The sequence below is a fragment of the Mus caroli genome, unplaced genomic scaffold (genome assembly GCF_978045245.1).
Source record: "Mus caroli unplaced genomic scaffold, Mus_caroli_1 scaffold_18, whole genome shotgun sequence".
Taxonomy (NCBI): domain Eukaryota; kingdom Metazoa; phylum Chordata; class Mammalia; order Rodentia; family Muridae; genus Mus; species Mus caroli.
Window position 1 is genome coordinate 37,897,221 of NW_028227273.1, and position 251,025 is coordinate 38,148,245.

The 251,025-nt window shown below is 50.1% G+C and overlaps 8 protein-coding genes and 1 pseudogene across 14 annotated transcripts; 6 read left to right on the plus strand and 3 right to left on the minus strand.

Moving 5' to 3' along the window:
- Positions 1–2,521: 2,521 nt before the first annotated feature.
- Positions 2,522–31,096, plus strand: Acer1 (alkaline ceramidase 1). The gene is made up of 6 exons (XM_021150071.2): positions 2,522–2,641; positions 27,063–27,177; positions 27,268–27,409; positions 27,810–27,947; positions 30,543–30,680; positions 30,928–31,096. The coding sequence occupies exons 1-6, from the start codon at positions 2,522–2,524 to the stop codon at positions 31,094–31,096; spliced, it is 822 nt and encodes a 273-aa protein (XP_021005730.1).
- Positions 31,097–40,724: 9,628 nt separating this feature from the next.
- LOC147000390 (large ribosomal subunit protein uL6 pseudogene) lies at positions 40,725–41,392 on the plus strand (annotated as a pseudogene).
- A 7,718-nt stretch (positions 41,393–49,110) lies between these two features.
- On the plus strand, positions 49,111–96,359 carry Mllt1 (MLLT1 super elongation complex subunit). Of its 2 annotated transcripts, XM_021149617.2 has the most exons (12): positions 49,112–49,319; positions 58,174–58,354; positions 65,146–65,228; positions 82,594–82,737; positions 85,742–85,867; positions 88,128–88,655; positions 90,964–91,051; positions 92,127–92,235; positions 93,870–93,969; positions 94,063–94,134; positions 94,227–94,298; positions 94,375–96,359. In XM_021149617.2, exons 1-12 carry the CDS (start codon positions 49,308–49,310, stop codon positions 94,501–94,503), a joined length of 1,644 nt encoding a protein of 547 aa, XP_021005276.1. In that variant the 5' UTR covers positions 49,112–49,307; the 3' UTR covers positions 94,504–96,359. The 2 variants fall into 2 exon arrangements, with proteins under 2 accessions (XP_021005277.1, XP_021005276.1); XM_021149618.3 differs by lacking the exon at positions 85,742–85,867 and having other exon boundaries at positions 49,111–49,319.
- A 4,119-nt stretch (positions 96,360–100,478) lies between these two features.
- On the minus strand, positions 100,479–113,905 carry LOC110283661 (long-chain-fatty-acid--CoA ligase ACSBG2-like). Its single transcript, XM_021149076.3, has 14 exons — positions 113,715–113,905; positions 113,004–113,306; positions 111,804–112,030; positions 108,566–108,654; positions 108,042–108,162; positions 107,040–107,120; positions 106,598–106,747; positions 106,302–106,508; positions 105,783–105,964; positions 105,417–105,650; positions 104,304–104,521; positions 104,049–104,188; positions 102,599–102,845; positions 100,479–100,564 (listed from the first exon to the last, which is right to left on the minus strand). The coding sequence occupies exons 2-14, from the start codon at positions 113,131–113,133 to the stop codon at positions 100,479–100,481; spliced, it is 2,112 nt and encodes a 703-aa protein (XP_021004735.1). The 5' UTR covers positions 113,134–113,306; positions 113,715–113,905.
- A 1,026-nt stretch (positions 113,906–114,931) lies between these two features.
- LOC110284349 (long-chain-fatty-acid--CoA ligase ACSBG2) lies at positions 114,932–147,235 on the plus strand. 3 transcript variants are annotated; one of them, XM_021150075.2, is made up of 15 exons: positions 114,932–115,186; positions 116,509–116,609; positions 120,846–121,075; positions 124,998–125,086; positions 127,011–127,131; positions 128,906–128,989; positions 133,447–133,596; positions 136,713–136,889; positions 140,140–140,321; positions 140,408–140,641; positions 142,541–142,758; positions 143,705–143,844; positions 144,026–144,272; positions 144,843–144,952; positions 146,983–147,235. In XM_021150075.2, the coding sequence occupies exons 2-14, from the start codon at positions 116,555–116,557 to the stop codon at positions 144,917–144,919; spliced, it is 2,004 nt and encodes a 667-aa protein (XP_021005734.1). In that variant the 5' UTR covers positions 114,932–115,186; positions 116,509–116,554; the 3' UTR covers positions 144,920–144,952; positions 146,983–147,235. The 3 variants fall into 3 exon arrangements, with proteins under 3 accessions (XP_021005734.1, XP_021005736.1, XP_021005733.1); XM_021150077.2 differs by lacking the exon at positions 114,932–115,186 and adding an exon at positions 115,213–115,322; XM_021150074.2 differs by lacking the exon at positions 114,932–115,186 and having other exon boundaries at positions 116,408–116,609.
- Positions 147,236–160,626: 13,391 nt separating this feature from the next.
- Positions 160,627–216,518, plus strand: Rfx2 (regulatory factor X2). 3 transcript variants are annotated; one of them, XM_021149744.2, is made up of 18 exons: positions 160,627–160,775; positions 183,534–183,625; positions 186,312–186,401; positions 187,366–187,436; positions 188,219–188,480; positions 192,810–192,884; positions 204,648–204,829; positions 205,896–206,015; positions 207,206–207,321; positions 207,830–207,948; positions 208,185–208,297; positions 208,911–209,065; positions 210,296–210,393; positions 211,749–211,898; positions 212,561–212,769; positions 214,409–214,562; positions 214,935–214,977; positions 215,335–216,518. In XM_021149744.2, exons 2-18 carry the CDS (start codon positions 183,542–183,544, stop codon positions 215,445–215,447), a joined length of 2,154 nt encoding a protein of 717 aa, XP_021005403.1. In that variant the 5' UTR covers positions 160,627–160,775; positions 183,534–183,541; the 3' UTR covers positions 215,448–216,518. The 3 variants fall into 3 exon arrangements, with proteins under 3 accessions (XP_021005403.1, XP_021005406.1, XP_021005405.1); XM_021149746.3 differs by lacking the exon at positions 160,627–160,775 and adding an exon at positions 172,660–172,809; XM_021149747.2 differs by lacking the exon at positions 192,810–192,884.
- Positions 216,519–219,379: 2,861 nt separating this feature from the next.
- Positions 219,380–221,380, minus strand: Prr22 (proline rich 22). The gene is made up of 3 exons (XM_021149654.3): positions 221,067–221,380; positions 220,917–220,982; positions 219,380–220,472 (listed from the first exon to the last, which is right to left on the minus strand). Exons 1-3 carry the CDS (start codon positions 221,176–221,178, stop codon positions 219,391–219,393), a joined length of 1,260 nt encoding a protein of 419 aa, XP_021005313.1. The 5' UTR covers positions 221,179–221,380; the 3' UTR covers positions 219,380–219,390.
- Positions 221,381–221,677: 297 nt separating this feature from the next.
- Dus3l (dihydrouridine synthase 3 like) lies at positions 221,678–226,598 on the minus strand. 2 transcript variants are annotated; one of them, XM_021186364.3, is made up of 13 exons: positions 226,387–226,597; positions 225,514–225,781; positions 224,234–224,740; positions 223,833–223,874; positions 223,572–223,724; positions 223,357–223,473; positions 223,103–223,168; positions 222,888–222,998; positions 222,614–222,710; positions 222,391–222,466; positions 222,078–222,266; positions 221,857–221,985; positions 221,678–221,783 (listed from the first exon to the last, which is right to left on the minus strand). In XM_021186364.3, exons 1-13 carry the CDS (start codon positions 226,470–226,472, stop codon positions 221,711–221,713), a joined length of 1,914 nt encoding a protein of 637 aa, XP_021042023.1. In that variant the 5' UTR covers positions 226,473–226,597; the 3' UTR covers positions 221,678–221,710. The 2 variants fall into 2 exon arrangements, with proteins under 2 accessions (XP_021042023.1, XP_021042021.1); XM_021186362.3 differs by having other exon boundaries at positions 222,614–222,998; positions 226,387–226,598.
- A 7,022-nt stretch (positions 226,599–233,620) lies between these two features.
- Positions 233,621–240,013, plus strand: Nrtn (neurturin). The gene is made up of 3 exons (XM_021149943.3): positions 233,621–233,971; positions 238,838–239,019; positions 239,509–240,013. The coding sequence occupies exons 2-3, from the start codon at positions 238,851–238,853 to the stop codon at positions 239,925–239,927; spliced, it is 588 nt and encodes a 195-aa protein (XP_021005602.1). The 5' UTR covers positions 233,621–233,971; positions 238,838–238,850; the 3' UTR covers positions 239,928–240,013.
- Positions 240,014–251,025: the final 11,012 nt, after the last annotated feature.

Below are 251,025 nucleotides of genomic sequence, written 5' to 3' on the forward strand. Positions count from 1 at the left end.
TTCCTGTAACGTTAACTCCAGCAAATCAGATGCCCCTCCTGGACTCTGAGGGTGCGACGTTCATGTGCACACACAAAGGCACATGAGCACATGTAATAGTTTTAGGAACCCGGTTTTTAAAAGATAAATTAAAGAGAGAGAGAGAGAGAGAGAGCTTATTGGGCCTTCTGGCCCATGCCTGTCTTTCCAGCACTTGGGAAGCAAAGACAAGGAGATGGGGAACTCAAAGGCATCTCAGGGAGACGGCTCAGGAAGGGAAGTACCTGCCCTGAGGGTTCTCTTTTAAGCTCCAGCATCCACGTGAGCGCAGGTCTCAGCGCCTGCACCCACCCCCCAACCCCTGCCCTCTTCCCTGAGGCAGAGACAGAGGCTCCCCTGGCTCTCTACTGCCCTTCTATCAGGTTCAGTGATAGACCCTGCCTCCAAAAGCATGGTGGAGAGGCTAAATAGAGGGCTCTCGGCTCATAGCCCTTGCACATCATCTTGAGACCAAAGTTCAGATCCCAACACTCACAAAACAAGTATCTGAAAACACCGTCACCCCAGCTCTGAGCATGAAGAGACAGGGTTACTGGGGACTGCTTGGAGGGTGAGAGAGAGACATCAACCTCAGGCTCTGGAAGACACATTGCTTTAAAGGGATGGGAAGAGAGTGATGGAAGAGATCACGGATGGTCCCTTCAGGACTCCAGCACACCCACAAATTACTGTACCTTTGGCACGTGACTCCTGAACTAAAAGTGCTTCCTGCTCAAGCCAATCCTGGAAGCCATGTAAAGGTGGGAGGAGAGAACTCGTTGCACACAGCTGTCCTCTGACATCCAGATGTGTCCTGCAGGCCCTCACATATAACACACGCACACACACACAAAGTTAAAAGATGAGAAACACACCTTTTATTCCAGCCCTTGGGAGGCAGAAGTAGGCAGATCTCTGAATTTGGGGAGCAAAGATTAGAGAGGGCACTGTGAGCAGACAGGCTCAGAGGTCTAGAGGCCAAGAGCATCAGACACTGACACATATGCTTATATATATTCATACATATATATATATACACATAAATACACATGCACTTATATGCATACACATGTACATATGCATAGATGTATAACATACATATACATACATGTATATACTCATATACATACACATGAGTACATACATTTGTACACATATGCATACAATGCATTTATATACACATCTCTATATGCACGCACACATATATACATGCATATACACACATGCATATGTACATATATACATATATTCATATATGCACACGTGTACACATACACATATATACATATATAATATACATATGTATACACATATACATATATCCACATATGTATACATTATTCACAAATTCATATAAAGACACATATATGTTTATATATGCACTTATATACATATATACACATGCACATATACATACATATATGTACATACATATTTATATGTATATACATACATATATACACATCAAATATATGCATACACATATATAAACATCACATATACACAAATGTGCATGTATGTGCATGTAGACACACACACACACACACACATATATATATATATATATATATACATATAAACACACATATACACATATACATATACATGATTTTTCAGTACTGGGATGGAAAATGGAGCCTTTACAGATTCTAGGCACATACTTGCTACTGAGCTGCAACCCTAATTTGTTTTTTGGGCTTTTTGTTTTTGTTTTTGTTTTGAGGCAGGTCTCACTAGGTAGCCCAGCCTAGAACTCTCTATGTAGCTTAGGATGGCTTAAAACTCACAGATTAAAGGTGTGTGCCACCAGGCCTGGCTAAGGTTTTACTTTGTTATCGTATTTTAATTAATTAATTATTTATTTAAATTACTCAACTTATATATTTTTCAAGACAGGTTTCTCTGTGTAACCCTGGTTGTCTTGGAACTCGATTTGTAGACCAGGCTGGCCTCGAACTCATAGAGACCTGCCTGCCTCTGCCTCTGGAGTGACGGGGTTAAAGGTGTGGACCGCCTGCCACTTTACCTTTTCTTTTGAGACAAGGCCTCACTATGCAGCACAGACTGACTTTAATCTCCCGCTCCTCCTGTCTCTGCCTCTTGAGCGTTTGGATGACAAATGTCACCACCACTCTGGTTTTGTGAGTGCCTCTGAGCTTTGTGAGTGCTATCTGAGTACTCTAAACCCAATACTAGCCCCTTATTACTACAGTATTACAGCAGTCATCCCCTCATGTCTTGCTCCTCAAGTGCCAGCTTGGGAGGCCTCCTCCCTGCTTACTGTCGCCCAACTCAAAGAACACCACCCCTCAGCAGCTGCCTAAGGCAGCCTCAGTGCCCTACCGTGCACATCTGCCAGGCTACCCTGGTGCAATAGGGAGCCACCCAGCAGGTTTTTCCTCTCAGCCTGCTCCAGGGCCCTGAGCTGTTCTGTCTCCACCTCTCCCTGGCTGGGCACTCCTAGGCTCACTCACTCAGCTGGCGCACCTCTGCCAGGCACAGGATGCATGTACCGGGCACCAGAGCAAAGATGTCCAGCATCTTTGCCTATCAGAGTTCTGAGGTGGATTGGTGTGAGAGTAATTTCCAGCACTCGGAGTTGGTGGCCGAGTTCTACAATACGGTGAGGGCTTGGGCAGGGGCTTTGAGAGGGGTGGGATGGGGTAAGCTTACTGAATGTGATTTGTCAGATATGGGATTAAGCCATATCTCCTCCATAGGGAATCTTGTTTGAGCAGTTGGCTGTGTGTGTGGCCTGGATCAGCTTGTATCCATTCATTCGTCTTCCTGTAGAACTGAAATCCATGGCAGGGTTTTAGACTCAGTTCTGAAGGATGATGGTGCTGTGATGGTGGGCACACCAGCAGCCTTAAAGACCCCCAGAGGAGGCTCTTTAAATCAGTAGGATTGAACCTAGGCAGGCTTTTTGGAAGAAGTAAGGATGTCTGTCTTTTTTCATCTGCAACCTCCAGCCAAGATCAATGCATCTCAGTTTCCCCCTTTCACGATCCTATTTAAACCACTCCGATTTTTTACCTTTCTATACTTGATACCACATAACACTGAGAGTACTCAGTACTTACTACACTGTGATGCAGTTGTTTGAGAAACTTGAAAGATGCAAGACAGGTAGAGGAAGCGATATGAGCTTGCTTTAGCTGCCTGGAACACAGAGCTGCTTAGCCATGAGAAAAGGACATCATCAAGTCCCCTTTCTGGAGCCAGGTTCTTGCCGAGAAGCCCAGAGTAGCTGCCATGCATGTCCTCTGCTGTTGGATCCAAATGCTGGGACTGGAAGCCCGCACCCACCACACCCAGCCTAGCTTTCACTCGGTGCTTGCTGTGTGCACACTGTAGAAACCTTTCACCTTCATAATCTCATCTGATCCACACAGCCTCATGGGGAGACAGGGAGACGCCAAGAGGGGTGTCTCACTGTGCAGCAGGTGCTTCGTGGGTGAAGGGCAGGTTGCAAATCACCCTGGCGCTCAAACCTAGACTTTGAACTTCAATTTAGTAAGCCCAACTCTCTCTCTCTCTCTCTCTCTCACACACACACACTCACACATGCATAGACTCACACACAGTAAGATAGTTTTATAGGGGAAATTGCCAGCACAGGTGAGACGGGAATGTTCATTATCCCAGCCACTAGTGAGGCTGAAAATGTGGGATTGTTGAGAGTTTAAAGCCAGCTGGGACAATCTATGTCAAAATGAAAAGCGAGATAGCACACAACTTTCATCCCAGCACACAGGAGGCAGGGACAAGTGGGTCTCTGTGAGTTCAAGCTAGTCAGGGCTACATAGTGAGGACTCTGTTTCAAACAAAACAAAACAACAAAACAAAAACAAGGGAGACCCACAAAAATAAAATCAAACCAATAAAATTGGTTCTCTAGTTTGGGGCATAGTTCAGCAATGGAGAACCCCCAGTGAGGGGCTGAGGTCACGGTCAGGAGAAGAGTCCCTACCTAGAACCCCCAGTGAGGGCGTGTGGGGTGTGGCCAGGGTGGAGCTCCTGCCTAGAATCCCACAGTAAGACACTTGTTCCTCTGTGGTCCTTCCTTGGTCCTCAGTTTCCGTTCCACTATTGGAGTTGGTTGGAACTCTCCTTTGGGAGAGGTTTGGAGAGAACTGGGTTTCTACAGATCCTCTCTCTGCCTTTCCAGATACCCTATGATCCAGAAAATTCTCTGGGCATCTCAGTCCACGATGATGTGTACCCTATAAAAGATGCCAAGAAAATACTGAGTCAGGTTTGTCAGGACCTCAGCCTGTCACTCCCAAATGGCTGTCATGCCCCTATCAGCTTCTCTAAAGGGCCAACACCCCACAAGCTGGGTAGGAGGAGACTTCACCAGCTCAGCCACTGGGACATTTCCATCTGTAGTGTGGCTGTTTCACAAAATGAGAATGAAACTTCCCGGTGTGAATTCTGTTCTTTCGTTTTGTTTGGGGCTTTACTATATAGCCCAGGCTATCTTCAAGCTCAAGATCTCTCCTCCCTCGCCCCACCCTGCCTCAACCTCTCCAGTGCTATTACAGGCAGGCATCTGCCATCACATCTGACCTTATTTTTATTTTTTTCTAATATTTTATGTATTTATTTATGTTGTATGCACCCACATGTGCATGTATGGAGGTCGGAGAGCAGATCTAGCTGGTGAGAGTTTCCAGCTGGGTTAAGAGGTCAGAGAGCAGATCTAGCTGGTGAGAGTTTCCAGCTGGGTGAAGAGGGATGCCTTCTCCAGGGGTCATTTCCATTGTGCCAAGGCAGAGTGTGGGAGGGGGGGGGCGGGTGCAGCGGATGTAAATGAGCCTCGATAAGGCTATAAACCAATAAAACTTTACTAGTAGAAGCTAGGAGTGGTGGTGCCTCAAGCCTGCAACCTCAGGAAGGAGAGGCGAAAATTGCAAAGACTTTGAGGCCAGCCTGGTTTAGGGGGTAAGTTCTAGGTTAGCTTGGCTTACACTGTGAGAGTCTGTCAAAAAGAACAGGCTGGAAATGGAAGGGAAGGGAAAGGAAAGACAGGGAGGAGATCACAGTGCACACTATCATCCCAGTGCTCCAGAAACTGAGGCAGCAGGATTGTCCCCAAGGTGGCCCTCAGATACACGGTGGGTTGGAGACCAGCCTCGGCTATAGGAAACCGTGTCAAAAGAGGAAAAAGAGAGTTTGCTTTTAGTAGGCGTGGGCTTTCCCCTCTCCTGTTGCTTCATGCTCAGGGTTTGCCAACTCCAGAGTAGATGGACTGAGGGAATTGTGGCCCAGCTTTGGTTAGTCAGTGCATGGTGGCAATTATTTTTACCTAAGAAATCACCTCAACAGACAGGAATAAACCAGGCCATCTGGAGTTACACTGCCTGGGACACAGATGGATGGGAGCTACAACAATGTTACCACATGCATGCAATTGTATATTCTGGAGCTACACTGTGCATTCCAGTGTGCTGGTCCAGCACTGGGCCAGCAGAGGTTACTAAGGAACTGACGGCCATCCTTTGCTAGGGAGAGTTTGTGGCCAGCCTGGGCTACAGGATACCACTGAGACCCCACCTCAAAAAAACAAAACCAAGAACCCACTAAACAAATGTATCTAAGGCACGGAGGAACAGCACCAGAGGTTGTCCGTTTGTTTTAGGGCAGCTACTAGTATGAGGGGACACCATGACCACAGGACCTCCCTTTCATTTTTTCTTTTTAATTCTTCTTTCATACAGTTTGTTCCACCTGCAGTTTCCACTCTCTCCAATCCTCTCAGCTCTATCCCTACTTCCTTTCTTCCCCAGGTCCACTCCTTCTCCATTTCCCTCCAGAAAAGAGCAGGCCTCCCAGGGACAACGGAACATAGCATAACAAGTTACAGTAAGACTAGGCATATAGCCTCCAATCAAGGCTCTGTGAGGCAACACAGTAGGCGAAGGGTTCCAAGAGCAGATGAAAAAGTGAGAGACACCCCTAACTCCCACTGTTAGGAGTCCCACAAAAATACCAATCTACACAGCCATAATAGATACACAACGGACATAGCACAGACTCCAGAGGACCCACGCCGGCTCCACGATTGCAGCTTAAGCATCTGTGAGCCCCTATGAGGGCTGCTTAGTTGATTCCGTGGGCCATAGTCTCCTGGTGTCCTCAACTTCTCTGGCTCCTATAATTCTTTTTTTATTTTTTTATTTTTTTAAAGATTTATTTACTTATTATATGTAAGTACACTGTAGCTGTCTTCAGACACTCCAGAAGAGGGCGCCAGATCTCGTTACAGATGGTTGTGAGCCACCATGTGGTTGCTGGGATTTGAACTCTGGACCTTTGGAAGAGCAGTCGGGTGCTCTTACCCACTGAGCCATCTCACCAGCCCCCTATAATTCTTCCTCCTCCTCTTTTGAAGGGTTCCTTTGGCTCTGCCTAGTGTTTGGCTGGCATGGCAACTCTTAATAAGGGAGCTGTTTAAGTGGGGCTGGTTTATAGTTCAGAGGTTTAGTCCACTATGTTCATGACAGGAAGCCATGGCAGTGTGCAAGCAGATATGGTGTTGGAGAAGATGCTGAGAGTTCTATATCTGGATTCACAGGCAACAAGAAGAGGGACACTGGGCTTGGCTTGAGCATTTGAAACCTCACAGCCCACCCTCAGTGATACACCTCCTCCAACAGTGCCACACCTCCTAATAGTGCCACTCCTATGGGCATTTTCATTCAAACCACCACACCACTGATCCACACACACAGATGCACAGACACACGGACACAAAATAAGACAAACAGTTGCTTTTGTTTCAGCACATGACCAGAGGGCATCCACCAAAAGTTTCATATATAATACAGTAATTTTACAAGCCACAGCCCACAGCTGGAGAAGATGGCTATGTGAATGAGTTGTTTGGATTTGTCCCAGGGTCTGGCTCCAGAGCCCAGGCTAACCTCTAGCTTGAGATCCTTCTGCTTCAGCCTTTCAATTGCTGGAAATTGCAGATGGAACCACTACACTGGTCTTCTTGTCTATTCTTAATTATAATTAATCAACTATATATGTATATTATTTATTATATTTAATTATATATTTATTTATATTCTTATATATATTTAGGCAATATATACATATAGGCAATATATATATTTAGACTATATGTGTGTGCACAATATATATATATATGTGTGTGTGTGTGTGTGTGTGTATATATATAGATATATATAGAGAGAGACAGAGAGAGACAGACAATATATATTTAGACAAGGTATCTCTATATAGCACTGGATGTTCTGAAACATAGGAAGTAGACCAGGTTAGCTTCAAACTCACCACCAAGATCTATCTGCTTCTACATCCAGAGCGCTGGAATTAAAAGAAGGCATACATCACCGTGCCCATTAAACAGATTTATTTTGATTTATTTTGACCATGAGTGGTAGCCATGCCTTTAATCCCAATACTCTGGTGTCAGAAGCCAATGAACCCTGGGGAGCCATGGGTGCTTGAGCATCACGGCATGAAGTCAGCTGGACGCCTGATGTTGTTTGGGCAGGGGCTGAAAGAGCCAAGGAAGACCTTTGGAAAGGACCAGATGTCAAGAGCGTGGAGGAGCTGGCTTCAGTGGGACAGAGGCCAAACTTGGGAGTCATACTAGTTTGCACCTGTTTGAACTGGCCTGATGGATTTGCCAGATGTTTAGGGAAGTTTCAAGTGCAACCATGGACAGTGGGTGTTTTTTCAGGCTCCCAGGTCCTCAGGGACTGCATTTCTTTGCTTATCTGCATGTGTGTGTGTGTGTGTTTGCATGTCCGTGTGTTTGGGTGAGCGTATGCCATAAGTGTTCCATGCTGTATGCCTAGAGGCCAGAAAAAGGCACTGACTAGGGCTAATGCTGAGCTAACAGGGTCTGTAAGCTGCCTGATATGGGTGCTGGGAACTGAACCTGGATCCTGCAAGAGCAGCAAACGCTCTTAATTGCTGAGCCATCATCTCTCCAGCCCCAAGAGCCTGTGAAGATTCAGAACAAGGGAGCTATACAGCCTAGGCAAACATGAGGAGGAAGGAGCAGGTAGGAGCTGGCGGGGGGTGGGGGTACTGAAGAGGGAAGCAGGGCAGGGAGTGTGTGGATTGCCACCCACCGGACCCTACCCGTGTCTTCTGAGCCAGCTTCCTGCTGGCCATCTCTACCTTTTCCTTGAAGGCTGTGTGGCCACTGTCTATGGCCTCTGCCTGCACATTTATCCACAGGTAGAGCAAGAACGACTGAAATCAGGTTAGTTCAGACACATAGTCGGGAAAACAGGGAGGATCTTATTCCCAGGCAGATAAGATACCAGGATTATATAATTACTAGTGAAGGGTGTGTGCCCCAGTCATTGAGATAAGCCTCTTTGGGTGTCTTGTGTGTACATGTGTGTGTACCCATGGTGTGTGTGTGTGTGTGTGTGTGTGTGTGTAAGGTAGAAGTCAATGTCAGGCAAAGTTGACCTATTTATTTATTTATTTATTTATTTAGATGTATTCAAGATAGAATCTCATTACACAGCTCTGACTGTCCTGGAGCTCACTTTGTAGACCAGTCTGGCTTTGAACCCAGAGATCTTCCCTCGTCTACCTCCCAGGCATGTTGGATTAAAGGCATGAATCACTACCCTCTGACCCCACCAGGCTTTTTAGAGTAGGTTATTAGAATTTTAATCCAGTTCTCACTCTCACAAGACAAGGGCTTTACTGACTGAGCCATCTCAGCAGCCTTCCTGTATCTCTGTCAATTGGTGGCCTCTGCCCTGCTGGGCTTCTGGGATGGATAGAGAAATCCAAGTAAATGGGACAATAATCTCCTTATTTTCTTCTTCATGAGCCAAGGAAGAAAGAAGCAGCTGGCCCGTTCTGGGCTTTGGGACCCAGAGGGGGACCAAAATAGACAGAAAACCATTCTTTGGGTGGGTCTGATGTTTAGAAGGAGACTGATATTGCTGTTGTCAGGAAGTCCGGCAAGGATCTTCCATGGGAGAGTTGGACTTTCTCATTCTCTGTCTTTGAGTGAATGAGTGACTGAATGAACTTTTGTGTTGAGATAGGTCTTTTGTAGCAGACGCTGGTCTCCAGGGATAACCTTGGCCTTCTGGACCTTGTTTCTACACTTCCCAAGTGCAGTCACGAGCAGTGTGTCAACAGAAGCAGGTTTTAAAGCCACTGAATCTGGCCAGCACTCAGGAGGCAGAGGCAGGTGGATCTTTGTGAGCTCGAGGCCAGCCTGGTCTACATAGCAACAGCCAGGGCTGTACAGTGAGAACCCATCTCAACAAATCAAAACAAAACAAAACAAAAAGACAGGACAGAACAAACCTCTATAGCTCACAGCATGGCCCAGGTATGGAGAGGGCATGGCAGGAAAGGGGCTTGTAGCTAAGCCTGATGACTTGAGTTTGATCCTTGGGACCCACATGGTGGTGAGAACTGACTCCTGCAGGTTGGCTGCTGACCTCTTGCAGGCATGCCATGCCACCCCCTTGCCACTGATGATTAACAAATGAAAGAAAAATGTAAAGCTGTTCCCACAACAAACACAGCAAACACGATAGTTATTAACATTGGCATTTATTAATACTTTTTAATACAATATATTTAACTGGAAGCCTCATAAAGTTCCTTTGAAGTAGCTACTCTCTCCCACCTCCTGTGGGTTTTCCAGTTTTGCTACATAGCCTCAGCTGGCCTAGAACTGCTAATCCTCTAGCCTCAGGCTCTGAGTCCTGAGATGACAGACTCAAACCATATTCTAACAAGATGGAAATTCTAACAAGGCTCAGAGAGATTTGGGTCCTTGCCCAGGGTCACACAGCAGAAAAATACACAGGGGCCTTGCTCAAAGCTCTTCTTGCTTAACCACTAAGCCAGGAGGCTGTCAGTGTTTAACCACCACGTGGATGATAATCCTTACAGGTAAGTCTGGTCCTACAGCAGGCACTGCCTCCAGGCACTCCACCCCAACCCACAACCTTGGGCAGGCCGTAAATGGGAGCAGACAGTCATGTAACAGGTGGTAGATGCCGGGTGCAGGCAGTGAAGAACAGAAGATAGGCAATGAGCTCAAAGGGAGTGGAGGTGGCTCTGGAAATAGTCCCTGACTCAGTAGGCCCAATAGGTTCTCCCCACTGCCTCTCCCTGTCTCCTCCAGATGCCTAAGGAGAGGCAAGTGGCTTTTGTCACGGTGAATGGTGAATGTTTATTGGCTTACAGTACTGGCTATGAAACCTAAGAATTCTTCTACTGGAGCCTTGTACCTCTCTCCTCATTCAGAGATAATAGGGGTGGAGGGAATGCACTCTTGACCACACCCCCAGCCCCTCACTGGGGGATTCTAGGCTAGGCTCCAACAGTGACCACGCCCCTCATAGGGGATTCTAGGCGGGGCTGCACCCCTGGCTAGGCTACCTGATCCTTATTCAGGTATTCTAGGCAGGGGCTCGACTTCTGAAACATACCCTAAAGTCTTTTTTAACAACTTCTATCTTTAAATAGGGTATTAGCATGTAGTCCAAGCAATCTTTATTATTTTTGTTTGTTTGTTTGTTTTGTTTTCTTTTTTTAAGACAAAGTCTATGTAGCTTCGTCAGTTTGGTACAAGCTAGGGTCATCTGCAAAGACAGAACTTCGATTGAGAAAATTCCTCCCTCAGATTAGTCTGTAGGTAAACTGTGGGGCATTGTCCTGATTGATTTATGTAGGAGGACCCAGCCCACTTCAAATGTGCCGCTCTGGACTGGTGGTCCTGGGTTCTATAAGGGAGCAGGCTGAGCCGGGCGGTGGTGGCCCACGCCTTTAATCCCAGCACTTGAGAGGCAGAGGCAGCTGGATTTCTGAGTTCGATGCCAGCCTGGTCTACAGAGTGAGTTCCAGGACAGCCAGGGCTACACAGAGAAACCCTGTTTAGAGAAAGCAGAGCAGCCTGCGACTGGCCTCCTCACAAGCACCTGCCTGCTTCTGCCTTTCGAACGCTGGGACTAAAGTCATGTTCTGCCACACTTGGCCTTGCTGCTGTTTTTTAATTATTATTTAAAACAATTTTTAAACTTTTTTACGCTCCAGATTTTATTCCCCTCCCGGTCCACCCTCTGACTGTTCCCCGTCCCACATCTCCTCCCCGCTCCCCTGTCTCCACGAGGATGTCCCCACCCCCACCCCACCCTCACCCCATAGACCTTTAAACCCTGGGGCTTCCAGTCTCTTGAGGGTTAGGTACATCTTTTCTGACTGAACCCAGACACTCTGCTGTATATGTGTTGGGAATCTCATATCAGCGGGTGTAGGCTGCCTGGTTGGTGGTCCAGTGTCTGGGAGATCTCTGAGATCCAGATGAATTGAGACTGCTGGTCCTCCTACAGGGTCACCCTCCTCCTTGGCTTCTTTCAGCTTTTCCCTAATTCAACCACAGGGGTCTGTCCATTAGTTGGGTGCAAATATCTGCATTCGATTCTTCAGCTGCTTGTTGGGTCTTTCAGAGGGGAGTCATGCTAGGTCCCTTTTTATGAGTGTTCCATAGCCTCACTAATAATGTCAGGCCTTGGGGCCTCCCCTTGAGCTGGATCCCACTTTGGGCCTGTCACTGGACCTTCTTTTCCTCAGGCTCCTCTTACAATTTTTAAATTTAAATATATTTTTATTACATTCTTTCTCTCCTCCAGATTCTTCCAGATCCCTCTCTTACCACCCAACTTTAAGTTCTTTCTAAAAAAAAAAAAATAAAAATAAAACCCCAATACAACAGCAACCTCCGCAAGCCAAGAAACAAAATTAAACACCACCCCAAAACAAATTAAAACATCAAACAGTAACCAAAAACTCACCAAGTAAAACCTGTGGAGTCCACTATGCATCGGTTAGCTACTCCAGAACATAAGACCTGTCCCCGCATAGTTGATCTACCTAGTGTCATTTCACTGGAGAAAACTGATTTTCCCTCCCCCAGCAGGTATAAGTGACATTTGCCAACATTTGCACCAGTGGCCAGGTTTTTTCATTTATTTATTTATTCATTCATTTTTTAAAAAAACTATAACGAAATAAAATATAATAAGATAAAAAAAAAGCCAGGCAGTGGTGGCGCATGCCTTTAGTCTGAGCATTCAGAAGGCAGAGGCAGGCAGATCTCCTTGAGTCTGAAGCCAGCCTGGTCTACAGAAAGAAATTTTGTCTTGAAACAAAACAAAACAAAACAATCAAACAAAAAGATAAAACAAAAACTATCCCATCAAAGCTAGACAAGACAAACCAACAGATGGAAAATAGCCCAGGGCACAAGAATTAGAGAGACCTTCATTCACACACTCGGGAGTTCCACAAAGCTGGAAGTCATGATATACGTACACACATATGCATATGCCCAGGACCTGGTGAGAACCAAAGCAGTGCCTACTCTGTGCCTGCGGCTTCACACCGAGTCCATGCGAGCTCCAATCGTGTTGATGTAACAGCCTTGTGTTCTTGGTGTCCTCCTTCCAGCTCTTACCCTCTTTCTGCCTCCTCTTCTATGAGGTTCCCTAATCTCTGAGGCGAGGGATTTGATGGAAACATTCCATTTAGAGCCGTGCGTTTCTCTCCTCTGCAACATGCCTCAGTCTTGCTTTTTGTAGATGTCAATTATCTGTCGTAATGGGTTCCACCATACTTTCATGGGTGTTCTGCTCGTTGCCCTTCATCCTCTCTTGCTTGTCTCCCACTCCTGTGAATCCCCTCCTCTTCCCAGTATCTTTCATCTTAAGATCATTTTTTTCTTATTTTGTGACCCATTTTTGTACGTGAACGTGGGTATGTTACACATATGTATGTATATATGTCGTTGGTGTGTTGTGTATGTGTGTATATCATGGTATGCTTGTGCCCTGAGATGACATCTTATGAACATCACTTCTCTCCTGTATTGAGACACAACTTTCCTATCCTGAGTCACAACTCAGGCGGTCAGGCTTGGCAGCAAGAACCTTTGCGCAGCCAACACACTGCTTGACTCTATATCACAGGTCAGGTATAGACTCTGGGGGATATATATTCATGAATGTGGTGTGTGTGTGTGTGTGTACATGGACATGCAATACACATGCCATAGCACATATGTGCAGGTCAGAGGACCATCCCAGGTGTTAGCCCTTGCCATCCATCGTTCAGAGGCATCTCTCTTTGTTGTCTGAAGCTGAGCTGAGCACTGTGGCTGGACCTGCCAGCAACCTGCCAGCTTCTAATAACGACACAGAGACTTACGTTTATTAATGAGTGCTTAGACCTGTTAGCTTAGACTTCTTCCCTCACTAGCTTGTATAATTTAATTTTATATTTTATTCTAATTTATTCTCTCATTACTCTAGTCTACATTATGCTACGTAGCCCATTACCGCTCTCTCCTTCAGCACTGACACCTGTCCCTTCCCCCAGGTCTAGCTGGTGAATCCCTTCACCAGAGTTCCTCTCTCTGCCTGAATGCCAGGCCTCTTGCCCTGTTATAGGTCATCTGCTCTTTATTGAACCGATCAGAAGGTGACGGTGAAGAATGTTTACACAATACGATGCAGGTGTTGATACTGAGCAATTAGAGTAACAATACCAAAGTCTAGACAGCACTCAGCAGCTATCTGCAGGTACGGAAATAAACGTTTGAATCATACAAAGACAACCTTTACACAGTGCACCCCAACATCTCTGCTTGTGTCCAGTGAAAGGCTCTTCCTCTAACATCAATAAACTATATACAAGAAGAACAACTATGAAAACTATCAGGTAAGAATTAGATTCACAATGTCCAATCCATGTGTATTTGGACACCTTGGAGAAAGTACTCTAGCCATCTGTCCTACCGTGGTGAGTCCAAAGTTCTGCACCCGAATCACTTTCTATCATAACTTGCACTTATTAAACTATAACCATCTTTTAGGCCCCTTAAATCATTTTCTTAAACCCTAAACAACTCGAGCTTAATATGAGACTATAACTATCTAGTCTTCAACCCCATCAGAGACCCGACAAGGATAAGTGTTACCTGAATAAGCAGGAAGTGCAGAGCCAGTAGCTTCCAAATGACAGACAGCTGGTTGCCTGGACAGCCACCCAAGAGTCCTCTGTAATGTTGTAAAGATGGTGCATCCATCTTCAGTTTACTGGCTCAGAATATGTGACTGTAGGACTGGCCTACTTTGTCTTGGCAAAGTTTGCCAGTTGACTTCCCAGTGTCCTGCTTATTCACAGTTTAGATAGCATGTTGTCAGTAGGCAAGGGTAGGTTTTTGTTTTGCATAGTGTCTAGTTTTGCCACAGCACACCTGCCTCACTGTCATGAAAAGCCTTATGTTACTAAAGCATCTAAATTCTATGTCTTCTTAAAATTACTTCCTGCTATCTGGAGGGAACAGCAACTTTTGGGGGGATCCTATGAAAACTGGAATATTGGCCAAGTCCTGGGAGAGCTATCTGTATCATGTGGCAACCAGTGTTTGTGTGATGGGAAAGTGCAGAGCTTAACTGAAGTCCTGGCTAGAACAGTCTGTGAGGCTGGACCAATTAAGCTAGTCATTTTAAAGTTGTTCTGGATGCAGATTTTTGAGGAAACCGCTACTGAGGCCATCTGTGAGGCTGGATTATCTGGGATATTTGTCTTATCTTCATGGGTGTCTGGTCCTTTATTCTGAAAACACACAAACTTTTAGAGGTAATATACATTTACGTATTAACACATGTATAGAAAAATGTGTGCTGTGCACATACCAGCTAGAAGTGATTCTCTGTTCTTCGAGCAGGAAAGGAGTCAAACTTGGTAAGTCCATTTGGACTGCATAACAAAATTGCAATATAAATCTCCATCCATGCTATCTCCATCTCCAAGGACAGCGTGTAACAATAAGTCCCAAGGACTCTGTAGCCAACAAGATTTATTGGCTGTGCAGAGACACGTCTTAGCCAGTCTCTGAGCTGTCCCCATGTAGAGGGATCAGCATTCATGTCACCTGTTTTGTTGTTCATCTTGGTCTCTTCCTTCATGCCTGCAACCAAGATTTTCAAGAGGTCTTCCTGGGTCAGATCTAATCTTTCTTCATTTTGAAGGAATCCATAGCTTTCCATTTCCTATTGAAACAAAGATATAACCTCTCCCCTCAAATCAACACATTTCCTGACTCCATTCTGAAGTTAACATATCCTTATAATATATAGGCTGCTTTAATCTATCAGTTCTTTTTTTTTTTTCATGGTTTCAAGGCGTTTATTGTAGAAAGGCAGAGAGAAAGAGAAGAGTAGAGAAACAGAGGCGGCCATGGCCATGTGGAGAGAAGGAGAAAGAGAGGGAAGAGCCAGTTCTTTTTTTTTTTTTTTTTTTTTTGGTTTTTCGAGACAGGGTTTCTCTGTATAGCCCTGGCTGTCCTGGAACTCACTTTGTAGACCAGGTTGGCCTCGAACTCAGAAATCCGCCTGCCTCTGCCTCCTGAGTGCTGGGATTAAAGGCGTGTGCCACCATGCCCGGCTCAGTTCTTTTTTTTTTTTAAAAGATTTATTATTATTATATCTAAGTACACTGTAGCTGTTTTTCAGCAGCTGTTCTACCTGTCTCATTGACATTTAAAAACTTTAAAGTCAATAAAACTTTATTTAATCTATCACTGGGAGACCTTGCATTCCCCTTTGTTTAAGGAGCCTTTTCTTTAAAGTCCTGTTAGAACTCTCTAGAACTGCTTGTCCTTGGGGTGTAAGGTATATCAGTAACATGTTTTATGCTATATTTAAAGAACTTTTGCATTTTACTGGATACATATGCTGGAACATTATCAATTCTAATCTTTAAAGGTATTCCTAATGTAGCCACCACAGAGTCAGTCTTTCCAGAACTCAGGACAGAAGCCCATTGGAATCCCGAATAGGAATCCGTTGTATGATGTACATACTCTAGTTTTCCAAACTCTGCAAAATGGAACATTCATTTTCCAAATTTTATTTCTTTGGGTATCTTTAGAGTTACTTCCAGCAGGTAACAGAGCTTGATTATCCAAAGAACAAGCAGGACAATTTTTTTATAATTTCCTTTGCTTGTTACCAAGTTATAGGAAAAAAAATTCTTTAAACTTCTACTATTTACATGATGGCTTTTATGTAATCTGAAGCCTCTAATACATTTCCTGTTAATATTTTGGTATATGTCTTCATTTCCTAGTGCCTGCGAATGGTCCTGGCTAACCTGTATGAGATAGAATATGAGTTAATGAGTTATCTGTACTGGATGATCTCTGTTTTGGATTACATGTTGTACTTGTATAAACAACAAAGTTAATTCTGAATCATCTAAAGTAAGTCCAGCAGTTTCTAGATGCAAAACCACTCTCACTGCACATTGAGAACCAGTTACTATATTAAGAGGTTCTGGACAATCTAACAGAACCAGAATAGCATATAGTTCTGCATTCATTTGCTTATATTTTCATACTTATATCCCGGCATTCTTGATTTATTGGCATCTGTATAAAAGGTAGGAGCTTTAAACATTGGAGTTCCTCTCACTATATGAGGAATAATCCAGTTAGTTCTTTTGATAAACTGAAGCCAATTGCTTTTGTGGTATCTATTATTAATTTCACCCCCCCCCAAAAAAATTCACTGCAAGCTCTTTGTCATTCCTCATTGATTACCCATAATGAGGTAATCTCAGCATTAGTATAAAACACTATAATCTATGCTGGGTCTATTCCTGCTAATTGACAAAGTTTTATTCTCCTTTTCACAATCAAATCAGAAACCTTTTCTATATAGGTTTTTATTTTTTTTTTACTCTGTTTATGTGTTAAAAATATCCATTCTAAGACGTTACCTTCTCTCTGCACTAGAATTCCTGTGGGAGAATGAGGAGAAGGCAAGAAAACTAAAATACCATGCAGCTTTGGAACCAAAAGATCCACATACGCATCCTGTGCTCTCTTTTCTACCAGAGCCAATTCTTTTTCTGGCTTCAGCTTCAGCTGATACCTTGGACTAGTTAAACCTTGTAAAGATGGAAATGAATTACTAAGCTTTTTAAAAGTCAATACAATTATTGACTATAGCCATTTATTATCTTCCAAAAGTTTTTGAAAAATTATTGAGTTCAGAATTGGTCTCTTATGATCCTTACCTTTTGTGGTTGGATTTTCTGCAGACCTATCTTATATCCTAGATAATTAACAGAATCTCTTTTTTGTATTTTTTTTCAGGAGCAATCTGTAATCTTTAACAAGGCAAAATTCTCTTTACTTCATCAAACATTTTTCTTTCAGATGGCTGCATTTGAATCAGCCAGTAAAATATCATCCATATAACGATAGATTATAGCCTGAGGAAGCTGTTTACAAATTATTTCTAATGGCTGTTGCACATAATATTGACACAAGGTGGGATTGTTTAACATTCCTTGTTGTAAGATTTAGTTGGTATGGTATGGTTAAATGTGCGCACAGTGAAAGCAAATCTTTATCTTGTTTCTCAAGGACTACTGATAAAAAGCAATCTTTTTAATCAATCACTATAATAGGCCATGCCTTAGGTAATAAAGAAGCTAAAGGTATTCCAGGTTATAAAGAGCCCTTAGGCTAAAAGACTTTATTGATCTATAAGCATTCTACATTTTCCAGATGTCTTTTAAATGACAAATACAGGAGAATTCCAAGGGCTGGTGGACTCTCCTAAATGTTTAGCTTCTAGTTGCTCTTGGATTAACCATTCTAATGCCTGTAACTATTCTTTATTTAAGGCCATAGCTCTAACCAAATAGGTTTGTCAGTTAACTGTTTTGGTAATAGGGTAGTTGGTACTCTATCAGCAGTGACTCCCCTTCTAAATTTGGAGAGTCAGCCTCTGCTCTGTCCTGCCTATAGACAGCCTGGACTGTCTGTAACTGTATTTAATAACATTTTTTAAATTTCTTTATTAGGAGCATCTCTTTTACAGCCTGTATCTAAAGTTGGAGGAATGCTAATCTGTGCTTCCCACTGTTGCAATAGATCTCGTCTCCATAAATTCATGGATATGTCTGCCACATATGGCTTTAATTTTGCTACTTGACTTTCTGGTCCTCTGCATTTAATCCATTTTAGACTTTGTTTGACCTGAGACAATGTCCCAACTCCTAGAAACTGTGTAGATAGTGGCCAAACTGAATCCAGGAATCTTGTGAAATTATTGTTACATTTGTTCCTGTATTCATTAAGCCTTTAATTACAATTCTATCTAATTGTAATTTCATTTTTGGTCTCTTATCATTTATCAGTTTTCCAAAATAGCTGTTTTTTTGGTATCTTTAGGATCTCTTGTTCTATCCAGAGGAGGTGTGATATCTCTGTTAAATGGTTTATTTAAGTTTTGAGCAGTTCTGTCTGTCTTATCAGGCTTCATCTCTTTTAGTTGCTTTCCTTGTCTGACAGGAATTGAATGGCTTGTGTGTTTTTTTGTCAGGCCTTGAGCAAGTCCCCCTTAGGCAGTTTTCTGACACTAAGGAATTGCTTCAAATATCCTTTTTTTAAAAAATGTCTTTATTTATTATATGTAAGTACACTGTAGCTGTCTTCAGACTTTCTTCTTCTCTCTCTGGCCCTGCTTGTCACTGTAGCTGTCTTCTGATACCCCAGAAGAGGGCTTCAGACCTGATTACAGATGGTTGTGAGCTATCATGTGGGTGCTGGGATTTGAATTCACAGCCTTCGGAAGAGCATCAGCGCTCTTGTTTTTTTTTTGTTTTTTTTTTTTTTTTTGTTTTTCGAGACAGGGTTTCTCTGTATAGCTCTGGCTGTCCTGGAACTCACTTTGTAGACCAGGCTGGCCTCGAACTCAGAAATCCTCCTGCCTCTGCCTCCCGAGTGCTGGGATTAAAGGCGTGCGCCACCACGCCCGGCTGCATCAGCGCTCTTAAAACACTGAGCCATCTCTCCAGCCCAATTCAAATATCTTTAGATGACCTACATTCATAAGCACTGTGTCTGTTCCTTTCACATCTTCTATATACCACAGGGATCTCTTTTTTAAAATTTATTTATTTATTATATGTAAGTACACTTCAGACACTGCAGAAGAGGGCGTCAGATCTCATTACAGACAGATGGTTATGAGCCACCATGTGGTTGCTGGGATTTGAACTCAGGACAATCGGAAGAGCAGTCAGTGCTCTTAACCGCTGCGGCATCTCTCCAGGGATCTTTCTTCATGACTTATGATTAGAGAACAATTTATCCTTAGGGATTGTTTGTCTATAGTCCTTTAGGGAGTGACCTGATCTTTCACAGGCACAGCAATGGGCGTTTTGTGTTTTTATGTCTTTCGAAATTGTTTGTCCAACCACAAATGGAATTGTGAGCATTAGATTTAATATCTGCAGCAGTTTTTTTTTGTTTTTGTTTTTTTTTTTTTCGAGACAGGGTTTCTCTGTGTAGCCCTGGCTAACCTGGAACTCACTTTGTAGACCAGGCTGGCCTCGAACTCAGAAATCCACCTGCCTCTGCCTCCCAAGTGCTGGGATTAAAGGTGTGCGCCACCACGCCCGGCTTGCAGCAGTTTTGATACATTCACAAATAGGTGCAGATCTGGCCTGATAGCCTGTTTGCATTTAACTTCAGTATTCTTTTTTTTTAATTTTTAATATTTTTATTACATATTTTCCTCAGTTACATTTCCAATGCTATCCCAAAAGTCCCCCATAGCGCCCCCCACTTCCCTACCCACCCATTCCCATTCTTTTGGCCCTGGCATTCCCCTATATTGGGGCATATAAAGTTTGCAAGTCCAATGGGCCTCTCTTTCCAGTGATGGCCGACTAGGCCATCTTTCGATATATATGCAGCTAGAGACAAGAGCTCCGGGGTTCTGGTTAGTACATCATGTTGTTCCAACAATAGGGTTGCAGATCCCTTTAGCTCCTTGGGTACTTTCTCTAGCTTCTCCATTGGGAGCCCTGTGATACATCCAATAGCTGACTGTGAACATCCACTCCTGTGTTTGCTAGGCCCCGGCATCGTCTCACAAGAGACAGCTATATTTGGGTCCTTTCAGCAAAATCTTGCTAGTGTATGCAATGGTGTCAGCGTTTAGAAGCTGCTTATGGGATGGATCCCTGGATACGGCAGTCTCTAAATGGTCCATCCTCTCATCACAGCTACGAACTTTGTCTCTGTAACTCCTTCCCTGGGTGTTTTGTTCCCAATTCTAAGAAGGGGCACAGTGTCCACACTTTGGTCTTCCTTCTTCTTGAGTTTCATGCGTTTAGCAAATTGTATCTTATATCTTGGGTATCCTAAGTTTTGGGCTAATATCCACTTATCAGTGAATACATATTGTGTGAGTTCTTTTGTGATTGTGTTACTTCACTCAAGATGATGCCCAACTTCAGTATTCTTTTTTGTTTTGTTTTGTTTTGTTTTGTTTTTTCGAAACAGGGTTTCTCTATGTAGCCCTGGCTGTCTTGGAACTCACTTTGTAGACCAAGCTGGCCTCGAACTCAGAAATCCGCCTACCTCTGCCTCTCGAGTGCTGGGATTAAAGGCGTGTGCCACCACGCCCGGCTAGCTTCAGTATTCTTAAAAGCTAAATGTTCAATTAAAAATTCTCTAGCATTTGGATCTGTTATCCTTCTATTCAGTGCTGCAGTCAATCTTTGCAAAAAGTCCCTCAAAGAGCCACTTGATCCTGGCAATAGGGTAGTTGGTACTCCGTCAGCAGTGACTTCCCCTTCTAAATTTGGAGAGCTTGAACTTGGACATCTTTGTAAATGATTCAGCTGGTCCCTGTTGACCAGCCTTGTCCTAAGCATTCAATGCTATTGTACAGCATTGTTCTGAGATGGCATCATCAAATATAACCTGTACCCTTAATCTGTCAGAATATAAACCTCCACCTAGTAAGTGACCCTTCACAATACCGATCCCATCGTCCTATTTCACTGCTCCAATACTGAAGCCTCATCTTTCTACCGTGTTAGCCATTGTAGTTGAGGGCCTGGTTCTAAGATGACTGCCATCAAATCTCTCCAGTCTTTTGGAATTATAGGCTTTTGTATGGTTCAGTTATTAACTATCTGCATTACATATGGTGAATGTAGGCCATAGATTTCTTTCTGGTTTGTTTGTTTTGTTTTTGTTTTTGTTTTGTTTTTCGAGACAGAGTTTCTCTGTGTCACCCTGGCTGTCCTGGAACTCACTTTGTAGACTCAGAAATCTGCCTGCCTCTGCCTCCCAAGTGCTGGGATTAAAGGTGTGCACCACCATGCCTGGTGTCAGTTTGGGGCTTCTTAGTCACACTGCAGCTCTGGGAAAGTGTTCCTTCTGCGTTTCTGCCCTCCTCTGGGTCTGCAGGCTCCATCCACTGCTCAGCTAGTACACGGTGGTGGCGACTGGCTCTGCCCCTCTGGTCAGTCCCATCCTCCCCTGCCCCACATTACCCTGCCAGCCCATGTGCCAAGCCACTGCAGGGCTGCAGGCTCTTCCCAGGGCAGCCGCACCAATCTACCCCAGCTCCAGGAAGGTGGTGCCATCAGCTGTACCAGGCACCAGGATGTGATACACTTGAACTCTCCTGGAGTGTTTCCCATGGGCAGAAGCCTGCAGGTAGAGGAGACTAGCGGGGCCACAGCGAGGCATGCACATTGCTGGCTGGTTTGGCTCTCCATAGTTCCAACATCTGGGTGCTGCATGGTCCCCTGTGTGTGTGCCTATGTGCACTGAAGCTCTGATTCTAGCTCCCGACCCAGTAGGCAGCTGGCCTTGTTTCTGGGGGGGGGGGGGGCGAGGGGGGGGCGTGGGGTAGGGGAGCTCTTAGAGAAGCCAGGTCTCTGCACTCCCTCTCCTCTCACAGTTTCCTGTTCCCTCCACTTACTGGCTTCCCAGGTTGCTAAGAAACCCACCTTTTGCCGGGCGTGGTGGCGCACGCCTTTAATCCCAGCACTTGGGAGGCAGAGGCAGGCGGATTTCTGAGTTCGAGGTCAGCCTGGGCTACAGAGTGTGTTCCAGGACAGCCACGACTACACAGAGAAACCCTGTCTCGAAAAACCAAAAAAAAAAAAAAAAAAAAGAAAAAAAAAAAAGAAACCCACCTTTTCAGCCTTCTGTGCCTGACTTGGCCTAAATTCTAATTTGCCTACGTTTGGATTTCTAGCCCCTCCTTGGGCACCAAATATTGCCATACTGTCTTGACCCACCAGCTTCCAATAATGACACAGACTCATATTTGTTTATGAATGTGTAGGCCTGTTAGCTTAGTCTTTGTTCCACACTAGCTCATATAATTCAACTCAACCATTTACTGTAATCTACATTCTGCCGCGTGGCCTGTTACATCTCCTTCAGTCCTAGAACCTGTTCCTTCCTCCATGTCTGTCAAATCCCCACGCCTGATTCTTTCCTGAGTTCTTGTCTTTAATTGAATTCTCGGCCTTTCCTCTCCTGCCCTGTCATAGGCCATCAGCTCTTTATTGAACCAATCAGAAGGTGATGGAGATGTTTACACAATATGATGCAGGTGCTGAGCGATTTGAATAACAATACCAAAGTCCAGACTGTAATCAGCCATCTTCAGGTACAGAAATCATTTGAATAATATAAATACAACCTTTACACAGGGCACAAGAATATTATCCCAATAGAGCACACTAGGCTGGCACACCTTGTCTCCACCTCTCACCTCTCCACACTGCTGCACCTAGGTTTGCATGAGTTCTGGGGTATTGAACTCAGGCACTCATGCATGGCACTGTACTAGCTAAGCTGTCTCTGGAACCCCCCAATGCATCCTTTCAGCTTGTTTCTCCTGCCTCAGCCTCTGCAGTATCTGGGATCACAGGCCATTTCCACAGGCACAGCAGGTGTTCTTAACCTGATAGAAACTGTAGCTACGGAGGCCAGTTTATCCTGGGCATTTGGGTGAACAGTGCTAGGGAGGTGTCTCTGCCTGGTTCACAGGTCAGGTATGGATGCTGGGGAACCCAAGTGTCATTCCAAAGCCTCATGGTAGTGAACAAGGTGGCAGAGATTAAAGCCCAGGCCACTTCGATCACCAAGCTTGAGGATCAGAAGAAGCCATGAGTAATTGTGGGTGGTTGACAGGACCACAGCCGGGTCAAGGACCACAATGCCTCACACCCAAGGAAGTGGCAAAGCCTTCTGGCGTGAGGCTCAGGGAACTGGCAGAGCTGGTCTGATATGGATGACGACAGTGTATGCAAAAAATTAGCAACAATACTGCCTTAGTTAGGGTTTCCATTGCTGTGAAGTGACTCCATGACCAAGGTCACTCTTATAAAGGACAATATGCAATTAGGGCTCACATACAGGTTCAGATGTTCGGTCTATTATCATCAAGGCAGGAAGCATGGCAGCATCCAGGCAGGCATGGTGCAAGAGAAGGAGCTGATCTACATCTTGATCTGAAGGCAGCTAGAAGAAAAATGTCTTCCAGGCAGCCAGGAGGAGGGTCTCAAAGCCCACCCCAATGTGACACACTTCCTCCAATAAGGCCACACCTAATGGTGCCACTCCCTATAGACAAAGCATATTCAAATCACAGCACTTAGCTTCCTGCTCTGAGGTGTCCCCAGCCTGAGACTGCTCCCTTACAGAGACTTCCACAGGGATCAGCTAGACAGACTACCTCGCTCAGCTGTGTACCCCAAGCATTCCTCCTCCATTGTAGTGAATAAGATAAATGCTCTGAATATATTGGTGGCACATGTTGGTACATCTCCAGCAGAGAGCATGGACCACCTGACCCCAGCTTTTCTGTGTCTGTGTGTCTGTCTTTTCTTCATTCCCTCATGGCCCCAGGGAAGTTTTCAGGCCTAAGCTATGCAGGATTGGTTCTCATACCCATTCATCGTGACTCAAATAAAACACCGATGGCTGCCGAGATGGCTCAGGAGATAAAGAATGCCCTTCAAGCATTTGGGCCTAAGTTCAAATCCCCAGCAGCTGTGTAAAAAGGTGGGCTTTGCTGAGCATGCACACAACCTCAGCACTGGGAGAGTGGAGATGGTGGGTCCTGAGAGTTTACAGGCCAGAAATGGAGAGGGCCAGGGAGAGACCCTGGCTCACCAGGAGGAGATGGAGAGCAATAGGGGAAGGCCTGGGGCACACATCCCTGAGGTGGTCAGGAAGTGGATCATTTTAATTTTTCTAGGTATATTTAATTTATTTTATGTGCAATGAGTGTTTTGCCCAAATGTATATTATGTGCTCCATGTGCATGCACTGCCTGCAGAGGCCAGAAGAGGGCATCCCATCCCCTGGAACTGGAGTTAAAGATAGTTATGAATGGCCATGTGGATGCTGGCCAAATCTCTGCAGGCAGATTAACTGATGAGCCATCTCTCCAGTTCTAGATGGGTCTAGAACTGAAGGTTCTTTGTGACTGAAAAACACCATCAAATCTCTTGGTTCAGCAAGGCACGGTGGCACCTTTGTCATCCTGGCACTTGTGAGATGGACGCAGAAGAATCATGAGTTTAAGGTCGTCCTGGGCTGTCTGTTTTTTCTGCTGTCATTCCTACTCTTGCAGTGGTGCACACCTGGAACACCTGCACTCAGGAAGCTGAGTTGGAAGGCTTGCCTTGCTCAAGAACAAACTGAGCTGCAAAGTGAGACCCTGTCTCATAAAGAAAGGAAGTAAAGAGAGAGGAACAGGAGGGAAGGGAAGTGGAGGAGAGGGAAAAGATATGGAAACCTTTAGAAACACAACCTGAGCACTATGGTTATGCCTGAATCTCAATGGCTAAAGCCTAGTCACAAGGGAGCTGCAAGGGAGCCTGACAAGTATTTTTGTTACAATAGAAGAAAGCAGAGACTCAGATCAGCATGACTAAGGTGCTGTTTGTCTCTAGGGTTTACTTCCTACAGGACTGATCAAGTCACATCATGGTTTAGCGGAGGGTGAAGAGGTAGGGATGAGTGTCAGAAATCTGTGTAGTTACTTGTTATGTGGTTGTGATAAAATACTTTGCTAAAGCAATGTAAGAGTTTATTTTGGCTTCCAGTTAGAGGCATTGTGGTGGGGAACATGTGGTGGGAGGACACATCAGAGGACATCCTGTGGGAATCAGTTCTCTTTTCACCATGCAGGTTCTGGGGACCTAATCCAGGTCATCAGGTATGGCAGCAAGCATCTTCAACCTGCTGAGCCCTCTTGCAGGCCCTCAGGTCCCTTTTATACAGTGGTGCAATTTTAGTTTAGAACCCATGGAATTCCCCCATAGTCTTAAATAATCTGCTGAGGCCAGATGGGTGTTGTGTGCATAGGTACTGTCATGTTTTTCTTGTTTCTCTGTTGGAGACAGGGTCTCCTGGGATGGCTTGGAGCTCCTGGCATTCTGCTTCAGCCTCCAGAACAGTACTGGAGATTGGAAATAAATGACCGGAGATTATGTGTATCACCACACTGAATGCTTCCTGGTGTGTGTGTGTGTGTGTGTGTGTGTTTAATTTTATTTTTGTTTTTTCAAGACACGATTTTTCTGTGTAGCCCTTGCTGTCCTGGTACTTGCTTTGTAGACCAGGCTGGCCTCGAACTCATAGATACGCCTCTACTTCCCAAGTGATGGAGTTAAAGGTGTGCACCACTACACCCAGCATATTTCGATTTTTGAAAGGGGTCTCCGCCAGGCATGGTGGCGCACGCCTTTAATTCCAGCACTTGGGAGGCAGAGGCAGGCAGATTTCTGAGTTCGAGGCCAGCCTGGTCTACAGAGTGAGTTCCAGGACAGCCAGGACTATACAGAGAAACCCTGTCTCAAAAGACAAAACAAACAAAAAAACCACAAAAAAGAAAGAAAGAGAGAGAGAGAGAGAGAGAGAGAGAGAGAGAGAGAGAGAGAGAGAGAGAGAGAGAGAGAGAGAGAAGGGGTCTCTGTAGTTTTTAGGCTGGCCTCAAATTCAGAGATCCATCTGTCTCTGCCTCCTAAGTGTTGGGATTAAAGGCATACCTCAGTATGCATGTCCTGAATATTGTTTTAAAAGATTTATTTGTTTGTTTCATTTATATGAGTACACTGTCGCTATCTTCAGACACACCAGAAGAGGGCATTGGATCCCATTACAAATGGTTGTGAGCCACCATGTGGTTCTGCGACTTGAAATTAGGACCTCTGGAAGAACAGCCAGTGCTCTTTAACCACTGAGCCATCTCTTCAGCCCTGTCCTGAATATTTTTAGCCCACAATTACAGAGCCCATAAATTTAGAATTTTCCTCTAAGAAGAAAATGAGGGAGAACACGTGGAAAATATTTAGTAGGTCGTCCATACTCCCCTCATTGAGTAAATGAAAGAACCAGTAGAATGATGGGCGGAATGTAGGGTCTATTGGAGATTTAGGGATGGCCCGTAGATGGCCAGGGTCAGTGTGGGAGAGGAAGAACAGGCTTGGAGACAGAACCCCTGCCTAGAATTCCCCAGTGAGGGGTTGGGGTGTGGTCAGAAATGGAGCTTCTGCCTAGACTCCCCCAAGTGGGGGTCTGGAGTTGTTGTTTGGGGGGGGGCTTTTTTCCTTTTTTTCACCTTGTCCAAGGTCCAGGATTCCATTAGTAATAATAATGGTGTGTGTGTGTGTGACTATGTAGCCCTGGCTGCCTGAGATTCTCAATGTAGACAAGGCTGGTTGAATTCATAGGGATTCACCTACTCTTGCCTACTGACTGGTAGAGTTAAAGGTCAGTAATACTAATGAAAGAATAACATTTTTAAAAATAAAGGGAGAGCTAGGTGTGGTGGTGCACACCTTTAATTTCAGCACTTAGGAGGCAGAGGCAGGTGGATCTCTAGGACTTTGAGGCCAGCCAGGTCTACACATAGAGTTCCAAGACAGTCAGACTCTTAGAGTGAGAGCCTGTCTCAAAACAAACAAACAAACAAACAAGAAAAATAAAATGAGACTGGGGCTCAGACTAAGATGACTGGGGAACTTACAGTTGAATAATGGACAAATCTTGGTTCATTCCTGGGCAGCCCATGCGGTGGAGTACTTAGGAATGAGCCCTAAGTGGGCAGGAGCTCCCACCAGCTCTTGTCTTACTAGCTCTGTTCTTGTTTCTCCTGCAGTTCAGCAATGTGTTCTTCCTCATCTTTGGACCCCTCATGATGTTCCTCATGCATCCGTATGCCCAGAAGCGTACCCGGTGTTTCTATGGAGTGTCAGTCCTCTTCATGCTCATAGGTAGGTGTGAGTGTGTGAGGCTGGGGAAGTGTGCTGGAAATGTTCCCTCCCCTTGACGGCCTCTACTTGCGTCTGCCTGCCTTCCTACAGGGCTGTTCTCCATGTATTTCCACATGACACTCAGCTTTCTGGGACAGCTGCTGGACGAGATCTCCATCCTGTGGTTGTTGGCCAGTGGATACAGTGTGTGGCTGCCCCGTTGCTACTTCCCCAAGTTCGTCAAGGGGAACAGGTAGAGCAGGCACACCAGTCACCTGTGGGGAGGGGAATTAAAGGAACACCAAAAAAACCCAAAAAACCCTCATAACCTTTACTCAGATACCTGTTCTCCATCTTCTGAACTCCCCATGCTTCTCCAAACCTCTCGCCTGACCTTACCAGGCCCCTTGAGTCCCCTGACCCCTCTTCATCCTCCTAACCCACCTCAGCCTCTTTAATCCCTGCCTGGTACACCCGGGTTCTCTTAAATCCTGGCTTTCTTGAGCAGACCCAAGGAAACCCAGAGGCTCCTCCTGAGCCCAGATGTACTCTACTCTCCAGGGTTCTTGGTTTGTCCAATCGATTTTGGCTGTCCAAGGTGACCTCGGACCAAGGAGTCCTTCAGCACCTCTCCCACCCTGTCTCACCCTCAGGTTCTACTTCAGCTGCCTGGTAATTATAACCACTATTATCAGCACCTTCTTGACGTTCGTGAAGCCCACAGTCAATGCATATGCTCTCAACAGCATCGCCATACACATCCTCTACATTGTGCGCACAGAGTACAAGAAGTGAGTGCTGGGTGATGGAGGCGTGGTCAGAGTGGAGCCCCAGGAGGTGTGGTCGGGGTGGAGCCCCGCCTAGACCCCCCCCCCCCCCGGGTCTGAGGCGTGGTCAGGGTGGGGCCCCCAGGAGTTGTGGTCAGGGTGGAGTCCCTCTGGGACTCCCACTGGGCTGGGTGTTAAAGTGTGAAGCCCCTGCTTAATATGTTCTAGTATGTGGGTTCTGTTGCCAACATCACAAAAAACAATTGTGCCTTTTTAGGAAGCGAATGGAATGGCGGTTGCAGTTGCCTAAGAGTTTCCTTCTGTTTCCCTTTGGAGCTGTGTTCTTTTCAGCAGTTCTGTGTGCTTTTAGAGTTTCTGACTCCAGTCTCCTGAAGAGGGCACCCATTCCCCATGTTGACCAGTGAACAGGAAGGGCAAGGCTTCTTTCTGAGCAGTTTGTCAGTCTGCAAACATTGTCTTAAAACATATACTGTAATAGTGGTGGTGGTGGTACACGCCTTTAATCCCAGTTCCTGGGAGATAGAGGCAGTCAGATCTCTATGAGTTTGAGGCCAGCCTGGTCTATAGAGCGAGTTCCAGAACCGCTAGGGCTACACAGAGAAACCCTGTCTCGAAAAACCAAACACACATATATTTTATATTAATTTATTTTTATTTATGTGCATCACAACATCTGTGTACCACAGTGTGGGTCCCACCCATCCAACTGGGGTTGTCAGGTTAGCAGCAAGCGCCTTTACCTACTGAGCCATCTTGCAGTCCAGAGCTTGTCCTTTTCATTTACTTTCTAGTAATGACAGGTCAAGTGGACTAAAATCCATAGGAACGCCAACTGTGTACAATAGGTTGAGTTGACTATGTATCATTGAGTCAACTGAAATCCACAGGTCAAGTTATACAAAACTTGCCAGTGAAACCGACAAATTGTAAACTGTCGGCCAATCCAACCAGAAACCAAAGGTCAAGCCAAAGAAACCATAAGAAACTGGAAACCGGAAACCATTAACAAAACCAACCAGAAACGATAAAGACAACTGGAAATCATAGGTCCAGCAAGCCAGAAACCATAAGTCAAAGCAATTAGAAGCACTGGTCATGTTAACAGACACTATAGAGCAGTATAAGTGAAAATCATTAGTGAAGCCAACTGGAAGCCATTGCCCAACGGGGTACAGACATCATCAGTCAAGCCAATTGGAAGTCACTAGGCAAAGTATCCAGTGAATGGCTTCATCATGAGGGGAGCAGACAGACCTGTATGTCTATTGATATCGGACAGCTTTCTCATTCATCTCTAGAATATTCTTCTCCCGGGGTCCTCGATTTGATTCTGCTGACCAGGAGGCTACATTATGGTCTTGAGTTGTTTCAAGACATGACTACCAGAAAATACACTGCCCTATTGCACTCCCGCATGCACACACACACACACACCCATATACAACCCCCCACATAACCTACTCACCACTCCCCCAAGACCTCATTGAGTGTTAACTATTAGCACATAGTAAGCACCATTGCTAGCTTTCTGCTACAGTCACATAGCTGAGACAGCAAAAAGTTAAGATTAGTCCCACATGACCTCACAGGACTTATATAGTCCTAAGTATTTGTGAGGCCGAACAAGAGGATTAGTTTAGCCTAGGAGTTTGAAGCCAGATTGGAACGTATAGGCAGATATAGTGTGTGTGCGTGTGTGTGTGTGAGAGAGAGAGAGAGAGAGACAGACAGACAGACAGACAGACAGACAGACAGACAGAGACAGAGAGACAGAGAAACAAAGAGAGACAGAATGAAAAAGAGACAGAGACAGTAAGAATTATTCTATTTTTTTCTTCCTAATTTTTTTCTTCTTTTTTCTACACAGGACTTCACTGTGTAGCTCAGGTTGGCCCCCAAAACACCAGTGATCCTCCCCCCTCTGCCTCCCAGGTTCTGAGGCTACAAAGGTGCCTCTCCACACCTGGCTTGGGCTAATTGTTGTTGTCTGTCTGTTTTGGCTCATGGTTTTAGAGGTTTGCCTACTACTGATTGCTTGACTCTATTGACTTGGGTTGGTGGGACTGGGGTTCCCACAATCCTCTTCAGGAACACATTTTAAGTGAATGAAAGACGCCTCCTAGGCCCCAAATCTGAAAGGTTCCATTACTTCCTCACAGAGTGGAGGTAAAGACAGATCTTTTAACACAAGAGCCATTGGGAGACACCCCAGAGCCAACTTATAGCAAACACCAGCTCTCTTGAAAACACCATTTGTCCTTCTCCCAACCTATGAGACACATCTCCTGGACAGATGAATTTCCCATCAGCCACTTAGAACACTGCCTTCTTTCTGTGTTAGTGCAGATGCATCTATCAATCATCTCCATCCATCCATCCATCCATCCCTCCACCTACCTATCATCAACCCACAAACCCACCAATTCATCCACTCACCCACCTACCCACTATCTATCCACCCACCCACAAACACCCCACCCATCTGCCTACCCACTATCCAACTATCCATCCACCTGTCCATCTGTCTGTCTGTCCATCCATCTGCCCCCCCATCCGCTCACCACCCACCCCCAGCCCAGGCTCTCTCTTTGTCCCCAGGATTAGGGATGGGGACCTCCGGCATCTGATTGCGGTTTCTGTGGTCTTATGGGCCGCTGCACTGACCAGCTGGATCAGTGACCGTGTACTTTGCAGCTTCTGGCAGCGGATTCACTTCTACTACCTGCACAGCATTTGGTAAAATACCCCTCTTGGATTCCAAGAACCCAAGTCAGATTCAGATGCACTCCAAGTAGAGAAGTGTCTGGGGTGCAAGGGTGGAAGAGGGACAAGATCCAGACACTGGGATACAGAAGTGGTAGGGAGAGGTTACAACTGGTTGCCTGGACCTAAAGAGACAAGTTAGCATCTGTGAGAATCTAAGAAGACTGGATAAGAGCTGGGGCATCTCTCGATTTCTCACCCTGCCCTCTCTTAACCACAGGCACGTCCTCATAAGCATCACATTTCCTTATGGTATCGTGACTATGGCCCTGGTGGATGCAAAGTATGAGATGCCAGATAAAACCCTCAAACTCCACTACTGGCCCCGGGACAGCTGGATCGTCGGGCTACCCTATGTGGAGATCCAGGAGAATGACAAGAACTGCTGAGCTCTGCTGTAGTCTCTGCTCTCCGGCCAGCCACCGAGTCTCCTGTGTACTGAGGATACAGGGCAGGACAAGGCTTTCAGTGGGCACACTTGCAGCACCCATCCCAGCCCATGCTCCTTGCCCTGCCTTGTCAGCACAGGGTAGATTTACATGTGGCTCAGGGTACTAGTTTGGTGGCTGAGGGACAGGGGCTGCCTGGTGTGTGGGATGACTGGCCTGTGTCCACCTATGAGACCACAGCTTCTTCATGGCCACGGATGTGGTGGACAGATGGGTGTGTGGCTGATACAGCACCTGCCTGAAGCATAATGCTTGCTCTCTGTCAGCTCGCACATCTGGGACTGTTTATGAGTGTTATGGATTCAACTGGATCATGACTGTATTCTGGGAAACTGGGGAGTATCCAAAGAACATTCTAGGCCCCACCACATACAGATAGATATTCGTATAGAGACCTCTTTGAACCACCACATGCACTCAGGGCATAGTGTTGAACATGAGAGCCATGCATGAGGATAATAAAGGGCTAACCTGGGTGACATCATGGGACACTTAGAGGATAGGGTACTGGGGAAAGGGTCTCCGTGATGGCTAAGGACACAGAGTTAGACGTGCCAAAGCCTGATTTTCTGCTCCACAGTATTCAGCTTGCATAGCCCTGAGGGGTGTGATGTTTCAAATGCTGTTTGTAAATAAAATGTCATCCCCTCCTGGGATTTCTGTTGATTAAAATTAGCTCACATGTGTGAAGTATTTGGAATAGCCTTGAAAACAGCCACCCACCCACTTATCAACCATTCACCATTTTAACAACCCATCCATCAACCCACCCATCCATTCATCCACCCGTCCAACCATCCATCCATCCATCCATCCATCCACCTTCTCTTCCTCTCTCTTTTCCCTCCTTCTTCCATCTACTTCCCTCCTTATATCCATCCATTTATTCCACTTCTCCCTTAATCCACCTACACAAATTAAAATTGCAAGTGTGAGTTGCTCAGATGGCTCTGATGGCTTGCAGTTCAATATGATGACCTGAATCTGAACCCCAGGATTTGCATGGGAAAGAGAATAGAAGGCAAGAACCATCTCCTACACATTGTCTTCTGACCTGCACACATGCAGTAGCACACACAGTGTGCCAGATGCACAAACCAAAGGTTTTTTTTTTTTTTTTTTTTTTTTTCTAGACAGGGTTTCTCTGTATAGCTCTGGCTGTCCTGGAACTCACTTTGTAGACTAAGCTAGCCTCGAACTCAGAAATCTGCCTGCCTCTGCTTCTCAAGTGCTGGAATTAAAGGTGTGTGCCACCACGCTCGGCAGACAAAAGTTTTAACATGTAAAAAAAAAAAAATGCAAGTAAGGAGCTGGAGGCTCAGCAATTAAGAGCACTGGCAGTTCTTGTAGAGGACCCAGGTTTGAGTCCCAGAACTCATGTGGCATGCCATTCGTAACCATCCATAACTCCAGTCCCAGGAGATCCAACCTCCTCTCCTGGCATCTATGGGTCCTCACAGACATGGTTCTCAGACACACATTCAGGCAAACGTTCACATACATAAAATAAAATAACCTACAAATGAACTATCCTGATCTTATTTTCAGTTCACTCCTTACAAGATGCCACTCTCTTTGCCTGACAGCAGACATAGAGTCCCCTACCCACCCTCTGGCAGTGGTGACAGATGCTAACTGCACGGAGACATCGATATATGGTTCAAAGAAGACAATGTTGGAAGGACTAGTGTACAGGGTCACACGATAGGGGAGAAGCTCCCCCTCGAAGATGGCAAGATGGGTGTGCCCTTCTTGGAAACAATGAGTCCTCCAGTTCCTTGGCTGCATGGGACAACGGAAGAGAGATAGGCTAGCTGTCGCTGCCTGGGGCGGGATCTGAAGCAACAGGGAAGGGGTTCCACAGCTCATCCAGGAAAGGAGGACACGAGGCAGTAGGTGCCTCTGTTCCAAGTTTAAAGACAGGGCGTTTCTGTTTAGCCCAGGCTGTCCCAGACCTCTCAATCTTCCAGCCTCAACTTCCTGGGTACTGAGGTGACAAGCATGCTTTACCTTGCCTGGCCACTCATAGGTGGGTAGCATTCTACATCTCCTGGTGATTGTGACATGTGTCCCAAATTTGTCTGGGCATGTCATCTAGCCCCCTGCATGAAGCACTTCAAACACACAAGAATACTTTCCTATCATAGATAAGGTTCAGAGGAGGTAAGTGATTTACCCAAGAACACACAGCCTGGGCTTTGCGTCAGACCTATCCTTCCTGAGAGCTCTCTGGACTCCTTGAGGAGAGTGGAACCTGGGCCTCCTAGGTCCCTTCTGTCTATTTTCTTTCTTTCTTTCTCTTTTAAAGATTTATTTATTTATTATATATGAGTACACCTTAGCTGCCATTAGACACACCAGAAGAGGGCATCAGATCTCATTACAGGTGGTTGTGAGCCATCATGTGGTTGCTGGGATTTGAACTCAGGACCTCTGGAAGAGCAGTCAGTGCTCTTAAGCACTGAACCATCTCTCCAGCTCCCTTCTGTCTATTTTCAAACCTAGATATTCTTCAGCTGTGTCCTCCCCTGGATGGGTTCCAGTATTGGAAGATGGAGGTGGTATTGTGAATGTATGATTTTTTTGTTTTTGTTTGTTTGTTTTTGAAACAGGGGCTCTCTGTGTAGCATTGGCTGTCCTGGAACTCTCTCTGTAAACTAGGCTGGCCCCAAACTCAGAGAGATCTACCTACCTCAGCCTCCTGAGTGCTGGGATTAAAGGAATGTGCTATCACTGCCAGCAAACTTGGGCCTGAGGGAAAGACGTCGTGTTTGATCCCCTAAAGTTAAGAATCTCACTCAAAGAGCTTCTGAGGTAGGGGATGCGAGGAACACCTGTACTGATGGTTCTATTTGTCTTTTTCCCACATAGAATGTTCCTCTGCTATGAAATTGAAGGTTATCCCAGCACTCAGGAGACTGAGGCAGGAGGATCAGGAGCTCAAGGTCACCCTCAGATACACAGTGAGTTCTGGGCTACAGGAGCCTGTCTCAAAAAAAAAAAAAGAAAGAAAGAAGGAAGGAAGGAAGTAGGGAAGAAAGGACAAAAGGAAGTAAAGGAAGAAGAAAAGAAAAGAGAGAAAGAAAGAAAAAATAGAAATATCACCATAAAGCCATACATGTTTGACCAGGTGTGACCTGGGAGGCTGAGGCAATAGCCTAGGCTGGCCCAGAACTCACTATGTAGCACAGGCTGGCCTCAAAATTACAGCACCCTTCTGTCTTTTTTTTTTTTCCGAGACACGGTTTTTCTGTGTAGCCCTGACTGTCCTGGAACTCACTCTGTAGACCAGGCTGGCCTCGAACTCAGAAATCTGCCTGCCTCTGCCTCCCAAGTGCAGTGATTAAAGGCGTGCACCACCACTGCCCAGCCACCCTTCTGTTCTAACCTCTAGGGTTCTAGATGAATAGTCATGATTTACTATACACCACTTTTTAATTATTTTTTTTTTTTTGGAAAGCCATCTATAGCTCTTATGCAGAGGAATGTCCCAGTGGGCTCAGCATCAGGGTTAACCTGGGCCAGGTCTCTCAGAGTGGGCCACTGGGCTCTACTCCAGCTAGATCACACGTTCTCAGCATCAAAGGATCCTGTGGACATTTGTGACAGTCGGAAAACTGAGAAACACAAGAATACGCTGGAGATCAGAAAGCAGGGTATCAAAAATTCTCCTGAAGGACCATCTACAAGGTCAAATAAAAAAAATTTAGATGTGATAAACGGGAAGTCAGACTCTGGGGTGTGACCAAAAGTGACCAGTAGAGGGCGCTAGCGGCAGGCACATGCAGGGAATCAGCAGGTCCTGCATGTTAGTGTCCCAGGCTGGAGCTCTAACCAGACTAGAGCCTTTGCATCTAGTTTCACTATTTGGAAATTGGGGGCCACGTGGCAAGAAGATGTTGGACAGATCTGACAGGACTAGTTACATGTACTGGCTAGTTTTGTATCAACTTGACACAGCTGGAGTTATCACAGAAAAAGGAGCTTCAGTTGAGGAAATGCCTCCATGAGATACAACTGTAAGGCATTTTCTCAATTAGTGATCAAGGGGGAAAGGCCCCTTGTGGGTGGGACCATCTCTGGGCTGGTAGTCTCGGTTCTATAAGAGAGCAGGCTGAGCAAGCCAGGGGAAGCAGGCCAGTAAAGAACATCCCTCCATGGCCTCTGCATCAGCTCCTGATCCCTGACCTGCTTGAGTTCCAGTCCTGACTTCTTTCAGTGATGAACAGCAATGTGGAAATATACGCTGAATAAACCCTTTCCTCCCCAACTGCTTCTTGGTCATGATGTTTGTGCAGGAATAGAAACCCTGAATAAGACATCACACCTGCACCAAACCCTCAAATGGCCTTTTGCTCTTCTGTCTCCTCCTCCCTATCTCTCTCTCTCCTCTCCTCCACTCCCCCTTTCCATCTTTCTTTCCTTCTGTTTGAAACAGGGTTTCCGGCTGTCCCTAAACTCTCCATGTAGCTGAGGATTACTTTGAACTCCTGATCTGGATAGCTCAGCTCTTAGTTTTAGTATAGGAGGTCTGTTTCCTTGGACCTGGCATGTTATGGACTTCTTTTATCAAAGCATGTGGGTTACTTACACACACATACAACACGCCACAGAATAACAGGTAAGCCTGGTGGTGGTGATGCACCCTCTGATCTCAGCACTCAGGAGGCAAAGGCAAGTAGATCTCTATGAGTTTCAGGCTGTCCTGGGCTATACAGAGAATCCCTGTCTCATTAAAAAAAGAATGATTTGTTTATTTATCTTTTTTGTTTGTTTTGGATTTTTCAGAAGAAGAAGTTTCTTTGTGTAGCCTTGACTGTCTTGGAACTCTCTTTGTAGACCAGGCTAGTCTCAAAATCAAAGATCTGCCTCCCTCTGCCTCCTGAGTGCTAGGGTTAAAGGTGTGTGCCATCATGACTCATTTACTTATTAGTGTGTGTGTGTGTGTGTGTATATGCACACGTGTGTGTATATGTGTGTGTGTGTGCCCCACATGCATGCAAGTGTCCTGGAAGCCAGAGACGGTGTCAGATCCTGTGGAGGTTTTGACTGAGAATGGTTCCAGTGGGCTCATCAGTTTGAATTCTTAATCTCCAGTTGGTAGATTGGGAAGGATTGGAAAGTATAATCTTGTTGAAAGAGGTGTGTTGTGGTGAGAATTTTGTTTTCTTTAAAAACATAGAAGTATAAAAATGCATTCATTTTCATCCCAGATGTGGGATATGGGGTCACTTTAGATTGTCCACAGAAGCTGACTATGATTTGCCTCGTGCTCTAGCAAGGGCATGAATTTGCCATCTGCAGATAGTTTTTGCGAGTGTGTGACATTTGGAGTTCTGGGGATTGGTTGGCCAGTTGGTAGTTGGTTGTGGTTTGTTAAGTAGTAGAAGAAACAAGAAGAATTAGATATCCTGACAACAAAGATTAAACTTGCCCCAAGGAACTTGACTCCCCTAATCAGCAGGGAGTAGTCTATAGATATCATCACCTTTCCCCTCCTCTATCTCCTTTTTTCTCCTACCTAGCTTTAGGAGGTTGAAAGGGTAGAAGAAGAGGAATAGTGAAGAATGTGGGGCACATGGACCATGCTACAAAAGGAACAGACGTGGTAAGGCAGAGCATGCTCAAATCTCAGAAATCTCAAAACTGGGACCGGCAAGAGTAGAACTAGCTCCCTGCCTGTTTCTGTGCTTGCTACAAAGCATGTAACCCAATGGCCCCCAACCAGGCAGTCACAGGTAAACAGCCATGTAACCCAGCACCTGGACTGTCTCCCCATGCTAATGAGGTATCTCAGTACCCAAGATTTTAGGCAATGACATTTCCCTCCCTGGATATTCCCATACCCCTCCACAAAATATATAACCCTTGGGTCCCTTCTGTAAATAAAACGTATGTGTTCAGTCCCACCCCTGAATAGAAAAAGTCAAACAAGATAAGATTGTTTCTGAGAGCTGCTTCATTAAAGATCTTCGGAGAAGGCCTTCTGGGGGCAGGAGGTGGTCCCATCCAGAAAGGGATCCTGAAGTGGAAACGTAAGGGTTCTTTGGAAAGTCAGTTATGTTGGATGGTATTTTGCTGGGGCAGACAAGTGAAGTAATATTTCCCTGAAGCAGACACAGGTGAAAGGATATTTAGCTAAGCAAACATGTGAAAGGACACATGATGTTAAGAAGGAACATAAATATAACCCAACAGATGGCGATGATGCTGGATGGTATTGGTACACCTTGCCATTCCTCAATGGTCATCATTTGTCGAGACTCCAAAGAAAGAAATGCATCAGGAAATTTCTGGTGGTGTTCTGGTGGCTTCTCGCTGCTTCCCTCAGACTTGGGCCCGTTGGCAGAACGATGTCAGCTGATATAGACTCATGTGGAGGTTTGCTAAGACAGACAGACTCATGTGGTATTTTGCTGAAGCAAGACCCATGGAGGACACATGATGTTTGGAGGAAGTATAAATAGGACCCAATGGACAGTGATGACAAGCTTGCATAGCTAGCTTTGCAATGCTTCATTGGTCTTGTGTCTTCATCTTTGCGGATCTTCACTTCCATTGAGAGAGGCACAACAGAGAACATCTCCTGGCGTCCCTGCTGGTCCTAGTCCCTCCTGTTGACTTGGGCTGTTTCTGCTGGATCATGTCACTGATGCTGGCTAGTGCTTGCTATCCTGACACTACTGACCTGGGATGCTGGTGTACATCCTGACAGAACAGATTGGATTTGCTCAAAAAAACAAAAAACAAAAAACCAAACCAACCAACCAACCAACAAAAAAACAGGTCTATCTCCCCCATATCCTAATTATGTTTCTTTTCCATTATCTCTGGTGGGTGGTGGGCTAGAATGAAGGTAAAAATATTTAAGAACCCTTTTGTAAAGTAGGATTTGAAAACTTTAAGCCTACAGGTGGTGCCCAATGTGGCTTAGGCATAATGGGGTAACTCTGCCTCTAGTGTAGAGGAAATGGTAGGTTATGAGGGGTTAGAAATGTTGCTTAAGGAGACTGGCAAAATGGCAGCTACTGGTCCTGTCTTGCTCCCAGAAGGGTTTGTTGTTTTGTTTTGGTTTGGTTTTGTTTCATAGTTTTCATTTTTTATGTATACTATTTTGAAAAACTTTAAGGGGAAACTTGGCAATTCTCTCCTCTTAGAGGAGATTGCAGAGTTGACTGTGCATTTAGAGAGCACACAGATAGAGGTAGAAGTGCTTGGAACACAAAAAAGGGCCAGTGGGATGAGAACAGCATGCTTCAGGCCTTGCTCCACACACTTGCACTGCCAGGCATCCAGAGCACCTCCGTGAAACTAGGGTCAGGGAAGAGCAGGGACAGGAACAAGGTGACAGTGTTCAGTTGAGTGCACCACTAGAAAATTTGCTTGGGCTCATGCAGTCACCTTCAGCCTTTCCAGTCTTTGTGCAGCATATGCTTGCCAATGATAGTACTTCTGACATAATGAAATGACCTGGTGTCCCATAGAAATGCTAGATCTAAAGCATTTTAAAGAGGCTGTAATATTGTATGGCTTGCACTCTCCTTTTGTTAAAGAAATGCTAAATGACTTTGCTACACAGCATAGCTTTATCCCACAAGGTGGGAAGGGATTGGTGTCACCTGTAGTAGAAGCTGGACAGCAATTACAATGGTTGTCATAGTGGAGGTAGGAAGTTACAAAAATAGAACAATGAAATGTAGCAAGGGGAATAAAAGTTATTAAAGACCAGCTGCTTGGTGAAGGGGTTGTGCTGACTTACAAGAATATATCCTATCTGATGGTGTAATTGAACAATGTCAAGTTGTAGCTGTAAGAACTTGGAATGGGCTGGAGAGATGGCTCAGTGGTTGAGGAGCTGGGGGGGGATCCACCTCATTTACTAAGATAATACTGGGTTCTGGAAAAGCCTTTACAGAATTCTTACAGAGACTGGGTTCAAATATAAGTAGAGCCATATCAAACCCTGAAACCAGACAGCCATTGATATAAATATTGATCTTTGAGAATGCAAACACTGAATGTAGGAGAGTAATCAGACCACTAAAAGCACAAGAAACACCAGTAGATGAATGGATAAGGGAGACAACTGGTACTGGCTCTCAGGAGCATAATGCCAATCATAGCTACAAATATCAGAAATCAAAATGCTTAATGTTTTACTTGTGGTCAGTTTGGTCATTTCCAAAGAAATTGTAAGGCTAAAAAAAATCCAGAACTCAAAATAATAGGTACATTGACTCAGGAGACTACGGTAATCATAGAAGAGACCAAGGAAGTTCTGGTTGCTATGAGCCCCAAAGGTTTCCAGGGTACTGCAGCCACTGTGGAAAGGAAAACATTGGTCTAAGGATTGCTGGTCCAAGAGAGACATACAAGGTAACCTCTTGCCATTGGGAAAGGAACTGAGGGAACTGTCAGCTCCAGGCCCCACAGCAAACAATATGAACCCTTTTCCTTTGGTCAGGCAGGCGGTACCAAATAGGCAAGAAAATCAAAATTAGGTAGTTCTGATCTTATACATGCTACAGAACAAAGTACAGCTTTGGACATGACCACAGATACCCCTCTTACATTATCCTCAATAGCTGAATGTTACAAGTTACCCACTGGTGTGTATGGCCCCTTACCTTCAGGGACAGTGGGAATAATCTTGGGAAGAAGTGGATTAACTTCTCAAGGATTTATTGTGTATCCAGGCATAGTAGATGAGGATAGCAAAGAAGAAATAAAAATCATCGCAAATGTGAAAAGGGAGATGCAAATAGAAGCAGGGGATATAATGGCTCAATTGTTGGTTCCTTACATCAAGATCAATGCTGCTCCTTTGAACAAACAGGGGTTTGGAGGAGTACTGGGAAACATGTGTTCTGGCAAACAGTGGATAATGATCAGAGACCCAAATTAATAGTACAAATGAACGGTGTTGACATAGAAGGATTAGTGGATACGGCAGCTGATGCAAGTATACTTTCCCAAAAGTCTTGGAATCCAGATTGGCCACCTCAGAAGGTTTACACACAATTTATAGGGATTAGTAAATTATCACAAATAAGGCAAAGTGTCAGATGAATTACCTGTGCAGAACCCGAAGGACAAACAGAGAATTTGAGACCTTATATGCCCGACTTACCCATAAACTTATAGGGAAGGGATCTTTTACAACAATGGGGTTCCTGCATTTACGGGGACAGCAAATGAGGAAATTAGGGTGATAGTGGTAGATGCTCCTGGAGAAGGTATTGATACAGGGGATAGAAAAGAACAGTCACGAGCTGTGTCCATAGTCAAAAAAAACAGGATGTCCCAGGAACTGAGTTTCCAAATGTATAAAAGTGGCCACTGCTGACATACCAACAGCCTTGCCCCTAAATGGTTATCAAACCAGCCTGTCTGGCAAGAGCAGTGGCCCACGACAAAAGAAAAATTGCTGGCACTTGAACAACTGGTACAGGAACAGCTGGAGGCTCAACATATAGAAGAGTCTTCCAGCCCATGGAATGCTCCTGTGTTGTAACAAGGAAATCAGGTGAGTGGAAGATAATGATTTAAGAGCAGTTAATAAGCTCTTTGCCCCATCTACTGCGAGGATGAAGACCATTCTCAGCAATCAGACTGTGGACATTCCAGAGAATGTCGATATCACTCTGAAGGGGCGCACAGTCATTGTGAAGGGCCCCAGGGGGACTCTACGGAGGGACTTCAATCACATCAACGTGGAGCTGAGTCTTCTTGGGAAGAAAAAGAAAAGGCTCCGGGTTGACAAATGGTGGGGTAACAGAAAGGAACTGGCCACCGTCAGGACCATCTGCAGCCATGTTCAGAACATGATCAAGGGTGTCACACTGGGCTTCCGATACAAGATGCGGTCTGTGTACACTCACTTCCCCATCAACGTCGTCATCCAGGAGAATGGCTCTTTGGTTGAAATCCGAAATTTCTTGGGTGAAAAATACATCCGCAGGGTTCGGATGAGGACAGGTGTTGCTTGTTCTGTCTCTCAAGCCCAGAAGGATGAGTTAATCCTTGAAGGAAATGACATTGAACTTGTTTCAAATTCAGCTGCCCTGATTCAGCAAGCCACAACAGTTAAGAACAAGGATATCCGGAAGTTTTTGGACGGCATCTATGTGTCTGAGAAGGGAACTGTGCAGCAGGCTGACGAGTGAGGAGGCCTCAGTTCCTGGCTCCAGAAACGAGATCCTGATCACAAGAACAATTTGGGCTCTTTTGGGAGAATAAAAGGCTTATATATTGAAAAAAAAAAAAAGAGCAGTTAATAAGGTAATTCAGCTAATGGATCCTTTACAGCCTGGACTTCCTTTACCATCTTTGTTGCTGAGATCATGGTCTATAAACATAATTGATTTGAAAGTTTGCTTTTTTTACAATACCCTTGCATGAGTAGGATAGGCAAAGATTTAGTCACCCACTAAAGAGATTCCACTGGAATCCCCTAAGAGATTTCACCGGGAATGTCAAATGGTCCAACTCTAAGTCTGTATTTTGTGCAACAACCACTAGAAATAATATGTAAGCAATTGGGGCTGGTGAGATGGCTCAGTGGGTAAGAGCACCCGACTGCTCTTCCAAAGGTCCAGAGATCAAATCCCAGCAACCACATGGTGGCTCACAACCATCCGTAATGAGATCTGACTCCCTCTTCTGGTGTGTCTGAAGACAGCTACAGTGTACTTACATATAATCAATAAATAAATCTTTAAAAAAAAAATCCTTTAAAAAAAAAAAAAAGCCGGGCGTGGTGGCGCACACCTTTAATCCCAGCACTCGGGAGGCAGAGGCAGGCGGATTTCTGAGTTCGAGGCCAGCCTGGTCTACAAAGTGAGTTCCAGGACAGCCAGGGCTACACAGAGAAACCCTGTCTCGAAAAACCGAAAAAAAAAAAAAAAAAAGTAAGCAATTCCCTCAATCTATCATTTATCATTACATAGACAATATTCTGTTGGCAAAATCTTCTTTTTATTTATTTATTTATTATATGTAAGTACACTGTAGCTGTCTTCAGACACTCCAGAAGAGGGCGCCAGATCTCGTTACGGATGGTTGTGAGCCACCATGTGGTTGCTGGGATTTGAACTCTGGACCTTCGGAAGAGCAGTCGGGTGCTCTTACCCACTGAGCCATCTCACCAGTCCCCGGCAAAATCTTCTGACAAAGATGTTTTAGAGAATATGTTTAAGGTTAAGAATTCTGCTATGCTGGTGGTGGTCACAGATTGCTCCAAAAAAAAAAAAAATACAAAGAGGAGAGTCACTTAGTTATTTGGGTTATTGTCTTAGGGTTTTACTGCTGTGAACAGACACCATGACCAAGGCAACTCTTATAAAGGACAACATTTAACTGGGGCTGGCTTACAGGTTCAGAGGTTCAGTCCATTATCACCAAGACAGGAGCATGGCAGCATCCAGACAGGCATGGTGCAGGAGGAGCTGAGAGTTCTACATCTTCATCTGAAGGCTGCTAGCAGAATATTGACTTCCAGGCAGTTAGGATGCTGGTCTTAAAGCCCACACCCAGAGTGACACACCTACTCCAACAAGGTCACACCTATCCTAATAGTGCCACTCCTTGGGCTGAGCATATACAAACCATCACATTCCACTCCCTGGCCCCCATAGGTTTGTTCAAACATATGAGTCTATGGGGGCCATACCTAAACACACCATAATGCAAAATACATTTAGTCCAACTTCAAAAGTCCCCAAAGTCTTCAGCAGTCTCAACAATGTTAAAAGTCCAAAGTTTGGGGCTGGAGAGATGGCTCAGTGGTTAAGAGCACTGAGTGTGCTTCCAGAGGTCCTGAGTTCAATTCCCAACAACCACATGGTGGCTCACAACCATCTGTAATGGGATCCGATGCCTTCTTCTGGTGTGTCTACAGCTACAGTGTACTCACGTACATTAAATAAATAAATGAATCTTTTAAATAAATAAATAAATCTTTTTTTTAAAAAAGCCCAAAGTTCAAAGTATTTTCTGAGATTCACCCAATCACTTAACTGTAATTTCCAAAGCAAGACAGGAAACCAGCAGGGCAAACTCTGCATCTCCATGTCTGATGTCAAAGCTGTCTTAAGATCTCCAACTCCTTTTCTCATCTTTGTTGATTGCAATAAAGTTCTTTCTGCTGAGCTGGTTCCACTCCCTGTTAGCAGCTTTCTGCAGTATATATCTCAGGGCTCTGGCATCTTGAACACCTTGGGCCTCCAAGGCAACTTTAACCCGACAGCTTCTTGTTCCAATGTTTGGGATCCACGTGTGATCTTCTGGGCTCCACTTCTTCCAGCTCTGCCCTCTGTAGCACTCTAAGCTCAGGTTGATTCACTCCACTCTTGCTGCTGCTCATGGTGATCATTCCATGGTACTGACATCTCTAATATGCTGGGGTCTTCTGCTGCAACTGGGCTTCACCAATAGCCTCTTCTAGGCTCTCTTCATGGTGCCAAGCCTCAACTCCTTTGCATGACCCCTTCAGTTCTGGACCTTCAATTGCAACTGAGCCTGCACCTTCACCAATGGCCTTCCATGACCTCTCACAGTGCCAAGCCTTCGTTGCTCTCCATGACCCTTTCTTGCCTTCAAAACCAGTACCACCTGGGTAACTCTTACACATTACCAAGTCCAGCTGCAGCACAAGATACATCCTTGGCTATCTCTGGAACACGGCTTCTTTGTGCTCTCAGAAAAACACTTCCCAGAAGATTTCACCTCAGTGATGCTGGTCTCTTCATTATCACCACTAATTTCTTAGCTCCAGCTAACCAGCATCAATTGTCCCAGTAGTCTCTTTGGTTCTGGACTCTAAAGCCAGAGCCATGTGGCCAAAGCTGCTGAGTTCTGCTGCTTCCAGAGCTGGAACACAGCCCTCTGTTCTATGACATTACCACCAGCTTTCTGTTTCCCAACTCCTTCACTGCCTAAGCTTGGCTGTCCTGGAACTTGCTCTGTTGACTGACTTTGAACTCAGAGATCTGCATGCCTCCCTCCTAAACACTGAGATTAAAGGTGAGGTCCACCAGGCCTAGATTTAAGTTTTTCTTCACCTACAACTTGCTCTGTTCTTGGCTGGCCTTGAACTCATAGATCTGCTTGTCTTTGCCTCCTGGAATTAAAGGCTTGTACTACCATGCCTAGATCTAAATTTATCTGGGTGGGATGTTACCCCCAAGATCACTACTCCCTTAGTTCAACTTAATATCCTTGAATACAGGATTCAGCTCCATTTCAAACCATAAAATTCAAACCATATATTTTATATTTTTCCTTTCTTAGCTTGCTATGCTTGTTTAAAATGCTCTTTGTGAGACTTAACCAGAGAACAAAGTCTGTGATGGGTGTTTCTGAGACTTCCCTTATCAATGCAATTAATCTGAGTCTCTTCACCTTAGCCTCAGGCAGACTCTTCAGGCAAAGGTTAAAAAGTGGCCACATTCTTTAAAAGTAGCCAAATACCACAAAAGCAGTCTCTAGGCCACATAGTAAAGTTCTTCATTGAAACCTCTTGGGCCAGGTCCATGCAATTAAAATCACTCTCAGTAACAAAGTCTCCCAGATTCCTACTAGTATAGCCTATTAAGCCCCATTTAAAGCATTCCACTGCTTTCCAAATCCAAACTCCCAAAATCCACATTCTTCAAAACAAAAGCATGGTCAGGCCTATCACAGCAATATCCCAGCCCCCGTATCAACTTCTGTCTTAGCTAGAGTTTTACTGCTGTGAACAGACACCATGACCAAGGCAACTCTTATAAAGGACAACACTTAATTGGGACTGGCTTGCAGGTTCAGAGGTTCAGTCCATTATCACCAAGACAGGAGCATGGCAACATCCAGACAGGCATGGTACAGGAGAAGCTGAGAGTTCTACATCTTCATCTGAAGGCTGCTAGCAGAGTATTGGCTTTCAGGCAGCTAGGATGAGGGTCTTTTTTTTTTTTTTTTTTTTTTTGGTTTTTCGAGACAGGGTTTCTCTGTGTAGCCCTGGCTGTCCTGGCACTCACTTTGTAGACCAGGCTGGCCTCGAACTCAGAAATCCGCCTGCCTCTGCCTCCCGAGTGCTGGGATTAAAGGCGTGGGTGTGGACTTTAAGACCCAGGATGAGGGTCTTAAAGTCCACACCCAGAGAGACACATCTACTCCAACAAGGCCACACCTACTCCAACAGGGCCACACCTTCTAATAGTGCCACTCCCTGGGTCAAGCATATACAAACCATCACAGTTATAAAATCAGTCAACAAAAAGTCTGACCTCAAAAGGTACGTATTCGTAGGGACTAATTGTAAACTCTTAAGGATTTCCAAAAATTAATGGGAAAAATTAACTGGCAGTGGCCTACAATTGGACTAAGTACTTATGAGTTAAGTAATTTGTTTCAAACATTACAAGGGAATTTCAATTTAAACAGTCCAAGATTTCTAACAGCTGAAGTAGGAAAAAAAAGTTAACTCTTGTAGAACAAAGACTGCAAAGGGGCATGTGTGAATTACATGTGGCTGCGAGCTGCCTGATATACAGCTTGCAACCAAACCCTGGACCTCTGTAAGAATAGGATGTGTTGTTCATGGCTGACCCATCTTCCCACGTCCTGGTTCTCTCTTTTGATTGGTAAACTACATTATATAACAGTTCTCCATTACCCACTCCCATAATACATCTGATTTTAATCGTATGCACACCCTATCATTCACAGGTATAAAATGGGAAACAGGGGATTTCCCCCTTACAAAACTTCGAGAGGACACAGTTTTGCCCTTCCTGTGCATGCACCCAAAACCAATTCCGGACAGATTGGCTCTTCTAGTCTTCATCCCCGGCACATTCGGGATGCACCCGAATGCAAACTTTCTCAATTTGATTGTCAGCATCTTTGGGGAGGCCTCCGCTCTCATTCAGGGATATGTGCGGCCTGATGCAGATGTAGATCACGGACCCGGAGGTTGGTATTGTTTGGAGAGGGGGATGTTTTTGCAAAGCACATTCGGGAAGGAATTCGTCTGGCAAGTGAACTACTGCAAGAAGAGGGTGGGCATAACCCAAAACCAGTCCCAGGGTGCTAATCTGTCTCCTAGGCTCGCCAGCCATTCAGGCGAGGGACTTGATCATCCAGCGATTGCTGCCATATACTGAGTTATCCAGAAGCTAGAGAGACAGACAGCTCACACATTAAGAGTGTTGGCTGCTCTTGCAGAGGACCCATGTTGGGTTCCCAGCACCCACTCTGGGCCTTCACAATGGCTTCTGACTTCATTTCCAGGGGACCCAACACTTTGCTGACGTCCACATGCACCAGAACAGACTGACTTGCAGGCACAGACTCACACACACAATAAATTGAAAGTGATTGTTCAGAGGTGTGGCGGCTGTCATCTTGGTGCTGCAGAAGCTGAGGCAGGGGTATAGTTATGAATTTGAAGTTAGGCTGGGGTACAGAGTGAGACGCTGAGTTAAAAACCCCAAATAACTCCCACTAACAAATAAGTGTGTGTGGAGGCACACACATTTAATCCCAGCAATTGAGAGCAGAGGATTTCTGTGAGTTTTAGGCTAGCTTGGTCTACAGAGTAAGTTCCAGACCAGCCATAGCTACATAGTGAGACCCTGTCTCCAACAAAGCAAAACAGAAAAGTTAAAAACTTCAAATAACTAGACAAATAAATAAATAAGTAAATAACAAAGTCGCTCATTAGAGATTTCAAAGTGGTGATTCCCCGCCGCTCCCCCCCCCCAACTTTTTCTGTTTTTATTGCTTGGGTTGGGTTTTCTCTGCCTGAAGAGCTCATTCACCAAAACTGATTTGGTTCCATGAAGTGGTATAAATAAGGACTCAGGACAGGCATCACCTTCAAAGCTTTTCTTCTGGTTATTGAGATATGGTCTCACTCTGTAGCCCAAGATGGACCTGAGACTGCCCTGCCTCAGCCTCCAGAGTACTGGTTGAAATGTGTTCCTGGCTCTGCTCCCATTCCATACTAACTCCATCCCTCCCCAGCTTCAGCCCTTACCACCTCACTTCCTGTCTTTGAATCTGACTGCTCTGGGGACCTCCCGGGAGTGGGATCCTGCAGTGTGTATCCTGTGTCTGGTTCATGTCACCGAGCAGATACCAGAATGTCCTTCATTTGTCTGCAGATATTCTATTATATTCTTTTACACTACACTTTTAAATACATCAACACTTGGGCTATTTCCCCATTCAATCTTGAAGTTGTTTTTGTTTTTAATTTTTGTTTAGGGTGTGGGAGTGCCTGTCATAGCACATAAAGAGTCCATTCTCTCCACTTTAATGTGGGTTCTGGAGGACAAGATCCAGGTCCTTGGCTTATCTCTACAAGACATTATGCAGAAACCGTTCCCTGTGAGCTCTCTTCAAAACCAGACCAGTTATATCCGTTTACCTGATCTAGTCTTTCTGAATGATGAGTGAGCCTCAGTCATCGTTAGGGCTAGTTAAACCACTGGTGGCATAGCATCTTCACTCCATGAACAAGGGAGGGCCTTCTCACCACTATCTTGAGGGCACAGTCTTACTGCCTCCACCTCCAAGTGTAAGGGCTTGGTCTGGTACTGCTTGTATTCAGGTGCTAAATTCTGTATCCCAAGGTCTAGTTGCCCCCAAGGAGGCGATCCTCACATACCCCAAGTGATGCTACGTATGTAACCTAGCTTCCCAAGTCAATTGGTCAATAAAAGGCTAAAGCCGGTGACTGGGCAATAGATAGAGGTAGGTGGGTTTTCAGTTACCTGGCTGGAGGTTGCAGGTAGAGAAAGGAGAGAAAAAAAGACAGGGAAACTGGAGGAGGCCGCCACGAGAGGAGATGGACCATAAGCATGTGGCCAGGAAAAACAGCAAGTAACAAGGGACACATGGGCAGGGATGTAAGTTAGAATAGCTCCAAACTAGTTCCAAACTAGAAGAGCTGCACAACCTAGACTTAAGGTTTGTAAATAAAATACCTGGATTGTGTGTCTTTTCTTCAGGTTAGCAAGAATTTGTATTTCCTTTTATATCCAAGTTCTAGGATGATAGACGTGTGTCACTGCACTTGGCTTATAGAGTCTTGAGGCTAGAACCCAGGGCTTCATCGTTCTAGCAGAGTGCTCTACCAATTATGCCCCAGCCCTGGCCTTCAAGTAAAAAGTGAAAACAGAGCTGTGGGTGTAGTTCAATGGCGGGAGCCCTGAGTTCAATCCCCAGTATGTCAGTATCCACAGTCTACAGTTGACTACTGACTACCGTTCCTTTCCCTGCGTTGAATGAATGAGACCGCTGATCATTTAGAATGGCTCCGTTTCAGATGTGCACTGTTACAACCACAGAAAGAAGAACCATCTCCGACAAGTTTTTTGTTTGTTTGTTTGTTTTTTAAAGCTTACATTTTAAATGGTGCGTGTCTGTGTGAGAGCGCTAGCACCTGTGTGCAGTGCTTGAGAAGGCCAGAAGAGGTCACTGAAGTCACAGGCTGGTTTTTTACAGATGCACAATCCTAGCCTTTGCAGGGAGAAGTGGGCTGAACCCGCTGGCTTTACAGGATCCAGACCGGTAAACTAACCTCCGGCGCTGTCACGCAGGAGCACCGAACATCGCCAGCGCTCCCTCCCTCCGCAGGGCTCGAACTTAAACTTCTTAGGGCCTTTTAATGGACGTCCCCTCTAGAGCCGCTCCGGGGGCGCAGTGCGCAGGCACCGCGCCACGGCCTGGCCCAACCCCTCCACGTGCGGCGCACACCTCGCGCCGCTCGGCAGAGCTCGCCTCGCGCCTCCTTCACTCCCTCCGCCCGCCCCCCTGCGGCGCCGGTTTTCTATTGGCTGACGGCTTCGTCGTTCTGACTGTCGCCCGGCGGGCCCCCACCAGCCCGGAAGTCCCGCCCCACGCGCGGGGTTCTGGCCTTCTGACAGGCTCAGAGGCTTGTCCATCGGCGAGGCCGGGCCCGAGTCGGCGGCTGGGGGCCCGCGGTCGCTGAGCGGCCCGGGCTGGCGGCGGTTTCCGGTTCAGCGCGGCTGGCGGGCGGGCGGGCGGCCCGGAACGGCGGCGGCAGCGGCGGCGGCCCCCGACAGACAATGAGAGCGGCGGGGCGTTGCTGAGAGGCGGCAGGGAGAGCGACGCGGGCCCGGGGGCGGGGCGGGCGCCAGTCATGGACAATCAGGTAAGAAGCCTCCGCCCGGGACTGGCCTCCCGCTGCCCTGCGCGGCGTTGTGGCCGGCCCTGCGCGCACACCGCCCCGTGGGCACCGGGTTTGCGCGCGCCCATTCGGATGGGCCTTTCTCCAGCCACTGCGACCCCGGGGCGTCCTTCCCCCATCGCCATCTCGGGATGCCCCTCCTCCACTGTGACCCACGTACCCCTCCCCCATCGCGACCCCAGGTCTGGTGTAGAACCCTTTGGGATCTAACTCAGCACCCCAGTGCCACCCACTCCACACTGGGGAATTCTCTGCCAGCGTAGTGTATCCACACCGCCGCGGCATCTTGAGGGACTCAGCCTGGCTCAGAGCCCTGTGAGACACCCCTTAGAATCCCAGAGTACCCCCTGGGCATCATTCAGGAACCCAGGGCTTCAGCACCTTAGGAACAACATCTCGTTCCAGAGTCCCCGGAGGCGCCCCTTAGGAATCCAGTTTACACACAGACTCTTGAAGTGTTTATCAGGATCCCAGGGATTTAGCACCCTGGACATCATCATAGCCTGGAACCCTTTGGGATTCCCCTTAGAGCCTTGGTACTTACTACCTTAGCACCTTGGGGATCTCCAGCCTGCTCCACAGCTCTCCAGGAAGACTTTTGGAATCCTATAGCCACTCACAGCACCGTGGGGATCCCGTCCTGGCCCCACATCCCCTGGGGAATCATTTAGAATCCCAGTAGAGAACGGAACCCATTGGGATTAGCCACCCAGCCTAGCCGGGAACTCATGTCCCTTGTGAATCCAAATCTATCCAGACTCCCTTCAGAACTCCAGAACACCCCACAGCTCCTGGCATCCTTGTCTGGCCCAGAATCTTTGGAAACATGTCTCAAAACTTAAGTGGGACTTCCAGCCCCTGTGGTCCCTAGCATGGATCAGAATCTGTGGAGAGTCTACACAGAGTCCCCACAGACAGGGCTAGTAACTTTAGGATGGTTCCCCCTGCCACACACACACACACACACACACACACACACACACACATATCCTCTTAGATGCTACACCACCCCAAATAGGGCCTGAGCCTCAGTCTTTCTTTGGAAGATTCCTTCTTCCTGGGCCCATGACCCCAAATCTCCCCAAACTCCAGGAACCCCCCAACCAGATGCTAGCTTCAGGTCTGTTTTGAATGCTCTCTGCCCAGCCACACCCTCTCTCCATCTAAGACACTCACTTCAGGTCACTTTTCCCAGCCTCTTGGGTAGCCTGCCTCCTCTACCTCTTCCCCTAATGAGCATCTGGTTCCCTTGCACTCTGTCCTGGGACTCTGGCCTTTTGCCTCTGGGAACTTAATTCTGATGTCAGACCTTGAGCCTGGGACAGAGTCTTCAGCCCCTTTGACCCAACCAGCTGCCCACTCTTCTGTGCCCAGAGCCCAAGGGTGGCACTGCTTTTCAGACTAGACCAAGGGCAGTCTCAGACCTGATTCCCTAGAAGCCCTTCAGAGTCTTAAGACCCTGTTATGCCCCTCGGCTTTGGGCGGCTTTGCACCTGAGATGATTATTTCTGACTCTCCATCTGTAATCCTCATCCAGTCCCCTCACCCTGGTAGGCTCATCTGATCTCAGCTGGTCTTTCCCTTCCCCTCTGTCCCTGCTCCTTCTCCCCCTTCACATTCCTATTGCCTTCCAACCTCACTTAGCTGCAGGTAGGTACCCCAGGCACCCTGTTGGCAGCCCCTGCCACTTGAAAACCAGCCCTGTTGGTTCTCGTAAACCTGAGGGTCTTCTGGCCCTTGTGCCCATGTCACCCAGTTCTGTATCATGTGAGCTCCTCCCCATCTTCTTCAGATTACCCTCACTCAGGGTCACATCCTCCTCCTTCCCTTCCAAAGACAGAATTTTCAGGGGTACCAGTCCTGGGAAGGTGTGGGGCTGTGGGGGTGGCAGCTGATGGCTTCCTCTGCTGTTGGTAAGGGCAGGTTAGGGCATCCCTAGCTGCTGGCGCCATGGAGGCAGCTTTGTCTAGTTTGGCCATGTGGTTGTTAGTTTCAGATGCACCGGTAGGGACCTCCTGTGTGTCCCACTATCTATGACCTAGGACCACTGGGGCAGGTAGCTGGCATAGCTTTTGTCCCTGGTGTGCCTGACTTGCTGCTAGTGAATAGGCTGATTTGCAAGCCTGCTTGCTACCTGGGCTCTTCATTAATTGAACCACACAAAAAGTCCCTGTTCTTCGGCATCCTCTACACTCCAAAACTCAGGAGTTCTTGTCCTCAATAGAATCCCCAGAGATTAGAGGCCATTCCCTCTGTGGTGTCCTGAGTGGCTGTCACTTTGTGGCTGTGATGCTGAGGAAAGGCAGCAATTTCAGGGACAGTGGGGAACAGGATTTGCTCAGATGTAAGACCCCCAAGAGCTGCTGGTGCTCAGCTGTGTTTGTGGCTGCTTTTAGGTTTCAGCCAAGTAGATGAAAAGTTGAGTCCTTATCACAGGAGCACCTGCTAAATGCTGAGCAGCCATCATGCCTGAGTACCCAGCCATACCAGAGGGTAATGGATAGGACCCTGGCACTAGAAGGTGTTGGTATGCTTTTCCTTCCCGTCCAGCTCAGGAGACCCCCGCAGGCAGTGGAGGGCTGGCCCTTAGGGATGTGATTGTCCTCAAAGGACTGAAGGTGTGCAGGGTAGAGTCCGAGCCTCTCTCCACCATGGGGTTGCCATGAACCGATATGTATGTGCCTTACTGGGAAGCAGTGTGCTCAAGTTTGGGTGCTAGCCCTGCGTGCCTTCCCTGTCCTGGTCTCATGTTTCCCTTTGACTCTGAGGCTGGTGCAGAGGCCAGCACAGAAGCAGTAGTTTTTACTCTGGGCTTCCCATTTTCTCTATGGGCAGGAAGGCCAGGAAAGTGTCTCAGGTATCCCCTTCACGCCCATGCCCACCTCACTCCCCAATCCAGTGCTGTCTGTTGTATTGGATTTCCATGTTGAGCAGGGGCATACCCAGGATTGCTGCTGACTTTAGGGAGGGGTGGAATGGGATTGGCTTTTTGGGGAACAATACCAGAAAGATGAGAAGGGTTTGAGAGCCCAATGGGGCTCTCCAGTAATCATTAGGGAGGATGTTGTAACTCCCAAAGAACCTAGAGCCCCCTTCCCAGAGTTCCTGGCCTGGCCTCAGAAGGGATGAAGTGAGATCACGGGTGGCCCTGTTTGGGACTGCTCCACTCTGGGAATGGATATTTTTGGCTCAGGTGTGTGGCCAGTGTGGATTCTTTCCCTGATGTCCTGAGTGTTCCACCTCCCCACAGGAGTCCTGGTAGGGAGGCTGTGGGCAAAGCACTGGAGATAGAGCCGAGTCTGGTCCTCTGTAGCTAGCTCTAGACTTTCTCACTCTGCTCTGCTGGCCTGCTTGACAGGAGTAGGGACCTGCGACCTGGATTGGGATACCAACAGTTCTAGTACCCTGCCCAGGGAGTAGGAGACACATAGTGACTCTCCTTGTGTTATAGACACCCTCACAGTCTCCTTTCAGTGCCTGTCATAGCCATGTGGACGGCACACCTGTCCCTTCCTGGATCTTTCCCATCCCTTTGTTTTAAGCATTGTGCCCTGTCAGAAAGAAGAAGGTAGCTGGACCCAGAAAGGAGGTGACAGTAGTTGGAGGCTGGGCCCCAGGGTTGCCAGCTTAGATGTATTTTTTAATTTTTTGTTCTCCAGACTTGTCTTGCGTTTTGGCCAGGTGCTTTCCACTGGAGTGGAGTGTCTTAGGGGGTACCGTGTTTCTCTTATGCTCCAGGCTACCTGCTTGCCAGGTGTGCTGTGTGGGACTAGTTCTAGAGAGCACAGTTGACTTGGTCTTGTGTCACCAGTGCTCTGTTGGCTCCGGGTCTGGGTCCTGGCAGCTTCACCATCAGTGTGTGAACTTTGCTATGGGGGCAGACCTGATGTTTTTTCCTTACTGAAGGTGAGAGTCAGATGCATGCCAAGGTATTGCCAGCAGGAGCCAGATGACAGGTGTAATTATACCGTGGGGTGTTGTGTAGATTCCCAGAGGAAGGGGCATTTGTTACAGAGAACTCCCACAAGAAAATTAAATGAAAACCTATAGGAAATCTTAACAGGTAATGACTGCCTCCTGGGTCCAAGCTTTGACTGAGCTTTTGAGGGTTGGCCAGGAGGAGTGGATGATGGATAGGTAGGAGGGATAGGTTGATTGATATGTGGATGGATGGATGGATGGATGGATGGATTAGAAGATGGATGGATGGATGGTTGGATGGGTTGATGGATGGGTTGAGTGAGTGCAGCTAAGTGAGTGGATGGCAGGTGGGTTGGTAGATGTGTAGATAGATGGGTTGATGGTTATGTTAGTGCATGGTGGGTGAATAGACAGAAGGGAAGATGGATGGGTGACAGGGAGGATGGATGGATATATGAGTGTATGGTGGGTGGATAAGGGTGTGTGGGTGGATTTGGAGTCACTCAGAGCTGTGGGATGGGGAGTTCTGCCATTTGCCCCTTCACACCTAGAGAGAGCAGGCTCCCTCAGGAAGAGCCTGTGAGATGCCCCCTGTGCTGCTGTTTGTCTGGCTTGTTGGATTGAGATTCTGGGTCTGAGTACCCTCTGCCCGTTGGCTTCTGAGGCTTCGGGCTGCTGTGCCCCTTGGCTTCTGATCTCCAGTAGTAGAATGAGTGACACTTCTTAGAGCAGGCCTTGGCTGCTCACCTCTGCTTGGGGGCTTTCCTCGGGGTCCAGGCAGCAAGGTCGCTTATAGCTCCCAATTTTGTTTTTGTTTTTGTTTTTGTTTTGTTTTTGTTTTTGTTTTTTTTAGACAGGGTTTCTCTATGTAGTTCTGGCTGCCCTGGAACTCACTCTGTAGACCATGCTAGCATCGAACTCAAAAATCCGCCTGCCTCTGCCTCCCAGGTGCTGGGATTGTAGGCGTGCGCCACCACTGTCCGGTGTAGCTCCCGGTTTTGGGATTGTGCAGAGGCATCCATGCAACAAGTGGTCATAATACTAGGAGGGCCTTGTGGTGCTGGCGGCATGAGGTGAGCTGTGCTGGTTACAGTAGTGTCTCCACCCAAGTTCCACTTGCCATCAACACTACTCTTGGAGAACCAGCTGGTGGGTTTGCTCAAGTATGGGCACAAGAAATCCAGGTAGAGAGCAAGGAGGGGCCTGAAGATGATGGCACCAGGGTGGCTAGGGCTCAGCTGTGCCTTGAGCTGCAGCAGCAGCTTTAGGCCCCTTTCTCATGTTGATGGCATAGACCCTGTGGTGTCCCATCACCACAACCATTTCTAGAAGATTCTGGTCCCCCAGGGTGTGGGTCTCTCCTTGAGGTTCAGCACAGGACAAAGGTGATTAGGTCTGGAGGACCTGGACATGACTGGTTCAGCCCCTAACTGGGGGGTGTTGTGGCCCTAGTTGGTACCAGCCCTTTGGGAATTAGTGTCATTAGCCAGTGCTTTGGGCACAGGTTGCCAACGCCTAGAAACCTACAGTTTACTTTGGCTTGTGCCTGCGTCCTAGCCCCAATGGAGCTGTGGTCATTTGTTCTTTTGCAATAGCCACTGTGCTCTGTGCTACCTGTGCTGTGGCCCATAGGAGAACCTCATGTCAGGCAGGCAGCCCAGGGCTCAGCTGGTGAGTCGTAGGGTAGATAGATCAGGCCTAGAGCTGACAGGAACTCCAAAGAAGTGACTCAGGAGAATAGGGTCACCCGTGTTAGGAGTCTTGGAAGCCTCCAGCCAGCAGTGGCCCTCTGATCATGTTCTCCAGGATGCTGGCAGTATTGCTTTGGAATCATATTGAAAATTCTCTAACCATACCCCATGCTCATAAAACTGCTTGGGCTTCGTCTGTAGTTTGTCCATGCAGGCTTCCTGGGGTCTGGCCATGTAGCATAGGCTGGCCTCTGCCGGGTCACTAGCAGGCACCATACCCAGCAGGGTGTAAGTATTGATGGGTAGTTTTCCCCAAGATGTTCCCAGTGCTGGGATTCTGGGCCTCTGTTCTGCTCTTCTGACAGAGTTACAACCCTGCCCCCTTGTCTCAGAGACCACATCATATCTACACTCAGGTCCAGCTGGTTTCTCCTGTCAGGCCTTCCTTCCCTTTTTCCAGTTTCTCCCCCATCTGCCTCCATTTGTGGTCAAGCATATCTTTCAGATGTCCCTGCCATTACCCACTTACACAGTCCACTATCACACCCACTGTGTCCCATCTGGTTGCTCCTCTTACTAGTCCCCTGGAGCACATCCTAGGAGCCTAAACTATGCTTGTCCTGGCAGAGATTTGCATACACAGACACTAGAGGGGTTATGTGGTCAGGTGTGGGGAGACATAGGTATGACTTCTGGAGTCTAGGCACCTGGACATTGGTTCCACAGGGGAGGGCTAGCAGAGACCAGTGTGTGCGAGTTCCTAGAAGAAGGTCTGGGCCTCATACTTGATTGTCTTGCTTATCTGGGCAGGGCACTTAGCAAGTCAGTGTGGCCTCTGCTGCTGTCAGGATCCTGTTTTATATTATTAGGCCCTTCCACTAAGTGTATTCTGGTGGGGTCAGACAGGAGACCCCAGCAATCAGGAAGCAGAGGGGTGGAGAGTTCAAGGGCAGCCTGGGTTGCATGGTGAGACCTTGACTTTAAAAGGGTTGGGGCTGGGTGGACTAGGGCTAAGCATGATGGCACACACTTTTAAGTCTCAGCACTGAATTCAATGATAGTCTGGTTAACAGAGCAAGTTCTAGGCTGGCCAAGGTTACTTAAGTGAGATTTTCACTCAAAAATAAATATCTAGGGAGGGCCTGATGGTGTGGCTTAGTGCTTGCTTAGCATGCATGAAGGCCCTCGGTTTAATCATAGTATCACAAAGAGAAAGAGAGAGACTTGTGTGTGTGTGTGTGTGTGTGTGTGTGTGTGATTTTTTTGGGCTGAAGGGGTGGCTCAGTAGAGTGCTGACTTGCAAACATGAAGACCTAAGTTGAGTCCCTAGAAGTCGTGAAAAAGCTTGGTGTAGAGCTTGCTTGTGATCCAGACCTTGGGGGCTGCAGACGAGGAGGTCCTGGGGCATCACGACCAACTGCTCTAGCCTAATGAGTGTGTTCCAGGCCTGTGGGAGACTCTGTCTCAAAGAAAGTGGGCCTGGGCAATGGCTAGGCTGTTAAGAGCACTTGGTACTGCTTCAGAGGGCCGGAGCTGGGTTTCCAGCACCAAGCAGGTGACTCACAAACACCAGTTCTAGGGAGTCCAGTTCCTCCTTCTGATGTCCCTTCATTCCAGCTCCACACACAGCAGATACACAGACAAATATATAAATAGAGTAAAAATAAACATTAAAAAAGAACAGTGAATAGTAATCCTGAGGGTGACCTTCAGAGCTGTCCTCTGCCTCCATCTACACACACACACACACACACACCACATTAAAAACATGTAAAAAGGCTGGGGACGTGGCTCGGTAGCAAACATGCTCACTGTGCAATATGAAGGTGCAGGTGAACTCCCTGGTACCCATGCAGACCAGCACTGGGGAGGCCCAGGTCTGGTGGCCCTCTCCATTTTCTGCTGCTGGGGTAAACACATGACCAAAGACAGGTGGACTTGGCTTATATGTCCCAGTTGCAGCCCATCACTGAGCCAGGGCTTGCTCCTCATGGCTTCCTTAGTTCTATTTTTTTATATATCCCAGGACCACCTGCTCCCATGGTAGGCAGAGCCCTGGCATATCAATCGTTAATTAAGAAACTACAGCACAGAACAATCTGATAGAAACATTTTCTTGCTTAAAGTTCCCTGTTGAGATGACTCTGGCTTGTGTCAAGTTGACAAAAAGTAACTAGCACCTGGGCAAGCTGGTGACCTAGACAAGCCAGGCCAGCACTGATGAGAGGCCCTTCGTCAGTATGTACAGTGGAGAGTTTGGGGGGAGGATCTTTGTGCTTGCATACATGAATATAACATGTCCAGAGAAGGTTTTACACTGCAGGGATTCTTTTTTTTTTTTTTTTTTTTTTTTTTTGGTTTTTCGAGACAGGGTTTCTCTTTATAGCTCTGGCTGTCCTGGAGCTCACTTTGTAGACCAGGCTGGCCTCGAACTCAGAAATCCGCCTGCCTCTGCCTCCCGAGTGCTGGGATTAAAGGCGTGCGCCACCACGCCCGGCCACTGCAGGGATTCTAGTTGGCCCCCTTTTCTGAGGTGGGCCCACCTCTGTGCTGGGAATCCCTTGGAGTGTAGTAGCTTTGTGCTTAGTTTGGGGCTGGCCTGAGTCACCTGGGGTTTCAGAGTACAGTGTTAAGACACTTGCAGGAGGAAAGGGAGGAAAAGAGCGCTCCATCAAGGAGCTGCTGTAGCTGGCTAGGTGGCTCTCCCATCAGTAGCAGGCTGCCTAGTTGTGCTCTTCAAGGTCTCAGGCTCTATGTTTAAGTGAACAGCAGGGGCCATGATAGTTTCCATAAAGAACACAACTGGGAGGTGGTCAGGGGAAAATGCCCAGTGGAGGGGACCATCAAGTTCTCAGTGATGTCCAGGGGTGGCATGGAGTTTAAGAGGTCAAAGATGTTGTTGCTAATGTAAGGAGCCAGGACCTGAGCCCTCTCTACACATGCTGGGGACCGTGTTGCATGTGTCTCTGCTTCCTGGAAGCATGCACTGACTGTGTCCTAGGCTGGGGCACAGGACAGCAGTGAGTGTCTCTGTTTCCATGTCCTAGGCCGGGACATAGGGCAGTAGTGTCTCTGCTTCCATGTCCTAGGCCAGGGCACAGGACAGCAGTGAGTGTCTCTGCATCCATGTCCTAGGCTGGGGCACAGGGCAGCAGTAAGTGTCTCTGCTTCCATGCTGACCAGGCCCTGCCTCTATTTCCCCTCAGTGCACTGTCCAGGTGAAGTTAGAGCTGGGGCACCGTGCCCAGCTACGGAAGAAGCCCACCACCGAGGGCTTCACTCATGACTGGATGGTCTTCGTGCGTGGCCCTGAGCAGTGTGACATCCAGCACTTTGTGGAGAAGGTCATCTTCCGACTGCATGACAGCTTCCCTAAACCCAAGCGTGGTGAGTTCCCTTTCCCCGCCCTTCCTCACCCATGGTCCCTGTGAGCTTGAAGGTGGCAGGACCCCTTGACTAGTGCCTGTGTCCCGCCTACTCATGGGAACTGGCTGGGGACATGTAGGTGCTGGAGCAGCCAGGAAGTATCCTGGGTCAGAAGCAATTAGGGTGATGGCTTAAGAACTCTCTGAGAAGTCTGACTGGGTATACAAACAACTCTTGAGGACTGAACCCATGCCCAGCATAAATAAACTCAGCAGTATTTTGGAGTTGTTTGGGTTTTTTTGTCTTGTTTTTATTTATTCTTTCTCACAGTGCTTTGTCTGGGCTTTTTCCCCCCTTGTACATTTTTTGCTTATATGTTAGGTATGTGTATGTTTCTTGTTCTTTCTCTTTGGCCCTTTTTTTACCCCCTTTTTTGTCTGTTCTGGTTTGTTTTTGTTTGTCTTGTATTACTGTTATTTTTTAGATGCTTGTTTGTAATCTAATGAGAGAAGGAAAGGATGTGGGCGTGAGTGGGTGGGGACGGGCCTGAGAATAGTTGGGAGAGAAAACCTAACCAGAATATACTTTTTGAAAAGTCTATTTTCAGCTAAAAAAAAAAAAATGCTTACTATTTAGGGTAGAAAGATTATGGGGGCTCCTATCACTACTTGGATACGTTCCTCTCTTCTGGGTACCATGTTATCAAGGCTGCAACAGGGTTGTCCCCTTACTTCCCCACCTGCCTCAGGAGCAGCTTCCCTGGGGGACAGTGTCTGGTGAGGTTTGTGATCAGAGGTGATTTCCTGTCCTCTGCTAAGGTGTGTGTGTGGGTGGGGGTTGCTGGTTGGGCTGTCTCGGCTGTTGACTCTTCACGTAGGGTCAGGGCTGGGCATGCTTTGGAGTCCACAGCCATTTTCTTTTTGTTTTGTGCTAATGATAAGACACATGATTTTACACATGTTAGCTGAATACTTACTGTTGGTCATACACTAATTCTGAGGATGATGGATTCTGGGCAGGGGCTCTACTCCTGACTGTGACTATAGCACCTCACTGGAGGATTCTGGGCAGGGGCTCTACTCCTGAGCTCTGCCCCCAGCCCCTCCCTGGGGGATTCCACTTAGGGCTTCACCCTGATCACAACCCCAGCCCCACCACTCATGGGCTTCACCTTATCACGCTCCAAGGCCCTCACTGTAAGATCAACTACAATAAACTCTGTTTTCTTGGGTGTCTCAGGACTGAGCAGAATGCTTTTCTGTAAAGAAGCTCTTCAACTGGGAAGAGCTGTTGCTGGATGGTTCAACTTCTGCACTGCTATATGGGCTGTAGCCCATGAATATTGACAGTGGGCCTGCAGTGGGTAACAGGTTATGCTTGGACCAAGCACCCCTCCCACACACCCATTTGTTTGTTTGTTTGTTTGTTTGTTTGTTTTTACATCCCAACCACAGTTTCCCCCTCCTCTCCTCCCAGTCTTTTTCCTCCACCGCCCCTCTTCATCATCAGTCCCTACCCCCGATCCCTATCTATTCCTCCTCGGTTTCTCTTCAGAAAAGGGCAGCCCTCCTAAGGGTATCAACCAACCATGACATAGGAAGTTGTAGTAAGACTAGGTACCTTCTCTCCTATTGAGACTAGATGAGGTAACCCGGTGTGGGGAAAGGGTTCCAAAGGCAGGCAACAGAGTCAGACAACCCCTGCTCCCATTGTTAGGAGTCCTACAAGAAGATGAAGCTACACAGCTGTAGCGTACGTGCAGAGGGCCTGGATCAATGCTGTGCATGCTTTCTTGTTGGTGGCTCAGTCTCTAAGGGCCTCTATGGGAACAGGTTAGTTGATTCTATAGTCTTATGGTGTCCTTGATCCCTCTGGCTCCTGCAATCCTTCCTTCCATCTTGTGCAAGATTCCTCAAGCTCTACCTAATGTTTGGCTGTGGGTCTCTGTATTTGTTTCTGTCAGTTACTGGGTGAAGCTTCTCTGATGACAATTGGGCTAGATGCTAATATATGAGTATAGAAAAATATAATTAGGAATCATTTTATTGTCTTTTTTCCCATTTATGTTTGGTTGTATTATGTTTTTATGTTTGGTGTCTGGCCTGTGCAGCCTCTGGTTCCTAGTTATCCAGGCTGTGGCAGCAGCGGGCTCCCTCGCATGGTAGAGGTTATCCAGGCTGTGGCAGCGGTGGGCTCCCTCGCATGGTAGAGGTTAAATTGGGTTAGTTGTTAGCTGGCTGCTCCCACAATTTCTGCGCCACCTTTACACGATTGCTATTTTGTTCAAAGAGTTCTCCTGTGCCCATGCATTCAAGGCTGTTCCCCTCTTTCTTTTATATCAGGTTCAGTGTGTCTGGTTTTATCTGTTGAGGTCTTTGATCCAGTTGGACTTGACTTTTGTATGGAGTGATAGATACAGATCTGTTTGTATTCTACATGCAGATACCCAGATAGACGACCAGCATCTTGAAAATGCTTTTTTTCTTCTGTTGTATAATTTTGCCTTCTTTTTCAAAAATCAAGTGTCCATAAGTTTGTGGATTTACTTCTGGCCTTCAATTCAATTCCATTGATAACCTGTCTGTTTTTATGCCAGTTTTTTTTGTTTTGTTTTGTTTTATTACTACTATTGCTTTGTAGTACAGCTTGAGATCAGGGATAGTGATAACTCCAGAAGTTCTTCTATTGTACAGGATTGTTATAGATATCATGTTTGTTTGTTTGTGTATTGTTGTTTTTCTATATGAAGTTGAGTATTGATTGTTCTTTTAAGGTCTGTAAAGAGTTGTGTTGAAATTTTGATGGGAATTGCATTGAATCTATAGATTGCTTTTGGTATGATGGCCATTTTACTATGTTAATTCTATGATCCATGAGCATGGGATCTTTCCATCTTCTGATATCTTCTCTGCTTTCATTTTTCACTGACTATGAAGCTATCATACAGGTCTTTCATTTGCTTGGTTTTAGTTACACTGAGGTATTTTGTATTATTTGTGGCGATTGAAAAGGGTGTTGTCTCCCTAATTTCTTTTTCAGCCTATTTATCATTTGTATACAGAGAGGCTACTGATTTCTTTGAGTTAATTTTGTATGCAGCCACTTTGCTGAAGGTGTTTATCAGCTGTAGGAGTTCCCTGGTAGTATTTCCGGGGTCGCTTATGTATGCTCTCATATCATCTGTGAATAGTGAGGACTTCTGAGCACCCTCTGGAAAAATCTTGTGTGTGGCATGTGAATAATCCCTGTGTTAGGGATGGAGACCAAGGGATCTGTCTTAGTTAGGGGTTTACTGCAGTGAACAGATACCGTGACCAAGGCAACTCTTACAAGACAACATTTAATTGGATCTGGCTTATAAGTACAGAGATTCAGTCCATTGCCATCAAGGTGGGAAGCATGACAGTATACAGGCAGGTATGGTGCTAGAGGAGGAGCTGGGAGTTCTAAATATTGTTCCCAAGGCAGACAGGAGAAGACTGCTTCATGGGCAGCTAGGAGGAAGGTCTCAAAGCCCACTACTCCCATAGTGACACACTTCTTCCGACAAAGCCACACCTACTCCAACAAGGCCACACCTCCTAATAGTGCCAATCCCAGGACCAAGCATATGCAAACCACCATAATGTCCTTTAGTTGTATTATTGCTCTGGCTAGGACTTCAAGTACTATATTGAGTAGCTACAAAGAGAGTGGGCAGCCTGTCTTGTCCCTGATTTTAGTGGAATTGCTTTAAGTTTCTCTTTGAGTTTCTTTTCTCTTCACAGGCCGAGCACTTCTAAGGGCAGCAGTGGCTTATTTTTCTTCTATTCTTTTTTCTTTTGTGCTTTTCATTCAAATTCCTCCTTTCTTAGTCCTCATCTTTTCTATTTCTACCTGCCTTCCTTCTTCCTTCTCTTCAACCATATATCCATTTATTTGTCTACCCATTTATCCCCCCACTACCTGTATATCTATGTATTCATTACCAGTCCACCTATCTCCTACCATCCAGTCATCCACCCACCCACCCTCCCACCTGTCAGTCTTTCCACCTACCCATCTACCCAGTCACTCATCCATCTACCCACCCACCCATCCTTCTATTCCCTCCATCTTCTGTACTTTGGCTCCCCTGTCTTAGAGCATGGCACTGTGGCTGCTGTCCATAGCAGGTGTATGTGGAGGTGTTGTGTGTCCTATCTCATGGCAGCCTTCACAGGTGAGCAGCCAGCCCAGAGGTGCAGGCCTCCTGTCTGCCTGTACTTTAAGTGAGGTCATCTGACTGCAGTGTTGCATTCCTGCAGTCTCTGCAGGGTCATGTGTTGATGGCCAGCCTGGAGACCCTGGGCTGCTACATAGCGATCTTTAGGCCAGCCTAAAAACTATGGTCCTGCCTTGGTACTGCGTGCTGGACTCACATCAGCTTGCTTTATCTGTTGTGGCTGTGGTGCCTGCAGAGACCTGAAGTCTTCTCCCGGTGTTTGCTAAGTACAAGTGGCCTTTTCCTCCCTCCCTGTCAGCTTTGGTCCAGTGTCTGACTCCTCCTGCGGTTGCTGAGAAGCTATGACAGGACTCATCTCTCCTGGAGCCTCCAGCCTTCCTGTTGGGGCTGCCCTTCACCCAGCCAAGGTTCTGGGCTAATGTGCCCCCTGCTCTGGGGTTGGAGGGTGAACAGTGAGTCTGATTGAATTGATTACAGCTCTGATTGTGGATCTGACACAGGATGGGGTCAGCTTGTCTTTCACTGGGCCCCACCTTTGAGTTACTCTAAGAAAGACTTAAGTCATTGCAAGGTCAGATTACAGGGCCTTTTTTTTTTTTTTTGTGGTTAATTTAGCTTCCTGAGTGCTAGGATCACAGGTACCCCACCCCTCCCGCACAGTGACATTTTCTGTGGCATGAGCTTCTATTCCTTGGTATAATTGTCTGTTCTCTCTTCCATCCCGTTGAGTTTGTGGTATACTACAGCTGCCCTAGGCCTTCCTCATAAGATGGTCCTCTGTGCTCTCTCTGTATTCCTCTCTCTGCACCCTGCATATGGTTGCCGCAGTTGCCCGCCTGGGGTCTGTTGCCACTCATTCCTTCCGGGGTCTGAGTTGCTTCCACTGGATTCACTTTTCTTTAATGTTGTATTCTCTAAGGTTTGGTTTTGTTTTGTTTGGTTTATCACTTTTACATTTTGTATTCTATATATGTGTGTGTCTCTGTGGGTATGTGCCAGGGAGTGCGGGTGCCCCAGGAGGCCAGGAAAGGCCTGGAATTGGAATTGGATTACCTGGAACTAGAATTAAAGGTACTTGTGAGGGGTGCTGGGAATTGAACTGGGGTTCCCTGCAAGAGCTGAGCCATCTCTCCTGGTCCTAAAACAATTTAATTACATTAATTCATTTATTTTATGTATGTGTTGGAGGAGGGGTACACCATAGTGTGTGTATCAAAGCTAGAAGGCAACTTTTCTTCCCTGTTCCATGTGAGTTCTGGGGCTCAAATGTAAGCCATCAGGGTCAGTGGCAGGCTTCTTCACCTTCTGAGCCATCTTGCCAGTCCAGATTTCAGTGTCCTTTGTTGCCATATGGGACTATGGGCCAGAGGGAGTTCCCAAAGAACTGTGTCTGCCCCTAACTTTCCAGTGTTCCTCCTGGACACTTGGTGGAGGGCTGTAAGGCCTTTGGGGACCTTTAGACACACAGGACTTCTTTCCTGACATGGATGGGTTGAGCTGTTTCCCATCCCTGGTGAGGTGATGCCCTCCCTGAGCAGCTAGTGACCTGGAGACCAGAGACCCTATCCTGTTGTCCTTACATGGATCTCTGATGGCTGGGTTGTTAGAAGGTGATGGGGTTAGAGTATGTGGATAGGTGTGAGGGCATAGTGGGGTTAGAGTATGTGAATAGGTGTGAGGGCGTAGTGGCCATACACTCTAAGACTCTTGGCAGGGCAATCTCCACCTCCTTCAGTTTAAGGGGGCCACCCTCACAGGAAGAAGTCAGAAGGGGTAGTGAGTGCATATACACAAAATAAATGAATTAGCAAGAATGAATGAGAAAGGCATTGCTTTGTGGATGCCATGATTCACATGCAGATCCTGATGTAGGTCCCCAGGAATGGCTGGTGCAGGCATCCAAAGCATTGTGAGGGCCGGGAGGGTAGGATAGCCCTGGTGGAACCAGTAGAAGGGAGTCGGGCCCACCTTTCTCATGACTGTGGAGCCACAGGTTAGTCTGGCCTTTGCAGTTGCTTGCCTGGGTCCCATGCAGAGATGTCTTGCTGGTCTTGTGTTCAAGGACTCCTAGGTCCTGCAGGCTACCTGTTTACTAAGCTTGGCCCCAGAATCACACAAGGTGTGCAAGGGTGATATCTGAGAGTGTCATTGTCATCCACCTTCCACCTTCCTCAGCCCTGCTATCTTCCTCTTTCTCCCTCCATCTCCATTTCTCTTTTGCTACCATGCTTGGGTGGCTGTTCTCAGCAGCCTCACCTGGGTAAGGTATTTGAAGGAGATTGTGGGTAGACAGTGAGTGGGACAGGGTTGTTCCAGAGCAAGGTTTTCAGGAAGTTGTGTCTGAGTAACTTGGGGAGGAGCTCCTGTGCCCTCTGCCTGGCATCCCTGCTGCCAAGGTGCTTGTCACTGCACAAAGTGCAACATGTTATAGCACTTGGTCTGTGGTAGCCTGCCCCTGGCCTGTTCCTGACCCCACTCTGCCCTGTCATTTCTCAGAAACCCTGGTCTGAGCTCCATTGTTCTTGCAGCCTAGTCTCCTAAGCAGCTGGAGGGCCCAGAGGGTTGTGGCAGGTAGGAGGCTGATGGAGTATTTTCACTCTCTTTGCAGTGTGCAAGGAGCCCCCCTACAAAGTGGAGGAGTCAGGCTATGCAGGCTTCATCATGCTCATCGAAGTGTACTTCAAAAACAAGGTAAGAGGCTGAGTGAGTGGGGAGCACCTGTGACCCTGGCAGGAGCTGGCCTATAAGGGAGGGAGGGGGGGGGGCCCTAGGAGCACATGCCTGTCAGCCAAGCTCAGACCCTAACAGAATGAAAAACAACAAAAAGTGGAGGTTGAGCCAGTTGCAGTTTGCATAGGCTGAGAGTAGTAGGTGGTACAGGTCCCTGGACCTGACTGGGGCAGAGCTTTGAAGAAAGACATGCAGATCTCCAATCTGGTGGTCTAGACAGGACTCAGAGAAACTGCAGCTGCCCACACACAGCTGGACTAGGAGATGGGGTTTATGCACACAGCTAGACAGGGAGGCAGGTTAGTTAATCTCCGTAGGACCCCTCTCTGTAGGGGAGCAGTCTGTGGACTGTCAGCACCCAGCATGAGAAAGCTGTACATCCTGTCAGTGCTTGCAGTTGCTGTGTGGTGTGTTCCCCCTCAAGACTGCTATCCCTCTGAACCTCAGGCTATGGTGTCCTTGACATAGGCACCTCTGTCAACAGTACACATTCAGTTAGAAACTCAGGACTTCACTCTTCCATAGTTCAGTCTCTGGAAAATGAGTAAGAAGGACATGTCCTTGGGGCAGGTTCTGCTGGAGAGGCCACAGAGACCTCCAGACACTCTAAATGTCCTAGGCTGGCAAGTGGGGAGGCTGGGTTGGCTGTGTTCTAAGTACTACCTTTCTAAGGGAAGAGTTGTCAGTATCCCCAAGTGAACGGAGCATGCAGAAGTAGTGGGCCCACAGACAGGAGCTTGTCTGTCAACGAGCAGCTGGGACAGCATGCAATGTGAGCACATTTTCATCAGCCTGCTTCTGAACTGTGCATGCCAGTGCTTTTCACAGCAGCACAGCACAGGGCAGAGGGTTTCTACCTCCAGAGTTGCTACTTCTGTGTGCTAGGCAAAGCACAATGTTTCTCTGTAGTTCTTTTTTTTTTTTTTTTGGTTTTTCAAGACAGGGTTTCTCTGTGTAGCCCTGGTTGTCCTGGCACTCACTTTGTAGACCAGGCTGGCCTCGAACTCAGAAATCCGCCTGCCTCTGCCTCCCAAGTGCTGGGATTAAAGGCGTGCGCCATGATGCCCGGCTCTCTGTAGTTCTTACACCTTTATAATTTTACTCTGTCCATGCATTTGTATATGTATGTGACACACAAACATACATATGCATGGACAAATGCGTACACACATGGAAGTCAGAAGACAGATTATGGGGGATTGGGTTCTCCTTTTATCACGGGGCTTTGGGTTTTGAACTCAGGTCATGAAGCTTATCTACAAGCACTTTGAGCTGTCTTGCCCACCTTCTCTCAGTTGTTTTGAGGGTAATGATGCCTCTATACGATAGCATAGTGAGGGTCTTTTTTTTAAAAAGATTTATTTATTTTATGTATATGAGTACACACTATGGCTGTACAGATGGTTGTGAGCCTTCATCTGGTTGTTGAGAATTGAATTTAGAACCTCTGCTTGCTCAGTCCCTGCTCGCTCTGGCCCTAAGATTTATTTATTATTATAAATAAGTACACTGTAGCTGTCTTCAGATGCACCAGAAGAGGGTGTCAGATCTCTTTATGGATGGTTGTGAGCCACCATGTGGTTGCTGGGATTTGAACTCAGGACCTTAGGAAGAGCAATCAGTGCTCTTACCTGCTGAGCCACCTCATCAGCCCTGAGGGTTTTTTTTTTTTTTTTTTTTTCTGAGTTGTGTGTGTTGTTGTTTTTATGAGTTCCCCACCCTATCTTGTGAGAATATGGCCTCTCACTGACTTGGCTATAGTGAGCTCTAAGCATCTGCCTGTCTACACCTCAGCTCTGGGTTATAGATCACACTCAGGAGTGAACTCAGCTTGAAAGCAAAAACATCACCAGTGAAGCTGTCTGCCCCACCCCTGAGGCCCAGTCCAGGAGCATCATGCTTTGCTCTGTATCAGAAAAGGTCTCTGTTGCAAGGGCTACCCTTGTTCCTGCAAGGCCTGAGTTTATCTCGGCCTTTTTTTTATATCAGCTCTGCAAAAATTTGAGAGTGACAGGAGAGACACCATTCTGTCGAAAGGACCTCTGGGGACAGGCTTAGGTGTGCAGCCTCAAGGGAGCAAGTGCTATTTCAGTGGATTGCAAGTGCATCCTGAGTTTCAGCAGTGCCATAGGGGAGGTAGAGCCAAGGTCATGAGTACTTCCCTGCAGCCTTCAGTGATCGAGTGGCAGAAAGCACACAGCAGTCTGTCCTGCTGTAGTCCAGGAAGGGACAAAGATACTACCAACCTGTTCATGGTGAGGCCTTGAAGTATAGGGACAGTGGGGCTACTGGGGCAGCTGACCCACCTCTGGGCCGACAGGCTCAGTGTCCTGGGGGGTTAATGATTGTTCATAGTCCCCTGTGCTTAGAGGCCTTGTGTCCCTGACACCTGTGGGCCTCTCTATGCTTGGCCAAGCTCTGGTTCCTCAGGCGAACTAACCCCAGCCACCCATAGCCCTCTGTGATTTGTACTGGAGCCTGTTGTGATAGTGGGTGAGGAGGCTGGGTGGTAAATATATCATGCCAATGGAAAGCTCAGTGCTCTGACAATAGGCAGGGACTTGGTTACTACACAGGCTTTCACCCAGCTCTGTAGTGCTAAGTCCCCCTCTGCACCCCCAGTCCTCATGGGTTGACTCACCGCAGGTCTAGCCAGAATTGGCTGCTCTGTCTCAGCCTAAGGATGGCTGCCAGAAAACACATGAAACTCAAGAAGGCAAACCAAAGTGTGGACACTTTGACCCTTCTTAGAAGGGGGAACAAAATACCCGTGGAAGGAGTTACAGAGACAAAGTTTGGAGCAGAAACTGAAGAAACTGTCCTACCTGGGGATCCATCCCATAAATAACCATCAAACCCAGACACTATTGCAGATGCCAACAAGAGCTTGTTGACAGGAGCCTGATATAACTGTGTCCTGAGAGGCTCTGCCAGTGCCTGACTAATACAGAAATGGATGCTCACAGCCATCTAGTAGACGGAGCACAGGGTCCCCAATGAAGGAGGTAGAGAAAGTACCCAAGGAGCTAAAGGGGTTTGCAGCCCCCTGGGAGAAACATCAATATGAACTAACCAGTAACCCCAGAGCTCCCTGGGACTAAACCACCAATCAATGAAAACACACAGAGAGACTCATGGCTCTAGCTGCATGTGTAGCTGAGGATGGCCAAGTCGGACATCAATGGGAGGAAGAGGCCCTTGGTCCTGTGAAGGTTCTATGCCCCAGTATAGGGGAATGTCTGGACCAGGAAGCAGGAGTGAGTGGATTGGGGAGTGGGGGAAAGGGGAGAGGATAGGGGATTTTTGGAGGAGAAACTAGGAAAGGGGATGACGTTTGAAATGTAAATATCTAATAAAAAAAGAAAAAAAGATACACACACACACACAAATATATATATATATATGAAGAAAAAAAGGATGGCTGCCAGAGGATAGAGTGATCTGATTTTCTGATTGCATGGCTGTAGTGAGGTATGATGTCCCTGTGTCCTTACATGCTGTTGGTGTCCCCAAGGGTTGACAGCATGGAGTTCTTGGGCTGGGGAGCCTGCATAGTAGCCTGGGTGGAGGCTGTTTCCCCCTGTTCCTGTCTCACACTGAGGCACATCCTGGGTGGAGCTGTTATCCATGTCCTGGCATCTTGGGCAGACCTTGTGCCAGGCACCATTTAAAGGGAGAGTCGCGCTCCTGGTGTTTCTTAGTTGCTTTGGCCATAATGGGATGGGCCAGGGCCACTGGGCTATGCCACAGCACATTTCAGTGCCCTCACCTGGCTGCTCACTTGTGTTAAAAGGATTGGGTGGGTGGGTTGCACTGTGTGCTTAGCCTCTGCTCTTCATCCTTGCTCAAGGAGGGGCTCTGTGGTTTCCAGCAGCATGGCTGCTCATTTGCCACCATGATCTCTGGGCCAGGAGCCCAAGGTGGCTGTGCACAGGTAGGTAGTCTGCTTCACCCAACAGCCACACCAGTGAGTGCTCATCTGGCAGGAGCCAAGGCAACTCTGCCCAAGGTTTTGAGGCTCTGTCCTATGTCTTGTCCTAGGGGAGAGGGATTGCACTGGTGCCTCAGGAACTTGCAAGCCAGGTGGTTGAGGTTCTGTGCACACTCTTCAGGGATCCCAAGGGCTTCATGTGAGCTGCAGGTCAGATGTCATGGACTTCTTGTTGCTCTGGGCTGCTGACCATGCACAGTGCCCTGTCTCCACATTTCCTTCTGAGGCGGTTCGGGCTCTTATCTATCTCATTGCAGGGTCTCTCATGTGGCGAGATTCTCTTGCTGAGGATATGGGTGTTTTCTGAGTCATACTGGACATCTGTACAATGGCTTCCTGACCTGTGCATACACTCTCAGGGGATTGTGTCTCTTAGGGAGCTGGGAGTCAGTCCCCTGGAGGGAGGAGCCAAAGCACTGATCACACCAGCGGTGCCTATGTCAAACAAGGTCTTGTCTCCTCATCACTCAGGCTACAGATACAGGGAGAGAGGTCATTTGTGGGTACTTGGATCTTGCTCTGGGTGACATCCAGATGACACACTGGAGGCATGCCACCATACCCCTGGTGTGTACAGTGCTACCTGTGTTGAACTGCTTATGCCATGTACAGATATGCATTACTGTCAGACAAGGGATATCATCAGAACAGGGAGAGAGACTAAGAGGCATAGGACATCCAGTGTCTGGAGGCAGCAGGAGTCAGGCCAGGCAGAGTTACAGAGGTGTCCCTGTCTCAGCAACAGCAGAAAGAGCATAGGCTCTAAATGACATACCATGCTCAGATCTTAGGAGCTGCTGCTGTCAGAGTGAACAGGTGACCTCTCAGGGTCTTCGGTTCAGTCTGTGAAGTGATCAGAGGCTGTGACCTTAGAAGGTTATCAGAGGGGAGGAGGCAAGGGCATTCCAAACACATCTGTTCACAAGTGTCTGTGAGTGGTCTTAGAGTCTCCCTTCTTCCCAGCCACCTGGACCCATACAGAGGAGGTCCAGGGCCTCTGCAGGCTGTAGCTGGAGGAAGGCTCGTTGTGATGTGCCTGGCTTCTTGTAAAGCATGGTAGGTAGGTCTGTATCCAGGCAGTGAGGAGCTTGCCAAGACCCCAGGGCCTGTTTTCTGATAGGCTGAGCTGCCCTTGCAGCTGGATGGTTACCTTGAGTCTATGAAGCCTTGTCTATAAAGGAATTGGTATTTAAAAAGAAGGGCTTGCCTTCTTTTTAAAAAACTTGACATTTGCCGGCCAGTTGTGGCACATCCCTTTAATCCCAGCACTTGGGAGGCAGAGGCAGGCAGATTTCTGAGTTCGAGGACAGCCAGAGCTACACAGAGAAACCCTGTCTTGAAAAACAAAACAAAACAAAACAAAAAAAACAAATAAAAAACCTTGACATTTATTTGTATGTGTGTTTGTGTATTTGTGTGAACACATGAGTGCTTGTATGTATGTACATGGAGGTGTTTGCACGTTTGCATATGTCAACATGGATGAGTGTGTCTTCACGCCTGCTTGGGTCACTTTTGCACTCATGCTGTAGGTTGCATTTGTGTCGTTCAGGGCCAGCTCTGGCTTAGAGACTGAATGGTCACTCTCAAGGGAGATCAGGAGCCGCTTCCTTCTGGTTTTTCATACCAACATTTGAGTGCCTGGCCGTTGGGTGCCCTTGTGTGTGCTTCTTTAAAGACCCCTGATTTAATGTTCTCTGTTGATTGTGGACATCAGAGTGGTAGCTGAGCACCCAGCCTTGCTCAGCCTGAACCAGGCTTGAGCCTAATAGTGCTTGCCAAGATGTACACAGCACCTTGGCTGTTTGCTTTTGCTGTCCTTGCTGAGCACCAGCAAGCCAGACTGGAAGCCCATCCCTGCCTTTCTTCTACACTTCACATACGCTCAGAAGCTACTTTAAACAGCCTGTTGTCAGAGCCACATGCCGCAGGCAGCAGGCTGTCCTGCAGAAGTTACAGAGGTGGGACCCACAGGGGATCAGCTCTGCAACTCACTGTTCCTCCCCACTTTCACTGCTGTTGGAAATGCACTGACCATGGCAGCCAGCGCTACATCTGTGTATGGCATTGTTTGTTCTGGTAGATGCAGTGGAAGGATTAGGAGGGGCCTGGGAAGAGTATGAGGAATACTGAGAAGAGTAAGGGGCATTGGAGAAGGGGGTGCTGGGAGGAGTTGGGGGGACTGAGAAGAGTAAGGGGCATTGGAGAAGGGGGTGCTGGGAGGAGTTGGGGGGACTGAGAAGAGTAAGGGGCATTGGAGAAGGGGGTGCTGGGAGGAGTTGGGGGGACTGAGAAGAGTAAGGGGCATTGGAGAAGGGGGTGCTGGGAGGAGTTGGGGGGACTGAGAAGAGTAAGGGGCATTGGAGAAGGGGGTGCTGGGAGGAGTTGGGGGGACTGAGAAGAGTAAGGGGCATTGGAGAAGGGGGTGCTGGGAGGAGTTGGGGGGACTGAGAAGAGTAAGGGGCATTGGAGAAGGGGGTGCTGGGAGGAGTTGGGGGGACTGAGAAGAGTAAGGGGCATTGGAGAAGGGGGTGCTGGGAGGAGTTGGGGGGACTGAGAAGAGTAAGGGGCATTGGAGAAGGGGGTGCTGGGAGGAGTTGGGGGGACTGAGAAGAGTAAGGGGCATTGGAGAAGGGGGTGCTGGGAGGAGTTGGGGGGACTGAGAAGAGTAAGGGGCATTGGAGAAGGGGGTGCTGGGAGGAGTTGGGGGGACTGAGAAGAGTAAGGGGCATTGGAGAAGGGGGTGCTGGGAGGAGTTGGGGGGACTGAGAAGAGTAAGGGGCATTGGAGAAGGGGGTGCTGGGAGGAGTTGGGGGGACTGAGAAGAGTAAGGGGCATTGGAGAAGGGGGTGCTGGGAGGAGTTGGGGGGACTGAGAAGAGTAAGGGGCATTGGAGAAGGGGGTGCTGGGAGGAGTTGGGGGGACTGAGAAGAGTAAGGGGCATTGGAGAAGGGGGTGCTGGGAGGAGTTGGGGGGACTGAGAAGAGTAAGGGGCATTGGAGAAGGGGGTGCTGGGAGGAGTTGGGGGGACTGAGAAGAGTAAGGGGCATTGGAGAAGGGGGTGCTGGGAGGAGTTGGGGGGACTGAGAAGAGTAAGGGCTCTGGGAGGAGTCAGGTTTAGTTTCACTTTCTGAACAGCTCCTCGTGTCCTGTGGTGGCTGCACCATTTTGTTTTCACTGTGGTGGGACTTCCTGTGTTTGAATTAAGCCACACCTACTCTGTTTAAAGCATGGCCAGGTCAAAGGATGGGTGGATTTTCTAGTTGAGGTTCTTGCCTTTGTTTATTTGGCCATGGTGGCCCAGCATCTTCTGACGGCTCACTGGTCACAGATAACTTCTTCAGATAATACACTCCACTCAGTTGCTGTTGCTGTGCAGTATGGTAGAAGTTCTTTGTGTACTTTGAATAGTAAACTCTGGCCAAGTGTGAGCAGCAGCTGCTCTACTTCCATCTGCAGTTGTTTTCTTATTTGTGGTGTCTTTTTATGTACAAAGATCTCACATTTTTATGAAATTTGGTAATCTGGTTTTTCTTTTTTTGCACATTGACTGTTATCAGTTGCCACCGAAGGCCAACCCTGAGGTTTACACCAGTAGTTGTGGGCTAGTTTGGTGCAGGAGACAGAGCCTGGGCTTCACACATGCTGGGAATGTGTTCTGCTATATAGTCCTGGCCCTCCGGGGCCAGTGTGGTTTTACTTTTGTGTGACGTTTGAGACATACTATATAGCCACGATTGGCCTGGAACTCACACCAGGCTGACCTTGCATTCACTGAGATCTGTCTGCCTCTGGAGTGCTGGGGTCAGTTGCTTGTGCCATTGTGCCAGCTTCTTTTTCTTTTTTCTTTTTTTTTTTCCGAGACTGGGTTTCTCTGTGTAGCTCTGGCTGTCCTGGAACTCACTCTGTAGACCAGGCTGGCCTCAAACTCAGAAATCCGCCTGCCTCTCCAGTTTCATTTTTATATATGTATGTTTTATTATACTTATTTATTTTGTGTATCTGGAGGCCAGAGAACAACACGTGGGAGTCCGTTCTCATATTCACCATGTGGGTCCTGGGGCTTGGCAGTAAGCATGTTTCTTTGCCTGTTTAACCATCTTGCTGAACTATTTATTTATTTTAATATATTTAGCCCAGAGTCTCAGCCCCGGGAATGATGCCTCCCACAGTGAACAGATCTCACTTCAGGTAGCCTAGTCAAGGTAGTCCTCACAGAGTCATGTCTTCCAGGTAACACTAGATCTCATCATGGTGACACTTAGCTGAGCTATTCAGAACTTCACATCTGAAGCTTCAGTGGATTTATTAGTAATATAGGTTTAGTTTGTTTATGTGTGTACTGGGGTGGTTTTCCGTGTGTCCCTCACATTATCTGCAGTTAGCTTGTTTCCCTTTCCCGATTCAACACCTTGCTTGGGCTTCTTGTCTCATTGCTTTGGTAAGTACTTCAGCATTGGTGCTTCCTCACCTCCCTCCTGGTTTTAGGGGAAGTTTCTATTGGTTATAAATCTTTTGTAAATGCCCACTGTTGGGTTAAGGAAGCCTACTTTGGAAAAACAAAACAAAACAAACCCAAAAACTTTACTCCCACAGCATAGCTTAGGGTTCATACACATTATCCTACACAGTATGCACAGCTTCTGTAAGTGTAGCCTGCAGTGCACTGCCAATCAAGATTACAAGGATCTGAGCAGCTTCTGTGTCAGGGGTAGGCTTAGGACCAGAGGTTCCATGGAAGCTGTGGCTCCTGACCACGAAGAGATGATAGGACTTTTAGATGCTCTGTCCTCAGAGAGGCAGGGACTGAGCACAGATCTTTTGTATGTCACACATGCCCCTAGCTGCCAGTGGGATTTTCTTCTATGATGAGGTATTTAATTTTGTCAAAGCCTTTTTTTTTTCTGCCACTGTCAAGAAAGACCATGTGGCTGCTCCCTTCCTGTTAGCAGTGCTACGCTCCGGGTGGCTCTGTGTGCTCTGCCTCGCAACCCGGCTTTAACCCTGGTGTGTGGTGTGTACCATCTTCACAGGTGTTGGATCCACTCTCCCAATGGTTCACCACAGTGTTTGCATCTGTGTTCTTAGGCATTGTCAGTCACTGGCTTCCTATGGTGTCCCTGGTGTCTGTATGGATTGATTGCCACCATACAGATAGTTTTGGAGAATGCCACCCTTCTTGCTATCCTGCTGAGCTCAGTGGGACAGGCTATTGTTTCTGCATGTTCAGAAGGTTGTGCAGGGGAAGCTTTGTGTCCAAGAGTCCTGTCTGTCTGTGGCAGGTCTAGAATCTGCCATCCTCCCGCCTCAGTCTGCACAGTTCTGAGGTGCAGGTATTGTTGTTTTGTTTTTTTTAAAGATTTTTGTTTATTTATTATTATAAGTAAGTACACTGTAGCTGTCTTCAGACGCACCAGAAGAGGGCATCAGATTCCATTATGGGTGGTTGCTGGGATTTGAACTCAGGACCTCTGGAAGAGCAGTCAGTGCTCTTAACCACTGAGCCATCTCACCTGCCCCCTGAGGTGCAGGTATTACCACTGCCTGTTGTTTCCATGGAGTCCTGATGGCTGCTTGAGTCTCTTGCTTGTGGTGGATTTGTTCAGAATCTCTACTTTTTTGTAGAAAAAGTTACTTTGTTTAAAAAAATTATTTGGTGTGTTTAATTGTTTGCCTGCATATCTGTCTGTGTACCACATGTGTGCCTGGTGCCCAAGGTGTCCAGAAGAGGGCATCAGCTCCCCTGGGACTAGAGGTTGATGGCTGTGGCTCCTGAGAAGTGGCTGCTGCTCTCACCTGCTGAGCCACAGCTCTCTTCTGGAATCTGCTTGTGAGTAGGAAGATGCTTCCTTCTCTCAATGATTTGTCTGTTGGCGCCCGCTATTCCGTGTCCCTTTAGCATTCTCTTAGCATTTATTTGGTGTGCTGTGTCTGTCCTGACGTGCATGAGTACATGTGTGTATTAGCATGTGTCCATGTACGTGTCTGTGGAGCCCAGAGGTCAGTATCAAGTATCTTCCTTAATCTTGGCCCATATTTTAAAAAATTATTTTACTCTATCTTTTTAAAGTAGGATTTAGTTTCTTTAAATTTTTTGTTTATTTTTATATGTATGGGTGTTTTGCCTACGTGTATGTCCATGTGCATGCCTGATGCTTGCAGAGACCAGAAGAAGGCATCAGATCCCTGGAACTAGAGTTACAAATGTGTGAGCCACCATGTGAGTACTGGGAATTAAACATGAGTCCTCCAGAAGAACAATCAGTGCTCACAACTACTGAGCCACCCCTCCAGCCTCCTTGTACCTTAATTTTTGACACAAGGTCTTTTACCAAACCTGGATCTCACTGGTGGCTGGACAGGCTGAAGAGACAAGCCCCTGGGGCCCTCCTGTCTGTACTTCTCCACGGCTGGGGTTACAAGCATGTACCACCACTCCTAGCTCACACAGGAACTAGAGAGCTACACTTGACTCTTTGTGCTTATAGAATGAACACTTCCATGCTAGCATTTTCCAGTTGTCTGTGATTTGGTTAGTTTGTGTGTTTTGTTTTAAGAAGCTGTGTATTTTACTTCATGTGCAAGTGTGTGTGTAGCGTATACGTGTGTGCACCATGTGTACAGAACTTGTAGAGATCAGAGGTCTGTTGCTGGAAGTCTTAGTTAACAGACACCATGACCAAGGCAAATCTTAAAAAGAACAACATTTAACTGGGGCTGGCTTACAGGTTCAGAGGTTCAATTCATTATCATCAAGGTGTGAGCATGGCAGCATCTAGGCAGGCATGGCACAGGCAGAGCTGAGAGTTCTACATCTTCATCCAAAGACTGCTAGTGGAAGACTGACTTCCAGGCACCTAGGGTGAGAATATTAAGCCCACACCCACAGTGACACACCTACTCCAAACAGGTCACACCTATTCCTACAAGGCCACACTCCAAATGGTGCCACTCCCTGGTTCAAGAATATACAAACCATCATACTGGATCACCTGAGTGCTTGTAACTGCGATGCTGCCACCTGGCTGGTTTGCCTAGTCTGCCACATGCTGATTACAGAAGCTGCTGTCATCAGACAGGCCAGTTTGTACTGAATTATTCCATGTCATCTTTTGCTCCCTATGTACTTTTAATTCTGACTCAAGGTCTCGAAGCCCAGGCTAGCCTTATTAGCATCCTTCTGCCTCAGCCCCCTGCACACTGGAATGACAGGTGCTGCCTCCTGGCACAGCTCCCTGCTGTCTTTTTGTTTGAGTCTCTGCTTGCTGAGGAGTGTGTCACATGGTTTCAGCCTGCTGTGAGGTTCCCCCATAAAAAGCTGCTGTTCTCTCTTCTTCCTAAGGTCCTACTGCATCTTCCTGTGCTGTTATTGAACCCTGCCCTGTCACTGTGCATGCTCCTTTTAGGGACTGAGCTGGGGAAAACCTCTCTCACAGCCACATTGATTTTTGTGGTGGGTTCTGAGACAGTCATCCCTTGCTGCCAGCCACATGGTAGCCTAGTGAGTCTCCTTGATTTAGGGCTATGCACCTGGAAGGCTGACTGGTCTGGCTGTGAGGATAGGTAGCATTGGTCCCATCTGTCCTCGGGTCTCCTGAGTCCAGCAAGGACACTGTCCATAGACCTGCAATGGCCTACCACAGTCCTACCCATGGAGTCACATACCTATTACAGTTGCACATTATATACAGGCCCACTTGTTAGGTGCTTAAGTCTATCCCTGAGTCCCCCAAACATAGCCAGTAGAAATCATCCTGGCAACTGCTCATTGTTCCAGTCCCCAGCTCTGGCTCTGCTGTGTGTGGGTCTGGGCCTGGCTTGGTGGCGGATGCCAGTGTAAACTGGGCTCCAGTTTATCGGGGCAAGCAGTATCTGGGCTGCTCCTGGCTCCCAATCCTTACACAGGTGCACTGTCTCCACTCTTTATTGTGGGATTCTCAGTGTACAATTACCCCACCTAAGCTATGCATACTGCAGCACCTGTGGCTGTCCTTCCTGCCCTGCTGTCAAGAGTTTCCCTCGGTGACCATCAGTCCTTCCATCTGGTTGTCGGCTTTATTTTGGGTCAGAGTTTTGTGCACCCTGGCTGTTTTCAAGTTCTGTGTGGCCAAGGATGACTGAGCTGTCCTCATCCGTGTACCCTGTGCCTACGTTAAGTGATTCATTCTTCTCTTTTGAAAGATTTTTTTTTTTTTTAAATTTCATGTGTATGAGTTTTGCCTGTGTGTATATCTGAGTATCATGTGTGTGTCTGGTGCTGCAGAAGCCAGAAGAAGGTGTTTGATTCCCTGGAGGTGGAGTTACCAGGCGGTTGTGAGTCACCATGTGGGTGCTGGGAACCAAATCCAAGTCCTTTGCAAAAGCAAGTGCTCTTAACCTAAGCCACCTCCAGGCAGATGGTGGGTCCTTCAGCTGTCCAAGATGCACAGCCTTCATCCAGGACTCTGTCCCTGTGCAGGGTTTGCTGCTGGCTGGGCTTCCCTTGTACCACCCCCAAGGAATCTCCTATCCTGTTTTCCTCCAGGGTGGATGACATTTGTCACTGCAGCAAGAGTGGGCTTATTGCTGGGGGTCCTGAGAGGGCAAGCTTTTGACTAGGTCTCCAGGGAAGTCCTGTGGGCAGTGAGGCGTAGCCACATGTGGCCTGGCACTCTGGCCAGTGTGTCCCTGATGCTACTGAAGCCTGGGCTGTTTCACAAAGCCTGGTGGCTCAGGTGACCCTGGGGGAGGACAGAAGGGCCCATAGGAGCAGAGGGTGCCAAGTAAAGACATGAGAGTGTGACCGCAGGTTATATGCAAGGAATGGTTTGCAGTGTAGGAAAGTTTAGAATCTGCAGAGAAATGGAGGACTGCCTGCTTGCCAGCTGCCGGCTTGCCTGCGGCGCCTTTTCTCTTTGCTCTTAGAGTGTTTGGATGTGAGCCTCGCCAGCTCTCTGGCTCACTATGTGACCTGTAAACAGTCCACTGCTCGTCTGTGGGAGATAAGACTTTCAGACACCTCATCAGAGCGTCTGCAGGTTTGTGCTGCAGCAGCCCTAGAGGCTCTGCCTGCCACTTTCTGGTGCCTCAGGGATGGCCACACGCTTCTTATTGCTTTTGTGTTTTAAGGCACTGAGGGTAGAACCCAGGGCCTCTTACATGCCAGATACATACCCATCGTTGAGCCCCACCTAGTTCAGGTGTGTGCATTCGTTGTCTGTTGGTTTGTCTTGACTGGATTTTCACTTCCTATGTGTATGTGTTTTACTAGTCTTTTTGCTCAGGATTTAAATCAGCAATCAGGGTAGGCTGTGGCTCTTTGGCTGGGTCTCAGAGCCTCTTGCAGTCTTCCCCCTCTTTCCTTCCCCTCCCTACCACATTTATTTGCTGTCAGCATTTGAGTGATGTTGCCTATTGTGTAAGTCATGATGCTGAAAACAGCATCTCTTGTGAACTTACACTTGGATCTGGGACCTTAGTCATGTGTTCATTCAAATTTATCTGACTGCTGACTTCATAGAGTCTGTGGACCCCAGGCTTGCAGCACACTGGGGGCCTCGTGGGGGCTGCTGTTCTCTCACACTAAGGGTGGGGAATGGGTCTAGGTGCCTAAGGGTGTCCTGCCCTGAAGCTCTTCCTTCTGAGCTGTGTGGACTCCTGGCCCCCTTGGCACCAGGACTGGTTTAGCCAGTTAGGTGGCATTGCAGTTGACTGAGGCTAGAGAGACGCTGGCTCGCTGCCCTCTGGTGGGTATGGGTGGCTTTTTAATACAAGAGGCATGTGATGAAGCTGCTTGAAGTTGGGACAACTTGAAGACTGACTGAAGTGACTGAGGACCTTAGCCTTGTGGGTGGGGGCGACTGGACAGCATGGTGCTGGCCTGAGAGTGTAGGCATATCTCCACCTCTCAAAATCTGCATCCCCAACAAGGCCTGCCTCCGTCCTGAGTCAGCATGGGTGACTAAAGCCATAGTGTGTTGTCTCGGATTGCCCTCCCTGTCACTCCATAGAGAACAGGGCTCAGTTGGTAAGGAGCTTGCCACACCAGCATGAGGACTTCCCAGCACCCTCTGGAAAATCTTGTGTATGGCATGTTAATAATCCCTGTGTTGGGGATGGAGACCAAGGGATCTGTCTTAGTTAGGGGTTTACTGCAGTGAACAGATACTGTGACCAAGGCAACTCTTATAAGGACAACATTTAACTGGGGCTGGCTTATAGGTTCAGAGGTTCAGTTCATTATTATCAAGGTAGGAGCATGGCAGCGTCTAGGCAGGCATGGTGCAGGAAGAGCTGAGGGTTCTACATCTTGTTCTGAAGGCAAACAGAAGATTGGCTCTCATGCAATTAGGAGGTGGGCCTCATTGCCGGCTCCCACAGTGACACACTTCCTCCAACAAGGCCACACCTCCTAATAGTGCCACTCCCTGGGCCAAGCATATTCAAACTAGCACAGGATCCTTGAGACTTTTTGACTAGGTAGATGATAATTGGTTAAGTCCTAGATTCGATGGATTCAGTGGAACTTAGCTCTTCTCCCTAGCGTCCATGCTGGCCCTGTTAGGCCAGCTCTGCACAGCCCTTCCAGTCACTGCCGTGGAGCTGCAGTGCAGACCAGTGGGTACAGTCATCTTCGTGCTAACTAGACTGGCTGGTTAGTCTCTTTTTCCTTCCAGTCTCTGAGTCCCACTCTCTGTCCTCCTCATCCCTTTTCAGCTGAGGTTCCCTCTCCCTCTCTTAGGCAGATGATTTGCTAAGCCCCACAGGTGTCCATTTGGTGTTGACCACCCCCACCCCTCTGGGGCGCTGCTTCATCTTTGGAGCAGTTTCTCTCTCAGGTGTGGCATTGGGCTCTGAGACTTGATGGTCCCAAGGGTATAAGTCTGAGCTTACATCTCTACTGTGGGTCAGCTGGCCAGGTTCAGATCCTGTATCACACAGTAGCAACTCCTCCCTCTTCTGTCCTCCCTCCTTGACCTGTTCTTGTTCCCTGGCTGTGTCCTTTTTATAGGGAACGCAGGCTTAGTGCCAGGTCATCTCCACTCCTGCCAAGACAGGGTTCCCCTTTGCAAACAGAGTAATGTCTGGGATCCAGTTAAGGGTGGCCAGGAGAGGGAACCCATGTGAAATGCTGGCTTCTTGTAGAGGTAACCTTGGAGATATGGGGGGCAGAGTTTTCTGCAAATTCTGTTTTCAGCCTGCCTGTTGCACCTCTTTTGTATGAGGAACAAGAAGGGATCACAGCCCCTATTCATCTAGGCTAACCTTCTGTCTGTTTCCCAGACTATGCAGAAACTCATGTCTTGGGATCTCTGCCCTCAATGTTAGTCTCATTCCCTACTGCCCTTCCCTCACAGTTCCTGTAGGACCTATCCAGTACCAGTTATGCTATCAGATGAACAAGACACTCAGGACCACTCTGCTGCTGTGTTGGGATGGCACATTGCTGGCTGAGCACCTGCTCAGAGTCATGTCAAGTCCTCAGAGCTTATACAGCTACCATTGATTAAACCGACCCATATACCCCCGGGAAGCAAGGGAGACCCTTGTCCTACCCTCATCTACTGGAGTCGTCCTTTGAAGGCTCAGGGCACAGCTGCTGGTAACAGGGTCACACTGGACCTAGGACCTGCCCTCCTGCTGCCCACAGAGGCTTCCTGTCCTGCATCCTGGCTTTTTGTTTGGTGGTGGTGGTGGTGGTGGTGGTGGTGGTGGTGGTGGTGGTGGTGAAGGAGGAAGAGGGAGTGGTGGTGATGGTAATGGTCAAGGTGGAGATGGTGGTGGTGGAGGATGAAGAAGAGAAAGTGGTGGTAGCAGTTGATAATGATGATATTGATGTTCGATTTGCTTGGGTTTTGGTAGGATTACTTCTTTGTTGTTGGTTCCTTAGGAATTGAATCTGTTTAAATCTCACTGATTAGCTAATGTGAAGCTCACTGTGTTTCAGTGGGTTTAAAAATCAAGCTGCTGTCAGTCTCTGGACTGGGTCCATCTCCACTGAGATGGGATTTGAGGGTTGGTAAGGCAAAAGCCCTCTTTTTCCTCAGGAAGGACTGATTCTTAATCAAGGATGTTGAAGTAGCTGCACTCTCTTGCTAAGACATCCAAACAAGAAATCAGAAGGAGAGGGCCTCCCAAGCCTGGCCATCACTTGAGAATACCCAGTGCTTAGGGTTCTGCTGCTGACTAGACATTTCCAGCCACAAGCAGGATGGAAGACTAGAGCCTCTGGGGTCAGCTTGGAGGTGGTGGCACCCTGCATGCTCAGTCCTTGGCAGCTGTTGTCATGACTGGTTCCCAGCAGCCATGAATGGCCACAGTAGTTACAGCTCCCACATGGACCTTGGGTGTTTGGAGTGTCAGGTCCTCCAGCTTATAGCTACTAGTGTCACAGCCTTCCTTGGCCACGGTAACCATTAGTGTCATAGCTCTTGAACCTTCAGATCTCAGCTGCTTCTGGAACTTTTATTCTTATTTTCTTGTCCCTGCTTTCTTAAGCTTGCCTCCCTCTCCTCTACCATGTGGTCCTCAGGCTTGCATGACAAAAAGCCCATCCCTCTGAGCTGGCTCCTTCCTTCTGAGCCGGCTCCTTCCCTCTGAGCCAGCTGCTCACCTGAGCTCCTTTCTGACTTCAGGGTGAGGTGGAGTCCATTGTACTTCTTATCACATGGCTGTCTAGTTGTAGCAGCACCATTGGTCGATGAGGTTGTTTTGCCTCCATGGAACTGTGTTGTTACAGTCAGTTGTCTGCCCCGTATCTGCAGGTTTAAAAGCTCTAGGGACGGGGACAGGCATGGTAGTGGTGTTCCCATCCCACCACTCAGGAGACAGAGGCAGGAACATTGGGAGTTCAAGGCCAGCCTGAGTAGTGTAATTTATTTACACAACATCACCTGAGTCACTCAGAGTGGTTCCTTGTGACTTCCTCTGGGCTTTGGTGTCTGCGGTGGCTCCTGTGGTAAAACCCTGTGATTTGACCCCACTCCTGCTGCTCCGTTCACAGGATGGCTTGCAGAGGCAGCTCTAGGTTGAGACCCAAGGAGTATATATCTAGGGGTTACTCTAAGGAAAGAGCCTCAGGGAGTGCCTTGCTGGGTGAGGGCTAGGGAAAAGCCACCTCTCTGGTACTTTGCAATTTGGTGGTGATCTCAGAAGCGAGAATCCATGCCCTCTTGGGAGCATAGGCCTCAGTTGTTAACGGCTGTCAAGTCCTTTGTATGGCAGATTAGATGAGCATCTGGGACTTGGGGGAAGGGAAGGGAGGCTGGGGGGTGGGCATGGGAGAGACCTGAACTATGCAGTGTTCAGAGCTTCCTGCTCACTGCTGATGGACTTACATGGTGCTCTGTATTCTAGGAGGAGCCGAGGAAGGTCTGCTTCACCTACGACCTGTTTCTCAACCTGGAGGGCAACCCTCCTGTCAACCACCTGCGCTGTGAGAAGCTCACCTTCAATAACCCCACCACCGAGTTTCGCTGCAAGCTGCTCATGGCTGGAGGGGTGAGTGTGCCTGCCTGCCACCTTTGCTCTGTGTTGGCTGGTAGCATGGCCAGGCCTGCGTAGACCTTGACTGGTGGGGTAGGGAGCAGCCTGAAGATGTCTCAGGGTGTGGAAGGGCATGGACAAGGGCAGACAACTACAGCTGGACTAGCTGCTGAGGGGCAAGATGGCACCGCCACCTGCAACCTAAGGTCACAGTGTGCATGCCCAAGAGCTAGCCTAGGCTTTTGATGGTATAGCAAGGGGTGTGTGGGTATGGGTGTGGGGGGCCGAGTATGTGTTTATGTGAGTATGGGAACACTGTGGGGGTGGTTATGGGTGCCCAGGGTTCATGTGTGCATACAGATGCACAAGCATGGTAGTGGTCTGGTGTGGGAGTATGATAATGCATGGAGTGTGTGGTATTCTGTGCAGTGGTACTTGTGGTCTGTAGATGCGTATATGGCATGTGTGGTTGCCGTGTGAAAGGTGCATGTCTTATGTTCTACCTGGTGCTAAGAGTATATTTAATGTAGGGTGTGTATGTGTGTCCTTTGAAGGCTGTATGTGGCACCTGTTTAGGAGAGTGTGGTGTTCTGAGGTGTGTGTGCACTGTTTGTGGTATTTGGAGACATGAGGCAGAGATGTGTGGGCTATGTGGTATTGTTTGAGATGTGTGTGAAGGGGATGTGTGTAAATATAGGACGAGTGTGGTGATGTCTGAGGTGGTGTACATGTGTCTGTGAGATAGGACCTGTGTGTGGTGGTTGGTCTGTGGTGTGTGTATGTGAGGTATGTGGTCTGTATGGTATGAGAGGAGTGTGGTGCTCTGTAGTGGCATCTGTGTGTGGTCTGCCCTCTTCCCTAGGTCCATATCGGCCAGGGTGTATTTCTAGGGTCTGGCACCCTCTTTCTCTTAGTTCTGTATAGCCAGACCTCTTAGAAAATTTCTTCCTCTGAATGGAAATGGTTTTTCTTTTCTTTTTCTTTTTTTTTTTTTTGGTTTTTCGAGACAGGGTTTCTCTGTATAGCCCTGGAACTCACTTTGTAGACCAGGCTGGGCTCGAACTCAGAAATCCTCAAGTCTTTGCCTCCCGAGTGCTGGGATTAAGGGCGTATGCCACGCCCAGCTTAGAAATGGTTTTTCTGAAGTGAGGATTTGAGAATCCTGCATGTGAAACTCTGTGACTGCCTGGGTGGTGGCAGGGGCAGTGGCAGCCTTAGGTGCACCCATATACATGATGCTGTTCTGCCCTGAGTCTGGAATGGCTGAGGCTGTGTGGGTGTGTGCAGAAGCGGCACCAGGTGCCTCCTATCCATAGTGTGTGTGGGCGGCCCCAGGGCCCCAGGTCAGCTTCTTGGAAGCGTCGGTGTCTCTGGCTTCTTCAGGCCTCTCAGGTGCCAGGGGAGGTATTACCTAAGCTCTGGGGACAGTCTCAGGGCATCATCTGGCCACAGCCTAGGAGGGACGGTGAGGGAAGGCTGTGTCCAACTGGCCTTGAAGAGAGACTACAGTGAGATCCCAGAGTGGCCCAAGGGAGCCAGCCAGACACTCTCCAGTCTCAAGTGGCCTGGCTATGGGATGATGGCCCCCGGGTGACTCCCAAGATCAGGTAACTGTGGCCTTGTGTTGTTGACCTCTGGGTCGTGAATCTCTGTGGGGGTAATGCTTGTTGTCCAGGAACTGTGGCTACTAGGGAACTGGAGATGGCATCATGCTAGGATCTTGTGGCCCTGTAGTAGCTCTAGGTTCTGACCCTAGGCATGCCCGGACTGGGATCCCACTGTTCTAGCAAGGCAGCCAGCAGGTACTCAGCTCCAAGTCTCAGCTGCTGCTAGCCTGGGGCTATTTGCACCAGGGGAGTCTAGCCCAGGTAGCAGCTGGTCTGTGTGCCATCCCTGCCTGGCCTTGGGCATCTTGGCAGGGAACTCAAGCTGTTTAACCTGGAGGCCAGGCAGGCTGGCAGGTAGGAAAACATTCAAGCCATTCAGGGTCATCAAAGTCCAGCTGCCCTAGAGTTGGTGTCCTGCACTGGGCTCCTACCCTGTCCTGGAAGGACCATTACTTATGCGACCACTATCCTGGGGCTGGAACCTCACAGCTGCTTCTAGGATCTGGTTGACAAAGCCCAGCTGGGGACATACAGCCTCCATAGTAGCCTCACCTCTGTTGTGGTTGGGCAGGCTCCTATGAGCAAGTCATAGCAGGGCAGGTCACCTTACTACCCTATTTCCGTGCATTGTCATGTGACCATGGGATCAGCATCCCAGATGAAAGGCATGACTGGCTGGGTGCGTAGCCCAGATGCTCCTCTTCTGCCAGCCCAAACCCTTTCTTTGAAGCCCCATCCTCCTTTGTCTGCTGCACTCGGTGCCACATTGCATTCTCAGTGGCTGAACTCCATCTTTATGTGAACTTGCTGTTTTAGAGGCCAGTCCCAAACTGCTTCGGGCATCTAGGAAGCAACTGATGCAGGGCAGCACTTCCTACACCGCAGGCTGGTCCTCTTCCTAGCCTGTGACCCTGAGCTGGCCAGGGTTCCCAGCAGCCCCAGCACTGGCCCCTACAGCTCTTCTCTTACCCTTCTTGCCCTTGGCCCTGTTCTTGGCTTCTGCCTTGCTGCTTGGGCTCTGCGTGGCCAGCTCCAGCTGCCTGTGCCTGAAATGAGGAAGGGTTGTCCCAGCCTTGTCTGTGCTGATCCCTCAGAAGCCTCTCCTGCTGTGCCTCCCTCCAGCCTTCTTCTCAGTGCTTAGTGCGGTCCATGGCCCCAACTGCATCTCTTGCTTTGCTACAGGCTCTGAATCTTCTTGGCCAGGGCTGCAGTCTGCTGGCCAGGGTCCATCCTGGAAGCCTTGGGGCCATTTTGGTCCCCAGCTGCTCTGCTCTCCATCACAAGGACAAACCTGTGACTCTTCTGGGCAGCTGGCCTCCAGCTACCTTCTCCCTCCCCAGGAGGCTAGCTCCACGGCCGCCAGACCATTGCCTGGCGCCTGTGGATAACCTCTGTCTCTTCTTTGTCACTAGGTGATGGTAATGCCCGAAGGAGCGGACACGGTGTCCAGGCCCAGCCCTGACTACCCCATGTTACCCACAATTCCACTCTCTGCCTTCTCTGACCCCAAGAAGAACAAACCATCCCACGGCTCCAAGGTTAGTGAGGTGGAAGGCCAGCGTTGTGGAGCGTGGGCCTGGCCATTGGCAATTGCAAGCCATCGCCACCACCGTATGCAGAGCACAGCTTTGCACACCTGCCGCCTACATCCAGAGCCTCTGCTCCTGCTCCTTGTTGCTTCGCTAACTAGCGTGGCCAGGAGTGGTGCTTGGAGTCTGACCATTTTGTGCCCAGCTCCAGTTCATTCACAGGTCTCATGGGCCCTCTTTCCTGCCCACCGGTGATTTTTCCCCAGCTACTGTGCAGGGCATCTCCATCATTGGTCCCTTGGCTACTTTCTTAGTTCCAGGTTCCTGGCCATACCTGCCCTTGTAGCTTCCAGGTCTGGTTGTCAGCAGTGATGGCATGAAGCCGACGTGGAGGAGGCTGGGAATAGTGTGCACAAGACTGAGCTGAATCTCAAGGACACACATTTTGTCCCCTTGCTCAGCACTCTGGACAGTTCATACTGGGCCTCCTGGAGGGGCCACCCCAGCCACAGGCTGGCTTGTGCTGTCACCACCGCTGCAACATCTGAACCTAAAACCTCAGGTCTGTCCCTCGAGACACCTGGGTACTTGGCCTTCTTTGGACCCTCTGAGGGTGACTGATGACCTTGTGTATCTGTCCTTCATTTTCACATCCTTCTTGATTCACTGGCCTATAGGGCATTGTCAGCTGGGCATCCCCGTGAGACTCTAGCACCCTTGGGCCATCTTATCCATAGGCACCACAGGAAGAGAAGCAAGCACCAGGGCAGGTTCCTTCCACCTCTTTCCACAAGGCTAACAGGCCTGTGACATCCTCAAGCTGGTCAGCATCTTGGAGTCCTAACCAAGCCCTGATGTCAACCTTCATTGACCTTTGGAGGTTGGAGGAGAGGCCAGTCTTCACTAGCAACCTGGGGCTTCTCCCCCAGCCATTGTTGTTTGGCATCCACAGAAGCAATGAAGGATGAGGCTGCTATGCCTCACAGGTGCCTCTCTGGTGGCAAGCCTTCTCTAGCACCAATGTGGGACGCTGCATGGGCTTCCACAGATTTCTGGGCAACACAGAGTTTCTTCTATTTAGATGACTCTCCCAGAAGCCCCAGCCTTAGAGTGTGGTCTAGACCTGAGTGTCAGCCCCTGTGCTACTCTGGCTGAGCAGTCTCTGGTGGCTGCACGGGGCCACAGTGAGCAGGAGGTGAACCTCTCAGGGACTGTTGTCAGGAACCTGCAGTTGGAACCAGGCCCACCCAGACCTGTTCCCCTGGAGGCATGGACTGTGTCACTCTACTGGATACTAGGCCGTGAGCCTTGGCAGCCTTTCTGAAGTGCACCTCTTCACTGTGAGGGCAGCATTGAGCCTGTGATGACCTCATCCTCACTGACTGTGCCTTCACAGATACAAGTGATTTTCCTGTGTTTGAGACTGGGTCTCACTATGGAGTGCTAGTTGACTCTAGTTTCCTGGGCATGACCCCAGGAGAGTGGTTCCTGTCAACCACTCACAGCCGTGGGCACATTCCTGTCAGCCATCTTGCCCTGCACTCCTGCAAGCTTTTCCTCTGCAAGAGAGGGTGAGGACCACACGATTTCCATTTCTTGCCTCCCTTGTGGCTTACTGGGGGCAGCCTCCCTCCCCCAGTCTCTATGAGGCACTTATCACACTCATGCCAGCTGCAGTGTCCCTTCTCAGGTTTATAGGAACATGGCCAGTGGCATAGGCCGGAGTCCTCAGGCAGCTTCATCTGTCCCTAGACTCCTGGGTGGTCCAAGTGTGTTATGTAGCCCCTTTTCCAGGTATTTGTCCCACCGGCTTGGTGTTCTTGGTGGTACTTTCGGCCATGTCTGTCCTGGGTTATGGTCTGCATGAAAGAGCTATTGCCTGGCTAACTCTGAGCTCTTTGCCTGGCCACTGGCTGTGCCTTCTGAAGAGAAGGCTAGAACTGGAGGAGGCATGAGTTGAGCATTCCAAAATGGGATGCGAGTATTGAGGACATGGACTAGGGCCTCAAGGATGGAGGATGGCCAGCACCTTCCTGTCAGGGGCAGCCTCAGGTCTCCCACATGTGGGCAGCCGTGGGCACTGGTGACCCTGCAGGTTTGCGGGCTCTGCTCTGCTGTGTCTGTTGGTCACAGCCTTTCACTCTGCGGATTCTCTCTACACATTCCAAACAGGCCGATCAGCTTTTGCCCAGGTTGGGGTGGCAGAGCCAGGCGGCCCCGGAGTGCCGCTAACACATCTTCCTCACCTTCCCTGCCCTTGGCCTTGTAGGATGCCAACAAGGAGAGTGGCAAGGCTTCCAAACCACACAAGGTGGCCAGGGAGCACCGTGAGCGGCCGCGCAAGGACTCAGAGAGCAGGAGTTGCTCCAAGGAGCCGGAGCGTGAGCCCAAGAGTGCCAAGGATGCTGCACGCAAGCTGCCCAAGGAGGAGAAGGCCCCAGTGCCCAAGGCTGCCTTCAAGGAGCCCAAGATGGCCCTAAAGGAAACCAAGCTGGAGAGCCTGTCCCCCAAGGGGGTGCCCCAGCCTCCTACCCTGCCCAAGGCCTCCAGCAAGAGGCCAGCTGCCACGGACTCACCGAAGCTCAGCGCCAAAAAGCCTAAGAAGAGTGGGTCAAAGGGGACACGGCGTGCACCAGGCACCTCACCCCGAGCCTCCTCCTTCCCTGACAAGAAGGTGGCCAGGGACAAGAACAGCAAAGGTGACAAGGGGAAGGCAGAGAGTGAGCCTCGGGAGGCCAAGCGGACTCTGCAGACTGAAGACTCAAACTCAGAGGATGAGGCCTCCTTCCGGTCAGAGGTGAGCAGGCGGTGGTGGCTGTCCCTTTGCCAGGCTGCTGTCTCCCCTGGGTCAGCTCTCCCCTGCCCATGCAGTGGTAGCTGGGGTCCCTGGATGGTATGGGCCTTGTAGCACTTGAGTTAACAGCTCTAGCCCTCATGCTCCTCAGTGGATGGACAGCTTTGGTGGCTAGGTAGACACTGCTGACTCTTGAAGATTAACCAGAGAGTTCATCCTTCTGTCCTCCCTTTCCGGTGGGCCTTGGGCCTACTCCCCATCAGGAAGGTACGTGATGGCCACTGAGCAGTACAGAGCTCCCTTTCCTGTCTCCTGCACCTGCTGCACAAGGCAAGGTATAGGGTGCATCTGGCCAACTCCTAGAGAATTGCCTGCTTGTGTCAGGGCCCTGGGTAAGCAGCTTTGAAGATGCTCTTGGGGCTATCCTGAACTGGTTTGGGGTCGAGAGCTCTATAACCTGGTGCTCCTGCTACTGTGGTTGTTGGGTGCTAGTGACTTCCCACAGTTCTCAGGGAGAGCAGAGCTGTGAATAGCTTCCAGCGCTCATCACTGGAGCTATCTGGGCTCCGGGCCTATGTCTTGAAGGCAGGCACTGGGCTGTGTAGGGCTCAGCAGCCAGGTTTGACCTCTGCTTCTCCTCCCCCAGGCGCCAGGACAGGGCTCTTATGCAGCTGGGGAACTAGCCCTTCCTGAGAGCTGTGCACGGATGTTTTGTCCCAGGCAAGGACAGTGTATGGGCACTTTCTCTCCCGGTGCCACTGCCTCCAGGCTAGAGCCGAGTGCAGGCTGAACAGTCAGAGCACTGCCTCAGCTGCTGGGGCAAGAGACAGGCAGCCCTGAGGAGGGAGCAGCTGCTGCTGGAAGCTTGCTGGCCTTGCCACTCTCCTCTGCACTGCTGTCTACACCCCAGACCCTTCTGGTTCCTGGACCATTCAGTCCTAGCCACCGAGGGCCATGGGAGAAGTGTGGTAGCTGTAGTGCTATGGGTGCCTGCTGTGCACCTCCTGGGCTTCTCTAGTGAGAAATGTTTCCAGATTCCATTAGTCCTTGCCCCTCAGGTCACTGTAGAGACGATGGCAAGTGGTGTGCAGACCACCAGAAGCCCACTGAGGCTCCTGGTTTGTGCCTGAGCCTAGTAGGTAGGACATTCATCCAAGCAGGGACCTGTAGAGCCACTCCCTTATAGGTAAGGAAATTGAGGCTTGAATCTAGAGCCTGCCCTAGCCTGGAGCAATGCCAGGTAGCAGCCGTTTTTCATCACTTTGTGCCCAGGGAAGACTAAGAGGTTGGGTGTATGCAAGGGAGGGTGCCTTGGCTCCAGGACTGGTCTGTGAGGTTCCACCCTGAGAACTTCACAGTGGGCAGACTTATGGGTGCCTAGGGAAGGTTCCCTCAGCACTCCCGCTGACCAGTAGGAAGGTAGTGAGAAGAAGCCATACACACACACAGCTGGGCTCCAGTGGGCTGGGCTCCAGTGAGCCCTGCATAGGCCAGTTTCTTCCTTCAGTCTGGAATGTTCCCTCCCAGGCAGGCCACTTTGCCCAAGCTAAGGTCTTTTGTAGGCAAGCACTGCCCTGTCCCTTGTTCTGGGCAGGGCTGAGGGCTGACTAGCTCTGGATCCTGGGCTCTCCCACAGTGGGCATGTCCTATCCCCACCCCACCCTGTGACCCAGGGAAGGGAAGGGCTGAAACCACTCTGCCCCAGGGCTAAGCTCAGCTGTCCCTGCTGCTTGTTCGCCTGCTGGTATCTGTAACAACTGAGTGTGTGTCATGGCCACATCCCCAACACCATGTGTAACACACACGCTACAGCACACACCACACACAGTGCACACACTGCACTTCACACACCACATGTCATGCCACACACACACACACATGCCTCCCAGTATTCACTGAAGGGCTCACTCACACAGTGGAAGCCTCCTGCCTTGTGTGATGTCCAGGCTGTCACTGCCCCCTGGTGGCTAAGTCCATCCCTGTGCAGCTATAGGAAGACCAGGCGAGGTGTGCCCTGCTCCATGGTGGTTGTATCAGACAGCCCAGCCATCACTCCTGTGCAGCTGGTGGGTGGTGGTGAGGCTTGGGTAGGATTTGAGCTTTTGGTCATTGTCTGAACCCCCAGGAAGGCAGGCAGCTTTACTGAGAATTCTGTGTTTCCTGTCTTCACAAGCCTCAGGCTCTGTGTGAGCTGGGGCAGAAGGCTGTCCTGGGTGCCTTGAGCTGTTTGGCCCCTTCATTACCCCCTCCTCTGACCTGCAAGATGACAATCTCTTCTTTCCCTCTTGTGCTGCCCTGGCATGGGCTGAAGTCGGCCCAGTCAAGCCCAGCTAATGCCAGCTCCAGCTCTGACTCCAGCTCTGACTCAGACTTTGAGCCGTCTCAGAACCACAGCCAAGGTGGGTCCAAAGGGGAGCTGGAGCTGGTAGAAGGGGTAGAGGTAGGAGACACAGGAGTGGAGGCAAGGCAGTAGACCTGGCCTAGGGAGGAGTACAAATGAGCCAGGGAGAGACATGGCTCTCTTGAGGATCAGGCTAGGTCTGGTCTGCCTGTTGCTTCAGAAAGACTGAGCCTGGGTTTGCACCCCTGGGCTGAGTGCCCCTGGGCCAGACTCCTTTGGGCTGGCATTCCTTTCCCCTGTGCTGACCTCAACACCCAGGAGGCAGTAGATTCCCATGCTGTCAGCTCCTGGTGGTCTAGGATTTGTAAATGGCAAGTACTTGTGCTCGCCCAGAAGCCTGCTAAGTCCCTGGGGTTCAAAGACCTGCAGCTATAGAAACCTACTTCCTTCTGATAGACTCACTCAGCAGTGCAGGCCCACCCTGTGCCAGCCCATCAAATGGCAGCCTGTGTGCTGGGCCTGGCTACTCTAGTGGTTCTCCCCAGGGAGGGGCTGGAAACTAGGCTGGCTACTGTAACCAGCCTCAGAGGAACCTTTGCCTGCCTCCCATGGTGGCAGCCTCCTCAGGGGCAGGAGCTTGGCTGGGGGGTAGCATTTTTGAAGCCTATACTCTCCAAGGTTTTTATCTGTTGGATAGGGAACCAGCTGAATCGACATCATGTGACCAAGGTAATTGAGGGCTTTGTGTCCCTCTGTTGCCTTGGCAACAGGAATATAAACCAAGATGCCATCTGTAGGGGACTGGAACTGGGTGCCTCTGGAGAAAAGGGAGGACGGTGGACCAGAGCACCATGTAGGGTTACTGAAGTACTGGGCATCCTCACAGAGGGGTGCAGGCTGTGCGGGGACTCTGGTCCTTGCTGGCCTACTTGGGTTCTGAGCCTTTGGCTGCTGTGATGGAGGGCTCTTACAGGCCACTAGCAGACCAGGAGCCTGAAGCCTATGAGGAGGGCCAAGAAGGTAGGGGTGGGGAACCTGCTGCAGGCCAGAGGGACCCCACAGGTGGTGATGAGTCTGGGGTGGCCCTGGGGGAGGCAGCCAGAGGCTCAGTTCTCCCCTCCATTTGCCCTCAGGACCCCTGCGCTCCATGGTGGAGGACCTGCAGTCTGAGGGCTCCGATGAGGATGACTCATCGTCAGGAGAGGAGAACACCGGCAAGGCCAACCCAGGCCGGGAGTCCAGGTGTGTGGGCAGCACTGCTAGGGCGGGCTTGGGGACTGGGAGTTGGCCAGGCTTTCCTTTTCAGCATGGCCTTCGCTGGCATCCACACTGTAGAGTAAGGTTAGCTACCTGTGGGAAGTTGGACATGACAGGAATGCTGGAGGATGGGAGTCGGCTTCCCATGCTAGCCAGGGTGGGGCAGTTGTAGGCTTCCCCCAGGTCCCCAGAATGGTACATCTAGGGGGTCTCTCTTTCTAGGCCTCCGATAAGCTGAACAGTAGGCTGTGACAGGCAGAGCTAGAGATGGATAGCACCCCAGGGCTCCATTGGCCCTGCTAGAGAGTGGTGTGCTTAAGAGTTCACTGCAGCCGGGCGTGGTGGCGCACGCCTTTAATCCCAGCACTTGGGAGGCAGAGGCAGGCGGATCTCTGAGTGTCTACCGAGTAAGTTCCAGGACAGCCAGGACTACACAGAGAAACAGTGTCTCGGGAAAGAAAAAAACCAAGAGTTAACTGCAGAGAGATACCGGAAGGTTTGACCTATGCTGGTGATAGGTCCCTCCACCCCCAAGGTATAGGGCTACAGCCTTTGCTTATCCACAGTGAAGCAGGGTCTGTCCATCCACAGCACTATATACCAAGGACTGGGACTCAAGGATCTGACTCTGTTCACGGGGAGGGCTTAACCCTAGGAGCAAACACGGAGGTAGATTCCTGAGAGTGGCAGCCACAGTCCTGTCTGAAGGAGTCAGAGTTATGTGGGTTCCACTGTGGGGACATCATTTTGGAGGTGTCTATGAAGGGACATTAGGGGAGTTTGCCAGTTAGCAGACCTGCAGTTGTCCCTATTGTCAGGGAAGGTTCACACAGGTAGAGTACACACACACACACACACATACACACATACACACACACACACACACACACACACACACACACACACGGTGCTGGCATGCTCCCTAAGAAGGTCCAAGGTCCAGCATCCCCAGCTGCCACCTGTTGAGCACAGAGAGAGGCAAAAGTGAGGGGAAGCTGAGACTGTGCTTGCCTGGTAACAGTCTGACCTAGAGCCTGGCTTGCAGCCACAGAGCAGGAGCCCTGGATATAAAACCAACTGACTGTGGGAACTGAGGGAGGAAATGCCCTGGTGGCTGGCTCAATGGGTAAAGTCACTTGCCATCAGTCCTGAGGAACCTAGGTTTGACCCCAAAGCCCACATGGTGCAAGAACTAACGCTGGAGCCAGTTAGCGTGTCAGGAGACTACTGTGTTGCAATGCTTACCTGGGGTCCCCAAGAGCTTCTTGCACTGAGCTTATGGGGCTAAGAGTTCGGGGGCGGGGGTTACTACTCAGTGAGACCTGCTGGTGCCGTGTGATTCAGTAATTGTACCCACTGTGGGCTAAGCACATCTGTCACTCGAGTACCCGGGCTGCACATCATTCTGTGTAACCCTTGTACAACCTGCTTTGCAGGACTACAGCAGGGTCTGAGGCTTGCCCCCATGGTCTCTGGTTACTGGGATATGGAGGGACAGCCATACGTTCTCATGAAGCAGCGAGGGGGAAGTCTGATGGTCCTGGTGCTCAGAGCTGGGTGGGAAGACGTGAACATGGGGTGTAGCACGTTACCTCTAACACTGCCCCACTGCTCTACAGGCTAAGCTTCAGTGACAGCGAGAGTGACAACAGCGCAGACTCCTGCCTGCCTGGCCGTGAGCCCCTGCCTCCCCAGAAGCCACCCCCTCCCAGTAGCAAGGTGAGTGGAGTCTGGCTCTCAACCAGCCTCCGTGGCTATCCTGGGAGGGCTGAGGAAGGCGTGCTGCAGCTCACGGGTCCGGGGTCTCCACAGGTGTCTGGTCGGAGGAGCCCCGAGCCCTGCAGCAAGCCCGAAAAGATGCTGAAGAAGGCTACCTATGACAAGGTGGGGCTGTGTGGGCCTGAGGGTGTGGGCGGGTGGTGCCTGGAGCTGGGCTCCACTTGGTGCCCCCGGCCCACTGCCGTGCTTCTCCCCAGGCTTACACGGATGAGCTGGTGGAGCTGCACCGGAGACTGATGGCTCTGCGCGAGCGCAATGTGCTGCAGCAGGTACTGAGCCCCTCCTCCCAGGCCTGGGCATTGGTACCCAGCGCAGTTCCCTGAATCCATCCCACCCGCCTTACAGATTGTCAATCTGATCGAGGAGACTGGCCACTTCAATGTCACCAACACCACCTTCGACTTTGACCTTTTCTCCTTGGATGAAAGCACTGTTCGCAAGCTGCAGAGCTGCCTGGAGGCCGTGGCCACATGACCCCGGCTGCCACTGTGGAGCCACGGTGGGCATGGTGGGCACGGGAGGGGCTGGGCATGAGGGCTGGCCCGCCATGGCTTCCGCTCCCGGTACCACCCCCAACTAACCATGGTGCCCCAGTACCCCTCAGTGGTTGGTGATGAAGGGGTGCTGCAGGCCACACTTACACAGGGTGGGGTGACATAGGACACACGTGGCCTGCAGCCCCTCACTTAGTCCCTGCCAGTTGTCCATTGTGGGTGGGACTGAATGGCAGATTACTGCCTGGGCCTCTCTGGGTGGCCAGGATGACCACAGTCTTCCACACAGTTCACAGGCCTCTCTCGGATGGCCTGCCTCCTAGACTTGAGGGTCCGTTAGCCTGGCCAGAGCCAGCTATGCACCTGCTTCTGCCATGCAGCCTTGTGCATGTGTGTGCTCCAGGTGCATCCAGCAGCCAGGGGGCTCAGGCCACCCCTCTGCTGGAGGCACAGAGGATCTCCCCTCTAAATCCCAAGATGCCACTGCCTCTTGAGGCCCCAGGCCAGAGAACACTACAATGGGCACCAATCTTGGGACCCCCAAGGGCCACCACTGCAGCCATGTGCCAGCTAAGCACCCACAGTTCCAAGGCTAGCTGGACTGGCAGCACTCCTGGGCCACCATTCCCTGTGGGCCTCCTCCTCTGCTCTCTCACTGATCAAGTCTTTGAACTTTGAAAACATGAGCTTTTGCCAAATATGATAGGATGGTGTGTGTGAGGCCGGCCCAACCCTAGACTGCCTCTGTTCCTGGCCACATGTGCGCCTGGAGAGGCTTTGGACCTGTGCCCTGCAAACTGCCAGGGGTCAAGCCAGCCCCCTTCCCCTGTCTGAGCCTGGAGTGCCACCCCTTCCCCAACTCCAGTTGTCGGTGTTTGTGCCCCAACCAAGGTGTTTGAAAGAGGCCTGAGCTGAAGCCAGCTCACAGTTGCCTCGTTGTGTTGCTTCCTCCCCATTGTGGGCTCACCCCTGGAGGCCTGGCCTCCCAGCTCCCTCTCCCTGTCTGTCCCACTCCCAAACTATCTGTCAGGAAGATCCTGAACACTCCTGGGGACCCCAGCCTCTAAGGCTTCCTTTACCCCCAGAGAAAGGAAAAGGCCTCTGCCTGTAGCCCCTGTTCACACTCCCTATAGCTGGGAGGAAACAGGGCACGTGCCCCACACCTCTTTCCACACAGGCCGACAATACTCTCCATCAGGTGTTCTGCAGCCTCTAAGCCTTTTCATAGAAGGCCCTGGCATCGTGGCAGCTGTTGGCCTCCACATGGAGTGCGCCAGGGTCCCAAACAGCCTCAGCCCAGGGCACCATTCTTCCTCTCACGGTCGCTAGCGGCCCAGCCCTTCTGCTGCCCTGGGCCTTGGTGTCTAGTCCTTCCAGATGCTTCCAGGGTCGTCCTGAAAGCACCCACCCATCTCTTCAGTTACCTCCTCTGGCCAGAAGGTCACACCACTGTCCTCCAGAGCCACTCTGGGGCCCATACTGGCTGTCTGGAAGCCTAAAGCAGCAGCCTGCAGCCAGAGCCGAGGGTCCTAGGGACTTGTCCATAGGAAGGGGGTGGCACTATGTATGCCCTCAGTGAGTCCCTGTGCTGCAGCCTCCTGAACCAGTTCATGACACTGAGTGCAAAAGGTATTGGATACCTATCCCTCCCCAGGGCTTCACAAGACATGTCTCCATGAATAGACACGTCACTGGCCCAGACGAGCCCTGGACAGAGGGACCAGGAGAGCTGTGTTTGTAACAAGCTGCAGGGCCATTTGTCCCGCATTTTAAACTTTTTTGTTAAATTGTGAAATGATGGAGGAGTTTTATAGAAAATAAAGTGAGATGGGAGCAGTGGGTGGCCTGCCTTCAATTCAGTGAGGAATGGGAAGAGCCAGTGGGAACCTATGTAGGGGGTGTTACACATCTCTGCTGTTCCCTTGCAAGCAGGTAGTGAGGGCTGGTTACAACACACTGGGGTCCTGGGATGATGGGTGGGCCAGCAGGAGGGTGGAAATAGGAAAGAGGGCACCCCATGCAGGGACTCTAAAGCCCATGAGCTTCTGACATCACTCACACTGGGCCCATTTTCCAGACCTGAGCTCCACCTAGAGTCATAGGTGCATGAATGACACACACCTGAGTGGCACACAGAAGCCCACATCCTTAGCTACTGCGTCCACAGGGTAGCCCCCTCCTGAGTTCTGTTAGCAAGTAGAAACTGGGGGTTCACCCAGGCACAGCTCAGCAGCGCTGAGGCTGGTCATCTCACAGCTTGTTGGTAGCCAGTGTGCCCCTCCTGTCACTGCTAGAGGTCGGTCTGCGGGTCTCTGTGCTGTTGGATCTGAACATGAGTAGTAAGTGAGCAGCCTCTGCACAGGCGGCAGCAATCACATGGACTCTTCTGGGGTCCCTGGAGCTTGGCACTGCCATCCCAGACCCTTCACTAAGCAGGACTCTGCCTGCCAGAGTCGTTCCAGCAAGCTATTGGTGTAACTGTCGTCAGACACTTGCTAACTAACTAATGCTTGCTCATCACCCTATGGTGACAAGAGCTAGCAGAGAGATCCATGGGTGACTCAGAAATATGAAGACCAGGAGATGGTTTGTTAAAATGCTGCTATGCAAGCTTGGGACCTGGGCTTCCCTCCCAGAAGTCACATGGAGCCAGGTGTAACATGTGCACTTGACTATGGGCCTTGTAAGATTTTCTGTCTGTCTGTCTGTGTCGTGTTGGAGGTGAGAGGAGGGTATTGGATCCCCAGAGCTAGAGTTGCAGGCCACTATGAGCTAGGCACTGTGGGTTCTAAGGACCATACTGGGATCATGAGAGAGCAGTGAGCACTCATCACCACTGAGCCCTCTTTACCCCCAACTGCAAGCTCCAAGGCAAGGGTTTCTAGGGCTGACTGAGCCCATGGAGTCTGACCATTTTCAGGTTCAGTGAAAGACCCTATTGGGAGGGAGGGAGGGAGGGGGGGGGGAGGGAGGGAGGAAAGAAAGAAAAGGGGGGTTAATATAGGGAGAGTTTAACCTCTTATCCACAGGCATACATGTACATGCAGTTTTTATTAAAAACATGTATGCACACAAAGTTTGAATTCCCTAAATTTGTACTATTTAGCAAAACTTATTGCCAGTTTATTTAGATCACTGAAGAATACTATCTTCCTGTGACTGTAACAAATTACCTGAGACTGGCTAATTTATAGAGAAAAAGAAAAGGGCCTGTGTATCTTACAGTTCAGAAAGCCAGTTCCACTTAGGCCACTGCATCAGCTTGGCTTCTGGTGAAACCTTTACGTTCTAAAAGAGCAGATGTGCACATGAAGAGAAAGGACTGAGCACCTATACTATGTTCCCGGGAGGAGAGCAGGAACATAGAGACATGCTTCCCAGAATCCCCAAACCTCCCAACAGCCATACTGAAAACCAAGCTCAGTGATGTCACTGATGGACCATTCTCAAACCACAGCCTAGTCCTTACACTCATTTCCTCAGCCAAGTCATTTCTGCTAACCAGAGGGTCATTCTTTGTTACAGACAATATATAGCCCAGGCTAGCCTTGAACTGATCTCCTACCTCCTGAGTGCTGGGCGGAGAGATATGTACCCTCACTCTGGTCTATGTGGTGCTGGGGATAGAACCCAGGGCATACTAGATGACTGTCCTGCCTACTGAGCTGCAGCCCAGCCTTTTAGCGCTGTTTACAAAGTTGACTCCCATGAAAGTGGTGGGATCATTGAGGGATCCGCAATAGCATTTTCATGAGAACCTGAATAGTTCCCCAGAGACCACCTCCTCCTCCAGTCTCCGCATACTCTTCCTCATGTGTGTTCTAGCCAGTGTCAGGGACCTTAGGAGAACTAGGCAACTTTGCCAAAATGGCCATGCTATTTGAACTATTATAACCTCTCCTTGAAATATTACCAGCCTTGGTAGTTTCTTATAGCAGCAGCGTGAACCACGACAGTCTTGTCTAACACACAGAAGTCTCCCTGCTCGATGCTGGTTCCAGTAGTAGTGGTTTCTGGTCTGGCCAGCCAGGGTTGTCTGTATCTGCCTCTTACATTCTCCCATCATCTCTGTTTCCTGGTAGATACAAGAACTGTCCATATTCATCCCCCTCTTATCTTGAGGATAGAAGTAGTTTCCAAGCCTCTCACAGGTCAGACTAGGAGCCAGAAACGATATCTGTGCACTTGCTTTGTTGGTTCCAACTTACTGGGTAACTGAATAAGTACTCACCCTGATAGGTACCCACACCAGACCAAAGATGTCAGCTAGCTTAGTCAAGGAGATTGCCAGAAGGTGGGGAACTTGGAGCTCACCTCAATATGAGTGCTCACTCCAAGGCTATGTCCCTGGAGTCCCTGCATGACTCCACCACCCAGCAACTATGACTACATATATGACATGTTGGCAGGGCCTCAGGAAACATTTCTTCCAAAACCATCCAAGTGGCATTTCCTACATTTTAATGAGCCTTACAGGAGAACTGCAGGACACACCAGGGGATGCAATCCATTTCCTCTGTTGTAAGTTCTGTGCAATATCTGCCCCAGCAGACAGGATGTCACCCTACCAAGTTACCTTGGTCCTTTCCAGCCCTGTCAGAACTTCCACAGCTCTGTGTCCCCAAGGCTACCTCCACACATGCTGTCTGGAATGCATCTAGAGTTCAGAATCATTGCTGTAGTTTGAGGTGTTGAGAGCTGGGGCAGGGTAGGGGGTCTCCCAGCTGGTTCTGATTAAGAAGACAGCATGAGGCTGGGCGTGGTGGCATACGCCTTTAATCCCAGCACTTGGGAGGCAGAGGCAGGTGGATTTCTGAGTTCGAGGCCAGCCTGGTGTACAAAGTGAGCTCCAGGACAGCTAGGGCTACACAGAGAAATCCTGTCTCGAAAAACCAAAAAAAAAAAAAAGAAGAAGAAGAAGAAGACAGCATGAGATCTCCCGAGTTTACCAGCTAAGCTCCATGCACAGGTGCTGCTGTCAGGTCCCTTTGTGGGCCTCCAGGCTTTGAGCTGGGAGCACTTGCACTTTGTCTAAAGAACACTGTAGGTCCCAGCAATTTCCCAACTTCACCTTTAGCACAGTGTGTAAATGGGCCAGAGAGATAAAGTGTTTGCTGCTCTTGTAGAGGGCTCAAGTTCGGTTCCCAACATCCACATGGCAGCTCACAACCCTCTAGAACTCCAGTCCCAGGACAGCCAGTGCCCTCCTGGAGTCTGAGGACACATGTACTCATGAGCACACGCACACACAAACCCCCAGTGGGAAGCTGGGTCATGGCTGAGAACTTAGTCTAAGAACCTGGACTCCAACGCCGGGTGTGGTGGTGCACGCCTTTAATCCCAGCACTCGGGAGGCAGAGGCAGGAGGATTTCTGAGTTCGAGGCCAGCCTGGTCTACAAAGTGAGTTCCAGGACAGCCAGGGCTATACAGAGAAACCCTGTCTCGAAAAACCAAAAAAAAAAAAAAAAAAAAAAAAAAAAGAACCTGGACTCCAGACCAACAATAATAAAAGTAGCTTTCACTGTAAGAACAAAGTCTAGGGTGGGAGCCCTTTCAGCTTGGGAGTCTTGATTGAGGTGTCAGCATGAAGCCTAAGCCGGGAGTTGCTATAAATTCGGGTCTTAACCCTGGCATCTGTGTCTGCAGGTCCCTGCAGAGTGCTGTGCTGTGTCCTGGGCCTCCACCCACTTCTCACCTGTTAAAACAGCCACATGTCACCAGATGTTATCTAGTAGTGACTCTTGACAGAATTACCTAGGGGTGAGAGCCATCACTTTAGTGAACACATTTAATTTCTTTACAATTCAAATACCAACTCTGGAGGGCGGGATATGCCTTTCCATCCAGGACCCTCTCAGGGAGTCCTCCCTCCACTGTAGAAATTGTCCCCCGATAAACAGGATGAAGGAGACGAAGTGCCAGCACTTGAGCGAAGATTGGGGTGAATGGGGTTCCTAGGAGGTCGAAGTCTCATAGAGTTTCTGGATTTCCTCTTGGTATATCTTGACCACAATGGACCTGTTCATCTTGCTCATGGGTCCTGTGACGGAAGCAAGGCTGTGGTGGGCTTCCCTGCCACCTTCCCCCAGGGGTCCCCACTCAGAAGCCTGAGCCAAGTTGTCAAGAGGATTGAGTGCTTGTTAAGGGTGTGTGGTAGCTGGGGTAGGAGAGAACTGGGAAGTAGCCAAGAATTCTCTTCAGAAGTCCCTGAGGGCAGTGGTTAAAATATAGGCGTAAAGTTGCCACCCCATAGACCTAGAGTCCAAACAGCCTCCGGCCTGACTAGTCCAGAATCTTCTAACATTCAGATGCTGCCTCTGCACCCCCAAAAGTCAGGAATTGCATCTGAAGATGGCCCATCTTCCAGTTGGAAGGAAAGATACGGGATTGGGCTCAGCGCACTTGAGTTTTATACAAGCAAGGCTTGGATATGGGAGGTGATTTTGAATTTTTATTTTATTATGTGTCCTTGTGTGTGTGCATGTGTGTACATGTGCTTGCAGTGCCCTGGGAGGCCAGAAGAGGGCTCCAGAGTTAGGCTTGGATATGGGAGGTGATTTTAAATTTTTATTTTATCATGTGTCCTTGTGTGTGTGCATGTGTGTAGATGTGCTTGCAGTGCCCTTGGAGGCCAGAAGAGGGCTCCAGAGTTAGGTGATTATGAGCTGCTCAGTTTTTGTGGGTCCTGGGAACTAAACTTGGATCTTCTTCAAGAGCAGCAAGTGCATTTAACCTCTGAGCCATCTGGTTCCAGGGCCATCCCTCCCTCCCTCCCTCCCTTCCTCTTTCCCTCCCCTCCCCTCCCTGTGTGTGTGCGCCAAGCCAGAAGAGAAGAGTCAGATGTCCTACCCCATCTCTCTCTCTACTGTCCATATTCTTTCAGCACAGGGTCTCTCACTCAACCGTGAACTAAGCTGGTTGGCAGCAAGCCCTTGTGTCTCTGCTCTCAGCACTGGTATGAGAGGCCTGCAGCTCCACATCCAGCCTTTTTGATGAGCTCCTGTGTTCCTTATGCACAGCCCTCACAGCCACTGAACATCTGAGCTCTGTGTGTGTGTGTGTTTTTCTCCTGAAGCAGGATTTCACCATGTAGACCAGGCTATCCTGGAATAAACTATGTAGACCAGGCTTGCCGCAAACTCACAGAGGTCCACTTGCTTCTGCCTCTCACATGCTGGGATTAAAGGTATGTGCATCACTCCTTCCAACTTTTTTTTTTTTTTGGAAACTATTTCATTTTCCTGGTACTGGTCAAGTAAACTAGGCTGATAATCCAGGTATCACAAGGAATTCTTACCCTCCCCAGCATTGGAATTACAAGTGAACTAGGAGCCAGGTGGAGCCTTTAACCTCAGCACTCAGGAGACAGAGGCAGGCAGATCTCTGAGTTCAAGGCCAGCCTGGCCTACAGAAGGAGTTCCAGGACAGCCAGGGCTATACAAAGAAACTCTGTCTTGAAAAAAAAATGAAGCAAACAAACAAAGTGTATTGCACCTGGAGAGATGGCTCAGGGGTTAGAACACCAACTGTTTCCGCAAAGAGCCTGGGTTCAATTCCTAGCATGTGGCAGCTCACAACAACCGCGACTCCAGTCCCAGGGGACTGATGCTTTTCTGGCTCTGCTGGCACTGGACAAACATGCTCAACTTTCATGCATGCAGTCATATGCATAAATATAAAAATAAACCTTTAAAAACAGCCACCTGTATGCCTCTAGTGTTTTGGTTTTTGTTTGAGGGTGTTGATTGTTTGCTGTGTTTGTAACATGGGTTCTGGGAATCAAACTCAGGTCTTCAGCTTGGGCAGTCAGCATCTTTACAAACTTAAGCCATCTCTCTATCCCCAGGTTTGTTTATGAGACAGGGTCTTCTCTCTGTACCCTGGACAGCCTTTGAACTCATGATCCTCCTGCCTCAGACTTCAGGGTGCTCAGCTGACAGATATGTACCTGTTTTAAATGTGTTTTGTTGTAAAAATCAGCTAAAGCTGCATGAGCCCAGACCCTTCCCATACTTAATGGAAGCCTGGGGCCAAGAGCCTGAGGCTCCATGGTCCACCCATACTCGTCACTCACCAAGCTCCCCTCCGTCCACAGAGAAATCGTTGTCTAGAATGACCCACTTAATGATCTTGGCACCCATTGAGGGCGCCTCCGAATTCACATCCTGAATGCCCTGGTTAATGAACTCTGTGACCAAAGGGTCACGGTCATATAGGACGTCTGACAACCAGGTGGACTGGCTTCGAAGCTTCCGACAGCAATCGACGACCTCACTGGTCAGGTTACTCCGAGCCTCTCCAGTCTCTGGATTTATCTGACACTGTGGAGAGGGACAGAGATGATGTTTTGTGAGCACCTCCTTCAAGGCTGGCCTCCATCAGAGCCAGCCTGCAGTCCAGTGATCACGCAAGCCCCACAAAGCACACATCTTGGAGTTCATTCTCCCCTTCACCATGTGGGTCTTGGGGATCATCTCTAGCCGTCAGGCTTGGCAGCAAGCACTGTTACCCACTGAACCATCTCTCAAGCCAGATCTCTTGGCTCCCCAAAGCCCATCTTCTCAACCAGACTGGTTGATATCCTCAACTTGGTACCTTGATGCCAATGGCCCTGTCCACACTGTGAGGGACACTGTCTACATGGGGAAATTCTAGATCCTTCTACATTGTCACACCTGCACCCCTCCTCAGAACCAAGTAGAGGCAGGATGTAACCCCACATAAAAGCTGCCTCGGCACACCTTCCGGACCTAAAGTCACCATTAAAAAACACCCGTGGGGACGCCTGGCTTTCCAGAGAGGCTTAATTGAAATGAAAATGCCCACAAGTAGGCCTGGTGAGTTGGTTCAGTGGGTGAAGGCCTCAAAAGCCTGAGGAAATGAGTTTCATTCCTGGAACCATGGGAGGAGAGAGCCCACTCCACAAAACTGACCTCACTTCTGTGCTGTGTACATGAACACATCATGGTGATGATGATGATAATAAATTTTAAGCCAGGCATGGTGGTGCACGCCTTTAATCCCAGCTCTTGGGAGGCAGAGGCAGGAGAATTTGAGTTCGAGACCAGCCTGGTCTACAGAGTGAGTTCCAGGACAGCGAGGGCTACAAAGAGAAACCCTGTGTGGGGGTGGGGGGGGGGAGACCTTTGTGTGTAAGGGTCTGTGTACATGTTCGTGTGTGCACAGTGCATGGAGGTCAGAGGTCAGCCTCGGGTGTTGCACCTCTGGTGCTGTCTACCTTTTTAATTCAAGGCAGTTTCTCTCCCGTGGCCTGGGGCTCACAGTTTCCTCCCCAGCACTCGGGATTATAAAGTGCTCCATCATGCCCATCTTTACACATGGAACTCAGACTTAGGTCCTCATGGTTGTAATAGCAAGTGCTTTATCCATGGGGCGAATCTCCTGGCCCTTAAATTGTTTCTGATTAGGTATTTAGTCACAGTGAACAAAACAAAACAAAAGGCCACTAAAACGATGACTCTCATCCAGCCACCCTTCTGGTCAGAGTCTTGCTCCGTGGGTACCTTCAATGTGAGGAGGGCGCACAGATACGGGGCGTCCTGGCCCACCAGCATGGCATAGCGGACGATGGGGATTCGCGTCCTCACCCGCTCCTCGATGGGATACGGGTTGACCGTTTCCCCCGAGCTCAGCTTGATCAAATCTGAAGTAACAAAGAGAGGCATTTGTCTCTGAAAAGCCACATCAAGGGTGGGGCACAGCCCCAAACATCCCCTTCCCTAGGAAGTGGAGCCAGCCATGTGATGTGCATTTCTCACCGTTATTGTTCCCCAAGACATAGAGGAACTTGTCGAAATCCAAGAAGCCCAAGTCGTTCGTGTGTAGCCAGCCGTGGTTGTCCACCTTCCTCTCTGTGCTTTGCTTGTCTCTGAGGTACCCCATGAATACGTGGCGGCCCCAGATACACAAGTTCCCGATCCCATCCTTGTGCTCCTTTTCCACCTTTGTGTGGGTTTGGGGAAGCGCTTTCCCAGAGCTGTGGACAAGAAGGGCACCATAACAGGACTGACATGCGCCCCCACCAGAACATGATACCCCTTGGGCTTCAGCCTCTCTCTCCACCCCTTCTCTGTCTCTCAATCGGAACAAGGCAGCACAGAGAAGAAAAGAAAAAATCAGGTTAAGGCCCCAAAGTGCAGTCAGGAGAGAATGACACATTCACACCGCCTACTCTGGGTGTGGCTTGGGTCAATATGGTTGGCCAGAGGCCAAAGCTTGGTGTGCTTGTACATGTCTGTCACCTCAGTGTTTGGGAAGCTGAAGCAAGGGAATGCTGTAAGTTTGAGGCTAATGTAGCTACACCGGGAGATCCTGTCTCATAAAACAAAATGTAACAAAGTTGGGCAGGGGCTCATGCCTTTTATCCCAGGACTCAGGAGGCAGTGGCAGGCAGATCTCTGAAAGTTTGAAGTCAGCCTGGTCTACAGAGGGAGTTCCAGGATAGCCAGGGCTACACAGAGAAACCCAGTCTCAGAAAAAAAAAGAAAAAAAAAAAAGCCCCCAGTATCCTCTCCCACCCCCAATCCCACACATGAGCAGAGGCAAACGTTGCTGGCTTTCAAAACTGCTGTGCCTCACCCCATTCAGAGCAGTAGTGTCCACAGGAGCCCCATCTGCCAGTCTGTTGCCAGGCTCACAGAAGAAGGCTGTCCACCATGTATGGATACCCAAAACTTGCTTGGTACTCATAGGGGCCTTGGGTCCTACCTCCATCACCACCCCAGTCCCGCACCACGGAGAGAAGCGGTCCAAAAGAGGAAAGCCACACCCACGAGGCTCAGCAGTCGCCTTGCTTTGGGGTGGCCTGAATCCTGGGGATCTTCGGATTGGGCTGCTGTCCTGAGGGAAGACAGAGGCGCATCCACACCCACCTCAGTATCCGGTAAGCCTGCAGGTTGGACACTGTGTGTAGCCCCGTGCACTCCGACAAGCCGTACAACTCCATGATAGGGATGTTTACGCTGAGGAAGAAATCCAGCGTGCCACTCGGCAGCCCCATGCCCATGTTTAGAAACTGCTGGCAGTGGTTGAGACCCAGGAACTTCCTGGCAGGCTCGAAGGTCAATCTCTTGGCCAGGCCGAAGCACAGCGGCTGGTGGATCTCCCTTTAGAAGCAGAGCCGTGGGTGGAAGAAGCAGAACCTGTGATCTCTGCTCCAGGGTCCCATCCACCCCACCCACCCCCACCCCCACCCCCAGGCTCAGCACCCTGCGCCCCGGGTCCAGAGCCTGCTGTACCCCATCATCAGCTTCTTGTTGGTGTGGAGGCCCATGCGCATGGCCCAACGGTCGATCCTTCTGCGGAAGGCGGTGGAGTCCAGGAATTTGGTCTTCAGACTGTCCAGCATGCGGTCCCACACCCACGGAATGCCGCAGAACGTGGTGGGCTGGACCTCGCGGAGCAGCTCCATCAGGAAGCCCTGAATGGGACGGGATGGGGTGCTGGGGGACCCCCATGCACATTAGGGATACGAGGCGGGAAGCTTCAGCCCGGGGAACCAGGATGGGACCCAGGACAGCTCAGGTGACATGCCAGCAGAGGTGCCTTCCCCCGAGTAGGGGAGAAATGTAAAGGCCAGACCAGAGGTCAGGAGATGGAGGGAGTATGTAGCACCCTTGCCCTCACCCTTCTCACTTCGACCCTGTACCTGCTCCCACAGCAAGGAACAGAGTGACCATTCCCACCTCATCCCCCAACCCCCACCCCTGTCTTTGCTGCCCATATTGGGCCACTGTCTCTCTTACCCCAGCACTCACCGTGCCGGGGGTTCGTGGCAGCCCACTCCACTTCCCTGAGTCTATCGAGGGGAAATAGACTGTCCCAGCCACGGAAATGGCCACCCAAACGTCCAAGATCTGTATTCCAGGGAAGCAAAGTGGCAGGTAACTCACGAGGATCTCCTGACCTTGAGGTGGACACTTGAACCCAAGGCTTTGAACGGTGGCTGCTGTGGTCCATGTGATCTGAAAGGTACCTTGCTAAGTACAGTCTAGGTTCTTCGTTACACAAGAGGCCAGGCTGGGCCAGCCCCTCAGAGAGGGCCATTACTCACGTTGTCATGGCTCAGCATTATGGCCTTCGAGGGCCCTGTGGTACCCTGGTTATATACCAAAGCACAGCACTGATTGGGCTTCAGTGTGTCGATGATTTTGTCCAGTTTTTCATCCGAGATGCCATCCGCGAGGTCCAAGAAGCCTTTCCACTGCAGAAAGGCTGGTCAGTGGGCACTGGAGAGTAGAAGCTATCCCAGACACCCTCCCAGCCCACCCACCTCAGCTTCAATCATACACTGGGATATTTCTCAGCCATGAAAAGGAAAGGCATTTGATGCAGCCCCCAAATGGAGAAACTCTGAGAATATGATCCCAGGTAACCAAGGACACACAAAAGAATCCCACTTTGGGCTTTCTGGACTCTCACCCTGCACTGGGCTTGGCCTCAGTCTCCAGGCCTGTGATTGGCTGTCCTGCCCTTAATCCCCTGTTTGGACATACCGAGTATAGATTTGGCTGCACTTCCTGGATATCTTCTCTGTACTGTATGATGGCCTTGAGATGCTTCAAGTAGCCCTGGATCTGCAGGGCAGCATGGGGTCAGCACAGGCAAAGATAAGGGCCCCTGAGCCAGGGATTGCTCCACACACAAAAGGGACTCCCAGTGCTCTTGTTTGTTTTCACGACTGGGGAGATGGGGGTCTCCTATAGCCCAGGATGGTCTCAAACTCACTATGTAGTTGAAGATGCCCTTGAACTCCTGGCAGGTCTTACTGCCATATACTGTTTTGTGGTGCCAGGTCAGGGATGGAACCCAGGGCCCCATCCAGGCTGGGCGAGCATTCTGCCCACTGAGCTCAGCCCCAGTGTGTGTGTGTGTGTGTGTGTGTGTGTGTGTGTGTGTCTTTTTAGTTTTATGTATATGTAAATGTACATGCCTGCATATCTGTATATGCACTGTGGAGGCTAGAAGACAGCATCAGATCTCCTGGAAGTGGAGTTACACTTTGTGAGTCACTATGTGGGTGCTGGGAACCCAACCTGGGTCCTCTACAAGAACAGCAAGGAGAACACTGCAAGTGCTCTTCAGCCCCTGCCCCAGTGTTCTTACTGTGTGAAAATATAGGATTATTCCATTGTAAACCATTTGATTTTCTACTTCATGGTGTATAGCCTCACTCGTGCTAGGCAGGGGCGCTTCGCTGCTAAGATGCACACCCCCATTTCTTACCATTCATTGCTATTTTTATTTCATTTCTGACGCACGCATGTGCGTGTGTGTGTGTGTGTGTGTCTGTGTGTGTGTGTGTGTCTGTGTACATACACACATGCATGCGCTCACAGGTACTCACCAAAGATGGCATGGGTGTCTTCTTCTATTGCTCTCCACCAATACCATTTTTCAAATTTAGTACTAATACTGTGTGTGTAATGCAGGCATGGGTATCCCAGACCCCCACGGATTGAGAGCATTCCAGATCCACAGACCCCAGAGCACCTTACCTGGTTAATCTTTTGCAGCTGTCTGTCATTATCCACCACAAAGATGTCCATTTCTGCGGTCTCAGCGATGACTTGGCAGGCTTTGGGGGAGATGCTGCTCAAGATGCCCACAGAGATGCCACTGGAAAAATAATTCAGAAACTGAAGATCTACCAGTGAGGGCTTTGGGGGAACTGTTGGGTTCTTGGGAGTCTTCATATCCTGTTGGAAGGTGGGGCTCAGGGGAAACTCCTTCTAAGCTCCCCCAAATGTTCTATATGAGTGTAGGGACAGCTCAGTGATAGGGTATGGACAAAAATAGGAAGTATTCCTAAAGGAAGGGGCATTATATGTTGGGGTCCACAGGACACATATGAGTTGGATGAGGAGAGAAAATGGGAAGAGAGGAAGGAACATGAGAAGGACTGGGTAATTAACAAACTGAACTGCAGCCACGTACGCTCCCCGAACTCAAAGAGCCCACCTAGCTCCCAAAGAGGCAAGACCCCAAGACTCTCAGAGGACATGCCAGGTGTCTCCCTTACCCTGCCATGATAGCTCCAATGCTGGCAATCACCCACTCCGAGGAATTGATGCCCATGATACCCACACCATGGAAGCGTTCCAGACCCACCTGAGGGAGGAGAAGCTTTTGTGAGACTCGGAAGCCCTCACCCTGACCTCATAGGAGTCTTCGGCTAAGGAGATCAGTCCCTCTGGATGGTTTGTCCTCCAGACACAGGTGCCACACAGTGGGAATGCTGAGAGGGCACTGACACCACACACTTCTGTTAATCTACCCATCGGGGTGCATATGCAGTTAATCACTACACCTGCCCACCCACCTTCACACTCATTTATGCCCTCACCCCCACTCATTCACCCACCCATCCACCGATCCACTCACCCACTCATTCACCCCACCCACCCATGCACCCACCCATCCACTCACCATCCATCTTCAATGTTACCCCAACACACCAGGCTTGCATTCTTTACACAGAATGTGTCCTTTAACCCAGGGCCCTTGCATGGTCTGTGCCAGTGGCTTGGTGTGTTCATCCCTAGATTTTCTGATAGCTTTTTCCTCCACTTAGCTGAGATTTTGCTGTCTGTGAACCCCTCCCTCCTTCGTCACAATACTTTCTTTAAAAGTTCATCTCCTTCCTCTGATTCTTTCTCCACCCACCACCACCATCTTTAGTGTGCTCTGACCCTCACCTTACTTATTAGGCTGACTGGCAAGTCACTTCAGGTTTCTCTTATCCCCTCCCCTAATCTGAAGGATGGAGCTTTTAAAACTTCATTTATTCAACAAACACCAGAGGGTTAGAACAGTAGCTTCTCGTGGAACCGACCAACTAACAAACATGCCATCATGACACCAGGTAACCAGAAAGACAGGATTCAATTCCCAGCATCCATGTGTTATCTGTAACTCCAGCTCCAGGGATCTGGTGCCCCTTTTCCACCTCTGTGGGTACCAGTCATGCACATGGTACATAGGCACGCATGTAGGCAAAACATCTATCTACACAAAGTAAATTTAAAATAAAATCAAAGTATATATGTATATATATATATATATATATTGAATATCTACATACACATGAAATCTTAAACAAACAAAAAAACGACTAATGATTTAAAAGGAGGTGGAGAGATGGCTCAGTGGTTAAGAGCACTGACTACTCTTGCAGAGGTCCTGAGTTCAATTCCCAGCAACTACATGGTGGCTCACAGTCATCTGTAATGGGTTCTGATGCCCTCTTCTGGTGTGTCTGAAGATAGTGACAGTGTACTCGTATATATAAAATAAACAAGATCTTAAACAAACAAAAAAACCAAAAACCCTGAGGAAAGACAGGCTGGGAGCTGGCTGCCTTGGTAAAACCCTTGCCATGTGACAGTTATGACCTGAGTTCCAACTCTCAGTCAAGTGTGGTGGGCAAGTGTACTCCAGTGCTGGGGAGACACCAGGAGGACGCCTTACACACATGCGATTGGAGAGCTCCAGGTCAGCAGGGCGACCACATGCATGTGTGCTCATCCCCCTCCACACAAGGACATGCCACTCACAGAGTGAAACCAGCACTCACGTCTGTCCTCACAGGGGACCTGTGGACCAGATCCTTCCACCGTCAGTATGTGTACATTCTATAGTAGATGTATTACGAAAGGGAGCTGGAGCGATGGCTCAGCAGCTAAGAACAGGTATTCTCTTGCAAAAGACCAGACTTTAGTTCCCAGCACGGCATCTGGAGCTCACCCATCTATAACTCCAGGTCTAGGAGACCCATGCACATACCCACACGCACAATTAAAAGTAAACAGCAGAACTTTTTGGGGTTTTTTTGTGACAGGTCTCACTCTGTAGACCAGGCTGACCTCGAAGTCACAGAGATCCACCTGCTCTGACTCCCGAGTGCTGGGATTAAAGGTGTGCGTCACCAGTGCCCAGCGTCTGGCCACATTTTTAAAAATTAGTAAAAGATACAGACCTTATAAAGTTAATATATAAACACATTAAATATAATTTTCAATATTATTTTATAAAGATTTATTTATTAATTTTATGTATATGAGTACACTGTAGCTGTCTTCAAACACACCAGAAGAGGGCATCGGATCTCATTACAGATGGTTGTCAGCCACAATGTGGTTTTAGGGAATTGAACTCAGGACCTCTGGAAGAGCAGTCAGTGCTCTTAACCACTGAGCCATCTCTCCAGTCCAGTTTCTAATATTCTGTGCACACAAATACTTATGATCTACACAACCTACATTATACATGTAATGCATTTGGCACTGTTTTGTATTTTCATGTGTATGTAGATATTCAATATATGTATACTTTGATTTTTTTTAAATTTACTTTGTGTAGATAGATGTTTTGCCTACATGCGTGCCTATGTACCATGTGCATGACTGGTACCACAGAGGTGGAAAAGGGGCATCAGATCCCCTGGAGCTGGAGTTACAGATAATGTTACAGATAACACATGGATGCTGGGAATTGAACCCTGGTCCTCTGTAAGAGCAGCCACTGCTCTAACCACTGTGCACACTCAGCCCCTATTTGTATATGTTGCATATAGGAAAGCATACATTATACATGTAACACATATGTGTGAAAGCTTCCATATTTACGGGTATGCACTCTCTAGATTTTAATATGGATATGGATATATATATATGTGTATATATATATATATATATATATATATATATATATACAACAGTGGGTATACCTGATACAGCTCTCTATGGTTATGCACATACAAGATTAAAGACACAGCTGGGCAGTGGTGGCGCACGCCTTTAATCCCAGCACTTGGGAGACAGAGGCAGGTGGATTTCTGAGTTCGAGGACAGCCTGGTCTACAGAGTGAGTTCCAGGATAGCTAGGGCTACACAGAGAAACCCTGTCTTGAAAACAAAAACAAAAACAAAAACAAACAAACAAACAAACAAAAATTTTAAAGACACAAAATATGTGTGACACGGAAACAAAACTATCATCCATGTCTAATTACACACACATTAATGCACATTTGATATGCAAAATGAAATCTTGTACTTGAGGAAACTGAGACACGACACAGAGTGACAAACAAGTCACGTGACTAATGGTGGCATGACACTCCTGGTGGGAATAAGCAACCTGAAGAGGAGCGCAAACCGCAAGTGAGCTCCGCCCATAACACACAGCGGTGCTAGAGGGGCGAGCATGCGCAGGAGGGGGATGAGTCACCTGTGGACTTGCTTGCACAGGAGCTGTACCTTGAGGAAGGCCTTGGCAGCGCGCCGGCAGGCCTCGTAGTACTCGATGTAGGTGAGCAGTTGCCAGCTTTTCTTGTACTTGGAGCCGATCGCCAGGTAGTGCGAGTACTTAGTGGCCGCGCTCATGATCAAGTCGGGAACTGTGACCGGAGGCTCGTTCTCCAGTGGGTCCTTGCCCATGCGCAGCTGCACCTGGCCTTCTCGCTTAGATGTCCAGTAGCTGGAACCTGTGGCGGGGTCAGAGGTCACTCCATTTGTTGGGACGAGAGATGAGGTCCTCGGGAGGACAGAGAACCACTCTCCCCAGAACAGGGCAGAAGATCAGAAGTCACTTCCCCCACGAAGATCGGAGGAAGAACAGGGAGTCATTGTCACTGTCCCCTGTTGTGGACAGCCCTGGGGCTAATTATATTTGATGTCAATTCCGTTCTCCTGTGAGTGGCTGTGAACAAGGAATGAGTCAGCACTCAGGTGATTTCCTGTAAACCTGCTTCCCGCCTTAATTTGTAGACTAAAGGAGAGCTGATGATTGGGCAGATAAAAGGGAAGGTGGTAGTGAAGGTGGGAGAGAGAAGGAGAAAATGGAAGAGGGAGAGGACACAGAGGAGGAGGAGGAAGAAGAAGAAAAGCGGAGCAGAAGCACATGGCCTGGAGATGCCGCGAGTTCTAAGGGGTCTCATAGATGTGGAAGATGGTAGTGTAGCGGTAGATCTGCCCAATCTAGGCGTACAGCATGTCTTCATATTAATTGTGTTGTGTTTTCATTGCCAGGGCATATTTGGGTTGGAGAGATTTACTGCAACAGTCCCCCACCCTCCACCCCCATCCCTGCCACCTCAGGTGGATGGAGGTCAAAGGTCACTCTCTACAAGAGAATGGGACAAAGGACAGGAATGCTGTTCACTGCTCCCTGACCCACAGAAAGGAGAACATGGAGTCAGGGTTACTGTTCCCAAGTGGACAAGGCCTTGATGGTTGGTCACATGATCACCCTGGCAAAGGTCACATGGCCATAGGTATCACCCTTACCCCGGTTACTTAAGCCCTCTCCACAGGACTTCAACGCCCACTGGCCACCTACCCCAGTAGACCAGTGCTGCTCTATTACCTGATCCCAGTGTGCCTGGGCTGACAAGAGGACCCCTGCTGCCACCCCCACCCTCTCCCTGCACCGGGGGGGGGGGAGGGGGCAGCTCCCACCTGGGGTCAGTATCTCAAAGTTTTCTGCCTTCTTCAATATTGTACTGTGAATTTTGTTCCTCAAGATGGTTTTGGTTTTGAGGATCCTCCCAGAGGACTGAAGGTTATCTGATTCCTTAGGGTCAGTCATCCCCACGACACAGACCCAGCACAAAGATGTTCACGCACACAGTTACAGAGGGCAGAGGACCAGGTGTCCACAGTGGGGTGTCTGCCTCCTCAAAGGGCGGGGTGGATGATGGTGGAATTGGCCAGAGAAAGACAGGAACCTCACAGACCAGGATAAGAGAGCAGGAGTGGGTGCTGGCAAAAGAAATAAAACAAGCTGGGTGTTAGTGGGGGACATTTCTTGTGTGTGGCGTGTATGCAGACATGTGGAAGCTAGACAGAGGTCGTCAGCAAATCTCTTGTTTCCTCAGCTATGTTCCTTCCATTGGGGCCTGTCTGGCAGTGACCATCCACACCTCTCCCTTCCCGAGCCCATAGCTTGCCTATTGACTAAGCTGACTGCCAGTGAGCAGTAGGGGTCTCCTGTTATAGGTGTGTGCTGCTGCACCCAGCTTTTTGTGGGGGAGAGAGGACTGAGCTCAGGTTCTCCAGTGGGTGAGTGCCGTGTGAACTCAAGGGTAGCCTGGGCTACATGAGACTCTGGAGAGGGGAGTAGGAAAGAAGGGAGAGGGAAGAAGGAGAAAAGAATAGAGTTTCCAGTACCTTCTGTGCCTAGTGGCACTGGTGTTTCCTGAGAGGCTGGGGCAGATGTTGTTGTCCTCAGCCCTCTCTCCCCACCACAGGCTGCCACTTTATCAACTGGTACGGCAGTGGTGACTCTTGTCCAGATCTGTCACCACCTCCCACTGAAGCCACAGAAGGACAAGCAGCCCCCCCAGACTGGACATCCTCCAGAACATTCCCTTCTACATTTCAAGGCAGTTGTTGTGACATCACTGTGTTCCGTAAGCCAGGGCCACAATGGCAACATGACCCAAGGTCCCCTTCCATACACCAGAAACCATTGAAATAAGAGACTCAGGTCTGTCACACAGTCATATCCACACAGTAGCCATGCTTCTTAGCTCATGGTCACTGACAGAGGAGGGAGAAAGGGTGTGGACACTCCAGGCTGAGAGGACATCCTGAAAAGATGCCCATGCCAACATGGAGGAATGATGATGACCCTGTCCAGTGAAATATGTCAGACGAGGGCACATACCCCAGGGTCGCACTTGCAGGCTCCAGAGCAAGTCACAGAGACAGGAAGTGGGTGGTGCAGACCTGGGAGGGGATGGGAGTGAGCACTGAATTGGGGCAGAGCTTCAGACTGGGGAGACCGAAGGCTCTAGAACTGGATGGTGATGATAGTTTCACAGTGTGAATGCATGTGCATAAAGCCTGGGCTACATTTTAACTCCCTGTGTAGCCAAGGATGACCTTGAATTTTTGGTCCTCCTGCCTCCACCGTCCCCAGTGTTGGTTTGACAGGCATGTGCCATGCCATTCATATGATGCTTGGAATCCCAGACCTTGCACATGCTATTTGAGCACTACCCACTGGGCTACAGTGCCAGACCCTTGATGGTAGTTTTTTGGTTTTGAGACTCCCCATAGGTTCTTGAATGGCCCTGTCTGGTTTCATTTCTATTTCTATCGAATGTAATGCACAGTGCTCAACACTGGAGCTGTAAAAACTGTTCAAGCACATACAGATATCTGAATGAATGGATGAATGAATGAATGAATAGATGAGTAAGTACACTGGTGAGTGTCTGAAGGATGTATGAATGAATGACTGAATGAATGAATGAGGGAATGAATGAATTCGTGAATGATGGGTGAAGGAAGCTTACAATCCCCTTTCCCAGGAAGTACTTTTCTCCTGAGGCTGGGTGCAGGGGAGGACGGCCAGTGATGTCATAAGGGGTGTCCTGAGCAGAAGGTTCCAGAAGCCTGAATTATGGAGTTGTGTTGGGTGGGAACCCATCTACCACCATCACCCTGGCTAGACTGAGGGGTGACCAGAGCAAGAAGGGGACAACACACACTAACACACACACACACACACACACACACACACACACACACACGGGCTTCTGGGACCACCCACCACTGACCAACTCTGTGGAAGGAGAACTACCTTGCTGACCAGATGTCTCCATCTGTGACACCTGGCCACCTTGCGAAAGTTGGTAAGGTTCCTGTGAGGATCTCTGCGTGGGGCAAGTGACCGTGACAGAATGGAGCCCACATTTAGGGAAGGCCAGATTTTAGTTTTTCCCTATGAAGGCAAGACTGCCTTAGGCTCCCTCTACTCCTGCACTAAAGGTGAGGACTTAGGCTCTAGAACCTGTAGCTGAACCCGGTAAAAGCTGAACGTGGACAAGCCCACCTGCAGCACCAGCACCTGCCGTACTCAGTGTCAAACAACAGACAGAGACCCCGTGGCACTGCGGCAATGTGCATTGTTTTGGGTGTCTGTAGGGTCCCACCATGTCTGCCTCACGCAAGGGATGTCTGAAGTCCATTTTGTGTATCTGTGGCCAACTGGGGCTGCTCCCTGTGAGGCACTATCTCCCACAGAACCAGGAGTTTGCTGACTGGGTCAGATGGCTGTCCATGAGCTCCAGCAATCCCCCTGTCTCCGTCTCTCCAGAGCTGGGGATACAGATGCACACCAGCACACTTGGGAATTTTAAAAGTGCTGGTGATTCAAAGGCGGGTTCTTGTGCTGTGCATGCCCTTACTAATGGAGCCATCTTCCAAGCCCTTAAGTTTTGTTTTGTTTTGTTTTGTTTTGTTTTGTTTTGTTTTGTTTTGTGATAGGGTCTCACCGTGTTGCCCTGGCTTACCTGGAACTCTGTTTGTAGCTCCAGCTGACCTTAAACTCAGTGACCCAGCTGCCTCTTCCTCTCTAGTGCTGGACTAGAGGCACACACCAACCACCTCATCCAGCTTGTTTCCAACCTTCTTTGTGGAATATTAAAATGTTTTAATGTTACGTTTTGAGAGCTTCGACTCTGTGATCACAGCCCTCCAGAGATCTGTGGTGACAGCACGTACCCTGGGCGTAGCTACAGATTTTTAAAAATTACTTTATTATTGTTGTGTATTTTGTGCCTCTGTGGGTGGTCATAAGACAGCTTGGGGTGGTCAGTTCTCCCCTCCCGTGTGGATCCTAGCGATCGGCAGGATTGACAGTGAGTGCCTTCAATGGTGAGCTGACTGGCTGGACCAATAATCTTGAAAAGAGGAAGAGTGCAGAGGGATAGAAGGAGCAGAGGGGGAGAGGAGGGAGGGCAGATAACTCTGTTAGAACCTCACCAGTGAACACCCTCTAACTTAGAAATGCATTATTCTCTGATACATAAACCATCTTTCCAGTCATCAGGCATGACTAAGCAATCCCAAGGTCTAGGCAGACATCACCAGTGGATTGGAAGTTGGCCCCTCTGCTGTTCTTGCCAAAACGTCTCTGTTTCCTTCATTGGTTTATCATCTGTGGGCCCCGCAGCACTGTGACAAATACTTCTTGTGAATCTGCAAAGGCTGGACCACCAATGACTCAAGAGAAGAAGGCGGAAGACCTTGAGAGAGGCACAGACACCACCTCAGGTTAGTGACGGCCAGAGAGGGTTCCTCCCAATGGGCCACTCAGCCATCTCTGCTTGAACATGCCTGACCTCCAGGGCTGTCCCGTTCTTTCTGGTTATTGGGCATGATGTAGCGCGTGATCAGCAGTTTGGGGTCCAATCACTTAGGTCACAGGTGACAACTTGGGGTCAAGAGGTACAGCACAGGTCATTTGCTGTCTGGGAAGCACTTTTGCATATTACCTAGTTTCTGGTGTTGTGGTAAAACACCTTGACAAAAGTGACTTATGGGGAAGGGTTTTCCAACTCCCCATTCCATGTCACTATCCACTGTGGCAGGGAGTCAAAGCAGGAGCTTGGGGCAGCCAGTCACATCTATGAACAGAGAGCATGCACACACCCCAACACTCAGGCACACACACCGGCCCTCTACACGGCTCCTCACTGAGACTCTTTCAGGTCATTAATTCTAAATAGTGTCATTTGACAAAGCTAACCACACAAATACTGTTTTCAAAAGATTTTATGGGGCTAAAGAGGTGGCTCAGTGGGGATACACATACACTCATACACACAGATGCACACATACACACACTCATTCACACAGACATACATACACAGATACAGATATGTGCTCATGCTGTTGGTTGTGTGGCACTTTTCCTGGGAAAACCTGAACAAATACCTATCCACTCTTACTGTGTGACAAGAAAGACTTGTCCCGGTGAGATGCAGCACACATGTCCACTCCCCTGAGGTAGGGGAAACACAGCAGACCAAAGCGTGGACACCAACAACGTCCAACGTGGTGCCCTGAGCTTTACTGGGGTCACTGACAGGCATATGCGTGAGGGGTCATGTACTGGAGCAGAAATGACTCACAGACAGCTGCATCACCAAGGCCTGAGTGACAGCTCAGAAAGCTGGGAACCTGATGCTCACTGCACATCACTGCTGGGAGGTCAACAAGCTGGACAGCGCCCATTGCAGGCATCTTTGCATCTCTGAGAGTGTGTCTCAGCAGTCCTGACAGCTTATATGTACTTGGGGAGTGTCTTAATCAGGGTTTCTATTGCTGTGATAAACACCATAACCAAAAGCTACTTGGGGGGAGGAAACAGTTTATTTAATCTTACAGCTTACAGTCCATCATCCAGGAGAATCAGGGCAGGAACTCATGCAGAGGCCATGGAGGGCTCTGCTCCCTGACTCACTCCCCACAGCTTGTTCAACTGGCTTTCTACCATGCAGGACCCACCTGCCTAGAGATGGCACCACACCCAATTGGCTGAGCCCTCCCATGTCAATGTTCAGTCTATAAAGAGCATCACAGACATGCCAATCTGATGGGAGCATTTTCTCACCCTAGGTTTGTATCAACTTGACAAAAACCAACCAGCACCCAGAGAGAGGGGCTGGTGAATCTAGTCGCTTTTCAAGAACCTCCTGACGGTTCTGAATTGTTTACTTTCTAAGCTTATGAGTGTTCTCTGCGTGATGGAGTTATTTTCATCTCAGAGAAAAGTTCTATCCAACATACATGTACACACACACACACACCATTTGTAGCCCCCACCCCCACCCCCGTCTCAAGACTCTCAAGGTTAATGTCTGTGCTGCAGATGAGGTCTCCCTTCTGTCCCCTTCCCATCCTTGGTGAGTTGGTTACTTCCTGTGGTATGATAAGACACCATGACCAAATGCAATTTAAGGGACAGGCTTAATTTGGCTTTCAGTTCAGAGTCCACAATGTTGAGAGACATGACAAGCAAGCGGCAGCCACAGTGGCAGGAACTGGAAGCTTAAAGCTCAGGTCTGGGACCACAGGCAAGAAGCAGAGAGCAAAGCACAAATATTATGGGACTTTTTAATCCTAAAGCCTGCCCCCCACCCCCTGCTTTCTGCAGCAAGGTTGCATCTAACCACCCTGCAACGGCACCAGAACTAGGAACCAAGTATTCAAATATATGAGCCTGTGAGAGCAATTCTCATTCAGACCAGCCAGAAGTCAGGAAAGCCTGCTTTCTTATAGAACCCAGGGCTAGCAGCCCGGGGATGGCCACGCCCACGGTGGGCTGGGCCCTCCCACCAGCCCTCCCACATCAATCACTAATTAAGAAAATGGCCCACAGGCTTGCAGTTAGATCTTACGGAGGTTATTTTCTCCGTTGAGGCTGGCTCCTCTCTGAGGATTCTAGCTTTTGTCAAACACACAGGATAACCCCACTGTACAGCCTGGCCTCAGCATCTCTCTGAAGCCCCAGAAGCCGGATGCACCCTCTGGAGCTGGAAGCTTAGCCGGGTGGGGCTTTGCTCGGGGGGGGGGGGGGGGGGGGGGGGGGGGTGTCTTCCCCAGGTTTCCAGCGCAGACCTCTCTCTGCCGTGCTGATCGGTAATCTTATCAGTCAAAGCCAGTCCTCCAGCACCAACCTTCACTGTAAACTGCCACATAGAGTTCCCGAGTGCTCGTTCTCTTTTCACACTGTACATTCTGAAATTCTTTCTGCCCCTGCTGCTCTTTTTCACTGTAGTCCTGCATGAGAGCAGTCACTGTAACTACAAGACAGAGACAGCATCATGCTTAAAACCTCCTGCAACAATGAAATAGTCCATAACTGAGTTTTAAAAATTGATTATTGGGTTTTTTTTTTTTTTTAATGTGTGTGGGTGCTTAGCTTGCATGTGTGTCTGCATAGACCACATGTTTCAGTTTAGTCCGAGGTCCCTGCTAGAGGCAGGTTCATTTCCTAGCCCTCAAGGCTTGTGAGATGATCTGTTGTTAAAAAACCTCCCAGCCTCAGACGTCCTGTTCCAGTCAAAGAAAACACACCCAGGCTCATCTAGGAAAATATGAGCCTTCGAGCATGGAGATTCGAATGAGAGGTGTCCCTCACGGTCTGGGGCACTTGAACACCTGCTCTGCGGCTGCTGCTGCTGCTGTGCTGCAGGGAGTCTGTCCCGGGGGTGGACTTTGAGATCGGAACCCAATTGCTGGAACAATAAGAAAAGAAGTCTTAGCACGTGGAATGCAGCTTTGCTTTAAAAGCCCACTCATGTGAGAACTAACAAAACAGAACCACTCCCTGAGCCCTCTCCCCAATACCACAGTCAACGAACTTCTCCAGGCAGTTTAGAGCAAGCCGTTCTCAGTCAGTGGGTTGCAACCCCTTTGTGGGTTGCCATGACTCTTTCACAGGGATCACATATCAGATATCCCACATGTCACAGACAATTCGTAACAGTAGTAGAATTAAAGCTGTGAATTAGCAACAGAAATAAATTTATGGTTGGGGGTGCCCATGGTGTGAGCAACTCTATTAAAGGGTCGCAGTATTAGGAAGGTTGAGAACCACCTAGGTTTAGAAGGTATTTACCACAGTGCACTGATGTCCCGTGTTGCTGTTGTCTGATAATCGTTTTTCTCAGTTTCTGTTTGTTGTTTCGATCTCCCTTTATGAGATGATGTCTCATTTAGCCCAGGCTAGTCTTGAACTCATGATGTAACTAAGGATGACCTCAAACTCCATTTTGTGTATGTGTGTGTGTGTGTGCGCGCGTGTGTGCCCACATGCATGTGGAGGCCAAGAAGCAATGTTGGCAGTCTTCCTGAATCACTCCTATTTATTTGAGATAGTGCATGCAGGCCTTCCCACTCCTGGATTTTTTTAACCCGTGTGCGCAGGATCTGAACTCGGGTTCTCACGCCTGCACAGCAAGGACTGACGGACTGAACCTGCTCCTTGCCCCAGTCCCAAAACTTTGGGATTCCTGAGCACTGAGCTGACAAACAGCTGCTACCATGCCTGCCTCCTCTTTAAAAAAAAAAAAATTACATGTATTTCTTTGTTTTTAAGGGTGGGACATGTAGAGGTCAGAGGGCAACTTTCAAGAACTGGTTCCCCTTCCCCTGTGTGCTTTCCGAGGCCTGAGCTCAGCTCAGCAGCCTGTGGTGAGTCCTTCTGCCCTCTGAGCACTCCAGCCCCTACCTGCATTTGAATGGAAATCTCCAGGTGGGGCTGGAGATGCCATGCAGTGGTAAGGAACTCTTGCTATGCCTTCTTCTGGTCTCAGTGGGCACTGCAAGTGCACAGTGCACAGACACACTCAGGCAATAAAGCAATAAATATCAAAACATTTTGAAAATACCCAGGAAGGCTGAGGCTGTGGCTAAGCTATAGAGCATTGGCCCAGGGTATACAGGGTTCCCCCACCCACCCCGTTCCATTACAGAAGCAATACTTACCCATGACTCTTACAGCTGTTCCCAGGCTGTGGAGCACCCACTGTGATGGAGAAGTGCTCCTGAGGCTGTCCAAACATGGTCCAGGCCATGAGACCCCGATGACCATCCCTGAGCTGTTCCAGGAATCTGCTGAGCGATTCAGCGCTTATCCGGCCCTAGCCTCAAAGAACGGCAAAAAGTGGGACACGATGACATTCAGTCAGTACTATGAACTGTGTCGAAAGGCAGCCAAGTCTCTGATCAAGGTGAGCAGCTCCCCTCCCACTCAGTCATTCAGAAGCCATGTTCTGCAGAGCTTGGTATGGGAGACCTGGCGTCCCAGCATACAGGGAGCTGAGGCAGGATGGGCCTGAGTTCCAAGCTAGCTTGAGTCACTGTCTCAGAAAGTGAACAAAAAAGAAAGGAAGTTGGGCTGGGCCCCGGTGGTCAGAGTGGTGGTCTACAAGCACAAGATCCCGGGTTCCACTCCTAGCACTAGGTGTGACAGTACACGTCTGCCATTCTTTCTCAGGAGGTAGGAGGTAGGAGGGCCAGGAGTTCAAGGCCAGCCTTGGCAACACAGTGAGCCAGGGTCCAGCCTGAGCTACAGAAGACACTGTTTTAGTTACTATTCTATGGTTGTGAGGCAACATCATGACCAAGGCAACTTATAAGAGAAAATTATATATATAATTTTTATATAAATAAATTTTATAGATAATTATTAAAATTTTTTATATAAAAGAAATTCTTAATTGAGGCTGGCTTACAGTTTAACAGATTTAGTCCATTATCATGATGGAGAGGAACATGGTGGGATGCATGGTCCACATTGTTATGAAATAAAACGTGGCATTGGGGAGGGGGTACCTGGCAGGCCCATGCCAAGGTCTGTCTGAGAAATCACACCATGATACAGACCTGATTTAAGGGAAGTTTACTGGGGGTGGGTGGGGTGGGTGTGGGGACAAAGGCAAGCAGGACCTGGAAAAGGGCTCAATACAGAGAAAGTAGGGACAGAGAGGTGCAGAGAGAGAAAGAGGCTGGCCAGGAACACATGAGGACAGAGAGGAAGAGAGAATGAGAAGGGAGAGAGGAGGAGGAGGAGGACGACGAGGTGGAGGAGAAGAGCAGGTAGTAATGGCTGCTGCTGCTGACATCAGCTGTTGCTAGTGAAAGACCCCCGTTTTGGGGAGACCCTCGCTCAAGTCCCGGGATGATCCGACGCCCCAATAATTCAAGAGAAACCATTCTTGATGCAATATCGCATGACGTTTATTCGGGAATCAGCATGCTGAGGCCGAGCTCATATCCTGCACAGGGGCAGAGGAGATCGACCCCCAGCAGTTGCAGTCGAGGGTTTTTAAAGAATAAACCGTAAAGTGAGGGGAGAATAAGACCACAAAGAATGGGGAAGCTGAGTAAACATCGTAAGAATGGGGATGGTGAATTACAGCTCATCTCTCATGGAATGGTTGCAGGCTATCTTTGGCAAACATTCTTGGTCCCTTAAAGAATGGGGAAGGCACCTGGATGGGTCACTCAGTGGTCATTTTTCCTTAGGCTTAAGGTGAAAGAACAAAGAACTCCATGCCGGGGCTTCATTTCTAGGGGTCTAAGAAACACATTGTATATTAGGTAGCTGTTGGGAGGAGCCTAGCAGAATTGTCTATAAGGCAGTACACCGTCTATTTCAGTCTCAACACTTTCAAAGTCCAAAGTCTCTTTTCTAAGACTCAAAGCAGTCTCTTAACCATAAAATCAAAACTCGGATCACATACGTTCAGCACACAATGACACAAAACATACATGACCATTCCAAAAGGGAGAAAAGGGAGTGTAGTGAGGAAATGCTGAACCAAAAAAGGCCAAAACCCAGAAAGGAAAACTCCTTACTCTGATGAGAAAGGGCTCGGGTGGCTCTCTGGAGGTCCACTCCGCCTTGTGAAGCTCTCTCTCCCTTGGGCTGGCTCCGTGCCCCCTGTGCAGTGTTCCTCAGCAGGTAGCCCACTGCGCCCGCACCTCCATCATCTCAGCTCTCCAATACAAGCCAGGCAACTTCCACACACTGCAGTAATCTCTCCTGGCTGAGCCACAGACAGAGATTCCACAACCGTGTGACTCGCGTCCACGGTGGATGCTGCCGAGTCCTGCTGCCTCCTGGATGGAGACTGTCCAGTGCCAAGACCTACATTCACCGGGAGCTTTGACTTATTCCTGTTTTCCTTTGTTGTGTAAACCCTCCTTGAATTCCTAAGGCGTTTTCCCGTCAGAGGTTCCAAGACTCAGCAGGAGGCTTTCCTTTCAGCTTCTCATGTCCAGGAGCACGGAACTTGTGCTCAGCATGACATTTCCTGGTGCTCCTCTTGTATTTCTCTCTGCTGTGCTTGCGCTTTTAAATAATAATTTGTATAAGACTGAACACCAGCAACCACCGTGACAGCCACTATCAGGATATTTATTTATTTATTATTATTATTTTTTTGTGTGTGGTTTTTCGAGACAGGGTTTCTCTGTGTAGCTCTGGCTGTCCTGGAACTCACTTTGTAGACCAAGCTGGCCTCGAACTCAGAAATCCGCCTGCCTCTGCCTCCCGAGTGCTGGGATTAAAGGCGTGGGCCACCACCGCCCGGCTCAAATGTAATTTTTAAAAGGTTTGGGGCTGGAGTGGCAGCTCAGCAGCTAAGAGCTCTTCCTACCCTTTGCGCGTGCGCTGTGTGAGTTGGCTTCTTAGTCACGAGGCTTAGGGACCCACAGCCACCGACTACTCCAGCTCCCAGGGACCTAACACCTTCTTTTGGCTTCTGTGGGCAGCTATATGTGCATGACCACATGCAGACTGCACACATCTAAATAACTACGACTCAGGAGGTGAAGAAAGGAGGGTCCTGGGCTCTTTGGCTAGCAGCCTGGCCTTCGTGGTTAGCTTCAGGGAAGAAATATGAGGAGATGCAAAGGGAGTAAGCTGGGGTAATGCGGACCTGCAAACACAAAAACCCAATGAGTGCCCAGAACTCAAACCCTGAGGGTTCCCACAGTCCTGGGTCAGTGGGTGAACAAAGGCTCTTCTCGAAAGCCCACTGGCCTGGCTGTGACGGCGAGTGCCTGGTTCAGAGGGAGACCTGTTTTAACACAGAGACATGGCAAGCAACAGAGATACTGCCGGGCGCCCTGCACACCCACACACCCAGATGGATGGCATGTGAGCTGTGACTGTCTCTGTGTACACACCCATGTGTAGGCACATACAACATCCATACACAAGTCAGACTTAAAATCAGCAGACCACCCGGAACTTCCTCCTGTCACCTTATGCTCAGAGGGCTCAAGATCAAGGTCTTTTTTTTTTTTTTAAAGATTTATTTATTTTATTTATATGAGTACACTGTAGCTGTCTTCAGACACACCAGAAGAAGGCATCAGATCTCATTACAGGTGGTTGTAAGCCACCATGTGGGTGCTGGGAATTGAACTCAGGACCTCTGGAAGAGCAGTCAGTGCTCTTACCTGCTGAGCCATCTCTCCAGCCCAAGATCAAGTTCTTAAAGGGAAACTCATCCATCTGTATCCACCCCAGCACTGTCCACACAACAGGAGACAGGCAGCTCCAAGTGCCCAGGGCTGCTGCCTAAGTGAAGTGTGATGTCTATGTACCAGGATATTATGTTATGCAGCCTTGAAAACAGAGAACTCTGACACAAAGTTCACTAAGTGAAAGGACTTTGGGGACAGGATTCTCACTGCTGGGAAACTCACACAGAGGATGCACACTGCAGCATCTCATTCTGGAGGGGTTCCTAGAGCTATCGGGCCCACTGTGTGGGGGAGGGATGGAGTATTAATGTTGAATGGGCTCAGAGATTCGTATGCGGAGGATGGGAGGTTCTGGAGGTGGAGGTGGGAATGGCTGTGCAGCCAAGAGGATGTGCCTCCTATCCACGGAAGAAATAATAATGGCTAAGCAGTGAATCCCACACCCCATGGACTTCACACGTGGAAGCAAAGTAGGTGGGAAATGAAGACCAGAAGGAGGTAAGCAAAGCTCACTATACCACCCAACCTCAGGCTCGGTAGTGGCTCTCCACTTTGTGCAGCTGCTTCTCCATTTTTCTCAACTCCTAACGGTCAGATCTTGAGTGGGCACGCCCGAGAACTGATGCATCTTTCTTGTGGTTCTGTTCCTTCCAGCTCGGCCTGCAGCGCTTCCACTGTGTCGGCATCCTGGGCTTTAACTCGGTCGAGTGGGTCGTTGCTGCTCTGGGCACTATCTTGGCTGGGTATGTTCTACCCTTTGGTTGAACTGTGTTGACAGACCACTGCCGCCAGCTGCTCACTACAAAGCCTGATTCAGAAGCCAAGGCCGAGAGTTAATACCCTTCCCATCCTTGGCCTCATCTCTTAAAAATAATGTCTTAAAATTTGTAGATTTGTGCACATGTGGGGGTATAAACCTGATGTATACATGCATGTGAGTCCACAGAGGACAGAAAGAGGTAGGGCGATCAGATCCCCTGGGGCTGGAGTTACAGGTCATTGTTAGGAATATGGGTGCTGGGAACTGAACTGGGGTTCCCTGAAAGAGTGTCCAGTGCTCTAACCACTGAGCCTCCCCCAGCCTGGGCCTAGTTCTCAGAGCTGGAGACCTCCAATGGAGGTGGTGTTGGGGAGCTAAGGGTTTGAGACTCTGTGCAAGAGTGATTCTTTTTTTTTTTTTTTTTTTTTTTTTTTTTTTTTTTTTGGTTTTTCGAGACAGGGTTTCTCTGTGTAGCCCTGGCTGTCCTGGCACTCACTTTGTAGACCAGGCTGGCCTCGAACTCAGAAATCCGCCTGCCTCTGCCTCCCGAGTGCTGGGATTAAAGGCGTGCGCCACCACGCCCGGCTGCAAGAGTGATTCTTGTTAAACCTTTGTGGATTTGTGCACATGTGAGGGTATATACATGATGTATACATGCATGTGAGTCCACAGAGGACAGAAAGGGGTAGGGTGATCAGATCCCCAGAGACTGATCAAGGTCTTAAAGGGAAACTCATTCATCTATATCCACCCCAGCACTGTCCACACAACAGGAGACAGGCAGCTCCAAGTGCCAGTGCTGCTGCATAAGTGAAGTGTGATGTTGCTGGATGGTGGGTTAAAGGCCTAGGGGGCCAGTGCAAAGACCTAGATACAACACTAGCTGTTGTGGCTTAAATTCAACATAAATCCAACGTAACTCAAACACCAGGTCAATCCCAATGACAAGAACTTATTGTAATCAAGCCACAACTGATCGATCAGGCTGCAGAACAGACGTGAGAGCTGAACTAGGACTCTGAAGGGATGTTGTACAGCATATAAAGATGAAACAATTAAGCATGGGGGAGCAAGGGGGCTGTAGCATTGTCCAATCATATTTTGACATAAAGGGTGGGGAATGGGAGTTTCCATCAATCAGAATAGGAGTAGATTCCTGGGCCTGGGCACATGAGCTCTGTCTGACCCTGCCGGCAAGATGAGAAGCTGTTATGGAGACGCCTGGACCCTGACAACTTAAGCTGCTCAGTTATTGGGGATTCTCCAACTTTCCTAGGGCTTGGGACCTTTAATTTAGTTTCTACCTATGATTAAACAGAGTCTGAAAAAGTGGTAGTAATTAGAATAAGTTTCTTTTGCCTGTTCTCAACACTAGCACTGGCTGGGGAAATGGTGGCCCAGCAGACAAAGGCACTTATGAAAATCCCGATGACCTCAGTTCCATGCCCTGGGTCCACAGGGTGGCAGGAGGGACGACCCACTGGCTCCTCCTCTGATCTCCATGTGCTCACTGTGGCATGAGCCACCACATCCACACATGTAACTTAAAAAAAGAATTCTGTGGTGTGGCCAGTGGTGGCGCACACCTTTAATCCCAGCACTTGGGAGGCAGAGGCAGGTGGATTTCTGAGTTCAAGGCCAGCCTGGTCTGCAAAGTGAGTTCCAGGACAGCCAGGGCTACACAGAGAAACCCTGTCTCGAAAAACCAAGGAAAGAAGGAAAGAAGGAAAGAAGGAAAGAAAGAAGGAAGGAGGGAGGGAGAGAGAGAGAGAGAGAGAAGAAAGGAAGGAAGAGAGAGAGAGAGAAAGAAAGAAAGAAAGAAAGAAAGAAAGAAAGAAAGAAAGAAAGAAGAAAAAGAAAGAAAGAAAAAAAGAAAGAAAGAAAGTGAGCAAGTCTTGTGTCCCCAGGGGCCTCTGTGTTGGTATTTATGCCACCAACTCGGCTGATGCCTGCCAGTACGTCATCCAGCAGGCCAACGTGAGTATCTTGATAGTGGAGAATGACCAACAGCTGCAGAAAATCCTGTCGGTGAGTGCCTGGCTGCTAGCTGAGGGGTTTCCACAAAAGCCCTCCAGAAAAACCTGCTTTTGAGGGGGAAGCAGGGTAAGTCGGGGGCATGGGGGGGGCATTGGACCTCCAGGCCTGTCAGCTGGCCTCACTTCCCAACCGTACAAAACCTGCATTCACTGGAGGGCAACACATTGCGGCACCAGTAATCCCAGCACTGGGAAGGCAGGTGGGTGTCCAGGACCCACTGGCCAGCCAGCCCTCCTGCCTCACTGCAAGCAGCAGGCCAGTGGAGGCCCAGTGCTCTAACCCAGCATGGAGGGTGGCTGAGGAGGTATAGAGGAGGCTGACCTTGGCTCTGTAAGCCTTCACATAAATGCACACATACACATGTCTTTGGTCTCTGCACTTGGCAGACTGGACCAGGAGGATTCGCTGCAAGTTTGAGGCAAGCCTGGGCTACAGAGAAAATTCCTGAGTAGCCTTAGCTACACCATGACGTCTCAAAAAAAAAAAAAAAAAAAAAAGGAAAGAAGAGAGACTGCTTCTGCTATGAAGTTGCTGTGCCCTGAGCATGCGCCTCCTCTTGGCCCTCTTCGGCCATGTTGTCTCTCTGTTGTGTACTTACACAACACACCCACTTGCTTGACAGTGAAATTTTCCCCATTTGTTTGTTTGTTTGTGTGTGTGTGTGTGTGTGCAGTGGAACCTGGCTCCTCTTCCTGTTCTTGTAGCATTTATTTTTATTTTCCTGTTTTATGGATGTTCTGGAGACATCCTCTATCTCTCTTACATGAGCACAGACACCTAGCAGTCCCCTAGGTAGGGCAGGATGATCTGGAGAGAGGGTCCTTGGGAAGAGAACCCAGCTGGCCAGACATTGTTTAGCTTACTCTTGGTCATCGGGGCCTGGGAGGATGGCAGGCACAGGACCCATGGCCAGACAGATCTGAACAGGCAAAATAAATAAGAGGACCTCCTTGTCAGACTTGGATCAAACAGTACCTAAAGGCATCACTAGGGACACGTCTGTGCATCCATGGTCTAGGTGTGGATCATGTGTCCCCAGTGATTTTCTTCTGACGACTGAAGGCTATGGCCATATGCGGCAGCTCCCTTTGATTCGAGGTTGCCAACCGTAAGCTGCCTTGGTTTTGAAACTGGGTTTTCTGGAGCCCAGGCTGGTCTCCAGCTCACTGTGTAAACTTCAAGTCCTGATCCTCCTGCCCTGATTTCCTGAGTCCTGAGAACGTGAACCACCATACCCAGTCGATGTGGTGCTGGATATGGGCCCCAGGCCTTTGTGCATGCTAGCTTACGTTCTACCCACTGAGCACAGCCCTAACCTTTATTTTTACAAATTACGTTCTTTTGTTAAAATTTTAATTTTTGTATGTATGTACTGTGTGTATGTGCACAGGGTAGGGGAAAGCTTGGTAGGTTTGGCACTTCTTTTTTTTTTTTTGGTTTTTCGAGACAGGGTTTCTCTGTGTAGCCCTGGCTGTCCTGGAACTCACTCTGTAGACCAGGCTGGCCTCGAACTCAGAAATCCGCCTGCCTCTGCCTCCCGAGTGCTGGGATTAAAGGCGTGCGCCACCAACGCCCAGCGGTTTGGCACTTCTTGCCCACTGTGTGGCTCTCCCAGGGACTGAACTCTACCCATCAGACTTGCAGGCAAGGTGCCTTTATGAGAAGGCACGACTTGAGTGCTGGGATCTGAACTCGGTACCTTCAGGCAGTGGTGTGCTGTGGAACCTGTGCCCTAGTACCCTGAGCCCACAGGGAACTCTTTCAGATTCCACCAGACAAGATGGAGACCGTGAAAGCCATTGTGCAGTACAAGCTGCCCTTGATGGAAAGCATCACAAACCTGTACTCGGTGAGTGTGGGGAGGGTGTGCCTGTGGGAGGGGCCTGTGGGAGGGCCTGTGGGAGGGGCCTGTGAGAGGGGCGGGATCTGTGGGGGCAGGTCATGTAGGTGGGAAGGGTTCTGTGGGAGCGCCAGGGCATGTAGGTAGGGTCTGTAGGGGAGAAGCAGGGGTATTGAGTCAGCCTGTGGTAATAGGTGGGGCCACACAGAGAAATGTGTAGTGAATGGGTAGGGACTCCAGGAAAAATTGTGCAAAGGGGCCACTCTAGGGAAGGAAATGGGCAGGGCCATAGGAACAGTGTTGCAGTGATTAGCGGACAGGTGCTTCCTGGTACTTGGTGTGATCCCTCAGCCCCAAACCAGTAGATGAAGGCAGAAAGTCATTATTTTGTGTGTGTCAGAGAAATCCCAAATTGAAAACTAAGTGGATTAATACATGTTCTTTAAGGGGAAAACTGCATGTATGTATTTGCATGTTTTGTCTTTTTGAGACAGGCCCATGTTCTTTATCATATTTATTTATAACTTAGTATATAATTTTTCTCTTTATTTTTACTAATCTTATCGCAGTAATGTATGTTAGGAATATATATATATATGTATACATATATATATGTATACATATATATATATAGTGTCAGGGCCTGTGGGAAGGTCAGACAAGTTGCCTCTCTTCTACCATGTGGGTCCTAGGGAGCAAACTCAGGTCACCTGTCAGGCTTGAGCTGTCTGCTCAGTGCTACAACCTAATAGGTGTTGTTGTTGTTGTTTGTTTGTTTGTTTTTGTTTGGTTTGGTTTTTCAAGACAGGGTTTCTCTGTATAGCCCTAGGCTATCCTGAAACTCACTCTGTAGACCAGTCTGGTCTCGAACTCAGAAATCCACCTGCCTCTGCCTCCCAAGTGCTGGGATTAAAGGCATGTGCCACCATTGCTTGGCTCAACCTAATAGTTTTTAATCAAGACAATTAACAGTTATCTTTAAAAGCAAAAAGCAAAACAAACAAACACCACCACCAACAACAAACCAAACCCAATTGCCATACCTCTAATCCCACCCAGCACTTGGCAGCTAGAGTCAGGAGGATTACTGTGAGATCAAGTTGATATACATTGAGACAAGTCAGGCATGATGGCACTCAGGAGACAGAGGCAGCCTGGCCGATCTGGTCTACATAGAGAGAGAGAGACTCTGTCTCAAACAAACAAATATAAAATGAAAATATTAAACTTTTCAGAGATAACACTTAAGACCTAATTTCCGCACAATTTCTGAATGTACAACTCATTATTTTAATATTATACTTATGTCTAAGTCATTAATAGGTTTATCTGTCATAGTGATGCAGATTTAGGCCAGATCAGAGCAGATGAAAAGCAGAAAAATGTAGGGTTTGTTTAAAGATTTCTTTACTTATTATTATACATAAGTACACTATAACTGTCTTCGGACACACCAGAAGAGGGCATCAGATCTCATTACAGGTGGTTATGAGCCACCATGTGGCTGCTGGGAATTGAACTCAGGACCTTCAGAAAAGCAGTCAGTGCTTTTACCCGCTAAGCCATTTTACCAGCCAATAAATGCAGGTTTAATTGGCGCAAGTCTTGGGTGGGTTCACCAGCCCCATAGGCTGGGGCTGAGGCAGTCATGCACGTGGGTTAAGACAGGGAGGTTTTATAGTTCCCAGGTGAGGGCTGATGGGGTGTCAGCCAGGAGCTGGAGGAAGTGAAAATATCTTTAGTATAAATTTAGCAGTGAAATAATTTGGTAGCTGTATTTCTTTAACCTCATGCTATTCTCCTATAACCACACATAAAAACATTGATTTATTTAAAACTGCACCTCAATAGCTGAGCAGTTAGATGATCTATCTTTACTTTCTGTGCTCATCTGGCTACCTCCATCCCCATCCCAGGATACTGGCATGTTAGTGTTGATCTGACTCTTTGGGCTTCAGGTGTGTTTCAGCGATCTCTCTCCGTACCTCTTCCTTGTGGCTCCAAACCTCCATCCTCCTTGCTGATCTGAGTCTCCCTCTCTCTTTCCTCTGGCTGGCAGATCTCCCGCCCTAGTCTCCTATTCTGCCCAGCCATTGGGTGTTCAGCATGTATTAGCAAGGCTGAGAATAAATGGTAAGAATTGTTCACACAATGTTGAGAAGGGAGATTCTTAACATAAGCATTACAATGCCGTTTCAATCTGTCCGGATTGAAACGAGAGGATGTGAGGGCAGAGAAAATCAGCATTTGAATAACACAAGGGTAAACTTTACACAGTGTGAAGAAATGTTTCGCTTACAAGCTGGGGTTGTGCCTGAGTATGGTCAGACGCTGGGCTCCTCCTGGGCCGGCACTTGAGTGGCCTGCCGTATTAGAACAGCTAGTTACATCGGCTGCTGGAAATGCGGAACTGAGCTTTTGGCTCAGAGCTTTTCAGTGAAAGATGGGTTGGGGGAAAGAGGGCAGATAGGGTTTCCCAGCTTGTGCAGGGGCAAGCAGCAGGCTCCAACCAAACAGTCATAATGTATTATAATTTTATTTTTGGCTATTTTTAGCTACGTGTATTAAGATTTGTAAATGTTTCCTCTAGCTGCTGGGTCTTTCAGGCACCAGATCACAAGCACGGGTCATTTGAGGTCTTGAGTCACTACAGCAACAGTATCCTAAGTCTTGGATCACTTTAAAATTCATCTTTGAAGCCAGGCTGGGGGCACAGGCCTGCCATCCTAACTACTGGGAAGGTTGAGACAGCCTGTTTAAGGCCAGCATGAGCAACGACTAAGACCCTCTAGTAAAATAAAGAGGCCTGGGGGTGTGGCTCAGAATAGCACTGCTGCCTAGAAACCCCCAGTGAGGGGCTGGGGTGTGGCTGTCTGGTGTCTCCTTGCCTAGTGTGTGATTCTTGGTTCAACCTTAAGGATGTGTTTCAAGGGGAAAGAAAAAACAAAAACCTCCTTAGAGGTATCCTGACCACGTTCTTCAGTCTTGAGACTGTTGAGTTTGGGGCAGAGGACTCTTGGAAGTGATAGTTCTAGAGCAGTGGTTCTGGCCTCCAGTCACTAGGTGGCAGCAGCATCCTCCCCATAGTAACGGCAAGTCAATGCATAGGTTATGCCACGATCCCTGTGGATGAGAGTGTCTCTCAGTGGGGACACCGACTGGGAATGATTCTGTTACATGCCATGGCATCCACCTACTCTGCAGTGGATTGGAGACCCTATAAAATTTCAGTGGAGATAGATATGGATACGTACCCCAGGCTAGTCTTGTAGCCCAGGCTAGTTTAAAACTTGATAGCGTCCTGCCTCGGCCTCCTGTGTACTGGGATTTAGTCTTGCCAGTCTTAGGATTCAGTGTAGCGATGGAACCCTTTTGTTAGGCCCAGTGCCCCAGTCCTCTCAGCTGCCCCCTTTCAACCTAAATGATACCATTGCTTTCACACAACAAAAGCCCAACCCCCAACCCAAATGTCTTGAGCCAGGAAGGTCATTTGTCAGTCTCTTTTAACTACAGCTCAGAATGTGGGCTTCACACAGGGCTGCAACCAGGAGTTCCCACCCTCTGGGTGTTTTGTCACCAATCTCCTGGCTCTTCAGACCCCTCCTATCCCCACCAATGATCCTGTGGCCACATCTGTAGTGACAAGTCTAGGCAATAGGAAATCTTCATTTGCTGCTAACGTCTTCATCTTCACTGCGACTGAAGTCATATGCCCCAAATCCTGGCTAATCACTGGCACCTTGACTGATAAAAAATACTCGACTTCATCCAATCAGGGATGACTTCTGGGGCAGGGGTGGAGTCAGAGCCATCTACTTGGCAACTCAGAAGTTGGGGAAGCCATGAGACTTGAACTCAGGAAAGGAATGAGAGCTCTTTTCCAGGGTCAGTGCCTCCTGGAGGGGCCAGCCTTCAAGAGGACTTGGCAGGTAAAGTGGCTTGCTGCCAAGCCTGGTGACCTGGAGCTTGGTCCGGGGAACTCACACAATCAGTGGAAGGAGAGAACTGACTTCTATACATGCATCCCCAAATAAGTAATTAAATTTAAGTCTAAAAATCTTCTGTTTAAGCTATTTGAGGGACAGGCTTTTGTTATTTACAGCTGGTGTTGTCTTTAAGGATTGCAGATATACTAGAGGGCTGGGTCAGGAGAGAGCAGCTGCTTGCCCAAGACCACAGCACAGTCAGTCAGTCACTGTTTGGGACTACCCAAAGAAAGGGCTAGCTTTCTGCATTATAGAAGAGGCCTGTCTGAGCTCACAGGCCCATCAGTGCACAGGCAGTGGTCAGAAGCTAGCCAGGGTGGAACGGGGCGTTTCTGAGAGCTCTCCCGGCCCTTGGTCCTTCTGCCAACCTCTGCTGGCAACCTGCCTTGGGGTGAGCCCACTGGAGTTGGGGTGAGTCAGGCTAGAGTCTGAGCACGAGCCAGCCGGGTCCCCACCCTCCACCCACCTTCCCATCCATAGTGGCATGACTTCATGGAGCTAGGGAACGCCATCCCAAATATCCAGCTGGATCGGGTCATCCTGAGCCAGAAGGCCAACCAGTGTGCTGTCATCCTCTACACCTCTGGGACCACAGGGACCCCCAAAGGCGTGCTGCTGAGCCATGACAACGTAAGCGGGGGCCCTCTGGAGCAGCTCTTACCTGGGCTCCCTCTGAGCCCCAAAACAGGCAACGGGAGGCATGTGTAAGGTCTATATGGGTCGAGAACCAGGCAGTTGGTGGAGCTGGGAGCTTGGGTGTAGACCTGGGTCCAGAGCAAAACTGGGCAAGGACAAGAAAACTGGCAGCACCATGCCTCAGTTTCCCTGTCTGTGAAATGGGAATTGGTTTCATGGTTTCTATCTGGTGTGTTTGTGTGAATGTGTTTGTTTCTCTCTCTCTCTGTCTCTCTCTCTCTCTCTCTCTCTCTCTGTGTGTGTGTGTGTGTGTGTGTGTGTGTGTATAGGCCAGAGACAACCTTGGCTGTGGTCCCTCAGGGGTATCTAGCTAGGATTCTTTGAGATAGGGTCTCTCAATGGCCTGGCCCTCAGTAATTCAGGCAGGCAGGCTGACTGACTGCCCACCTGGACCACCTCTCCAATGCCGGGCTACTAAGGCATGCCACCACACGAGCTCTGAGAACTGGCTTTCAGGGACTGTGCAGAGTAAGCATTTTACCCAAGACATTTCACCAGCCTGGTTGGTTCATTTTGTTTTGATTCAGTTGTTGGTTTTGAAACAGGCTGTCACATAGCCCACACTGGCCTCAAACTTGTGGTGTAGCCCGGGATGACCTTGAACGCCTGATCCCTCTGCCTCAGCCTCCTGAGTGCTGGGATGATAGCTTGCTTGTGAGAATGCTTGTGTGCAGACGTCTGGAGGCCCACACTTGCCACTGCTGTCTTTCTTGACTGTTCCCCATCATATACGGAGTCAGTCCTCCCACTTGAACTCAGAATCACAGGTTCAGCTTGTTCTGGGGGTGGTCCTTTGGCTCCCCCTACCGAGTGTCTGAGACTGCCAGTGACTGCACATGCACTATGTTGAAGAGTTTTATGTTAACGTGACACAAGCTAGAGTCATCTGAGACGAGAGAGCCCCCATTCTCAAAACGCTTCATAAAATCAGCTGCAGGCAAGCCTGTGGGGGCATTGTCTTAATTAGTGATGGGTGGGGGAGAGTCCAGCCCACTGTGGCTGATGCCATCCCTGGGTTCTATAAGAAGCAGGCTGAGCAAGCCAGTCAGCAGCACACTCCGTGGCCTCTGCATCGGCTCCTGCCTCCAGGTTCCTGCCCTGTTTGAGTTCCTGTCCTGGCTTCCTTTGGTCATGAGCAGTAATGGGGAAGTGTAAGCCAAACAAATGCTTTCTACCCATCTTGCTTTGGTCATGATATCTCATCACAACAGAAGAAACCCTAAGATGCCCACACAGCATATGAGGCTCTGGAGACCTGAGCTCCAGTCTTCACACGTGTGTGATAAGAGCTTCAGACCCTGTAGCCCCCTCTCAAAGCCTGCAGGTTGACATTCTAGATTAACCATCACAAAGAAGAATCCCTAGCCTTGTGGGCTGGGCCTATACCTTTGGAATTGTGTTGGTATTCACATGACAGATGTCTTCCTCAATCACTCTCTGTCTACCTTCTGTTTGGGGACAGGATCACTCACTGAACCTGATGCTCACCTGTGTGGTCAGCCACCAAGCCCCAGGGGGCCTCCTATATCCACAAGTGTGATAACGGTAGTGTGTCACCGATGCCAAAAGGTTGAGCAAGTGCTGGGAGATGGCTTTATGGCAAACACAAGGACCTGAGTTCAATCCCAACACCCACATAAAAACCTCAGGCATGGTGATGTATGGTTTCTAATCCCAGCCCTGGGGAAGCAGACCTGAAGACCCTGGGGCTCACTGGCCAGCAGCCTAGTCAAATCGGTGAGCCCCAGATCCAGTGAGAGTCCCTGTATCAAAGACAACGTCAGAGGGGACTAGAGAGATGGCACATTGGTTAGGTGTGCTTGCTTCTCAGTCACGAGGACTGGAGTTTAGATCCCATCACCCTTATATCAAACTGAGCACCACACGTAGACCTGTGACACCCTAGCTTCAAGTGGAGCAGAGACAAAAGGTTCCTGAGGCTTGCTGGTTTTCTTTGTAGCCTGACTGCAATATGAGCTGGGTTCGAGAAAAGACCCTGCCCCCAAAAGGGCAAGCTAGCCTCCAGGTGTGTACACACTCAGAGTGAAGGATGTCTCTGAGGAAAATGTGTGTGTGTGTGTGTGTGTGTGTGAGTGTGTGTGTGAGTGTGTGTGTGTGTGAGTGTGTGTGTGTGAGTGTGTGTGTATGTGAGTATGTGTGTGTGTGAGTGTGTGTATGTGAGTGTGTGTGTGAGTGTGTGTGTGTGTGAGTGTGTGGGTGTATGTGTGTGTATGTGAGTGTGTGTGTGTGAGTGTGTGTGTATGTGAGTGTGTTGTGTGTATGTGAGTGTGTGTATGTGAGTGTGTGTGTGTGAGTGTGTGTGTATGTGAGTGTGTGTGTGTGTATGTGAGTATGTGAGTGTGTGTGTATGTGATTGTGTGTGTGTATGTAAGTGTGTGTGTATGTGAGTGTGTTGTGTGTATGTGAGTGTGTGTGTGTATATGAGTGTGTGTGTGTATGTGTGTGTGAGAGAGACAGACAGGCAGACAGCAGGTATCTGTGGGTGCCCTCAGAGGCTGGAAGAAGTGATCACCTTGAGCTGGAGTTAATGATGTCTCTGAGCTGTGCTGTAGGTGCTGGGGACTGGATGGGTCCTCTGCAGTAGCAGCCAGTGTTTTTAGCCTCAGTAAGTAAAATTTCAAAACAATAAGATAACAGTTGGGTGGGTGGGGGTACACCCTCATAGAAGCAGGAGGGAGGGGAGATGGGATGGGGGTTCTGGGGGGAAATCTGGAAAGGGGATAACACTTGAAATGTAAATAAATAAAATATCCAATACAAAAAAAGATAACAGTTGAAGAAGACAACTAACTGTTCTCTATCTCAGGCCTCCTCATATGCACACACGTATACACACACGTGTACACACATATGTACACACACAAGTGTGCCTGCTCTCTTACAGAACTCAGGACCACCAGCATGCATACGCACAAGTGCACACATTCTTACATGCACACATAAGTATACACATGTGCATGCATGTATACACGTGTGCACAGTGGTCCTCAGGCAAGGCACAGAAGCTCTAAGTTATCCTTGTTTTCTAGATCACATGGACGGCAGGGGCAATGGCGCAAGAGATGGAGATAAACCGCATCTCAGGGAAGCAGAATACAATAGTCAGCTACCTGCCCCTCAGCCACATAGCAGCCCAGCTCACAGACATCTGGATCCCCATCAAGATCGGGGCACTCACTTTCTTTGCTCAACCAGATGCACTCAGGGTAAGGCTGGGTGAGGTTCTCACCAGGCATCCAGTGGCCTTTGGGGGAGGGGGTAGACATCGTCTGTCCAGTGGACAGGCCCAAACTCTAAGAATTTTTCTTCTCCATCTTCATTTTCTGATCCACTCCACGGCATGGAGAACAACTGAGTTCACTCTCTTAGCTTGCAGTGCAGTTGTGTAGACTATTCTGCACAAGCCCGGCAAGAGGCCCCAGTGGCACTGATAGTGTATGTGTGTTTTCAGTACTTCTTGCATTCACTTATTCATTAGGTGTATGTGCCATGGTGTGCATGTGATAGTCAGAGGACACATTAGGGTTCATGCTCTCTTCCACCCTAGGATCCTGGGGACAAACTCAGGTCATCAGGCTTAGTGAAAAGTGCCTTTACCTAGAAAGCCACCTTGTGTGTGCTTGTTGACATGCGTGCATGATCTCATGGCTTGTTCAGCCTGCTCTCAGGGCCACCAGCCTAAGGATGGCACCATCTACAACAGGATGGGTGCTCCTATATCAGCCATCAATCAAGAGAGTGCACCCCAGACATACTGCAGGCCACTCTGGTGGAGGCATTTTCTAAATTGGGAGTCCTCTTCTCAAATGATTCTAGCTTGTGTCAAATTGACAGAAACACTAACCATAAATACACACAAACATAAGCATAGAAATGCACACATACCAATAAACACGGAAATGTACACACAATGTGTCTTAGGGTTTTCTACTGTGAACAAACTCCATGATCAATGAAACTTTCTTCTTAAAAGATTTATTTATTCTATGTATGTGAGTACATTGTAGACATACAGTCTCAGAAACAGAGAGACAAACAATAGACACAAGATACAGACCAGACACAGAATGTCACACATAGACACAGAATGCCACATGCAGACATACAGTGTCACACAGACACAGAACGCCACACACAACCACAGACACACGCAGACACACAGCCACATGCAGACACAGACAGACTCAGACACAGATACAGACACTCAGACTCAGTCACATAGCCACACGTAGACACAGACACAGAGCCACACACAGACACACACAGACACATGCAGACACAGACACAGAGCCACACTCTCATGACAGCACTATTCACAAGATGAAATGCATTTGGAAGTAAATTGGACAGCAGTTCCCAACAACTAACTTGACTCAGAAGGTGAAGGCACCCGTCGTCATTGATCTTGATAATAAGTATGATCCCAGAGCCCACAGGGTGAAGAGAGAACTGATTCCTGCCATTGTCCTCTGACCTCCACACAAGTGCCATAAAGAAAAGTCACATGAGCTAATCCAGACACCCATGGCTCTGGTGTTAAAAAGTCACAGCTGAGCTGGGCGTAGTGGTGCACGCCTTTAATCCCAGCACTTGGGAGGCACAGGCAGGCGGATTTCTGAGTTCGAGGCCAGCCTGGTCTACAAAGTGAGTTCCAGGTCAGCCAGGGCTACACAGAGAAACCCTGTCTTGAAAAAACAAAAAATAAACCAAAACAAAAAAAAAGTCATAGGTGCTACAGTGTTGTCACTGGGACCCATGCTGGCGGGAGACATTCCCTTCCAGGACATGTAACTTCTAATACATGTAATTATTACAGTCGATGCTGCAGAGATAGTTCAGCTGCCAAGACTGCTGGCTGCACAAACCTTAGGACCTGAGCTCTAACCCTGAACACTCGTGTACAAAGCTGCACGTGGTCTGTCAGACAGAGCAGGAGATCTCTAGGGGATTGCTTGGTAGTCAAGCCCAAGGTTCAGTGAGAGGTTTCCTCTCGAGGGAATAAGGCAGAGTGGCCTCAGGACTCGGGTCCTCCTCTGCTGCATGTGTGGGCATGTTAGTTCCCTGGTTTTTTCTTTGTAAGATGAGACAGGATGCAGGGTAAGCATTCAGTGTGGAGTTGTGCACCTATGAATGTATCACATGTTTTCCCTGACCCAAGGGTCTCCAAAGGTTCCCATTTGGGGACATCTTTATCAATGTGAGATAGTCTCACTAGATTCTCTGCTTTGCCAGTGCTTCCCAATGCAAGTTATGGATCCATTTTAAAAAGTGCCTACCTCACTCGTGTCTCCCGGGTGTGAAGTGGTACATATGTCACCAACCTCACTCGTGTCTCCTGGGTGTGAAGTGGCACATATGTCACCAACCTCACTCGTGTCTCCTGGGTGTGAAGTGGCACATATGTCACCAACCTCACTCGTGTCTCCTGGGTGTGAAGTGGCATGTAATCACCCTCACTGACATTTTCTTCGTTATTAATGATAATACGGACTTCTCATGGGTTAATTGACCCCTTAGCTTTAATTTCTTTTCATTCTTTTGTTCAGTGTTTTTCTTTTTTTTTTTTTTATTCTTTTTTCATACAATACATCCTGACTGCAGCCTCCCTCTGTCTCTTGTTATGCCGAGTTTAGTTGATATCATTGAGAGGACTGCTCTTTTCCAGAGAGAATTGGAGGAGCACTTAGATTTCATTTCTGTTCAAATCTTTTGCATTTAAATTTTTCTTTGTATATCTAATCATGTTGATTTTTAAGGGTTCTTTACATATTGAGGCAATGAATTGTTAGCAGATACCATGATTTGCAAATGTCTTCTTCCAGGTCTTTGGCTGTCTTTTTGGGGTTTGTGTTTTTGGTTTTCCCTTTATGGTCTTTTGAAGCATGGGGAAACCTTTGGCTTTGATGAGGTTGATTTCCCACTATGCTCCACTCTGGCTAAGCTTTTCTCCTGTTTTCTTTTAGCCACCCTTTACTTCCAGTTTTTCACTTATAGTTAATTTTCATGTTGAGTGAGAAGTAGAATTGTAGGCCGAGCATGACTTTGCTTTTGCACATTAACATCCTTCCCCAGCTGCAGTGAACTACTTAGAAGACATGTGCTAAAAGTTAGATGATCATAAATGCAAAATGTGTGTGGATCCCCTGTTATGTGTATCAGTTTTTTATGTTTCTTACACATACACACAAATGCACACAGGCAGACATGCATGCACACACATACGTACACATGTGCATACATACACACATGCACACTTGCACACAGGTGCACACATGCAAACATGCATATATGGGGGTGGGGTGGATGAATCTGAGTCTGACTGGCTGCTTTGAAACCAGGCAGTCGTTCCCCAGGCCTCGTGTAGAGGATGCTCTAGAGGGAAGGAAGAGGGACACGTGAGGGATGCACATGGCTCATAAAAAGCACTGCAGTGTTCACCTGCTCCATCCCACACAGGGCACCTTGGTGTACACGCTTCAGGAAGTGAAGCCTACATTTTTCATGGGGGTGCCACGCATCTGGGAAAAGATGCAGGACACCATCAAGGAAAACGTGGCCAGGTCCTCCCGCCTGAGAAAGAAGGCATTTGCATGGGCGAAGATGCTTGGCTTGAAGGTCAACACCAAGCGGATGCTGGGGTAGGCAGTGTCCTGAAGTGGGTGTGGGGGAGCATGGAGGAGGCTGTGCTGTCTGAAGCTGGGTCTCCTTTTGACACCATTCCCAGGAAGCGAGACATCCCCATGAATTACCGCATGGCAAAGGCCCTTGTGTTCGCGAAGGTCAGGACCTCCCTGGGCTTAGACAACTGCCATGCCTTCTTCAGCAGTGCTTCGCCCCTCTCTCAGGATGTCTCCGAGTTCTTTCTCAGCCTGGACATCCCCATTGGTGAGATCTACGGGATGAGTGAGTGCTCCGGACCCCACACAGTCTCCAACAAGAGTGTCTACAGAGTTCTGAGGTACCAGGCTCCTGCAGCCCTCAGCGGGTGACCAATGGCTGGGATACATCCTGAGCCTGGGCATCATGAGGGCTCCGTTCTCCATCCTCCTAGCCCAGGCCTGCTGGCTTGTCACACGAACTTCAGGGGAAGGGCACTTGTGTGACTTTTCCTGGAAACACTTGAACAAATGTCTGTTTACCCCAAATAGGCACCAAAAGTACCAAGGAAATGCTCCCTTCCATGTGTGGCTTAACATGCTTATTGGGGTGACTGTGGGTCAGGGGTCACAGGTCAGGGGGTCACTGACAGGAATGGGCATGACTCAAAGGCAGAAAGAACATCACCTGCAAATCCACTCCAGCCTGAACTACACCTCACAAAAGTCATGTACAACGTTCCTGCACATGAAAAAGAGGTTCATAGAGTCTTCCCCAGAACTATAACTGCTCATGGAACCTGGAGCGTGGCTCTTGGGGCCTTGTACATTTCAGGGATTTTTTCAAGACTTGTGAGTTTCCATTACTTCCTGAGTTTTAAGAAGCCACCTTCTTCTGGGCGGTGGTGGCACACACCTTTAATCCCAGCACTTGGGAGGCAGAGGCAGATGTGTTTCTGAGTTCGAGGCCAGTCTGGTCTACAGAGTGAGTTCCAGGACAGCCAGGGCTACACAGAGAAACCCTGTCAAAAAAAAAAAAAAAAAAAAAAAGAAGCCACCTTCCAGAAGGCTATGTTCCAGAAAGAGGAACACAGGAAGAGGAAGAGATTGCTCTTTGACACTCAGTGTCCTTCCCAGTGTCACTTAAGTGTTGTATGAACTCGAAACCCCAGGATCCTCCATCTCAGGCATCTCTGTAGCTCCTTTCTGGCATCTTCTACACTGCTCAGCTCGCCAGACTGCCGGGCTGGGCTGCAGCAATTCAAATACACACACATATACTGCAGAGGACTCTGCTGGGAGGCTGGCCTTTCCCAGAATCCTTTGCCTTAAGTTTCCTGCTCCTGCTCCCACCACTGTATTGCACATTTGACTTTCTGCTTTTGCGTGAGGCTTGCTAGTGTCCAGAATCCAACTGAGGGAACAAAATAACAATAATGATACAGAGAGAGGGGGGTAGGAGAAGATGGAGGAAGGAGAGATGGCTGAGGAGGAGAGGCTGCAAGTTGGTGCTGTGGTCGAGCTGCTCACACACCCTCATATCCGCCTCAGCTGTGTGTGGCCTTCTCCACCTGCTGAGGCTGTGATAGCAGCTGTGTGCTGCTCAGGGTGCACACGGGGTTTCTATAAGTCAGCAGGCACAAAATGCTGCCTCAGTTTCCCTTCTGTACCTCTCCTCGAGTGGTTGAGAGCAGCTTCCCATACATCCCCTCTCTGGGGAGATTCTAGATTGGTTTTTATTTGTTTGTTTGTATTTCTGCTGATGTTTTGCTTTTGCTTTTTCAAGACAGGGTTTCTCTGTGTAGCCCTGACTGTCCTAGAACTCACTCTGTAGACCAGGATGTCCTTGAACTCACAGAGATTCGCTTGCCTCTGCCTCCTGAGTGCTGGGATTAAAGGTGTGTGCCACCACTGCCACTCAGCTACCAGCTTATGCTGTCTTATGCCACTGTCCTGGCTGCCACATGGCTATTGCCTTGGATGTTCTTACACGGAAGGTGGCTCATTGCTGTTAGGTCTTCAGGGGGCTTATTTTCTCCACATTAGTGAAGGAAGAAATCTGCAGGGCTTCCAGACACACACAGAACATTGAGAATCTGTATGCTGAGGCAGACTGAAATCCACTGGGTCTCAGAGGGATGTGAATTTAACTGGGACAACCAAATCAGGATCCTGGGCTGCTACTGTACAAGGACCTGGGGTAGGCACGGCTTAGCAGTCTCTGACACCCACACCCCCAACCCATGTCATGTCTCTGGCAGCTGTGGCAAGGTCCTAAGTGGCTGTAAGAACATGCTGTACAACCAGAACAAAGAAGGCGTGGGTGAGGTGTGCATGTGGGGCCGGCATGTCTTCATGGGCTACCTGAACAAGGAGGAGGCCACATTGGAAGCACTGGATGAAAATGGCTGGCTGCACTCTGGGGACATTGGCCGCCTGGACAGCCACGATTTCCTTTATATCACTGGCCGCATCAAAGGTGCCAGACTCATTTGGGGCAAAGGGTACTGGGTATGTTGGGGGAGCTGCTAGCAGGGAATGTTGGGATGCCAGGTACTGGGAACACCGGAGAGAGTAGTATTTCCCATTCATCAGGGTCCCTTCCAGTCATCCTACAGCAGTGGTCTTGGGGACAGACAGGTTGCTCTAGGTCTGTGCCCTGTATTGAGACTGCAGTCTATCTGTCAGCTTTGCCAAGCAGAGGAGAGGGTGGAAGGACCAGGTGAGATCAGGAAGTGTCAGAGAAGCTTCAGAGAGGGAGAGAGCATGAGGACAGCCCTGTCACCTCAGCACTTGGGAGGCTGGGGCAGGAGCACTGTGGACTGGGGGGTATCCTGGGCTGCATAATTGGGTGTCTCTGTCAGAACAAACAACCCAGCAAGGATGTTGTCCTTTGGTGTGCTCTCTGTCACGATGATGTCAGGAAGCAGCTTTGGCAGGAGAGGATTTATTCTGCTCACAGCTCGGGCCATAGTCTATTCCCCCAGAAACAAAAAAAACCAAGGCAGGAACCTGGAGGCAGGAGCTGACGCAGAGGCCATGAAGGGGCGCTGCTTACTGGCTTGTTTCCCATGGCTTGCTGAGCCTGCTTTCTTATAGAACCCAGGACCACCAGCTCAGGGATGGCGCCACCCACAATGGGCTCGGCCCTCCCCTCTTGATCATTAATTTAGAAAATGCCATACAGGCTTGTCCCCAGGCCAATCTGTTGGAGACATTTTTCTCATCTTCCCAGAAGACTCTGGCTTGACAAGCTGACCAAGGCTAACCAGACACATGGTGCCCCTGTGGGGACTCTGAGGACTCAGATGTTGGGAGAATGCAGGATTGAGTGGGGACTTGGGTTGCCAAAAGGAAAGCCATTGCAACCTCTGGCCTGGTCCCAAGTGAGTGGGGACCTGTACCAAGTTAGGCTTTCACTCCAGAAATCCTGATAACCGCTGGTGGTGAGAATGTATCCCCCATCCCCATTGAGACCCTGGTAAAGGAGAAGATCCCCATTATCAGCCACGCCATGCTGGTGGGCGACAAGGCCAAATTCCTGTGCATGCTGCTGACGCTGAAGGTAATGACCCTCCTCTGCGCTAGATCGAATTGCCCACGGCAGCTCCGGGGTCGGGTGGCAAGGGGAGGGGCTGCGGGTGGCTGACCCCAGACTCCACTTCCTTCTTCAGCGCCCTGGGTTGGGGGATCAGGGATGATGGAGGGTGGGCGGGGGAGCATGGTGACTGGTTGTTCTGGGGCAGTGTGAAACAGACCGGAAGAGCGGAGAGCCCTTGAACAAGCTGAGCCTGGAGGCCAAAAGCTTTTGCCAGACGCTGGGTAGCCAAGCAACCACTGTGTCGGACATTTTGAAGAGTCGAGACCCAGTGGTCTACACAGCCATCCAATATGGCATAGACATCGTGAATCAGCAAGCGATGTCTGACTCACATAGAATTCGAAAGTGGATCATCTTGGAGAAGGACTTTTCGATCCAGGGTGGGGAGCTGGGTGAGTCACTTAGGGCTTGGGCCTGAGGCTCCTGGGGTCTGGGGCTTAGGTCTATGAGACCAGCTAGGACACTTCACCCCCACCAACTGCGTCTAGCTCCCCAAACACCTTTACACTCTGGAGGTAACATCCTCACTGTGGGGCTGGATGGGGATATCAGTGTTTAGAGCACTGCTTGCCCTTATTGAGGACCCGAAATCAGATCCCAGCAAACAAGCTGGACAGCTCACAGTCATCTGTAACCTGCAGCCCCAGGGATTAGGCCCCCTCTTCTGGCCTCTGCAGAATGTGCACAGGCAGCACACACATGTGCATATTTATATACCCCCCCATACAGGAGATACATAATTAAAAATTAAATAAGTCTTGAAAAAAAGAAACTTCATTATAGCCAGAATCCTCACTATGACCAGTCTATGTGGACATCCCACAATCCCCACTCACTGACAGCAGGAGCAGGAGCACACCCAGTCACCTGGATCAGCCTCAAACGGGTCTCCTGGCTGTCCATACTGTGTGTGGAATTTTTTCTCACTTCCACAACCTGACTACTCTCTCCTCTCTCCACAGGACCGACATCAAAACTTAAGAGAAATGTGATAACCCAGAAATACAAAGCACAGATTGATAGCATGTACTTGTCATAATGACTGTGACAGGAGCGTCTTCCTGTCCTCATGGTAAGACCCAATGGCCTGGCTCTGCTGGGCTGCGTGGTCACAGGTATCCTGCCCTCTCTGACCTTAAGATCCAGTCTTCCTGGCTAGGACCAGCATTTTTTGTGGATTCCCACTTCTTTATTTTATCTTCTTATAATGTGTGTGTGTGAGTGCCTAAGCGTGCAGATCCAAGGACAATCTTGGGTGCTGTCCTTACCCTGCCAAGTCCAGCAGCCTAGATGGCCCACAACCTTCCAGGGATCTCTGCTCTCCACTCCCATCCCCTAGAAGATGCAAGCTGTGCCTGCTGGGTCTGGCCTCCCATGGGGTTGGAGGATTTGAACTTGGATCCTTACACCCTTGTGGCAAGCACTTTGCCCTGATCCATCTTCTTATGTCCCCACGTTCCGTGTCTTTTGTTCAGAGAAGGCCTGGGCTCTGGAAATTCTGTGACAGAGTTCTGCAGGTGACTGACTCCCTTTACGTAATGTCCACACACTCTTCTCCCTTCCTCAGGGTGTGTGTGTGTATGTTTGTGTGTACTCGCACATGCATGTACTGCACCCACAGTCACCTTCACGGCCACCTGTCATCCTGCCATGTGAAACTGGTGTCTCCAGCCAGCCCACCTGTGTGGCCTGAGGAACAGGCCTCCCATGGACAGGGCTAGCTAGCTGCTCCCTGGTATCCTGTTGTGTGTTCAAGGTGCATGCATGAGTGCATCTGTGTGTGCACACACACGTGTCTTTTTTTTTCTAAAGATTGATTTATTTATTTTATGTATATGAGAACACTGTAGCTGTACAGATAATTGTGAGCCTTCATCCATTGTTGGGAATTGAATGTAGGACCTCTGCTCGTTCAACCCTGCTCGCTCACTCTGACCCAAAGATTTATTTATTATTATAAATAAGTACACTGTAGCTGTCTTCAGACGCACCAGAAGGGAGTGTCAGATCTCATTACGGGTGGTTGTGGGCCACCATGTGGTTGCTGGGACTTGAACTCAGGACCTTAGGAAGAGCAGTCAGTGCTCTTACCCGTTGAGACATCTCACCAGCCCCTCACATATTTGTCTTGAGACAGTCTCTCATGGGTCTGAAGTTTGCCCAAGTAGGCTAGGCTGGCCAGGGATCCCTAGAAAACCCCTGTACTGGGTGGATACAAGTGTACACCACAGTAGCTGCCTCCCCTCCTTAGCCACCCTACTCCTGCCTCCTTCTTCCTTTTACACGGGTGCTGGGGATTTGAATTCAAGCATTTATGCTTGTTCACCTAGCACTTTCCTAACTGAGCTGCCTCATCTCCCCAGTTCTTCTTCTAATGAGGACACCATGAGTCTGAATGAGAGAGGGGTCACCCTTTGGCCCCCATTTTAGCGCCCGTAACAGCCCCAATTTTCAAATAAGGTCAGTGTGAGGCACCAGGCTCAGGGCTGCAGGACTGGCCCACAGCACTTCTTACTCAGTGCCCAGTGCTTCTTGGCAGCTCTCGTGGCAGAGCACTCAGCTTGCCCACCACCTGCAGTGGCACCAGCTTCCCGTGCAGTCCAGAGAGAGCCTGGGCTGTTGTGTGTGTGGAGGGGGTGGGGGGTAGACATGTGCCCCCCTCCCCAGAGATCCAGGGGTGAAGCCCTTTACATTCAGAAGTTCCGCCTCAAAGTTTGTAAGTGATGCCAACATAGGTACAAGTGTGTGGGGGACATGCAGGCCAGAGGATACCACTCGCCCTGCTCCTTCTCTGTGGTGGCCTACAACACTAGTCATAGGCAGAAGCTGCCACTCCCAGCTTTTCACATGGGTTCTGGCGATTCAGACTGAGGTCCTCGTGCCCGTGCAGCAAGCCCTTACCCGCTGAGCCATTTCCCTGGCCCCACACTAGAAGATTCTAACTGCGTGGTTCATGTGGCTGTTCTTGAATGATGTCCCTGTAAGTCTCGCAGTTGGTGGATGTGGAGGTGGGGACCATTTACAATTGGCCTCTTCCCTCCAGGGCATTTACTGTGTGCAACCTCAGGAACCCCACAGACTAACCCAGTGTCTCCTCTCCAGCCTCCAACAGATCAGCCTCATCTCAATGGAGAACATCGTCCCCACCAGGAAGCCACACCCCCGCTGCTCTGCTTCCAAAGGATGCCCACAGTAGAGACAACAAGCCTTCCAGGCGGAGAGTGGAACGACTTCGTGCAGCTGTGACTGGCTCTTCCTCTCCTAGGACTCTGTATTCGAAAAGAGGTGTGAAGACCCAGAGCCCAAAACACCTTCCTGGGAGCAGCATGGAAACCCCTCAAATAAGTAGTCAGGAGCCCCATTGCCTTGAGTCTTCATTCCTGGGAAGCTGCAAATGCCACCTGGGCTGGTGTGATGGGGACAGTGAGGTGCTGGCCAGGTGCCTTTGGCTTTGGCTCTTTGTGTGACGTTTCCTGTGTGGGGTCTATGTGTGTGCACATGCGTACTTATGTGTGCATGTGTATCTGCATGTACATGCATGTGCGTATATGTGTGGTATATGTCTATGTCTGTGCATACGTGTGTGTATATGGGTATGTTTGTGTGCATGTGTGGTGTGTTGTGTGCTTGTGTGTGTATGTTTGTGTGTCTGGTACACCCCTGTGCTTGTGTACATGTGTGTACATATGTGTATCTGGTGTACCTATGTGTGTGCATAAGTGTGTGTCTGGTGTACCTGTGAGTGTGACTGTATGTGTGTACATTTGTGTATCTGGTGTACCTGTTTGTATATGTGTGAGTTTGGTGTACCTGGGTATGCATGTATGTATATGTATGTCTGATGTACTTGTGTGTACATGTATGTCTGGTACATACATGTAGATGGATAGATGGATGTCTGGTGTACCTGTATGTGTGTATAGGTGTCTGGTGTACCTGTGTGTGTGTGTGTGTGTGTGTATGTGTGTACATGTGTAAGTCCAATGTACTTGTTGTATGTGTGCATGTGTGTGTGTGTTCTCTTTCTCTTTTTCTCTTGCCCAGGCCCTCTCTAACTTTAGCAATTGATTCTTTGACCACTCTAGAGCAGTCAAAGTAAAAGCGGCAATCTGAGAGCTGCACATAACCCTCTTTATTGCATAAACAGGAAATCTCGCCCTCTCCAATTTTAGAGTACTGCCTCTGCCAGGGAGCCCAGGGAATACTGGAGGTGAGAGATTGCTTTTTCTAGTCTCTCTACATTAGTATCTATGGCCTTTCTTAGACTGTCATAATGTTTGTTTTTTGTTTGTTTGTTTGTTATTATATGTAAGTACACTGTAGCTGTCTTCAGACAGTCCTGAAGAGGGCGTCAGATCTCATTATGGATGGTTGTGAGCCACCATGTGGTTGCTGGGATTTGAATTCAGGACCTTTGGAAGAGCAGTCAGCGCTCTTAACCACTGAGCCATCTCACCAGCCCCCATAATATTTGTTTTGTAACACCAAGGAAACGACCCCGATTCTTGTGTCTGCCATGCCCAATTCTATGAGAACCATCAGAGTTACAGCCAAGATTAGTTCTTGCTTGATGACTAAACATGAAGTTCCAACTAGGAAGTCTAGGACTTGGTCATCTTTGTGATAGATGGTCCTGTGTAGTAACCGGACAAGGACACAGAATTCCTTGTGTAGTCCCATGGGCGCATGGGGGTGAGCCCTGCAGTGCATGTCCACCAGGCATTGGTGGGTGACAATAGGTCTTTATCATTGTCTAGATTCATCCTATAGGTCCCATTACAGAGGTGGCTACAGGCCTCAGGAACTGTCATTAAACAGGTGGCCAGGTTGTCTATTGGCCTATAAGGTCAGCTTAGCCTCACCTGTTACCTGTTACCGTCTGCACTCACTGGGGTCCTCAGTTTCAGTGAAGTTTCCAATCAGGGCTGTGACTTCAAAGTAGGGTAGTTTTACCTCATAGCACAGCCAGCGTGACTCAGTTATCTCGGGTCTGGAGGCACTGGTGACCTGAAAGGACTGGAACATCATGTTCCAGAGAAGGTCAGGGCTGTTGTTACTTAGTCTTTGTGTTGTCCTTTTGGCTTGGGTTGGTGCCTTGTTAGGGGAAGATGGGAATAAGCCCTGAGGTTGGATTGGTGTCTGAGTCTGCAGAGGTGGTGTAGGTGGGGTTTTAGCCAGCAGGACGTTGGTGCTGAGAGCAACTGGGAGGGGGGTTGTCTGAACATAGAGTTGGGTGGTGAACAGGACTCCAGGATCTGTACTGGTAACATAAAGTCTCAGTCCCCAAGTCTTACCAGTAGTCCAGTTGACCTTTCTGCTGTCATCTGTGACTCTGATAACAAGAAGATTGCATTTCTTCCCACAGCCCGGGTATTGATCCTAGTCATGGTGATGAGGTCCTTATTGGAGGGCTTCTAGTGTATCTATCCAGTGGACTTGCGTCCCCATGTCGCACAGAAGAAGGCTTCAGAGCCTCCACATTTATTGTGTTAGTCATGGCTCTGGGAAGGTCCTGGGCAGACATGGAAAGCTTGGGGCCGAGTCTGCCATTGTACCAAATGTATGTTGTGGCCGTAATCGGTTGGGGGCTGTGCCAAAGTTGTTCTGGGGTGTCCCATTCATTCAGTACCTGGGGCATAACCTGAGATGTGGAGTTGACAATCTTCCCTGTGGCCATGTTGATGATGGCTCAGGTAAGGTTAAGGGACTGGTGGGGTGAGGTGTTGTGTCCGGCCAGCAGATCACAGCCTGGGTTCTAGCCTGGAAAGGCATTTTGGAAACCTGGAAGAGAAGAGGGGCTAGGCGGCGAGAGAAAGAAATGTAGCTAAGACAGTATTCCGATCAAAGCTCAATTTTACTATTTCTAGACACTCAGTTATAAAGGAAGGGGGAGGGAACCCGATTTCCTGCCAAGTAACTCAGGGTCCAGTAGCAGGACAAACACGTATGTGCCTCCAAGCAGCACAGCAGCAGGGTCCAGCAGTAGGCGTGGCAGGACGAATGAGCAGGAAGCTCCACCCTTGAGCAAGCAGGTTCAAGCAGGTGGGGGAAGGGAAACCACAGTGAGGTATTGTAGAACACACAGTAAAGAGGCTCATCAGGTTCACTGTAACGTGAGCTTGAGAGGGTTAGGAGGGTGCTTGGTAGTCTTTGATTTTCTTTGTCTCTGCTGGTCCAGGTCATCCTCAATTGCAAACCAGTCTACAATTTGGGTGTGAGTATGACAAATCCACTCTGTAATCCTGTCAATCTCTAGCATCCCTGGGCAGTGTCTCTTGACTAGGACCCAGTCTCCAGGCTGCAATCCATGAGGCTCTGAAAGTGGACCTGTTTCATAGACAGCACTAAGTTTAAACCAGATATGTTTGTGGACCCATTGGACACCCTCAAGGTTGTCCAATAGTTGGCAGTCATCTGACTCAGCAAAAGACTTCATTCTAAAGTCTTTCTAATGTCTCAGGAGGCCCTTTGATGGCTTCATAGTGGCTTAGCTCTTTCTGCAAAGCCTGCTATCCATATTGCGCAGAACCCAGTGGACCCCAAGAATTCCCTTACCTGGTGGTAAGCGCAGGACAGTTTCCTTCCTGGCCTCAGAGAGCATCTCTGACTCTTTCCTTCAATATGTACCCTAGACAGGTCACCTGTGGTTGGCAGAGTTGGGCTTTCTTAGTGGAAACTTGGTAGCCCAAATTCCCCAGGGCCTCCCAGAGGTCCTGGGTTCTCTCCGGGCATTCTTTCTTGCTCTCTGCTGTTACCAGGAGGTCAGACACATACTGTAAGAGAGTCAGGTTATGGTGCTGGGTTTCGTACTCAGTCTTCAATGGAAGGCCTTAATAAAGATGGTAGGCAAGATTTTAAATTCTTGGGGCAGACAGGTCCAAGTTAGCTGTCTGCTAATCCCAAATTCTGAATCAAAAAGGCAAAGAGGTCTTGGCTCTTGGGTGCCAAGAGCAAGCTGAAGAAAGCGTCTTTTAAATCCAGTACCATATACCATTGGCATTCAGGAGGAACAGCACTCAGGAGGGTGTAGGGATGAAGGACTGATGGGTGGATATCCATAACTTGTTTGTTTATGGGGCTGGAAGGATGGCTCAAGTGGTTAAGAGCGCTGACTGCTCTTCCAGAGATTCTGAGTTCAATTCCCAGCAACCACATGGTGGCTCACAACTATCTGTAGTGAGATCCAATGCCCTGTTCTGAAGACAGCTACAGTGTACTCACATACATAAAAACAAAACAAAACCAAAAAACTTGTTTGTTTATTTCTCTTACATCTTGCACTGGTCTATAATCACTAGTTCCAGGCTTCTTGACTGGCAGGAGGGGAGTGTCCAGGCTAATTGAGATGGTCTTAGGATTCCCACATTTAATAGTCTCCTGATATGGGGGGTTATGCCTTCCCGGGTGATTAGGGGCATGGGGTACTGTCGGACCTGAACAGGCTCCGTCCCTGGCTTGAGCTCAATCCATACTGTGGTCTGATGTTTAACCATCCCGACTCCTCCTGTCTCTTCCCAAGCAACGGGGAAGCAATCTAGCCAAGTAGTAATTTCGTCCTCTGAGGTGGGGAAAGGCTCAAACAACTGGTACTGTTCAGCTAGCGTGGTGGTCAGGATATGAATAGGCTTCCCCTCTGAATCTAATACTTTGACTCCTTCTGGGGAGAAATGCAGTTGTGCCCTCATTTTTGTCAACAAATCTCTTGCCAAGAGGGGGGTATGGGCATTCGGGTTTAACAAGGAATGAGTGGGTTACCCTGCCCACTCCTAAGTCCACTGTTCTTTGGGTAGTCCATGAGTACTGTTTAGTTCCTGTTGCCCCTTGGACCCAAGACTTCTTTGAAGAGACTTTACCTTCAGGCTTTAGCAAAGCAAAATGTTGAGAGGGAAAAAAAAAAGCTGGTGGGTTTCCCTCCCACTTTTAGGGCTACCCCGGACTCAGGGAAGGGGGTCTGAACCCCTTACCCACATTCCTCGTCTCTATTTTTATCTTTTAAGGCCATGGTTTGAATAGGCTTTTTATCTTGGGGCACTCTCTGGTCCAGTGTCTCTCTTCCTTTCAGTAAGCACAGAGGTTCTTTCCCAAGTTGGGGTGTCCTTGATCCTTTGGGGCCCTCCTTGCCTTCTTCTCCAGAAGCCGTCTGTTTTAGGTATCTTCTATGATCCTTTAGTACAGCGTGGCTGCCAGCAGGATCCTTGCCAGGTTGTGAGTCTGTCACCTCTTCCCTCTCACCCGTCTTTCCTCCATTCGTTTCTCTGCCCTCCTCTGCTTCTCCTCTGCACGTTCTCTTTTTATTACACTTTCTCTGCCATCATCACTGAGTCTCTCAGACTCTCCTAACCTCTCAACCCTCCGACGCTTTCTCTTGACATCTGTGCTGCCTGGTTAATACAGGTTAGAGCCCTGCTGCTTTCACTGCTGGTAACTTGGGGTCCATGGGGGTGTATTGTCCCCCTGCTCTCACTGTCCCCCTGACTAAGGTATACTTTAACCAGGTTAGTGGGTCAGTGTGTGGCTGCCTTGAGACCTGTCAACAGAGCCTGGTGGTAGACCAAGAATGTCCCCTTACCTTCAACAGTGTCAAAGTCCCAATCTGGGCAGGTTAAGGGAAAAGCGGCATCAATAGCTGCTTGGTTATTGGTGGGTTCCCTAGTGGGGCCAGGAACCGATTTCCTGGCCTCCATCTGGGTCCTCTCCCTCTCTTCTGTGGTGAAGAGAACCTACAGGAGCTGCTGGCAGTCATCCCAAGTGAGTCGGGGGTGAAAAATCATCTCTAACAGTATAATCAAATCTCGGGGGTTGTCCGAAAAAGGGGAGTTCTGAGTTCTCCAGTAAAGGTCACTAGTAGCAGAGGGCCAGTAGCAGAGGGGTTGATTCCCTTGATCACTGACCCGTCCCACTGCACACAAGGACAGGCTCAGGAGTCAGTCCCAGGTGGCTTTTTGTCCCTGCAGCAGGTCCATCCTCCCTGAACCTCCCTCCCCGATGCTACTGTCTGTGGCAGAGCTGCCTGCAGAGCCTTCGGCTCTGCCTGAAATGTAGAATAAGGTGGGAATGGATAGATGACATCCCCCTCCTCCTCCTTGGAGGACCTATCGAGGGATGGTGTAGAAGGAAGTGGGTGGTCCGGCAGATCTTCCTTTGTATCCTTGGGCTTTTTGGTAGCCAAGGCAAAAACTTATGCCTGGTTTTTTTTGAGGAGAAAAGGTGGCAGGTCTCCTAGGAGGTCTCACCAGGCCACCACATAAGGTATTTGGTCCAGGTGGCCAACTTTGGGTTTAAAAATAAGCTTTTCAATTTCTTGGACCAATCCCAGTCAAAGGATCCCTCCCAGGGCCACCTAGTTTTGGAGGTGGGCTATTCTGGCCTGAAAAATGTTAATTTATCTTTCCTAATGGTGACAGAGAGGTTCTGTCCTCTGGTCTTAACATCCTTAAAATGGCTTAAGCAATTCTGGTGGAGTTGAAGGCACCTGTCCCGTGTTAGCATCTGTCAAAGTCAAAGTCGCCCCATAAGGAGAAACACAAGAACAGACCATTAGTCCCAACAGAAACACAAGAAAATTAGCCCTCTCCTCTCCATCAGGAAGAAATAAAAAGTGCCAGACAGTGGCCTACGGCAGATCCCAAAGCCTGCATCCAACTCCGACTGTGACGCCAAGGTCTCTCTCTGCAGGCCTGGAATATCTTCCAGCACTGTGTGGCTGTGACTTTGCAGAGTGTCCACCTAGTAACTTTGGCCACTAAATACCAAATTTTTAGACCTCTTTCTAGAACAGAATTACTACAGTGCTGCACAAACACAGAACAGAATGACCGTTGTGCTGCACAGAGCACCTGGAACAGAATTACCACAGCACCTCACAGACAGACAGACAGATTTACCGTATGGACAGACACAGACAGGACCTCCTTATCGGCTGGTACTGAGACCTCTTCTAGGGGTCATGGAGTTTCCTGGCCAATGCACCAAAGTGTGCCCATTGAGGAAGCATTTGAGAGCCCCAAAAGACCACTAAGGGGCCTACTCCAACACAATCACATTGGGGTCTTTATTTAAGCTCAAGAGTGGGATCCGCACCAGCCCTGCTGAAGCAGGCGGTAAGGCCCGGAGACCCCAGCGGAACAAGGTTTTATAGGAAGTATCGAGAAAGCGAGGGGGTGTCCAGCCTGACAGCATCTAATTGAATGACTACTGTAAGCCGGCAGGTGGGTGCTCTGAAGCAAAACCATGAGCAATCACAAACGGTCTGAAAGTACATCTAGAACAATCAGACTAATCTTGATTGGCTGTTGCTAGGGAATAACCCTGGGGTGTGAGCCAGAGATAAGCGATGTGGTTCTTCCTGGAACCTGGGTCAAGTTCTCAGGCTCTTTTTCCATTTAAAATGGAGATCGGTCCCACGATGGAGTAGGTTTGGCCTCTCAGTGCTATTGATAGACCCACCTCAGCCCCCCCCCCCCCTGAGGAGTCACCGGGACAAACAGTTCACAGGGGGGAAGCAGGAACAGACAGCTGGCCTGGGCTAGATTTGGATTTGGGGATCACACTTCAGTCTCCCCAGCACTGTTGAGGCAAGCATGCATGGTTTTAGGCCATCCTTGGTCTAAAATACATCTTCTCCAGAGTACATGTGTGTGTAGAGGCCCCCAGGAGCCACTTGTCTCTGCCACGGTGCTGCTCACTCTGGTGTTACCTGCACTGGCTCATGAGCACTGGCATGGGACAGCTGTGTTCTCGCTCACTTGACTCTGTCCCTCACTCCCTGGGCCTTATTCCCACTTAGTCATTGCCCAGCTCCTGAATTCTACTGGGTTTGGTTTGGTTTGGTTGTTTGAGTTGGGGGTGGTCTTGCTGTGTAGCCCTGTCTGTCCTGGAACTCACTATGTAGATCAGGATGGCCTTGAACTCACAGATATCCAGCTGCCTCTGCCTCCATTGAAATTATAAAACCTTATGCTCCAGGACTGGCCCACAATCCCAGTCAGCTGTCAGTGGAGAGAGGACTGAGCCCAGGACACAACCATCCATAGCTGCCTAGCACTTGGCTTCATATTTGGGCTCAGGTACACCAAGACTCCTTGAATTTCAAGATGAAGCAGCCTGGCTGGCACCAGAAGACATTGTGAAGACATTTGTGGTTGGACTGATGATTTATTTATGTATTGGGGTACAAGAGGTCAGAGGCCAACATGTGCAAGTTAGTTCTCTTCTTCCACCAGGTCCCAGGGATGGAACTCAATTCTAGGCAGCAACCACCTTTACCTCCTTGAGCCATCTTATTAGCCCCCTATCTTAGTTAAGGTTTTACTGCTGTGAACAGATATCATGACCAAGGCAACTCTTTTTTTTAAAAAAAAAGAATTATTTATTTCATGTATGTGAGTCGACTGTCACTGTCTTCAGACGCACCAGAAGAGGGCATCGGATCCTCATTACAGACGGTTGTGAGGCACCATGTGGTTGCTGGGAATTGAACTCAGGACCTCTGAGCAGTCGGTGCTCTTAACCGCTGAGCCATCTCTCCAGCCCCCAAGCAAACTCTTATAAGAACAACATTTAGTTGGGGCTGGCTTACGGGTTGAGAGGTTCAGTCTATTATCCTCAAGGTGGGAACATGGCAACATCCAGGCAGGCATGGTGTAGGAGGAGCTGAGAGTTCTGCATCGTCATCTGAAGGCTGCTAGAAGAATACTGATTTCTAGGCAGCTAGGACGTGAGTCTTCAAGCCCACATCCACAATGACACACCTACTCCAACAGGGCCACCCCTTCTAAAAGTGCCACTCCCTGGGCCAAGCATATACAAACCATCACACCCTTTAAAAGATTTCTTAGGCCGGGCGTGGTGGCGCACACCTTTAATCCCAGCATTTGGGAGGTAGAGGCAGGCGGATTTCTGAGTTTGAGGCCAGCCTGGTCTACAAAGTGAGTTCCAGGACAGCCAGGACCATACAGAGAAACCCTGTCTCGAAAAACCAAAAAAAAAAAAAGATTTCTTAGATTTAAATCTTGAGGGTCTGGAGAGCCGGCTCAGTGGCTAAGACCACTGGCTGCGCTTCCAGGGGACCCAGGTTCAGTTCCCAGTACCCACATGGCAGCTTTCACCTATTTGTAACTCCAATTCCAGAAAACCTGGCACTTTCACAGACACACATGCAGGCAAAACACCAATGCACAGAAACATAAATCTTTAAAAACAATTAACTTTTGAAAAAGTTTTGTTTTTATTTCCTAGGCATGTGTGTTTTTTCATGCATGTCTGTGCACCAAATGCTTGCCTGGTGCCCAGAGAAAGCAGAGCAGGATATCAGATCGCCTGGCACTATAGTTACATATAGTCGTGAGCTGCCATGTGGGTGCTGGGAATCAAACCTATGCCCTCTGAAAGTGGAGTCAGTGCTCTTAACTGCCAAGCCATCTCTCCAGCCAGCAATTTAGAATAAGACTATTTTTTAATATAAAACTGGGTATTGGTGTCACATCCCTTTAATCCCAGCACTTGGGAGGCAGACGCAAGTGGATCTCTGAGTTCGAGGCCAGCCTGGTATACAGAGCAAGTTCCAGGGCAGCCAGGGCTACACAGTGAAATCTTGTCTTAACTTCCAACCAAAGACTTTAAGCATGATGATTAAGAGACAGAAAGAATTCCCCGTTGTCGTCCCCCCCCCCCCACACACACACATTTGGGTGCCCATTTCTGTGGAGCGCAGCTGCTCTGAGTCTTTACAATAGTCCTAGAATGTGAGTGGGTTCTGCCAAGGACCAGCCTCAGCTTGGAGAGGGGTTCTGAGGAAGGGGCGATTAGAAGTGGCAAAAACCAAACTACTTGAAGTCAAATTATGGGTCCAAGTTGGCAGCCTATGCTCTACTCCAGACAGCTTTCCAGCCTGCTTCCTCTCTGGTCTGCTTTCTCTGGAAATCTCCCGACAGCTCTCTCTCTCTCTCTCTCTCTCTCTCTCTCTCCTCTCCTCTCCTCTTCTCTCTCTCTCTCTCTCTCTCTCTCTCTCTCTCTCTCTCTCTCTCTCTCTCTCTGTCTCTCTCTCTCTCTCTCTCTCTCTCTGTCTCTCTCTCTCTCTCTCTCTCTCTCTCTCTCTCTCTCTCTGTCTCTCTCTCTCTCTCTCTGTCTCTCTCTCTGTCTCTCTGTCTCTCTCTCTCTCTCTCTCTCTCTCTCTCTCTCTCTCTCTCTCTGTCTCTCTCTCTCAAGTTCTGCACAAGACAGTTCTCTCTTGCTATTGTAAAGTTTTTCTCTGAATAGTTCATCTCCTGCAGATCTGCCTGCCTCTGTTGAGCACAGAGAATAAACCAGCTGGGTGGGACCCATCCTGAAATTACCATTTGTATTACACCTGGGCCTAACCTGGCTCTGTTTCAGGCTGACCCTGAACTCAGGTGTAGGTCTGCCTTTGTAAGCATAAACAAAAAGATGTAGCTGGGTGGGTTCTCCTTTGATCATCACTCCCTAAATCTCTTTGTCTCCTAGTTTAGTATCTTTCTGACAAGTTGGCTCACAGCACAGCTGTCCTTGTTCCTTTAGATTTTTTTTAAAAAAAGATTTATTTATTTATTATATCTAAGTACACTGTAGCTGTCTTCAGATGCACCAGAAGAGGGAGTCAGATCTCATTACAGATGGTTGTGAGCCACCATGTGGTTGCTGGGATTTGAACTCTGGGACCTTCGGAAGAGCAGTCGGGTGCTCTTACCCACTGAGCCATCTCACCAGCCCATTCCTTTAGATTCTTAAAGCCCCTCATGTTTCATTTTGCATCCTTATATTTTGTGATATCTCTCTCTATATATTTTTCTTTTTGAGAAATTATATATTTTTGAACTCATGTTTTCAGAGTTCTTTTCCACAGCCTTAAGTGTTGTCCTGAAGGTTCCAAGGTTCACCATTTGTGACACATTAGCCACATCTTTACCTCCTGGACTTGTATTCTCTCTAACTACCATGGAGTCATTAACAGTAACGGGCAGGACACTCCTTGAAGGAAGAGCATAAAATGTGTACACTATTATCCAAAGGAGCCCTATGTCCAAAGCGGCCATTGACATTCTAGTAGGCCCATGCCCAATGGCCTTGTCCCAGGGGTAGGAACCATGTCATTTTGTCCCCACCAAGGCCATGCAGGACCTGGTAGATTCATAGCTCTTGTCTTCAAAGGGGTTTCTGAGAAACCCAAGTAAACTCACAGGAGAATCCTGGATAGTTGACATGGAAAAAAAACTGGGGAACCCCCCCAAAAAAAAACAAAAAACCCTGGCTCCTGCCTGCATTGTTACTCTAACATAAAATACGTATGAATGGAAGAGGGGAACAGGGCTTTCTGCCAAGCCGAATGATCCGAGGTGATCATTGGGGGACACAAGGGGAAGGCAGAAAGTGTTCACAAGTTGTCATCTGACCACATGTGTATCATACCATGTACATATCACATCCTAAAGAAATAAATGTAAAAATACTAAAACTCTATGTAAGAAGTGAGCCAACTGTATGGTCAGCGAGTGAGAGGCTTAGAGCTCTGAGGTGTGTGGCTGAGGCAAGAGGTTCTTTTTCCTTTCCATCCACAAGTGTCCCAGGTCTAGAAAGCTGCCTGCACCTCTTTCCACAGTCTCCTTGCTAAAGACCAGGTTTCCAATGAAGAAGTATAGCAAAATTTGAGGCTTTTAGGCCCAGGCTTGGGAGTGTGGTCTTTGTGGCTTAGTGCTCCAGGTGCTGGTCATAAAACAGATAGCGACATTCCTTCCTCCACCCACCCGCTTCCTGGGTTCAAAAAGTGTTCATTCAAAGAAAGTCACCCCGACCCACCCTGACCATTGCTGGAACCTGCAATGCAAATGTGCTATTGTTAGGGGCTCTTAGATTGTTAGGGGATCTTAGAAACTGCCTTGAGAAATAACCCTCACAATTACCAGGTATTCCTTGTGACATTTGTGACTTTACATTTCCTTGTGACTCTTAACTGGTATTTTTGGTATTTTCCAACAACGCCCTCCCCACCTCCTTGAGTTGTGGTTTCTTCCTTTAAATACCCCCTTACTCAGCTACTTGGGGCGCCATGGTCCTCTACCCCTGCGTGGTGTATGACCATGGGCCCGAGAGCGCTCTTGAATAAAAATCCTCTTGCAATTTGCAGCAAGACCGTTTCTTGTGGGTGATTTTGGGGTGTCGCCTCTCCTGAGTCAGAACTTGGGGGAGTCCTCACGTTGAGGGTCTTTCACCAAACCATGAGCTCTGGGGACACACTTCTCACTCTTCAGAACCAGTGAGTTCTGAAGGGCCACAGTTTGGTCCAAACAGATTCAGGCTCATTCATGTGTAGCCATTTGCCTCCATGATAGTTACAGTTGAGTCTATGGGACTGGGTCTCTCAGCACCGGGTGGGGGTGGGGGTGGGGGACGGGGACCAGACACTAGCTTTGTAGTGTAGGCAGCCAACAAAGAGGTGTTGTGGCACCAGGCTTCCAGTTGCTCCAATATATTTATTTTGGAAACTCCAGTCCTAGGGGCAGCGTCTACTGCCTTTCTCGCAGCCTAAGTTCAGGATTTCATGAGTTAGACTGTGCACAAATGCTTGGTGGCACCTGCCACTCATCCTAGTAGTCAAGGACCTAAGAGAAAAAGAACATTCACCTGGACTACAGAGTGGGAATCTAGTCTAGCTTGGACTACTTAGCAAGACCCTGCCTCATCGCTTTGGGCACATAAGCCCAAATTAGCCATGTTCACTGGTGCAATTGGACGTTCAGTGAATGAATGAATGGAGCTATGGTCTGACAGCTCCTCCTCACTTGGGTCTCTGGGTTCAAACCTTTCCTTTTACGTAACTTATCATTCTGTTTATTGTGTCATCCCACCAAAATATAAGCTTTATGAAGAGTCCACATTGAGACCTGTATATATATGAACCAGAGAGGACAGAGAAGTGAGATGGGGTGGGTGAGGAGTTGTCAGCTTAGCCAGGACTGGTGAACACACACCCATCATCCCAGCACTAGGGAGGTAGAGCTAGGAAAATCAGGTGTTGGAGGCCAGCTTACACGGTGTAGTGAGTGTATACAGGACACCGGCTCAAAACAAACAAACAAAACAACAACAACAACAACAACAAAAAACCAAGGAGAAGCGCTGGAGAGGAGGCTTCTGCTCTTGCAGAGGACCCTGTCGGTCCCCGCTCAATTAGGCGGCTCATAGCAGCCGGTCACTCTGGTTCCAGGGCGATTCAACGCTTTCTTCGGGTCTTCATGCGCATTGCATGCACACGCATAGACAACAATCTTTTAAAAAAAAAAAAAAAGTTTTCAGTTTGTGAACCATGAAAGAGCAGGCGCAAGGCCGGAGTCTGCTGCTCCCCTTAGACAGTGAGCGCCTCCGGTCTAGCGGCATCACCGTAACTCCGCAAAATACGCACAGCCACCAGTGGGCCCTCGCGCGCCTCCTTAGAGCCAACCCTCCCCGGGAGCCGCGCGCCTCCTGCCAGGCCCCGCCCTCCTTCACAGCGATTGGCTAGTATTCTACCCAAGGACCTGCCCCTTCACCGCTGACGGGCACTATGAAGGCCAATGGAGAGATCGCCCGCCCTCCCCGAGGCCGTTGGAGGCGGGCATGGGCGGGCCGTTGGGGGGGGGCGGGGCGTGCAGCCTGGTAACCGTTGCCGGGCGCAACGCCCCGCCCCGTGAGGGCAGCGCGAGGCTGAGGCGGGCGGGCGCCTGCTGCGGGCGGGCGCTGCGGGCGGGCGGGAGGGCGGCGGGAGCCGGAGGAGGAGCGGCCGGCGCCGCCACCGCCGCCGCCATAGAGACTGTAGCCGTGGAGACTGTTACTTGCCAACGCGGAGCGACACGCAGCGGCCGACGCCGCGGGAGCCGCTACCGGAACTCCCTGCCGAACTCCAGGTGAGCGGTGCGGGCCGGGGCAGGGGGCGGTGGCGGAGGGGGGGGGAACCCCCGCTGGAGGGGGGTCGCGGGGGCGGGCGCGGCGGGACCCGGCGCCCCAACTTTGCAGACGCCAACCTCACCGAATCCTGATAGGCGCCTCTGATTTGGGGGAGCCGTGGGCTGGGTGGAACCCCTCTCACACTCTCAAAAGTTTGTAAAGTGAAGCTATCTCTTCTCGCCTTTGACGCACTAAATCTGACTTTGAGGAGCGGGGGACTCCAGAAGACCCCTCTTGTCTCTTACTCCACCTGAAGCACGGAGGCGCCCTCAAACTAGTCAGTCCTCTCTTTCACTACTCCCAAAGCCTGAATTGGGATTGCCCCAAACCCGCTCCTTGCTGTCATCCCCCTAAAACCTGAGTTGGGGGCTCCCACAGAGCCAGCCGTTCTCGTCCAAGTCTGAAAACCCAGAGGCACTGTCTCCCTTTTATACTTATGAAATCGGGATCCTGGCTCTTATCCATGAGCTTAACTCCGAGGGTACTCTTCTGCTTGCCTTGTAGTTCTGACCCTCAGGTTTCCTTCTTGACTTAGGATTTGGGGGCTCCGGCACCGCTTTCTTGTGCTTTGACCAAAATAGTCACTGCGTTTGTTCTGGAAGGAACTCCTCCCTTAGCGTTTTCTTGCCCATCCCAGATACCCCCGGCGCCCCAAATCCTCGGACCCCTCTCCCCTGGAACCCTACACCGCTGCGTTTGGGGGTCCTTTACCATGCCGCCCCGGGAAGCTCAAGCGCACCTATAGCTTCCTCTTTGCCGAGATCCCCAATCTAGAAAACTTTCCCGAAGGAAAATATTGTGTGAACCGTTTGTAGGAAGATCCAGGAGGCCGGGAGAGTGCGTGCGCAGCCCTCCCGTGCACAGGCAGCACACCCCAAAACACCGGATTGTCTTCCTCGCCCCTTTCCATGGGTCATATCCGAGTTCGCAGTTGGGATTCGCTAGGGCTGCGGTTGTTTCCTTGGACCCTAGAGAGCTCGGCGTCCAGACAGAGCCCCCTAGGGTGGCGGGGAGGGGAGTTGGGGCGGGGAACCCACCGAGAAACAGCTGGACCGCTGTCTCTCCTGAGACTTCACCCCTACTTTAGTGCGTCTCGGGAACACTCCGGCACTCAGGTCCCCCCAGGAAAAATCCTACAACGATTGAGTGTTAATAAATGTAACTTCATTAGCATGTACATAAGTGTGGCCTTCTCCTGTGTGTATAATGTGTTGTAATCATACCCCACCATTCGCCTCTCTTGACCCTGATGACCCCCACTCATCCAGCCCTGGCTTGCCTCTACTTTTTGCCCCCTTTTTCCTTGAAGGGAACAGAGTTCAGTCGGGGCCACAGCGCAGAGGACAGTGTCAGATGATTATTTACTTATTGTCACTTTCCGATTTAAATCTTTACGTGTATTTATTGTGTGTGACTATACTGCACGTGTACACACACCCCCGGAGGTTAGAGGACAGATTACAGGAGACTCCCTTCAGCACTTGATCTTGGGAGCTCAGTAGACTTGGTGGCAAGAGCCCTTACCTGCGCATCTCCCTGCCAGTGGAATGAGCTTTTAACTTAAAGTGAAGCGAAGACAATTCTAGAACAGTGATGATATTAATAAAATAATAATGACGTAAAACTTCTCTTAAAATGTTTTCCTGTTTGAGTTTTTAACATCAGCCTCAGCCTGTGAAGGTGCCTGTTTGATGGGACTGAGCTCTGGCCGAGTCTCTGCCTGTCCTCACTGGAGCTTGGGTTCAGGGACTGAATGGACTGGAAAATCCACTCAGATGTGGCCACTCACCCACTCCCACTGGAGAAGAAGGGCTCAGGCCTCAGAGAAAGGAATCTAAGGCTGTTAATATCAGGCCTACCGCCTGTCTGGTGGGTCACTGTGGATACCTGAGCCCCAGGGCCACTACAGGGCTGTGAAGGACTTGTCAACACACTGGCCCTCTAAAATACAGCCTGTCATTTTCTTGCTGCATGAAGTATCCCTGGCACTTTAGACTGTATTAGTAGTGGCATTTTAAAAATCTTTATTACATGTGTTTGTGTTGTGTTGTGTGTGTGTGTGGTGTGTGTGTGTGTGTGTGTGTGTGTGTGAACATCTGCGTGGGCTATGGTGTGTACATTAGAGATCAGAGGACGACATTCAGGAGATGGCCCTTTGCATCAGGTGTGTCTTGAAGATCAAACACAGGTTACCAGGCTTAGCAAGCTCCTTTCTCCTGCTGAGCCCCTCAACCTTCCCATTGATAATGTAAATATTCATGTAGATTATCTATATATGAATGTATACAAGTATGTTCATATAAAATTAATAAGTTCATGTATAAAGGTTGCTTGGTTTGTTAAGTCCTTGACTAGAAGGAATCACAGGTTTTGTTTTCTTTCTTTGATTGTTTACCTATTTATTTATTGAGGTACTTGGCTTTGCATATGCTATGTAAGTGTTCTGCCACTGCCCGGGCATCCCAGCCCTGTTTCTTTATTTTATTGTATTTTTTGAGATAGGGCATCACTATATAGCCCTGGTTGTTCTGGACCTTGCTATGTAGACCAGGCTGGTCTCGAACTCAGAGATCCACCTGCCTCTCTCTGCCTCCCGAGTGCCACCTGTTTCTTTTAAACTTAACTGAAGCTGACTTTAAATAATGCAGCACCTCCCCTGTGTGCTTGTAACTATGGACGCTTGTTGAAAATGAGGTGAGCTGTCTGGAGGATGCAGTCCCCAGCAAACTGCAGGAGTGGATGTGCAACCTCCCATCCTGTGTTTGGAGCTCTAGGGCTGAGATGACACAACCATAGTTCCTACCTCGGTTCTGAATATCGCAGAGAAGTCACTTTGTGTCAGCTGTAGCTCTGTCCCCATCAAGTAAGCCAGGACTAAGTAAGGGGTGGGACTAAAGGCTTGGAGCCCTGGTGCTTGGGCTTCCTGAAGGCAGTGTTGTTGGCAGGACAGGGTTTGGGTGCTGCTTAAGCCTTTGAGCTCCTTTACTGGAACTTCAGTATGTGTGGGATGGCTCTGCCCAGCTTTGCCCAGCATTAGTGGGTGGGGGTGGGGGTGGATGGATGGATGGACAGACAGGTGAGTAGATGGATGGGTGGATGGGTAGGTGTTGTATTACATTTTCAATCTCATATGGGAGTTTCTAACCCACCTTTGAACATTCAGTTCCCAGATAAGATACAAAACTTTTAAATTTATAGTAAGCCTTAAAGCACTAGAGCTGGGCAGATGTCTACCCTCGATGCTATTATGTCTACTCCCCCATCAATAACCCCGAGTTATAACTTGCCACGCTCCATCTGGGCTGCTCTTGATCCCAATTGGCCAGCCTCGTGGCTATGTTTTCATGACTCACCTACCCCATGGCAGCGTCTTCTCTCTCCCTTGTGGTCTCTGCCTCAGACCCTAAGCCTGGGAACCAAGACCTTTCTGACCTTCCTTCTGCCCAGCTACAGGCTGTAGACAACTTTAATCAACCAGTAGTTTTAAATTAAGGAGCAAGGTGTGTGAGATGATCTCCCCAACCCTGAGACAGCCAGGGCCAGTGTTAGCCTTGCAACAGGTGGGTGGGTGGATAGGTGGGTGGATGGCTAGAGGGACAGACTGACGGTGGATGGATGGATGGATGGATGGGTGGGTGACATGGGTGTTAGAAGGTGAAGATGAACTGGACCACCCGCATGGTTCATGTTCTGTCATCACATGACATTTTGTTTGTTGCTTAAGACTAGGTCTCCCGTATTTCTGAACTTGAACCACAATCCCCCTTCTCCCTAACTGCTGCTATGCTGATAGATGGTCAGTTAAGGTGTTCACACATTACCTCATCGGGCAGTTACCTTACTTCAACTTTATCATACTTGTGCACACACACACTCTAGGCTTGGTTTCCATGGTTACTTTATCATATTCACACCCACACTCTAGGCTTGGTTTCCATGGTTACATTCACCCATGGTTTCCTTATCTTGTTCCTTACAGCATGGCAGGTTCTGCCACTCTTCCCAGCACCCTGGTACCTCTGACTGCTTCTTTGGCCCTAGGGAATCCTGTGATTTCCTGCCAAAATGGCTGACTGGCCCCTGCTCCCTACAAACCCAGAGATTTCTGCTCTTGGGATATGCGTCACAAGGACTCACTGATAACTCAGGAAACATCATACACCCATTAAAAATAGGTAGAGTGCTCCCAATCCCTGAGCCATCTCTGACTATTCTTCCAGAGGTCCTGAGTTCAATTTCCAGCAATTACATGGTGGCTCACAACCATCTGTAATGGGATCTGATGCCCTCTTCTGGTGTGTCTGAAGACAGCGACAGTGTACTCATATACATAAAATAAATCTTTTTAAAAAATAGAGTGGATCTGGAGAGGTGGCTCGTGGTTAAGAGCACTGACTTGTCTGTAAAGGACCTGGGTTTGGGTCCCAGCTCCCAGCTAGCTCTACATCTCCAGGTGTGGAGGATCGCATGCCCTCTCCTGACCTCCAGGGCGCTCAGCATCCACATAATACATAGATATAAGCAGCAAAAAATAAAATCCATGCACATGTTAACAACATTTAAAAATAGGTAGAATGTTGATGGGCTGGGGCTCAGTAGGTAAAGCATTTGTCTGGCATACACAAAGCCCTAGGTTCTGTCCCCAGCACCAGGAAAAACAGAAACTAGGCATGTGGAGCAAGCATGCCTGTTGTCCAGCCCATGGGACACAGAGGAAGAGGCAGAAGGATCAGGGGTTCAAGGTCATCTTTGATTACATAATGAGTTGAAGGATACCCTGGGCTACCTGAGAACCCCACTCCCAAGATAGAGGGACATGTTGTGGCCTGACATTATTAGGTAATGAAGCTCAGATTCGCAGGGGCAGGAAGTGCAAAGGCTCTGGGGTAAAGTGCTTTATGGAATCCACTGGCACACTCAAGACAGAGGAAGGGGGCTGGTTGCTTCCTGGTGATTGGAGGGAGGAGAGATGGAGGTAGAGCCATGAGAAGAGTTGGCAGGTGTGAGGTGGAGGTGTCCAGGAAGGGCTGCCACACCATTGGCTCATCAGATAGATGCCAGTCACTATCCTCCACTGACTGAGTGCCCTCTTGTGACAGGCAGGACCAGCCAGGGGGAGCAGACAACGTTCCCCTGAGGATACAGAAGGCATTGTGCCCAAGCGCCAGGAGTAGCGGGAAGGTAATCAGGACTTTAGCAAACCTTAGACCGGCTACAGCGGCTCCGGGGAGAAGGGGTGTGGCCGTGTTTTCAGGAGTCTTCCAGAAGCCACTGATGGCCAACTGCAAGGGCCCACAGGAAAGGAAGGTAGACTCTGGAAGGCCTTGGACGAAGCAGGGGTTGCTAACCATGACTCTTGGGTCAGATCCTGTTGTACACTGGGTTGGCCTTAGACTTGCCGGGTAGCCAAGGTTGACCTTAAACTCCTCCTGATCATTCTGTTGTCACTTACTGAGTGCTGGGATGGAAGGCATATGCCACCACACCTCCTTTAGACAGCACCAGGGAAGGAACCTAGGAATCCTTGCATGATAGGAGGTGATTCACTCTATCCACTGAATCCTGGGCCTCCAAACTTTCCCAAGTTTTGAAGCAGTGACTGAGATGAGCATCTGTGACAAAGAGGAATGTCACCATTAGGCTTGAACTATATCTGCCCAGCCAGCCACCTGGTCTCCTGTCTTGCTAGGCTGGTGGCCTCTGGGATCAGAGGTTCTGGTGGCTGTCTGTCAAGGGCTCCCCAGGACCTGGGTACTCATCATGGCCTCTCAGACCCAGAGGTCAGTAACCTTCCTGGATGTCTGGCTTCAGGGCTAGGCAAATCCTGCCAATTCAGTGACCTCAGGGATATGGAGGGGGTGCGTTGGGAGCCAAAAAAGGTCATACAGCCAGCTGTGTGCGTCAGACAATGGAGGGACAGCAGTGAAGTAAGGAGCAGGGTGGGACATCCATAAGATCTAGGTGTCCAAGCTAGAGGCCCTTCAGGGGTGTGTGTTGATGTGAATGAGGTTCTAGGAAGGGTAAGAGAAGCAGAGGAAGAAGCTGAGGAAGCAATCCACCCAGCTCATAGCTGGCCTCTGTCATGGCGGCATACTGGCCAATGAAAAGCATCTGTGTGGCCATGCAGCCTCTGCAGAGACCCCCCTTCTTCCCAGATGACAGTTCTGCAGTTATTCGACACCAGCATCCAGGCCCTGGTGCCCACCTTCCTGTCTCTGTGGATCTGATGGTACTGGGACCTCCTGTGGGTAGGATTCCTTGGTATGTGGCCTTCTGTGTCTGGCTCATTTTAAATGAACATTGTGTCCTTGAAGCCCTCTTTGCTGATGTGATCTTGGTTGTAACTTGACTACATCTAGAATTAACTAAGACCCAAGTAGCTGAACACATCTGTGAAGGATTCTTGTTGGTTGCATCATTTGAGGTCTGAAGACCCATGCTAAATCTGGGGCACACTTGTGCTCACAGCCCATGTGGAAGGACGCTTGCACTTTCTGTCTGCTTACCATAGCTCACTGGCAAGGTCGTCTATCCTGAGCCACTCCTCTGATGGTGTTAGAACCCACAGCTTTAGGATCCCAGTGTGGACTTGGGATCCGGCAGCTCTCGAGAATCTCCATGACTGAGATGGGACCGCTGAGCTGTCCAGTCTCACACAGCAGCCTGTGAGCCACTCTGATAAACCTCTTGTACGCGTGTGTGCATTCCATCAGCTTCTGTTCCTCAGAGAACCCTGCGATAGCTGTATCAGATACCAGAATCTTCTTCATCCTGTAATACTTAAGTGTATGGATGGACTACATTGTGCCTACTCATCCATCCATCTGTCCATCCTTCCACCCATCCATCCGTCCATCCATCCATCCACCTATCCACCTGTTCATCCATCCATCCATCCACCCACATACCCATCCCTGCACCCATCCATCCATTCACTCACCAACCAGTCCATCTGTCCATCCATCCATGTACTCTGCAGCTGTTTCCACCTCTGGACATTGGCTCACATTGAACCAAGGCCTCTGAGGTTGAAGAAGCTGAAAGAGGCTGAGATGGCATGGGAGGAAGTAACTTCTAGGATTGAACACCAAGAAAACAGGAATGGTGAAAGCAGACAAACCTCAGGAAAGGAAGGGACTGTGTCCTAGAAAGACAAGACAGCCGGGCTTGTGGCCTTGGTCTGACTCACTGTGGAAGTCACTGGCCAACACATGAAGCCCTTGTTAGTCAGGCTCCTTCTAATCCTGCTGTCTTGTTCCCTGCAAGCTGTTTACCTCTGAGAAACACCCCACACTATCCAGATACTTTGTGTCCAAGAGGTGGGCTGTGGGCTAAGGTCTTGGAAGTTTGTAGAAATGTGTGCCTGTTTCATGATGTCTCTACTGGTCCTTCCTGCCTCTCTGGGATGCAACTCCCAGATGCCTCTAGCAGATCAGAAACTCGTTGGAATTTCATGTTCACAGGAAGGTCAAAGACTGGGTGTATTTCTGATTTGAGAAAACTCCTTGGGGCCTTTGTTTCTGTCCAGTTTTCTGAAGCCAGTGTTCATTCGGCAGATATTATGGGCTCAATCAGCTGCCATCCCAGGTCCTGAAGTTAACTGGGTGACTATGTTTCACCATGTAGAAAGCTAAGAATGGTGCTGGAGAGAGGGTCTCATGGAAGCAACCACTGTGCACTAGCATCAACCCCGGTGAGCACCCAGCTTAAGCAACAGGAGTGTGTGTTGTTGTATGTTATTTGCAGGCTGCCTCGAGCTGTGAAGCTCAGCAAGAGTCAAGCCACACTCCTAGCCTGAATCATACTTCTACACTAATTTAACTTAGTGGCATTGGCCAAACATGGCACCCTGGCAATGTCCAATCAGGAAAAGTCTCCTGCTCAGCTGACAACTTCTGGTCTGGAACCAGCCCTTCTACTGTAAGGGTCCATGATTCACTGAAGAATGATGCTCCAGGCTCCAGACTCAAACAGTATGTAAACACTGAGAGTGTTTTATTCTGCAGAAGTCCAGCATGCTGGGGTCTCCCCATTACCAAGATAGAGAGACTCTGAAGTGAGCTCGCACCTTAGAGGAATCCTAAGGTGTGCTTTGTCTGACTATCTCTAGGCATTCCAGAACTAGTACCAGGGCGTGGTGGCTGGAAACTGTTGCCGAGGAATCCTGGGGTAGGTAGGCTGTGTCTTACACTATCTCTAAGGACATTCCATTACTGGGGTGTTGGGGGCTGTCTGGAAACTGCTGACCCATTGCCCTTGTTTCAGGCCAGATGGTGGGGCAGTTTCTGACTAGCTACCTGAAGCCTGAGTTTTTAGGCCTAGTCTCTTTAACTGCCAATTTGAAGCCTGTCATGGAATCAGCCTAACCTTCTCACTACCTAACCCGCTTTCCTTTCCTTCCTGGGCACCTGGGCAGCTAGAGGCTTTGCCCCACTCGCTTCCAGGCTCTCCTAGCACACTTAGTATGTCAGGAGGACAGTACCTCAAATGCACATTCATACCAGAGGCTAGTGGACAAGGGGAGTCAGGGAGTCTTCCACTCGGATGGGGGATCGAGCCCGCTCTAGGAGACTTGGTGGCAGGCGCCTGTTGATGCTGAGTCCGCTGCTACACCTGCACCATGCACATGCCTAGGCAGCTAGGCATCTTCAAGCCCTGTGGCTTGGTCAAAATTGTGAGTTGCTCTTCCAGAAAGTTGCCCAGATGTGAGGTCCTAGAGCGGAAGTGCAGCCTGCCTCCTTTTGAAGGGCTGAGTATACAGTGGAAGACTTACGAGCTCAGTTCTGTTTGAACCATGGCAGTGCTCAGATTTGGCTCTTGGTCTTATTTGGAAGTTTCCAGAGATTTCGGTGTGTTTAAAACAGAGTGTGGGACAAATGCAGACCTTCAGCAGGTAGAGCAGCCCTGCCATCTGTCTGTCCTCACATCCAAACATCCAGCCATCCCTAAGCCGGGGAAAATTTCCTTTTGACTTCTAGGAAAAGAAAGTTGGAAGGAAAATTCCCAGTGTTGCAATTTTATTTATTACATCTTTGTCCTTTGTTTATTGAGATTATACTTTATTTTTAAATTTATTTTTGTGTTTGTGTGGCAGTAGGGTCTCTCCCACCACCTCAGTCATGTAGGACCCAGGGCTGGAACTCAGGTCTTAGGCTTAGTAGCAAGCACCTTTACCCCTGAGCACTCTCTTGTCACAAAATATTTTCATTTTTGATGCCTTCCAAACACTTGAAAAAAGAAAAATGAAAACCCTCAGTAGCTAGTAGATAATGCAAAAACAAGCAGCAGTTAGCCAGATTTGTACGGTGGCCATCATTCCATGGTGACTGTCTGGCTATGGGATCAGAAGCTTGCATCAGCTTTCCTGGACTACCTTAACTCCTGAGCCACATCCCAGGGGAAGCATCCCCTATCCCCTCTCACTCTCCCCTTTGCCCTCCTCCTCTTCCTTCCCCTCCTCCTCCCTTCCCCTCCCCCTCCTTCACCTTGAACAGGTCTCATGTGTTCCAGGCTGGCTTCAAAGTCCCTATGTAACTAAGGCTGACCTTGAACCCCTGACCCTCCTGCCTCTGCCTTCTGAGTGCTGGGATAACTGGCATGAGCCACCACAGTTAAGGGGTGCTGGGCAAGCTCTCTCCCCACTAATGCCCCCTCCCCAGCCCAGAGAGCTTGATTTAACTTCACTCTTTCAGTACAGGTAGTTGAGGGGCTTTGGATCCATTCACAAAGCTGTGTAAGCATTGCCTCTATTTAATTCCCAAACATTCCATCACTCTCAACGGAACCTCATCTCCTCAACAGCCTCCTTTCACCTATCACCCCACTTTCCCAGCACCCATGAATCCACTTTCAGTCTCTGGGTTTCCCTACTCTGGACATCTGTCACCGAGCCCCACACCCTGTGTGGCCTTTTGGTGTCATAAGCCACTGTCCTTATGTCCTTGGAGTGGGAACTGGAGTCCATGGCTGAGCTAATACTACTGCCTTTGTGCTTCTGCATGCATCGAGCAGCCCTCAGCAGCCTCCCCACCCACCATCTGTTTCCTTCTGGCTCTGCTGCCAATGCTTCTTTTTCCTTGCTGCCTAAGTTTCTGCTATGTAGGTGTGTCCTAGGATGCCCAGCAGCTCTGGGCTAGGAGGCAGGTTGTGGCACTGCCCGTGTCAGGAGGAGACAGCTGGTTCTGAGGCTTCTTGACTGTGACTGCCTTCTACTGTCCTTGCAGTGCAGATGAGGGTGACTCTACTGTTGTCCTTGCCTGAGGCTGCACCTTTGCTTAAGAAGCTGTGGCCTCAGTACCACTTCCATGCCCACCACGAGTGAGCATGCACACTGCCTTCTCCTCCTTTCCCTGTTCATTGCCTCCCTGCCCAACCAATTTGCAATCTTGTAAATGTTCCAGAATGCCAGGTAACAGGCCCTCCCAGCAACACATACACATGTACTTCAATGCCACCTTGAATCCTGAAGGCACCAGAGAAGGTTCTTGAGCCCCTTGAAGCACCTCCTGGAGCCCATGTCTCTGTGTCAGGTCTACCCCACCCACTCACGTTCCCCTGTGCTGATGCAGCCACATTCCTCACCAGGAGCTGCACCCATGTGCCCTGCCAGGCTGGTTCCATAGCCACAAGTCTGTGCTTGTTGCCTTGACTACGCCAGGGCTCCTGGAGCAGCCAGGCTTCCTGTCCCTCCAAGTCCTTCTGAGGGGTGGGTGTGTGTCTCCCACAGACTGCAGTTAGTGCAGTCTACACGCAGCCTGCAGACCACCCTGTCCACAGTGTCCTGTCATGTACCGTGAACCGCCAATGGCATCTGCGTCCTGCCGCCTGAATACAGGGCTCTACTCTGGAACCTCACACGAGTTCTGTGGTTTCTGCTGTAGTTTGCCTTCTTGCTCTTTAAACAAACAATTCGAAACAGAAACCCAAGTAAGACCTCACCCTGAATGAGATTATTTACCCTAATGTCAACTTCCCTCGTATTTTAAAATACAGTTGATAATTTTTTGATAATGCAGTATGATTCTGAGACACTGATCCCAAATAGCTTTTCTTTGACCTCCCCATTAACGTTCTAGAAACTTTTAGAATCTTCCAGAAACTTGTAAGATCTTTTAGAAACTACCAGTTTCACACCCTGCCGCTCCCACGTTCTCTTGGCTGCCTTTGTCTAGGTTCCCAAACCCCAGCCTCATCTTGTTTCGGACTTTGTGTTGTGCAATGCCAGCCTCCCGCTCTCTGCTCCCCATTCATCCCCCTTGGGCTGGTCTATTTATGGGCCTTGCAGAGGCAAGTGTTGGCAGCATAAGCCCAGCCTTTCTAAATCATCCCTCCCTCCTCCCTCCCCCCTCCTGTGGGACCATCCCTGCAAAGCCTCTTGACTTGTTTGGTCCCCAAGTCCATTGCTGCAAAGGTCACAAGGATTTTGCCTCTGAGGTTTTGCACCCGCCCAATTGTCTCTTGATCACAAGTGATGTCCTTTCTCTGAGGAAAACAGCCACCCTGTACCAGGTGCGCCTTTTGTTCTGACTAGGTATTCCTCAACACTTATCCTTTTATTTACAATAAATGGAAAAAAAATCCATATAACATAAAGTTAACCTTTAAATTTTTTATTACATTTATTTACTTCTGTGTGTGTGTGTGCACATGTGCAGAGGTCAGAGGACAATTTATGGGGATCCGTTCTCTCTTCTACTGTGTGGGTCCCTGGGATTGAACTCAGACCAACAGGCTCAGCAGCAAGCCCTTTCTCTGAGCCATCTTGCTAGTCCTTATTTTGTTTTGTGATCTTCCCGCTTCTCTCTGCTTTCAGATGCCGGGGTGACAGGCATACATTGCCACCCTGAACTTCTGTCTACCTCCTGTGGACCTCTTTACATAAAAATTACTGTGCAGTCAAATGATTTAATTTTGGAGAGAACATTTGAAATACAACCAGGCAATTAACAGTGAATGAATAAGCCTGTTACTGTTTTGTGCTGTGGTGATTTTACAGTGAGTATAATTACCTGCATTAAAACCCATAAATTCCATTGCTTCCATTTCAGTTCGTGATTAATTACTTTATTCTTTCAACAAGCACCACCTTAGTCAGCTGCCCTATTGGATGCTGTGATCCCGCGGGATTTTACAGACAGGCCCGGGAGTGCTGTTATGTTGAAAAGCTGTTGAGCTGGGCCTGGTGGCACAGGCCAATCACCCCAGACAATGGGAGTTTGAGGCAGGAGGATTGAAAGTTAAAGACCAGCTTGGGCAGGTCTGTTAGATGTTGTTTTATGAGGGAGCGTGGTCATGGGTGGAGCCCCTGCCTAGAATCCCCCAGTGAGGGGCTGGGGTCGTGGTCTGTGGGTGGAGCCCCTGCCTAGCATGCTCAAAGCTCTGCATTTACTCTCCACTAATTTTTTAGTGTTTTTTTTTTAAGATTTAATTATTTTATTTATATGAATACACTGTCGCTGTCTTCAGACACACCAGAAGAGGGCATCAGAACCCATTACAGATGGTTGTGAGCCACCATGTGGTTGCTGGGAATTGAACTCAAGACCTCTGAGCAGTCGATGCTCTTACCCGCTGAGCCATCTCTCCAAGCCCTTTTCAGTGTTTTTAAGACAGGGACTCACTAAGTTGTCCTGGAGCTCTCACTGTTGGCCAGGCTGTCTTCAGACTCATAAAAATTTTCCTGCCTTTGCCTCCTGAGTGCTGGGATTAAAGATGTGAGCCACTGAACCTGAGACCCATATACATTTTTAAAAGCAATTTACCACAACCAGCAAAGTGTCTCAGTGGTTAATGGTGCTTGCCACCAAGATTGACTACCTTGTACAATCTGGGACCCGTGTGGTGGGAGTAGAGAACCAGTTCCCACACGTTGTCCTCCTATGTCCACGTGTGCTGTGATATGAAAGCACATGCATATGCAAATGTATGCAAAAACAAGATTATTGAATTATAGTTTACATCTACAGAGTTCACCCATTTAAAATATATTGCTTACCACACTTTTGTATATTCAAAGTTATGTGGCCATCAGCACTAATTTCAGAACATTTCATGATCTCCCTGTGAGTTCACACTTTTCCTTCATCCCCTCCCCTCCCCCATCTCCTCCCTATCTCCTCCCCATTTCCTCCCCATCTCCTCCCCATTTCCTCCCCATCTCCTCCCCATCTCCTCCTCTATCTCCTCCCTATCTCCTCCCCATCTCCTCCTCTATCTCCTCCCCATCCCCTCCCCCATCTCCTCCCTATCTCCTCCCCATCTCCTCCCCATCTCCTCCTCTATCTCCTCCCCATCTCCTCCTCTATCTCCTCCTCCATCTCCTCCCCATCTTCTCCTCCATCTCCCTGTCTTTCCCATCTGTTTTTTGCATAGCATGTTTGTCATCTGATCTTCTGTGACCTTGTGTTAGCTGCCTTCTCAGCTGGGCAATCATGGGTCGTACAAAAGCATTTGTTGATGACATGAGTGGTGGGTGCTGATGTTCCTTCACTCAGCTCCTGGTGAACAAGGTCCTGGGATGGAGAGTAAGTGTAGGAAGACAACATCAGCATCAGGTCTGTCCTGTGCTGTCCCACTGTGGAGTCCCAGCTGTTTGTCTGCCAATGGATGCTCCACTGTCTTCCCGTGCCCACTTCACTGCTGACCTTAACATAAGCAGTGGCCAAACCAGCAACACAGCTGAGCACCAGCTCCCTCGGCAGGGCTCCTGGGGGTGACATGAGGTTGTCCTGCTGCCTGTGACAACCTCGACAAAACACAAACAGGCCTTTAGGAGGAGAGGAGACAAAAGCCAGAGGCCTCCAGCCCCAAGTGAGCATTTGGCCAGTCTCAGGTCAGCCATAGTGTTACTGTGGTGCTGAGTGTCAACCGGGGACCTCACATGCCAGGCAGGTCCCCAGTCCTGAGCACACCTAGCATTGTTGCTGTTGACCATGGGTCTCCCTACATAGCCCTGGCTGTCCTGGAACTCACTGTGTAGACCAGACTGGCCTGGAACTCACTGTGTAGACCAACTGGCCTGGAACTCACTGTCTAGAGCAGACTGGCCTGGAACTCACTGTCTAGAGCAGACTGGCCTGGAACTCACTGTGTAGACCAGACTGGCCTGGAACTCACAGAGATCCTTCTCCCACTGCCTCTTGAATGCTGGGATTAGAGACATGTGCCACCATGCCTGGCTATGTAAAATCTTAAATGTAAACATTTACATGGTTAATGCAAGAAGATGTGATGGGCATGGTGCATACACCAGTCACATTTGGGAGGTGAAGGCAGGAGAGTCAGATGTTTAAGGTCATCCTTGGCCACATAGAGAGTTTGAGCCTGTGCTATGTGACACCATCTCAACACAAAAACAAACAAATCAAACATTTCCCAAATATATTTAAAAGAATCCCCATGCCTCTCTTTTTGCCTTTCCAGCGCTCAGAACATTTTATTCCATGTCCCTAGAATGATCCCGAGCTCCTCTTTTGGAAATTGACTTAACAAAGACCCAAGAATGGAGTCACCAAAAACAGAAGAGGACAGACCTGAGCCTGTCCTGACAGCACAGAGCTAATGCTGGTGCTGGACTCCTGTCATGTCTGCTCTGGTCCTGCCCCATCAGGCTCTCCAGCCTCTCTGCCCCCTCTCCTGTCATCACACGGTCCCTGTCTGCGGCTGAGCACTTGGTGCCTTTTTTCTCTCTTTTTGGTCAGTTGTATGCTTCTGTGTTGACACCGACCCGACTGACCGCTGCACAGAAACTTCTCTGATAAGGCTTGGGTGCTGCACTCATCTCTGGACTCACATCCAGAAAGAGGAGAGACACTTCATTAGAGACATGTTGATACTATGTCCATTAAGCAAGGTGATAGAAGTGGACCCACCTGTGGGGCCTGTGGGTGCCCAGCCATGGGTCCTTGGCCAGGTTTACCAAGTGTGAGTTTCCTTAGGCCCTCATGCCTTTACCTCTGTTCCATCTTGCTGCCCAAGCCCTATACAGCTAAGACCCCCGCATTGTTCCTCCTTTGAACAGGATGTTTGATGGCCTCACCACAGCACCTCCAAAGCCAATGTAGAACACCAGATGTATCCCCAGAGCAGCAGTGGCAACACAGTCACCCCAGCAGTCAGTGACTGCCCCAGTGTCACTGAGCAGCAGCATCCCAGCACTCGGGAGGCAGAGGCAGGGGGATCTCTGTGAGTTCGAGGCCAGCCTGGTCTACAGAGTTGAGTTCCAGGACAGCCAGGGCTACACAGAGAAACCTTGTCTCAGAAAACAAAAAAACAAAACAAACAACAAACCACCACCACCACCAAATCCTGACTTAACCGGGGCCCTGTCTGCACTGGAAGCCACAGGGCCACTTAACTGACCTATGTTTACTGATGCATGTGCTTGAGTGGTCCAGCATTGGCCTAGGAGGCTGGGGTTCTGTGCTTTGATTGAACCTGTTTCAAGGGCTACAGAGGTGACTTGTGGGTAAAGGTGCTTGCTGCCAAGCCTAAAAAACGCAAGTTGAGCCGGGCGTGGTGGCGCACGCCTTTAATCCCAGCACTCGGGAGGCAGAGGCAGGCGGATTTCTGAGTTCGAGGCCAGCCTGGTCTACAAAGTGAGTGCCAGGACAGCCAGGGCTACACAGAGAAACCCTGTCTCGAAAAACCAAAAAAAAAAAAAAAACGCAAGTTGGATGCCCAGAACCCGCCTAGTGGGAAGAGAAAGCAGACTTCTGTGCACAGCAGGTGCATGCTCACACATACACTACTAAGTAATGTAATTATCAGGGAGAGCCTAGGCCCTGCCTGGATGACAAGCTCATTGGCCTTTACAAAGGATGCTGGCCAGGGCTGTCCCTCACATGGGCCTTAAAGGCCGCACCCTCAAACCCAGCAGGGCCTCTGAAGTCACCCAATTCCTCTTAGCCATTGCTTCTCTCTGGGAGGGCAGAAGACAGAGTACCAGTCCCTACCCTCCATGGAGTCCTCTGGGACAGGGCCACCCTGAGCCGCTGGTGTGTGCGGCTCCTCCCATGCTTGCTACTTTCTGTGGAGTCCGGGATGTTAGGCAACTGCTCTGATCTTACACTTTTCTCAAATAGCTTAACCCCTGCTTCTTTGCCTAGAGAAGACTTGTGTGTAACTTGCTGTCTAAGGGTAAACTGAGCCCCATCCTTTTTCCTGGTCCAGGACTGGGAAGGGTGGCAGCCGGCCTCAGGATCACTGGGAGCTGAGGGAAGCATTGGTTTGGGCTTCTAGCCTCAGATCTGGTGAGCTGCCGGTCCATCCTGGTTACTATAGAGAAGAAATTATTTGTCTTGCTGTTCAGGCCTCTGAAAATAATAGATTACATATTTGGAAGGGCTTTCTTTTTTATTTATTTATTTATTTTTATTTTAGATCTGCTTAAAGTGAGATAGAGAAGTTGCCCCGGGGATGACATTGTTTGGTTTGGGAAGTATTCTCTGGGTTGCTGGGCAACGGGCGCTTGGAAACGGGAGTGGACTGCGTCGCCCCTGGCAACCGTTGTTACTCAGCAAACAATGAGGGCTGGGCACGCGGCGCCAGAGGCCGGCGCCCGGTTCCCATCCAGCATCTGCATGTGTTTTCTGATTAGATGATGTGGAGGTTCGCCGGAGGGGGTGGGGAGCTGGCAGGTAGCAGGCACTGAGAGTCCCACAGACTCTGATTTTAGTTTTCAGTGGAATTTAAAAGAAACTCTTTTTTTTTTTTTTTTTTTTTTTTCCGAGACAGGGTTTCTCTGTATAGCCCAGGCTGTCCTGGAACTCACTCTGTAGACCAGGCTGGTCTCGAACTCAGAAATCCGCCTGCCTCTGCCTCCCAAGTGCTGGGATTAAAGGCGTTTAAAGAAACTCTTAATTCCTGGTGTTTCTAGGGTCTCCATCTGGGCCACTCCAATGGCTGACAAAGCAGAATAGAGCCCCCAAAATACTCTCACTCAAGACGGGCTGGTGTTGGAACCTGAACCCAGAATACCCTGGTCCCCTGTGCTGGTATCCCCTCTGACACTGGGATCCCAGAGTGATCTGATAGGGTACACCAAAGATGCGGGGCAGTCTCACAACAGGTGCCTCTTGCAGGCCACTTTCCAGCCCTGGCTGGATCAGGATCAGACCCACCGCCCTCCTACTCCTCCCTGTGGCTAGGGACAGGGACTATTTCCCAGGGCCCCGTTGCTGAGGTAAACACTGGCCTGAGTTCTGTTCAGACACCCTGCCCCCACAAGAAGCTATAAATCCAGACTTGGGAGCAGGGCTGCTCTGAGGGGATTTGGCTGCCACCTTTACTTGGGTCTTGGGTGTTCCCACGATGCACCCTGGAGCCTGTCACTAACTTCCTCTGTACATCACTCACCCCCTACTTGCCAGAAGACTATCATTTGATGCTGAGCGGCTACTGTCCCAGCGGTTTGTTTGTTTGTTTGTTTGTTTTCGAGACAGGGTCTCTCTGTGTAGCCCTGGCTGTCCTGGAACTCACTCTGTAGAGCAGGCTGGCCTCGAACTCAGAAATCCGCCTGCCTCTGCCTCCCAAGTGCTGAAATTAAAGGCATGCACCACCACTGCCTGGGGGCCCAGTGTCCCAGCTGTAGTGACTCAGCTTGTGTCTGGGACATTTAAAAGAATTTCAACAGGTTTCTGAACTTTCAGGGTTGCTCCTATCACTGAATGTGACAGTGTCCTATAAAAATGGAAACAAGCTTGGTGTATGAAAAACTGAAGGACAAGCCAGCAGCTCTGCTCCATCATACCCAACCCATGGCTAAGATCTAGTGCTCTCTGTGCAGTGGCACATGCCTGTCACTCCAGTGATTGGGAGGCAGAAAGAAGTAGAGTTCCCTGGAGTTGAAGCCCAGCCTCACCGACACCATGAGCTTGGGTCAGCCTGGGCTGTGTGGGCTCCTGGCTTATAAGAGTAGACACACAGCACCTTTTTAGTGGATTATCTTACATGTTCTATTTATGTGAGTGTATGTGTATCTTCACAGGTATGCCATAGCTCACCTGGGTGGGTCAGAGGGCAGCTTTTGAGAATTGGTTCCCTCCTTCCACCATGTGGATCTCAGGAATTGAATCAGGACATCAGGTTTGATGGCAAGCTCAGAGCCATCTCATTGGGCCTAACTGCTTTTTGTTTTTAAATTTCCCATGGAAGTGCTTGCTTTGCCACTTACGTAAACACTAGCTATACCCTCCCCCATCATCACCAGTCTCAGAGCCCAGAAGATGCTGTGGGGCAGAGGGAAGACCTGTGAGCTGTGCTGTGACTACCCACAGGCAGGAGGGATGGGGGACTGTGCCTCCTGCTCCATCTTCTCCTTGGCTGTCATCTGCCATCCACAGTTTGGTTCCCCTGGTCAAGGTGCAGTGAGCAAGAGGAAGGGATGATGGGACCAGGACAGAGCACAGGTTCAGGTGGGCAGGAGGAAATGGCATAGCTTCAGGCCTCAGGGCTGTACACTGTGGAGGAACCCACAGTGGGGCATGAGGGAGTTAGTCAGGGTAAACATGCCTTGAGTCCCGTGTGCAGTGAAAACCAGAGCTAGCCAGTTTCCTGGGACACAGGGTGCAGCTACAGACAGGCGTCTACAGGGACAAAATGGTGCTGTCTTGGGAGTGACTGAGCCATGTTATGTGGGCACTGTGTGTCTGTGCATGTCCATGTGACACCTCTGACACCTACTCCCTGAAGGCAGAGCACTGTCAGCCGCCAGCTCTACCCCAGTCCCAAGTCACCACCTTGGTAACTTCAGAGCACCCGGACATGACGGGTGAGTTTACATTCCCCATGTAGACATAAAATCATGGCTCTCCACTCAAATGGGGTGAGTTTATTCCAGAGCAAACTTGAGAATCCAGGAGCACAGAGTTAGCTTACCTCAAGTTCCACATTTGAGCATGATATTCAGTGGAGCTTTGCCGTAATGGGACAAAGGGAGCAGTAACTGAGGATGCACCACGTTCCCTGCTGGAGACCCCAGTGTCAGCCACTGCACAGGACAGAAGTACAGCTGCGGGCCTCAGACACCCTGAGGACTCAGCCTCTGGGTTGGTAGTAACTGGGGTTCTCTAAGTGATAACATCCCAGAGGGTTTTTATCTCTAGTCTGGATGTTAAGTCTGATACAGAGGAGTGAGAAATGGCTACTTAGGAGGCTAAGGCTAGCCCGATATAAAGTGAATTAGGCCCAGGACCTGCAGCATTCCAACTCCCCAATCACTGAAGTTTTCGTCTGTCACTGGGCCTCTGCAGGCACAGGTCCTTCCCAGAGCTGCTCCCTTGTGACAGAAAGCAAGCCGTGTGACCCCTCTGAAACTCTTATTTCTTTGTTGTATTTATTTGTTATGTATGAGTTGAAGGGTACTTGTATCACAGCTTGCGTGCCAAAGGACAGCTGGCAACCATCATGGGCCTGGTTGTCAGTCTTGGTGGCAAGTGCCTTGACCCACTGAGCCCCCATGTAGGCCGGAAAAAGAAATGGAATGTGAAGGTTCACAGTGGGGAACTAGTTGCCAATTCCAACTGGAAACCCACCTGTGCCAGAGGCAAACTGATGGGGCTCAATAGGCGGTTCCATTCCCTGCACTCCTTAAACCATGTGTGGTGATGGCTATCACACACTGCAGCCCTGGAGAAGTGGAAGCTGGAGGTCAGGAGTTCAAGGCCAACCTCAGCACTCAGTGAGCTCAGGCCTACTGGAGACCCAGTCTCCAAATGGCAAAAACAGGGCTGGCTTCAGGCACTCCAAAAAAGTTCAGCTGAAGGAAATCTTACAAGGGTGGCTGGCACTTGGCTAGGGCACCCCGCCCTTGGACCTCTGAGCCCTCTCTCCACTCAGTGTGTGGGGGTCTGTGTGAATTCAACCTCAGGCTTCAGAGGGGTGATAGCCAGAAAATGCTGAGTTTCTTGGTGTCCCTGGGGACCCTGACCCTTCCTGGGGACATGGGTGACTGTCACACAGTGTGACTGGCATGAACAGTGCTCAGCTCTCTCAACCCTGATGAATACCTACTAAGAGGCAGGCAGTTCAGGGGCATGGAAAAGAACTCAGTTCCACAGTGGGGAGGGAGACAAGATGCAGCCACCATGGCCAGCCGCTACAGTTGCCAGCATCACCTTCAGGTCGATGCTAAGCAGGGCAGCCCCCAGCATAGGTCACCAATGCCCAGTCTCACACACAGGCCACTTGCTCCTGAGACCTCAGGTCACAGGGAACCAAGAGAACTTGTCTGTAGGGGAGCTGGAATGTGGGCCCATCTGGCTGGACCTGTCCCCCTACTCAGAGCAGGGACACAAGTTGCATTGGTGGGTAAGACTCAGGTGCCATACATCCAGTCTTGCCACCAAGACTAACAAAGACCAACTGAGGCTTGATTCCCCCACAGCAGAGCTTAACCAAGTGGCAAGTGACAGAGTCACAGCACCCCTGGATGGGTGGATAGAGGGGTGGGGATAAAAGAGAGAGAAATTGCTTAAGGTCACAGTGAGTCAGGACAGCCAGGAACCCAGCCCAGAAATGGCTCACAGCCTCCCTGCCCTTCCTTGCCTGCCCACTTGTTGCTAGGCAACCCAAGATTTTTTTTTTCCCCTGTAAACAAAGGGCGCTTCCCCAGCAGATCCACCTGGCGCCAGGCCAGACCCCAGCGCACTGCAGCCTGTGCCTGCCTCTTGGAGTCCTTGGAGACAGCAGGAGACTGGCCACTGCAATCTGCCATCCAGCAACTCCACTTGGGCACTCTGTCAAGTTCAAGGTCAAATGCACAGACTGGATTAGAGGCTGGTCTTGGGGAGACTTGAGGCCTTCTTTTGGACCATTGACTGGCAGCATGTGGTAGAGCTGGGTCACCAGGGAACCATGAGCCAGGCTCAGAGAGGCAGGATGACAGAGTGCTCTCAGGCTCCTGAAACCCTCATAGGAGAGGAAATCAGGTGAGGACAGGTAGAGAAAGCCAGGTCCCCCAGGAGAGAACTCAGGAGAGGCAAAGAACCAAGCAGAGAAGCAGAGGGCCAATGAGCAAGACTCCCATGCCTAGCAAGCTTAGCCACACCATTGCTATTGCAGTCCTTCCAGCCAGTACACACCAGAATGCACAAGCACACACACATACACACACACACACACATGCATGTACCCATGCAGCAAATGCATGCACATACATGTACACACACATTTGACACACCTAACTGTAGCTTATCAACCTCAGTGTGACATCTGTGGCCTTCCCTTATTGAATGACAACCTTTAACTTTTTCACTTGACTCAGATACATCCCAGCTTCTCTCTGGCTTGTCAGCCACTAGTGCCGTCCCGAGGTTCCGGTGGAATGAGGAGAGGAGGGCACATTTGAACTTCAGCTCTGGGCTCCTTGGCAGTTGATCCCACAACCTGGGCAGCTCCTGAGTAAGGAGGGTGGTGCATACTGTGAGGACTCAGTAGCCACAGAGGACTCCCATCCTAAGTACAGGGACAGAGAGACCCAGCCTGGAACATGTCCCTCAGGGCTAGTACCTGTGGGCCAGGCCCACTGAACTTCCCTCATGGAAACCTCATGCACCATGCAGCAGTACCAACAACAAACCCACCAGTCATCACTGGCTGTTACCATCTCTCCCACCCAGCTGGCCTAAAACCTGAGACCTGGCCACCCCGGCCCATCTTAGTACTGGGACCAAAGACATGATCAACCACACCTAGTGTGTATGTGTGTGTGTGTGTGTGTGTGTTTCTGTCTGCCTGTCTGTCTCTCTGTATGAATGAGGTGTCCATTGTTCAGACATGGAATGGAAGCAACTGGGTGTTACTAGATTTGTTCATTTCAGACATTCTTGTGAGTCTTTGGTGACAAGTTTTGTTTCATACAGAGCCTCCTTCACTCCAGGGTCCAGGCTGCCCTGAAACTCACCTTGTGGCCCAGGCTGGCCCATGAACTCCAGGAACCCCCCCACCCCCATCTCCACCTCTCATCCCGCAGTCACTGGGACTCCAAGCTTCTTACTGGGTTCTGAGCTCAGAACTGAGAGGTCCTTGAGCCTTTGAAGGACTCTTTGCTGACTGAGCCGTCCTCCCCTCTGTCAGATTAAAACATTGGATTTGATTTATTCATTCATCAGCTTAGTTACTCATTCCAGTGAGTGTATACACAAAAGATTTTTCTTACAGAATATTTTTTGTTTTACTTTTGTAGCCCAGGCTGGCTTAAGACTCCTCATCTTGAACTCCTTATACTCCTGCTTCCGCTTGTGTCCTGAGCCACTCCAAGTGCCTTCCCTCTGGAAACCGCTACACTGATGCGTGTCACTGCGCTGCGTGGTTCTGGCTCCATCTAGTGATCACCAATGGGGCAGCACAGGCGGGTGCAGAACCCAGTGACACCAAACAGGGATTCATCCCCTCTTCCTGTGGGCACTCTATGTCAGAGGCTGTCTGGGTCTAAGCTCCGAGTCCTCTCCAGTGACTGTTGAGACAGGAGCTTATTGATTGAATCTGGGACCGGGGTCCTCCTGCCCCTCTCCGTTTCTGGGGCTATAGGCACAAACAACAAGCCTACTTTTTACATGGGTTCTGTGGATTTGAACCTGGGTGGTCACTGTTGGTGCAGTGGTTGCGTTCTCCTTGGAGCTGCCCCCTGCTGCCATCAGTGACCATGGCTGCTCAGCTTCAGGGCCATGGGCTGCAGGTGTGTGACCCCTGACACCTCACCACCACTCTCTCCGCTCTAGATCCCAGCATGCAGAACTCCGAGGGAGGAGCAGATTCGCCAGCGTCAGTGGCTCTGCGTCCTGCAGCCCAGCCCATGCCAGCCTCCCCACAGGTGACTGTGCCCGCCCTGCTATCCCGGCACTCTTTGAAAAGTGCCACCAAAGAACCATGACACAGATGAGAGCTTCTGTGCCTAAGGAAAAATAACTGAAAAATTCAAAGTAGAGAGAAATCTTAGGATGCTCCCCAAAAGCTCCATTCAACCCTCCTCCTCCTCCTCCATTTCCTCCTCCTCCATCTCCTCCTCCTCCCCCATCTCCTCCATTTCCCCCTTCTCCATATCTTCCTCCTCCATCTCCTCCTCCTCCTCCATTTCCCCCTCCTCCATATCTTCCTCCTCCATCTCCTCCTCCTCCTCCATTTCCCCCTCCTCCATATCTTCCTCCTCCATCTCCTCCTCCTCCCCCATCTCCTCCATTTCCCCCTCCTCCATATCTTCCTCCCCCATCTCCTCCATTTCCCCCTCCTCCATATCTTCCTCCCCCATCTCCTCCATTTCCCCCTCCTCCATATCTTCCTCCTCCATCTCCTCCTCCTCCTCCTCCATTTCCCCCTCCTCCATATCTTCCTCCTCCATCTCCTCCTCCCCCATCTCCTCCATTTCCCCCTCCTCCTCCTTCTCCTCTATCCCCTCCCCATCTTCTCCTCCATCTCCTCCTCCATCTCCTTCTCCCTCCTCCCTCATATTAGAAATGGAGCCCGGGGTCTTGAGTGTGCTTCCCACCCAGCCCAGATTCATTCTTGAGGGATGTTGTCCACCACTGTTTTCTGTAGCCATGAGCACACCAGCCTTCAGAGTAAAGTGTGGGGCAGGACACATGGGCATGCCAGGCAAACTGAAAGGTCAGGGACACAGGCACAGGACACATACTAACTTATTTTTTCAGGGAGCCAAAGGAGGGGAAATTAACAATCAATAGGCAGATACCTTCAGATGCTGCCCTTTGTTTCTCCTGAAATGCTGGTGATGAACCCAGTACCTTTACATGTGCCAGAAAAGGGCTCCATCACAAAGCTGCTCACCTCGTCCACACCCCTCCAGCTCCTTACATGCTTTCTGATGATGTGACCCTCCACTGCTCAGATCTAGCTGCCCCATCACACTTCTCAGTGTTAGCAAACTCTGTGCCTCTGCTTTTGTTCTGGTGATCTGTTGAAACAAGGTCTCACTATGTAACCCAAGGCTGACCTGGAACTGTCAACAATCCTCCTGCCTCAGCCTCACCCCTTCTTCCACCCTGAATCCTGGGATTACAGCTATTTATCATCACATCCAACCCAACCCCTAGTGTTTCAGGGGATGTGTATGTGTGTTTTTGTTTTTGTTTTGCTCTTGTTGTTTGAGACCACGGCTGATGGTGCCTGAGAGCAGTTTCTGCAATGCTGAAAATGCCCTGCAAGCTATAGCCCTCACTCTGTAATGCACTCTTTCTTCAAGTTCTCAACCTACTCTCCTGCCTCGGCTTCCCGAGTGCTGGTATTGGAGGTGTGTGCCACAATAGTGGAGGGGATGTGCTGGGTGTGGACACAAATGCCAGGTGAAGGGCATGGAGGCCTCTGTCCCTCTCCACCTTATTGTCCTGAAGCGGCAGCTTTGACTATAGCTGGGCTGGTGGCCAGCAAGCCTCAGAGGTCCTGTTGTCCCCGCCTCCTGTACACTGGGATCATAGGAGCTTGTAGCCACACCTGGCTTTCTGTGTGGGTGCTGGGATTCGAGCTCACATCTTCATGCTATGCAGCAAGGACTCTTTCCCAGAGCCATGTGCGCATAGCCCTTCCTGATTACCCTTTAACTGAGATGGGATTGGCGCAATATAAAGTGAACCTCGTGAAAGTAAAATGGTTCTTATTGTATTAAGCCATCCTGCCTCTCTAGTTCCACAACATTCTATCAGAGGCCCATCCCTATCAGCAGTTGCTGATCCCTTCCCTACCTTGAGTCGACTTCCTGTCTCTGGATTCACTGTGACATCTGAGCCCCATGTCCATTGATCCTCAAGGTCCCTTGATGCTGTGGTGGGAGTCAGAGCCCTGCACCTGTTCATGGTTAACTGACATTCCTGCCTAAGGACAGACACCATGTGTGTTTACACTCATCTGTTTGGATCCTTGTGGTAACTAGGGCCCCCTCACCCACAGGGCCAGGCTCTGTCTTGGTCAGGACTGTACTGGACTTGCAGTTCCATTCTAGGACACTAGAGAGAGCTGTGTCCTCACAGGTCCTCTCAGCACTTAGAAAGTGGGTGACCACAGTCCCCAGTGTCCCCTCTCTTCAAATTAGTCTGGTCTGCTTCCTTCATCCAAACAGCCAAGATGTGACTCAGACCAGTGAGGGTCAGGGTTGCGCCAGGGAACCCTGTCATGGAGAACCCACTTCTGACCTTAGCTCCTGGGCTTGAACTTCATATTCCCAACTGGGTATTTCTAGTGTGCACGTGTGTGCGCTCTTGTATGTGTGCTCATGTGTGTGTGTTTGTGTGTGTGTGTGTGTGTGTCTGCCTGCCTGCCTGTCCATCCATATGTGTTGTCTCTGTGTGTATCTGCACATGCCACTTCTGCCCCTGCCCCTGCCCCTGCCCCTGCCCCTGCCCCTGCCCCTGCCCTGTGTCTGCATCTCCATGGGTCCCAGCATGCTGCCATAGCCAGCAGAGTGGGACAGCCAGCCAGGTCATGGTTCTGAAGGGGTCTTCCCTGGTGCTGAACTCCAGTGGGTCTGACACTCCTATTGTCTGTTGCAGAGGGTGCTGGTCCAAGCTGCAGGCTCCACTCCCAAGGGTACCCCGATGCAGACACTCACCCTCCCCAGAGTCCAGCCAGTGCCACCACAGGTAAGGACACCCCATGAGCACGGAGACTTGTGAGCTCTCTGCAGTTGTGTGCAGCCTCCTGCCTGTGAGTCGTTCTGCTGTTGTCACAGTGTCTACAGTCACGGGAAAGTTCCAGAAGCTCTGGTAAAAGAAAAAATTGACTTATCACAGGCAAGTGCAACAAGCCAAGGACGGTGGCTTCTCTTTTGTTCTCAGTGGCACAGTGCCTGCTGCAGCTGTCCAGAGAGGCTGCTCTGTAAGGATGGGGCAGGCCTCTCAGGTGGTCTTTCCTAGAAAAGGCCAAGAATGTGACTATAACAGCCAAACAGCCATAGTGATGTATGGGAGGGGCAGGGTGCCAATAAAACTTTATTGACATAAAGGTATGGCCACCCTTCCCTTCTGAAGGAACTGCCTGGCACCTAATGGGTGATAGTGAGTGACTGTGTTGGGGAGTGGAGAAGGTTTGCAGGGTTTCCAGAAAGCACCAGGGGCATCAAGGGGTTCCCAGGACCTGGCCATTGGCTCTGTAGGAGGAGGGCAAACAAAGACTAGCGTGGGAGCCAGAAGTTTTACCCACTCTGGCTGTGGTCTGGAACTGTCCTCTTAATCTGGGGCCTCAGGCCTCCCACTGAGCTCCTGTCTCCTGCTGGGCTCAGGCTTCCCTCTGGTCCTCTCCCTGGGGACTCCACGCAGAGCACAGAACACCCAAGCTGTGGGAAGGCTACTATAGTTTGGGATCCCAGCTCAAGATCACAGAGCTGCTTCCCCACAGCCTGGCCAGGGAGAGGCTGAAGTCGGTGCCACAACATGCTGGACATTCTTTGTACAACACAGGCCCAGGGCTGTGCTGCCCCTCGGAGTGGGGGGAGGGAGAAGAGGGAAAGGGACGTTGTCATGGGTGCTGGTGTCCTCCCCCCCCCCCAGGCTTACCTCTGTTTCTAGCCCAGTCCCCTGTGTGACCCACACTCACTTCTCATTGCAGGTGCAGCACGTGTACCCCGCGCAGGTGCAGTACGTGGAGGGTGGGGACGCTGTCTACGCCAACGGAGCCATGTACGTGTGCTCTGTGAGAGCCCTGATACCCCACAGACTCACAATTCCAGTGCTCCCTGTGGGACTGGTGTGAAAGAGGTTGAGCTCCCCACAGTCATTCTCTCTCACCCCCAACCTCAGAGGTCCCGGGTCAGGGCCACGGCTTTTGTGTTCTTGGCCTCTAGAATACTCAATAAAAATATCAAACCGGAGCTGGTGAGATGGCTCAGTGGATAAGAGCACCCAATTGCTCTTCCGAAGGTCCGGAGTTCAAATCCCAGCAACCACATGGTGGCTCACAACCATCTGTAAGGAGATCTGACTCCCTCTTCTGGAGTGTCTGAAGACAGTTACAATGTACTTACATATATAAATAAATAAATCTTTAAAAAAATATATCAAACCAAGTCATAGGCCCCTGAGAGTGATAAAACTTGGGTCCATCCAGACCTTTGAGTTTCCTGAACTGTTGACAAAACTTATTTTCCAGTTTTTAAGATATTCTGGAACTTTCTAGAATTTTCTTGTATCTTTTGTTTGTGTTAATTTGTGTGTAGTGCAGATGTGTGAATGGACATATGTGAGTGCTCACGTGTGTACATGTGTTAGTGTACACAAGTGCTTGTGAGTGCAGTACCCACTGGAGCCAGCAGAGGGTGTTGGGTCCCCAGGAGCCGGAGTGACAGGCAGTTGTGAGCTACCACGTGGGTGCAGAGCAGAGGGCTCTGTTAAAGCCCATCATCTCCTTTAGATCTCTCCGTAGCATGATTAGTTATAAAATGGTGACGCTTTCTCTCCCACAGCCGAGCTGCCTACGCCTACAACCCAGACCCTCAGCTTTACGCCCCTAGCAGCGCAGCATCTTACTTTGAGACTCCAGGTGGCACTCAGGTGACGGTGGCAGCCTCATCCCCACCTGCAGTTCCCTCCCACGGCATGGTGGGCATCACCATGGACGTCTCAGGGACCCCCATTGTGTCTGGCGCAGGAGCCTACCTCATCCATGGGGGCATGGACGGCACAAGACACTCTCTGGCCCACACTGCACGATCCTCACCTGCCACGGTATGTACAAAAGCCCTGTGGCCAGCGGGTAGCCCTGCTAACCTCAGCAGCACCCAGCACTCAGGTAGGTGAGTAGGAAGGACCAGGTCCATGTTCTGCCAGCTGCTGAGGGAAAGAGGCAGCTGTGCCAGTAAGAAAAGACAAAGGCCTTTAGGATTGGGCCCTGTAAGATGTTGGGAGCAGAGTGTCCTCTTCTGGTGGTCCTGCTGCTGTCCTGGTCATTACTATCCTCACTGTCAGCCTCCCAGAGCCACCTCCAGATGGAGGATACACCCTGTGGGGACACAGCCTCCTGTCATAGCTCACTGTTCACCTACCTTAAATATAGTTGTGGTTTGGACTTTGGAGTTTTTGTGGGGAAAGGGGAGTTGAGTCAGAGTCTTGCTGTGTAGCCCAGTCTGGCCCAAAAGTTGACCTCAATCCCACAATCCTCAATCTCCCAAGTACCCAGCTATGTCTCATGTTTCAATGTTTATTTTATCACTTTGTAAATTAACATGAAGTCACATGGTTCTTTGGTGCAGAGCCCTGAAGGACTTGTGTGTGTGTAAGTTCCTGCATTCCTGTGGCACATTCCTCACCCAAACGAAACATAACAAAACAAAGCCCCCTTTCCTGCAGTGCTGGCATCAAGGGGTCTGTTCTCTGTCGTCATGCTTGACACCTGTGGGCTATCAGAGATGGAGTCACAGTGGCTGTTTCTTGCCCTCAGCATGTGGCCTTCAAGTCGCCTTTAGTGGGTAGTGGTGTAAGCCCCAATTCTTCCTTGTATCCCCAGCTGGAGGCCAAGTGGAAAGCCCCTGGCTTGGGAGCCTGGTGAAGAAGTCAGGCCAAGCCATGGGTGTACGGTTGCCCTTCTCTGGGGTAGACCCCTCTGAGTGGGGTTGCTGGCTCCCTGCACAGTCTCCATCATTCCCTATTCCCTGGAAGTCCACTGAGCCACCTTGTCAGGGCATAAGAGACACTTCCTTGTCAGCACTTGGAGTTGTCGACACTTTTTCACATCCCCATCCTTTAGGTGTGCCATGGAATCTCCGTGGTGGTAATTGGTGTTTCCTCTCTAGCTGGGAGCAGTGGACAAGTAGGAGCTCACTAGCTTGCTCTGTGTTGAATGTTACTTTAGCTGTCTGCTTTCTGCTCAGCCAGGCTGGCGTTGTCCAGCTGGGTGTGGAGAAATTCCCATGTCCTGGAAACAAGTCCCCATCAGATGCACAATTTGTTAACATTTCCTGAGTCTGAGCTTTCTTTTTTAATTATTTAAATTACAGGGTCTCTCTTGACCCTGTCAGTGTACAGAATGGTTTTTCCGTATTTGTTTTTGTTTTTTTTTTTTGTTTGTTTGTTTTTCGAGACAGGGTTTCTCTGTATAGCCCTGGCTGTCCTGGAACTCACTTTGTAGACCAGGCTGGCCTCGAACTCAGAAATCCGCCTGCCTCTGCCTCCCAAGTGCTGGGATTAAAGGCGTGTGCCACCACCCCCGGCGGTTTTTCCGTATTTGAATGCCTCATAATTTTCTGTAGAAAATGGCATCTCCAGCATTCCTGTGTGGCTGCTCTTGCTATGTGTGCTGTACCCTCCACCTGGGGCTTGCTGTGGTCTTTGGTCACTTGTTTGATGACCTTTTAGGGCCACTGTGAAATCTATTTTTTGTTGTTGTGATGATTTTTTTTTAAAAGAGTGAAAACATAGATTTAACTTTTCTACCATAAACTCTGGGAAACATTGGTAGATTTTACTCCTTTTTATTGTTTGGGAAAATCACATCTCACTGTTTACCCCAGGCTGGCCCCCAACTTGACATCCTCCTGCCTCATCCTCCCCAGCATAGGGTTGGTGAGTGGCACTCCCCATATCTGACTTGATAAATATAACCCTTAAAAACAAAATCGGGCCAGGTGTAATGGTGTACACCTTTAATTCCACTGCTCAGGACGCAAAGGCAGGTGGAGCTCTGAGTCCCAGGACAGCCAGGGTTGCATAGTAAGAACCTGTCTCAAATTTAAGAGAGAGAAAGGAAAAGAAAGGGAGGGTGGGAGCGAAGGGGGGAGAGAGACATGGGCCCTGGGGAGGTGCCTCAGTGTTAAGATGCCTGGTGAGCCATTGTGGGGACCTGAGTTCAGTCCCCAGGCCCTATACAAGCAAGGCATGGAGGTACATACTTCTCATCCCAGCCAGGAGCAGGAGGGTCCCTGGGACTCGATGGCCAGCCCAGCAGAGTTAACAGGTTGCAGGTTCATGGGGAGACCTTGTCTCAAAACAGAAGATAAGAGAGTTCTAGCTAGCATTGACCTCTGGACGCCATGTGGGGGAGCAGATGAGCCTACCACAGTGCCCCCAATTCTCCTTTACTGGGGCCTTGCTATTTAAAATAGTGTGACAGAGTCATTCAGTGCAGGTTCAAACCTGCTGTTCTTCCTTGCCCGCCTCTTTCGTGGGGCTTGAGACTGGGTCCTTCATGGAAGGTTCCAGAAGTGGGAAGAAGCCCGTACATTCAGCTGACAGCCATGCAGCCACCTCCGCTGCCTGTCAGGCCATCTGTGCCTCCCTCTGCCGCTGCTGCTGGCGTTCTTCTGTCTTCTTGCCTGCCTGTGCCCAGCACGGATGGGAGCAGAAAGTGGACCTGGTGTCTGCTCACCCATGCCCTGTGGTGCTCTCCATGCTGGGTAAAGACAGCCTGGTGTCCTGGCTCATCCAGGCGCACTGAGGAGATCGCAGATGCAGCACAACTCTGAGGGCCTCAGAAGCCATGACCCTTCCTATTTCCTTACCACACTGTATTTATTGTGTGCACTCATGTGCCACGGCAGGACAACTTGTGGAAGTGGATTCTCTCCTTACACCACGTGGGTCCTAGGGATTGAACTCAGGAGGACAGCTTGGTAGCAAGCACCTTTACCCCTGAGCCCTGTTTTGACTGTTGTTCTGGTGTGCCTGGTGAGTGAAACATTCTACTTGCCCTTGCCCAAAACCCTGTGGAGCCCCCACTCCCCTGAGTGTTTTAGGTTCTTTCCTGGCTGATACTAGCGCCGACTGCACGATAAGGCCAGGTCACACTCAATGCAGCAACAGGTCTTTCCTCCTCTGCTCCACCCAGGCCCATAGCCAGGTCACCACACCCCTGACAGCCCATTCTGTCCCCACTCACTTTCCTCGGCTCCATGTCCATCGCTTCCCCTGCACTGTCTCCTAACTCCAGCTCCTTGTCAGGCAGCGTACAGTGGCCCAGAGTCACTGAGCATCTGTCTAGGAGGCCCTAGTGCCACTAGGGAAAGTGGCCCAGGGATCAGTGTTACCCACCGTCTGCAGCAGCAGGTGCGATGTGGGGCATGTGTGGGGGATGGGGGCTGACTGGCCTGGCTCACATGTGAGTTCACCCAGCAGCTGTGTATAAGTTTGGTTCTCAGGGGCTAGGGAGAGGGCTCAATGGGTGAAGTGTCACCCTTCTTAGCTGGGCATGGTGGTGCCTACCTCTGATCCAAAGCTGAGGAGGTGGAGACAGAAGGATCCAGGAGCTTGCTAGACAGTCAGCAAACTCAAGGTTCATAGCGAGACCTTGTGTCAAAAAATAAGGTGGAGGACTGGAGAGATGGCTCAGTGGTTAAGAGCACTGACTGCTCTTCCAAAGGTCCTGAGTTCAAAACCCAGCAACCACATGGTGGCTCACAACCATCCGTAATGAGATCTGACGCCCTCTTCTGGTGCATCTGAAGACAGCTACAGTGTACTTAGATATAATAATAAATAAATCTTTAAAAAAAAAAAAAAAGTAAGGTGGAGAGATGGCCCACTGTCTAACCCTGAGGGTTCAGGTCCAAGAACCCGCATTCTGGCACCCAGCACTCTGTATGTAACTCCAGTTGCAGGGGAGATCAGGTGCCCTCTCCAGCCTCCGCAGGCACCTGGCTTGCACATGCAGGATACACAGACAGACATGCTGGCAAAACACCCATACTTAACACACGCAAGTGAAGTGGGAGAGTACCTGAGGAAGACTGGCTGTTGGCCTCAGCCTCTGTCTGCATGAGCTTGACTCTCGGTGCTTTGCATCCTGTGCTGGGACATGATGTGGGGCCGCCAGTGACTTCTTCCTTGTGCTGCTGCTGTCTTGGGGTCAAGGCTTAGGTGCATGGCACACAGCCTTGAACTTGCCCTGGCTTCACTCACCATTAACCCCCTGCCATGAGCCTTGCTAGCTGCCATTGTTACTTGGATGCTAATGAGAGACTGGTGTGGGCTGCCTGCCTCTAACCATCTGATTTCCTTCTCTTCCCCCCCCCCAACCCCCACCACCTTTTTGGTTTTGTCCTGTCTCTGTACATGTCTTTGTAGCTTGAAATGGCGATTGAGACTCTCCAAAAAAGCGAAGGCCTTGCCCCCCACAAAGGCGGCCTGCTCAACAGCCATGTAAGTGTGCTGGGACCCCCCCTCACCCGGGCAACCTGCTCTGCCTGGAGTGCTCACAGGTCTTAGAAAAGCCCAGAGACCTGGCAAAATACAACCTCGAAAAGGTTAAAGAAAGATGAAAACCTCTAACCAAAAATCTCAGAAGAAGCAGCCTTAGGTAGTGAGGAAGAGGCCAAGGCATGGCCTTCATGGGCCATGATGGCCTCCATGGGTTCTCTGATGATGGCACATGTCCCCGGCTTGTCCCTGGGGTCAAGTTATCTCTAGATGTGTAGACCTGTGGTGAGATCTTAAGAATGAATTCTAAGATAATCAAAAAAGGTGACAGAAGGGACTGGCTTGGTTATGCCTGTCATCCCAGATTCAAGATGCCAGGGCAGGAGGGTGGCAGGTCTGAAGCCAGCCTGTGCTGCATAACAAGACTCTGTCTCAAAACAGAAAAGCTGGGGCAGGCTCAGGGGTCAGGCACTAAGACCCCAGGGTCCTTTCCTAAGATCACATAGGTAGGTGTGGTGTTTCATACCTACAAACAGCACTTAAGACACGGAGACTGGAGGATCAGATCAAGGTCAGCTGCCACAGCACAGCTTAAGGCTAGCCTAGGCTACATGGGAACCTGATTAAGGGGGTGGGGGTGGGGGGGAAGAGGGCCTAGAAGATGTCTAGTCAGTCAAGTGCTTGCTATGAACTTCAGACTCCAGAAGCCACATAACCCAGGCGTGGTGATGCGTGCCTTTAATCCGAGCACTCAGGACACCCTGGTCTACATAGGGAGCTAGAGAAGAGCCTGAACCTTGTCTCAAAAATAATAATGAAAGTGTTGGAAGAGTGTGGCAGTGAATTAGTTAAACTGCTTTGGTGGGCGGGTCACACACATGCTATATCTGCCCAAGAGCTCCCTGGAGTCAAGAATAAAAGACACACACACACACACACACACACACACACACACCAGCTAATTCTGATATGCCTTGATTAGCTCAGTGATGGCTGGGCACTTCTAAACCTCCCCATGGCTAGCACACATTTCCTCTGGTACTCCTGACTGAACACCTTCTAATTCTGTATCTCATCTGTGCTGCCGTGCTACCTTCTGGGCAGTGCCCCTCACCTTAGGGATGCATTCCCTTTCCACCTACACTGCTGGATGGTAAATCTGATCCATCTGCCTCCGAGTCATGGTTATTGTCCATTTGTCCATCTTCCTCCCCTCTCCTCTCTCTCTCCCTCTCTCTGCCCCTTGCCCACACAATCTAAAGTCCCACCTTCATCTTTCTGCCCAGCCAGTCTTTAATATCAACTGAAGCCAGCTGGGGGCAAGGTCTGGAAGCACAGCTTCTGGGGAGCCAAAATAAGACATAGATAGCATTAGAACCAATCCCCAACATCTCACCTTTCTGTCCAAATTTTTAAAAAGGCTCTTCTCTTAGATACAAATTGAGCACAACCATAGGAATTATGTAAATTGCAAAGTGTGATATACAATTAACATCCAGCCTATCATATTTGTCAATTAAATAAAGCACTCTACCTTCTATCCTAACTTAAAGAGCTTACAATTCTATACTTGAGTTATGTTTGATTTTAGCTTGTATTACCATCTGAAAACCATCCTTCCAAATCTATATCATCTCTCTCAATGATAAACAACTTGAGTTTGATTATGAAACTATAACTAGTCTTCAACCCCCTCAGAAACAAATTATTACTTGAATGTGTAGGAAACACAAAAATATAGCTTCCAAAACTGAAACAGATTACAGAGACAACTGACTACCTGGAAAGTCCCTTAATTTCTTAATTTCCCTAATGTTGGAGCATCTGTCTTCAGCTTCCTGGCCCAGATCCATCTGACAGACCTTGAAATGAAGCAGGAACCATGAGAGACTAAACTGTCAATGATCTCACATTGTGTGTCCTTTCCTGGACAGTATTTTTTGTCTGTAGATGAATAGGGCAATTTTTGTCCAGTGACTAGTGGAGCAACTCTATATGGAGGTTTTGATGCTCAAATTCTTCTTTGAAGGGGAATGGGGAAGCTGTCAGGACAGACATGTCTCCTTGTTAAATGATCGTTCATAGTGAAATAACATTAAATGTCATATTTTGTGGATTTCTGATGTTTTTGAAGACTGTGTACATAAAGTAGGTCTGAATCGTTAAACTTTAACTACTCTTAGGCATTTCTATTTGAGTAATATTTAAAATACTTTTTTATAATTAAATCAGAATCTAATATAACCATGAGGGTTTTTTTTTATTACCTAGACCTTAACTTGCATTACTTAACCATCCTAAAGAGTTTGTAATAGCCGTTATTAGAAGTACTGGATCTAAGCCTTGTATTCTGAAATGAGTTACATGGGCACAGTGCCTATCTAAGAGTAACAATATTAATTTCAAATTTTGTATCAATATAAGAAATTTATACCATTGAAAAATCTATATCAATATATAAATTCTGTACCAATGTAAGAAATTATAACTTCAATTTTGAATCAGTTATAAAGATTTCTACCAATGTAAGATTGTGACTAAATAATGCTTTGCTTAAGAATAAGTTTGGTAGCCATGCGTGGTGGCGCACGCCTTTAATCCCTGCACTTGGGAGGCAGAGGCAGGCGGATTTCTGAGTTCGAAGCCAGCCTGGTCTACAAAGTGAGTTCCAGGAAAGCCAGGGCTACACAGAGAAACCCTGTCTCGAAAAACAAAAACAAAAACAAAAACGAATAAATTTAGTAATCCATCCCATTTATTTCCTTCCTGTTCAAAAGTATGATCATTCCCAAATATCCCTTAAAGTGACAACCTACTTATAATTTATAAAATAACCATAACCAGATACCCAAACCCAAGGGATCACCTGATGACTCTCCATGGCTTCTTCCTGCTGAAATGAGTGGTGAATTATTTTTTAAAGGGGTGGGGAGGGATAGGAAAATTAGAAAATTTGGTTAGACTTAAGAAAGTTAGCTTTAGCATCTGTTATCCAGACTCTGTGTGCTTAGAAGGCTCAGGGCTTGACTGAAATTTTGACTGCATCTGTCTGAAAGATTGGATGACGTGAGGTCATGGAATCACCAGCTCTTCCTGAAGCTGTTTTGGAAGCAATGGATTATGCAGGATGCACTGATCAGTTAAGGATGAATCTTTGCTCCTTGTTAGAGCAGGTGAAAGACAGCTGACTTTTTGAGTAAATTTGATCAATAACCAATTGTGATAAATCTTCATTCATGCTATATGATGGATGGCACAAATTTCTTAAGGATTTCATAACCAACAAGATCTGTTGTCTAATTTTAGCTGAAGTTTTGGCTGGAGACATTTTTATGTCTAAGCTAGTTATTGGGCTGTTTCCATGTCCAGGAATCAGCAGATCAAGTTACCTGTCCTGTTTGAGTTTTCTTTTCTGTAGCCAAGATCTTCAGGGGGTCTTCCCCTGTAATAGCTGATCCATATCACTCTGGAAGGGGTTCAAAGCCTTTTCTCCTTTCCTATCAAAACAAATACAGAGCCTTCTTCCCAAAATAGCATATCCTTGGTCCAGTAACTGGAAATCATTAAATGTATAGCTTGACCTCTCTCCCAGAGGAATTTTAATATCATAAATACCACCAAACTTATAATCATCTTTATTTTGATAATTAAAACAAAACTCAAGGGAATTAATGCAATCTAAACAAATATTATCTGTTGAGACAGCACTTCCCTACCATCTCCTGTTTTGTTCTTACATGATTAATTTTAAATAGTGAGATCGAGGCCTAAGTTTCTACTGTCGGAGATAGGTTAGTCTTCCTACCCCCTGCTTTTGGAACTATAATTTAAGATCAAAAGCCTCATTTATTTACTTATCTAAGTATACTTAAGTCTTCCCTTCTATGGAAATTAATATATCTGTGAGTGCATATGTTTCCTTCTTTTTATGTAACTTGAATTAGCATAAGCTTCTATTACGTGTGTGAGGTAAGTTTTTCTACTTACTCCCTGCTATTTGACATATAATTTAAGATCGATTACTTAATTCCTCTATGCATTTAGCTTTAATTATCTCCCCTCTCCTTACTGTGTAAGTCTATCTCCAGGCTAATTCACTTCCTTCTCCTTATGGTCTAAGTCTGTCTCCTTACTCTCTCAGTCTATCTCCTTACTCTCTCTGTCTGTCTCCTTACTCTCTCAGTCTGTCTCCTTACTCTCTCAGTCTGTCTGCTTACTCTCTCTCTCAGTCTGTCTCCTTACTCTCTCAGTCTGTCTGCTTACTCTCTCTCTCAGTCTGTCTCCTTACTCTCTCAGTCTGTCTGCTTACTCTCTCAGTCTGTCTCCTTACTCTCTCTGTCTGTCTCCTTACTCTCTCAGTCTGTCTCCTTACTCTCTCTGTCTGTCTCCTTACTCTCTCAGTCTGTCTCCTTACTCTCTCAGTCTGTCTCCTTACTCTCTCAGTCTGTCTGCTTACTCTCTCAGTCTGTCTCCTTACTCTCTCAGTCTGTCTGCTTACTCTCTCAGTCTGTCTCCTTACTCTCTCAGTCTGTCTGCTTACTCTCTCAGTCTGTCTGCTTACTCTCTCAGTCTGTCTGCTTACTCTCTCAGTCTGTCTGCTTACTCTCTCAGTCTGTCTCCTTACTCTCTCTGTCTGTCTCCTTATTCCCACAGTCTATCTCCAGGTTCGTTTTTTTGTCACACCAGGCTAAAGAATTCCCATGTAGCCGGGCGTGGTGGCGCACGCCTTTAATCCCAGCACTCGGGAGGCAGAGGCAGGCGGATTTCTGAGTTCGAGGCCAGCCCGGTCTACAAAGTGAGTTCCAGGATAGCCAGAGCTATACAGAGAGAAACCCTGTCTCGAAAAACAAAAACAAAAAAAAAAAAAAAAAAAAAAAAAAAAAAGAATTCCCATGTAGACCATGTTCAAAGATTTTGAATATTTGCTCTGGCAAGACTTTTAAATTTCTTTAAATGTATTTTTTAATTCCTTATATTCTCTCTCCATGCCTTTATTTCCTACATTTGAGATCAAAGGCCTGGATTTCTTTATTCCATGTATACTTGAAAACAATTAAACAATTACCAGTATACTTCCTTCTATCCTTAAAACCAATACAGTTCAATCTATCTCTGTCCTTTACTTACCTGTCTGTGGGAGGCAGGCAGTGTCTGTTGCTTGTCTCTGCAGACTGTCTCTCTGCACAGCAGGGGCTCCCAGCATCTCTGAGCTCCAGCTCTTTGTGTAATTATACTTCCAAACTGGCAAGAAATTCTTACAGTGGCTCGAGCAAAATCTGTAGCCTGTTTAAAAGCCAATTTTCCCCAACTCCTAATCTTATATCATGGTGTCTGTGTATTCCATCTGAGAATCTCTAAGTAGTTTTTAATAGTCTATAATGGTGAATTACTTACCTGCTCTGGCTCCCAGCAAGCCATGCTGCACTTGCCCAGAGCTCCCTGGATTTGAGAATGAGAGACACACACCAGCTGATTTTGCTAGGCCTCGACTAACTCAGTGACTGGGCATTTCTAATCCTCCCTGTGGCTAGCATACATTTTCCCCTCCAACTTTCCGGAGTCATCTTGCTAACATTCCATCTCTGCTACCCCAGACCTGATCAGGGGAGTGGACCCAGGGCCCCTTTCTGGAGCCCTTACACGGCTGACATGGTGCTGTCTTTCCTGCAGCTCCTACTTTCCTCTGCTTTCCTCCCCCCCCCCCAGTCTCTTGCCAGTGTAATCTAAAAGTGCCACCCATCTCCCTGCCCAGCCAATGTCTGTACAGCAGTTCTTTATTATCAGTCGACGTCAGCTGGGGGCAGGGACTGTCGGATCTGGAAGCACAGCTTTTTGGGTGGTCCCTCCTTTAATACATAGCATTAGAACCAATCCCCAACAGAAGAAACAGCTTGGTTGTTAGAGCCCCAGCTGACCTCACAGAAGCTCCAGGTCAGGTCCCCGCATCCATGTGGCAGTTCCCAACCATCTCACTCCACTCCCAAGGCTCCTGGCCTCCGAGGGGCACTGCATGCACACGGTACACAGACTATATGCACGTGGAGCCAAACACCCAGACACATGAAATAAGGCAAATCCAAAAATAGTGATAATGAAAAGCAAAGCAATGAAACAAAAATGCAGCTTTCTGAGAGGGGAAGGTAGCTTGAGACTGGGTCTCCATGAAGCCCCTCAGCTTTGTAATTGGAAAATGTGAGACAGGCAGCAGGCGCTCTGGTCTCCCAAAATGCCTCCTGCCCAACATGTGGCCCCTCCATGCCTTCTCATTTACTTAGGAGCAGGGCCTTGCTATCTAGCCCAGGCTAGCCCAAACACCATATCCTCCTGTCCCAGCCTCCCAAGTTCTGTGATCACATGCCTGACTGTGTTGGACATTTGATTTACTTTATTCTTGTTTATTGAGGCAGACTTTCATGTAGCCTAGGCTAGCCTGGAGTTGCCTGTGTATCTGAGGCTGGCTTTCAACTTGCAATCCTCCTAACACAGACTCCTGAGAGCTGAGATGAGAGGAGTGTGCTACCACACCTGACTGGGATGGCCTCTCAAAAACTAACACCTGCCACAGAACCTGGACTGGGCTGTGGCCATTGACATGGCCCTCAAATGCCACCTTTCCTTGAGACTCCTAACAGTTGCTTTTTGTCCAGTTTGATTTAGTGATTCCCCAAAACCTTGCTGCTGGCCCAGGTTCACGGTGAACTGTTGTGGGAGGCCATGACTCTCTGGGAGAGGGACAGACACTGATCTAGAGAAAGGTCTAGAAGCCTTGAGAGCTCACAAGCTTGGGTGCTGTCCCAGGCAGCATGCAGTGAGTGCCTTGTCCCAGAAACCCAGGACACTGGGGCCCAATCCTCCAGAATGAACAGTGCTCACCACTGTTGGACAGTCCTCCTGGGGACAGAGCCCAAGGGAGAAGAAGCCTTTGTCATTTTCAAGGAAAGAGACCTAGATCACACTGTGATCTACTCAGCAAGCCAGAGGCTCAGACTAAAGGCAGTGCCTGTGACCACCAACAGCTTGTCGGGCGCCTGGAAGCCAATCATGAGGACAGAGCCCCCAAGTTCCTGTGTCTATAGGGCATTCAGAATGTGTGTGGGACCACTCAGAGTGCTTGTTGCAGGGTGTCGGGTGCTTGATTTCCAACCTGAGTCTACATGATAGACCCAGGCTACCCGCTCCTCTGTCAGTGTTCGCCAAAGTGAACACTCTTCTCTCCTTTGGGGTATTGGTGACATAGGAGCAAGGGAAGTAGAGATCAGATCTTATTAGAAAATCTGCCATATCTGTGGCAGAGAAAGAGAATGCAGCGTTTGGCTGGAGGTAGTGCCAGGGAGGGAGAGGAGAGTTATCAGTGACCTGCCTTTGTCCCTGCAGTGACTTGCTGTTGTCCCTGGGGCTGGCTGTGGTACTGCAGCTCTTAGTAGGGCTTTCTGGAGGGTGGGAATGTCACAGCCTCAGCAAAGCTGTTATATCTTCCAACTAGGTACAGGGGATCACGGGGCACCATGTCCAGCAGAGCCATGTTCCTGGTGGCCACTGAGTGTTACCTGGCACGGTGGCTACTAGCAATGGAGCCATGAATCTCCCCATGCTGTGTTCTGCTAGCCCTGTTTCTTTTTGTTTGTTTGTTTGTTTGTTTGTTTTTGTTTTTCAAGACAGGGTTTCTCTGTATAGCCCTGGCTGTCCTGGAACTCACTTTGTAGACCACGTTGGCCTTGAACTCAGAAATCCGCCTGCCTCTGCCTCCCAAGTGCTGGGATTAAAGGCGTGCGCCGCCACTGCCGCCGCCGCCACCACTACCACCACCCGGCACTAGCCCTGTTTCTAAAGTTGGTTTGGAGAGCAGAGGCAGCTAGAGCAGGATTAATGGCAGGAACGGCCATTAGGAGAAATCACAGCTTTATCTGTAGCTGTCACTACAATAACTGCTGGGACTGGCCACCCATCCAAGCAGCCACCAAGGCCTGGCCTGAAGCAGTACTGTTTCCAACACCCCCAGGAAGGCAACAGTTTCTCCTGAGGCCAGGCCTCTATGCTCACCTAAGACAGGGACTCCCATAGGCCCACCCTGTCTGTCTGCAAAGTGCACCTTAGCCCTTCCTTACTGCCGGGCAGAATGAGTATGTCTGATGGATTTGAACGATGTGACATTTTGTTTAGAAACTGAAATGTAGACATGATGTGGCTCTGCTGTGGGTCGTGCTTACAGCGGACAGCTCTCCACTACCGTAACACACCTGCATCCACATGGAAAGGAAAATGCGTTAGCTTGATTCATAGTGTTAGAGGTTCCATCTTGCAGCCAGCTGGGACCAGGCCACACAGGACACGTGCCAGGAATCTGTGGCAGATGAGGCCAAAATAGAGAGGAAGAGGCAACTGTCACCCAAAGTCTTCTTACCCAACCCCACTTCTTAAAAGCCCACCACCTTGAAGTGTAGTATCATGCTGGTCTTTCAACATAGGGCTCATTGGTGGCTATTGCAGACCCTACCATAGCAGGATCGAAGTCAGGTCTCTATTGCTGTGATAAATACCATGACCAGAAAGAAGTTGGAGAGGAGAGGGTTTGTTTCACTGCATGGGAAGTCGGGGCAGGAACCTGGAGACAGGAGCTGGAGCAGAGGTGATGGAGGGTGCTGCTTCCTGACTTGCACCCCATGGCCTGCTCAGCCTGCTGAGCCATGAACCCAGGACCACCAACCCAGGAATGGCACCACCCACAATGGGCTGGGCCCTTCCCCATCAATCACTGTCTTAGTCAGGGTTTCTATTCCTGCACAAACATCATGACCAAGAAGCAGTTGGAGAGGAAAGGGTTTATTCAGCTTACACTTACACATTGCTGTTCATCACCAAAGGAAGTCAGGACTGGAACTCAAACAGGTCAGGTAGCAGGAGCTGATGCAGAGGCCATGGAGGGATGTTCCTTACTGGCTTGCTTTCCCTGGCTTGCTCAGCCTGTTTTCTTATAGAACCCAGACTACCAGCCCAGAGATGGCACCACCCACAAGGGGCCTTTCCCCCTTGATCACTAATTGAAAAAATGCCTTACAGTTGGATCTCATGGAGGCACTTCCTCAACTGAAGCTCCTTTCTCTGTGATCACTCCAGCTGTGTCAAGTTGACACAAAACTAGCCAGTACAATCACCAATTCAGAAAATGTACCAGAGGTAAATCTGATGGGGCAATCCCTCACTCAGTTGAAGGTCCCTTTTCCCAGTTAACAAAAGCCATCAAACACACGACCCTTGTCAGACACCCCAACACTGAAACTTCAAGGGCCCAGTTAGCAGCCTTCACTCTTTTAAAACAAGTATTCTCTGTTTATTGTGGAAGGTGTGAGCTCACCTCATGGTGCTTGCAGATCTCAGAGGCCGAGTTGAGAGAGTCATTTCTTCCTTCCCTCATGAGGGTCCCAGAAATCGAACAAGTCCCTTTGCTGGCTGAGCCATCTTGTGAGCCCCACCCTTATTCTTGTGCCTCCCCGTGTGAGTCCTCCTATCACTCTGTCTAAACCTCAGCCTTCCTCCTGCCCTCCTCATCCTCCTCAGATCTCCAGCCTTCAGGAAAGATATGGAATCAGGTGACAAAGAAAAGCAGGGCTGCAGCTTCCATACCCGGAGTCCCCTGCAGTGTTCCCTCCTCTCAATGACTCCTTGGTCCCAGCTTTGGTCTTGAAGTGCCATGTCAGGGTCCTGGGGCACCAACAAAAACAACACAGCTCTGCTCCTGCGTCATGGAGCTGTGGTGTCAGGGACATAGCACAGACCTAAGTGGATAGAGAGCTGAGAAGAGAAGCCCAAGGGTCCAAGTGGCCCTGATGTGTGAGAACCACATTCATGCTGGATCCTTACACAGTAATAGGTTCTGCAGTGTCACGCAGCACACAGGGATGGATGAAGTTCCCAGAGGAGTGGAAGGAGCTCACTCATGGCTAAACCCTGGACTAACGCTGGCCCTCAACCCTGGTCCTCGGTGTTCTGTCAAGTGGGAGGCACGAGGGTGGCCCTGAAGTGGCTGAGTTCTGCACTGAGATAAGGAGAGGGGAAGGCCACTGTGTCCAGCATGTCAGAAGGGACAGCAAAATCAAACTGTTCATACCTCAGGATGGAAGCAAAACCTGGGCAGGCAAGCTCAGTCCCCTTGGAGAATATTGTCCCTAGCCCAGGCTGGCCTCCACGTCTCAGTCCTTCTGGCCTCCCAAGTTCAGGGATCGGGAAGCAAACACGTGTCTGTTACCTTGTTTAAACTGCCACCTGCTCACCTTATTGGTAGAAAGTGAGGATTGTGCTCTGTGGGGTGGAGAAGACAGCAGAGACATCTGCTGGGCTAGTGCCAGCCAAGGCAGGCTCATGCGTGGAGGGTTGGGCACAGCTGCTGGCTGGTACGAGCAAGGTGGCAGAATGGCCCAAATGAACCCAGTGCTCAGAGATCCACGAGGTCTTGATGAATCATGGTAGCATTGGAGGGCAACTCCTACTCCACCCTTGAAGCTGGCTCTGTCTGCCCAGAGGCAGAGCCAGTCCACCTCTAGCCAACTCTGGCCTGCCAACTCCAGAGAGACAGCTCTTAGTCCTGTGGTGCCCGAAAAACGTTCCCAGACTTTCTGTGCTCTCTGAGCACAGTGTGGCCCGCAGCCTGTTGTCCACTCAACTGGTCACCCTGCAGATGTGGCATCTATGGTCTTGTTTGGAGCCTCTGCTGTCTCCCCAAAGCAGCCCTCCGACCTAGATTCTGATCCACGCTGAGCCTGGCCCCAAGGTGATGGAGGAGGGACACAGGAGTTGGGGAGACCAGTAAGAAGCAACATGGCCTCTGTGTGGTGACTCTGCCTGACCCCATAGAGGAATTCCCCAGAGTACACTCCCTGTTTAGAGAGGAGCATGGGCCAGCTTCCCTCAGCAGCGAGGACCCAGCCGTGTGGTCATGCACCTGTCAGTGGCTAACACTGACTTCCCTGGGAGACAGTGCAAGCGGGGACCCAGCCATGTGGCCATGCAGCTGTCAGTGGCTAACACTGACTCCCCTGGGAGACAGTGCAAGCATGGGGACAAAGGACACAAACCTAGGAAGGGCCCTCCAGGCAGCAGGCACCATTCACAAGACATAATGGCTTCATGCATGGATGGATTCAGCCTCCTTGCCAGCATTGTAGCTCATATCTAGTCACAGGGCAGCCACTGGGTCAGGTCATGAGTCTTACCTGTAGGATAGACCCAAGACAGGGTGGCAACACCCACAGCAGGGACCAGGTGGTGGGTTCTTGGCACCTCTCTAAGCCATGACCTCTGCATACAGCCTCAGCCCTCTCAGGGCCTCTCTGGGTATCCAGGTTTACACAGCCTTCTGACCTTTGGGGCTGGGCAGGCCATCAGCCTGTGGTAGGCTACCTGCCCACTGCCCTGTGCTTCTGCATCAGAATCTGCCCCTTGGCTGTGGGATTAGGAGACTTGAGTGTTCCCAGGAGTGTAGTGCTGTGGGCATTTCAGCCTAGAGATGAGGGTTTATAAAACAAGTCAAGGAGTGGAGGCCAAGCTGCACATGGATGCATGTGTTGGTGCATGGATGGGCTAGTGGGTGGGATGGATGGGCAGATGGGTGGGTAGGATGATGGGTGGATGATGGAGAGACAGAAGTATGGCAATTCATTCAGGGAACTGATGTGAGTATCACACAGGTGGCTTTGTCACTGCCCTTGCCAGCACAGGGAAGTGAGCTGCTGTCCTGGGACTCTAGGCTTTTGATGCCTATCTGTCCTCTAGCTCCAGTGGCTTCTGGACAATTACGAGACAGCAGAGGGTGTGAGCCTGCCCCGCAGCTCCCTGTACAACCACTACCTGCGCCACTGCCAGGAGCACAAGCTGGAGCCAGTCAATGCCGCATCCTTTGGCAAGCTCATCCGCTCTGTGTTCATGGGCCTGCGCACACGACGCCTGGGGACCAGGTGGGTGCTAACCCCCGGGGCTCCCTGCATCTCATGCCAGCCCCGCCTCCTCTCTTCCCATGTCAGAGACCCAGCTCCCCAAAGCCCACAGGCCACCAGCCCCAGTCAGTGGAGGCCTCATGACTTCCAGCTGTCCAGGCGAGAGGCGGGGAGACACTAGGGAGAGAGGGCTGAGACATGGAGTTCACTCTCATTTTGTAAATTTTGTTGGTTTGGCTTTGAGACAGGAGCTCACTATGTAGTCCAGGCTGACCTTGAACTCTCAGAGATCCACCTGCCTCTGCCTCCCAGGTGTTCAGATTAAAGCCTGTACACTGGGCTCATTTCACTTTTTTTTTTTTTAAAGATTTATTTATTTATTATATGTAAGTACACTGTAGCTGTCTTCAGACACTCCAGAAGAGGGCGCCAGATCTTGTTACGGATGGTTGTGAGCCACCATGTGGTTGCTGGGATTTGAACTCTGGACCTTCGGAAGAGCAGTCGGGTGCTCTTACCCACTGAGCCATCTCACCAGCCCTCCTTTCACTTTTTAAAATCTACTTGAAATTCCTCTGAACAAGCTTTTTTTATATTTTTTTCTTTTGAGAAAGTCTCATGTAGCCCAGGCTAGCCTCACACTCATTACTATCTGATGATATTGAACTGCTGCCCCTTCTGCCTCTACCTGTGTGTCATCCCTTGAGCATGTCAAGGCCACCTCCTGCTCTTGTTACTTCATAATAAGATACACCCCTTTTCAAAATGGAGTCTTAGAGCCTGGTGTGGTGATGCACACCTGTCATCCACACTCGAGATGTGTTGCCATGCGGTCTGTAAGGCCAGCTGTGAGATGAGGTGTGAGGGACACTGGGCAAGAGCTGTCAGTCAGAGTCACAGTAAGTGGGCAGACCTGAGCTGGACAGAGGCGACCACTTTATCAGTGCAGGACATCCCAGAGCCTTTATCACACTAACAAGAGAGGGGCTTCCCCACCAGAGGCTGCTACAAAGAGAATGGCCCCATGATTGCCAAACCTAAGGAGAGTGTCCCTCAACAGTGTCCACCCTGTGATGCTTTATTCCAGAGGCAACTCAAAGTACCATTACTATGGGATCCGCCTGAAGCCAGACTCCCCACTGAACCGGCTGCAGGAAGACACACAGTACATGGCCATGAGGCAGCAACCCACACACCAGAAGCCTAGGTGGGTGACACTGGCCAGGCTGGCTGAGTCCTGTAGCCCTCGATCCCAGGGTGCTGCAACTGTGTCCCCAAACATGACAGGCAAGACACTGCACGAGTCTTCTGTTGTGTGCTTGGACAGACACTCAGTGGAATGTGGTGTCAGATGAGGGAGGTTTCATTGTCTAAACCATGTCCTGCCCCATGCCTCCCTCCCACCCACATCTTGGCAACACACGCTTTTCTTTTGTTTTCATTTATTTTCTTTTTAGGTATCTATATTTCTATTTTTTTTCTAGAAGAAGCCACAGACCTTAATTATCTTGTTTTGTTGAGGTACTGAAGACCTCAAATACCCTAAGCAGGGGCCCTACCCCTGATGACACCTCCAGCCCCTCACTGGAAGATTCTAGACAGAGCTCCACCCTTGACAACACCCCAAAGCCCCTCACTGGTTCCTTTCAGGACCAGCAGACATGAGCAAGCCTTCATCCTTGTCAAGGGACATCCCAGAGACACCTCAGTGGTATCTTCTTCTTCCTCCCTCAAGAGACCTCACCTCATGGCCCTTGGCTGACTGTCACAGCCAGCTTGCCCAGCAGTGTCTAGGGGGCTGACTGGTCTGAGTATGTTTCCGCTAGTAGATCCAGCCCAAAGTCAATCCAAAGTCAGAACTGCCACACAGTAATGAAACATGTAGGGTCTGTGTCAAAGGTCACCTGCCTCCGGAGGGAAACAGCATAAAGACATGCTGCAGGTGATGGCAGCCCAAGGGGAGTCTGCCCACACTGGAATACCAGTCAGCCAGGAAAACGAAGGACATTCTAATCTCTGTTCCAATGTGAATGGGCACATGAACCAGACGCAGGACACATGGCAGCGTCTCCCTCCCAGGAAGTTCCTGGCACCAGCACAGTCACAAAGACAGGAAGGGGTAGAGTGTTAGTTCTGGAGCTGGATGGTGGGGACATTTGTGTGACGGCTTCCTGCCCCTGAGCCTGGTACCCAGCAGCACTACTCCTGGGCCCAGGTCTGTCTGGGTGCTAGATACTTCCACAGTTCAGGCCCCACCATTGGGAGAGAAAGAACACTTGTTGCTGTTAACTGCTATTAAAAATGGCACATCACACACATTGAGTCCTCTGTGCTCACTGGGCTCATCCCAGAAAGGGCTGCTGAGGGCTCCTGGTAGCATATGTGTCCTCTGCCCAGGTATCGGCCAGCCCAGAAGTCAGACAGCCTCGGGGATGGCAGCGCTCACAGCAACATGCACGGCATGCCCGATCAGGCCATGGCCACCCAGGGCCAGCATCACCAGCAGTACATAGGTGAGTGTGGGGCCTGCTCCACCGTATAGACAGTTGTAGATGAGTCTTCTTCTGATACCTCTAGAATGATGGGTGTATACCCGGACAGCAGATATGTGAGATGACCATAGACAGAGACAGTGACTGGCAAAGTGGTTGTCATAACGATGGTGACTTTGGGTACTGGCAGTGCACCCAGAGCTGAGCATAGAGATTCCTCTGTGACTGTCCTATAGCCCAGGCTGACCTGAACTCCTAATCCTCGTGAATACTGGGGTGACAGGTCACTGTGATGCTGGGGATGGGACCCAGGGTCTCATGTGTCTCGACAAGCACTCTAGCCACTGACCCAGCCCCAGACTGTCTGCTTAGGTGATATTTCTGAGACATTGCTTACCCTAAGTCCAGAATAATAACTTAAGGAGCTGACGTCCACAGTCACCACATGAGGACAGCACTATTGTGTGTCTCCAGTGCCTGTGTCCTCTGGAGCCTGGATGTGTGACATGTGCGGATTGTCTCTCCCCAGATGTGTCCCACGTCTTCCCAGAGTTCCCGGCACCTGACCTAGGCAGCACGCTACTGCAGGAGAACGTCACCCTTCATGATGTGAAGGCCCTGCAGCTGGTGTATCGCAGGCACTGTGAGGTGACGCCCTACTCAGCCAGACCCAACCCCCACCCACGGCTCCCTCACACCACCACTATATCTGTGTCCCACTGGAGGCCAGAGCCCATGTCCTCCCACTGGATGGACCTTCTCCCTGGGCACTTCTCCTCTCCTCACTAGCAAGGCCCCTCTGGGGACCTCAGAAGACCCCACAGCTGCCCGGAGCACCAGGCACATGACCAGGCCTACCCCCTAACAGGCTGTTCTGCTCCTAGGCTACCTTAGATGTCGTCATGAACCTCCAGTTTCAGTACATTGAGAAGCTGTGGTTGTCCTTCTGGAACTGCAAGTCCACCTCCAGCGATAGCTGTGCCTCGCTGCCTGCCAGGTGACACCCTGACCTCAGGACAGGGCAGACTCAGCCCATGTGCTCCCCAGTTTAATCCCAAGGCAGTCTCCTGATGACACCTTCCGTGTGTCTAGGCTGTCTGAGGAGGTGCCTAGACACCCCTTCTCCATGCTTTTAGACTTGGTGTGGTTGACAAATGAGTCTGGGCACCACCTGCTTCTACGGCAATTGTATGCCTGGTCTGCTGTAGTTCTGGGGACCATGGGCTTGCACATGCTAGGCCTGCACATGCTGGGCCTGCACATGCTGGGCCTGCTCATGCTGGGCCTGCTCATGCTGGGCCTGCTCATGCTGGGCCTGCTCATGCTGGGCCTACTCATGCTGGGCAGGGCCTGTTCCCCTGAGCCATGGCCCCAGCTCTCTTGATGTAGCTCAGGCTGGGTATGGCTTTGTCATCCTTCTGCCTTGGGTTCCTGAGTATCAGGATCTATGCTACCAAGTTGTGACCCAGACCAGAGACTACAGTAACTTGCATCATCCTGGGGACCCAAGGGACCACACCGCTCCCTGAGCAGCATGGGTGAGAGGCAAGAGCCCGAGCCCCCGAGCAGAGCCTGCTTAAACTCCCCTGTGTCCCCTCCCTCTCCCACAGCGATGAGGACCCAGAAGTCACCCTCCTCCCTAAGGAGAAGCTCATCTCTCTGTGTAAATGTGAGCCGATCCTACAGTGGATGCGAAGCTGTGATCACATCCTGTACCAGACGCTGGTGGAGACCCTTATCCCAGATGTGCTGCGGCCTGTCCCCAGTAAGTGGCCCCATCCCAAGGCCCTGCCCCCCCAGAGCCACCTCTCAATCCTGCAGTGTCCCCTCACTTGCCAACTCCTCCCCATTCCTGACTCTAGGGAGCTCTGCCAGGCAGCAGGGTGCTAAGAATGGGCCAGGGCAGGTACCAGGCTTTCCAGAAGGTTCCATGGAGCAAGGGCGCCCAAGAGTCATCAGCTAGGAAAACCATGGTGACCACCTCAGATTCAATGGCACATCAGGCCATCTGTGGGCACCAGGGATGCGTACTAGGAAAAATGGCCAAGACTGGCCCACTAAAGAGGGGATTACCCATAAAGCCACACAGCCTTGGACCCACACAGGCCCTGCCCAGCTCAGTGCCCATGGTCCCAGAGTGGGCAGCAAAGCCAGCTTCAGACTTCGCTGCATTCCCTGCAGGTGCGTGTGTGTGGGACTATTAGTGTCCAGCAGTTTAGATCTTTCTAAGTGCCCTGAGGAGTTTCCTGCTAGAGGTTAGAAACACAGAGAACTGTGGCCTTTCCTGGGGGCCAGCCAGGGTGACATTTGAATCTCAGGAAGACAGTGATGTTGGAACATATTTTCTTCAAAAACAGTCTGAAAATAAATTAAAATTAAAAGGAAAGTAAGAGCAGTCTGATGACCGCAGCATGGTGGCTCATGCCTTATACTCCAGCACTGGGGAGGCAGAGGCAGGCAGGTCTCTATGAGTTTGAGGCCAGCCTGGGCTATAGAGTGAGTTCCAGATCAGCTATGTAGAAAGACCCTGTCCTGAAATCAAAATCAGAAAGTCTAAATTTCTTCTTAAGGCAAATCAGCATAAAATAAATTCAAATGTTGACAGAACACACTTTGTGTGTGCACATATGTGTGTGCGAGTATCTGACCCAGATGCTGTGGTTCTGGTGACGAATATATCTTGATTGTGGCAGCTCAGGCAATTCCAGGTGCTGGGCAGTGTCCCTGGTCTCCTCACCAGGAGCTCCATCACTGTGCCGGCCATGTGTATTCCCAGACAAGGCCCAGTGTCTCCTCAGAGCTGGGGACAAGTTTCTGCTCCCTGCTCTCACCTGGCACTTCCTCCCTAGGTGACCAGGGCCCCAGTCACCCTCAGGCTGCCACTTGTACCTCCATGGCACTTTCACCTGTCCTGATATCATGTATATGGAATGTGGTGGACCCACTGGGATGGTGCTCACCCCACTCACCATGAGCCACTGGTTCACCCCTCCAGGTTCCCTCACCCAGGCCATCAGGAACTTCGCCAAGAGCCTAGAGGGCTGGCTCATCAATGCCATGAGTGACTTCCCTCAGCAGGTCATCCAGACCAAGGTACTAGCACATGTGGATCTGGGGGACCCCTTGGCTTCCCTGTGTTTCCCAGGCCACTTTCCCTGTGTATCTAGGAAAATAGGCCTCCCAGGATGCTGTGGGGGTAGGAGAGGAACTGGCAGGGAGAAGACCATAGATGACCCTGGACATGACATTCTTGGGCCACTGTAGAGCAGACAGCTACCTTGGTTGGCTTGTGGGACTTTCATTTCCTTACCTGACCTGAGTCTTCAGTGTAAATCTGTGGCCCAGATACTCTGGAACATGTGTACAGGGACGCTGGGGGCTGGGGCTGGGGCTGGGGCCACGGCTCAGGAGGTAACATTTGCCACACAGCATGACCTGAATTTGGACTCTGTCACTACAGAAAAAAAAAAGGTGGTACCACTGCATGGTGGTACACACTGTAGCATCAGCACTAAGGGTCTCACCAGAACAACCACTAGCCTAACCTGTAAGCCCTGTCTCAAAAAAGTAGAGTGCAGAGGCCCAGGAGGTGGCTTTGTGGGTAAGAAGAGCTCTTGCCACCAAGATCCCCTGAGGGATCCCTGGGACCCACATGGTGAAAGGAGAGAACCGACTCCCATACTCACCATTGCATTAAATAGATTAAAAACTAAGGCCGAGAGTGAAGACCCCAACTTCAACCCCTGGCCTCCGTATCCCTACCCACACCCACACATAAGCTTGGTGGGTGTGAGGATTCTCCATCCCCGACCCCACTCCCTGAATCTTCCAAAAACAGTCTCATTTAGCCCAAAAGTTCTGTCTTCCAACTCATAATCCTCCTGCTTCAGTCCCCTAAGTGTTGGGACTTCCCACCTCATCGGGATCTGAATCTTTACCATCCACTGAGGCTTCCCGAAGCAGGGACAACCACGGGGCCAGGAGGGAAAGCCCTTAGATGTGCCGTGTCATGGGCTGGCTGCCACCTTCATGCACCCCTGCACCCTCAGTCTGTATGCGTAGTCACTTGCCTAACGCCGCAACACAAAGGAGAAAGGGTTTTTCCTGGAGCATATCCGGAGGACACAGTCCATCATAGGCAGAGCCCAAGACTGCTGGGCACCCGTGTCTGCTCTGCTCAGCCAGTGGGATGTTCTCCTCCTCAGTTAGACAATCTAGACGGCTCCTCAGTGAGATGGGCACATGGGCTAACATGGTCTCTCTTCCCTACAGGGTCCCCCATCCTGCCCCTTCATTCCCTGCTATCCTGAGTCTCCACAGGCCTCAGGGAGCAGGGTGGTGTGCATGCATGTGTACACGTGTGCAAGTGTCTGTGTGTGTGTGTGCACCTCTGTCTGTCCATCCCCCATGCAGGGGCTTTGCTGACCTGTCACCTGGGTCCCTTGTAGGTGGGTGTTGTAAGTGCCTTCGCACAGACGCTGCGGCGCTACACGTCCCTCAACCACCTGGCACAGGCAGCACGTGCTGTATTGCAGAACACGTCACAGATTAACCAGATGCTGAGTGACCTCAACCGCGTGGACTTTGCCAATGTGCAGGTGACTTGGCAGTGACATCCACTTGCTCTGCCTTGCTCTGGACTGGTCTTCCCCACTCAGGCTGACCAGCAAACCACAGCTGGATGCAGCAGGCAGCTCATCCCTTCTTGGCCTGTATGTTTGCAATGGGGAGTCTGAGGTCTGGTCACAGCCCACCAACCACCTCCTACCGTGTCTGGATTCCTTTGGTAGCCAGTTTAACAAGCAATGCCTGTTGGCATTCCAAATGCTCCCAGCTGCTGGACCTTGTGTGTCTGGCTCCATCTTGCCAGAAAAGTACAAACAATTGCAGAGTTAAGGACAGCCCCTGGGGCTCCGAGGTCATCATTTCAGCAGACTGTGAGTCTTTGTGAAGCTCAGTGGCACATGCCTGTCATCACATTTAGGAGACTGAGCCAGGGAGATTGGGAGTTTTAGGCTAACCTGGGCTACCTCTTGAGACTTTGTCCATACACAATGAAAGGTAGAGTTGGGGTTCAGTGGGCAGAGCACCCTCCTAGCATGCACCAAACCCTGGGCCCCATCCCCAGCAACGCATCAACCCTGGAGTTCAGAGTCATCTCAGCAGTTGGAAGCCAGCCAGGGCTACATGAGCTCACCCTGTCTCCAATAAATACACTAGAAGATCCCCAGGCCTGCCCTCACCAGCTATGCCTTTGCAGGAGCAGGCCTCGTGGGTGTGCCAGTGTGAGGAGAGCCTGGTGCAGCGTTTGGAGCATGACTTCAAGGTCACTCTGCAGCAGCAGAGCTCGCTGGACCAGTGGGCCAGCTGGCTGGACAACGTGGTCACCCAGGTCCTGAAGCAGCACTCAGGCAGCCCCAGCTTCCCCAAGGCTGCGCGCCAGTTCTTGCTCAAGTGGTCCTTCTACAGGTGAGCTGGGTCACCCCACATCCATGATAGGGAGGTGCCACCCCTAAGGTCCAAACACCCTCTGGGCCTCTAATCCGAAAACAGAGTGGGGCCATGTGATCTGAAGGCAGGGCTGGAGCCCACCATGGCCTCAGACAGAGATGCAGGAGCTACCAACACAAGTCCCTAGTGGGACCATCAGGAAAATAGCATTTGAAATTTCCAGGACAAGAGCTGGCTGCTCAAAGATATAGAGATGAGACTGTGGCCCCCAGAGTTGGAAACCTCAGTGGTAACTCGGGTTTACTGTTGCTGTGAGGAGACAGTGTGACCAAAAGCAAGCTGGAGAAGAAAGGGTTCATTTGGTTTCTCCTTCTGCATCATAGTCCAACACAGAAGGAAGCCAGGACAGGAACTCAAACAAGGCTGGAACCTAGAGACAGGAGCCAATGCAGAAGCCATGGAGGGTGCTGCTTACTGGCTTGCTCTCATAGCTTGCTCAGCCTGCTTCTTATAGAACTGAGGACCACCAGCCCTGAGAGGTCACCAACCACAATGGGCTGGGCCCTCCCCCTAAAAAAACGTCCTACAGCTGGATGTCAGCCCGATTGTCGGGAGGCATTTCTCAGTTGAGGCTCCCTCCTCTTAGATGTCTCTGGCCTGTGTCAAGTGGACATGAAACTGGCAGGGACAGAGCGGCAGTTCCGAGTGTGGGGCTGTGCTGATGTTACTGCCCAAGTGGGGAGACCGGTGTTTGTGTGAGGCTTCTCACAGGGCTGGCTAAGGCCTAGGTCAGTCTGGTCCTTAAACTCCAGTCACAGCTGCAGAGTGACCCTCAGTCACATGCTGTCACAGGAAGCTGTTGATTGAAGCGTGTGGGAGGGAATCATAGAAGAAAGCCTGAGTTTTCTGCTGTATGGTGACTGCAGCATGAGCCTGGACTACAGAATGAGACACTCCCACCCCATCAAAAAAGAGGGATTACAAAATAAAAGAATAAAAACAAAACAAATTAAAAACAGAGAAGAGCTCACGTGACAGCCTTCACTTGTGATGTCAGTTCTGACTTGGGACAGGAGGCTCTGCTCTTGCAACGGACTGAGATTTAATCCCCAGCACGTAGGTGGTGGCTTACAACATCTGCAGCTCCAGTTCCAGTCAGTTGGCCTCCTGGGGCAAGTGCACCTGCAGGGTGTACCACAGGGCAGCAACATGTTTTTTAAAAAAAAAAAAAAAAAAAAAAAAAGTGTGTGTGTCCATGTATGGCATGTGACTTTAATCTCAGCACTCTGGAAGCAGAGACAAAAGGATTTCTGAGTTTGAGGCCAACCTGGTCTACATAGTAAGTTCCAGGACACCCCAGACTATGTAGAAAGACTTTGTCTCAAAAATAGGTATTAAATAAATCAGATATATGTTTTAAAAGAGCTAAAAATAAAGCAAAAAGCGCTGAGATGTACTGCGTTGTACTCACCTGTATCCCCCTATGTCCCTATGTATGTCTGGGAATGGGTGGCCATCCCCTGCCTCTGTGGACCTGATGGCCTCAAGCAGGCAGCTCTTGCAGTGCTTTCAGGCTCAGAGCATCCCAGAGGAGCCAGGCCAGCACTCCAGGCTCAGTTCCAGTGATGGTGCCCATTCTCTGTCCCTGTGTCCCTAGCTCTATGGTGATCCGTGACCTGACCCTACGCAGTGCTGCCAGCTTCGGCTCCTTCCACCTCATCCGGCTGCTCTATGATGAGTACATGTTCTACCTGGTGGAGCACCGTGTGGCCCAGGCTACCGGGGAGACGCCAATTGCCGTCATGGGCGAGGTGAGGCCAGGGTGATCCAGAGGCCCAGATCCACCCAGACACCCATATAGTAGCTCAACAACTATATGGAATTCCCTCTCCAGGAGAATCTAGTGGAATCCAGTGCCACCTTCTGGCCTCTGTAGGTACTGCACATGTGTACAAACACACACACACACACACACACACACACACACACAATTTACCTACTAAAAAGGCAAAGAACTGAAGCCACAGGAAGGCTTGTGCTCTGTGGGAGCCATCTGGGGGACCTGCAAGACAGGGGTTCAGCCATGTAACCCTCTCAGAGCCCAGCTCTTCCTAGTCACTCACCTTAGGGATTGATTCATGACTGTCACCTGTGCAAGCCTGTAACTCTCCCTTCCCTTACAGTTCAACGATCTGGCCTCCCTGTCACTGACCCTGCTGGACAAAGGTGGGTGTGCCCTGGTTCCCAGCCCCCTTGCACAGTATCTATAAGAGGTACCATTGTGGTAGCCTCTGTGTTGGGTTGAGGATCCCAGGGACTAGTGTGCAGGTGGTGGGAGTCCTGGCAACTGGGCATGGGCTCCAGTGACACCCTGTGGTAGCTTAACAGGGTGTGAGGAGAGATTATCACTGGCCAGTCTGGGTGGCTGAGGCCAGTGGCTTGTGACCACTAGAGACCCAGGTTAGAAGCCCAGCCTGTTGATGAACCCAAGGGTGACCAGGCAGGACATGGGGGCAGATTGACCTGAAGCAAAGGCAAGGCAACTCTGTTCATAGTGGCACCTCTGTCCCCTCATCCCTGCAGAGGACATTGGGGATGGACACAGCAGTGAGGCAGATGTGGATGGCCGCAGTCTGGGTGAGCCCCTCGTGAAGCGGGAACGGAGTGACCCCAGCCACCCACTGCAGGGCATCTAGCCCCTTCCCTGGGCGTCTTCCACATGCTTCCGGAAGGCGTCACCTGGCCCTCTAGGGACCTGGACTCTCAGCTGTATCACACTAGTGCCTCTTCAATGATGCCATGTTTACTGTGACCCAAGGTAGCATGGGGTCCCCACCCACAGGGTGCCAGAGACTGTGGGCAACTAAGATGGTCACTCAAGCTGCCATACTCTGCTAAAGTGGCCCTGACCCTGGGCTGTCCCCGAGAGGATACAGCAGCCTGCTGTGTGTATGTGAGTTGTGAGGCACATCCCCAGAAATGTCCCAGCCACCTTGGTGGCTTTCCCACTCAGCTAACCACCATGTCAAAGAGAAACCACTCCAGCAGAGCCCAGAGGGGGAGGAGCCTATTATTCTCTGGCCACTGTGTGGAGGCTCTGCAGGTCCCCTGTGCTGTGGTCTCCATGTATCTAATGGCCTCTCATGGACAGCCAAGACCTCCAGGCACACACCCTGGGTCATACATACTCACGGCATCTCATCTCATCCTGGACAGGTCCAAGCCCCAAAGAGATAACAGGCTCCAAACAGGGCCAGTCAAGCCCAGATGCTCGACCCATCTGCTTGACTATAGACTTTCTGTCCAATTCATGGTTAATACCACGATAACCTGGGGGGCCTGTGTTGGGTTTCCCCAAGTAGCCACGGGGGTCAGCACCATATCCACGCCTCCCAACAGAACTCCAAAACCTGTGCTCAGGGCAGTGCCTGAGCCCCTGCAGTCTTCCAGACACCTCCCCCAAACTTGCCATGCTTGCTGCTGGCCAGTGGCCAACCCCTTCTCAACTCCAGACCATGAGATCTCTGCAGACAAATGAACACCAATGCCTATTGGGCCCTGAGTTCTAGAGGCCCTAACACGTCACACCTTGCTGCTGTCGCCATGTTGAGAATTCTTTCCCAACACAAGCCCTGCCCTCCCATACCTAGGAAGCACCTAATGAAATATGATAGTTTTTTTTTTTTTTTTTGGAAAAACTGTTCCCCCCAATAGTTCTGTGCTGTAATTGTTCTTAGAAGGTTCTTATGAATGTGTCCATCGCAACATACCTGGTGTCCGTGTTTGTTCATTCAGGCGGCACTGGTCACCAACACAGAGCCTTTAGACAGAACAGCTTTAAAGGATGGTGTCCTTCGGGACATTGATGCTTTCCGTGACTGGACTGACCAGGATCCCCCTTGTGGAAAGCAATACACACTGGATTCTAGCCTTGCACTGTGCTGGCCTTTGTTGAGTAGGTAGGTCCCCATCCTTACTCCAGCTCCAGAGGATCTAATAGATGTCTTCCAAACTCACTCTGGGACAACTAGCCTCCCATTTAGCCCTATGGCTCCTCAAAAACTGAGCCTTTGGCCTCAAGGTCTCTCCCTTCTGGGAGTGATAGACAAAAATGGACTTGTGTCCCAGCAAGGCCAGCTTGGAGCTGATGACAGGAGGATCTGTTTGCACAGGGTGGTCCTTCCAGACCCAACAGAATAAATGGCACCCAACAGGTACTTCTCTGAGTGAGGGCAAATGGCCTCTCCTAGGAACTTGGGGTGTGAGTCCAGTGGCTCCTTGGTTCATAGATGTATACAATACGTGAGTCTGGTGGTGGTGGGCCTAACCTGCTTCAACTCTGGGCTCCCACATGATGGAGAGAGAGCTCAAGGGACACTGGTCCTTCATGGCTTGAGAAAAACCTTTTATTAAAGAGATGGGAGCTGGAGAGGTGGGTCAGTGGAGAGATGGAACACTGGCTGCTTCTGCAGAGGACCCAGGTTCGATTCCCAGTACCCACAGGGTGGCTTACAACCATCTATAACTGCAGTTCTGTGAGATATGACATCCCCATCTGGCCTCCACAGGTATTGCATGTGTAGTGCACAGACACATCTAGCCAAAGCACCCACACACAAATACTTTTTTTTGTTTAAAAAGAAAGGGTGGAGGGGCTGGAGAGCTGGCTCAGCGGTTAAGAGCACTGACTGCTCTTTCAGAGGTCCTGAGTTCAATTCCCAGCAACCACCTGGTGGCTCACAACCATCTGTACTGGGATCTGATGTCCTCTTCTGGTGTGTCTGAAGAGAGTGACAGTGTACTCACATACATACAATCTTTTTTTTTTTAAAGTGGAAATGCAGGACAGCCAGGGCTATACAGAGAAACCCTGTCTCAAAAAACAAAAACACAAAAGTGGAAATGCCCCCTCACAGGGAAATGTTCTCTCTGAAGTGTGCCCTTGCCTCCTAGGTTTCCTAGGTTCCCCTGGCTCCTGTATCTCCATCCTTGGGTCCTGCCCTGGGCCCTGCCCTACCAGCTTTAGTGACTTCGCCCACTCCCAGGACAAAGGTATCACCCCTTGTTCAGACTGCTCTCCCATGCTCGGACCTGTCAGCACCTGACCCTTAACAGAAGCAGATATGAGCTCAGATTTTCCAGAGATTCTTAGGATGGTGGCAGGGGTAGTATGGCAGGATTGAGGCCAGCCTGGGCTACAGGAGACCTGTCTTAAAGAAGAGCAAGCTGGTGGTGCATGCCTTGAGGGAGTCTAATTGTTGTGCTAGCCTGGTTGACATAGTTCCAGGATAGCCAGGACTACATCCTGAGACCCTGTCTTAAGAAACATGAAGGGCTGGTGAGATGGCTCAGTGGGTAAGAGCACCCGACTGCTCTTCCAAAGGTCCAGAGTTCAAATCCCAGCAACCACATGGTAGCTAACAACCATCCGTAACGAGATCTGGTGCCCTCTTCTGGAGTGTCTGAAGACAGCTACAGTGTACTTACATATAATAAATAAATAAATCTTAAAAAAAAAAAAAAAAACATGAAGAGGCGCTAGGGAGAACGAGGGTCCAGTGGGTAGGTGGCCTTGGGATTGAACAGGAGGCAAGCAGCGAGTGACACCTGGTAACAGGGTGTGGAGGTCAAAGGACAGCTAAGTGAGATCAGTCGGTCCTACCTTCGCACGGGTTCTGGGTTGCCAAGCCATTCCACCCGCTCCACACACCCTTAATCGTGGCTTCGTGGGAGATGGATACCCTTTGAGAAAAGTGGCTGTTGCCTGCCCATCAGGCCTCCCCCACAGCATGCAGCATCTTTCCCAAAAGCCCATACCTGTTCCCACAAACAACTCCACGGCTCCTGCAGTCAACCATCCCTGTCAAGCCCCACCAGCAACCATGCCGAGGCTGAGCCCAGCTTCCCCCAGAGAACGCCAAAGCCCCTACATAGCAGAGGCCACCTCCCTGTCTGCCTTCCATAAATTGTGGTTTCATGGGGCACAGGTGAGGTGCAGTGACCTAGCAGGAGGATGGGGACAGCCATTTGAGTAGACATCCAGGTGAGTGTCACTCCTCGAAGGACACTTTGACTCGGACCACCAAACATACAAGGGAACCCATTTCAGTGTGGTGTCTGGAAAAGAAAATCCCACTTCTCAAGAGACCTCCCAGCATGGCCAGCCCCAGGTGATTGACCTTCTTGAGACAGTGTCAAAAAGCTCAGGCTGGCCTTGAAATTCGGATCCTGTCTCCTCCTACCTCCTCAGTGCTAGGGTTACAACCATGTACCAAACATAGTTTATACTTGTGAATAACAACTGAGTTCCTAAGCACTGTACCAACTGAGCCCCAAAATGCTAGTAACTGAGCTACAGCACCCCGTCTTCATTTCTTGTAGATGAGGCTGTGCTTTGTGGCCCAGACTGGCCTGCAATCTCCCTACCCAGGCAACCTGAATGCAGGGCTAACAGTTCAGCCTGACACTTCAATTCTGAGGATTCTGGCTGAACTCTGAAGGCATGTGACTGCCACCACCACCCCAACCAACACACACACACACACACACACACATTGGCCTCACCAAGCAGTCTTAGCAGGCTTGCCTGGTCGTGGCCACAGGACACGTGTCCACACACAGCTGAGAGATCAAATCGCTTTAATTGGGGATGGCTCCCGGGTCCAGCCTGGGTCCTGTGGTGGCGGCTGTGTCAGCTGGGCCTGTGGTCTGCCTGTGTCTGCTGCCTGGCTTCCCTTTCTTGGTGGGCGTGCTGGGTTTTTTCCCCAGTTGATGGGACCGCAGGCCAGGGGCCACTGTGTCAGTGGCAGGGACCCCAAGATGCGGCACTGGTGGTTCATCATCCAGGGCCTTGAAGCTGAAAAAGTAGTCCACATTGGCCACCGCATCTAGGATCTCGGGGACACTGTAGTCAAAGGACAGCAGGTCATCTGGCAGGTGCAGGGAGCGGATGTCGGTTGGAAAGTCATCCCCACCGCCACCACTGTCCCGCAGTCCAGGGCCAGGACCCCTGTGCAAGGCCACCTCAGGCTCAGTGCCACCAGGGAGACAATCAAAAAGTTTCATGGCATCTTCAAGAAGGACCTTGTCCGGTAGGAAGAACGCACGTGGCGCCTCGGGAGGCATGGTCTCGCCTGAGCCCACTGCGGTGACGTCCTCCACCTTGGCCACCTTGGCCTCTACAGGCCCAGGTGGGAATCGCAGACCTGGCCTGGCCACACCACTGCTCTGCAGCTCCCTGGAAGCCTCAATGGGCCTCATGGTCACCTGGGGTGCTGGGAACTGGCTGGCTTGGCCACCGAGATGGCCATAGGGCCCGGGTGGCAGCGTGTGTGCCGTGGGGACTGTGATAAGCAAGGGAGATGGCGTAGTCTCTTTGGGGGTTGGCGGAGGTGCCAGGCGGTCTCTGAGCATCTCCATGAAGTTGAGAGGCCCTCCGTCCCGCATGAAGCCCAGAGCCTCAGGCACAGGCTCCTCCGCAGGAAGGTAATGTGTGAGGTACTGTGGCCCGCTGGGGGCCGGCTGGTAGTGGGGGTACAGTAGAGGTGGTGGCCCTGGGGCCTTGAGGTAGGATGGGGCCTCCAGCAAGTAGCCACCAGACAAGGCAGGACCCCCAGCCACTGCCACTTTGTACAGGGATGACTGGCCAAAGTCGGAGGTGGCCCACTCAATGCGGTAGATTCGGGGGTCGAAGAAGCAGCCGCAGGGAGCCATCTGGAAGCCTGTGGGTGGCAGACACCTGAGTGGAGCTCCATGGGGCAACCAGGCCTTGGGGAGGGGGGCGGGATGCCCAAAGCCCAGGCACGTAGGACACAGCCCTGACCTCAGAGGAACCTTGTGACCTGGCCCTGATTACCAGTCATCTGAGGACTCGTGGGGGGCAAGACACACAGAAACTGTTGGGGTTCTCTCCTCTGATGCCCCTCAGAGGAACAGCGACCTGAGTTTGGGTGCCCAGGCTTCTCAGAAAGCCTTGCCTAGTAGCAGCTGCTGTCACCAAAGCAGGCTTCGGCCTGGTCTCCAGTGTCACTTTGAAATGTGACACATGAGTTTAGCTATGGGGAAATCTGTCTGGAGTACAGAGGGGACCCAGGATCATTTTAGGGTCTCATCTCGGGTGAGTATGGAGCCTGCTCATAGCAGGGCTCAGGGGTGCTGGCTGATACCTGCTGGAGGGGCTGGAAGCACATCCTGGTCCGAGCCGGGGGTCTGATAGTGCAGGTTAGCATTGGCTGTGGACAAAGGCGCCCGGTGGGTGGGGCAAGAGCCCAGGCCCCATGGCCATCACACACCCCTGCCCACCACCACCATCGTACCTACGGTGGGAAGGGGTTCTGGGCCACCTGGCACCTCAGGGCCCTCCAGGCTCTGCAGGCTGAAGCCTTCCTGGGGTATGGCTGGGGGATTCAGGGTTTTGGGATGCTGCATGGGTGAGACAAGCCACCCCGGGGGGACCTGGGTGGCAGCAGAGGCACCTTGGGGATAGAGTCCCTCTGGGTTCTGTTTGCCCCGTTGCTAGGTGGAGGGTTCCAGTCCAGGGCAGGCTCATCACTTGGGTTCCGGGGGAGGGGGAGGGGGTGGGCAAGAGATGACTCCCTCTGCTCCCTGAGCCAGGTCGCTGTTGCTGCCTTCACGCAAGTCACCTAATTCAAAGTCACAAGGACAGCCAGGTGGTGGTGGAACACTTCTTTAATCCCAGCACTCGGAGGCAGAGGCAAGTGGCTCTCTGAGTTTGAGGCCAGCCTGGTTTACACAGAGCAACCCTGTCTTGAAAAACCAAAATCACAAGGACACTGGCCAGCAAAACAGGACACCTAAAAAAAAAAAGCCAAGTATGATGGACGGTGAGTGCCTAGGATTCCAGGAGTTCAAGGCCAGTCCAGACAACAGGAGATCTTGTCTCAAAAAGCCAACAAAATAAAAGAAATGATAGAAGAATAATATTTATTGTCTGTGTCGGCTACTTGTAGGCATTGGCCTTGTGCTTGGGCAGGAAGACGAAGCCAGGAGGTACTGGTCCAAGCAGCATCTCACTGTGGGGATAAAAGGGAAAGGTCAGGCCTGGGCCACCCACCATCAACTCGCAGAGCCCTGGTCAGTGAGTACCTGATGCGAATCCAGTCTGCAGCCTGCTGGCTGGCCATGAGCGTCTCCAGGTAGTCACGGCCTAAGTAGTAGGGTGGCCTCTCATTGATCCTCTGTGGGGGTCGCTCGAGCAGGCCCACGGGCACATACCTGTGGGCCAGGAGGGTAGGGGAGGCAAGAAGGCCAAGTGAGGCCTGAGGCTCCGATCTCTTACCCTAGCTGCTTGCCTGTCCAATGCCCACCTGCAAAGAAAAGAGAGCCACTCAAGCAGGAAGCGCCGGGTCCGCTCCACACCCTGTGTGTCGGAGCCCCAGTGTTCTAAGCCGTAGTGTGTGAAGTCCCTCAGGATGTCCAGGCGCTCGGAGGACGAGATGTCCCAGTGCCTCTGTTCTTTGATCTCCGTGAACAGCCAGGGCTTGAGCAAGGCACCACTACAGAGGGAGACGCCCAGTGAGGACTTGTGCCTCTGAGCTCCATCCCTTCAACAGCCAGGCCTTGCCCTCACAGGAGTGCAGAAGGTCCTAGCACTGCTGCCCCAGCCCAGCTGCTGCTCACCGGGCAACCATGATCCCCGCAACGCCTGTCTGCATGGCACAGTTGGCATCCTCAAACGAAAGGATGTCCCCATTTCCTGAGGAGACACAGTGGGGTCTTGACAGTGGCAGGCCCCATGGACATGGGGGGCATCACCAATCAGTCTGGAGATTTCCAAGGGACCCAGCATCCCTCCCAGTCTTCCCAGTTGAAAGATGTGACCCTAGTGGTTCTGGGTACCTACCAAACAGGGGCATGGGGCTGGCCACCTTGGCACACTGCTCTATGTAGGGCCAGTCGGCCAGCCTGGTGTAGCGCTGTTCCCGGGAGCGGCCATGGAGCTGGGGGTGAGGCAGCAGTAATGATGGTTGAAGGTGGAGGTAACAGGTCGAGGGGATCAAGAGGTGAAGGGCAGGAGGGGGCACAGAGAGACAGCAAGAAACCAAACAGAGAGAGAGAACGAGGAAGCGGGAGAGCCACAGGAACCCTGACGTGTGACCGCACTGCCCGACACCCACCGTGACCAGTGCGACACCCCAGTCCCGCAGTTCGGGCAGCAGTCGGTGTGCCAGGCTCACACGCTCCTGGACGCCTGTGCGCATCTTCACAGTCAGTGGTACGTCCAACACCTTTCAGGACAGGGGCAGAGGGGGAGCAAACAGCGGGACTGGAGGCTACATGGCAGAATCACTTGGGGACAGAGGAGAGGCATAGCGCTCAAGAGCCGGGTTACCTCATTCACGCCCCGCACGATCTGCTGGAACTTGGCGGAGCGATTCATGAGTGCACAGCCACCACCCTGTGGGACACAGAGACCCTGGTGAACTCCAAGACACACACACACTTCCTGTAGGCACCCACATACAGGTGAACTGCCTGCCACCCAACTCCGTGTCCAGATGGGGAAACCGAGGCACAGGGCCAGCAGGGCAGGGGCCCGGGCTTGGCCCACACCCAGCCCAGGCTCCAGGGCAGAGCAGCCATCACCTTCTTGTAGACGAGGTCGATGGGGCAGCCCACGTTGATGTCCACGAAGTCCACGTCAATGGTGCGGTTGAGGAGCTCCGCACATTTGGTCATGGTGTCAGGGAACGCGCCCTCCAGCTGCACCAGGCAGGCGGAATCTGCTCAGTGACTGGCCGTTCCACACACAGCCACAGCACGTCCCTAACATGGCAACCTCCTCCAGGGCAAACACTGACCTGCACCCCAAAGATGTCCTCACAGGGGTGGCGCTTGAGCAAAGCCCACTCAGACATCTGTCCCTGGAGCAGGTTCGTGCACACGGCCATCTCACCGCAGGTCACATCCGCACCAAAGCGCTTGCAAATGCGGCGAAAGGGTAGGTTTCCACACTGACCGGGACAGGGACATGGTCAGTCCTCAGAGATCAGGAAAGCAGGCACGCTGGACCAGCAATGCCCCAGGGACCACTGGGCCGCCCACCCCCAGCCACCTCCTACCGTGGTTAAAGGAGCCAGATACAGCTTTCCGCTGATGTCTAGCTGGAAGGGAAATGAACACATCAGGCCTCCTTCCCCCACTAACACGTCCCTGTCCCCCTCCCACACTCCTCCCCTCCCCCCCTCCCCCCCGCCGCCATCCCCCAGTGGCCTCCCTCTGCTGCTGGCCGCTGTACACACCAAGTTCACTTGTCTTACGGGGAAAGCTCGCCAATGACTGGCCTTCTGTCTGGAGAGCTCCTATTCAAGCTCTGAAACCCTAGTCTCGGTGCCTGCCCTTCAAGAGCCTTCCATCGTACCCTTTTCTCCCTTAGCCCTGATCCTCTGGGGCAGTTCAGGCTCTTGCTGCTGAGACAGGACTTGGACAACGCAGGAATCCAGTTCCCATGCCTGCACCTTACCCGCTTCTTCTCACAGGGCCGCAGCCGGATCACGTCCTCGTCTGTCAAGGGGCCACAGGTGGGCACAGGGCTGCTCTGCGGGGTGCCAGCCCCTCCTACGGTATCTAGCTGGGCATGACAGCTATTCTGCTTTGGGGTCACCATGGCCACAGTGGTCTCAGGGACAACAGTGGGCATGGGGCCCTGGGTGAGGCGGTTCAGGGCCTGCTCAGCCCTCTCAAAGCACACTTGGCGCTTCCGCAGCTGCTGCTGCAGGGCCCTGTCTAAGCCATTCCGCACTGAAGGGAGCTGCGCACAGCGGGCCACCACCTCTTCCTGCACCAGGTTCTGCCCCTCGGGCCCCAGGTGTGCTCCAGCAAAGCGACAGGTCATGCTGAAAGGGCACCGGCCAAAGGTGTCGAAGAGCACACAGCGGGGGCCCAGGTCTGCCGGTTTGGTCTCCAGGTAGCGCCCCACATCGTGCAGGAAGCGGCAACGGTCTCCGAATGCACATGGGGTGGCCGGCTCCTGTGAGGGACAGGAAAGGACCAGGAGAGGACTGAATGGCCAGGGTGGGCAAAGCGCTATTCTGCCATCTGCAAGTCCTGGGGAAGTGTCCCCAGCGTGCCTGTTTCACCTAAAGCTGGAACAGTATCAAGCTGGAGTGACAGGTCCGAGGTCAAGAACCCCAGCTACTCCTGCACACCATGTGGATTTGATTTCCCAGCTCACAACCACCTGTAACTCCAGCTGCAGGACATACAAGACCCTCTTTAAAAAGGTAAATTAAGGGGGCTGGAGAGATGGCTCAGAGGTTAAGAGCACTGACTGTTCTTCCAGAGGTCCTGAGTTCAATCCCCAGCAACCACATGGTGGCTCACAACCGTCTGTAATGGGATCTGATGCCCTCTTCTGGTGTTCTGAGGACAGCTACAGTGGACTCATATACATAAAATAAATAAATCTTTAAAAAAAAAAAAAGGTAAATTGAAATAGCTGAGCACACCTTTAATCCCAGGACTTGGGAGTGCTCTCTGAGTTCAGGACCAGCCTGGTTCACAGAGTGAGTTCCAGGTCAGCCAGGGCTACACAGAGAAACCCTGTCTCAAAAAAAAAAAAAAAAAAACCAAAAATAAATAAATTCAAGTGTGATGTGTAGATAGGTCAATGACTTTGAAGGCAGCACCATGGACCAAGGCAAGGCACTACTAGGTCGAGTCCCTGTAGGTCAAGGGTCACGTATATTTGTCATAGCACAACATCTGCAGACTTTAAGCCAAGCCTGTAGAGCGACCCCTCACCTGGAGGAGGGACGGGCAGAGCCTTTCCTTGTCGTAGTGTGCTGGCTTCACGTGGGGCCGGCTTTTGTTTTGGCCACGGGCCCTCTTGGGCATCTGCCTTTCACGGGACTCAATTGCCACCTCTGTCTTCCCATTTTCCTGCCCATCTTCCAGGCGAATTCTTTTGGCCCCTGGCTCAGCTGGGTCTCCTGTGGGCACTTCCTGGCATGCACCCTCCTGCTTGTCTCCATCCAGATATTCGTGGAACCGTTCTTTGGTTGTGCGGTACCTGCCAGAGCGGGAGAGGCTCGATGTGCACAGGTAAAGGGGCTTGGGGGCTAATGCCAAGCTCACGTGCTCCTGCTTGCAGGAAGCTTTCCCTACTTAGAACCAGCCATTTTTCAACAGTGCCGCGGGGACACCTGTTTTACACTTGAGGGAGCCATTTGTGTCCCTGCTCTGAGAACTGCATTGCCTTAAGGGTTGCGACACACAAATACCAATATCCTTGGTAGACTACGAAGGGACTACAAACCCCAGCATGCTTGGCAGCGAGACTCAAGCTACTACCCTTCCCAGGTCTTTCGCCGCGAGCCATATTTTTTTTTTTTTTTTTTTGCCCTTCGTGGAGACTACAAGCCCCAGCATGCACCAAGGACCCTGCTTCTGGTTCCCCAAAGCTGCCTATGTGCACAGCCGGCCTCACTGCTTGTGACAACCAACACATGTAACACATGTTACACTCGTGTGACAGCAGAAGGTAGGTAAAGACTTTGGCGCCTCCGGGATGCCGCTCTCCAGGATGCCGCCACACCTCCCAGCATGCACCACTAGCACCCGCCACGGACGCCGGGAAGGCCACATCAGCTTCGCTGACGGGCACCAGCGACTCACTGAGCTTTAATGGGCGCCACCCCCCGTTCGCACGCGCCAACCCCGGAGTCACCGCCACCACCGCTCTCCGCTGCCGTCTCCGCCATCGATGCCCGTCACACCAGCTCTGGAGTGTGGCAGGAAAGTCTTCCGGGTCGCTCGTGTCCTCTGGAGCCTACAGAAAGAAATGCGCACGCTCAGACCACACCAATGCTGCTAAGGCGCGCGCGCGCACGACCGTGGGGGCGCCGGCGGGGGGCGTGGCAAGGCTGCGCAGGAAACGGAAGTGCTCAAGGGTCCCCGCGGGGTTCTCGTCGGTCATCCGTGGGTCACTCTTGATCCTTGGAAGTGAATCTGGGGGTGTGGGTGTGGGTGCAGCTCACACTCACCCACTTTGCTTTTGTCCCTTTTACAAACGTGTCTGTTATTTTATAATAATAAACCGCAGTCTGAGCGGTGTTGCGCACGCCTTTAATCCCAGCACTGGGGAGATGGAGTCAGGTGAATCATGAGTTCGAGGCCAGCCTGGTCTATAGAGTGAGGTCCAGAACAGCCTGAGCTCCTCAGAGAAACCGTGTCTCAGAAGACAAACAAAAAATACCAACAGCTTTGAAGGATCAAATGACTTCACGGGGACACGCTGTTCTTTCACAGTGTCCTTCGTGAGCTATTGTAGCCCATAAACGCGTGGCAATTTGAATTATTTTCATTGTACTGCCTTTTCTTTTCTTTTCTTTTTTCTTTTCTTTTCTTTTCTTTTTTTTGAGACAGCGTCTCACTATGTAGCCTAGGCAAGTCTCAAGCTCAGAGATCCTCCTGGCCTCTGCCTCCCAAACGCTGGGATTAAAGGTGTGTGCCTGCGTTACTTTGAAAGTGACATTTACTCATCTATTATGTGAGTGTGGGTCTCCTGTGTGTCACCCTTATGTGGAGGTCATATGACAATTGGGGGGGGGGGTTCCCTGCCTCCCCATGTTGGTCCCGGGATTGAATTTAGCTCCTTGAGCCTGACATCAGGCACTTCTCCGTATCAATCCTGCAATTACTATTTTAATAAAAACGTGCTTAAACATGTAAGAACGGCACTTGGGTGGATCGGGAGGTAGTGTTTTTGTTTTTGTTTGTTTGTTTGGGGGGGGTGTCGAGACAGGGTTTCTCTGTATAGCCCTGGCTGTCCTGATGTTTGAGGCCAGCCTGAGCTACATGTCTCAACCAAAGCCAAGTCAAACCAATCAGTATTTAAATTTATTTAATTCGTGGAGATGGGGTCTCACCCTGTAGCCCAGGCTGTCCCGCCACGCACGAACTAGACTCTGCTGGCTGTATAACATAAGGGGAAACTGAGGCCCAGAGAGGTAAAGCGATTAATTAGCCTTAGACCACAATAGCACCCTGTTTGCGCCATTGCTCTCTACCGCCCCTACTGGGAAAGATGGGAATAACTGCATTTTAAGGCTGGGGCTCCTTTGTAGCGTCTACAATTGGGTTGCGATAAAGACACGCTCTTGGAAGAAACAGGGCTGCAAAGGGCAACGACAGGAACAAGATCCCTTCCTCAAAGCGACTCCATCCTCTTCTGTGCAAGAAGAAGGCGTGACAGCCTGGTAGTTGATAACTGTGAAACGGTACAGACCGTTAACCATGAGGTGCAGCATTCATGGTGATGTGAATACAATGGTGCTGGCCCCTTACCGGGAGCTCAGCAGCTAGTGAGGGTTTACTGTCCGCCAGGCCCGGTTCCAACCCTGAGCACAGACTAGCATCTGGGCCTCCATTTCTCCTCCTACCCCACCCCTAGTCCTTCCGCGTCCAAGGATGACCTACTCCGTACTCTTTTTGAACCAGCCTTCCGTCCTAGTCTCCTCCAGGTACACCATTACACCTAGCACGGAAAACACCCCCCCCTCTTTCCTCCTCGGCCAGTTTCCACACCCGAGTCCCCTGGCAACGTGCCTCCCGGAGAGTCTGTGGCTCCCTGAACTGAGGGATCCAGATAGCCCCCTGGAGCTACAGCTCCAGCCTGATCTCAGCTGACACCAGGAAGTGAGGGAGGCAGGTGGCTGTGGCCCTGCTAGCACTGGAGACCTGGGCACCAAGTGGGGGCAGGGAAGACCAAAGGGCCCCACTGCTGCCTCCTCCCCTATTCCTCTCTGTGTGTCTCTTCTATTCTTCCTCAACGGTTTTATTTTATTTTTATTTTTTTTTAAGATAAGGTCTCAGGTAGCACAGGCTAGTCTCCAACTCACTATTGCCAGAAATGACCTTGAATCCCTGATTCTCCTTCCTCCACCTCTCAAAGTGTGTCTGCCACCATACTTGACATTCTCTCTCATTTTTGTCCTTTTGTGACAAAGACTCGCTTTCCATTCCAAGGCAACCCCAAACTCACGGCAATGCCCCTGCCTCATCTTCCCAAATGGCCTGGCTTTACAGGCTGGGCTCCCTCCTTTTCTGTCTCCAGTTCTGTGTCCACCTGGGTACCCCCACCCCCACCTCTGGGCCGCCCCTCCCCCCACTTAGGTCTAGCAGGTGCAGTCCTGGGCTGGGTGCCCACGGCTGGCCTCCCGGATTTGTGTGGCAGATTCCTTTATCTACGCCTGCAGCTGGGTCCTTATCTCGGGGCTGCAGGTCGGGAGCAGAGGGATTAGAGTAGCCAGGGCCAAGCTGGTTGCGGAGAGCTCAGCGTTACAGCAGCTGGCGGCGCCGCAAGTGTGCGCGTGCGCAACACAGCCTGCGAGCAAGCCTGCCCCCAGCCCCGCCCACTAAGCTAGGTCCCGCCCATCCCCGGCCCCCCAGCTCCTTCCGCAGGAGCCGCTGCCCAGGTGGCCCGCCTGATGCGTTTCCCACCTTCCTGACCTCGGAGGCGGCAGGGACCCGGCCTCCACCTCTGACCCCGTGCTGTCAATGGCTCCCAGAGGAACAGCTCCGGTCCTGTTTTTACCATCCCAGCCTAGATCTGCAGCTTCACTCTTTCCTGCCGCCCACGGGCTGCTAGGGTCCCTTCTTGGCCTCGGTTTGCCCGTGACACCCCACCCCCACTAGAGTGTGTCAAGTGATGCAGGAGGGTCCTCTGCGTCTCCCAAACTAAGCGTGACAGTCACCCCAAAGTCCCAGAACCCAATATTGGAAACCCTGGAGGCAGGAACATGGAGATTTCCAGGCCAGCCTGGGCTACAGAGCACAAAGCCTTGTCAACCCAGTGCTGGTCTCAAAGGGTGGAGCCCTCGCTGGAAGCGCTGAGGCCTGGTTCCATCCCTAGCACCTCAGAACCAGCACAGGGAACATGCCCCGAGAATCAGGAGTTCAAGGTCATCCTTGACTGCATAGCAACTAGCCCCCAAACCCAACCCATGCTAGAAGGGAGCTCTGAGGATAATCCTGTCCTATAGGGGGTGCCCAAGGCTGGGCCTGGAACCACCAGTTTACAGATGGCCAAACTGAGGCTAAGCAGTCTCTTTGATCTCAACACACACTGCTGCATGGTGCATGGGAAGTTAACAGTCATATGAGATGGCCAAGGGGGATAGAGGACACACTGAGTTCCCAGCCACCTCCAACCCCTCTGGGCTGGTCACTAGGAGTTCCCTCGGCAGTGGTGGTGGCGGTGGGGGGTCCATCCTTCAAACAGCTGAACCTGAGCCAGTTCCTAAAGCTAAGATGGAAACTTCCTCACCAGCCAAGTTCATGTTTTGGCCAGAGGCCGCCAGCCTCCCAGAACCTTGGCCTGGGTCTCCACCCAAAGACAGAGTGTTTCCCCTTGGGACTGATGGCCTCCAGGAAAGGCCAGGCTGGCTCTGGAAGGGGGGTGGAGGGGGGTGGACAGGACCCTGACATTCTGCAAAGTCCCCAATGTTGTGATCATAAAAAGATAAAGAAATATAAGGAGACATGTTCTATGGGGGCGTGGTGAGGTGTGGGGCGAGGGGGTGCCCCACCGGGCCCATGCCAAGGCATCCCTTCCCCCTGAGAGACCAGCCACATGAGGGTATAGTATAGAATAGAGTTTATTCAGGGCATGGGGAGGAGAGTTTAGAGGCAAAGAAAGGCAGAGAGAAGGAGAGAGTAGAGAAGTGGAGGCTGGCTATGGCCACGTGGAGAGAGTAGGTTAGGGAATGGGGAGAGAGGAGGCAAGTGGGAAGCAAGATTAAGAGAGACAAGAGAGTAAGAGAGGGAAGAGTGGCCAAGCAGCCCCTTTTCTAGTGGGCTGGCCTAACCCGGCTGTTACCAACTGTGGGGAGGAGCATAGCTGGCTGCTGCCAGGTAACTGTGAGGGTGGAGTCTGGACAGAATACCAACACCCAAGACACAGACTCTTGCTGTGTGACCTGGAGCCTGCTGCATGACTTCTCTGAACCTCTGGTTTCACAACAACCTGTCGATTACCAAACAGGCTGGTGGCAGGGCAGGCTGTGGCTGGTGTTGCTTGGAGATGCGGGAACAGATGCAGAAGGAAAATGAATTCCAGCACAAGGTGGGTGGGGGCTCTGAACTCAGGCTGCCACCATCTCTATCAGGGCCCAGCATTCTTGTTGAAATGGATCAAAGAAAGGGACTGCGTGTGTCTGTGCATCTTTGAGCCTCAGTTTCCCCATGCTAGGCTCTGATAGGACACCAAATGCTACCCCACATTTGTTCCCATGCTGTGGGAAGTTCAAAAGTTGTTGAAACTGGTCCCTAGTCCTGCATAGCCTGCATCCGGGACAAGAGTCTAAACATAAAATACTGTAAACAGTGAAGCCCAGCAGCCCTGGGGTCAGCTGCCTAGATGGCTGTGACCCTTCTCCAAGGGAGGTGACATCAACTGGCTGGTCTCCATGAAGCATGTCCCTCACCCAACAAGATCCCAGATCCCAGTTGGGGATCAGCCTCATCTTAGCTGGTGTAAGAATGAAGAATTCTGGAAGAATTCTGATTCTCTCTGTCTCTGTCTCTGTCTGTCTCTGTCTCTGTCTCTGTCTCTCTCTCTCTCTCTGTCCCAGTTCCCAGCTGAGGTGTGACTCACAGAACACGACAGGGCGTCTGTCAGTTGCTGTCTGTCTCAAGGGGTGGCAGAATGTGTGGGTGATCTGGAAGGCTATTGGAATAGATGACACTTGTATTTCTGGTGTGACCACGACCAGCCCTGAGCAAGGCAGCCACTTTGTGTATCTGAGGCTGATGAGATTCCCTGTAAGTCTTTGTAGCAAACCATGTGACTCAAAAATGGGGTCATAGGTGGATGCATGTTCTGTGTCCCCACCTTTTGCTCCTGACTCGCCTGACGGTGTCAGCTCTACCCTTGCACCCCTATCCCAGAGGAAGAGCCCAGTCTTTCAAGTTGCTGTTGCCAGGACAACCGTTTTATGAGCGTCCACATGGTGGGCACATGTGTGTGTCCTGCACTCCATGTGTCTGTCTGCCCCACCCCCAGTCACAGCTGGGCCGGGTGAACAGAGGTGGCCACCGGACGGCTGGTGACAGCTTCATGGGGGCTGGCCCAGTAGGGGTGGGCTCTGGCTAGCTCTGTGTGCAAGGAGGCCCTGGCCTCCCACACCAGCCCCCCATGTGTGTCATGTGTGTGCCTGAAGGAGCTGTGGGATTTTCTTGCACATATTGTATGCTCGGGGGGGGGGGACGACTTTGCACCAGTGGTGGGTGTGACAGAGGAGACAGGGAACAGCTATATTGTTTATTATGTGTATTGCCTGATGTGGGTCTGTGTGTGTCATCCAGCACCAGACTGTAGCAGAATTGAGTGTGTGTGCAGGAGCCAACCTCAGGGGAGATCCTCTGTGTGTAAAGTCAGTTTGCCTCTGGTATGTACAGAGCCTACAGTTAAGTGTCCTACTGTCAAACTCTGTATGTGCTAGCACGCACTCACCAGGTGTCCAGCTCTGAGTGACAACAGGGATGGAAAAGATGTACCTTCATGTAAAGCACAGGTTGGAAGGACCCATCCTGAATGTCCCATCTCCACATGCCAGGCCCTTATCGGACTCCTCATGAAAGACCCTCACCTGTCTGTCTCCCCCAGACCCCCACCCCGCCCCACCTTCCCCATTTTCCCCGTGCCACACCTTTGCCCTATCTCCCACACCCACACCCTTGCCCCATCTCCCTGTCCCATCTCCCCCCACACACAAACACCCTGACCCTATCCTCCACCTCACCCCCTGCCATGCCCTGGGCCCTGGGAAGCCTCAGGCACAGGAAGGAATCAGCCTCAGGTCTCTGAACATACAGGTGATTTTCAGAGTCTGCTGTTCTGACCCTGCACCTGACATGCACATGAGCACAAACTTCATGACCAGCTTAGGCCCTTGGGAAGGGGTGGGGCTGTTTGGGAGGTTGGTCCTGAAAAGGCTTCTGGGATAAGTGAACCTTAAGTCAGGGGCAGGTGGCAGCCAAGGGAGCTGAAGAAGATCTGGCAAAGGGTGCCAAACAGGGAGGAGCCTCAACCCTGGTTTCTCGGCAACCAGGTGTGGCAGGGGCGTGGCCACAGTAGGTCTCGCCCCACCCACCCCGTCTCTGAGTGACCGAGTCCCGCTAGGGGGCGCTTGCGGATCACAGGAAGAGTAGGGTGTGGTGGTTTTGAGTGATCAAGTCCCAGATAGGGTGCTTTTGGGAGGGAAGTCATTTGTGAGAAACAGAGGTCGTCCCTCCTCCCAATGGTGCTCTGAGGGGCAGGATGGTGGGAAGAATTAGTTCACTGCGGACAACAGGATCTTCAATTTTACATAATCTAGGTTATCTAAGACACGGAACTTAGTTTCCCTGGGAGGGTTTTCTTGGAAAGGATAGAGGGGTGGGCTTAGGGGTGGGGAGGACTTGTGAGGGGACCATGGGTGAGTGCAGAGTGGCCTTTGTTTGGGAGGGAGGGTCACGGGTGTCTTGAGATTCTTAGATGGCTTCAGAGCGCCGGAACAGCAATTTGAGTTGAGGGGCGATGCTATAGAGATTCTCCCTAGTTGGTAGTTTAGTGGAGCTAGATAGGGAGTTGGAGACCTGAGGCAGGAATGTGCAAAGTTAGTGAGGACTAGATTCGGGGCGCAAAGTCTCGGATAAAGGAGAGTCCCCGGTAGGAGTGGATCGATCGATTGATCGATGGAGTAGTGTGGCTGTTTAGGGCCTCCCACGTTCCTGCCACCTGCTCTCCCGGAGCGCCCCTACAGCTGTGGGCAGGACGAGGGCGGTTCCCGAGCCCGGGAAACCCTACGCCACGCCCACGTCCACGCCTCCGGGAAGGCCACGCCCCCTCGAGCCCAGCCGGCCTGAGGTGCGCGGCGGGAGCGGAGGGAGAGCGCGCGGTGGCTTCGTCCGTGTGCCCCGCGCCCGGCGCTCCTCGCGTGGCCCCGCGTCCTAAGCGCGCTCCAGCCTCCCACGCGCGCCACCCCGGGGTTCACTGAGCCCGGCGAGCCCGGGGAAGACAGAGAAAGAGAGGCCAGGGGGGGAAACCCCATGGCCCGGCCCGTGTCCCGCACCCTGTGCGGTGGCCTCCTCCGGCACGGGGTCCCCGGGTCGCCTCCGGTCCCCGCGATCCGGATGGCGCACGCAGTGGCTGGGGCCGGGCCGGGCTCGGGTGGTCGGAGGAGTCACCACTGACCGGGTCATCTGGAGCCCGTGGCAGGTAAGCGGAGTCCCGGGGTGCAGTGCGGGGGGGCGTCCCCAAATTCCCCCTACCAGGTCACTGCCGGGCTCCGTACACGACGGGGTGCGCTCTGGGCTCTTACGACCCCCGGTGCCTGTGGAAGGCTGCTGGACCAGCGGGCCCCCGTGAGCGCCCCGTCGGTCAGGGAGAATGGAGTAGGGGTACTTCTTGGTCACAGGAAACCCTGGGAGGGGGCCCAGGCGCGCAGCCCTGCGGCGCACAGAAGTAAACAGTCAGGGGCGCGTTCCCTGCGTTCCCGGGGACACCGTGTCCTCCCCGGTAAGGGCCGGGCCACTGGGCTCCTGAATCGCTGTTCAGCCACAAGAGGGCGTGGGGCTCTTTGGTGGAGGGGGGGTCCCTTAAGGGCAAAGCTCAGATTAGAAACGGGGGTGTGTTCCCCACTTTCCGAGTTCTTGTTCCAGATTATCCCCAAATAACTCGGTTTATGGGTAAGAAGTCACCAGGCCCACCCAAGTTTGCTGCAGAGAGTGGGCAGACTTCAGGTGGGACCGGGAGGCAGAAATCCTAAAGCCCAGGGTAGATGCTGAGATGCGGGGTGTGTGTGTGTGTGTGTGTGTGTGTGTGTGTGTGTGTGTGTGTGTGTGTGTGTGTGTGTTGAGGTTGCCACTTGCCTGCCTCACTGGGTCTGGCTGGGGAACTTCGAGGGGGCGAGAGTGCTGGGAACGGTTTCTGTCCCACTGCTTTCGTGGGGCTTCACATCCCTGGTGTTCTGGGACACCCTTTGTGTGTGTCAGCGCCCCGAGCTGAGGAAGCCCCATGGGGTATGACTGGCAGGATATCAGCAGCAGGTAGATTCCAGCCTGACCCACCCCAGCCCCTAGCCCCAAGCCCCCCCCCCCCCATCCCTCTTGCTCTTTCATCTGCTTTTTCATAGGGGACCTCCTGAGCCTGCTGCAAACCCCTATGCTACCACAAAGGGCTGGCTGTGCCAGGTAGTGAGAAATGTCCCTCTCAGCCAGACACCCCCCTCAGCCTGGTTACACCCCATCACCCCAGGTACCCTCCTCAGCTGGGTACCCCACCTCAGCCGGGCATCCTGTCCCGAAATACTACCATCCTGTTTCTCAGAATTAAATAAAAAACAATCACACAAACTCGGAGTCAGGCACGCAAAACAAAACCAAAAACCAAACCAAACCAAAACAACACAAAAGCCAGAGGTGTTTTTGACAAATGTTTGCCTGTGGGCAGTGTCTTAGAGGCAGACACGCTGGCATGCACAGACGTGGGACGTGGGAACTCGTGTAACTAGGTGATGACCTGAGACTCTGGAGGAGCAGGAGACTCAGGGAAGACTTCCTGGAGGAGGGGCATTACAACTGGGGCTGAGCAGGATGAGTAGGAGTTTTGTAAGTGGGGAAGAAAGGGACAGTGCTTGACTTGTTTGGGGACAGTCAGGGTGACCCGGTGGTGGTGGTGGTGGTGGTGGTGTTGAGAATATTCTGGAAGTTTGACGGAGGAAGAATGGGGAATAGGTGTGGCACCTCTGGCCATTGTCAGAGCTACTCAGGATTTGGAGGGAGAAGCATCAGGAGTTCAAAGTCAGCCTTGGCTACATAGGGTCCGGCCTGGGCTACACTGACTGAAAAGAGAGATGAGAGCAAACTTACAAATAAGTCCTTGAGACCGGAGCTCTCCCTGTTCACCAAGCAGCCTGTGATGCCAGTTCGGGTGGTCAACGCCTCTGCATTTGCCTCTCATTCACACGTATATATAAAATAATGAAAAGAATTCCTTTAAAAGTTTAATAAGTAAACAGAATAAGAAGAGAAAGTGCCGGGCTGTCTAGACTCCCAGCTCCCGTCTGGGGAAATTAAGGCCCAGACGCGCTCCCATCTCCCAGCTGGGGAAACTGAGGTTCAGATAGGCTCCCAGTTCTCGCCTGGAGAAACTGAGGCTCGGAGAATTTGGGAAGGAAGGAGAGGACAGGCAAGTGCCCTCCCTCCCCACCCTGTTACTGCCGCATCCGGGGCCTGCCTCAGTTTCTCTTCTAAGCCAGATGGCCAGGACTCTAGCGGGTGACTCTTCCCAGCCACCCTCAGGGCCCCGCGCCAGCGGCTCAGCCCGCATTAGCCTGATCCGGTTATGCGCGGGGCCTCCTGCTCACAACCAGCTGCTGTGCTGTGTGCCCTGCCGCGCAAAGTCCACCTTTCTGGTTCTGCCTGTCGCGGGCTGGGGAGGGGGTGAAGGGAACAGGGAGTAACAGGGTGGGAAGGAAAAGGGCTTCCCAGCAGAGTCTGCAGAGTCGCGGAGACTCCACCCTTTCCCCATTTTAAGTCCAACTACCGAGCGACGTTTGAGCCACCACTGTCCTATGTTGAAGAATGTATGGAGACGGGGTGGCTAAGCTGACAGTTGCTCTTCGACTTCCGCACAGGCACGCTGAGGCGCGTGCTCCCCTAGACATACACATGGAAATAAGATGAAATCTCTTTAAGTGTAGGGGGCCACTGGAATTGGGGCTTTGAGGTATGAGCAGGAGTTTGGTCAAATACAGCATCGCTTGGGCTCTAGAGGTGTAGCAGCCCTGGGGGTCTTGCCCCTTCTCTCGACTGGGAGGGAGCGGCTATGTTCCCCCCTCAACCCATCAAGCCCCAAATGCCTCCCCAGGCCACAGCCCCCACAGCTCATCGGAAACAGCTGTGCTCCGCAGATGTTGTTGCTTTGCCCCCAGATGTGCGTCCCGCCAGCGGGTGGGGCCCTCGGAAGGAGGTGAGGACCCAGGCTCCGGGAGGCCTCAGTTTCCCCATCTGGAACCACTAAGAATTCATAGACTGTCTGGGAAAAACTGTGACTGGTGGGAAAACTAAAGCGTGGACTCTGGAAAGTGTAGGTCTGGGAGTCCCTCCTCTCCCGGTGCCCCCATGATTTTCTAGAATTGAATGACCTCCCCAAATCGCAGGCACATATCACGCCAGCACTCAGGAGGTGGAGGCAGGAGAGTCAGGAGTGCAGGGTCACCCTCAGCTACATACTTGGGCTACAGGAGACCCTGTGGGTTACAAGGAGTGAGCAGGCTGAGAAACAGGTTCAGAAAACTGAACTTCGGCCCTCCCTTCCCCCGCACCTTTTGGCTCTGACTGAAGATGGGGAAACTAAGTCACAGCGGGAACGGCAGCGCGCGGGGGGGGGGGCAGTTGCCATGGAGATGGGGCAAGGCAACTCTCCTGGTCCTATAGTGGAGGAACCAAGCTTTGAAGGATGAATAGGAGTTTGAGGCCGCTGCGGTTAGGGCCCAATTCCAGGCCCTGGCTACTAGCCAGGCTGAGCGCCACGGTGCCCGGGCATGCGCACACCTCCTCTGTATACACGTGTGGGTCTGCTGGACAAAACTGCAATGGGGAAACTGAGGCTGAGAAGAGGGAGGAACAGGAGAATATGACCCTGGGCAGAACGCTTGCCAGGATGCGGTGACCCTTGGCCCCCTTCCAGGAGCCTCTGTGCACCTACGTCACGCCCCCTAGGATACCCCCCGCCCCTTCCGTGCCAGACACAAACCAGTCGGGTGACCCCGGACAGAGGGACCATTGTTCATGGGTTCAGAGCTCAGCTGGGGGTGCGCGGTCCAAGACCACTGGGTGGGTGCAACCGTGCCACCCCCAGTACTGGCATTTCCGCTGTCATGCTTCCTCATAGAACCCAGAGAGGAAACTGAGGCACTGCCAGAGGGATAATGATAATAAGGCGCAGGCCTTGGGCGTGAGGGCGGTCATGCCAGGACAACTAACTCCGGGGCCGCAGATGCTAAGGACACGGGTTTGGTACCTGCGCGTGCGCAGCGCACAGGCCCCTGTCACTCTGCCCCGGGGACCCCACGTCCACTCCTGGCTTCCATGGGTAGTGCATGTGAGTTGGACTTGAGTTGAATTCAGAGTGGAGCTTAGGCAAACCATCGGCGCCCAATAAATGTCAGACGAGGACAAATACACGCATGGTTTACTGGTACAATGGACAAGGGAGAGTCTTGAAGCCTCAGTATACAGTTGGTGTTCAATAACCAAGCGGGCCGGGGCTGCAGACTGAACCCCGGGTCCAAGCAGGGAAGGAGGATGAGAGCGCAGGGTCAGCCTCTGATACACAAGAGTTTCAGACCAGCCTGGGGTAAATCTCAAAAGGAAAAACAAAACAAAAAATAGCCAAACCAAGCCGGGCGTGGTGGCGCATGCCTTTAATCCCAGCACTCAGGAGGCAGAGGCAGGTGGATTTCTGAGTTCAAGGCCAGCCTGGTCTATAAAGTGAGTGCCAGGAAAGCCAGGGCTACACAGAGAAACCCTGTCTCGAAAAACCAAAAAAAAAAAAAAAAAAAAAAAAAAAAAAGCCAAACCGGCTGCTGCTGTCTATGGCAAGCCTCTACCTGCTCCGTGCCTCAGTTTCCCCAAATATCTCCTGCGTACTCAGCATCAGGCCTGGTACACAGTTGGCACCTGTGTTGGGGCCACGCAAACTGAATGCAAATGTCTTCCAGGCCACAGCACACTGGGTAAGATAGGAGGTGGCCTAGCCTCAGGGAACGTGAGCACTGTAGTTGGGAGTGTGCCGGTGTTTAGACACAGTGAGCAGGAGTACTAATACCTTGGTGGAAGAGGTACAGCCTGGTAGGGAAAACTGAGACACATAGTAGGTTACCAAGGGTAGAGCCCACCTCCTGGGTCACCTTCTGCTGTCACCCTCTCCCTACCTGGGTCCCCTATCCATTGCTAGGACACGCCAAGCACCATGAACTTCAAGGCCTTTGCACCCACCATTGCCCCAAATGAAATACCCACTGTCCTCCCTCCATACCCCGCCGCGCGCACACCCACCCTCCCTATCATCTCCCCGCAGGCCGAGGCCCAGGATGAGGCGCTGGAAGGCGGCGGCCCTCGTGTCGCTCATCTGCAGCTCCCTGCTATCTGTCTGGATGTGCCAGGAGGGTCTGCTCTTGGGCCACCGCCTGGGACCCGCGCTTGCCCCGCTACGACGCCCTCCACGCACCCTGGACGCCCGTATCGCCCGCCTGGCCCAGTGTAAGTCCCGCCCCCCGGAGGGAGGGGGGTAGGGAGGGGGGTTTCCTGGAAAAGGTGCCTGGGGGGGGTCCACCCTCCTGTGGGGGAAACCAAGGCACAGGCAGTCGGAGGCGGTCATGGAAGCAGTCAACCAACGCGGACCAGAGAGGGTGTAGCAGGCTGCAATGCTGAGCCCCTTAGCTTTGGGGGTGTGATTTTTTTACTTGATTTTTCTTTTTACTTTTGTCGACAGTCTCTTGTAACCCAGAGCAGCCTCAAACTCACAGAGTATCAGAGGATGCCCCTGAAGTAATTCTCCTGCCTACTGAACCCCCTCAGTTCTGCACACACTTCAACTACAGACAAGTGTGGGGGGGGGGGAAGGGGCAATGGCAGCCACAGGGATGCTGTAACCAGGGTGTAAGTCCCCTGGCACTCAGGACTGCGCACACGCAGCGCGGACCAGCGCCCTCGCGACCCAATCCCTCGTCTCTTTCTTCCCGCCCACAGATCGCGCTCTGCTCCAGGGCGCCCCCGACGCGGTGGAGCTTCGAGAACTTTCTCCCTGGGCTGCCCGCATCCCGGGACCGCGCCGTCGAGCGGGTCCCCGGCGTCGGCGGGCGCGGCCGGGCGCCCGGCCTTGTGGGCTGCGAGAGCTCGAGGTGCGCGTGAGCGAGCTGGGCCTGGGCTACACGTCGGATGAGACCGTGCTGTTCCGCTACTGCGCAGGCGCGTGCGAGGCGGCCATCCGCATCTACGACCTGGGCCTTCGGCGCCTGCGCCAGCGGAGGCGCGTGCGCAGAGAGCGGGCGCGGGCGCACCCGTGTTGCCGCCCGACGGCCTATGAGGACGAGGTGTCCTTCCTGGACGTGCACAGCCGCTACCACACGCTGCAAGAGCTGTCGGCGCGGGAGTGCGCGTGCGTGTGATGCTACCTCTCGCCCCCCGACCTGCGAAAGGGCCCTCCCTGCCGACCCTCGCTGAGAACTGACTTCACATAAAGTGTGGGAACTCCCGAGCCTCTGGTCGTTCATGCTCTGCGGGGGGCCAGGGTGTGCATGGGGGTTGTGCCCAAGGGAGGTGACGGTTCCCGATGGCCTGGGAGCAAAGGGAACTAGAAGTGAACGAAGAAAGAGCAACCATGGGAAATGGCCTTGCTGGAAGAGCCCACAGAAAATGATGCACATGGCCGTGGGGTCTATAACCAAGGCACTGGACAGATAGCACAGGCCCAGGATAGAGCTCAGAGTTCACCATCTGTCTTAAGATATTTCTATTGCTGTGTGGAAACACCATGACCAAAAACCAAGTTGGAGAGGAAAATGTTTATTTGGCTGATTCTTCCATATTACTGTGCCTCAGCAAAGGAAGTTAGGACAGGAACTCAAGGAGGGCAGGAACCTGGAGGCAGGAGCTGGTGCAGAGGCCATGGAGGGTGCAGCTTATATTGGCTGGCTCAGTCTGCTTTCTTACAGAACCCAGGGCCAACAGCCCAGGGATGGCACCACCCACAGTGGGCTGGGCCCTCCCACATCAATCACTAATTAAGAACATGCCTTACAGCTGGATTTCATGGAAGCATTTCCTCAACTGAGGCTCCTTTCTGGGACGAGTCTAGGTTGTTAAGTTGACACACAGATCCTGGCAGGACACCCTCTGAGACCACCCACACATTGTTATACCATACAGAGAGACAGGTGGGCACTGGAGAGGCTGCTTGGCAGTTAGATGACCAAGCTGCTCTTGCAGAGGATCTGAGTTCGAATCTCAGCGCCCACATAGCAACTCACAGCCAGCGACTCAGCTCCACAGTGACAACCTCTTCTGTCCTTGGGTACCACATGCCTATGGTACAAACAAAACATACATAGTTATAATATGTCCATCTTCTTCTTCTTCTTCTTCTTCTTCTTCTTCTTTTTTTTTTTTTTTTTTTTTTTTTTTTTTTTTTTTTTTTGGATTTTCAAGACAGGGTTTCTGTGTATAGCCCTGGCTGTCCTGGAACTCACTTTGTAGACCAGGCTGGCCTCGAACTCAGAAATCCACCTGCCTCTGCCTCCCGAGTGCTGGGATTAAAGGCGTGCGCCACCACGCCCAGCTCCATCTTCTTTTTAAGAGAGAGAAAGAGTGAATACAGCATAAGGAAGGAGAGAGGAGAAAGAAGATGATGCCCAGCGTGGTTGTCCAAGTTTGTCCTTCCAACCCTGGGTCATGACTTTTAGATTAGCCCGGGCTGCACCAGCCTCCCCGAGAGCCTGTCATTTCTAGAGAACTGGCGCCAAATCTCCTTCCCTAGCTAAAAATACCCATTTCTCACTACTCACCTCCTCATGGGGACAAGTCTGGAGTGGGTCCCAGCCCTATCCAGCCCCAAGCTGGCACCTGCCAGGCATGGCTGGGTCCCCATTGTTGGTCCTGCATTTCTAAAACCTTAGCTGGGCATGGAAGGATGGGCTATACCATATGCTGGGGTGTGGATGTCTTCGCCTTGGTGTCACCTTGATGCCTGGCTGCCCTGAAGGTTGCCAGAGAGTGTTGGGTTCCCAGAGATCAGGATGGGAGGTCTGTGGGACCCACGATGGAGAATGGGTGGGGAAGGGTGCTGTGTGACAAGACTTTTCCTGAGGAGGTACAACACAGACAGCAGATAGACAGACACACACACACACACACACACACACACACACACTCTTAGGAGCCTATGACAGTTCCTACTATGGACACCACCAAAGTCCAGCGTGGTGCCATGAGCTCTATTGTCACTGACAGGCATATGCATGAGGGGTCACATACCAGAGCAGAAATGACTCACAGACAGCTGCATCACCAAGGCATGAGTGACAGCTCAGAAAGCTGGGAACCTGATGCTCACTGCACAGCCTGCAGGGAGGATGTCGGGATGCAGACTGTCCTTTCCAGTGCCTCAGATGGTCTGAGCATCTTCCAGGCAGACTGGTTTCCTGAGCTCAGCTTTTATTAGTGCTCACTCTGGCAGGGGTGGGGGGTGGGGGTGGCTAGTGAAGCTGGTCGGTTTCAGGGACTTCCTGAAGCTGTTTTAACTTACTGCTTCAAGAGCTTTCTGCAGATGGAATATTTCAATATCAGAGGAAAGTGACATTGATGGCAGTTTGACAGGTACATCACATCCATCTAATAAAACTGTAGACATTTCTTCCCTGTCAGGGTCTAGGACCTTCTCAGCCAAAGGTTTGATTCTGTCAGTGCCAGGTGTGGAGCATCTCTTAAGTCGGTTCTGAAGGTGGTTGGTCTCAACCACAACAACCAAGCCACTATTGTACATAGGCAAGTGGTGTCTCCGCACGTGGGATCCTTACTGAGCAGCAATGTTGGTGCCTGTGGTCTACCAGCAGCCTGTGTGACCTCTAAAGCCAGCCAACAGGTTGACAATTTCCAGGTCAGTCTCAGCTTAATTCCTCAGTCCTGAAGTCACAATGTGTGCGTGTGGTATCTTCAGCAGTGGGGTCTACTCCTGGATTAGAATCAACAGCAGCAGCCACAGTCTTTGTGTTTGTGGGAACTCAGCTGTCCACAGCTCATGGCAGTAGTCCGCCCAGCACTGGAGTCTTCATTCAATAACCCTATGACTTTGCAGAACATAGGGTTTGTTCTGGATTTAAATCTTTTTTTTAAAGATTTGTTTGTTTATTTTATGTGTGTGAGTACATCGTAGCTCACATACCAGAAGACACACCAGAAGAGGGCATACAGATCCCATTACAGATGGTTGTGAGCCACTATGTGATTGCTGGGAATCGAACTCAGGACTTCTGGAAGAACAGTCAATGCTCTTAACCGCTGAGCTATCTCTCCAGCCCCTGGATTTAAATCTTTTAGTTATTTTCTTGAGTCATTTTTCCTTCCAGTTAACCCAGCCCTGGCAGGGCTGTGAGGCAGGTGGAAGTGTCATTGTACCTGGGTGTCTCATCTGCAGGACACTCAGGTTGGCATTACACCATCTCTATAACCTTGTCCAGAGGATGGGCAGGACCCAGCAACATCCCATAACAAATGGTGGGGTCACAATGAGGCACTATCAAAGTTCATTTTCCTCTGTACTCAGTGATAGGAGTCCACAACTAAGAAGATATGCAGGTGAACAGAATCATGGGAATTGTTCATTCGTTTGTTTCAGTCATTTCCCACACAGATCATGGTTGGGGGCAAAGCATGGTTAGGAGGCTCTACTTAGCTCCCCGCTGCCCTCAGTCATTGATTTGAGTGTCCTGGAGTTCTTCCTGAGCCTACACTTCTTCATGTCTGATGAAATCAGGGCGCCTGACTGAATCCACTCAAACCTGCCCAGAGCCAGACAGCACAAGACCATGCTGTCCTTCCCCCACACACCCCCCTGCACCAATGGCTCACTGAGTCATACTAGCCCAGGTTGGCACAGCGAACATAGCTTGGTCATCTGTGTTCTTTCATGCTCCCAGCATGCAGCAGGGGTTTTCTATCAGTTCCTCTGTAGGAACTCCACCAGACACAGGTCTTGCCACATTTCTCTGTGAGGAATGCAGACAGACTTCCTCGTCAGCGCTGGTGATTGTTCATTCCGTTCTCTTCTCAGTATTCGGCTGTTCTTTACATGTCAATCTAAGTCACTGAGATCTGCCAAAGCCTTTACTACTTCATAAAGCTATTGTCATCCTCCCAACCCCCAAGAGGCTCAGTGAAGCCACCAAAACTGCAGACCTGTTCTGAGGTCGCCACCGGGTCAGCCTTTTCTTTAATCTGCTGTAAACACAGTTCTACCTGGCCCGATAAACTGGAGTTCAAGCACAGCTCCATTTCTCCCTGGCTCCCTCAACAGCACCTGCCTCCCCTCCATGGTCCTCCAGATCCTATATGGAGGACCTTAGATGGAGATAACCAAGTGTCCCTAATAAGCCAGTCCCTCAGGGACTGATTCACTAGCTGGTTTGCAGCCTGTGCCTGAAGGTGGAATGGCAAGTCACATGGCTGTTTCCCTGTCTCCACAGCCCTCAGACTGCTGCCATCCACTCCCATGAGCACGGCCTCAGGCTTACCTCAGTTCCATCAGTGCAGATGTTGAGCATACCAGGGTCCCTGTACCTTCTCGTGCTAGGTATGGTTAACGCTCCATCTGCAGGCTGGATCACAGATGTTCCCTCTTTTCTATTAAAGGTCAGAACAGACCTGCAGACATCTTCTGTTCCTTTTGCCATGTCCCACTCCCCTTCACTCTGACCCTTCCCATGGTTCCAAGTTCTTGGTTCCTAGGAAGGGCTTTCAGCACTGATGTAATTAACATCTGCTTGCATTTCCTTCTGGCCTGAACCCTCAAGCAACACACACACACACACACACACACACACACACACACACACACATTCATAGGGAGCCTATGACAGTTCTTAGTATGGATACCACCAAAGTCCAAAGGCCAGCATGATGCCATGAGTTTTACTGGGGTCACTGACAGGCATATGTATGAGGGGTCACACACCGGAGCAGAAATGACTCACAGACAGCTGCATCACCAAGGCATGAGTGACAGCTCAGAAAGCTGGGAACCTGATGCTCACTGCACAGCCTGCAGGGAGGATGTCGGGATGCAGACTGTCCTTTCCAGTGCCTCAGATGGTCTGAGCATCTTCCAGGCAGACTGGTTTCCTGAGCTCAGCTTTTATTAGTGCTCACTCTGGCAGGGAGAGACCTAGTGAAGCTGGTCGGTTTCAGGGACTTCCTGAAGCTGGTTTAACTTTCTGCTTTAGGAACTTCCTGCAAGATGGAATTTTTGTCTAAAAGGAAACTTCACCCAGCAAAGGGCAAGGCCATTTGGATCTCAACTCGCTATGGCATCTGCAAATACAGGTGCCCTGCAGGGATTCATGGTGCTGCTGGCCCCAGCCCATGGCTGTTCTCTGGAAGAGGAGTTGGAGCCAGGCCCCTGGCTGGGAGCTCTATCCAGCAGCCTACAGCATTCTCGAGACAGGAGGAGCAAGGAGATGGATTTCCCACTCAGTTTCAGCTGAATCAGCCGATGGTGGCCAAAACACCAGAACCTTCACGTGCTGTGGAAACCCCTTAGGGGCTGTCCCTGGCCTCAGGTTCTCCAGTGTGGTCAGAGCAGAGTCTCAGAGTTGGTCTGGGAGTCCAAAGCTGTACTCCTTGAGACTCCTTTGCCCAGGTGGGTGTGTGTCCCCATGCAGGGGAAAGAAACCCCCACCCAGGCCTGCAGGGACCTTGGCTTCCTGTCTCCCACCCACTTCCAACATGCCAGCCACAGAGTGGGGTGGAACCCACCAGGAGATGGAAATGTAAACAGTGTCTCCCACAGCCTGGGCTCTGCACCCAGTCTCAGGCTCCACACAGGGCCACCCAGAAGGCCGAGCGTCCCGGTCACACCCACTCCCAGTTTCTGTTGTTGCCAACGGTCTCCAGGAGCCCAGGGTCGCCTCCAACTCAACGAAGAGGAGGGTGGCTATGAAGCCTTGGTCATCTTGCCCCATCTCCCAGGTGTTGATGTCAGTTGTGCCTCATTGCTCTCAGCTGTGTACTTCCCAGTGAAGGTGACACCCTCAGGAGCCTCAACCCTCAGCCTGTTTTCCTGCCCAAACACCTTGGCTGAGTGGCCCACCTAGTGTGCCAGGCAGCCTGGTCCCCTTTCTCACCCCTGCTCAGCCTGACCAGACCCTCTTCCTGGGGTTCACCCCAGGGGGCATCAGTTGTGAGAAACAGCAAAGCTGGAAGCTGACTGAGCAGGCTTTTTTTGTTTGTTTGTTTTTGTTGTTTTGTTTATTCAAGACAGGGTTTCTGTGTATAGCCCTGGCTGTCCTGGAACTCACTTTGTAGACCAGGCCGGCCTCGAACTCAGAAATCCACCTGCCTCTGCCTCCTGAGTGCTGGGATTAAAGGCGTGCGCCACCACGCCCAGCTTGACTGAGCAGTTTTATGCATGTGCACAAAAGATGTGGAGGGCACAGGCAGAGGCTTGGGTCATTCTCTCTCTGTAGCTCTTCACAGTGCGTTTTGAGGCAGGGTCTCTCACTGACAATGCAAGTACTGATTGAGTGAGACTGCCTGGCTGGTGAGCCCAATGGTCTCCTTTTCCCTAGCTCCCAACATGGGGACTCAGCCATGTTCTGTCACACATGGCAGTTTACATAAGTGCTGGGGATCTGATCTCAGATCCCTTTGTGGGCCATGGTATTTCCAGTGAATTGGGATGGTCCCCAGCCCCCTCTCCTCTAAGGTGACAACCACAGGTGGTGACACCAGGCACACGAAAGTCTGAACATCCCTAGGGGAAGGACACATGGTCACCCTGGGTGAGACTCATAGATTAAGGCCCCATCTGAACAACTGTGACAGATTCTGCCCGCACCACCTCAGGAGTTAAGTTTTTTGTCATAAACACCACAAGCAATTGAGGCAGGTGGCTTCTGAGCAGCGTGTGTCAGGAGCAGGTAAAGGAGGTGAGGTGGCCTTAGGGTTTCTGTAGCTGTGATACAATGGTGTGACCGGTAAGCAACTTTGTAGGAGCAGAATTACTTCAGCTTCCCTGTCTCAAGTCACGTGTCATCATCCACAAAGTTGGGTCAGAAATTCGAACAGGCTCCTGAAGCCCGAAGCTGATGCAGAGGCCATGAGGACTGCTGCTGACTGGCTTGCTTAGCCTGCTTTCTTTTTTCTTTTTCTTTTCTTTTTTTTTGTTTTTTCGACAGCCCTGGCTGTCCTGGAACTCACTTTGTAGACCAGGCTGGCCTCGAACTCAGAAATCCGCCTGCCTCTGCCTCCCGAGTGCTGGGATTAAAGGCGTGCGCCACCACGCCCGGCTTCAGCCTGCTTTCTTATAGAACCAGACCACCAGCCCAGGGACGGCTCCACCCACAGTGGGCTGGGTGTTCTTACATGAACTGTCAGTCAAGAAGATGCACCCCAGACATGCCACAGGCCACTCTGGTGGTGGCATTCACTCATTTGTGACTGTTTCTACTCAAATAACTCTGGCTTGTGTCAAGTTGACATAAAGCTACCCAGCAGAAAGTGTCTGTCATCCAGGAGTGACCCTCCCCTCTCGGTGGCACGCCACCTCAGCACTTAGAAAGGAAGTAGCTGAATCAGATTCAAGGGCATCCTCAGCTCCAGAGTAGGTAGGAAGCCAGACCCAGTCTCAAAGACACAACAAGGAAGCCAAATTAAAAAAAAAAAATCACAGAAAAGGGAGAGAGAAAAACAAGAACATGATGCCAGCCCCTTTGTTAGCAAGAAGCTCCAGGCAGGGGGATGGATAGTTTTGGAATTCCTCTGTTGCCTGTTCCTTGTCAGGCCGGTTTCTGTCTTCGGGCTCCTCCTTGCATCCTGTGTATGTACTTTTGCCACAATGTGCAGGGGCAAGAGCAGTGAGCGTAGCTAGCCTTGAACTCTTTAGAAAACTTGATTGCGCCGGGCAGTGGTGGTGCACTTTAATCCCAGTGGGTGCCTTTAATCCCAGCACTTGGAGACAGAGGCAGATGGATTTCCGAGTTTGAGGCCAGCCTGGTCCACAAAGGGAGTTCCAGGACAGCCAGGGCTACAGAGAGAAACCCTGTCTCGAGAAAGAAAGAAAGAAAGAAAGAGAGAGAGAGAGAGAGAGAGAGAGAGAGAGAGAGAGAGAGAGAGAGAGAGAGAGAGAAAAGAAGAGAGAGAGAAAGAGAGAGAGAGAACTTGATTGATTTAATGTAGTTGACTGGCCACGCCCTGTAACCTAAAATGACCTTAAATGCTTGTTTCTCCTGCCTAGGGTTTCCAAGTACAGGGTTAACCACTACATCCAGAGCCTCACATTGAGGGGGGAAAAAAGTTTAAATGTTTCCCCATGAAACTGACTTTTGATACTTTTGTATAAGATCATATGTTTCCATCACAGGGGAACTTTGGCACCCAAACAGATGTTTCCTAAAGCATAAACATGCACCTCTGCTCTCAGGGATGAAAGAAGGGAAGGGACGGTGGAGGGAGGGATCAGCCTGAGTTTGATCCTTAGGTCCCACATGGAAGAGCACCAACGCCCGTAGTCCACCTCTGCCTTCCACTTTCGTTTATGCACACATGAGGCACGCACACAGACCTGCACACACACATAAGTGCATGCATGCACACAACGCACATGAATGCACACAAAACCCCACATCCATGCACATACAATAAATAAACATGCTTTTAAAAAGGAGTGTTAATAATAACTTCATTTGTGGGTCACAGGTGGGGGTATTATGGTGGGTCTGTTGGACTCTGGGGCAATTTGGGGAGCTGCCAAAGTTCTGGAGACTTCAGGGATAGCTGATGGTAGCACATCACACATATCTTTTCTAAAACTTTCCTCTCCTTCTGTCAGGGATGGAATGCAGGCTTTGGAGCAAGTAAGAGGGGGCTGAGCACTGGCCCCAGTCCTTTATTGAGGGATTCTAAGCAGGGGCTCCACCCCTGATCACGCCCCGAACTCCTCACTGGGGGAGTATATCTGAACATATAGTTTTGTTTTCTTTTTAAACCACATGTACAACTGTCTGCATTGGTTGGTGTACATGGGCATGGGTGTCCACAGGGCACAAAGGCTCTGGAGCAACAGGCTGCTGCGGGCTGCCCGACTTGGGTACTGGGTACTCAAGTTCTTGGCAAAAGCGTTATGAGCACTTAGCCCTTGACATCTCAGTTTCGTTAGGTTAGGTATCTTAAACCCCTGAGCCTCTCCTGAGTGCTGGGATAATGGACAGGCCACCACACGAGACCTATGAGGGTCTTCTTTTTGATTTTTTAAAGAGACAAGTTATCTATCTGTAATGGAGGATAGATATAAATTCATGAGACGCCTCTAGCCTCAGTCTCCCACGTATTGGTATGCTCCTGTACTGTTGCAAGTCTGTACTCCTGGCACTCCGGAGGCAGAGGCAGGTGGATGCCTGTGAGTTCCAGGCCAGCCAGGATGACATAGTGTCCCTAATGCTGCACTGGCCAGGAGCCCCACTGCACTCGACTCTTTAAATTTAGAGGGCTGGAGAGATGGCTCAGCAGTTAAGAGTACTGACTGCTCTTCCAGAGATCCTGAGTTCAATTCCCAGCAACTGTATGTTAGCTCACGACCATCTGTCATGGGATCTGATGCCCTCTTCTAGTGTGACAGGCAGCTATAATGTACTCATATCCGTAAAATAAATAAATAATTTAAAATGTTTAATTTTTAAAAATGTAATAATGTACGTGTGCATGATGTGGGGTCTATGGAGGTCTGGGATTAACTCCAGGGTGCCCTCTCTCTCCTCCCAGCTCCGTGTGGTTCATGTGGGTTCTGGGTCTCATGCAAGGGGTGAGGGAGGCTGACGCAGGGCACTAGGCTGTCTTGTTTTGGTTTCCTTTTTGGTCTTTGGAGACAGATTTCTCTGTGTAGCCCAGGCTGTCCTGGAACTCACTCTGTAGAGCAGGCTGGATTCAAACTCACAGAGATCCTCCTGCTTCTGTCTGTCCAGTGCTGAGATTAAAGGTGTGCACCCCCACATCCAGTTTTTTTTTTTTAATTATTTCTTTTTTTGTTTGTTTTGCTTTTTTTTTTTTTTTTTTTTTTGGTTTTTCGAGACAGGGTTTCTCTTTATAGCTCTGGCTGTCCTGGAGCTCACTCTGTAGACCAGGCTGGCCTCAAACTCAGAAATCCGCCTGCCTCTGCCTCCCGAGTGCTGGGATTAAAGGCGTGCACCACCACGCCCGGCTCCTGACCCTGTCTTAAAAAGCAAAACAAGCCAGGCGGTGGTGGCGCACGCCTTTAATCCCAGCACTCGGGAGGCAGAGGCAGGCGGATTTCTGAGTTCGAGGTCAGACTGGTCTACAAAGTGAGTTCCAGGACAGCCAGGGATATACAGAGAAACCCTGTCTTGAAAAACAAAAAGTAAAAAGCAAAAACAAAAGACAGTGTCTCTCTTTTTGTAGCTTAGCTGACCTGTAACTCACTATGTAGACTAGGCTGGACACCAGCTCACAGAGACCCATCTGACTCTGCCATTTTGGGAAGATTTAAAAAAAAAAAAAAAGTCACTTCAATCCAAACTGTCTTTGGCAAACTTTCCCCTATTCTTCCTGCCTCAGCTTTTCAACTATCAAGGTGAGAGGCATGTGCTACCGGGCCCCTCTTTCCTAGAGCAGGCATCCTAAGACTGACTAGTCCAGGAGACAGAGTAGGGACAATGGCAGCCTACTGGGGTCCAGATGGAGGGAGGAATAAGAGCCCTCTTTGGGGGGAGGGGGTTGTTGAGTCACGACCCAGAAGGGAGTTTGCGCACTGCAGAGCGGCGTGGGCTAAGGCGGGATGTGGAGATGTCATCACCCCTGTACCCTCTATCTCCCTCCTTCACGGACTGAGCCCTATTGCAGGTACCAGGGATGCGGCAGATCTTCAAGAACTTTATCCGCAGGCTGACAGAAGCTGGAATTTGCGCTGTGGAATGTCAAGTGGTGTCGCATGTGCAGAACTGAGGGCTCCACAGGCAGCGCATGCGCAGTCCCACTCCTACCCGATGACCATCAGGATGGGTTCTCAAGCGCCACAGTCAGTCGAACCCATCTGCGCGTGCATGCCACTACCTCGAGGCTGCAGGACTTTCTCAGACACTGAACTCATATGGAATATGGGGCCTCGAGCTTCAGCGACCAGTGGATCCAGTGGCGGAGATACAGGACACGTCTCTCTCTCTCTCTCTCTCTCTCTCTCTCTCTCTCTCTCTCTCTCACACACACACACACACACACAGAGAGAGAGAGAGAGAGAGAGAGAGAGAGAGAGAGAGAGAGAGAGCGCAAAGGCTGAAGCAGGTTGCAGCGGCATACAAACTTGGTCACATTTCAAGTTCTAGGCCTGCCTGGGACTGTCTCAAATACAAACCCAAACAAACAAGATATGCAGAGGTGTCAGCTGTACGTGACAAATGACTGTGGAGTGTACAGCAATGGCTGTGCTGACCCATGCCACTCACGATGTGTATTTTCAAGGTAAATGAGAGATACAGGGTTGGGTCA

Coding starts and splice junctions, on each gene's coding strand:
- Prr22 (XM_021149654.3), bottom strand. CDS start 221,178: ATGCAGCATCCCAAAACCCTGAATCCCCCAGCCATACCCCAGGAAGGC. Junction 220,983..221,066: donor AGAACCCCTTCCCACCGTAG/GTACGATGGTGG, acceptor CTTTGTCCACAG/CCAATGCTAACCTGCACTAT. Junction 220,473..220,916: donor GCTTCCAGCCCCTCCAGCAG/GTATCAGCCAGC, acceptor TGCCACCCACAG/GCTTCCAGATGGCTCCCTGC.
- Mllt1 (XM_021149617.2), top strand. Junction 92,236..93,869: donor AACCCAGGCCGGGAGTCCAG/GTGTGTGGGCAG, acceptor ACTGCTCTACAG/GCTAAGCTTCAGTGACAGCG. Junction 94,135..94,226: donor AGAAGGCTACCTATGACAAG/GTGGGGCTGTGT, acceptor GCTTCTCCCCAG/GCTTACACGGATGAGCTGGT.
- LOC110283661 (XM_021149076.3), bottom strand. CDS start 113,133: ATGACTGACCCTAAGGAATCAGATAACCTTCAGTCCTCTGGGAGGATC. Junction 106,509..106,597: donor TAATGCTGAGCCATGACAAC/GTGAGTAATGGC, acceptor GGTACCTTTCAG/ATCACATGGACCACAGCAGC. Junction 105,651..105,782: donor AACAAGAAGCTGATGATGGG/GTACAGCAGGCT, acceptor CTGCTTCTAAAG/GGAGATCCACCAGCCGCTGT.
- LOC110284349 (XM_021150075.2), top strand. CDS start 116,555: ATGACTCAAGAGAAGAAGGCGGAAGACCTTGAGAGAGGCACAGACACC. Junction 121,076..124,997: donor CAGCCAAGTCTCTGATCAAG/GTGAGCAGCTCC, acceptor TGTTCCTTCCAG/CTCGGCCTGCAGCGCTTCCA. Junction 140,322..140,407: donor AACACCAAGCGGATGCTGGG/GTAGGCAGTGTC, acceptor CACCATTCCCAG/GAAGCGAGACATCCCCATGA.
- Dus3l (XM_021186362.3), bottom strand. CDS start 226,472: ATGGCGGAGACGGCAGCGGAGAGCGGTGGTGGCGGTGACTCCGGGGTT. Junction 224,741..225,513: donor TCTGCCCGTCCCTCCTCCAG/GTGAGGGGTCGC, acceptor TGTCCCTCACAG/GAGCCGGCCACCCCATGTGC. Junction 223,725..223,832: donor ATCTGGCTCCTTTAACCACG/GTAGGAGGTGGC, acceptor TGTCCCGGTCAG/TGTGGAAACCTACCCTTTCG.
- Rfx2 (XM_021149744.2), top strand. CDS start 183,542: ATGCAGAACTCCGAGGGAGGAGCAGATTCGCCAGCGTCAGTGGCTCTG. Junction 187,437..188,218: donor GTCTACGCCAACGGAGCCAT/GTACGTGTGCTC, acceptor TCTCTCCCACAG/CCGAGCTGCCTACGCCTACA. Junction 212,770..214,408: donor CTCAAGTGGTCCTTCTACAG/GTGAGCTGGGTC, acceptor CTGTGTCCCTAG/CTCTATGGTGATCCGTGACC.
- Nrtn (XM_021149943.3), top strand. CDS start 238,851: ATGAGGCGCTGGAAGGCGGCGGCCCTCGTGTCGCTCATCTGCAGCTCC. Junction 239,020..239,508: donor TATCGCCCGCCTGGCCCAGT/GTAAGTCCCGCC, acceptor TCCCGCCCACAG/ATCGCGCTCTGCTCCAGGGC.
- Acer1 (XM_021150071.2), top strand. CDS start 2,522: ATGCATGTACCGGGCACCAGAGCAAAGATGTCCAGCATCTTTGCCTAT. Junction 2,642..27,062: donor TGGCCGAGTTCTACAATACG/GTGAGGGCTTGG, acceptor TTTCTCCTGCAG/TTCAGCAATGTGTTCTTCCT. Junction 27,410..27,809: donor AAGTTCGTCAAGGGGAACAG/GTAGAGCAGGCA, acceptor TCTCACCCTCAG/GTTCTACTTCAGCTGCCTGG.